Here is a 288,358-nt window from a genome sequence, read left to right as displayed (position 1 = left end):
GAGGCTGGTCTCCCGCCTTGGACTTCTCGGTGTTCGTCATCTCTGCTCGTCACCACTCGTCGGTCGTCTAGTCGAAGTTGGCTGCGTTGTTGAAGTCCTCTGGACGTCTCGCTCTCTCGCTGGTCTCGCAGAAGCTCAGCAACGCAGTCCCTGTTCGGGCGCCAAGAATGTGACGTACTTTTCCACACTGAAACATATAACACTAGTTTACATGCCAGGTTTAAGTACCACGTGCTATACAGCACATTTAGTTTCCGGATAGGCCTCAGTACGGAGATTTGGGTTGGCCTTCCAGGGTTCGCGTCAAGGTGTTACTTTCACACTCAGCCGTGCCGTCGCCTTGGCTGAGGTTTACCGCGTCGGAGATCTCGAGCATCTGGTTCATCACACAGATGTCGCCGTAGTCCGGATTAATCCTCACGGGCCGGTCACTGCCCCTTCCACCGCAGTGAGACGTGGTGGCCTTCCATGGAAGCTAGTCGCCACCCCCGAAATCGTTATCGTATTCAGCACACGACATCCAGCCAGGCACTTGGGTTCTGCACACCAAGTATGGGTTGACTCCGTCTGCCGTTGTAGCCTGAGGTCCACGGTCGCCCTCCTGTCGTCACAGCCGCAGGCTGAGGCTCATTCCGCCCCCCCACTCGTCGTAGTAGGCTGGGGCTCATCCGGCCTCACCTGGCCGTCGTTGTAGGCTGGGTCTGTTGTGACCACCGTCGATGCTACCGCAGACTCGGGTCATACTTCCCATCCGTCGCCGCTGTCGTCTGGGCATCTGGTTTCTCACACAGATCCCTGTCGGTGCTGTCGTCTGGGAATCCGGCTCATCGCACGGACCCCTGTCACTGTTGTCGTATCGGTATCCTGCTCGTTGCAGGAATACCTTTCGTTGCCGTCGTTCGTTCGGGCGCCATAAATGTGACGTACTACGTGGGGGCATTGGTCCCCTGCCCGTTGCTCGTGCTTGTAGTCGTATGGGAATCCGGCTCATCGCACGGACCCCTGTCGTTGTCGTCGTCGTATGAGTGTCCTGCTCGTTGCAGGGACACTTCGTCCATGTTGTCGTATCGTGGGGATCCGGCTCATCGCACGGACCCCTGTCGTTGTCGTCGTCGTATGGGAATCCGGCTCACCGCACGGACCCCTGTCGTTCTCGTCGTCGTATGGGAATCCGGCTCACCGCACGGACCCCTGTCGTTGTCGTCGTCGTATGGGAATCCGGCTCACCGCACGGACCCCTGTCACTGCCCCTTCCACCGCAGTGAGACGTGATGACCTTCCATTGTCGTTAGTCGTCATCCCCGAATCGTCCCAGGAGAATCTGGTTCCACACACAGATCCCAGCGTTGTAGCGGTACCTGGGGAGCTCCACCTGCCGCTGTAGTCGGGGTTCGGATCACCCACCTAACGTCGCAGCTACTACGCCTTCACTGCAGGCTGGGCGTCCATCGTGGCCCCAATCGAGACTACAGCCGGTAGTCCTCGTCCCCGTCGGTCTCCGCCGCCGTCCTGGGTGTCTGTCTGGTTCTGCACACAGACTCGTGATGTCGCGGTACCTTTAGCTTAGCCGACTCAACCCGCCACTGTAGCATAGGGTTCGAGCTCACCCGTCGACCACGGCTACAGGCTGAGGTGAGTTCCACCCCCCCCCCCACTCGTCGTCGTAGGTTGGGGCTCTGCCATCCTCACCTGGTCTCCACCGCGGCCTGGGTTTTCCAGCCCGCGCGCCCTATATCGGTACTACAGCCGGGGACCCTACTCGTACGTTTTCGTCGCTGACGTCCTGAGTGTCCGGTTTCTCACACGGACATGTGTCACTGCCCCGTCCGCCGCAGTGAGCTGCGTGGTGGCCGTCCGTTCGTAGTTGTCGTTTGCCACCCCCTATGCGAGCTACTTGCGCCCTTCGCATGTAGTCTTCGGGGATCCGGTTTATCACACGGTCCCGTGTCACTGCCCCGTCCGCCGCAGTGAGTCCCGTGATGGCCGTCCGTTCGTAGTTATCGTTTGCCACCCCCGATGCGGATAGTCCTTGGGTTTACACCACGCCAAGATCCACCACAACGGTTCAACACTCGTTGGGTACACGTTGACCAAGCCCCGGTTGTCTCGCTGACCGTTGTTCTCCGTTGCAATGGTTGGTTTATCACGCAACCACTGCCGCTGGATAATCAATCGAAGACCACCGAAGCTGGCCAACAGCGTGATGTGAGTTCCTCTGGTTGGTTTATCACACAACCCCAGCCGTTCGAGAATCGTAGTAGGCTAGCTGACTGTTCTACGTCAATCTTTCGTCTGCTAACGAGTCGATGGTCCCAGCGTCATGAGTTGGTCGTCACTCCAGGTAGGTTTAACACGCCACCGCAGCTGCTGAAGCGTCGATGAACTCCATGGTCGTCACCAAAGGTAGGTTCAACACACTACCACAGCTGCCGAAGACACGCTGAGTCCACGCCGACTCGCCAGTCCCAGACGTCAAATGGCTTCACACCATAGGCCAACGCTTATCCAATTCGCACCAAAACAATCTCATCACCTGTCGTAAACTCATGACACAAAATATTAGAACACATACAAATCATTAAACATGAAATAATACTTACAGGGTTAGTCACGGATTATCTCACATGACACTAACCAAACATCGTTAAATAGAGATTAAATTACCAGACAGAATGGATATAAAAATGCCTTGTTACTTAAAACGAAAATAGCTAAAGTTGGAGGCCATTCCAACGAAGCAAATAAACTCCACTATTAATAAGGTAACTAAGGCCGAAACGAACTATCCACTTTTGGTTTCCATTAATCTCTAAAATTCTTTATGGCAAACACGTTGTTGAAACCATAAAACATCGTAAACACACAGGCCTAAGGCCACTACTACCAACACGCCATGCGTGCCGGCCGGGACGTGCTCAACTAGCACAACTAATCTTAGTAGTCACTGACTACTACTAATAAATTCGTATGATGAGATTAAATTGTTTTGGGCTTACTAAAAATGGACTAAAAATACACTAGCCTTGTAATATTTATTCGCTACGTTATGGGTTTAACACACCATCATGATCAATTCAACTTTGCCTAAGTCCATTGGTTTAACAGGAGTGAAAATATAAAATCTATTAAAACTGATTTTAAAAACTAGTATTTTACACCCTGGCAATAATTAACTCGGTTTACCTTATATCTATTGAAATATAAGACTTACAATTTTACTTGAAGTATCACACGAGCTAACTATTACTTCACCAATGAACTAGACTATATCGGCACTTGAAGACCTCTCGAACTAGTCGTCGTAGTTGCTGGTGAGGAACTAACTTTCCTGCTTGCCGTCTGAGGGTTCCTCGGTTCATCCCTCTCGCTCCCCTCTCTAGCAAAGTAGGGGGCTCAGCTGATCCGGAACGTTTGCTTGCTGTTTGCTAACCCGAAAAAAAGCTAGCCGGCCGCCGTCGTCTGCAGCCGCTAAATCGTCAGTCGCTCGAGCTTGTTGTTGTTGACTGTAGGTTATGTTGTGTTTGTTTCACACGACAATGAGTTTTAACTTCAAGTTGTCGGTTTATATTACTCACACCGCATTTCCTCACGTCTTTGAGACGGATTATTGGCCTAAGGCCATGATCTGCGGGTTTACTAAGTGTAGAAAGTTTCTTCAAAGTACCAAGCCAGGTTGAGCCCTAGCTTGCGAAACACATCGCTGTCAAGTCAATAAGCTATAAAACACTGTATAAGGTTTATGCCACGCTCATACAGTATTAATAACTCTCGTTCTACACTTATTTATTACCAAACACAACAGTGTATCATGCCTATAGTTTACTGATGATGTTATAACTAAGGTTAGCCTTCTAACCTATAACCTTGGTTGGGCTGGTAGGCTATGCCTAGGGATAGGCTAGACCTAGGAGTAGGCTAGTTTGACCCCCCCTCAAAATAGGCACGTTACAATGTTATATATTTTTAGTTGCCTTCGGTCAATTTTCTATAACATTAGGACCGAAGTGATTTATTTAGACAATTAGTTGCCTTTTGTATAACGACCAAGACATTTTAGGTTCCACCGAAATACAAGGAGAAGAACGAAAGACTAAACGCTCAGTTTTATCAAACTGTCGAAAGAACATTGCCTCCAATAGCTATTTTATCCGGTACTTTAGTATCGTGTCTCGTAGATTTCAACTGAAAAGTACGACGATTAACACGACTTCTATAGTTAATCAAACTAGTAAAATTAGCAATCTTCTTGTATTGACAAAAATTAACCTAAAAGGTTGATACTTTTCTTAATTTGTTTGAAATAATTTTGTAAACCACTGTTAGATTTTGGGGTTTTAGTCAGTTTATTATACGCTATATATTATTAAAGTTGTCGAACAAGTTTGTTTGATGTAACAATTTAAACTACAAAAATACAGTACTTAATTGGTATTAGATTAAGCACTTTCTGTTGTTAATTTATTTAAATTACAACTATTGTCGATGATTAATGTGAATACTCAACACATGTAGCTTGAATATTTTTTGTAATAATGTATGTAAAAGGAAAATTTCAAAGGCTTTAATTACGTTGATGTCATTCTATGGTTTCTCGAATCGAATCAAGTTAATTTAGAAATACGAGTAGATTACCTTAGAACTTATAGTAAATTTATATTTTAATTTCTAGAATCAAATCCTATTCCATATAATGTTAATCAGTTAATATTACCATTGGACCAGCTAAATCATTCGTGGAGACTATCCAGGCTAGTTAGTCCTGGTGAGTTATAATTGTAGGTCCTCATGAAGTTTTGGTCTCAAGTAGTTAACAGAGCTCATTACGAACCTCATCTAGCTGATGTGAGGCCATTAAACTAGCATGGTGCTAACACGCATTTCATACACTTGCAGCCACAATGAATTTGAATATATACGTAAAAATATACAAAGCTGTCTTTTGTTTTGGGATCAAATGCTTGATACATAATTATTATGCTATGCACAAGAGAATAGGTTACACTCATTACTGCAAATAGTTTACCAATAATATTTACGACAAAGATTTGTTAGCTCGTTTGATACTTATCAAAGCTTGTTGGGTGCCTATCAGATAAATAAACTCTGATGACTTGTACATATGGATTCATCAGGGTTCATGTTAAATTTGTGTCTGTGATGTTACTCGTTCTTGGTTGATTTGACACCTTCAACATTTATGATGACAATACGTTTGTTATCGATTATTGGATTTTTTTTTAGCAAAATACTACAGCTATGGCTCGCAATCATAGTTTATATGGTTAACCAAATATCTTGTTATTTATATTTATTTGAAGGAATAATTACGTTTAACTTGTTACAATAAAATAAAATAAAATAGGTTTCGACCACATGTTCGACCACCTAGTAGGCCTGAAAGGGTAACTCATAGAAACATTGCCCTATAATATTTATGTTGCAGTAATTCACATGTAAAAACTAACTTGGTATTGACAAATTCTTGACTTTACACATTCGTTCTTCAAATTATAAAATGCATTTGGATTTTAAAAATGCACCATAATTTGAAAGACTGGTTGGAGTAACTGCAACATATTTACGTTGCAAATTTTTTTAATGCTCCGAAAGTGTAACTATTTATCATATGGGGGTAAGAAAATAATATGACCAACAAACCAAGTGAAAACTGAATCTTAAGTTTGTTATGAAAACATCACGAGGTTTCATCACTAAGAACATTAAAATAGGCTTGATGTATTACTAACACAAACATAAACAACCTATGTCATGATATAATGTTATGGAGTTTGTTGTCCGACCACGGTAATATGTCAAGAGATCATTCGGTTGAGCTATACAATTATAGTTATTTATTTTCACAGAGTAAGCTATGATCCAGAAATAAACATATATTTAACCCCTTTCATCCTAAATTCAAACAATACAATATGTTTTATACTATAAAAAGAATGATTGATGGTGGTTGGTAAATGTATTAGGCCGATAGAAAGGGGGAATAGTACCTTACTACAAGTTAAAAAAAACTTAAGAAAATATTTAAAACAGTCAATTGTTACTTTCTGTTATAAGGTGTAATACAATCATTAAAACCAATTAGTAGAAAATAAACTATCGATTTGTGAAATTTAGTGTTACCTCACTTGATTTAGAAGCTTCAGATGCATTATGGACTTGACAAAACCCTACAAATGTTGCATTGTTACCTGTTATTATAAGTTTAATTTCATAAAGATTTAGAAATTAGAATTATAAGATATACTGTTAAAAGTATATCTGTAACTAATACCGGTGCTTGAGTAAGTTTATATATTTGAAATTGGAGATATTTGCCAAGGCTTGAAAGTTTCAAATATAATTTACAAATTAAAAATTAACAAGAAATATTTTGTCACTTTAATTTTTTATTCTGTTATTTATCGTGAAGTCAGTTCAAGTTAAATATAATGAAAGAAGAGAAAAACAATGATGAATTTTCAGGCAGTTATTGTAAAGGTGTGTCGTACATATTTTATAATATTGATTGTTGTTTCTTAAAACCATAAAATATTTTCTAATTGTGAACTGGGAAATAAACAACTACTATAGCTGTTTGGGGATGCATAAAGCTGCATTTGAACACAAACACCCAGCAACTCGTATTTATTTTATATTTCGCATTGTCTCCACTGCCTTATTTATTGCACTTAAAAACAAATATGATAAATAAAATGAGATAAATAGAAATAAATAAAGTCTCCTTTCCTTATTCGTAAATCATGAAATAAATGCAAATCACAGATAAATGCAGACATGTAGTTTTAACAAATTATCATACAATGACAAAATTTAATTTATAGCAAAGAGTATTTGGGTAGAACATATTTAAAAGAAGTAAAATCAGTTTTGAAAATCTGGTCGAAATCCAACTGCAATGATAATGAAACTTACGTTAACTGTTTCCCCTTTTTTTTAACGAGACATTTTCTCCACTGTAATATACCAAGCTCTGAGAAAAAGTATCGATATAAACATAGAAATCATATGGCATACACCTTTTAAAGGTCAACTAACAAGCAATTAAAAACTTTTTTTGGTTAAAATGCACACATATTTTTGTTTTGTATGGACCTATCTATGGTACAGTGTAGTATATTGACTTAGAGGAATAAAATTACACTAAATATTATAGGAAAGTCTTTACGAATCATGTGGTTGCATCATTCCGATATTGATTCCGTTGCAGTATTGCAGTTGGTCCTATTGCAGTTGTACGGAAAAGCTAACGTGGCATTGCATTGTTTGTGTACATTGTTATGTGTTGAAAAATACGTTTGTATGTTTGTATTTAAAATAGCTTATACTATTTTATTAAATCGTTCAAAATTATACATACCATAATATAGCTTAAGCGAATAGAAATGATTTGCATCTATTCATTATTATTATTTTTACTAATTACTAAACAAATTAATATGCACTTGTTTTTAATAAATAAAGTCTATCTTTGGATCATTACTTTGAGCAAGCCTTGAGCAATTAGTCCATATGTCAGTTTCGATAGGTCATATTACTCCAATGATGACAATTGTGTAGTAATAATATGTCTTAAATTGTTTGGTTTAGTGATAAGTTATTTGATAGGTCCACTATGATAATCCTAATTGACCCCCAAAATTTATTATCATCTTTTTACAGTTTAAAATGCATACAGGGATAATCTCCTAAGGTATCCACTATTGATAATAGACGAACCCTTGGTCTCACAATAATGAAATAAAACAAAATACCACCACACAAACCCCAAGGAATAACATACTTAAACATATTTTAAATATTTTTAAATGTATAATGTACCAAAACAACACTACTTAACAATTCTCAAATCTTACTATTGCCAAGTACAAAAACATAACCTATCTCTTCAAGAACGTCCAAATACGAATTATTTTGTTTGTTCATCAAATAAAAAGCAATTCTCGAAAGGGTATTGTTTGAAAATACGATTCAAAAGCTGTAATAACATAAACAAGTAATTACATTCGGTAAATTTGCATTTTTTTTATTTTCAGAGTACTGTGTCAAGAACCGCTCGGTCGGTTCACTTCTACTATGCTTCAATTGTACATTGGTTGGTTTGAACTTGTATCATAGATTTTCACATCACTTATCTCTTGCTGTATCACTTCTATCATTTTCTTCGTTCCTGACCGACTTAGACTTATATATTTTAAGAGAATGCAATTTAAATTTTTACGCATTTTAAAGTTGTATTTATTTTATTGGTTTGTCTTGAAGGAGTTATAACTGTAAAACAATAGTTATAAGTTGTAATCGTTTATTTGACAACTAATGAAAGTTCAACATGAAGTAATAGATATCAAATGTGTTAAATCATTAGTTCTTTGATATTTATGTTACGAAATGTTATATGTACTTTTATAACCCAAAAATATAGAATCTACTTCAGTAAGTGTGACAATTCTTTATTATTTTACGAACAGACTTGTTGAAATAAGAGCCACATAAGTTTATACAAAAACAATTTTTCATACCATTTTATTAAAATACTACCCACATTCAACATCAAACCACAATAAACAATTGTGTCTCGCTTGAAAAACACCACTATATCACATTAAAACCAAGCCAAAAAGAAAAAATATTCTCTTTCATCAAATGAGGGAGATAAATGTGCATTTTACCACTTAAATGGTCCACCCAAAGAAGCGCTCAGGGTGAGTTTTAATTGTGGGTTCTCATCAAGTTTACAACTCAAGTAATTAACAGAGCTCATTACCAACCTCATCTTGGTGACGGAAGCTTGTTGAGCTACCACTGTGATGTCATTTAAACAACTTTTTATAAAGGGTTAGTTTTAAAAATAATGTCTTGGTTTAGTATCTATTTTTGAGGATAAAAACTGTACAATCTTTTGTGCGGCTCAGTAGTTGCACCTTGGTATTTACTAAAGTTTTTCAGTGGGGTTTGAAGTTACTAGTTATGACTTAAAACTACAGTACGTATCTGCATATCAGCAGTTAAGAAGAAACTTGTTAATTTGACGAAAATACAAACAAATATAAGCTAGTTCATAATGATGTATTTATTGTTGTTTTAGTCGTATATTAATTTATAAAGGTAGACGATAGGGCATCATAGGTCCTCCAATAATTCTAAATAACCTTATAAAGGTAGACGATATGACATCATAGGTTCTCTACTACTTCCAAATAACTTTATTATAAAGGTAGACCATAGGACATAATAGGTCCTTCACTATTACTAAATAACTTTATAAAGGTAGACGATAGGGCATCTTAGTTCCTCCACTATTACGAAATACCTTTATAAATACTTGTCATAAATACAAGTATACTGTAGTTAAGAGTTAAGGAGTTTGGTTTATATACACTAATACACACTACCCTAATAATAATAATAATAATAATGTACACCAGTACACTAATTATAATAATGTGTCCATTAGCGCGATAACTCGAGCAAAAATTACCCTATTATGATGAAATTTGGTAGTTGGTTTCAAACCAATGGACCAAATTTAAAAACTTGCAAGAGCTCATTCTTCTGTCAGTTTGATGAAAGTAAACAATTCGTCTTCCGACTTTCTTCTTGACTTTTCCTTTGTTTTACACAAAGGTACTATATTTTACTTTACTTGTTATTAATATAGCTTTGTATTATAATTTAATGGTTATTTAAATTATATTTACTTTAACAATTGTATTTAAACATTTAAAACAACCGACAATTTACCAACTACATGTTTTAACTTGGGTATAGCATGTTTATAAATGTCACGTGTAATAAATAATGGAAATAAAAATGTAAGAATTTACTTACTAATGTCCCTTGATACTTCAACTAGACTGTATACCAAATTACGTGATCAAATTTTTAAATTGCATATTACAAAATCTGATCGATGTATTATGTCCATACTATTTCATACAATGTTTAAATAATTAAATTAGTTATTAATAATTAAATTAAACTGCAAAATATTGTTAAAGTTGAGATAAAAACTACAATTTACATTGATTTAAACTTTAATGAATATTCATATTTCTCAGCAATAGAAAATAAGGGACTTCATATATCGTAAAGTACAGTAAGACAGATAAAAACATGACTTTCTCATTTATTAAATGCTAGTCTGGCATTTCTTTTATGATCTAGTTTTTAGAAAAACCTTTGATGTTAATAATATTGTAGGTATTGTAGCATTATTATAACTATAGTTATGTAAAAAAGTAGTTTTTGAACTAATGTAGTTCATGTTTTTAAACAAATTACATTTGAAGGTTTTATGGGAAAGATAGTTCAATAACAGACAATAAAAGCATTACCATGCTTACGTAATCGTACGTAAATGTTATTTGTACTAATTGATTTGACCTCGACGTAACATGTAATTACTCCAGCTCAGCTCTGTTATTGGTGAAGGTCCAAAGTAATTACACCACCCAGGACGGAAACGAGAAGCTAGATGTTACAGCTGGTTTTATCTTGTCAGTAAAATGAGACAAATTTCCGAGTTCCTCTTAATGATAAGTCACGATTTTGCTATGTTAAAACTGACTAAGCAAAAATGGGCGACATTTTTTTAGATTGTTACTCGAAGCTTACTATATGTGATACCTGATCTTGATGTAAAAGTAGAACTCGTCTCATCCAATGTAAAGGAAGGGTTTTACTGAGTAACGGGGTTTTTTAAGGTATGCACCTAAACATTTTAACACAAGTATGTACCAAAACTCCTCTGTTATCCTAGTTTTCAGCTAAAACTAAGGTTATTAGATATATACAAAGTTATTCCTACAAAAAAGAGAATTTCTAACAACGATATTTTAGTTATATTTTAATGCTAAAAACACATGTCCCCTCTATTTAAGTTCCACACAAACTGTTTGGTTTATCAGTAAAAAAAACATTTCCCAAAACCGTGAATATGCGATTCTAAAGACTACTTAAGCAATTTATAGAAAACCTTTGGATGTTGGTAACTAGGAAAAATAACACAAATTCTCAAATAGCTGCGAAAAGTGTTAGTTGTATTTGTTGTTTCAACGCTTAGTCAGATATAAGTTTCGATTAATTGAGTATCAAATTTAGAAGAAAATAATTGTAAACCTTAAAAAATGGTATAATAATGAAAATCCTTAAAAATGTTCAAAGATTTTTCAAAATTTCACTATTCCTTTAGCATCTGAGTCGATAAACCAAAATACAGTACCGTATTACTCGAACGTTATTAATGGTATGTTATTATTTTTACTACTAAAACGTACACTTAGTGCTATTAACCTGTAATATATACACTTAATTCCACATATTGTCAATTTACTTAATTCATACGCGTGTAAAGTTGGATGATTTGTTATAATTCTTTAGAGTTTCTTCTCTTAATAAATTAACAATTTATTACATCTATAAACCGACTACAAATTAACTCTCATCAGATCTACCAAGGTACTACTGCCAAGTTACAGTCTTGTACCACGTCTTATCTGGCTATAAACCAACCCCTTCAATCTACAGACCTCGACTCATCAACTGGAGTTACATTTTACTGTCGAGATAAGAACATCTGTTGTAATCTAGACCTGCATTGTTGGATGAGTGTAGCTTAATTGAAATAGACAATATTTTCGAAATTTGAAACCGGTATTTTAAATGTATTAGTTTTGGTTACAAAGAAGTTCACTTCGTTTTAACTTTTACATTATCTAGGCTGATACAAATAAAACTATAGTTGGAATTAAGTAAGGCTTTTAATGAAATACTTTAAATAAAATAAACCTTCAACATTAGTAAAGTAAAAATACGTTTTACCGAACAAATGGTAGTACAAAATTTGGTACGGATGTTGGGTGTATATTCCTATTGAACATACATTGGTCCTCTAAAATTGAAGCTGTGCTACGGCTGTCATATTGGGAAATGGTGGGATATCTCTATATTTTCAGTATAGTTGCTTTTTATTAGACACAGAAAAAAAATTTGTGTAAAAATGAAGTCGATTTAAAATTACACATTTTTATTTTAATCAATCTTTCTCGACATCCAACGGTTTTGAGTTATTTATAACTAAATTAATTATTTTTTTATTTATAAAAAATGTGTGAAACCAAACATTATTGAGAGTTGGATGAAGTATCGCAAACCTTGATAGTAACTGTCGATTTCGTCGGGTTTTACAATTTTTTTAAATAAATAAAAATTTAAATTACTTAATCGCAAATAACTCAAAAACCTTTAGGTATATTAAAAAAAATATAGTAGTTTTATGAGATTCTGCCAAGAAATTCACTCCCCAATAATAAAAAAAACATCTGTAACACTGTAAACGTTTACCGCCCCAAACAAGGAAGGGTGTTACTTATTTGAACGCTCAGAATAACTTTAATAAACCTTAGTGGGTGTAATGATTGAATATTGGAAAACGGATAATATGATTAAAGCTGGTTCATTTCTAACAGGAAATGCCTCTCTATTAAGGAAATTGTTTGTGATAAAATTATCATATTTTGAATGAACATTACAATTTAACAAAAAACACACATTAAAACAACGATTCTTTCTTCTATCTGCATAACAGCTGATTTTATATTAGGCATTTTAATTAGTAATTATCATAACATAGTCCTTTCTCTACAGTAAATAGTGTACGTAGCTTGCCAACAGATGCAAAGTAGTTTGTTTTGCCTCCAAATTTAAACAATACGGATTACTTTTTTTATTGAATACATGACAGTGTAAATGTTATACGAAATTACGCGGAAAATTACGCGTACGCAAACAAAACTTAAGCCTAAGTATAAACTGAATACAGTCGATAGCGTTATGGTCTTCAAAAATTAGACATGTAAATAATTAGCGTAGTCGTGGAATACAAAATTTTAGTATATTGCAAATTCGTTGTTTGTTAACTCGTCCATTAATTAGAGTAATGTAAGGTAAGGGATGTCATGTAAGGTAAATGTTACAAGATTTAAATGGACCATCCTGTTTATGAAGACAAGAAATGAGAGAATTTTAATCCCTAAATACTTAGTTTCAGAGAATTTTAGTTTACATCACCCATAAACTGATAGTCAATGTATCAATTGTCTATGTAAAGATAAGATAACTGGATTTCAAAATGAACTAAGAAAACCACCGTTGTATCTTAATGGAAGAAACAGACAGTGATTAACTAAGAACCCAAGAAAATACAGTAAGTAGATTCAAGAATCATCTATTCTGATGTATGTTATACGTCAAGCTCAACTTTTATCATCCCATTTGTGTTGACAGAAAGTCTGACGAATGCCTGGTCCTCATTTTATTTTTAATCCTCAGACGAACTTCTCCAGGACGAGTGCCGGTCCTTTGAAAGGGACTGCTTGTTATGAAATTGAATTCAACCAAGTTGGTGTGTATGCTTAACCTTTTGCATTAACAAATAATGCTTATTTATGCTAAATATGCTTCCAGAAGTTGACTGAACTAAGAAATTGTAGGTTCTTTTGTAGAATATAAATGATAACTCGGCAAGCAAAGAATATTGTTATATTCCATAAATTTAAACAACCTATCAGTTGAAGAATCTTTGTAACATGTCATTTATATTTATATGTAATCTGTCTGATAAAACCCATTCCATCCTTACACTAATACAAATGATTATATTTTGAAGGCGATATATCTTTCAATATGAAGATTTTTATAATTTATCCGAAAGTTATGGAACTTGAATTAGTTGATTCAAATTCTATAACTAATTGATTGAAATTAATTAGTTTTCATTTGTTAACTAATTAATATAAAATATATTATATTGAACGTTTTGGTGAACTAATTACAACTACAGTGTTTGAAGTAGAAACAAAATAACAAATCGATTAATATAATTATATTCTTTTTCCGCATTGATTGGAAGTTCCGATGGTAAAATATAAAAAAAAAAAAACTCGTTGTTATTAGAGGTATTTTATATCGTAAACATTATTAGTCATAACAAGAAAAAATTATTTGATTTTGAAACAGAATAGTAAAGTTCAATTTAGCACACAATAGCACGGTCGCATATATGCTCGTATCACTTTATGGGATTTGTATCTTTTAATTGGAATCGTCGGTTTTTATCAGTTCAGTGAGCTTCATAATTACTATTGGACGCATCTCTTGAACACGGCTGCATTTAGTGTTCCTATCATAGCTTTGACCATAAAGTAAGCACCAACTGCATGCATTTAGTTTTAATTAACTATCCGCTGTACCCTTGATTCACAACTGAAAGAAAAGTTGAAAAGGACGTTCCCTAAAGGTAAGTTTTACAATATAGGTTGTAATTCCTATAAAAAATTAAATTAAATATTGGGGAACGAAGTAAACATGTAAGTAATCATTTGAAAATAGTAATTATTCAGCTGCATGGAACGAAGCTTAGCTAAAGTCAACGAGTTAAGGTAAAACTTAAATTTATTGAAACAATAATACCAACCAATCGGGATTTTGTTTTATAGAATTCATTATTCTGCAAGATTATTTTGTATCTCTTGACTTTGTATGGATAGGTTTTACGAGTAAATACACGTTTAAGTATTTGTATATTTAAATAATATGGTTATAGTATTCTTATAACCGCATTAGTGCCCCTATGTATCGCTCAAATGTAGCCTTATGATGTTGAACCACATTTTTGAAAAAAAAAAAAAATTATCAAAGTAAGCGATACAATTTAATTCAGTTTCTAAAACGAATGGTGTTATATACAGCAGATTTAAGTACTATTTCTTTTATTCCGCGCCCTATCTCCGTTATAAAGGTGAAGCTTGTAAAATACAGCAATAAAGAGCTTGTCATTTTGAAATATCTTTTTTTCATTGGAGGTTTAAGTTAATATTAATAAATGAAGAATACCGGTAACGAATTTTTCAATCTAAATGTCATCATAATAATATTTTAACCATGCAATCGTTCCTTTAGTCAGACAGAAATCCCAAGAATGACTTCTCATTATATTTTAATTCTTGGACAAACTTCTTCGGCAGAAGTACCTGTCCTTTCAATAAGGACTGCTTGTTATAAACTTCAAATTCACTTACGTTCTTATGTTTTCTTAACGAGATTGTACCTACCATAAAAAATATGTTCAATATATTTAATACAAGAGTATAAAATTTGCTATTACATAGAATCGAGAAATTAATTAAATCCCTCTTAAAATTTTCGGAGCTTGTGACATATTTTCCCTAAAACAGATTTTGGCAAACGCTTTCAGCAATAAAATACAACACATTATTATATATTTTCCATCGCAGTTCGTATTGATATTTAGAACCCACGGTTAAAACATTTGATATATTTGTTAATTTTTTTGGGATGGGGGGGTAAGATTTCTGCCTTGTAGACAAGAGAGCGGTTTAAGAGATGTAATATTACGATTTTTAGCTGTAAAATGGGGTAGAATAATGCAGAAGGTAGTCAGGTTTGCCCCTTTGTACAACAAATCGTAATATTTCAGCTATTTCTTATTCTATTTTTTTAAACTTGGTATCGTTTGATAGGAAATTAAGTATGCTAAATAAAAGTGTTATTGGCATTATTTCATAAAATCTGAAACTTTTTAGTAATTTAAGTATTCTCAAATTAAAATGGCCGCAATTTCTCTATTTTAAGTTAAATTAAGATGGATTTCTTTTCTAACATAGGTCTTTTCTACCTTAACATACTTAATAAGTTTCATAAAGATAGATTGAAAACATTCAAAGATAAAATTTTTTTGTAAACAATGCAAAATTGTGGATATTTGGTTAACGAAGCGATTTTAGAAAAATGTAATTCTACATTTTCTCTTTATTTTGACCCAAAGTACCACTACGTAAATAATGTCCCCACCTTTTTTGGATGTTATTAAGCTCCTTAGTCGATATAAGTGGCAGCAACAAACATATTAACCTATTATTGCTCTATGTATCATTTTGCGATAAGGTATTGCTTGAGGCCAAGAACCTTTTATGATATAACATTTGTACTTCCCGCCAATATATCAGTCTTTCCCGCCATTTCCACATACACACGTTTGGGTTGGTGCCAGCGACGTTTCTAACGATTGATGGCAAAACATTATCGTGTGACCACAAACTAAAACTGTTATTGTTTCCTGGTTTCTCGGAATAATATTTTGTATATTTTACCAACAACTGTCATGAAACCAAGGGTCAATGGTGTCATACTGCACATATTGTTACTATTCGTTTATTTTTATAAATAGTCGGAGAAGTCTTCTAATACCTTATAAAATATATTCAAAAATGACCAAATAAAATTTTCCGAATAATTTTCCGTTTTGAATTTTGATGTGGACTTTTTTATTCAATTCAAATCTGTTTTGAAACTAATATAAAAGCTAAAGCACATTCTATTACTAACCTAATAATTAAAAATGTTTACTAATAGTGTTTTTGTCGACACAAAATACTAAATTAACGATCTAACTATTAAATAATAAATTAGGCCATACCATAAACATTCAACTTAGAAAATAATGTAAACATTTCAATGGAGTATAAATAATGGAATTTGTGGATATTGGCAAGAGTTTGACATTTGGCGATTCGCCCAAAACACAAACGTACGATAAGTTCATACAAGGACACTGCACACTAAAGTGGCTCGTTGTCAGTTTATGACTACGAAATATACACACAACTTTAGGTTTTAGGTTGTTTTTATTCTAGACTCCTTGACATTTCAATCGTCCATTGTATTTTAGGTGAATTTCAAATAAAACAAAATAAGTGTTGTCAAACAATTGTTATATAAACCTGTCGGATTAAAAATCGAAAAGTAAATACTTTAAATTAGTCTCACTTAACATCTGTTTTTTACCTTATCCGTATTTTTCGGAATTAAAACATAAAAACATAACCTAAACACAAACCTAAACAAACTAAAAACATAAACTTTAAGTTAAAACTTAAAGGTTTTGTAATTGTCTCTTAGACTTTACAAACGAAACTGGAACTTTAGAGCCTTATTACGTTGGAATCGCAAATGTAGACGTAAAAAAGCTAAATATGACCAAAGGACTTAAGACTATCTTATCAAGCGTTTGCAGTTTGGGCTTTAAAACCCTTTTGCAAACTAATCCGGTTAGCCCTTTGCAGTATGTGTTAACACAATGTTAAGATACTAGTTTCTCTGTTTACAAGTTACTTTACGCTTTTGATTCCATGTAGCCTAAAGGACAACACAAAAGAGTTACAAAACCGCTGTTTACATTTTTGTATTTTATATCGTGCATAAAAAAATTTTTATGTACGGAAATTAATTCATACACACGAGTTAATAATATACAGTAGTTTTATTCGACAAACTATCACAAATAGTAAATGGCTGTTTGTATTACTTATATAGTTATTCGTAGTAAATATACTCTACTTGAATCACTAAGATTTGGACGCGTATAAGATACTAATTAATCACGACGAGTGAAAAGATTTTGGTATAAACCTATCTGAGGAGTAGCAAAGGTTTTTTACATCATTCCGATTGTAGGATTACACTTGCAGAAGTGTCAATAAACGTATTTTAAACGGAGTGGAAAGATTTCTATTCGATTGCCAGAGTATAATCAAGCTGTTGAGTCTATCCTCCCTGCAAATCTTTGATAAGAAAGTTTTGGGAAAGTAAAAAATATATATAATATTATTAGTCCATGCCACCACTTTTAGAGCTCTTAAAAATTGAAGTCATAATACAATATCTGTTCATACTCGAATACAAAATGCCTTAAGTAAACACGTATAAGATTTAAGCTATCAAACCCCAAGAACTAGTTACCTCAGATGTAGATACATGCTTTGTTTTCTATTCGATTGTTTGAAGTACAAACACATTTTAAAACAAAAAGACCCACTTTAACATATGAATAACAATGTTATATAAATAATCGTATATATAGTTCCATTCTCACAATTGTACGTAAAACTATAAAAACCTAACAAATACAAAAACTAAATTTCAGCAAAAAACTAAACGCAAAGAATATGTTCTCCAATAAACTAAGCAACCCGTTATTTAAAGGTATTGTAAAAGCTTTTCGATGTTCAAGAAAGTAAAATCTAGTCTATTAACAACCTTTGCTTCTTTAGCTACTTTAAATTGAAACTGTTACCGTTACTTTGAATATCATTAAGTGTCTGACTGAATTTACTAAAAATGTTCGACAGTAGGTCAAAAATATTTATTAGACCAACCAGATTTGCATGAGAACATGATAAGTATTTTTTATCGTATACCAGTAGTAAAATCAGTCGATTGATTGATATACAAAATACAGTTCAGATATTCAGGTTACAATTTAAATTTAGTATTACGGTCTCCCAAAACAAGATCAACAGATTGATTTTAATTGTTATAGCATAGATAAAGTAATATAAAAGGATACTCTTTATTGATTTTGACAATAAAGGGTAGCCAGGAAGATCATGTGACATTGATTTCACAGCTTTACTATTTTCATTGATGTTGCTTGTTATACTTTTGCATACGATTTTCATGTTAAGGTATCACTACATCACCAAATTATAAGTAAAGTGGCAAGTACCAATTTTTCCGTGACTTAAAATTAGTTTAATTTTTTTTACTTTTTGATAATGGAGGATTTTTGAAAGCAATTCACACATATTTTAATATCATATTTTTGTGCGCTAAATTTTTAGTATATTGGTTTTACGTTTATTGCTAAAGAATGCTCAAATAGTTTACACAGAAGGACAATGGCTACATGACAAGATAGAAACAGAACCTTACGTGAGATAAGCAGTTAGTAAGTCACGAGATCTATAGAACAAGCCAGTCACGTTATCTTGGCTCACCAACGAAATTATCTCAGCGTTCGTCCAGCATCTTGATAAGCAAAGAGAATCATCTGTCCAAAGAAAAATGTACTAAAAATGTTGAAAAAGTAATAAATTGTCATTTTTGACGTCATTTGGAAAATTTATTCGCAGATGGTTTTTTATAATTTTATTTTAAAAAAAATATTTCTCGTATTATAGTTAGAGTCTAGCTATTTAATAGAATGTATTTACCGTTTTATTAATATAGTGAATATTTAATTACTCATTATTAAATTTTGAACCCTATTTATAGGCAGTTAAAAAAAATATTTTCAGATTATTTTTTATTGTAGGGAGTTTGTACTCTTGCTTTAAGTTACATAAGTTTTCAATTTTCCCATTTATTGGAAAAATGGGTTTCACCTAAATAAATATATACTTATAACAATTCGATTACAGTATTTAAAATATATATATATAGCCTAAAGCCAGTCGGTGTATAAAAAATATATATTTTACGAACTATTAGTACAATTAAATTCTACAAAAAATTACCAATTAAATTATGAAACTCGTATTGTCCTAAGGAAAACCCAATTAATTATAGTAAGCTATGACACAATACGATAAAAAACGTTTAATTCTTAAATCAGTATTAGTTAGCTGTAGTATAAACATGCCGTTTACAATCTTCTCATGCATATTGTATACACGAGTACCTTAGTGAAATCCAAGGTCATAACGAGCGGTCCTTTGAAAGGACAAGCTCTTGTCCTGCGGAAGTTTGTCTAAGGATTAAAATATAATGAGGTGAAGTCACTCGTGGTTCTTTTATTGAAATAAATGAGAACCCTTAAATAAATAAGAAATAAGAAATAAGAAACTATGTGCAGTAATGAGACAAATAAAATAAATATGTATTTGCTTACCTTAAGCATGATTCATTTGTAAATTTCTATGGTAATTTTCAGGATATCGTTACATGCTTAGGGAAGTCGTAGTGAAGTTATCGGTTATTTTATACCGATTTTAAATCAAAGATGCTAAGTAGTTTGTTTCACGCAATGCCCAATGGGCTTGCATTAAGCGTTTAGAACAATTATTTAGTTTCAGTCACGCAAGTATAAATTTCAAAAAAGTGAAGTACCACATCTGCTTGGGATTATACAGCTGTACATACACAAACAAAAAACATGCGTTTTTATGTTCTACTAACACATAATTAGTTAGATAGATTTTAATTAGACATTTCAAAGATGCATTTTTTGGCTTCTAAACATGGACATAAAATTAACTTAAATAACAGTTGTTTATAAAATACATTTATATTGAATGAAAAAAAATACAGGACAACTGTCAAGATGTAAACATTCGTTTGGAAAAAAATTGCATTGCTATAAATAGTGGTTTCGATATAATAGGTGTTTAAAATTACATACTCCATATAGACGTAACCATTTATTCATTAATTCCCTTAGCAATTATTGTCATTACCATAATGCTATATACTGTTGTAATATTACTAAGTTACCTACCTGTGCTTAAATCCTTCAAACTGATGACAACGAACTATTGACTGATTAGACAACGAACTTAAATATTTTTCGCCAGACTACACTGTTTTAATAGAATTTCAAGTTATTTTAAATTAGTGTGGCGAAACATATGGTACGTCACTCGTCCAAAAGGTGTCGTTTCGCACGGGAACAACCCCACTCGTCCGGTAAACACCTTTTTCCGGACTTGTAACGTAAATTCCATAAAAGCTGTAAATTTGCGGCTTCATACTTTTTTGCCAACGAAAACCAGTTTAAACTTCGCTGTTCATGTCGTTTGTAAGATGTGGTGATGTTTTGATAGCCGTTTTATTCGAGTGCTTTTTGCTTGAAAAAGTGTAAAAAAAAAGGTTTTTTTACTAATTCCTACACTTAATTAAGTATGATAGTAAGTAAGAATTAAGTATGATTGAGTAATGTTTAGCCTCTTTTATTTGCTGTAATAATTGTTTTAAATTGATAAAAAAAATATTAATTACTATCGAATTGTGTTACCTTGCGGTGTTTAAGTGTTTTTAAGGTAAGAAAAACTCCTATTGTTTAGAATGCTACGACTAAACATAGACTAATATCATATACCCTGTAACATCTGGTTATTGTACGTTTATAACTAGGACCTTACCACTGTGTTCTTCTTCGACGTGAGTTCATTGTACAACGAAGGCATTAATTTCATTCTAAACTTTCTACTTTTAAATTTTCTTTTAGATCTGCTTAGGCGAAACCTTGAACTCATTTAATTGCCCTCAATACATGCACTTAAATATCAAACTATACAAGCAAATTGATGTTTGAACTTTGTTCATAGGCTGGCCTTACTGGAACATCAAAAGTGCCTCTTTTTTTCTGCCGAACTTGTTATTCACATAGTACAATCTAATATTTGAACCATAAAGTGGATTAAATATGAACGAAATTGTAGTAAATGAAATTTAGAGTTATACACACATTATAAGACACATAGTTTTACATACAAAAAAATATAGATACATACCCTACTGATTCTAAAAAAAACATGATCATTGTAAAAATACATTGCATTAGCATTGGACAGCTGTAAGAACAGTGTAAGAAGATCCATTGGATTCAGCAGAAGAATCGTTGTCATTTCTCTTGGGATCCTCTGATAGTTTATCTTCCATGTCTGGGTTTTGTGTCAGTCGTGATTTTAATGGATCACAGTTGATTAACAACTTGGTTATATAGAATTAACAAAATAAATATAATAATTTCATAGATACTTAATTAGTTTTTTACAATCCCAACGTAATAGTTCAAGGGTCCCCAGCATAAATGAATAAGATATAGGAGTTTTAGCTTAAACAATAATATCACAGAACTAAACAGATTAAATTATCAGTAAAATCTATAAACTTGCCGTACTAATATTAGAGTTAACGTATACTTAATTCTTTAACAAGTTCAGAATTCAATAAAATTTTGGTCTAACTAGTTTTATACGCAATTTTAAACTCCATACAAAATTCAATTTTAAATGTTGACATATCCAAATTCTTTTTAAGGATGTATCAAAGTATAGTCCATTTCAATTACGCTGTCCCATTGGGATAGTACTTTATGCACCGAGTAGTTTCTTAGGCTGGATGTTCTTATCTAGACAGTAAAATGCAACTCAAGATGATGAGTCGAGGTCTGTAAACTGAAGGGGTTGGATTATGGCCAAATAAAGAATTGTACAAGTGTTCATTTTTCCAGTGGTTGACGTGCGATTTGTTTGATGAACGTTTCTTTATAAGTTGATGTATGGTTAATATATCCCCTCTTTGAAGAGGAATACTAAGCTTTACAAAAGTTTAAAGGAATTAAAATTTAATACATATTCATGCAATTCTTTATAGAATTATAATTATCCAATATTTATTTGACACAGGCTATTTTAAGACCTCTACTTTGAGGAAATTCAACTTCGGCATTCCTTTCATCGGAGGAACATGAGTACTATTGACCATAACAAGAAATAAAAAATGTACCAGTCGTACTGGTATATTTGATTATGCTAAGCTTAGCATGGATGTGTTTAGTAGTTTTCGTTAACCTTTTTTCTTTTTATCCTTCTTTTAAAATGTATTTATTAAAATACGGAAGCTACAAGTAATTGGGTGCACTTAATAAAATGCACGTTCCTTCTTCATACCTTGATATACAAAACGTATACGTCCTAAACGTATTTTATCCGATAATGACAGATAATATAAATACCACACCTCTTCATGTTATAAATACTTCAAATAGTTGTAAACTGTTACCATTTTAATATATTATGGATACAACCATTGCAAAAATACATGGAATCATGATACATTTGGAATATGCCTGCGTTTTAATGGAGTTCATTCATGTCAATATTAACTTATTAAGAAACATTCATGTACTTAAAAACGTAATTTATCTGATCTTCCCACCCAAGGCGTAATTACTTCAGCCTGGCTCTGTTATTAGTGAAGGTCCAAAGTAATTAGAACATCCAGGACGGAGACGAGAAGCTAGATGGTACAGCTGATCTTATCTTGTCAGTAAAATGAGACGAATTTCTTGGTTTCCCTGGCACAACTGACTGAAATTATGATATGTTGTAGCATAAGGCTGATGCATGTTCGCCTAACAGCTGATCTAAAAATAACATTAAGAAAGGGCATGCTCACACACACAAGAACGGAATGTTTGCTTGAATAATATTATAAGTTTTATTATAATAAGTTATTATTATAGTATTACAGTAGTAGTATTATAATTTTTTTTTGGAGTAGGGTGATTGAGATGGATAAATCACTCATTATGGAATATAACTTCACTCTCTAACTATGAATATATAACTAAGTATTTTTTTCATTTTCATGGCCACTTGTAACAAGAGTGGTGTATAAAATATGTAGATATATTTTATAACGATAAAAAATATAATGCATTTGACGAAGTTATAGTTTACATACAAAATTATTTATGTCATTTATTACAAATTACATAAATAATTTGTAATAAGATACTAACATTAATTATGATCTTAATCAAACATTTTATATTTTAAGTCAAGGTTTTTCTTGAATGTTACTTCTATCTAGCTATACGATGTACAGTAGTATTAAGTGTCCAGTGCATTATTATTTATAATTTAGAATTTTGAACATTATCATTATGCTTAGCCTGCTCAAGTATATATGATCGATATAAAAGGAATATGCAATAAATAATTGGACAATGGTAAGAAGATTACTAAATATTAGTAACCATAACTACTGATTATCTTACTAGTTATTTTCAGTTTATTAATTAAGTAAAATAAATTAGATATTCCCCCAATAATACATTTCTTATAAATATTTTTTATATATATTTCTTTTTGCTCAACAATAATTTGAACTAAATTACCCAGTGAGTAATTGGAAAACAAACATAGTGTTTCAAAAAATATTAATAAATATAGCATCACTAAACTGGTTTACGAAAAAACAAAAAAAAAACTTTTCAAAAACAGGATGAGTGTAAACTGTTTAAAGTTTTAAGAATCAGCAAATGAATCAGCTGGCAGACTTAACTCAGTATGGAAATTCGTGTAATTCTTTAAGTTGTCGTTTAAGTAGATTTTGTAAATAACTAAATCATATTGAAAAAAAAGAATCTTCAAATATCAAAAGGACAATCTTTTATTTGAAAGGAAATTGACATAATAATCAGCTATTGAAGTCTTATTTTAAATCTTGCAACCCTTGAGTCTTTTGGTGATTCAATTCATCATAGCGATTATCATTCTAACCGTACTCATATAACAATATAAATTTGAGCTAAGACCTAGCTATAAAACCACGCACTATTGTATAATACATACACGATTTGTAAGGTAGGTAATATTATTAATAATATAATTTTGACCAAGTTGGCTACGATTGAAGAAAACAATAGGGGATGATAGAACAAGAGGCCAGTGAAGTGTGAATCGTTGATATTAGTTGAAACCTACTTTGGAATTTCACTGAGTGCTTCATCTTTCATAAAGCTTTGTTCATTAAATATGAAATAACTTACAAGCTATGTCACAAGTTCTATTATTATTATACCAAATATATATGGCAACTAATGAAAACTCAATTTCTTTACCAAAACAACAATATAACGTAAATAAAGTTCAAATAAAACTATTGAATTAATTTTAACAGATGCAATTCTGCAATACAGATAGGGTTGAGAGATTTTATTTCTACCATAAAAAAGGACCTTTGCCCTAAAAATAGCTATAACATATTAGACAACGGCATCTTTTCAATTTGTGAAATTCAAGCCCAGATGTTTAGGAGAAATATATATTGCTCTGAACCTTATAAATGTAATAGAATTTACAAAGAAAATTTATCACAATAATAAGAAACCCTAAATGCTCACTCCAAAAAGAAAATATACGTAAAATTGTTTCAATCGTAAATTAAGTTTTGATCAAGAATTCCAATGAAGAAAACCCGTTGGCTGTTTCTGATTCCAAGGGTTTTATTATAAGTACATAAAATAGGATTACATAAAAAAACTACTATTATAATGACATTACATTATAAGTTCTTATAGGTTACTATTTAATTAACACCTTTATATCTTTTGTAAGATTGGTATTTTTGTTGGATTCAGATGGTGAAGGTCATATAATCCAACTAACAAAAAAATTATATAAACTAGATGACCGTATTATGGAATTTTAAACATTTAATACTACGTATAATGTATGTCATCCCTAACTGATATTTTGTTTCTTCATTTAGTACTAACTCGTTAGCTAACAGCCGTGAATTACCATTGTATGTCTTGTCCCTGGCATCCAGGAAGTAAAAGTGACTGATAGAAAATGCATGAAATAAAATATTCTTCCTACCGTCACTTTCTCTTATCAACATATTATATTCACAACAATATTTCAATCTGTACACAAACTATTTTTCGTTAAGATATTCGTCGTATACATTAGTAAGTTAGGAGACGAATACAGTGCATAGTATGCACGTTTACTGGAATGTATGAATATTTAAAGCGGTTAAATGGACGATAAAACGATACACAGCAGAACATTTTTATTCAAATGCAACTTTATGCTTCCCCAAACACTCGTTGTATATAATTATATTCTCAAAATAGTTTTAGCAAAATAAAGGAGAGAAATATAGATATTTATGTATGTTTATAAGGTAGTAAGTGTATATAAAGGATTGTAAACAAATGTTATTAACTTCATTAAAGTCATAACAACAATGCTAAACAATGTTTTACTTAAAACCTAAACCCCTTGTTTGAACAATTGCCTTTAACTTACAAGTTTCAAAGCCAAAATACCAAATAAGGAAGCAATTTGAGACTTCGTTCTTCTGTCAGTTTGATAAAGCTGAGCATTTAGTCTTCCTCTATCCTTTCGTGGCTGAAAAAGCTTAAATATCTCTGACTTGTCTTACTGTGTTGATAAAAACTATGTGGTACTTCAAATTTTATGTGGTATTTTAATAATAATATTAAAAATAAATAAGATATTACATTGCACACAGTAATTGGTTTTTGACACGAAAATATACAAATTTCTTATTTAAAGTTTTCAACAGATTGTACCTATGACAAAATAGCTTGGTAAAAATGTGATCACTTGACTAATGTGAGTGTTTAGGCTACAAACTTCATGGCGATGGTAACACCTGTAATTTCATTTAGCTGTTCAAGGTATAATGTAGACTTGCGGATTACCTAATAGGGGTTTTTTGACACATTGATCAATGCTAGTTTGATACAACATAACCTTGATATCCTCCACAAGATGATAATGAGGTTCATCTTATATGGTCAGATATCTTTTTACGATTTACAGAGAGCTTTCATTATTTTACATGCTGTGACAATGTTGTTGTTTTTAACTCACAGTTCTAAGAGACTTATAACAACGTATGCAAATGCAATAATGATACTAAATAACGATATTACAATAGGGAATTGTCAAATAGTATGATGTTTAAGAATGGAGTCACTTTAGCCTCAATTAGAAAATAAAAGAGGGATAACCTTTTTAATTAAAATATAATGGAAGGCAATTTTTCTATTTAATAGTCAGATTATAGTTTGAATACATTGTTATAAAGCTAAAAGTATTTAAGCATGTCATATTTTAACTCTACTGCTACATTGAAAAACAAGATGCCTTTTTTTGTACATAATATATAATCAATAAAACGGTAATGGTGATACACTGACTTGCTCGTAAATTCTTTTATTTATTTTTTTCGACTTGACTATGATCAACAAATTAAATTGATAAAAAATAAAGAAGGTAAGTGGATTGAGAAATCAACGTAAATCTTCTATTTACACAATATTTGATTCCTGTCAAGCTGTTGAGCTTATTTGTTAGTAAGTATAATATTATATTTAACTTTTCTTTTAAGACTGAATTTAAATAAAAAGGAAACTATTTTATGTAGATCAATACATGAATAATCCGATTAAATAAATAATCTGAACAGATTGGTTATTATCTAATCATATTTGCATTGTAAATTGTAATTAAACTTGATCGAATTGTTGTTGTTGACGATTATGAAACTAAATTATGTAAAGCCATTCATGTGAAGCTGAATTGCGAAGGTTATACATAATAGTTTTGAATTATATTTTGATGAAGAACCTAAGCGTTACATTATTTACTCATACACACCTCTCAGTTCTTATTCATTGTATCCATTAATTTAACCGGCACATTTATTGATATACTTAGATAAGTTTAATGTTTTGTGACATTATTATTTATTATATAAAAGTATGAAGTAAACATCACATAAAACCTATTTAAAGTCATCATAGTAGGCTTTTGGTTTTGGATTTTTAAAATTGAATGTCATCTGAATGCTAAAAAAACAAGTTCCAAAGTAATAATACTTTAACGTACAACACAATGTTGATGTTATATGTTTAAACAGGTTTACAGTAGTTTATGCAACGATCGTTTTAAGGCTATTTACTTGAGTTGTGTACAATAATTTACCTACGACAGTTTTTTAATTACTAACAATCACTACTCATAGCTTCTAAGAGTGGTTATGTTTTCGTTTATACTTATAATCACATAAACTAACACACAACATGAATTTATTTTTAAGATCGTATCTTGGTTTAGCAATACCCTTTTCGTAAAATCCAAGTTTATAACAAGCAGTCACTTTAAAAGGACAGGTACTCGTCCCATAAAAGTTGGTCTAAGGATTAAAAGTTTAATGAGGATCTAATTCTAGTGTTTTTCCGGAAAAACTAATGAAAAAATTTAATCTTTAATGACATGGAAAAAAGGCAATAACCATTAATTAGTTTAATTATTTAACTTCCTGTTTATTTGTTGAGTCTGAGCATGAACAAATTTTACAAAAAATATTATTTTTTTTTAGTTTAACGTTTTTAAAACACATAAGACCCAAAATGAATCGGTTGGAAAACATTATACCAACGTTTTAAATTGTTTTATTTGATTTTTACTGTACATTTACACAACCTAAAACAAGTACAAAAATATTTTGGATCCAGAAACGAAAGAACGCATACAAATCTCTTCATGCATAAGTGGTGTTACAAATATACCTCATTTCAAGAAATCGAAAATATTTCACATTCATTTCACCGGTATAAATTATTCAAAGCTCAATACATTTGAAAAACAGAAATTTAATTTACATATCGGATGCTTTCTCGCAGATTTCGTTGCAGATGAAGATATTCTCAAACAATGTTTATTGGAAAGCCAGAGTTTTTTTTATTTGCTTGATGCTAAGAGCTTTTAGAAACTTTTTGATGGTGCTATATGTCTTAATCATACAAATTGCAAAAAAAAATTATCTAGGGGATTTATTTATAAAACATATATGAACTATTTATTTGATAAATTACAGTACACTTGTTAGAGTATCAAACATGTACTTGAAACATATGGAAAATACATTGCTACCTTTAAAAGTAGATTTTAAATAACGACAACCGAGATAAACACTATAAATAGCCATAAAGAACAATACAGTCTATAAATAACCATAAACAACTATAAACCTATAAATTGCCATACTTTACTATAAACATTATAATTATCCATGAATAACTATAAATCACTAAAACAACTATTTATTCTACAGTTATCGACACATCTAAAATAAATCCACACTGATTGAATAAAACTTTTTAGTTAGTAAAATTTACTTGAAGTCTGCAGACACAAACCATTATTGTTACATAAAGAATCTATCTAGACTTGTACAATCACAGATATCAAAACATGATCATATGTTATGGTTGTGTAAACGTTGTCTGTTACACTTTGGATCAAAAGAAGGTTTGGATAGACATAGAGAGGATTGCAGCAGACATGAAAGTATAAAAATAAATCTTCCAGAAGAAGGGACGGTCATCAAATTTAATGATTTCAACAAGTCAATGCGAGTCCCGTTCGTGGTGTATGCAGACTTTGAATGTCTTCTTGAGTCCAACAGAACCATCAAAACTGAACAAACACAAAGCTACCAAAAACACTTGGCTATGAGTTTTGCATATTACATCGTTTCCAAAGATGGAGACTACAAACCTCCTGTCACATACTTTGGTGCAGATGCTGGAAGGGTCTTTGTGGAACAACTTGAGATGGAGTCTGAAAAAATAAGACATTTGTATTCTAGTGAGGCTATCAAACCTATGGATTTAACGGTAGATGACCAGCGTATTATATCAAACTCAACAACATGCCATATTTGTGAAAAACCTCTAGAAGATGATAGGGTCCTTGATCATGACCATTTGACAGGACAATTCAGAGGAGTTGCACACAACAAATGCAACATTCTGTACAGGAAACCCAAGTTTATTCCTGTCTTCATTCACAACCTCTCAGGCTACGACACACATTTGTTTATTAAAATGCTGGGTATGAATGATGAGGAAATAGAAGTGATACCAAACAATGAAGAACGGTACATATCATATACGGTTAAAAAGCAGAACATGATCGAACTGAGGTTCTTGGATTCGTTCAAGTTTATGTCCAGTAGCCTTGATGCACTCACCAAAAACCTTCAGAAAGATCAGTTTACACATACTGCTAAATACTTCAATGAATCCGAGTTGAACCTGGTTTTGAGAAAAGGTATTTACCCATATGATTACATGGACAGTGAGGACAAATATAAGCTAACTCATCTACCTAAACAGGAAGAATTCTACAACATACTCACTAAAACAGATGTTGATCATAAAGATTATGAACATGCTAAAAGAGTGTGGGATTCATTTAAAATGAAGGATATGAAAGAGTACACATTGATGTACAACAAATCAGATGTCCTCCTACTAGCTGACGTTATGGAGAACTTCCGAAATGTGTGTATGTCAACATACAAACTAGATCCTGCATGGTTTTTCACAACACCTGGTCTTGCTTGGAGTGCTATGCTAAAAACGACGAACGTTGAACTGGAACTTATTTCAGATTATGATATGCTACTTATGATTGAGAAGGGAATTAGAGGTGGCGTGTCGCAAAGTTCTAACCGTCATGCTAAAGCCAATAACCCCTACATGAAGGATTACGATTCGAGCAAACCAACTGAGTACCTTGTGTACTTAGATGCAAATAACCTATATGGATGGGCAATGGTTCAACACATGCCGTATGGAGATTTCAAATGGTGTGATACAAACATCGATGTCACTGAAATCCCCGACGATGCCGATACGGGCTATATACTTAAAGTGGATTTGGAATATCCTAAAGACACTCACGACTTGCATTCCGATCTTCCTCTTGCCCCGGAGCAGAGAGTACCACCAGGAGGAAAAGAGGTTAAACTGTTGACAACACTTTATGACAAAGAGAAGTATGTGGTTCATTACAGGAATCTCAAGCTGTACCTCAAGCTTGGATTGAAACTGAAGAAGATCCATAGAGTCATTTCCTTTAAGCAATCAAACTGGATAGCTACTTATATTGACCTGAATACAAAACTGAGAACTCAGGCAAAGAACGATTTCGAAAAGGAGTTTTACAAACTGATGAATAATGGTGTATTTGGGAAGACGATGGAGAACATACCTAACAGAGTGGATGTGCGATTGGCGACAAAGGAAAACAAATTGTAAAATGGATCGCTCAACCTACATTCAAGGATCGTACAATATTTGCTGAAAACCTCTCTGCTGTGCACATGAAAAGGACAAAACTCCTGTTCAATAAACCTATATACAGGGTGAATTTTAAATGAGTTCCCTCCCTACTTTTTTCTACATTTCTTAAGATATCAACTCCGGACCACGTCAGATCATTGTAGAGTAGTAAGTACTTCATTTTGACTTGATAAACATTTTTGGCCGCCATCTTGGATCCACCATATTAGATACAATTTTTTTTCAAATGTAAAGGTAGGGTTGTGACCCATTGTTTCAAACTAGAATTTTACGCTGACTACACTGCCGCAATAAGTTAAAAAAAATCTTGATCTGTTCTAAAGTTATGAGGACCTTTTATAACTTTATTTTTATCCCATTTTAACATTGTGCATTTACAAACTAAGACCATAATCTCAAAATAGTGCTAGATAAAGATAAGTATACACGACCATTCATTGTCGACCTATTATCACTTGGTTATGACGGATTAATTTTTTTCGGCCGCCATCTTGGATCTGCCATTTTGAGATGTGATAAATTAATTTAAATATGAAGGTGGTGTTGTGACCCATCATATTGAACTACTTTTTTATGCTGAACTCAATGCCGCAATCCGTTTTTGTTTCTCAGGCTTTCTTGATGAAATATTAAAATTATCTTACTTTAATTTCTAATATTTCAAAAAACAAATATGAAAATGCAAAACGGATTGCGGCATTAAATTCAGCATAAAAAATTAGTCTGAAATAATGGGTCGCAACACCACCTTCATATTTAAATTAATTTATCACATCTCAAAATGGCAGATCCAAGATGGCGGCCAAAAAAATACATCCGTCATAACCAAGTGATAATAGGTCGACAATGAATGGTGGTGTATACTTATCTTTATCTAGCACTATTTTGAGATTATGGTCTTAGTTTGTAAATGCACAATGTTAAAATGGGCTAAAAATAAAGTTATAAAAAGTCCTCATAACTTTAGAACGGATCAAGATTTTTTTTAAAACTCATTGCGGCATTGTAATCAGCGTAAAATTCTAGTTTGAAACAATGGGTCACAACCCTACCTTTACATTTGAAAAAAAAAATTTGTATCCAATATGGCGGATCCAAGATGGCGGCCAAAAATGTTTATCCAGTCAAAATGAAGTACTTACTACACTACAATGATCTGACGTTGTCCGAAGTTGATATCTTAAGAAATGTAGAAAAAGGTAAGGGGGGAACTCATTTAAAATTCACCCTGTATGTTGGTATGAGTGTATTGGATGTTTCAAAGACTCTAATTTACGATTTTCACTATAATGTGATTAAATCGAAGTACGGTGATAAAGCACAATTGCAGTATACAGACACAGACTCCTTGAAATATGCCATTGCCACCTCTGACTTTTACCAGGATATGAAAACCATGATAGATTACTTTGATACAAGTGACTACCCTGAGAACAATCCGTATGGGATGCCTAGAGTCAACAAGAAGGTTCTTTGGTAAAATGAAAGATGAACTGAGTGGGAGGATTATGCGAGAACAGATTGCTCTAAGATCTAAGATGTATGCTCATGAAGTCGAGGATGGTAGTGTATGCAAAAAGTCAAAAGGAGTCAAAAAGTCAGTCACCGAGAAGGAAATGACATTTGACGACTACAAAAAATGCTTGTTTGAAGGTTTGGAAACCACTAAAACCATAAATATGATTAGAAGTTTCAGTCACGACCTCTATACCATAGCACTCAATAAAGTAGTGTTGTCCAACCAAGATGATAAACGATACATTTTAGATGATGGAATCCATTCCCTCCCCTGGGGTCACTATTCAATAAACCATTAGAAATTACTCTTTTGTAACTCCTTTTCGTAAAATGAACCCAGGATCTCTTCTCCTTCACCATCGATGATTCTGTATGTTACCGGTGCTGTAGACTGAATGTGAGAAATTGTGAAAATCTCTGTTCGCCAGTTTCGAGCGTACTTGTTGGCAAACGTATCTTTCTTTGCTACTATTCTCACTCGATCGCCAACTCTCAGTTTAGGTCGTGGACGCTTCACTGATCGAAATTGATCGAGGTACAAGCTACGAATTCCTGGTTCGACTTTCACAGTCACATCGACCGGCCTCATGCGAATGGTGGAGTGTACACTTGTGTTGTACTTACTCAACAGACCCTGCAGTATGTCTATCCAACGGAATGACCCCCTAGATTCAAAATGCACTTTCATTCGTTCATTGAGTGTGCGATTGAACCTTTCAATTATGGAGCTCTTTTCTTCATTCTCAGTATGATACATCTTTATACCATGTTTGGCGAGAAGACATTTAAAATCCTTGTTGACGAACTCTCTACCCTTATCAGTGTGTAATAGGTTAGGTGCTTTGTGACCATTGTCCTTAGCTCTTCGTATGATGGCTTCAAACGCGTTTGTCACTTAGATACCGCTCTTCCTGAGTAATGGTTCAGACCATGCGTACTTGGAAAATGTATCAATCACATTTAGCATATATTTATATCCATCGTTTTCCCGGAAGAACTTGTCCATTATAACCAAGTCAGCTGCCCACAGGTCGTCTATGTAGAGAGTGACAATTTTACGTTTTGGAAACCTTTTTGTTACTGGTCGATGAAGCTCTTGTGCCTCTTCAAATTTTTCATCAGCGATTCCTGATACAGACGCTTTTGTGAATGTACTCTTCTCGTGTAAGCATTCGACACACCGGCCTCTTAACCGCCACTTGTCGTTAACCGTCTTAATACGTTCCACATCGGTCGAAGTGGTTTTCCTTTTACACTTGGCACAATAAAATACGTATACCATTTCAAGCTTATAATAAGAGTACTTATAGTGATATAAGCACAACATGAGTGAATTGCACAGGCACACCATTCGTCTGTCTGAAGGGCAGAAACGTAAGCTTCGTATCGCCTATAAGAAACGGAAGAGTGCTATAATTGGACTGACGAGTGACGACATAGGTCGTAGTGGAACGGATCATATCCTGTTAGACAGTGTCCAGCATAAAGCTATTGAGAAAGCTAGACGAAACCAAACAGGTATTCGGCTGAACCTCAGCTACGACCAGCTATTGAAAAATAAACAGGGAGGCCTGCTGAAAGAAGTGTTGGAATTTGTGGAGGGTGCCGTTCCTGGTGGAAAACGTTTCATCTCACCTGTTGTCAGAAGACACCTAGCACCGATGCTGAAGGAAAGGTTCATTCCATGGTTGAAGCATTTGATTGACAATGAGTTGGACACAATAATAGACAAGGATCCTAAGGGCGCTGGTTTGAAAAGATGTATCAACAGGAAATTGGATGCTTTACTATTACAAAAAAACGGATAAGCCCCTTAACGCTTGGTGACCTCGAACGATGGGCCAAAGTGTTGGGATTGAAAGGATTTCGAGGTGTTTTCATGCGTGAAGTTTTGCCAGAATCCCCATGGGAAATGGAATGTGGTATTTTGAATCTCGGTGACTTGGAATCGAATGGTACACACTGGACCTGTTATATCAAAATGCATAATGGTAAAAAAGCTGTATTTCGATTCATTTGGCAACGCTCCACCACCAATTGAACTTGTGAAGTATTTAGGCGAACGTGATTTGCTTTATAATGATATGCGAGTACAGGATTTTGAAGACCCTCCTATTTGCGGTCATCTCTGCCTTGAAGTTTTGAAGCAATGTTCAAACGATGATACAAATTGGAACACGATCATAAACACTTTAAGAGATGACAAATACTCATGGCAATCTTGGTGGGGCAAATTATAAGTGTACCATGCCACTATTAAAACTTAGAGGTACAAGCTCTCGCGTCACTCTCCACTTGGAACACCCAATCCATCTGGAAGAGAACGTGAAGCATCGTATGGCACTTGTTGCGTTCTTTACAGACAACAATATTTACAACGTCCGTGATGAAGCAAATATTTTCTTCTGGGATAGTGACGTTCATGCAATACCGAATCCTCTCACTTTCACAAGAGGTTACTGGACAATCGAGTCTATGGAAGCTACTGCGAACGACTACATAAAATCCTTGATCTTAAACGTTGATCCTACTAAATTTAGACTGAGTAAAAATGGTGATTTTCTTTCTGTGTACTCACCATTGAAGTTCTATATGGATCAAGCGTGCTGCAAGTTGTTTGGTTTTGATCCTCCAACAAAAGAAAAACAGAATAGAGCCGACAGTAGCTCATACCATATTGAGAATCAAACAGTGACAGGAACAAGACCTCCAAAGTTGAGGGCAGTAGATACCATCGAGATACACTGCAATATAGTGCATAACAGTCTCGTCAACCACCACACACATGATCACAAACATGCGGAAACTGAACTGCTATACACGTTCTTCCCTCAAGTTCCACATGGGTATAAGATATCTGAACAACCAAAGGAAAGGTTATATGTTGATTTGAAACCTGGGTTGAGGACAGTTCACTGCATAACAGTCAACATACTTGATCAAGATAACAACCCGATACTCAATAGTAATGTTGAAAACCTGGTGTACTTGGACTTGGTATCGTTATAAGAGCATCATGATGTCTATATTTAAATTCAATCGGTTCGGAGAAGAACTGGCTGACAGCAGTACTAACCAAAATAGCATTTCAACAGATAAGTTAAATGAAAAACTTTCATTGTTGGAATTCACTTGCAACCACGATACAGATTCAAAGATCAGTAACATGAAAAGAGAATTTATTTCTCAGATAGATAACATATTTAATAAGGCAAAAAAGGATCTGGCCTCCATTGTAAACAAACAAGTCGGGTTCGAGAAACATTATATTAGTGCCAAGAACAAAAGGATAGTAAAAGTTGCAAAAGCTATAGATAAGGCTGATGTGGTTGTTAAAGAACAGCTTGAAGAAGTAAATGATAAAGTTGATGGTATTTTAAAAGGTCTTGAAGTCACAAAAGACTGTATTCAGATCAAAGGAGGTAGAAAGATCTGTGGCATCAGTCGCAGCAACAGTGCATATGACGCCATTAACGGAGTTGAATTCTCAGAGCTATCTAAACGTCTACACAGAGTCGAGACTATGATCAGTACGACTGGCGCAAACACACTTGCTGTTTAAATCAACAGGTCGAGACATTAGGCTGTCAAGGAGTTTCCTATGAAGACAAAGTGGTGTTATAAGTAAAGACAATGGAAATAAACGTCTACTGTAGAGATGGTGAAAGGGTGGAAGATGGCGTTTTCCCAAAACCACTTCGTTGCTTGATCGTTGGTCCATCAGGATGTGGAAAAACCAATTTACTGCTTAACCTCATATACAACAAAGATGGTATAACTTTTAAACATCTCTACGTGTTCAGTCGATCAATAGAACAACCAGCCTATCTTGATTTAAAAAAGCACTATGAAAGAGTTCAGAAAAACCTCGGTTGCAAAATAGCGTTCTTCTTCTCTGATTGTTCCGACTTGGTTCCATTGGATGAATGCAAACCAAATTCACTGGTTGTGTTTGATGACTGTTTACTTGATGAGCAATCAAAAATCAAAGACTATTACATCAGAGGTCGTCACAAAAATATATCATGTATATACCTGAGTCAGAGCTATGGTCGTGTCGATATGCAAGTAATCCGTAACAACCTAAATCTGCTGTGTGTGTTTCAACAGAACAAGCATTACTTGACACGTATTCATGAGGATTTTGTCAGTTCCGATATGTTGTTATCTGAGTTTGAAAAGCTCTGTCGTCGGTGTTGGCAGGAACAACATGGATTTGTAACCATCAATACCACTAAAAAAGCACACTCTGGAAAATATAAATGCATGCTGAAGAAAACTATATTTACAACCTCAAAGTGAAATGTCACATCTTAAGCTAGAAACGATATATCACGTTTTTTGATTGAAATGTCGTTTTTATACTAGAAACGTTATATCACGTTTTTTGATGGATATGTCGTTTTTATAATAGAAACGTTATATCATGTTTTTTGATTGAAATGTCGTTTTTCGATCGATATGTCGTTTTTAGACTAGAAACGTTATATCACGTTTTTTGATTAAAATGTCGTTTTTCGACGATATGTCAATTTTATACAAGAAACGATATATGTCGTTTTTTTCTGACGTTGTATAATATAAGTGAACACAGGTTATGATGGATGCAAAAGCTGCTAAGCGACTTGAAGCTATCGAGAGTAACCTGATGAAAAAGTTTCATGATGCTGAATTGGAAGAGCAAAAACAACGTGAACAAAAACATAAAGAGATATCAGTTGTATCATCTCCAACAAAAAGTCCATCCACCACAATCATTACAAGAGATGTCCAAAAACAACCGTTGACTGTCACCAAGGCAAAGCAACTAGAAAATGTAAAAAATAGACTTCAACAACAATTTGCTAACGTACACATTTTAGAAAGAGAGGAACAACGAGAAAGGGAAAAGAAATATCAAACCATTACCGATGCAATAAAAGAGAAAAAAGAAAAAGATGATCTATTAGAACAAAAGACAAAGGAGTGGTTGAAAAAGCAAAAATACAATCAAATGGTTGCTCGCTTTAGACCAAGAGTATACAGTACACCAGATCGTAAACAAATTCCCTTCGATAACGAAGATGAAGTGGAAACTGAAAACATTCAGAACAAATCAATCAGACAGTTGGTGGACTCAAATGTAATCAATTTGGGCAGTGTTGGTGCAAGATACTTACCTCGTGCAAGCGATTCACAGTTTGGTATTTATTATGATGTGACGAGTGAACGCTTGAAAATTGGATCAGAACCAATCACCTTTAATTACGATGATATAGTGATGTCAGGTAAAAGTTGTGTCGGCAGTGAAGGTCTTTGGAAACTCTTGACGAATAAAGGTTTTGTTAAGTCTGATGAGTACACATCTGACGATTGGAATTCATACAAAGAAATTCTGTTGACATCCAACTCGTTGTATCAAAAGAACGATCCCTCGACTAGACGACCGAAATCAAGTCAGGGTCAAAAGTGGAAACAGATGATCAAACCCATTTGGGATGAGATGAATAAATCCGCAACCCCAACTACATCAACACCCACAGAGACAGTTGGGTCTGGGTTGAAACGGTACGATGACAAAACACCAATCGAATATCGGTACATAAAGGATTTAAACGAATTGATCAGTCGACTCAATTTCATACACGCTGAGGAGGCTGCTGGAAACAATAACTTTCACAACGAGAAACTGTCAGTCGTGAAATTCATATACGACCGCATGCAGGAGCTAATCGAACGACCAAACGGATTGAAGTATCTCATACGCTGTCTGTCAGCATTACCTGAACACGCTATTCAAGGTTCGGGGTTTTTGAACAACTTAATCAACAGTTTACCGTTTGAGCTGCATGCTCCCCGTAGTTGGAATCTCGATACGTACAATTATTGTGGACCTGGTACGAAGCTATCTGATCGCCTGGCTCGTGGTGACAAAGGAGTTAACCCCTTAGACGAGGCGTGCAAGAAACATGACATATGGTATCGGGATCATAGACATGCTGAAGACCGATGGGTGGCAGATAAGAAATTGCAAGACGCTGCTTGGAATAGGGTCACATCTTCTGACGCCGATCTAAACGAACGCGCTGTTGCACTCGGTACCACCGGTGCAATGTGGATGAAACGCAAACTCGGTCTCGGCCTAGGAACGTCTGTATGTATATAAGTGAGAGAAAGAGTACAACATGGAAAACGCATGGACAATTCTTTCTCGGGAAGCGAAAGCACCTAAGGGCGTTCTCACAGACGAGTTCATTATGAAGTACGCTAAGGAGCTTGACTGGGGTCTCCTATCCAAAAACTACGATTTCAGCATCGACATGTTACGCATGTATTTCCATCGAGTAAACTGGTATGCCGTACTGAAAAGGACAAAGTTCGATGAGAGCTTCCTCCGGGAAATGGCTATCAACTTTAACGAGTGTTGGTATGTGGTCAGCAAATATCAAACACTGTCTGAATCATTCATACACGATTTTGCAGGCAACGTAGATTGGTACTACATCATAAAGTATCAAAACGTGTCCAAGGAATTTCTCGAAGAACACGAACGTAATCACGGATTTAATACACGGCTCTTGAGTTCGCTACTGAGCATGAGGTCTAAAGAGTAAAATCGTAATGTTAACATAGTATATTTTTTTCACCCTTTATTAAGTAACCAACACAAATGGATGCTACATACAATCAGTTTTCAAGCGGTGTGGTGAAGAGCGAATACCGCTCTGTCATGCCAGTGTCTGAACTCAATTTCAACACTCCAAACAATTACACGGTTTTTAAACTCGATCATGGTGACACGTTTTACGATTCAGGAATACAATTTCACATTTGTGGTAAGGTTGTCAAGAAATCTGACGGGGCTGCTTATGCCGATAAAACAAACATTAAACTCATCGACAATTTCGTACCGTTTCTGTTTACTCGAATTGAACTCAAAAAACACAACACCACAATCGACACTGTCGACTATCCTGGTGTCACAAGCACGGTCAAGGGAATCCTCAACTATTCCAGTTCAAACAAGAACTCTCTAGGAAATTGTGGTTTCGTATCCACGTTCACTGGTGGAGGCAACTTCGAAGTAATCGGTACCCTTGCCCACCTCGGTCTCGGCTTCTTAGATCATCTACGGTATCCTATGTACAAAGGCGGATTCGAAGTCGTATTCACCCGTGCTGAAGATAACGATGCACTATTCGTTTGGAAAGGGTCAGCCGCAACAGACACGATACCAGAGGATGGAAAAGTCGAAATCAAATCTTTCGTTCTTCGAGTTCCGTTAGTCGAGTATACGGCCACCAGCAAGATTCAATTGATCGATGGGTTGACCCGTTTGAGTGATCATAGCAAATTGGTATACAACTATTACCAGTGGCAGTGTATTGAAAAGAAAGGTGTTTTCGGGGCCTCGTTCAACTTCGATATCACTAACGTTTATAGAAATGTATACAACCCGAAATTTGTCATTGTGGGGTTGCAAACTAGCCGTTGGAATGACCAGAAGAAAATTCCCTCCCGTTTTGATAGTTGCAACATAAAAAATGTCGCAGTGAAAATAAACGGAGAATGTTATCCTCAAGAAATGCAGAACATACACATCACTTAAGGCAAATGGAGACTGTTATACGAACAGTTGGTCAGATATCGTCTGGTGAACTTTGGAGACACCAATGTGTTTGTATCTCCTTCAGAGTTCAAGAATGACTATCCGCTGTTGGTGATAGACACTCATCTCCACCCAATGAGCACAGATCGCTCGAGAAGTGACATCCAGATTGAGTTAGATTTCGTAAATGCTATCGCGACCGCGCAAGCCGATGCCGGAACAACAGCATACGTAGTTGTGGTCTCTGAAACTGGATTCAGTTATGACATTTCGAGAAACATCATTAGACAACTGTAAACAATTTCTAGGAGATCACTGTAAGGAAAAAAAACTAAAAAAAAATATTATTTTTGCCCCAGAGGAATGAGGCAAGGGTTGAATTTGTCTCCATAAGGTCTATATTAAACCCCAGCACAGAACAAACATACATACTCCATGTGTAGGGTTGGAGAACATCTCCGGATTTTGTGGGGAGGTATTCCCATAAGAGCCCATATAAACTCCGGGAGTAGGACGCACATATATATACTACTACCAACCGAGCTTGAAAATGGGCAAATCTCTGGTCTACTGGGGGCTGGTCCAGAAACAGCTTTTCGATGAGTGGAAGAGTAAACAGATGAGAATCCCTGGTCTGTCGGGGTTGATCCAGAACCGGCTTTTCCCTACTACTCTTAAATATCTCTGACTTGTCTTACTGTGTTGATATTACTATGTGGTACTTCAAAATATTATGTGGTATTTTAATCATACTTTAATAGTCTTTAATGTGGAAACGGTTTAATATCTTTTTAGCTAAATCCATTAGCAAATTCAAACCTTTCACATCAACTTACATGTATAAAAACTACTTTTCCCAAGAATTATCATTTTTTTACCTCTACCAGGGGACGACCCATGAGGAGTAGGTACATAATCCTTAATGTAAGCATAGCATATGCACATCATTTTAAAGGTCTGGTCAAGTGGAGTTCATTGCCGGAAACCGCATCAAAAAAGGTTCATCCGTTACAAAATGTCGGCTGTCCAAAGTTCTTGCGGAATATACCTGCACAGGCCTTACTATTGGTAAATACTCGTATTAAACATAAGCTTGAGAGCTGAAACTGTATTTTAAAGTCAACTAGCTCATAGACTAATATTATTCAATCTTCAAAACAAATTTAAACGGGTTTCAGATTTCCCGGCTAGTGTTGAATATGAGTATTTACCAATACTAAGGTCAATGCAGGTATATTCCGCAAGAACTTTGGACAGCCGACATTTTGTAACGGATGAACCTTTTTTGATGCGGTTTCCGGCAATGAACTCCACTTGACCAGACCTTTAAAATTATGTGCATATCAACCTATGCTTACATTAAAGATTATGTACCTACTCCTCATGGGTCGTCCCCTGGTAGAGGTAAAAAATGATAATTCTTGGAAAAAGTAGTTTTTATACATATAAGTTTATGTGAAAAATTAGGATTTTCTAACAAATTTTGTTAAAAAGATATCAAGCCGTTTCCAGACTTTTTTGTCACCCTGTATATTCACACGACCTAAAACAAGTATAAAAATAATTTGGATCCAGAAACAAAACAATGCATACAAATCTCTTTATGCATAAGTGATGTTACGAATATACCTCATTTCAAGAAATCAAAAAGATTTCACATTCATTTCACTGGTATAAATTATTCAAAGCTCAATACATTTGAAAAACAGAAATTTAATTTACATATCGGATGCTTTCTCGCAGATTTTGTTGCAGATGAAGATATTCTCAAACAATGTTTATTGGAAAGCAAGAGTTTTTTCTTAATTTGCTTGATTCTAAGAGCTTTTAGAAACTTTTTGTTGGTGCTATATGTCTTAATCATACAAATTTCTAAATTTGGATTAAAAAAATAGTTTTTTTTTATCTAGGGGATTTATTTATAAAACATATGAACTATATATTTGATAAATTACAGTACACTTGTTAGAGTATCAAACATGTACTTACATATGGAAAATACATTGCTACCTATAAAAGTAGATTTTAAATAACGACATACCGAGATTAACACTATAAATAGCCATATATAACTATAAACACTATAAAAAGCCATAAACAACCATACAGTCTATAAATAACCATAAACAACTATAAACCTATAAATATCCATACATCACTATAGACATTATAATTATCCATAAATAACTATAAATCACTAAAACAACTATTTATTCTACAGTTATCGAAACATCTAAGATAAATCCACAATGATTGACTAAAATCTTTTAGTTAGTAACATTTACAATGTTTAAGTTCATACAACCTAAGGATTGTTTTTCAAGCCCAATAATGAGACCAAGTCTCTCCCTGTTTACGTAGAAGGTATTTCAAAATATCTTTTTTGCTTGAATTTAAATTAAAATCAAGATATTCCCTTAACTGACATAATTTAGCCCGGGATGTAAATGATTATCTTATAAAATATTTAATTAACCCTGAAAAATAATAAAAGAAGCAATATTTATTGTATTTTATTTCCACATAATTGCTATTGCCCAATTACCAAAAATAGCCTTACACATAATACCATCTCTTAATACTTAGTATGTAATTCCTCCAGCCCGCATTGATGTTAGATGAGGGTTCTAAATAATTAATTACCACAGTACATCCCTGGATGATAAAGACGACAAGCCAAATTTAACATCTGATTATTATAACGATACTTATAAACGTAATCAGAATATAACTTTAGGTTAAAAATTACGGGTTACAACTACAGGCAGAAACGCGAGTCTATGCGTACCTGTGTCTCGTACTCGACTGAAGCTCCGATCGTTTCTCTAGGCCTTTCCAGAAGCGTAGGGGCAAAGTACAAGGGTCGTCTTCATTGTCTCTACCGAGCGCTTCCTCTTGCTATTGTATTATGTAGGCTACATGTTTAAAACCAAATGTCCACTTCTTGACTTTATAATATTAACTAAATATCTTGAGGTGTAATATAAAATAAATAATAATCTTCCGATTTATAACAATTCCTCCCAACCAAAAAGAGAATGTGCTTCCATCAAATAAAATAAACAAAACAAAACTTGGGAGGATTTTCTTTCTCTATTTACATGTCCAGTTTCTTAGGTACCCTCCGGGGCCTTTGCGAGCGTCGAAGGATAGCCTGTTCTTGATGTTGGTCGTGGCGTTGGTCTGCATCATATGTGACGACTGGTTCTGGTGACCTTTGCGGTGAAGGAGGGGTAGCGGGAGTGATAGCCTTCTTCAAAGGCGAGTTCTGAGGGCTCCTTCCAGTTGTTTCAGTTTGTTTAGGACTTGATCGAAAGGCTTCTCTTGGAAAACGAATAAAATCATCTTCTTCTTCCTCCTCACCGGCCCTTGCTCTGAGATGATCTGCGTGGACAAACCTAACCCTACCATCAACTCTGACCAAATATGTCACAGGACTGACAACCTTTGTTATAACTCCTGGCTGCCACTTGATCTTTTCCTGCCGAACTGTTCGGACGTAAACGTTGTCATCAATTACAAAACTCCGAGGCTTACCACGGTGATTGTTGGCCGTACTTGTAATGCCTTCTTGTTTAATCTCCATCTGACTGGTCAAGTGAGGTTTCAAAAGACTCAGATGTGTTTTGGGCTTGAATTTAAACATTAATTCAGATGGGGTCAATCCTGTCATTGAATGGGGTGTGTTCCTGTACGTGAACAGAAAAGCGTCAATGTGGTGTTGCGTTGAGCGTTTGCTATTACATTTGGCATCATGAAGCATCTGTTTGAGAAATGATTCCTTCACTGTTTGTACTGCTCTTTCGGCTAAGCCGTTGGAAGCAGGATGAAATGGAGGTGTCAGGATATGATGTATACCATTTTTTTCCATAAATTCCTTGAATTCAGATGACTTGAACTGCGGTCCTCCATCCGTTACTACTGTTGAAGGTAGCCCAAATGCCGCAAAGCAATGACGGAGCTTTTCAATGGTGTGCTGAGATGTAGTTGTGGACATATAAAATACCTCAATCCACTTAGAGCAGCTATCCACTAGTATAAGGAAATCTTTCCCTTCAAAATAGGCAAAATTCAAGTGTAGCCTTTGCCAACAGTGTTTCGGCCAAGTCCAAGTTTGGAGTGGAGCTAATGGGGCAGACTTGCGTGTTTTCTGACAGATTGAGCACGTACTCACCATATCTTCAATTTGTCTGTCCAATCCAGGCCACCAGACGAAACTACGGGCCAAAGCTTTCATTCTGCTCTCACCCGGATGTTCTGAGTGGAGCAACAAAATAATTTCTTTCTGATGTGTGGGAGGTATTACGACCCTATAACCCCACAAAATGCAACCCTGTTCCAGTGAAAGTTGAGTGCTTTTATTGAAGTAAGGTTTCATATCTTCTCGTTCAACATGTCCTGGCCATCCGTTCGTAACACAGTCAATTACCTTTGCCAAAACTGGATCGAACCTTGTAGCTGTAGATATCTCCCTTGAAGTAATCGGTAGCTGGTGAACGTAAGAGAAGAAAGAAATCTCACCTTCGAGTTCTCCCTTGTCACAGGGCAGTCGTGATAACGCATCGGCGTTAGAAATATCCGTACCCTTCTGGTACCGAATGTCGTACTGGTATGCGGCCAAGGTCAGTGCCCACCTTTGGATGCGGGCTGCTGCAAGTGTCGGGATACCTTTAGTAGGCCCTAACAAAAATATCAAAGGACGGTGGTCAGTGACCAACGTAAATTTCCTTCCGTATAGGAATTTGTGGAACTTTTTCACAGCGTAAACTAACGCAAGAGCCTCCTTTTCTATTTGGCTATACTTTATTTCACATTTCGTTAGCGTACGCGAAGCGAATGCAATCGGCCGCTCTGTCTTGTCAGGTAAGGCATGTGCGATGACGCAACCGATACCATAGCTTGAACTGTCACACGTGACTACTACATCTAGATTTGGGTCATAGGGCATTAAGACATTGTCCCTAACTAGCAGTCTTTTGCTTTCTTCATAAGCAAACTCACATTTACTACACCAGAACCATTTTGTATCATTATTCAAAAGCCTGTAGAGCGGGTGTAGCAAGGTTGCCAAAATTAGGAATAAATTTTCCATAAAAATTTATGAGCCCTAAAAATGACCGCAACTGAGAAACATTTTCTGGCTTGGGTGCATTTAATATGTCCCTGGTTAATTCCTCACTCTGATGAATTCCCAATTCATCTAGGCGGTAGCCTAAGAACACAAGGCTAGACTTGAAAAACTCACTTTTACTAATATTGATTCTTACTCCATATTCCATTAGCCTACTAAGAACTAATTCGACTAAAACTTCCATTTCAGATAGGCTCTTTGAAAACACTAAAATATCGTCAATATAACACACTGTGTTACTTATTCCACTCAAAATCTGATCCATAGTCGCTTGAAACAAAGACCCTGCACTAGTGATACCATAGGCTAACTTTTTGTAACGAAACAATCCCTTATGTGTGTTGATTGTGAGCAACTCTTGTGAGGACTCATTAACCCTTAATTGGCTATAAGCCGCAGAGAGATCTAACTTTGAATAAAATTTTGCCCCTGATATCCGAGTAAGGATATCTTCAGGATTCGGTAACGGATAGTGATCCGTCCGCAAGCAAGGATTAATAGTGACCTTGAAGTCCCCGCATATTCGAACTTCATTATTATTCTTGGGCACAACAACAATGGGAGTCGGCCATGAGGACTTGGTTACAGGGTAAATGGTCCCATTTTTCTGCAATGTCTCCAGCTCGTCTTCAACCGCCCCTCTAAGGGCAAATGGTACACTTCTGGCCTTACAAAAGACCGGTTTGGAATTTTCTTTCAAAATAATATTTACAGAACTGCCTTTGATTTCACCGGGTCCTTCCTCAAAAACAGGAGCAAATTTCCCTTTTAACTTAGCGACTAGGTCATCTGGAACGAACTTACCGTTCACGAGATGCACATCCTTACTGGCACATTCCTTGGTAGCACATTCCAATCGACCCGGGGTGACCGCCCTCCAATCCAACTGGAGCTGTTCCAGCCAGTTCCGTCCCATCAAGGTAGGTTGATTGTCTCGGGAGCTCTTGACGACGACGACAGGTAACTTGTAGTATTCCCCCTTCGATGTGGTTACATGTGCCTGAAACTTTCCGAGAACAGGAATATTTTCTCCAGTATATGTTGTAGTCGTCGTCACTGATACGTGATTCACAATTAACAGTGATATCACGGACGATATTAAATAAGGAAATGACAAAATGCTAGATTAATTTTAGCAGAATAAAACTGAGCTTGTGTTCAATGCAAAACAAAACAACAAACTAAACTTTATTTACATTTTCAAAACAATTCATCATATGACTATAAATTAAAATTAAAAACCAGTCCTTTAGCAAAGGTTAATTTAAATATATATTGAGGGTTTTCAAACCAATAGTCAGTTAGACATAACACGACAATTATCCCCCCTAAAACCCTCAATATCGATTTGAAAAATCTTTAACCTAGATCGTTTTTTACACTTTGTTTTCTTCATTTCTCTCAGACTGGTTGATCTGCTGCACTATCTTCCAACTTCCGAGCTGTCTGAAAATGTATTCCATTTCTTCAGCCTTCTCTTTATATTTTACCTTGTGTCGGTTGTCACCAGGAATCATCTTGTCCCAGTGCCTGATCTTCTCCTCCTGTTCCTTCCCACCTTGCCTGTCCTTAACTTTCTTGAAGCAATCCCAGGACGCAACATTGATTGCAGGAAGAAGTTCTTCGCACGTGGTGGTTGTCTTATTCTCGGAAGTCTCCAACCGACGTGGCGCCTCGTCCACATCATTCGTCATCTTCTCGTCAGCATCCCTCTCTTCCACATCCCGCGTCGTCTTCTCTTCAGCACCCCTCTTGTCCACATCACACGTCGTCTTCTCTTCATCATCCCTCTTGTTTACATCCCGCGTCGTCTTCTCTTCAGCACCCCTCTTGTCCACATCACACGTCGTCTTCTCTTCAGCATCCCTCTTGTCCACATCACACGTCGTCTTCTCTTCAGCACCCCTCTTGTCCACATCACACGTCGTCTTCTCTTCATCATCCCTCTTGTTTACATCCCGCGTCGTCTTCTCTTCAGCACCCCTCTTGTCCACATCACACGTCGTCTTCTCTTCAGCATCCCTCTTGTCCACATCACACGTCGTCTTCTCTTCAACATCCCTCTTGTCCACATCACACGTCGTCTTCTCTTCAGCATCCCTCTTGTCCACATCACACGTCGTCTTCTCTTCAGCATCCCTCTCATCCACATCACACGTCGTCTTCTCTTCAGCATCCCTCTCATCCAAACCACTTGTTGTCTTCTCGTCACTCGTCTTCTCGTCACCATCCCTCTCGTCCACATCACACTTCGTCTTCTTGTTGAGGGGCATAGAGCCAGAAATTAGCCCAATGTCCAACACAGTTTGCTCCGTGGAATCCATTCGGTGATCCACCAAGTGGTCCAAGACCATACTGTCCTTCTCCACGTCATCTTGCCTGCTGCTCAGCATCGTTCCAATGACATCGATTCTGATCTCCAAACCACTTGATTCATCAGTCACTCCATCTTCCAGCTTAGGATCTTTGATAGTTTCAATGACAGCATCTGACTCTAATGGCCCAACTCTTGTATTTAATTTTGAATCTTTTTGAGTAAATTTTCTTATTGAGGACGTAATTTTATTGTCAATATCTGCCAAATAAGTATCCATTTTTTCTGACTGAGTCTGTACTTGTGTTAAAATCTTCTCTAGAAAAAAACTCACCGGGTCCGCTGCTCGTGGTTGCTGTACCAACTGCGTAGTTCCTCCTACCAGTTGTGGCAACTCGCAGGTGTCACGGTCTTCACCTTCTTCTTTAAGGTCCAGACGAAGGCGCCTCTCCAAGTCACCTCCGCCTCCCGAAGCCGTTAGCCTACGTCCTTCCAGAGCTTTCCCCTGCCTTGCCGTTGAATCTACTAGTTGATCTTCTAGTTTTGTCATTTCTTATGTCAGTCCTGCCACGGTCGCCAATTGTAGTCGTCACTGATACGTGATTCACAATTAACAGTGATATCACGGACGATATTAAATAAGGAAATGACAAAATGCTAGATTAATTTTAGCAGAATAAAACTGAGCTTGTGTTCAATGCAAAACAAAACAACAAACTAAACTTTATTTACATTTTCAAAACAATTCATCATATGACTATAAATTAAAATTAAAAACCAGTCCTTTAGCAAAGGTTAATTTAAATATATATTGAGGGTTTTCAAACCAATAGTCAGTTAGACATAACACGACAATGTTTTAAGCTTAATGTTGCAATCTTCCAACTCCGAGCCAGCCCTTTTAAAATTTTTACAATAAATACTGTCTGGCATGCAGGTGACAACAGCACCGGTATCTATAACCATTTCAATTGGAACCTGGTTAACAACCAAATTGACTACAAAACTATTTGGTTTGTTATCATTAGCATATGCTATGGTATAGAGTTCGTATGACGATTCCCCAATATCTTGACTGGGACCGTCATCATTATCCTCATGAGAATCACAGAAATTGATATTTCCATTAGGCCTAGGCCTATTGCCGCTAGGCTTAAACTTATTAAAACTATTTCTAGCCCGACACACACTGGCTAAGTGACCTTTCCTTTTACATTGGAAACAGGTAAAATCTACGAATGGACAAGTTTTAACATCATGCTGTTTCCCACAACGGTAACATTTTTGTTGGTTACCCCTTCGTACCTCAAAACCTTTAGGCCTAACTGCAGATGGTGCAGTAGGTACCTTATGACTAGGCCTACTATTCTTAACATAATTAACTTCATAAGTCATTTGTTTTTCTGGATGCAAGGATCGAACATTGCTATCAGCATTTTCTAAGACCAAGGCGATTTCAAGAGCCTTTGAAAAAGTAAGAGAATCCCCTTCTGCTAGGAGCTTACTTTGAATCTGTGAGGATTTCAAACCACATAAAAACTTATCCCTTAAGGCCTCATCAAGGAATGAGCTAAAATTGCAAGTGGCAGCAAGTTTCTTTAGCTGAATAGAATAATCACTAATACTCTCCCCTTCCCTGTGAATACGTCTGTTGAAGATAAACCTTTCATAGGTTATGTTACATTTAGGAGTGAAATATTTCCTTAAAACTTTGATAATTTCTTCATATTTCTCATCTTTTACTAATTTAGGATGTAGTAAATCCTTTAAGGTTGAATACAAGGATGGCCCCATAACAGACACAAAAAATGAAACCTTGGTTTTATCCTCAATGGTATTGATAGCAAAGAAATGTTCAAGTCTCTCCACATAGTTTTCAAAACTTTCTAAATCCTCATTAAACTCACTAACCTTGCCGATGAGTTGTTTTGCCATGGTTACAGACTGTAGAAAACTTACATAAAATCATCCATAAAACATGTGCTCACGATGTTGCAACATAAAATCATCATGAAGAAACATGAAATGAACCACTTTGTCTCAACACGAAAACCCGATCCAGGCCTAGCCCACGAAATAATTTGATTAATCAAATTAATCACTCAATTAAGTTTAACAGTACTATACTTTTCACCGTAACTCGCGTGAATACGCACTTACTTCCTCGTCGCCAGTTGTTATAACGATACTTATAAACGTAATCAGAATATAACTTTAGGTTAAAAATTACGGGTTACAACTACAGGCAGAAACGCGAGTCTATGCGTACCTGTGTCTCGTACTCGACTGAAGCTCCGATCGTTTCTCTAGGCCTTTCCAGAAGCGTAGGGGCAAAGTACAAGGGTCGTCTTCATTGTCTCTACCGAGCGCTTCCTCTTGCTATTGTATTATGTAGGCTACATGTTTAAAACCAAATGTCCACTTCTTGACTTTATAATATTAACTAAATATCTTGAGGTTTAATATAAAATAAATAATAATCTTCCGATTTATAACACTGATCTTTTATCGACTAAAAGTCTTGCTTATCCTAGAGTATCACTTCGTTCAAAAAAATACAAATTATCTTTTTATTTAAGGAAAAGACTTCAACGTACAGCTTAGAACGTTTAAAGGCACTATATTGAGAGTAGTTTATTTAATTGCAGTATATTTAGTTATATTGTTGTACTACCTAAGGGAAATAAAAGCTAACCAGTTTCTTGACCAAAACTTAGTTTGATCGCTTAGATTAACGGAACGCAGTTCCCGGAATCTACAAGGTACGATTGTGGCGAAATGCTGACCTGGGACCGATAATGGTCAGTTATATCTACAAGATATTGCTTTAGCTAACCAAGTCCATAACCCAGAGTACAAAGTTGGATACGAAATGCGTCTTGGGTGTTTAAATGAGTTGGTAGAGTGTGGATGGAATTTTATTGGAATTGGGATGTTCTGAGTTAGTACTTATGAAACAATATTTAAACAGTTTTGTAAATTATTTATTTGTAAAATTTGTAATGAGATAACATCTATGACCGTTAAAAACTTTCAAAAACTGCTTAATATACTTATAACAGGATACTAGTTGCTCTAAAGGTGGATTTAAAATGTATTGTAAATTATCAAGCGTTTATGAATTGATCCACTTTAAGAATTTATTTGAACATTTGATTTTTCTTTGTAGGCTTTTGGTTCACAGTCATAAAGATACATTGAATTATTTGAAAGCAGTAAAATTAACAATTTTATCTCTTGGATTAGTAGTCTCACTTATCATACACATTTCGGTTGTAGTCTGAAAGACTACTCTACCTAATTAAATTATAAAATCGTTACCATGAGAGCGGTTAGGCCTATGATTATTAATTTTTGTTGAGTAAGCTGATCAAATGTAGTTAAATAATGAGCACAAAATTAACACAAGAACCTCGATATTCATAAAATAATTAATTATGGTATGTGTATAAAAATAATAGTAGGCCTATACAAAACGAAAGTTTTCTTTAATTTAATTTTACTTATTACAGTGACAACTTAAACAAAATATAAACGAATCATCTAACAGAATATAGTGATTTTATTTTGCATCCCGTCAGGAAGTTATGCTTTGAAACCCTTATCATAAATAGTAAAAGTGATATTTAATGAGGAATGAAGAAATGCATGTTCTTCTGTATTTTCTAAGATTTCAATCTAAGCTTCCATTTACTTAATTCGCTCCATATTTTTTATAAAACTTTATATTAGGCATGAATTGTATGAATTAGATTATGATGATGTCTTTAAAACTATTATGAAATGAAATAATTGGTAACTTTTGTAGGAAAATAAAATAAATGATACATAACAAGCAACACTAGATTTTACTAAATCCATTCAGCTTGGTTATAATTAACAACCGCATGTTTATTTGCATTATTTCTTTACTTTTACTATTACGATTACTTTTAATGTATAACTTAACGAGTTTTATTCACACCGATTTTAAACGGGCAACTAATACGTGCATAGACCATTGTACAATTCAAAATCTTTTAGCAATCAGACCTAAGATCATAAGATAAGTATTACTCAAACAAAAATAAAGAAACAAGCATATTAAGTAAGTAAACCATAGCCTTATCTCCATTGGCTGTTTGCTGATCATTAGCCAGTCATCTGACGCCATCTACAGTACGATGACGTCATAGGCTAATTACACAAGTCTTGATTATTTGCCTGATCCAGTGATAAGCTGTACTAATTAACACTGGGTGTGAATTGGATTTGTGATCAGTCGTTGATGATTTTCCTAATTGAAATGTTTGGAATGTTAAAACGATTTGACTTTATAATTTTTACACCATAAACATACAATATTTCTTAAATACTAGAACCAATAAAAATATCCTTTCTTCTATATTTATAAATTAAAGAAAATCTGTTATACATGAAAAAAATAGTTATGCATCATTCTCATTTGCACTTCATTTTGTCTAATTTGTTTTACATCTTAAGAAATATATTATTTTCATTCTGGATTTTTACATTATTTTAACAATACTCAGTTCTATGTGTGGTTCTTATATTGTGATTTCAAAGCTTTGGCTGGGTCTGTGTGCTCTTATTGTTTTCAACCTCAATTACTAATTCACGAAGATTATGAACATTAAGTTTGATTTCTTATTGTTCTAAAATGCCTGAAACGAACCTTTCAGGAAAAAAAACAACAAAAATAGACGTCGAAAGACTACTTTTTATTTATATTTAATTTAATGTAGGCTCACACTAAAAAAACAAAAATCACATTCATCAACAACATACACAAAGACTAAGCTACATAATTTCCCATACATCTGCAATGTGTTCTGCTGCAATTCTGCATCAAAATCAATACCTGAATGTTGCAGGAAGACGTTCTGTCAAAATAAATGGACTGTACTATTTACGTATAATTCAGGAACTTGTTTAAAAGTTCCATATATAAAACAAAAATGCTGTCAATTTCTTTATTTTTAGTTTCGTAAGTGCAATTCAAGCGTTCAAATTGAAATTGAACAAAGGTTCCTGTTCCTAGTTATTCAGAGAGTGAACAAGAACTTACATTAACTTATACACGTAAATTATTGACAGTGAAATTTAAATTCTGGCTTTGAGGGTGACGTATGAAGGAGAATAATAAATATTTAACAAACAAACAAGATTTTTTTCACGAGTTAACAATGAATGTTATACTTTTAACAATTTTTTTAAATCAATTTAGATGAATCTTGTTAACACTTAGTCAGCAATCAAAATACTTTTGTAAACATGATTAGTAAAGTTTACCAGGTCAATTTACCTTTTTAGGACATAAGGGCTTTGAACCTCAAACCGATACATGAAAATCTAATTTCTTTGAAAATAAATTAAACATGAGCTATGTACAACTCGATTTGAAAATGTATTCAGCAAAATATAATAATGGTCTACTTCATTATTTCTTCATACAAGTTTCCTTACAAGGCATTATTTATTTATTTACGTTAACAAATAAATAAACTTGAAAATGGAAATTAATCTTTTTCAAAAAAAAAAAGTGATTGTGGATTAACGTTCGGAAGTTTATTTAACATATTATTGCACTTAATTATACGAATCGCATATTATATTTGATACATTTTTATGCTAGCGTAAATAATATTATCTTACAAGTTTTATAGAATGTCCTAGTTTTTATGTGTTTTGGTTCATATGTACCTTATTTTAATGACAATATCATATTTCGTTAATTTTTCGTGCTATTGAATGTATTGGATACTATGTAAATAAGTAATCAGATTATAAAACTATGGTAAAAACACATAATATAGGACATAAATACAAGTTTAAACCTTCCCTTGGTTTTTGTCGTTAACTTTTGTCAGATAACGTTTGTGCATTAAAAAAATGTGAAACTTTTACTTCAATAAGTGCATTTATTGATACGGTTAAGTTATAATACCCTAACAGATGTTATAGAAATAATTCCGTGTATACAAATATGTTATTACTTATTTTCAAATAAAATGCCAATACATTAAATAAAATGAACATAGAATTAACAACTTCATAGAAAAAAACATCCACAGGTCAATGCTATCAAATTAACGTTAATTTTAATAATTTAATGCTAAGCATTGTTGAATAGGTGTTTGCAAGAAACATCGAAGTAGATTATTAGATGTTTTGATACAGTTGAGAAAAATATTTACTGGAATAATCAGTAAAGTAATTCACTTTGTGGGACAAACCAACTGATCCTCTGTTACAACTGTGAATTAATTGTGTAGAACTGGAGTGCAAGGAAAATGTAAAAACATTTCTGAGAATGTCATTTGTCCAGTTTGTAATCCTAACTAACTGTATTGTTGAGTTATTAATGAGACATATAGAAAACCACATTGTCTCTTAAAGTCATACGCAATAATTTTCAACCGACTTTCCCACTACCAACAAAAGGAGGAGGTTCTCAATTTGTTTGTGGTGATATTTTTTTTCTATGTATGTTCACCAATTTCTCTGTGATTCTTTTACCAAAAATTAACTTAGCGTGTAACTATAACTAGTTATAACCAAATTAGGGTATATATTTAGAATTCGCAAAGTAAAATCTTAATTTATTTGTTGTGGCCATAAATTGAACAAAGAAAATACATTGTCTTTGTATTATCTTAGGGCATGTTTGTATTTTTGGGCGTATTGCCAAATGTCAAATTGTAGCCAATAACCACAATTTCCAATATTTATACCTAGGTCTTGCTAAAGTTTTTAAACCTTTCGGATATTGATTTAAGTTTATCCATTTCAGTAAATATCTTGCCCCAATTTCGATACACGATATCCTAGTAGAGAGCAATATCCATTTGGTGGCAAATACTGATTTAGCGGGTGCAATAGTGTTTATTTTCTTTATTGCCCTTAGAACTTGATCCATTAGTATGTGATATCTTTTATAGGCTAAGATGAATTCAACCTTGAAGTGGTTTTGTGTTTCTGTATTTGGACAATGTTTAAGTCATTTGAATACTGCAAATAAACTTAAATATTAACTTAAAACCTGCAAAACAGTTGGAAGCAACTAATAACTGGAAACAACAAACATCCATACAAATGTTTTTGATTATAAAATATGAGAGATCGTGAAAGAGTTGTTTAATAATCGATAAATGTCCACTATACAGACGTATAATGGCTACTCTTTCCGTAGGTAGTAAAACTTAGTTTTACAAAGTAAGTATGTTGATTATTTAACACCACCAAGGTGGCACCTATGTTAATCACAAGCATTAAAGGAAAAGTTAATTAATTATCTTAGATAGGTAGTTTGATGGAATTTACTTGTAGAAATTTACCTCTGACTTAAGTGTCCTTGGGGCCTAGACGTTCTAACTCATAAAACAACTAAAGAATATTTCTAATAAAGAAAATTTATAATACATCAGTATACTAGATATTTAAATGACAATCACTCTGGGGTTTTTTATAAAATATTTTTGGGTGGTAAATAAATCTTCAGTGGCTGTTTGAAAAAAAAAAACTAACACAACTCTAAAGGCAGGCAACTCCAAGATGGCCGTTAGCTTCCATGGACTCCCTTGGAAACAATTCATAACTACAAAGAACATTTCTAATCTTACAGTATACTATTTAAATTATAATCACTTTTGTATTCGAAAAAATATATTTGGACAATAAATAACTCTTTAGCAGCTGTTTGAAATTATCCAAGTTTGCCACTAGCCTCCAAGGACTCTTAAATGTGACGATAAAAGTAGTCGTCTTGGCGTTTTAACTGTAGGCTAAGTATTTATTTTAGTTACATTGTATAAATTATACAGTTATTTATACATTTATTTATAAATAATACAACAAACACCTTCATGATGTTTTGCTTCTCTAAGAATTTTACATTCTTTACTTGTGAAAACAAAAAAATATCGTTTTCATCACATGTGATACTTAATACCACCAAATACTGATCTGTGTATACATTTACCACAATCTTTACTGTTCCAAGCTGAAGGGAAAGTTCAGATTCTTTTCAAATGTATGAATTATTCAACACTTGATACATTTGGATACAGAAATTTAATTTACATATTCGATGCTTTTCTTCGAGTAACCTTCCAGATTCGTACATTTTCACATGGTGCCGACTGATAGAAAATGCACATTTGAGATCCTGAGAGCAGATAGAATTTGTCAATTATTGAGTTTGAATTGATCATTAAACACATTAATTGAGTTATTGTAGGAAAAATTAACAGGAAGGCCTACTTTGTGTACCACAACTCCTCCTACATTGATTATTATAGCAATGATTATAGTTAATGATTGCAGTATATTTGAAATATCATCAAATATCCTTTTGTAGATGATTAGTAAATAAACACACACAATTTGTATTATGGCATTTTATTGGCTTAGAATCAACTTATAAATTATGTTTATGAAATTTAATAAAGTAATGACTGTGGTGTACTAATGACCTCAAAAACATTATAGTAAGTAGAATTTAAATGATAAACAATAACTCTAATAGTAAATCATAGTTTGTAAAACCAAAAGCTATTAAATATATATCAAAAGTGTATTCAAATACCTTTCGTTAAGTTTCCAGAATTATTGTTGTTTTGTTATTTATTACCTATAATTATTGTTGTTTTGTTATTTATTACCTATAATTATTGTTTTTTATTATTTACAATTAGTGTTATTTAATTGTGCTTGAATAATTTACAACACTCACATTGTTATTTATTTACATTTTAATATATGTATTTAGCAGATACCCAAATGGCGGCATGAGAGTATTTTTAATGCATGATGCTAGACTCAAAATATATTATAATTTATTGTATTTATTTGTTCTAACTGACCGCACTACTTGAAAAGCGGCCAGTCAATTTCCAATACTGTAAATGCATGTAATAAGTTTGTTCTCAATGGAAATAAATTCATTTATTCATTTATTCATTTATTCATTTAAATATGTTTAAGGCCACAAGGGTTTACCATTGGGAACAAAGTATCTTTAATCATAACATCCGTTTTCCGATATTTAATCATGACGTCAATAAGGGTTTGTTCAAGTTTTTTTGAGCGTAACAAGCTTGAATAGTTTTATTAATGTTAAGACAAATAAAACTGAATTCTATGTACAACTGGTAAGGAATGAACAAATTTACGGTTTCCCAATATTTATAATTACACTTTTGTCTGCAGTTTTTCTTATTGATTTTCAAGAGGAACCCTTCTATCAAATCCTGGAAGTCGTGAAAACTCCCTTTTTCTGCAAATCATGCTCAAAAATATCCGTAATAATCACTCAAACATCAGGAACTCTTACTTACAATAATAGCTCTTATTCATTGAGCAATTGATAAGAAACATAATGCTTAGTGAGTCTCTTATACGTAGGCTAATATATACAAACCCGCTCACGTAAGACAAAGATTTCAATTCAAAGTATGTACATGCAGCTGTACTTAAAAAATAAAGGTGATCTAGATCCATAAAGGAAGGATTTAATGTAACACTACATTTAAGTACAAAAAGTACAAAGAAACATACATTATCAAGCCTAGTGAAAAGATAATTAGACCAACTGAAATCAGTAGCGTATAAACTATAAAATTATTGAAATTTTAAGTTCAGTTTCAGAACTTTATTTTATCTTATGTTCTTTTTAGCACTTAATTATTGTGTTTCTGATAATAAAAACAATTTTTTTTTACTATAACATAAATTTTAATACTTGCCGACTATTTAAATGGTCTATTAATCTACAAGTTTTCCTGTCCTTTATCATAAAAAGCGTTATTGTATTTTGTATGTAATTATTATTTTAGCTTCATGCCTGTGCAACGAAGAAATTATGTTGTTTTATGCATGCATTGTCATCATAAGTAATAACTAACGATGGAAAAATAACGAAGAACTTCCTTCAGGTAATAAACCGCAGAAGTCATTAGATACAGTTACAAACTGATTTATACTCTTGTAGCAAGAAGAAAATAAGTTTCACTGCTCTGTTTGAGTCATCTGCAAGAGGTGATGATGTTATACGGGCTGTAAAGTTTATTTTAGTTCTTTTTGTCAAGTAAGGTGTTTAATTGCATCAACTATCTATGTAATGTTTATTTAATTAATCCCAGTGTGAACATAGGTTTGCAGGTAAAAAACATTTACAATACCATAGACAGCGTAAGCCATTATTATTACAAAAAAACATGACGAACCCTTTTGGTATTGAATAGTACACTATACACAGCAATGGTTTCGCCATATGTAAAATGTAACTACTGTAGTGTTATGATTGAAGTTACTGAAGTGATCTATTATAATTGGTTTGATGAATTAGACAACATTCAAGTCTCAGTTACCTCACAGGATGTCTTATATAATAACTGTCGAACATGAATTCTATAATGGCATCCTTAAAAATATATACGATCTTTATATTATTATTACTCTATTAGCAGAATAAAAAGAAAATTGGCTTAGGTTTTCCAAAAGACATTATTAAAAGAAATAATAAAGAAGATGTCAGAAGTATGTCTTACTATGTAAAAGAAACTATCTTTTTATCATAGCTTTAGAAAACATAATATATTTCCATTCAAAAGCACGATGACAAAAAATAAAAATATAATAGAAAAAACTTAAGTTGAAATGTTCAATAGGAATTAGCTTACAAACACTCAAATTATAATTTCAACTTTAATTACATTAACCTCCCACCTTCAAAACACATTCCTTTAACTTACAAAATTTTCCGGAACGTGAATTTCGTCTCGTAGCGACTTTAGAAGCTGAAGGAACTAGGCCATGCAAATGTGAAATGCATGCAAACATTTCAGCAACTGTGTGTGACAAATATTTCACTCGAGCGGTTTTGTGTTAACGTTTTCAACGAACACAGTCACTATAAATATAGAAACATACACTGGATTATATATTAATTTGGAAGAAGGGTTAAGCAATACTATCATATTTATTATAAATAAAGATGAAATTGGTGTCATACATTTAAAACTTGGTTCAACAGTATGTGGCATACATTAGGATGCAATATAAAATGCATTCGCCTAGAATGTTTCAAGTCATTACAATTTTTATTTAAAACAAAGTCACGTGGAAACCTGAGGTCAATAGTCAAGGAAACATCATAAATGAATATTGAAACAAATTCTTGATTTCTTGGCTCTTTAACATGGCTCTTATTTGCTCTTAACACTTTAACGTTTCGTATGACAAAAGGGGAGGTCCCACTGAAAATTCTGAATTCTGAACTGTGTATTATTTTGAGATATTTTAATTTGTATTATGAACAGTTACTCTACTGGAAACAAAATAACTAATTTTTGACCACTTGTAAACCACCCCCTCCCCCCAACCCCAATTTTAACCGAATTTGCAGGCTTTCACAAGAACCGCTAAGGCTTTTTAACTAAAACTAGTAAATACATGATTGAAGTGTCATTTGATAGAGTATATTACTGCAAACAAAGCTATGTATTAGTTTGAAATTATCTCATCAGATATTATTTCTACAAGTTTTCAAATTTAGAAAATAACAAAACAATTTGCGCAATATTACAAACAAATTAAAATAATAAATGTTTTTTTTAGATAATTGAAAGCCCATACATAACTTTGTCCCTGTATATCTAAAGAGCAAGCATGCAAAGTTTCACTGCTGTATCTCTAACACCTCTTGAGCCTTTGCATTTTTAGTAAACCAACTCACGGGTTTTCTCTTATTTCGGGAATCGCGCGTTTTCTAAAAGTAATAGTTTTTGTTAAATTTTTTCCAAAATAAGAGGTCCTAGTTCACTTTTTTAAGTTTTTATTGTTTACAAGTACTGCTAGTGTTACTTTTAAAACATTTTTGGTCAATATACTTACATAAAAATCTTTTTCAGGCATATACAAACCGTGAAAATAACAATCCGTAAAAAAATTCGAGTGCATATTCAACTTAAAATTTTTTTTTCTCCATGAAATATGTAAATTTACATCAAATTGTTGTGTTTTTCTAATAGAGGAAGATTTGAATAAAAATAAGGTACAAAAAGAAAAATCCGAAATTTTTGTCAACGTTAAAATACTGTTGGCCTTTAGTGAGCAATTTATAAATTCCCTTAGCTAGCATAGTCCAATAATAATGAGAAAATGTCATGTATAATTTAACGTGGAACTCGGTTTTTAATACCTGGCTTCTCATGAAGGTCACCTAAGGTCACCCGATATAATATAATTTCTAAACATCACATTTTATTGACGTTTTTAGGTTATAAACTAGAAAAATGTGTATGCAGCTTGGAAACCTTGGTTTTGTCAAACCATTGTGAGGATCTTTATAATATTACATATTAATACAACTGATTAATATTAACAAATGAATTAAACTTCCAATTGAATAGTAAGTGAGACAAATGTTGTTACTTTACTTCATGAACTAGGCTACTTTAACAGGTGAAATTTAAAACAATAATTAACACAATAATTAATCACGCGTTTTTGTCTACCATTTTAAGTAAAGAAGAATAAAAAAAAAAAAAAAAAAAAAAAAAAAAAACAATGGAACTCAGTGAGAAAACTAAAGAAACATCCATTGGATAGAACTTTTCAGAAACCATGACAAATAATGCCGCTATATATTGAATTGACATATCTAGATGACAAGGTTTAACTTTATCTATGCATTTTAACAGATATTTCCTTATGTAATGAGTTAAAGTGAATCTGTTTTTGACAAAACGTAAGATCTTCGTTTACCTCTGCTGTAAATAATTTTCTCAGAACAATCTGTTATAGTGATTCGATTTTTAATCAGGGAAAATATTTACATTTAACTAACATAACCTTTTTATGTTTTGCAATAATATTTAAAAGTTAAAAGGGGTAACGAGGAAAGTGGTTGAATGAATTGGATTTCAATTATAAGTTCTTAGAGAAACTGGTTAATTTGACTCCATAAAAAAGATTTTATTCGTGAAGAAGAGCGTATATTAATTTAACAACGTATATACTGTATACATTAAAAGGTCTTATGTCAAAAAATGTATGAAAATTATAACGCAATTAAGTGTATTTTGAACTGTACTGTTTATAACAAATAACATTAATGTTATCTGCATTCCATATTACACATGTAAAATTGTTATCGTGGCAATTGGTGGAAAACTGACAAAAATAAAGTAAGAATGTTATTTCTTTTTAGAATGTTGTATAACAAAACGTTATAATAAAACGTAAAATATTCGCTTTTCAGTCATATACAAAGTCTATCCATCACATCACAGGAGAGTACAAACATCTATCTATCACATCCAGCATCTAACATTTTATGTTTATGCTAACATTTTATCAGACAATTATGAACCACATTTCGCTTTCTTGTAGTTTCATGTAAACTACTTGATACAATCTTCTAGTTTTCCATGTGCTTCAACTTGTAGACAACTTCCCCTGTGTGTTTGTAGACAACTTTCCAACAACAAATTACTGTACCAACATCTGTATGGTACTTGGTGTTTTAGTTTTATTAACTCACTCAGCAAGGCTATTTTGTTTATTTTCTGTAAGAGTAGTAACCCAAATGTTGTATTAGTAATTAAATGCCTTTTATAATGAGCTGGTGCCTGTTAAGACATAAATGTATAGTTTTAATGTAGGCCCATCTCCCTCCTTAAATATAGAAAATCTTAATTAAAGAAATTTCCATGGAGTTTGATTTAAGGAAGCTCAATGCAAAATTGTTATGATAAATATAGTTCAAACTATTACACTTTTAAATACAGTTATCAGATAAACTAATACTACATCTGAATCGTCGGGTTTAGTGCATAACAAAGGATATTTTATCATGAAAATGTAATTATATATATATTTATATATTTAATGAATATTTAAATATTTTTATGGTTAAGTGAAAATAAGCGTTAAACATAAGATGAATAAGAAAAAAACTAAACACTATGCAGTCATTTTTCATCAAAGTAAAATTGAGTGACAATTGTTATAAACGAATCAAAGTAAAACGTTCAAAGACAGATTTTCCGCTCCAGCCATTTTATTGGTTTTTAATTTACTTTCTTGGTAAATTTCCTCACTAAAAATGTGTTAAACGTAACATTTTAATGTGGGATGCTACTTTTAAGATTGAAATCGGCGAAATAAAATTAGGTTTCAAATAAATTGAAGTTGTTTCATATTTTTGTTTTAACACACTAATGAATTTTTGAGAGTGCTAAATTGTAAACTTTTTCAAGCTATACTATTGCATGTTTTTACAATATCCTGGTAGATTTATATGAAACCTTTAATAAACATAACAATGACCGTTTAACAGAAGTACCAACTTTTGTGCAATATGGAATCTTCTCATGAAAATATCAAATACATTAATACATTCTGTTATAGACAATTAGTAAATCTGGCAAACACCTCATTAAGACAGAAGCTTCATAAAACTAGCATAAAACAGTTTTATAAAAAAAAGACTAGGCTAAATTTACACTCTATATTGAAGGAGAATAGGTATATAAAAAACTTCTATTCTTTTCTAAACCTCTATATTTTTTCTTCCTTAAATAAATAATTGAAATTATTAATATAAAAACTACCAATCATTGAATGGATATTAAATACATTATTAGGCATTGCAAGTGTTTATAATATAAGTATTTAATTGTTTGAATTTTTTATCAACCAAACAGTGAGATATAAAACATAGAAGTAAATTATACGTCAATAGAATGTCAAGGATTCGACCCAGAAAACTCTATGACAACACCCTTTATAGCGGTCTAGTTCAGCTTAAGTGCTGGCTGGGTATGTTGAAATATGGCACAGAACATGTTTTATATTATTTATGGCAAAGAAGTCTGAAAGTTAGATATTTGACTCACATAATAATTTACTTTGTCCAGGTCATTAGTATAGTTATTTTTGCTTATACAGTGAGTTAAAATATAGCTTGATGTTTGTTACCATTAGCAGCTATGTATGTAAAATATATTTGGTTTTCATGATCATCATGCATTGGTTTCTTGGGGTTATTATATAGTATTAATTACATACACTGATATTTTTTTTAAATACCGAATGACAAAAGCATATTTATTTATAAAACTTCTAACTATACTCAGCCCATAGATATAAATTATTTATGAATAAAGTGGCAGTAACTCCTTACGTTAATTGACGAAAGAGATATTCAATAATTGGTTTTGAAATACTTTAATGAAAAATGTAACGTGGAATCCTACGAGAATCTAAAGTTTACGCCCAATTCTGATCATAAAACCCTAAACCCTAGAAAATCAACAATTTGTCCCTATATGCAGCAATAAATGCATAACATGTACCCAGAGATAAATCGTATTAATGACATTAAAGCACTTATATTACCAAGATTTCGGCTTCGATTTCTAACGCCACCGCTTCAATTATTCTCTATTTCTATCTTTGCTAAGTTATAATTTTTATTTTAATCAAACGATATTTTTGCAGTTATAAATTCATTAACGTAAACAATAACCTTGATTAACACCTAATATTCTTAAAATAAGATTTTTGGCACCGATGGAAATAAATTAAAAGGTTTTAAGGCTATAAAATACAAGATGCGGAAAGGTGTATGAAAGCTAAGATGTAAATATGTATTTTGCTCAGAGTACTTTACATTATTTTAAAACTCAAGCTTAATCTTAAAAACTAACTGAATATAAATTTTTTATAGTCAAATAATTCCAAAATCTCTCGATATAGTTTCATGGAATCTTTTTTCTTTAAAATCAATATTGTTTAGATTTTAATCCTCTACACATTATCGCACTCAAATTATTTTATGATTATAAATCGAAGAAACCCCTTTAAGTATAGAGGAATCTACACCCAGGAAAGTTTTTATTTCAGAAACTTATTTATTAAGTAAAAACCCACAGAAATATTTGTTTATAAAGCAAAGCTATTTTTCACAAAACATAAAAAAGGAAAAAATTAACAAATATAAAATAATTTGTATCATGGCCTACAATAAATTAATAAAATTTCAATCATAACGAACCAAAATGTTAACATTATTGATATATACTAAAAAAACATTTGTTTATTGATTTAAAAATAAGATTAACCATGCAAACAAGTCCTATAGTTTTATCGTTAGTAATTAAAATTATAAGCAGCTAAACGCGATGTGATTAAGCCAATCACAATGTTTATTTACCTTGATTTATCCAACAAAATACTGTTGGCGGGAAAGGTAGTTTCAACAACCTGATTATTCTCTGGCAATCGAATGGAAATCTTTCCACTCCGTTTACAAGACGTTTATTGACACTTCTGCAAGTGTAAAACTCCAATCACCAGGGTGTTTACTATCTTCTTCATCCCTTAGTACAAGTTTACATTCTACTTCTTATAGACACATATAAATTTATGAGGATAAAGATTAAATTTAAACTTTATTAGTAATTTTATAAGACCGTAAATAGTTTGTTTTGGATGCGAAGTGTTAAGTAAATGTGTGTTTAAAATAACACAACACTTTTACAACATGGTTAACGTAGTTAAAAGTTAAACAAAGGTAGCAAATTAACACAGACCCAATAGCAATACAAAATACAACTATCTGCAAATGCAACAAAAGTAATTTTAAGGTTCAATGAACTAGGCTTGGATAAAAACCAACAGTTCCAATTAAAATATACAAATCCCGTAAAGCAATACGCTTATCATTTGATTGGGTATTAAATTGGACTTTACAGTTCTATGAAGAAAATAATCAGTATGTATTAAATTTACCGATTATGCCCGTAGCATTTAAAACCTGTGCAACACAACGCAATTACAATTTTCAGTGATTTATTTATTTATTTGCCAACGGATTTACTCCAATTTTACAGTTTGATTGAGTTGTAAATTTCTCATTATGACTAGATAATCCATAATAATAACAAAATTATTAATGTAACAACATTATTAATTATTTGTAACATTATTAATGTTATTAATGTGTGATTATTAATGTCACATACAAATAATTCCACTCATGTCTAATTCACCCCCCCCCCCCTTATTGGTTGGTAACTACTTTGAAATCACAGCAATACCTTATTACAAGGTATAACAATTAAGTTAGTACTTTAGTGAAAAGTGAAAAAAATCTGTAAACTGGGTTTTACCAGAACAAAACCTAAGCTGCAGGTGTACATATGTATAATATTATAGTTTGCAGATAGAGCAAAAACACTCTAAGAGGTTTTTTTCAATATCAGCCATATTATGATACAAAATAAAAATACCCAAATGTGTTCGTAGTAAATTAAAGTACAAAAAAAAGCTAATGATCACTAGGGAAATTTTAATGATAGAAAAGCAGCTGGTATCACAAACTAAATTGTTTAAATACTTATGACAAACAAAACAATGAATACGACAGTATATTAGGAATAGTTATATGTATTTTTGAACGTATTCTCGCTTTCCCACCCGCTATGCAGTAAATGAAAGACCAACTTATCAAAAGTACACAGGTGGTGTTTAAACTCAAATAGCCTTGCAGTTGTGTTGAGAGGCTTTAAATAATCTCATAGTTAATGCAACAGTAATTCTTTTACTTGTAAAGCTTTTTTACTTAAGATATTTTGCGTAAAAATGAAATTCCAGAACTTCGGTCTTGCTGTTTAGATGAATTCAAAGGCATTACTAGTTGTAAAAAAACTAACCACTGATACTGAAAAGAGTGTAATAATTATTCTGAAATAAAAGGTAAATATTGTATGCCGGTTGTGGTTATGTCGTAGACTGAACTGGGTTCAATTCATATCCATTACTTAATGCATTTTAATACTTTTAATTGAAATGGGGACCATACAAAGGTAGGCATTTTGAGCAAAGTATGAGAGAATATGAGTGTATTCTTAGACACACTTGTTAATTAATAGCCCATACAGCCAATGAAAACTAAGAGACCTACAGTTTACAGTGGATTTCGAATCACATTTTTGTCTTGTAATTTTTTAATTGGTCTAATTATCAATATTGTACTGCAGAAAGTCGTATAAAAATTACCTTGGAAAGTATTTAATAAATAAAAGTAAACAATAAAAGAGAAGGTATATAATGTAGATCAATAGGTTTAAAGAGACGATTATAAGAACATATTTACCATTGTTTAGCAGAAAAACGATTTCTCAAATAGAATATAAAAAAATATTAATTTAACGAACATAAGTGTAACTATATCGTGTGTCATAAATATATAATACTCTAATCGTATTCTGAACAACTCAAATTTTAAAATACGAATATTGAATTTTAAACATAAACGGATATAACCATATCCATATTTTACTATAAAAAAATAATGATCACAAGGGAAACTCTAATGATGATAGACAAGCAGCTTAGTATCACAAACTAAATGGTTTAAATACTTATGACAAACCAAACAATGAATACGACAGAATATTAGGAATAGGAATATGTATTTTTGAACAAATTCTCGCTTTTCCACCCGCTTTGCAGTAAATGAAAGACCAACTTATCAACCGTACACAGGTGGTGTTTCAGAACCTTTGGCGAATAAACTCAAATAGCCTTGCAGTTGTGTTGAGAGGCTTTAAATAATCTCATAGTTAAGGCACCAGTAATTATGTTACTTGTAAAGCTTTTTTACTTAAGATATTTTGCGTAAAAATGAAATTCCAGAACTTCGGTCTTGCTGTTTAGTTAATGTAAAAGGCAATATTTAGTTGTAAAAAAACTAAAGTAGTTTAATAATGATTATTGAATAAAAGTAAAATATTTACGTGGTTTGTGGTTATATCGTAGACTAAACTGGGTTCAATTCATATCCATTACTTAATGCGTTTTAATACTTTTAATTGAAATTGTGACCATACGAAGGTAGGTATTTTTGAGCAAAGTCTGAAAGGAGATGAGTGTAGGATGAGTAGGTATGTTCCTTGGACACAGCTGTTAATTAATAGCCCATTCAGCCAATGAAAACTAAGAGACCTACAGTTTATAGTGGAATCTGAATCACATTTTTGCATTTAAATTTACGAATTGGTGCAATGATCAATTTTGTACTGCGGATAGTCGTATAAAAATTGCCCTGGGAAGTACTTAATACATGAAAGTAAACAATAAAAGAGAAGGTATGTGGTTTAGATCAATAGGTGTAATGAAAAGTGACGACTATAAGAACATATTTACTATTGTTCAGCAGAAAAAACGATTTCTCGAATAAAATAAAAAAATAGCAATTTAACGAGCACAAGTGTAACTATATCGTGTGTCATAAATATTAAATACTCTAATCGTATTCTGAATATCTCAAATTTTAAAATACGAATATTGAATTTTAAACATAAACAGATATAACCATATCCATATAATAATTTACTATTGAAAGAATATAGACATGTATATCTGGGATATGGAGTCCTTTGTTTTTGCCATGAGTCTGAAATATGGCTATGTTTTATCGTGCACGACTTGATATAATGTTCAGCGTAAATATTTATGGCATTCGATAACCTACATGAGTTTTACGTTCTTCGTCATAATACTATTTTTCATGGATGGATAACAAAGGTTACTAAAATAATCATGTATTTTAAAACGTTTGTTTGGTTTTATAATACGTGTATTTTTTTAGATAATATTTTTCATAGAACAGAGTAAAATATGACTTTTCGAAAATATTTCTCTGGTTATAACTGTTGGCTCCACATACTTAACTTAACTCGTATACATAAAAAGCAATCTTACTAGAAAATGTTATAGCATCAATTGGTAATGCTAAAGTTTTTTTTTTATTATAATGGCCAGCTAAGACACTGAGATTAGTTCCCAAAAATACGTTGTATTTCATGTTTAAGTTTTTTGGACGAAAAAAAACATTGACTCGCTATAAAAATTCATTTACTATTTTTCTGTCAGTAAAATGCCAAGAGTAAATAGTTGATTTATGTCTATTAGGATAACGAAGTAAACAGTGATTGTAAGGTAGTGCAAAAGCTTTTCGCTGTTCAAAGAAGATATTACATTAGCACTTTAAGTTCTTCAGCGACTTTTACTTGAAACTGTCAGCTACACTTTAACAATCTCATTTATGTCAGCACGAACTTCTTAGTACTGTAAAGCAAGTTGAGGTATTTACATTTTAATGGCTAGAACATGAATGCAGTTCTTATTTTTGTTTGTGTAGTGTAATTTTACAAATTTATAGAGAAGGTTGATCCATTTCCAACATGAACATGTTTGAAATATGAAGTTCATACTTGAAAAGTAGTGTTTAATTTTTAACATATTGAATTGTAAAAGTTTTATTGCTCAATAAGAAAAACAAAAGAACAAACTAATTAATTGAGGCATATTTTTTTGCTTGGTTGGGTATAGTGAGGACCGTTGATTGCTATAAATCCTCCAGGAAATAGGGATAGTTTTGGTTTCCAGACACATGATTATATTCCAATGATTGCTTAATAATCCTTGTACGGAATCAAAATGGAGTCTGTAGAAATGGCGGGAAACCCGGATACTAAATTTCAATAAAATTATGTTTTAAATCATTAAGGGCGTAAAAAAACTTAAATCTTGGTGGTACCATCGTTTAAAACTTAATGGGTAAATCAACATAAAAAAATCAAATATAAAAATATCGACAATGACGACCTTAGATATTTATATTATAACTTGTTATTTTCCAGAATAAACGATTAAATTTTTTATACGGGCATTCTAAAGTGATAAATTTTTAATTACTTTATTAATGTGTTGATTGGTAACAAATTAATAACATTTGTTTGAATTTTAGGATTCATTATTTTCTCTGAAGAATATATTATAAATTATCTTATAGGTTTTAACCCTCTAAGCTGTTTTCTTATGGTGTATTTTCGTTTACATTGATTTGGTGTATTTTTGTTGGATAAATAGTTGAGTTAAAACGATATACTTTTATAAAGTTTTACTATAATTTACAAATTTTCAAGGCAATAATTGGAGATTTATATTAAGTGGTTCATATAACAAGCACTTCAACAGTTTGTTGATTACAAGTTAAGCCAAGTCTTACCGAGATAACGTCCAAAGTATTAAACAGCCATAAAATAACTTCATCAAACTTGAGGCCTTCTTAGCCATAAAGGGGGGCTAAGCTTTATGGCCTGGTCTAAAGGCGAACGAATTAATATATTATCCATCGTATGTTGGAGTTTATTTTCCAGATTAACTTAACCTTTTATTGTAAATGACAATCTGCTCTAAATACACACTTACAAAGGAATATTTGTGAGGGCCGACTGGCTTTGTGATAATTAGAAGCATTGGTATGAAGGTGGACGGTACATTAACACACAAGCTGTTATGTAAAAAAAATATTAAGGGTGACTTTGGAAATTTACCTTTAGACTAAATTTTACTACATTTGCATTGTCCCTTAAGTAATATTAAAAAATTTCTATTTGGGGTATGGAAATAAAATGTAAGAGAATATTATAACGCATATTGTACATCTATTTCCCTAGATATTACAGGAATCTATACATCAGCCTTACAAAATAAGTTAATTACACTGCAACCCTATAAACTACAGCAACACTAGTAATTTGTTGTTAGAAAGTTGTCTCAAGGCAAATACACTAGGGAAACTTGGCTATTAGTAGAAACACTTGGCGAACTAGAAGATTGACTAAAGTGGTAAAGTAGAATATTTGTAAAGGGAAACTTTGAACAATTAACAAGATGTACGCTATACTTCCAGTTTTATTGCAATTTACTTCTAATAGTCAATGGATTGTATAAACTTCATCATACATTTAGCATACAATAAAAAATACTTGTTCTTAAAGCAGATTATTAGTATTTTACAATATTATTGTTAGGTTGGATAATATTACATATTGATATTTAATACCTCATAATGGTCTTATTTACTTTAAATATTGTAAAAGTTTTATATTATTTATGAAATAAATAAGTACACAACTATAACCATAATGAAATTCATTTGATGCTCTTTGGGGTATAAGATTAGTAAATTGGTAAATATAAGTGTTATTTCATTAACAAATTACTGTTTAATATGTATTCAATGGATTTCGCAAGGTTAATGATTCTTTAGGTAAAAGTAAGAGCAATATTGTTGAAAAGACAAAATTGATTAAAGTTAACCCTCCATTTGAACCTGATTGAAGGGAATTTAATTGAACCAAGCATTCCACCTTCTGCGGAGAAAACTTTATTTTGCTTCAAATGTTTAGCTTGGAAATAAGTAATTTTAATTATTTGTGATATTCATTACTTATTCACTTTCGTTCAGTAATTAGCTTATATCTATATCTCAATTATTTGTTATTATTTATCCTCAATAAAGTACAGTACACTAAAAATATTCGGCCACATTACTTTTAGTAATAAGTATTCTTGATTAAAATTGAATTATAATAATTTATTATTAAGTATTTAACCTATTATCCCATTAGGGTGTAGCATTTAATATCTTTAATATCTCGACAAATGTTTAGGTAAAAAATCACAAAACACAATTAGTTTTTCATAGCTGTGTTATTCAATGAAAACATTAATTAAAAATTACCTAATAACCAATCATATAAGTAGTCACATAGAAAGTGATACTGCATTTGAGTGACATGATTGATTATTGCTTTCTGTTGTAAACCCATTAAATACCCTTTGTATATTTAAATACTGGTGCATAACACTAAAGTGGAATACAGGAACAATACTTTACAACGAGTTTTATTACACTATTGTGTTGATAAATAATACTTATTTAGTTAGATTGACCTCTCATAGCAGGTATGATTTGGCAGTGAGTTATTGATAAGTTTTGTAATTAACAAATTAGGGACTGTTTAAAGGAAAAGCTAAACAGTTTTGAGATACAGTATTCACCTCAATTTACAAATAAATACCATTATATTGCAGTCTAAAGTCAGATTTCATTATATAGTATAGTAAATTCGTAAGATGTAAGGAAATTGTTATGAACAAGTTTAGCCATAAAGAAATGTAATTGTTACGCTTAAAGATAAATAGGGATATTCCAAGCACTAACAAGATCTATCTTGCAGAAGCTGGAAAATTAAATCGTTTAATCAGGTGCTTAGAATTAGAAGAAGTAATTTTGTGCTTAGGTCATTAATTCAACAAGCCACTTGTGCTTCATGAAAGAGGCTTTCGTAAACGTGGAAGTATAAAATGGTTCAATAATTGGAAGTAAACTGGTGTAAGAATGTTTGTATGAAACTTATTTCCTGAAATAAACATTTAATTACATTAAGTGATTACCGTATTTGCGTAGGAGTTTATCTAGTCTGAATCTATTTTAAGTGAAGATCTGTACATCACACTACCTATTTTCAACTACTAAATTATCCTCCTATTTCTTCCCCCAACTGCAGTTAGTCTGTAGATTGTATTAGACCCGAGACAAAGTTAGGTAATCAATATATCTATTAGCTTAAATATAGATTCAGTTTGGTATTCTTAATATAAGTATACATGTATTGAAAATAACTAGCAAAACCTCTTTTTTGTCAAATTTTTTTTGATAACTGTTGGTGATACTAATAATTGCCAATCTTAATGCAAAATATCATTACACTTTATATAGATTTTATTACACTGTAGGTGTAATAAGAAACTTGCAGTTTTTTTAGTTCGATATAAAATAGCCGCATAACTGTAAAAACATTATAAATCTCTAGTAACTCCCTCTCTGACAAATAACTGCAAACTGGAACGCTAGAATACTTAATTACGCAGAACTATAACTTTCCAACAGTTTAATTAACTTTCATAACAGAGCGTGTTACTGCTTTTATGTAGTCGCCACTGTAACGAAATACATTCTAAACACATGTAGGGGTGTGTTTATAATTTATAAAAATGGATTGCTCAAGTTACTATGTGTATAAGTATGCTTAATCTGAATTCTTTACGTATAAATTACCTTTATCCGTAAAATGCTTAACTTTTAAAACATATTTTGTTTTATATACACATAGTTATGTTTAGAAATATGAAATATAAATAATAGGTTGAAATATTTCTATTCTCTAAGGGTGGTTGACGATCGTTTCGGCAACTACGTCCCTTTCTTCGAATCCTTGTCAAGAATCCTAATCTTCAATATTGAACTCGTCAAAACATTGAACCCAACCCACGAACATTTATAGAAAATATGAAAAAAATCTACTAAAACAGCTGTAGCACTTGTGAAATGTTTCTTTATTTGTGAATGAATGTTGTATATTTTTAGTTGCCTTCGGTAAATTTTCAGTAACTTTGGTACCGTTTAAATGTGCTATGATGGCTTATGTGATTTATTTAATAACATATTGCACTTTGTGTAACGACCAAGACATTTTAGATTTCACCGAAATACAAGGAGACGAACGAAAGACTAAACGCTCAGTTTGATCAAACTGTCGAAAGAACATTGCCTCCAATAGCTATTTTATCCGGTACTTTAGTATCGTGTCTCGTAGATTTCAACTGAAAAGTACGATGATTAACACGACTTCTATAGTCAATCTATTAGTCAAATTAGCAATCTTCTTGCTAATAAACATACACATTAACCAAATTAAAACCTAAAGGTTGATACTTTTCTTAATTTGTTTGAAATAATTTTGTAAACCACTGTTAGATTTTGGGGGTTTTAGTCAGTTTAGTATACGCTATATATGATTAAAGTTTTCGAACAAGTTTGTTTGATGTAACAATTCAAACTACACAAATACAGTAATTAATTGGTATTAGATTAAGTACTATCTGTTGTTAAGATATTTAAATTATAAAATTGTCGATGACTGATGTGAATACTCAACACATGTAGCTTGAATATCTTTTGGTAATAATGTATGTAAAAGGAAATTTTCAAAGGTTTCAATTACGTTGATGTCAGAGTGGGATCCCGGGTTCAAATCCCGCCAAATAACCAATGGATTTTATCTAAGTGATAATGCCGTAACCCCTAGGTCTGGCCTGAAGTAATGTAAAAAACAATTTCGGGCTCGAGCCTAGCGTCCTAGGACTAAAAAAATAAAAAAAATATATGGTTTTCCGAATCTAATAAAGTGAATTTAGAAATACGAGTAGATTACCTTAGAACTTGTAGTACATTTATATTTTAATTTGTGGAATCAAATCCTCTTACATATAATGTTAAGCAGTTAATATTACCATTGGACCAGCTAAACAATCATTCGTGGAGACTATCCTGGTTAGTTAGTCCTGGTGAGTTGTGGGTCCTCATGAAGTTTTGGTCTCAAGTAGTTAACAGAGCTCATTACGAACCTCATCTAGCTGATGTGAGGTCATTAAACTACCATGGTGCTAACACGCATTTCATACACTTGCAGCCACAATGAATTTGAATTTTTTTTTTATAATATAAAGTTGTCTTTTGTTTTGGGATCAAAACCAAATGCTTGATACATAATAATTATTATGCTATGCCTACTCTAAATAGTTTACCAATAATATTTCCAACAAAGATTTGACAGCTCGTTTGATACTTATCAAAGCTTGTTGGTTGCCTATCAGATAAATAAACTCTGATGACTTGTACATATGGAATCATCAGGGTTCATGTTGCATTGGTGTATCTGATGTTACTCGATCTGGGACGATTTGACACCTGCAATGTTTATGACGACACAATTTTTTTTAGCAACTAGTATGGACTTTTATTGGGTTAAAGCTATGTCTTACTATCGTTAATATGTTTTGCAAATATCTTGTGATTTATATTTGAAGCTATAATAGCATTTAACTTACAATAAAATTAACGAAAATAGATTTCTAACTCTTTTGAGCCCACATGTAAAAACAAAGTTTTGAAAACTTCTTAAAACTTTGAAATTATTAAGTGCAATGAAATTAAATAATGCACCACAATTTCAAAGACTGGTTGGACCGGTTGGACCGGTTGTAACACATTTATGTTGCAAAGTGTTTTGAATTCTTTGAAAGTGTATTTATTAATCACATGGAGGTTAGAAAATAATATGACCAACCAACCAAGGGAAAACTGAGTCCTTAGTTTGATTTGAAAACACCAAAACACCACGAGGTCAATTTATATGGTTCAATGCACAGTAACCTAGACTGTATATACCAACACAAACATAAACAACCTATGTCATGATATAATGTTATGGAGTTTTTCGTCCGATCACGGTAATAAGCCAAGAGATCATTCGGTTGAGCTATACAATTATACTATTTTCACAGAGTAAGCGATGATCCGGAAATAAACATATAGTTTACCCCTTTCATCCTAAATTTAAACAATATAATATGTTTTTCACCGTAAAATTAATGATTGATGGTGGTTGGTAAATGTATTAGACCGATAAAAGGGGCAATAGTACCTTACTACAACAAGTTAAACAACAAACGTTATACAATATTTAAAACAGTCAACTGTTACTTTCTGTTGAGATGTAATACAATCATTAAAACCAATAGATAGAAAATTAAAAATTGATATAAGTGAAACTTAGTGTTACTTCACTTGATTTGAAGGCTTAAGATACACTATGTACTTGACAATGTCCCTACAAATGTTGCATGATCTTTTTATTATAAGTTTACTTTTATCCAGTTTTAGAAATTATAAAGAGGAGATATACTATTGAAAAGTTTATCAATATGCAATACCGGTACTTGAGTAAGTTTATATATTTAAAATTGTAGATATTGGCCAAGGCTCAACAGTTGCCGATAAAATGTATTTCTGAAAAATTCACAAGAAATATTTTCTCACTAGGATTTTTAAATATGTGTTTTTAATTGTGGAGTCAGGTCATCTTAAACTTAATTGCAGAAAGTAAATGCAATATAATATTTACAGTAAATTTTCGTAAAGCCACATCATACATATTACATAATATTGATTGTTATTTCTTGAGCCATAAAATATTTTATATTTGTGAACTGGGAAATACGAAACTACTATGGCTGTTTGGGGATGCATAAAGCTGCATTTGAACACAAACACCCTGCAGCTCATATTTATTTTATATTTCACATTGTCTCCACTGACTTATTTATTGCTCTAAAAAAAAGGTATGATAAATAAAGTGAGATAAATAAAGATAAATAAAGTCTCCTATCCTTATTTGTAAATCACGAAACAATGCAGATATTTATTACACTGAATGAAATTATAAACTTTTGGTTTTCTTTGATATTCTGGTTTCAGATCCATAACCAATAACTAATTTGTGATACGCATATTGCCATATGGCCCATGATTGCCATATTTTTGACGACAAGTACTTTTAACAAATTATTATATAACGACATAATTTAATGTATAGCAAAGAGTATTTGGGTAAGAAAATATTTAAAAGAAGTAAAATCAGTTTTGAAAATCCAGTCGAAATCTAACTGCGATGATAATGAAACTTACGTTAACTGTTTCCCCTTTTTTTAAACAAGACATTTTCTCTACTGTAATATACCAAGCTATGAGAAAAAGTATCGATATAAACAACGAGTCATATGGCATACACCTTTTAAAGGTCATCTAACAAATAATTAAAAACTTCTTCAGGTTAAAATGCACATATACTTTTGTTTTGTATGAACCTATATATCCCCTATAGTACAGAGTAGCATATTGTACGTAGAGGAATAAAATTACACTAAATATTATAGGAAAGTCTTTACGAATCATGTGGTTGCATCATTCCGATATTGATTCCGTTGCAGTATTGCAGCCTGTCCTATTGCAGTTGTTTGGAAAAGCTTACGTGGCATTGCATTGTTTGTGTAGACTGTTATGCGTTGAAAAATAAGTTTGTATGTTTGTATTTAAAATGGCTTATACTGTTTTATTCAATCGTTCAAAATTATACATAGCATAATACAGCTTAAGCGAATAGAAATGATTTGCATCTATTCATTATTATTTTTTTAATAATTACTAAGCAAATTAAAATGCACTTGTTTTAATTAATAAACTGTATCTTTGGATAATTAAGTTAAGCAAGCCTTGATCAATTAGTCCATGTCAGTTTCGATAGGTCATATTCCTCTAATGATAACAATTGTGTAGTAATAACATGGCTTAAATTGTAAGATTTAGTTATCTTACAATTTAAGCCATATGCTAGAAGCAGTTATTGATAGGCCCACTATTATTATCTTAATTGACCCCCAAAATATATTCAATCAATTTACAGTCTGAAATACATACAGAGTTTATCACCTAAGGTATCCACTATTGATATAAGACGAACCATTGGTCTCACAATTGTGAAATGTAACAAAATACCACAACACAAGCCCCAAGGAATAACTTTCTTAAACACACTTTAAATGTTTTTTTATACATATATAATGTACCAAAACAACACTACTTAAACAGTTCTCAAATCTTACTATTGCCAAGTACAAAAACATAACCTCTCTCTTCAAGAACGTGCAAATAGTAATTATTTTTTTTTGTTCATAAAATAAACAGCAATTCTTGAAAGTGTTTGAAGATACGATTCAAGAGCTATGATAACATAAACAAGTAAAATTACATTCGGTAAATTTGAAATTTTTTATTTTTATTTTCAGAGTACTGTGTCAAGAACCGCTCGGTCGGTTCACCTCTACTATGCTTTAATTTTACCTTTGTTGTTTTGAACTTATATCATAGATTTTCACATTACTGATCTCTTTCTGTATCACTTCTATCGTTTTCTTTATTCCTGAACGACTTAGACTTATATATTTTAAGAGATTAAAATTTAAATGTTTACTCATTTTAAAGTTGTATTTATTTTAGTGGTTTGTCTTTAAGGAAATATAACTGTAAAATAATAGTCATAAGTTGTAATCGTTAATTTGACAACTAATGAAAGTTGAACACGAAGTAATAAATATAAAAGGTGTTAAATCATAAGTTCTTTGATACTTATGTTATGACATGTTTTATGTAATTTTATAACCCAAAAATATAGGACAATTCTTTATTATATTACGAACAGACTCGTTTAAAGAAGAGCAACTTAAGATGAATAGGAAAATATATTTTTCATACCATTTTATAAAAATACACACATTCACAAAGCTGAAATTGAAAAAAAAACTGAAATTGATTGAAAATTTTACATTCAATATAAAACCACATTAAACATAACAATTGCGTCTTGCTTGATAAACACTACTACATTAAATTCCGAGCCAAAAAGAGATAATATTCTTTTTCATCAAATGAGGGAGACGAATGTGAATTTTACCACTTAAATGGTCCTACCAAAGAAGCGCTCAGGGTGAGTTTTAATTGTGGGTTCTCATCAAGTTTACAACTCAAGTAATTAACTGAGCTCATTACAACTTCATCTTGGTGACGGAAGATTGTTGAGCTACCACTGTGACGTCATCTAAACAAATTTTTACAAAGGGTTAGTTTTTAAAATAATTTCTTGGTTTAGTATCTATTTGTGAGGATAAAAACTTTATAATTTTCTTTGTGGCTCAGAAGTTGCACATAGGTGAATTTATTTACTACAGTTTTTCATTGGAGTTTGAAGTTACTAGTTATGAATTAATACTACAGCACCTATAAGCTACATATCAACAATTAAGAAGAAACTTGTTAATTTGATGACAATACAAACAAATATAAGCTAGTTCATAATTATATGTTTATTAGTGTTTTTAGACGTATATTCATTGATTTATAAAGTTAGACGATAGGGCATCATAGGTCCTCAACTATTACTAAATACCTTTATAAATACTTTTCATAAATACTAGTATACTGTAGTTAAGAGTGAAACTCAAGTTTGGTTTGATGAAATTTGGTAGTTGGTTTCAAACCAATGGACCAAATTTAAAAACTTGCAAGAGCTCATTCTTCTGTCAGTTTGATGAAAGTAAACACTTCGTCTTCCGACTTCCTTCTTGGATTTTCCTTTGTTTTACACAATGGTACTATATTTGACTTAACTTGTTATTAATTTAACTTTGTATTATAATTTAATGGTTATTTAAATTATATTTACTTTAACAATTTTATTTAAAAATTTTAAAACAACCGACAATTTACCAACTACATGTTGTAACTTGGGTATAGCATATTTATAAATGTCACATGTAATAAAGAATGGATATTAAAATGTAAGAATTTACTTAGTAATGTCCCTTGTTACTTAAACTAGACTGTATCCCAAATTACGTGATCCAATTTTTAAATAGCATATTACAAAATCTGATCGATGTATTATGTCCATACTATTTCATAAAATGTTTAAATAATTAAATTCGTTACGAAACTGCAAAATATTTTTAAAGTTGAGATAAAAACTACAATTTATATTGATTTAAATTTTAATGGATATTCATATTTCTCAGCAATACAAAATAAGGGACTTCATATATTGTAAAGTACAGTAAGCCAGATAAAAATATGAATTTCTCATATATTGAATGATAGTCAAGCATTCCTTTTTTGATATAGTTTTTAGAAAAAACCTTTGATGTAAATATAATAGTAGGTATTGTAGCATTACTATAACTATAGTTACGCAAAAAAGTAGTTTTGAAACTAACGTAGTTCATATTTTCAAACAAATTACGTTTGAGGGTTTTACAGGAAAGATAATTTAATAATACCTGACAAAAGTATAGCAATGCTTACGTAATCGTACGTAAATGTTATTTGTACTAATTGATTTGACCTCGACGTAACATGTAATTACTCCAGCTCAGCTCTGTTATTAGTGAAGGTCCAAAGTAATTACACCACCCAGGACGGAGACGAGAAGCTAGATGTTACAGCTGGTTTTATCTTGTCAGTAAAATGAGACAAATTTCCGAGTTCCCCTTAATGATAAGTCACAATTTTGCTATGTTATAACTGACTAAGCAAAAATGGGCGACATTTTTTTAGATTGTTACTCGAAGCTTACTATATGTGATACCTGATCTTGATGTAAAAGTAGAACTCGTCTCATTCAATGTAAAGGAAGGGTTTTACTGAGTAACGGGGTTTTTTAAGGTATGCACCTAACCATTTTAACACAAGTATGTACCAAAACTCCTCTGTTATCCTAGTTTTCAGCTAAAACTAAGGTTATTAGATATATAAAAAGTTATTCCTACAAAAAAGAGAATTTCTAACAACGATATTTTAGTTATATTTTAATGCTAAAAACACATGTCCCCTCTATTTAAGTTTCACACAAACTGTTTCGTTTATCAGTAAAAAAAAAAAAACATATCCCAACACTGTGAATTTGCGATTTTAAAGACTACTTAAGCAATTTATAGAAAACCTTTGGAAGTTGGTAACTAGGAAAATTAACACAAATTCTCAAATGGTCGTAGATACAGTGAAACCAAACAGTTCCATGATTAAGGCAAATACCAACTGAAGCAAGTTAAGAGTAAACTGTAGATTTTTTTTAAACATCAACAACATAATTAGCCGATATACTTCACGTGTTTACGAATTTCATATCATTCAATCAGCTGCGAAAAGTGTTAGTTGTATTAGTTGTTTCAACGCTTAGTCAGATATAAGTTTCGATTAATTGAGTATCAAATTCAGAAGAAAATAATTGTAAACCTTAAAAAATGGTATAATAATGAAAATCCTTAAAAATATTCAAAGATTTTTCAAAATTTCACTATTCTTTTAGCATCTGAGTCGATAAACCAAAATACAGTACCGTATTACTCGAACGTTATTAATGGTATGTTATTATTTTTACTACTAAAACGTACACTTAGTGCTATTAACCTGTAATATATATACTTAATTCCACATATTGTCAATTTACTTAATTCATACGCGTGTAAAGTTGGATGATTTGTTATAATTCTTTAGAGTTTCTACTCTTAATAAATTAACAATTTATTGCATCTATAAACCGACTACAAATTAACTCTCATCAGATCTACCAAAGGTACTAATGCCAAGTTACAGTCTTGTACCACGTCTTATCTGGCTATAAACCAACCCCCTCAATCTACAGACCTCGACTCATCAACTGGAGTTACATTTTACTGTTGAGATAAGAACATCTGTTGTAATCTAGACCTGCATTGTTGGATGAGTGTAGCTTAATTGAAATAGACAATATTTTCGAAATTTGAAACCGGTATTTTAAATGTATTAGTTTTGATTACAAAGAAGTTCGCTTCGTTTAAACTTTTACATTAGCTGGGCTGAGACCAATAAACTATAGTTGAAATTAAGTAAGGCTTTTGATGAAAAACTTTGAATAAAATAAAACTTCAACATTAGTACAATAAAGACTCCGAAACAATCGTAATACAAGCAGGAAATTTGGTACGGATGTTGTGTGTATATTCCTATTGAACATACTAAAGGTCCTCTAAAATAGAAGCTGTTCTACGGCCGTCATATTGGGAAATGGTGGCATATCTCGTTTATTTCAGTATGGTTGCTTTTTATTGGACACAGAAAAAAACTTTGTGTAAAAATGTGGTCAATTTAATATTACACATTTTTATTATAATCAATCTTTCTCTACACCCGACGGTTTTGAGTTATTTATAGCTAAATAAATATTTTTTTTTTTTTTAGAAATGTGTGATACTTAAAATTATCGACAGTTAGATGAATTTTCGCAAACCTTGACTGTCGATTTCGTCGGGTTTAAAATTTTTTTTTTACTTAAATTACTTAATCGCAAATAACTCAAAAACTATTGGGTATATAAAAAAAATAGTAGTTTTATGAGATGCTGCCAAGAAATTCACTCCCCAATAATAAAAAAAAAAAACATCTGTAACACTGTAAACTTTTACCACCCCAACAAACCAGTGCGTTACTTATTGGAACGCTCAAAATATCTTTAATAACCCTTAGTGGATGTAATGATTGAATATTGGAAAACGGATAATATGATTAAAGCTGATTTATTTCAAACAGGAAACGCCTCTCTATAAAGGAAATTGTTGTGATAAAATTATCATGTTTCGAATGAACATTACAATTCAACAAAAAAACGCACCTTAAAAATACGATTCTTTATTCTGTCTGCATAACAGCTGATTTTATATTAGACATTTAAATTAGTAATTATTATAACGTAGTCCTTTCTCTACAGTAAATATTGTACGTAGCTAACCAACAGATGCAAAGTAGTTTGTTTTGTCTCAAAATTTAAACAATACGGATTACTTTTTTATTGAATACATGACAGTGTAAACGTTAAACGAAATTACGCGGGAAATTACGCGTACGTAAACAAAACTGAAGCCCAAGTACATACATTAGTTAGCGTTATGGTCTTAAAACGTGAGACATGTAAATAATTAGCGTAGCCGTGGAATACTCTTCCATTAATTAAAGTAATGTGTAAGGCAAATGTTACAGGATTTAAATGGACCACCCTGTTTATGAAGACAAGAAATGAGAGAATTTTAATCCCTAAATACTTAGTTTCAGAGAAATTTAGTTTACGTCACCCATAAACCAATTTATCAATTGTCTATGGAAAGATAAGATAACTGGATTTCAAAATGAACTAAGAAAACCACCGTTGTATCTCAATGGGAAAATAAAACGTGATTAACTAAGAACCCAAGAAAATAAGTAGATTCAAGAATCATCTATTCTGATGTATGTTGTACGTCAAGCTCCACTTTTAATCATCCCATTTGTGTTGACAGAAAGTCTGACGAATGCCTGGTCCTCATTATATTTTTAATCCTCAGACGAACTTCTCCAGGACGAGCGCCGGTCCTTTGAAAGGCACTGCTTGTTATGAAATTGAATTCAACTAAGTTGGTCGTGTATGCTTAACCTTTTGCATTCACAAATAATGCTTATTTATGCTAAATATGCTTCCAGAAGATGACTGAACTAAAAAATTGTAGTTTATTTTGTAGAATATTAATGATAACTAGGCAAGCAAAAAATATTGTTATATTCCATAATTTTAAACAACGTACAGTTGAAGAATAACACTTTGTAACGTTTAATTTATATTGATATGTAATCTGTCTGATAAAATCCATTCCATCCTTATACTAATACAAATAATTATATTGCGAAGGCGATATATCTTTCAATATGAAGATTTTTTTATAATTTATCCGAAAGTTATGGAACTTGAATTAGTTTATTCAAGTTCTATAACTAATTGATTGAAATTAATTAATATAAAATATATTATAGTGAACGTTTTGGTGAACTAAAAACAACTACAGAGTTTGAAGTAGAACCAAAACAACAAATCGATTAATATAATTATATTCTTTTTCCGCATTGATGTATTGGAAGTTCCGATGGTAAAATATAAAAAAAACTCATTGTTTTTAGAGGTATTTTATATCGTAAACATTATTAGTTATAACAAGAACAAATTATTTGATTTTTGAAACTGAATGATACAGTTCAATTTAGCACACAATAGCACGGTCGCATATATGCTCTTATCACTTTATGGGATTTGTATCTTTTAATTGGAATCGTCGGTTTTTATCAGTTCAGTGAGCTTCATAATTACTATTGGACGCATCTCTTTAACAGGGCTGCATTTAGTGTTCCTATCATAACTTTGACCGTGTAGCGAGCACCAACTGCATGCATTTAGTTTTAATTAACTAGCTGCTGTACCCGCTGTGCCCGTGATTCGCAACTGAAACAACAGTTGAAAATGATATAATCCCTAAATGTTATAAATTACGTCAATTGTACAATATACGTCGTAATTCCTATGAAAAATTAAATTAAATATTTAGGAACGAAGTAAAGATGTAAGTAATCGTTGGAAAATAATAATTTATTGAGCTGCATGTAATGAAGCTTAGCTTATTTGAAAGAGTTAAGGTAAAACTTATCAATTTATTGAAACATTAATACCAACCAATCGGGATTTTGCTTTTATAGAATTCATTATTCTGCAAGATTATTTTGTATCTATTGACTTTGTATGGATAGGTTTAACGAGTAAACACATGTTTAAGTTGTTCTATCTTTAAATCATATGGTTAAAGTATTCATGTAACCGCATTAGTGCCACTATGTATCACTCAAATGTAGCCTTATAATTTTGTACCACAATTTTGAAATAAATAATTTTCCATCAAAGTAAGCGATACAATTTAATTCAGTTTCTAAAACGAATGCTGGATATGCTAGTGTTATATACAGCAGATTTAAGTACTATTTCGTTTCTTCCGCGCCCTATCTCCGTTGTTAAGGCGAAGCCTGTAAAATACAGCGGTAAAGAGCTTGTCATTTTGAAATATCTTTTTCTTTCATTGGAGGTTAAAGTTAATATTAATAAATGGTGAATAACGAATTTTTGAATCTAATTGTCACCATAATAATATTTTAAGCCTGCAATCGTTCCATTAGTCAGACAGAAATCCCAAGAATAACTTCTCATTATATTTTAATTCTTGGCCAAACTTCTTCAACAGGAGTACCTGTCCTTTCAATAACTGCTTGTTATAAACTTCAAATTCTTATGTTCTCTTGTTGACGTTCTTATGTTTTCTTAACGAGATTTTACTTATCCTAATACATAGTTATGTTAAATTATTTATTGCAAAAGTATACAATTGGCTGTTTAATAGTATCGAGAAATTAATAAAAACACTCTTAACATTTTCGGAGATTGTAACATATTTTCCTTAAAAAGATTACTTTTTGGCAAAAGCTTTCAGCAATAAAATACAACACATTATTATATATTTTCCATTGCACTTCATATTGATATTTAGAACCCAAGGTCAACAAATTTTATATATTTTTTTTTTTTTTTTTAGGGGTGGTAAGATTTTTTTCTTGTAGACAAGAAAGCGGATTAAGAGCTGTAATATTACGATTTTAGCTGTAAAATGGGGTCGAATAAGAGAGAACCTAGTCAGGTTTGCCCCTTTCTACAACTTAAATCGTAATATTTTAGCTATTTCTTATTCTATTTTTTTTAAAACTTGGTATTATTTGATAGGAAATTAAATATGCTAAATAAAAGTGTTCTTAGGCATTATTTCATAAAATCTGAAACTTTTTAGTAATTTAAGTTTCTCAAATTAAAATGGCCGCAATTTCTCTATTTTAAGTTGAATTAAGATGGATTTCTTTTCTAACATTGGTCTCTTCTACCTAAACATGCTTAATAAGTTTCACAAAGATCGGTTAAAAGCATAAAAAGATAAAAAATTCGTAAAAAACACAAAATGGTAGATATATGGTTAATGAAACGATTTTAGAAAAAATGTAATCTTAGATTTTCTCTTTATTTTGACCCAAAGAATCATTACGTAAATAATGTCCCCAACTTTTTTGAACACCCTCCGGATGTATTAAGCAGTTTTAGTCGATATAAGTGGCAGCATCATAAATATTAACCTATAATATTGCTCTATGTACCATTTTGCGATAGGTATTGCTTGAGGCCAAGAACCTTGTATGATATAACATTTATACGTCCCGCCAATACATCAGTCTTTCCCACCATTTCCACATACACACGTTTGGGTTGGTGCCAGCGACGTTTCTAACGATTGATGGCGAAACATTATCGTGTGACCACAAACTAAAACTGTTATTGTTTCCTGGTTTCTCGGAATAATATTCTGTATATTTTACCAACAACTGTCATGAAACTAAGGGTCAATGGTATCATACCGCAAATATTGATAATAAACGGTTATTTTTATAACTAGTCAGAGAAGTCTTCTAATACCTTATTAACAATATACAATAAAGTCCAATTTAAAGAGATTTCCCGTTTGTAATTTTGCTGTGACTTTTTTATTCAATTTAAATCTGTTATAAAACTAATACAAATCTAAAAACGCATTCTATTACTAAACTAATAATTAACAATGTTTACTAATCGTGCTTTTGTTGACAAAAATACAAAATTAAAGACCTAACTACCATACCATAAACATGCAACTTAGAAAATAATGTAAACATTTCAGTGGAGTATAAATAATGGAATTTGTGGATATTGGCAAGAGTTTGACATTTGGCGATTCGCCCAAAGCACAAACGTACGATAAGTTCATACAAGGACACTGCACACTAAAGTGGTTTGTTGTCAGTTTATGACTACGAAATATACACACAACTTTAGGTTTTAGGTTGTTTTTATTCTAGACTCCTTGACATTTCAATCGCCTATTGTACTTTAGGTGAATTTCAAGTAAAATTTATTAGGTGTTGTCAAACAATTGTTTTATAAATCTTTTAGATTTAAAATCGAAGAGTAAATACTTTAAATAAGTCTCACTTTACATCTGTTTTTTATCTTATCCGTATTTTTCAGAGTTTCAAAATACTTAATGTGATTTGTAATTGACTCTTAGATTTACTAACGAAACTGGAACTTTAGAGCCTTAATTGGAATTGCAAATGTAGACGTAAAAAAGCTAAATATTACCAAAGGACTTAAGACTATCTTATCAAGCGTTTGCAGGTTGGGCTTTAAAACCCTTTTGCAAACTAATCCGGTTAGCCCTTTGCAGTATGTGTTAACACAATGTTAAGATACCAGTTACTCTGTTTACCAGTTACTTTACGCTTTTGATTCCATGTAGCCTAAAGGACAACACAAAATAGTTACAGAACTGCTGTTTAAACCATCGTATTTTATTTCGTGCATAAAAACATTTTATGTACGGAAATAAATTCGTACACACGAGTTAATAATTTACAGTAGTTTTACTCGATAGACTATTACAAATACTAAATGGCTGTTTGTATTACTTATATAGTTAATTGTAGTAAATATACTCTACTTGAATCACTAAGATTTGGACGCGGACAGGATACCAATTAATCACGACGAGTGAAAAGAGTTTGGTATAAACCTATCTGAATGTAGCAAAGGTTTTGTAAATCATTCCGATTGTAGGATTACACTTGCAGAAATGTCAATAAACGTCCTGTAAACGGAGTGGAAAGATTCCTATTCGATTGCAAGAGAATAATCACGTTGTTGAAACTACCTTCCTTCGCCTATTTCCGGTAAGACAGTTTTGGGAAGGTAAAAAAAGTATTAACAAACAAAAAATGTAAAAGGTTCACGAAATTGCACTTTAATTTTAGTTACGAAAATAATATTAGGTACAAAATTAAAATCTGATTCACCAAAACGTCTTGGGACTACTATAAAAGTTGACAACTTTTCAATGCTGTATAAAAAAATAAAAATTGAATCCATTAACTTGACATTCTCACTTATTTATAGTATTTATAGATTATACAGGGGTTTGAGTATACACTGTTCAATCTAGAATTATGCATTTGTCTCTAAAGCTTTTAAACGCAGTGTGACAATTAATTAAAGTTTAAATTAGTCTAAAAATGAATAAATTGATTGACCAAAAAATATTATGATTCCACGCCCCCGATTTTAGAGCTCTTATAGCTTGAAGCCAAAATACGATATCTGTTCATAATCGAATAAAAATACCTTATGTAAACACATTGAAAGATTTAAGCTACTAAATCTCCAAGAAATAATTAATTCCCTTATATAATTGATACACGCTACGTTTTCTTATATTCCAAAAACTTGTTAAAAGACAAAACACCATCTTTAACATACTAATAACAATGTTATTTATTTGTATCTAGTATTGCTTTCAAAATTTTACCTAAAACAAAAAAAAACAAAAAAAAACTATCAAAAACAAAAAATATGTTTCAGTGCAAAAAAGGCTAAGGATATGTTCTCTAAGCTATGACTAAGCAAACCGTTATTGAAAGGTATTGTAAAAGCTTTTCGCTGTTCAAGAAAGATATTACATTAACAACCTTTGCTTCTTTAGCTACTTTAAATCGAAACTGTTAACGGGACTTTGAATATCTCATTAAGTGTTGGACTGAATTTAATAAAATTATTCTAAAGTAGGTCAACAATATTTATTAGACCTGCATAAGATCTTATTTATTAGATTTGCATGAGACCATGATTTTTTATCGTATACCAGTAGTAAAATCAATCGATTGATTGATATAAAAAATACAGATAAGTTATTCAGGTTTAGCATAGTCTTAACGTTTATGTTCGGGCTCGTGTTCGTGTTCGTGTTCGTGTTCGTGTTCGTGTTCGTGTTCGTGATTGTGTTCGTGTTCGTGTAAAGATTAGCCAGGATGTTACCTTTCACAGCTTTACTATTTCCATTGATGTTATTTGTGTTACTTTTTCATACGATTTTCAAAAACAAGCCCAAATGAATTCGACAGCTTGAGAACGAGATTAAGTGAGTTTTCCATCCTTTTACAACAAATCAACAAGGAGCGTGATGGGAAATTTTATTTAAATTTCATAAGTCAGTAGATTTGCTCGGGATTGTAATTTGGCAAATTTGAATTCGTCGGCTTTATTTTAGACCTTAAAAATGCGTATACATCAAAATATGCCAAGGTTAGAAAACTATAATACGTAAGTTATTTACTTTTAAAACATACACACTGTATATTATGTTTAAAAAACTTGACGTTAATTGATTATTAGGTTAAGGTATCATTACATCATCAAATGATAAATAAAGTGACAAGTACCACTTTTTACTAAGACTTAATTTTAGTTTAAAATTTAATTTATATTTCTGACACTGGAGGATTTTTGAAAGCAATTCACACATATTTTAATATAATATTTTTATGTGAAAATTTTTTAATATTTGCGTTTAACGTTTATTGCCAAAGAATGCTCAACTAGTTTACACAGAAGGACAATAGATACATGACAAGATAGAAACAGAACCTTACGTGATATAAGCAGTTAGTAAGTCACGAGACCTATAGAACAAGCCAGTCACGTTATCTTGGCCCACCAACGAAATTATCTCAGCGTTCGTCCGGCATCTTGATAAGCAAAGAGAATCATCCGCCCATTGCAAAATGTACAAAAAATGAAGAAAAAGTAATAAATTGTCATTTTTGACATCATTTGAAAAAATTATTCGCAAATGGTTTTTTATAATTTTATTTTACAAAAAATATTTCTCGTATTTAGGTTGTTTATATTTCTATTATTCTATTCCATTCTAATTTTTCGTTTGTTAGTCTAGCTATTAAATAACATGTATTTCCCATTTTATTAATATAATGCATATTTAATTACTCATGATTTTGAGCCCCATTTTAATAGGCAGGTTATGACAAATATTTTCAGATTATTTTTTATCGTAGGGAGTTTGTACTCTTGATTAATGTTACTTAAGTTTCAGGTTTCTTATTCATTAGGTATACGGGGTTTCACCTAAATAAATATACGTAAAACAATTTAACTACCATACTTAAAATATATAAAAAATAATTAGCTGAAAGTCAGTCGGTGTATAACTCTATAGAATATTTAAAGTGAAACTAAAAAAAAAATATATATATATATACATTATGGACCATTAGTACAATTTAATCCTAAAAAAATACCAATTTAATTATGAAACTCGTGTTGTCCTAAGGAAAACGCAAAATTATAGTAGGCTATGACACAACAATACAATAACAAAACTTTTAATTCTTAAATTAGTAAGCTGTTAGTTATCTTTAGTATAAACATGCTGAATACAATCCTGTCATGTATACCTGATTACCTGATTACCTTCCTCTTCACCAAGACCAGCTTTGCCGGATAGGTTGTGTCATGATAAAATAAAAGTAAAGTACTATTTAATAAAATCTATTTACAATATATACATTCGATCACTTATGGCGGTGGATCAACCCTATTTATTCACTGTTTCAAAGTATTCGTCAAGGCTATAAAAAGGTTTGGTTACTAGCCAGGACCTAAGGGCAGTGCTAAATTTCTTTACTTCCAGGTTTTTTATATCTTGGGGCAAGTTGTTGTAGATCCTAATTGCTATGGTCGGGAAGGCATTCTTCGTCTTAGCAAGTCTACAGAAGGGGATGTCAATTTCATGGTTTCGTCTTGTCTGGTGTTTGTGAACGGTATCTCTGGTTGGAAACTTATGGATATTGCTTTTAACATATATTGCACTTAGTAGAATAAAGTGGCTAAAGACCGTTAATATGTTTGTTTCTACAAAAAGAGGCTGGCAGTGGTCCAGTCTTTTGCTGGAAGTTATAGCCCTGACAGCCTTCTTCTGCTGCAAGAGTACATCCTTACAATTTGGCGCATGCCCCCAGAGCAGTAGGCCGTAACTCAGCACGCTATGGAAAAGAGCGTGGTAGACCACCTTTAAATATTGTGGAGTTACTAGCTTGGTAAGCTTGCGTAACAGGCACACGACTCTTGACAGCCTTCTACAAACAACTTCGATATGATCTGCCCACGTCAGTTTGGGGTCGATGGTGAAACCTAGTAGATGGACTTTGGTTTCGATTTGAGGATATCGAGTTAGGGTGCATACGATTTTTTGGGTCTTTTCCTCGTTCAGCTTAAATCTGTTGGCTGAGAACCATGCCTTAGCTTCATCAAAAAGTGTTTCAGCCGTGTCAAGCGCACGCGCAGGGGTAGAGCCCGTTGCAAAGATGGTGGTATCATCTGCAAACCTGAGAGAACCATTTAGCTCAAGGTCGTTGATTGATACCAGAAATAGTACTGGTCCCAAGACCGATCCCTGAGGAACGCCGTGTTGGATTGTCAGAGGTCTAGACTGGGCACCGCTAAGTGAGATTACCTGCTGCCTATTTTCCAGATAGGACTTTATTAACGTGAGAGCCACGCCCCCAACCCCATAGCATTCAAGTTTGTCTGTAAGTATGCTGTGTGATATACAATCAAACGCTTTACTTAAGTCACAAAGTGTTAAGGCAAGCGAGTCGGATGCCTCAAAGGCAGTTTGCACTCTGTTAACCAATTCAGAGACGGCCGAAGTTGTTGAATGGTTCTTTCTGAACCCATGCTGTAGGTTTGAGAGCAGATTGTTTGATTCAAAATAATTCACCAACTGATCTTTAATGACGGACTCGAAGACCTTACTAAAGACTGGTATCAATGAAATGGGGCGGTAGCTGTTTAAGTTGGACGGATCACCCTTTTTGTATATGGGTACCGTGCGAGCCACTTTTAGGATGTTGGGAAAGGCCCCTACTTTTAGGCAGCTGTTTATAACCATAGCTAATGGATGCGCAATTTCACTCACTATTGCCTTAAGAACTAATCATCCCATAAATATCCTGACTGCTAGATGGTTTTAGCCTAGAAACTAATTTCCTTATGTACATTGAATCTACAGGATTCCATTTGGTTAGGTTATCTGAGGCCGGCTGACTTAGGCCATTCATACCATTCAGGGGGTTCAAGTCTGTATTTGGAATGCTATTTACAATATCATGCACATTATCCACTAGGAACCTGTTAAACTCGTCTGGGCTAGCATTGCTTAACATAGTCTTAGAACTAGATTTTCCCCTGGACTCGTTTACTAGGGACCAAGCTGCCTTGCAGGGGTTTAATGCAGTTTCTATTTTTTTGACATTGTACAGTTTTTTTGCCTCGTCTACTTTACATTTGTAGGAATTTTTAGCTCTGCTATACACATTTTGAAGATGTTCCTTCACGTGTTCACAAGAGGCCGATAGGTACCTGTCTCTTAAGGCTAAAACTAGGTTCTTATATCTAGCCAGGTCTGGCGTATACCATGAATTTACCTCCAACCTACCATGTTTAGCCTTACTTAACTTAGGCCTATTAGGAGAAATTCTCACCGTTCTAGAAGGAAAGTAATCATTAAAGATATCATTCACTATATTAAAGAAATTAGCAAAAGACTCTTCAGGATCATTGACCTGTAGAACACGACCCCAGTCAATCTGTGACAAGCTATACCTGAATTGCGGGAGACGATCCTCTCTAATTATTCTAAAACTCCTAGTATACTCTAGATGCCAAGCAGGAAAAATTGGAGTGCTACTCACCAAGCTGTTGTGTGTACTCAGAATAACTGCACCATGATCCGCAACCAGAGGCTCAGTTACTTCTACCTCATAATCCCAGGAGTCCAGGTTCGTGGCGATGGTATCCAAGCATCGGTCTCCCCTCGTCGGTGCGACACTGGTAATGAATAAGCCGTGTGCACGGAGTAGGTTTGTAAAAGTTCTTGTGTGTAATTCGTCACAGTTTAGGGCAATATTAAAGTCACCTCCTAGTATGATTGTTTTCTTCAAGTTGGATAAGTTTGAGAGACAGATATCTAGTCCTTCAAAAAAATTGTCAATGTTGCCGTTGGGAGAGCGATAAACACTCAGAAATATCATTTGTGTTCCCAACAACTCAATTCCAGACACTTCAAAATCTAGCTCAGCACAGTATCTTTCCAAGTCTAATTGTTTTATTTCAAGGGTATCGTTTACAAAGATGGCCACTCCTCCACCAAGCCTATGCCTTCTGCAGAAACATGACGCCAGTTGAAAGTTTTCAAATTTTGAATAAAAATCACGTTCTTCTTCAACCAACCAATGCTCACTGATACATAGGATATTTAGCTTGTTCTCACAGCAGAATATTGGCATTAGATTAAATTTAGTCCTGAGACATTGAACATTTAGAAAAGCTACTTTGAATACATTAGATTTATTTACAATATCTACACTTGCAAGGTCTAAAGACTTTGGTTCTAGTAGGGATGCACTTAGTCTTGGTTTAGGCCTAGGCCTAGTCTCCCTTGATTCTCTGACAATGTTTTCCCCGAGGCTATTCGGAATAAAAAACGCTTAACCGTAACATTTTTTGGCCACACTGATCTGTTTAGGAATTCTTCTTTGGCGGCAAAGTCAATACCTATCTTGAAGCTATCACTGATGCCCTTCGTTTCAAGCTTCTCAACTTCACAGTTCACGTTTGGGAAGTTTTCATTCACGAAGTGCTTGACCGCATCGACCGATGTCCCACTTTTCACTTTTCCGAGATGAAACCAGGCTTTCTTCGTACCTGTCAATAAATCACTATGTTTCCCCGAGCCGATAATAACTTTCCGGGGGTTTTTAGGTTGCTTAAACTTCGATTCAAGATGGCGAGTCACATTTACATCATCTTGGCGTTCACGACGTTCCCGTTGTCCGTTTTGTCCCTTCTTCTGCTTCTCACTCATTAGCGCTTGCTCTAGCTGTGGTTCCTTGATCGTCTTTTTTCCAGTTGCTGTTTTTGTACAAACTACAGATGCGTAGCTTTTGTGGTTGTTGTTTCGACTTCTTCTTACTTCAACTTCATTCCATTTCTCTCCACTTCCAGTTTCAGCATCTGATGTGTTTTCAAGGGATATTATTTTAGTTTCATTTTCATACCCATTTTCCCCCGAGTGTTTTACTACCGGGGACAAAATTTTGTGGCTAATGAGATTCTCATTTTTACCATTAAGCCCAACACCCAATACGTCATTTTGTGATGAGGGATTGCCCTCCTGAGTGTAGTTGTCAACTTGATTTTGGTGATTTTGGTGATACACGAGCACCTTAGCGAAATCCAAAACCATAACGAGCGGACATTTGAAAGGACAGGCTCTTGTCCTGGGGGTTTGTCTAAGGATTAAAATATAATGAGGTGAAGTCACTCGTGGGTCTTCTATTGAAATAAATTTGAAAACGTTAAACTATGTACACGTAATGAGACAAATAAAATAAATATATATTCGATTACCTTAAGCATGATTCATTTGTAAATTTCTATGGTAATTTTCAGGATATCATTACATGCGTAGGGAAGTCGTAGCGAAATTGTCGACGAATCAGTTATTTCAGACCCAATTTAAATCAACTCTGCAAATTAGTTTGTTTCACCAAATGGGCTTGCATTGAGCATTGCGTTAAGAACAATTATTTAGTTTCAGTCACCCAAGTAGTTCTAAAAAGTCGATTATAACATCTATCTGGGATTATACGCGTTTTTATGTTATAGGTAAATACACTACTGATCATATGAAAAATAACCACGATCATTGTAAGAAATACATTGCCATAGCATTGGACAGCTGTAAGAACAGTGTAAGAAGATCCATTGGATTCTGCAGAAGAATCGTTGTAATTTCTCTTGGGATCCTCTGATAGTTTATCTTCCCTCGTCTGGGTTTTGTGTCAGTCGTGTTTTTAATGGATCACAGTTGATTAACAACTTGGTTATATAGAATTAACAAAATTTATTTAATAATTTCATAGATACTTAATTAGTTTTTTACAATCCCAACGTAATAATTCAAGGGTCCCCAGCACTAATGAATAAGATATAGGAGTCTCAGCTTAAACGAATATCACAAAAACTAAACAGATTCAATTATCAGTAAAATCTATAAACATACCGTACAAATATTAGAGTTCACGTATACTTAATTCTTTAACAAGTTCAGAATTCAATAACATTTTGGTCTAACTGGTTTTGTCCACAATTTTAACTCCTTACAAAATTTAATTCAAAATGTTAACATATCCAAATTCTTTTGAAGGATTTATGAAAGTATAGTCCATTTCAAGTGCGATGTCCTATTAGGATAGCATTTTATGAGCGAGTAGTTTCTTAGGCTGGATGTTTTTATCTAGACTGTAAAATGCAACTCTAGATGATGAGTCGAGGTCTGTAAACTGAAGGGGTTGGTTTATGGCCAAATAAAACATTGTACAAGTGTTCATCTTTCCAGTGGTTGATATAAGATTTGTTTGATGAACGTTTGCTTATAAGTTGATGTATAGTTAAATTTTATTTAAAATATATCCTCACATTAAGGAGGAATACTGAGCTTTACAACAGTTGAAAAGAATTGAAATTTAATACTAATTTATTCAATGCTTTATAGAATTATGATTATCCAATATTTATTTGAAACATGATATTTTAAGACCTCTCCTTTGAGGAAATTCAATTTCGGCACTCCTTTCAACAGAGTATAACATTGTAAAATAAAGGAAAGGAAACAATATTAATTGTACAATTCTTTAGTTTTATCGGCAAAAAATACCAACTTGAGTACTGTTGACCATATAAAGAAATAACAATGTACAAGTCGTTTAATAGGTATATTTGATTATGCTAAGCTCAGCATGAAAATTTTTAGTAGTTTTCGTTAACCTTTCTTCTTGTTATCCTTATTTTAAAATGTATTTATTAAAATACGGAAGCTGAAAGTAATTGGGTGCACTTAATAAAATGCTTGTTCCTCCTTCATACATTGATATACAAAACGTATACATCCTAAACGTATTTTGTCAAATAATGACAGATAATATAAATACCACACCTCTTCATGTTATAAATACTTCAAATAGTTGTAAACTGTTACCACTTTAATATATTATGGATACAACCATTGCAAAAATACATGGAATCATGATACATTTTGAATATGCCTGCGTTTTAATGGAGTTCATTCATGTCAACATTAACTTTTTAGGAAACATTCACGTACTTAAATACGTAATTTATCTGATCTCCTCACCTAAGGAGTAATTACTCCAGCTCAGCTCTGTTATTAGTGAAGGTCAAAAGTAATTACAACATCCAGGACGGAGACGAGAAGCTAGATGTTACAGCTGGTCTTATCTTGTCAGTAAAATGAGACGAATTTCTTGGATTCCCAGGCACAACTGACTGAAATTATGATATGTTGTAGCATAAGGCTGATACATGTTGGCCTAACAACGAATATAATAATAACATTAAGAAAGGGCATGTCTCACACACACACAAAAACAGAATGTTTGCTTGAATAATATTATAAGTTTTATTATAAGTTATTTTAATAAGTTATTATTATAGTATTAGTATTATTATAAGTTTTATTGAAGTAGGGTGATTGAGATGGATAAATCACTCATCATGTAATATAACTTCACTCTCTAAGTATGAATAAATAACTAAGTATTTTTTTTTTTCATTTTCATGGCTACTTGTAACAAGAGTGGTATATAAAATATGTAGTTATATTTTATAACGATATAAAATATAATGCATTCGACGAAGTTATAGTTTACATACACAATTATTTATGTCATTCATTACAAATTACATAAATAATTTGTAGTAAGATTATTTATTATCTTAACATTATTCATTATCTTAATCAAACATTTTATATTTTAAGTCAAGGTATTTCTTGAATGTTACTTCTATCCAGCTACGATGTACAGTAGTATTAAGTGTCCAGTGCATTATTATTTATGCTTTAGAATTTTGAACATTATCATTATGCTTATCCTGCTCATGGATATGTTCGATATAAAAGGAATGTGCAATAAACAATTGGACAATGATAAGATTACTAAATATTAGTAATCATAACTAATGACTATTTTACTAGATTTTTCAGTTTTATTAATTAAGTAAAATAAACTAGACATTCCCCCAAAAATACACATCCGACTGATTTGCATTTTTCTTTACATATATATTTTATTGTATATATTGAGTGAGTGAGTAATTGAAAAATAAAAACGGATTTCAAAAAAGTGTTTCCAAAAATATCATTACTAGCGTGGCTCACGAAAAAAAGGATTCTAAAACAGGATGAGTATAAATCGTTTAAAGTTTTGAGAAACAACAAAATAATCAGCTGGCAGACTTAACTCAGTATGGAAATTCGTGTAATTTTTTAAGTTGTTGTTTAGGTAGATTTTGTTAAATAACTGATTCATATGAAAAATTAAAAAATCTTCAAATGTCAAAAGGAGAATCTTTTATTTAAAAGAAAATTGACATAATGATCAGCTATTGAAGTCTTATTTTAAATCTTGAAACCCTAGAGTCTTTCAATAATTCAATTAATCATAGTCATTATGATTCTAACTGCACTCACATAACGATATAAATTTAAGCTAAGATCTATCTATAAAACCACGCACTATTGTAAAATACATAAAAAAATTAAGGTAATATTATTCATAATACAAATTAGACCAAGTTGGCTACGATTGAAGAAAACAATAGGGGGTTGATAGAACAAGAGCCCAGTGAAGTGTTAATCGTTGATATTAGTTGAAACCTACTTTGGAATTTCACTGAGTGCTTCATCCTTCATAAAGCTTTGTTCATTATCAATAATATAAAAAATAACTTACAAGTTATTTCACAGATTATATTAGTTATTAAATAACTTCTAGATCAGCATTGTACGTGTTATTAAATTTACGGAAAGTAAATTAAAAAACCGTCTTATAAGACAAACAAATAATAATTTTAAGTGTTATAAGACGTTTCTTTTATTTAATTTCCATTTATATACCGAATATCAGGCAACTAATGTAAACTCAATGCTACCAAACAAACAATATTACGTTAGTAGGGTTCAAATCAAATATTACATGACTTAAAAAAGCCAATTCTGCAATACAGGTAGAGTTAAGAGACTTTATTTCTATCATAATAATTTACCTTTGCCCTAAAATTAGCTATAAATTATCAGCCAACGGCATTTTTCAACTGGTGAAATTCGAGCTCAGATCTTTATTAAAAATATATATTGCTCTGACCCTTATAAATGTAATAAAATTGATAAAGATAATTCATCACAATAATAAGAAACCCGAAATACGGGAGATTATCAGCTATATAAAAGTATTGTAACAAAATGGAATAAAAAAAAAAAACATATAAAATACCAACATATAAACTACTTACATGTCTAATTAGTTTCAAGAGGACCCAATGTTCACTTTAAAGAAATACACACGTGTGTTTAAATGTACTATTTATACACTACCAAGCTTTTAAATATGGTATAGTATATTATACAAGTAAAGTTAATAGTTATTTAAAAAAAAAACTTTTTAAATTTTTATATTACACAATCCCTGATTACTTTGATGATTTAGTTATAAGCTTGACACTGTGTGTAACTGTGTAAAGAAAATTAAAATAGAAAAGAAATAGATAGGAAATTAAAACTTAACTATGTTGCATTTTTCACCTTTTATTTTTTTAAATTATTAATATTTCGAACATGACATTAATACTCCGTAAAGAAAGATACCCTGTGCATCTTAATTATGATCAGCTGTAATGCTGCATCGGAATCAATACCTGAATGTTTCAGAAAGACTCTTTGAAAAAAAGGTCTTACACATTCTGTAGTATTCTATGGATTTTTATCTATCAAATATAGGTTTATTGAAAGCTATGTAACGTTCTTCTAAAATACCCAGGTTATATTGTGTGTAATTTACGCTAAAACAATGTCATTGTTAGTTAAATTGAAAAAAGTCAAAGATTTATATGGGGTTTCTCGTTATTTTTATATTTTAATAATCCAACCTCAGTAAATTTAAATATAAATAGAAAAATCAACGTCATCCAGTTATTTAACGTTGTGTATTAATTTACAGTTGATTTAAGTAGGCTTGTTTAATATTTTGGATATATTCGTTTACTCCGGGTTCTTAAAAATATATATGTAACTACAAAATAGTCTTAGCAAACAAATAGGGGCGTAAAAGTAAAAAAAAAATAAAACTCTGAAGAAAGAGAACGTTTCTTAAACGACATGGACAAAAATTTGGGTTTTCTTAAAATACTGGAATAGGAATAGACATTCACAAAAAAATATATATATACGTAAAAACTATTTCAATCGTAAACTACGTTTTTATTAAGAATACCAATGAGGAAAAACCGTTGGCTGTTTCTGATTCCAAGGGGTTTATCATAAGTAAATAAAATAGTATTACATAAAAAACTATTACAATGCTATTACATTATAAGGTATTTATAGGTCACTATTTAATTAATACCATTATATTTTTTTTAGATTAGTATTTTGGTTGGATTCAGATGGCGAAGGTCATATACTCATACTAACAAATCAATTGAGTATAAACTAGATGACTGTAGTCTAGGATTTTAAACATTTAACACTACGTTTAATGCATGTCATCCCTAACCGATATTTTTTAAATCTTGTATTACTAACATGTAACCTAACAGCCGTGAATTACCATTGTATGTCTAGTCCCTGGCATCCAGAAAGTAAATGTTTTAGACTGATCCACAATTTAATATACATGAAATAAAATATTCTTCTTACCGTCACTTTCTCTTATGAACATATTATATTGAAAACAATATTTCAAACTGTATATAAACTATTTTTCTCTAAGACGTTCGTCGTATACACTGCTAAGTTAGGAGACGAACACAGTACATAATATAATGTAGTAAACATGTACGTTTACTGAAATATATGGAAATCTAAAGCGGTTAAATGGAAGATAAAACGATACATAGCAGAATATTTTTATTCAAATGCCTCTCTATGCTTCCTCAAACACTCGTAGTATTTGCTTATATTCTCAAAATAGTTTTATTAGCAAAATAAAGGAGCGAAATTTTGATATGTATGTATATTTATAAGGTGGTAAGTGTACATAGAGGATCGTAAACAAATGTTATCAACTTCATTAAAGTCATAACAACAATGTTAAACAATGTTTTACTTAAAACCTAAACCCCTTGCTTGAACAATTGCCTTAAACTTACAAGTTTCAAAGCCAAAATACCAAATAAGGAAGCAATTTGAGACTTCGTTCTTCTGTCAGTTTGATAAAACTGAGCGATTAGTCTTCCTCTGCTCTTCCCAGGGTGAAAAGCTTAAATATCTCTGGCTTGCCTTATTGTGTTGATATAACTATGTGATACTTCAAATTTTATGTGGTATTTTAATGATACTATTAAAAATAAATAAGATATTACATTGCACACAGTAATTGGTTTTTGACACGAAAATATACGTAGATCTTATTTGAAGTTTTCAACAGACCAAGACAAAATAACTTGGTAAAAGTGTGATCGCTTGACTAATGTGAGTGTTTAGGCTGCAAACTTCATGGCAATGGAAACACCTGTCATTTAATTTAGCTATTCAAGGTATAATCTATCCTTGCGGATTACCTAATAGGGGGTTTTGGCACAATGATCAATGCTAGTTTGATACAACACAATCTTGATATCCTCCACAAGAAGATAATGAGGTTCATCTTATATGGTCAGATTTCTTTTTACGTTTTACAGAGAGATTTCATTGTTTTACATGCTTTGACAATGTTTTTCTTTTTAACTCACAGCTCTAAGAGACTTATAACAACGTATGCAAATGCAATAATGATACTAAAAAGCGATATTACAATAGGGAATTGTCAAATAGTATGATGTTTAATAATAGAGTCACTTTAGCCTCAATTAGAAAATGAAAAATAGATAACCTATCCTATAACCTATTATATTTTAATTAAAATATAATGTAAGGATTTTTGTATACTGTAATAGCCAGATTATAGTTGTAATACATTGTTATAAAGCTAAAAGTATTTAAGCAAGTCACATTCTTAGTCTAATGCCACATTGAAAAAACAAGATGTGCTTCTGTTGTTTCTTTTTCTTTGATCATAATATATAATAATTAAACTGGTAATGGTGATACACTGACCTTACTCGTACATTTTTTTAATTTATGTATTTTTGACATAGCAATAATCAACAAATTAATTTATTTATCATTCAGAAAACTAATAAAAAATAAAGAAGTTAAGTGGATTGAGAAATCAACGTAAATCTTCTATTTACGCAATATTTGATTCCTGTCAAGCTGTAGAGCTTATTTGTTAGTAAGTATAATATTATATTTAACTTTGTTTTAAGACTAAATTTAAATGAAAATAGCATAAAAAGGAAACCATTTGATATAGATCAATACATGAATAATCCGATTGAATAAATAATCTGAGCATGGTGGTTATTAACTAATCATATTTGCATTGTAAATTGTAATTAAACTTGACCGAATTGTTGTTGTTGACGATTATGAAACTAAATTATGTAAAGCCATTCAAGTGAAGCTGAATTGTGAAGGTCATTTATTACAGTTTTGAATTATATTTTGATGAAGAACCTAAACGTGCTATTATTTACTAATACACTCCTCTCAGTTGTTATTCATTGTATCCATTCATTTACTGGCACATTTATTGATTGACTTAGATTAGTTTCATATTGAGTGTCATCTAAATGCTAAAAAACGAGTTCCAAAGAAATAATACTTTAACGTACAACAAAATGCGGATGTTATATCTTTAAACAGGTTTACAGTAGTTTACGCAACGATCGTTTTAAGGCTATTTACGCGAGTTGTGTACAATAATTTACCTACGACAGCTTTTTAATTACAACAATCACTAATAATATCTGAGAGCGGTTATGTTTTCGTTTATGTTTATAACCTCTCATTGCCACTGACATTGAACTAATCATTCTACAAAACACTAATGACACTACTCATTAACAATTAAAGTGGTCTCCACAACTGATTAGCTAAAGTTCGAAGCATTCAAATTTTACCTCTTTTCTCTCAATCCTTGAACCTCATTGGTCCGTTACCCGTGTTGTGAAGTAAAACAATGCCATTAAGTAAGAGAACAATGCTGTAAAGTGTATCTTTTCAATTGTAAAAACTAAACTGAAACGGATAATTTAAAAACCGGTCGTAGGTAAATTCAATTAACAGGTATACATATATGTTGTTCAACTGTACCCGTTAGTAATATAAATATTATATGCGGAAGGCCTTTGTACATGAACCAACTTATATAAAATAATATAAATTTAAAAAAAGAAATTAGTTTTCTTATGATAAATTGATTAACATGTCCATTTTGTTATGAAAGTTACAGTCGAAAGAAGATCATGAAAACATAACAAATGTTATTTGGTATTTATAAAATTTCACTGATGTAGCCTAAGCCCGAAGTTGTTTAAATATTGAAAGAGAAATTAATAATACACAAGTTATATCCATGGAGTTGTTTTGTTGTGAATAAATTACACCACGTGGTGTCACAATTTATCATTGTACAATTGATTATAATTATTAATGTTTAAGAACTTTAATGGCTATCACAGAAACATACAATTATTTTTAAGATCGTATCTTGGTTAAGCACTAACCTTTTCGTAAAATCCAAGTTTATAACAAGCAGTCACTTTAAAAGGCAGGTACTCGTCCAAGAAAAGTTTGTCTAAGGATTAAAAGTTTAATGAGGATCTGATTCTAGTGTTTTCCCTGCGAAACTAATCGAATAATTAAATCTTGTAATGACATGGAAAAAAGGCAATAATCATTAATGAGTTCAATAATTTTACTTCCTGTTCGTTTTTTGAATCTGAGCATGAAATTAATATTACTATTATTTTTAGAAAAGTGTAGATTAACGTTTTTAAAAGACTTTGAACCCAAAATGAATAGTTTGAAAAACATTATACGAAAGTTTTGAATTGTGTTTTTTGTATTATATATTCACACGACCTAAAACAAGTATAACAGAACGATATTTTGGATTCAGAAATGAAAATATGAATACAAATCTCTATATGCATAAGTGGTGTTACAAATTTACCTCATTTCAAGAAATCTACAAATTTCAGATTCATTTCAACGGTATAAATTATTCAAAGCTCAATACATTTGAAAAACAGAAATTTAATTTACATATCGGATGCTTTCTCGCAGATTTCGTTGCAGATGAAAATATTCTCAAACAATGTTTATTGGAAAGCAAGAGTTTTTTTTATTTGCTTGATGCTAAGAGATTTTAGAAACTTTTTGTTTGTGCTATATGTCTTAATCATACAAATTGCTAAATTTGAAAAAAATGGTTTTTTTATCTAGGGGATTTATTTATATAACATATGAACTATATATTTGTTAAATTACTAAAAGTCTTGCATATCCTGGAGTATCACTTTGTTCAAAATATACAAATTATCTTTTTGTAAAGGAAAATATTTCAATTTACATCCTAGAACGATTAAAGGTACTATATTGAGAGTAGTTTATTTAATTGCAGTATATTTAGGTATATTGTTGAACTACCTAAGGGAAATAAGAGCTAACGTTAGTTTCTTGACCAAAACTTAGTTTGATCGCTTAGATTAACGGAACCCAGTTCCCGGAAACTACAAGGTACGATTGTGGTGAAATGCTGACCTGGGACCGATAATGGTCAGTTATATCTACAAGATATTGCTTTAGCTAACCAAGTCCATAAACCGGAGTACAAATTTGGATACGAAATGCGTCTTGGGTGTTTGAATTTATTGATAGAGTGTGAATGGAATTTTATTGAAATTGGGATGTTCTGAGTTAGTAATGACTTATTAAACAATATTTAAACAGTTTAGTAAATTATTAATTTGTAAATTTTGTAATGAGATAGCATCTATGATTGTTAAACAATGCCAGAAACGGTGCGAGCCCTGTGGGCTTAGGTCACATGTTGGCCTGACTTGAAGTAATGTGACAAACAATTCCAGGTCTGTGTCCAACAGAGTAGAGGGGGTTTTTTAGTGAGTAGTCTGTGATAAACTCAGGAGTCTCACACTACAGGCTGGCTACCTGTGTGCGTAAAAGCATTTTCCCTCCTCACCCTAAAAAAAAAAAAAAAAAAATGATTGTTAAACAGTTTCAAAAACTATTTAAGAGACTTATAATAGGATACTAGTTGTTCTTAAGGTGGATTTGAAATGTATTGTCATGTTTAACGCTTTCTGAAATGATCCGCTTCAACTATTGATTTGGAAATTTTATTTTTCTTTGTAGGCTTTTGATTCACAGTCATAAAGATACATTGAATTATTTGAAAGCAGTAAAATTAACAATGCTATCTCTTGGATTAGTCTGTCTTACTTATCATAAACATTTGGGTTGTAGTCTGAAAGACTACTCTACCATAATGAATTAAATTATCAAACCTTTACCAAGATAACGGTTAGGCCTATGATTATTATTTCCGTTTGAGTATGCTGATCAAACGTAGTTAAATAATGAGGACAAAATTAACACAAGAACCTCAATATTCATAAAATAATTAATTATGGTAGGAATATAAAAATAATAGTAGGCCTATACAAAACAAATGTTTTCTTTTTTAATTTTAATTTAATTTTACTTATAACAGTGACAACTTAAATTTAATATAAACAAATCCTATAGAAATATAGTGAATATAGTGATTTTATTTTGCGTCCCGTCAGGAAGTTATGCTTTAAAACCCTTATAAATAGTAAAAGTGATATTTATTGAGGAATGAATAAACGCATGGTCTTCTGTATTTTGTAAGATTTCAATCTAAGCTTCCATTTACTTAATTCTTTCCATATTTTTGTCATGTAATATTAGGCTTAAATCATATGAATTAGGTTTATGTCTTTAAAACTACTATGAAATTAAATAATTGGTAACTTTTGTAGAAAAATAAAATAAACTATACATAACAAGCAACACTAGATTTTACTAAAGCTTGGCTATAAGTAATAACCGTTTGTTTATTTGTATTATTTAATAAATTTTACTATTACGTTTACTTTTAATTTATAACTTAAGTGAGTTTTATTCATACCAATTTTAAACGGGCAAACTAATACGTGCATAGACTATTGTACAATTCAAAATCGTTTAGCAATCAGACCTAAGAACTTAAGATAAGTATTACGCAAACAAAAATAAATAAAAGAGCATATTTAGTAAGTAAACCGAAGACTTATCTCCACTGGCTGTTTGCTGATCATTAGCCAGTCATCTGACGCCATCTACAGTACGATGACGTCATAGGCTAATTACACAAGTCTTGATTATTTGCCTGATCCAGTGATAAGCTGTACTAATTAACACTGGGTGTAAATTGGATTTGTGATCAGTCGTTGATGGTTTTCCTAATTGAAATGTTTCGAATGCTAAAACGATTTGACTTTATAATTGTTACACCATAAAAAATACAATATTTCTTGAATACTAGAACCAACAAAAATATCCTTTCTTATATATTTATAAATTAAAGAAAATCTGTTAAAGGCTACATGAAAAAAATAGTTATGCATCATTCTAATATGCACTACCAACTTGTCTAATTTGTGTTACATCCTAAAAAATATATTATTTTCATTCTGGATTTTTACATTCTTTTTACAAGACGCAGTTCTATTTGTGGTTCTTATATTGTGATTTCAAAGCTTTGGCTGGGTCTGTGTGCTAAACTTAATTAATAATTCAGGAAGATTATAAAAATTAAGCTTTATTTATTTTTGTTATAGAATGCCTGAAATGATCCTTTCAGGACAAAAACTCACCAAACATAAAAGTCGAAAGACCACTTTTTATTTATATTTAATTTAATGTAGGCCTACACTAAGAGGAATTTAAAAACGTAAAAAATCACATTCATTGACAACATACACAAAGACACAGCTACATAGTTTCCCATACATCTGCAATGTGTTCTGCTGCAATTCTGCATCGAAATCAATACCTGAATGTTGCAGGAAGACGTTCTGTCAAATTAAATGGACGTCACAATTTACTTACAATTCAGGAACTGGTTTTAAATTTCTAACTCTAGACCAGGTGCTGTGAATTTCTATATTTTTAGTTTTGTGAGTGCAATTGAAACGTTTTCGAAACTGATAAAACATTACTACTACAGAATTAAGGCACTGTTGTACAGAAAATTATATTAACTTGTACACGCAAATTATTGACAGTGAAATTTTATCTTCAATCTTCAAGAAGAACTGGTAATATTGGAATTAATAAATATTAAAAATTCAGACATATTGGTGAACTTGTTATTTCAAATTAATAAGTGAAGTTTTAGTTCTGGCTTAGAGGGTGACGTATGAAAGAGAATAATAAATATTTTACAAATAAACAAGATTTTTTCATGAGTTTACAATAAATGTTATAAGTTTAACAAATCTTTAAAATCAATTTAGATGAATCTTGTTAACTTAGTCAGCAATAAAATATACTTTTGTAAACATGATTGGCATAAAGTCTGGCAGGTCATTTTACCCTTTTGAAACATACGAGCTTTGAACCTCAAACCGATACATGAAAGTCTAATTTCTTTGAAAATTAATTAAACATGAGTTACGTACTACTCGATTTGTAAATTTATTCAGCAAAATATAATAATGGTCTACTTTATTATTTCATCATACAAGTTTTCTTACAAGGCCTTATTTATTTAATAACGTTAACAAATAAATAAACTTGAAAATGGAAATTAATCTTTTTTAAAACAAAAGAAGTGATTGTGGATTAACGTTCGGAAGTTTATTTAACATATCATTGCACTTAATTCTACGAATCGCGTATTATATTAGATACATTTTTATGCTAGCGTAAATAGTGTTATCATACCATTTTTATAGGGTTTCCTAAGTTTTATGTCTTTTGGTTCATATATGTACCTTATTTGTCAATATCATATTTCGTTTATTTTTCGTGCTTTTGAGTGTATTGGATACTAAACAAATAAGTAATCAGCTTGTAAAACTATAGTAAAAACACTAAGTATATTACACAAATACAAGTTTCAACCTTCGATTGGTTTTTTGTCGTAAAATTTTCTCAGAGAACGTTTGTGCATTAAAATATGTGGAATTTTTACTACAATAAGTGCATTTATTGTTATAATATCCTAACAGATGTTAGACAAATAGTTCCGCCTATTCAAATATTTGACTTTTAATTTTCAAATAAAACGCCAATACGTTAAATAAAATCAACGTAATATTCACAACTTTATAGAAAAAACATCCACAAGGTCAATGCTAACAAATTAATGTTAATTTTAATAATTTAATGCTAAGCATTGTTGAATAGGTGTTTGCAAAAAACATCGATGTAGATTATTAGATGTTTTGATACAGATGAGAAAACTATTTACTGGAATAATCAGTAAAGTAATTAAGTTTATGGGACAAACCAACTGATCCCCTGTTACAACTGTGAATTAATTGTGTAGAACTGGAGCACAGGGAAAATGTAAAAAAACATTTCTGAGAATGTCATTTGTCCAGTTTGTTATCCTAACTAACTGTATTGTAGAGTTATTAATGAGACATATAGAAAACAACTTTGTCTCTTAAAGTCATACGCAATAATTTTTAACCGACTTCCCCACTACCAACAAAAGAAGGAGGTTCTCAATTTGTTTGTGGTGATGCTTTTTTTCTATGAATGTTCACCAATTTCTCTGTGATTTTTTACCAAAAATTAACTTAGCGTGTAACTATACCTAGTATGAACCAAATTAGGGTAAGTATTTAAAATTCAAGAAATAAAATCTTAATTTTCTTTGTTGGGACAATAAAATAAACAAAGAAAATACATTGTCTTTGTATTATCTTAGGGCATGTTTGTATTATTGGGCAGATCGCCAAATGTCAAACTGTAGCCAATAGCCACAATTTCCAATATTTATACCTAGGTCTTCCTAGCGTTTTTAAACCTTTCGGATATTGATCGTAGTTTATCCATTTCAGTAAATATCTTGCCCCAATTTTGATACACGATATCCTAGTAGAGACCAATATCAATTCGGTGGCCAATACTGATTTAGCGGATGCAATAGTGTTTCTTTTCTTTATTGCCCTTGTAACTTCATTCGTTAGATGATCTGTGATATATTTTATGGCCTAAAATGAATTAAAACTTGAAGTGGCTGTGTGTTTCTGTATTTGGACATGCCGTATAACAATGGTTAGTGATTTCAATACTTTAAATAAACTTACATATTAAGTTAAAACTTGCAAAACAGTTGGAAACAACTAATGGTTGAAAACGGCAAACATCCGTAAAAATTATTTAGATTCTAAAATATAAGAGATCGTGAAAGAGCTTTTCATACACAAATTATCAATAATGTCCACTGTACATTCGTATAATGGGTACTCTTTCAGTAGGTAGAGAACTATTAAAACTTAGTTTTACAACGTAAGATTGTTGATTAATAAACACCACCAAGGTGGCATCTATGTTAATATCAAGCAGTAAATGAAAGGTAATTGTCTTAGATAGGTAGTTTGATGGACTAAAAATATAATGAATTTACTTGTAGGCTTTATCTCTGACTTGCGTTTCCTCCGAACCTAGAACTCATAAAAAGATCAAAGAGATGCAAAGAAAATTTCTAATCCCACAGTATACTAGTTATTTAAATTAAATTCACTTTGATTTTTGAAAAAATATTTTAAGACGTTATATGACTCTTCAGCGGATGTTTGAAATTAACAAAATTAACATTGTTCTAATGGTGGGCAATCTAAGATGGCTGTTAGCTTCCATGATCTCCCTTGGAGAACAATTCAAACTACAAAGAACATTTCTAAACTCACAGTATAATAGATATTTAGATTATAATTACTTTGGTGTTAAAAAAAATATTTGGACAATAAATAGCTCTTCAGCAGCTGTTTGAAATTATCCAAGTTTGATGATAGCCTCTAAGGACTCTGGAATGTGACGATAAAATTAATCGTTCTGATTTTTGAACTGTAGGCTAAAAACTAATTATTTTTGTTACATTGTATAAAGTATACAGTTATTTATACATTTATTTTTAAATAATACAAGAAACACCTTCATGATGTTTTGCTTCTCTAAGAATTTTATGTTCTTTACTTGTGACAACTAAAATATCTCGTTTTCATCACATGTGATACGTAATACCAAATACTGATCTGTGTATACATTTACTACAATCTCTACTGTTCCAAGCGGAAAGGAAAGTTCAGATTCATTTCAAATGTATGAATTATTCAACACTCGATACATTTGGATACAGAAATTTAATTTACATATTCGATGTTTTTCTTCTAGTAACCATCCAGATTCGTACATTCTCACATGGTGCTGACTGATAGAAAATGCACATGTAAGATCCCGAGAGCAGATAGAATATGTCAAATATTGAGTTTTAATTGATCATTAAACACATTAATTGAGTAATTGTAAGAATAATTAACAGGAAGGCCTACTTTGTGTACCACAACTCCCCCTACATTGATTATTATAGCAATGATAATTGTTAATGATTGCAGTATATTTGACATATCATTAAACATCCTTTTGTAGATGATTCGTAAATAAACGCATACAATTTGTAATATGAAATTTTATTGACGGAGAATAACTTATAAATCATGATTATGAACTTTAATACAGTAATGACTGTGGTGTACTAATGACCTCAAAAACATTATAGTAAGTATAATTTAAACGATAAACAATATCTCTAATAGTAAATCATAGTTTTTAAAACCAAAAGTTATTAAATATATATCGAAAGTTTATTCAAATATGTTTAAGGTCACAAGGGTTTACCATTGGGAACAAAGTATCTTTAATCATATCATACGTTTTCCGATATTTTATCATAACGACAATAAGGGTTTGTTCAAGTTATTTTGAGCGTAAAAAGCTTGAATAATTTTCTTAATGTTAAGACAAATAAAACTGAATTCAATGTACAACTGTTAAGAAATGAACAAATGTACGATTTCACAATATTTATAATTACACTTTTGTCCGCATTTTTTCTTATTGGTTTTCAAGAGGAACTCTTCTATTTATACGTCGTGAAAACTCCCTTTTTCTGCAAATCATGCTCATAAATGTCCGTAATAATCACTCAAACATCAGGAACTCTTACTTACAATCAAAGCACTAATTTATTGAGCAATTGATAAAAAACATAATGCTTTGTGTGTCTCTTATACGTAGGCTAATATATACAAGCCCACACACTCAAAAATTTCAATTCAAAGTATGTACATGACGCTTTACTTTTTATAATACAGGAATAATCTAGATCCATAAAGGGTAGTTATATTTAAAAATTTAATGTAACACTACATTTAAGTACGTAGTGTACAAATAAACCTACATTTTTAAGTCCAGTGAAGAGATAATTCGACCAACTGAAATAAGTAGTGTATCAACTATAAAATAATTGAAAGTTTAAGTTCAGTTTTAGAACTTTATTTTATCTTCTCTTCTATTTAGCACGTAAATATTGTGTGTCTGATATTAAAACAATATACACTTTTTTCTATATAAAATAAATTTTAATCCCTCTGAACTATTTAAATGGTCTATTAATCTACAAGTTTTCCTGTCCTTTATTATATATCATAAAAAGCGTTATTGTATTTTCTCTGTAATTATTATTTTAGCTTCATGCCTGTACAACGAAGAAATTATGTTGTTTTATGCATGCCTTGTCATCATAAGTTATAGCTAGCGATGGAAAAATAACGAAGAACTTCCATCGGGTAATAAACCGCAGAAGTCATTAGATACAGTTACAAACTGATTTATACTCTTGTAGCAAGAAGAGTTAAGTTTCACTGCTCTGTTTGAGTCATCTGCAAGAGGTGACGTTGTTATATGGGCTGTAAAGTTTATTTTAGTGCTTTTTGTCAAGTAAGGTGTTTAATTGCATCAACAACCTAAGTAAGGTTTATTTGATTGGCCCCAGTGTGTAACAAAGGTTGGTACTTTCCTGTTAAAGGGAACATTCATTATTATCGATGATTTCTGTTCGATGTATCGATATTTTTGTTTTCCATCCGATATATTGATGGTTACAAATTGAAACATATCAGCTGATAAGTACGATATAGGATACAGTAAATAAATATTGTTCAGTATTAACAAACAATAAAAAAAAAATATTATATTGAAATGAAACTGTTCTAAACTAACCTAACCAACCAAACTTGCTGTAACATTTCAAAATTCCGTTTGATAGCCTATTCCCCATATGCCTTTTCTGTTATCAAGTGGAATTTTGAAACGGTAACTTAGCCTATACAGCAAGTTTGGTTAGTTATGTTAGGTTAGTTTAGAATAGTTTCATATCCTATTCCAATATATAGGCTATTATTTTTGCCCAAACAAGGTTAGTTCTTAATTTGTAATTTCAATGCGTTTGAAGATATTAAAACAGAAGGAATACCAAACGTGAAGTAAAACAAAAATATCGATACATCGAACAGAAATCGTCGATAATAATGAATGTTCCCTTTAACAGGAAAGTACCCAAAGGTTTTTTTTTATAAAAAGCAGTTAGAATACCATAAACAGCGTAAACTATTTTAATAAAACCAACATTTTTGGTATTAAATAGTACACCATACACAGCAATGGTTTCGCCATATGTAAAATTTAATTACTGTAGTGTTATGAAAAGTGATAATTTGGTAACAAAAAGTTACTGCGAAAAGTTACTGAAGTGATCTAAAAAATTGATTTGATGAATTGAACAACATTCAAGTTTTAGTTACAGGATTAAAAATATATAGGATCTTTATATTGTTATTACTCTACTAGAGGAATAAAAAGAAAATTCACTAAGGTAGTCAAAAAGGCATTATCAAAAGAAATATATCAGAAACATTTCTAAATATGTATGAGCACAACTGTGCTTTTTATCATAGCTCAGAAAACATAATATATTTTCATTCAAAAGCACGATGAAACAAAAATATAAAAATGATAAAAAAATAAAGTTTGAATTTTCAACAGGAATTAGCTTACTAAAACAAATAATTTAATTATAATTTAAACTTTAATCACATTAACCTCCCACCTTCAAAACCCTCTCCTTTACCTTACAAAATTTTCCGGAACGTGAATTTCGTCTCGTAGTGACTTTAGAAGCTGAAGGAACTAGGCCATGCAAATGTGAAATGCATGCAAACATTTCAGCAACTGTTTGTGACAAATATTTCACTCGAGCGGTTTTGTGTTAACGGTTTCAACGGACACAGTCACTACAAATATAGAAACATACATTGGATTACATATTTATTTGAAAGAAGGGTTAAGCAATACGATCATATATCATAAATAAACATTAAATTGGTGTCATACATTTAAAACTTGGTTCAACAGTATGTGGCATACATAAGAATTTTAAATGCATTCGCCCATCCTAGAATGTTTCAAGTCATTACAATTTTTATTTAAAACGAAGTCACGTGGGAACCTGAGGTCAATGTACAAGGAGATATCATAAATGAATATTTAAAAAAAAACCTTGATTTCTTGGCTCTTTAACATATTAACGTTTTGTATGACAATTTAAAATACTTTATAATATTACATAATTAATACAAGTGATTAATATTAACAAATGAATTAAACTTCCAATTGAATAGTAAGTGTGACAAATGTTGTTGTTACTTTACTTCATGAACTAACAGGTGAAATTTAAAAGAATATTTACTTAACACAATAATTAATTAATCACGTGTTTTTGTCTAACGTTTTGCGTAAAGAAACAACAACAAAAACACTAGAATTCAGTGAGAAAACTAAAGAAACATCCATTGAATAGAATTTTTCAGAAACCATGACAAATAATGCCGCTTTATATTGGATTTACATATCTAGATGACAAGGTTTAACTTTATCTATGCATTCCAACAGATATTTCCTTGAGTAATGAGTAAAGTGAATCTGATTTTTACAATACATAAGATCTTTGTTTACCTCTGCTGTGAATAATTTTCTCAGAATAATATGTTATAGTAATTTGATTTTCAATCAGGGAAAATATTTAGAGTCTACATTTAACTAACATAACTTTTTTATGGTTTGTAATAATATTTAAAAGTTAAAAGGGGTAATGAGGAAAGTGATAGTACATAATGTGATATGTAAAATAAATTAAATATCTACATCTTAATGCTTGTTTGTATCTTAAAGGAGTAACATAAAGTAAAATATACCCCCGCCGCAGCAAACCTGCCGACTAAGCGAATTTCCATTTGTCTGAATTGATTTTCAGTTAAATATATTTTAATAACATTAGGTTTAACGAGTACCTAGGTTCGCTGCTACAAGGAAACTAATAAAGTGTGTTTTTGAGTAAAATATTGATAGCTTAGTACAAAATAAATAAATTTGCCAAGTTTGATCAAAATATATTCATAAACAAGCAAACTACAACATTTGACAATATTCTCCATAAGAATAACATGGGAATTTTAAACTTACAATTTTTTTAATTTTATCCGTTACTAATAATCGAACAAAAATACTTTTATATACTAAATTATTTGTTTTTTTAAGCTCTTTAAAAAGGTCTAAAGAGAAATTGGGAAATTTTGTGTTTTGAGGGTCAAGAGTGAGAAAAACCAATTTTTACCCCATAAAACCCCCCGTAAAGCCCCGTTCCCATGGTCCGATCGTGCTGGTTCGCGAAATCATTCAAGTTTATCCCGCTTTACACCTTTAAACCAAATTTCATCAAAATCGGACAAAAATTACTCAAGTTATCGCGTTCACGGACGTATATATATATATATAAGTCTATATATATATATATATATACATATATAAAAATTTGAACGAATAGTGTTTTTGACCTCTGGGGACATCAAAATGAAAAAGTAAATCGGTCCCGGGTCTAGGTCTTACCGTGCCACCTACGGTAATAGCTACTTCCCCTATAGGGAAATTCGCTAAAAAGTAGGTTATGAAAACAATTCTGTTATTTATTCATGCATTTAAATGTTATGCAATAATAACTCTACAAACGAAGATTCTTGGCAAAAAAGTTGTAAATCTATCATTGCCTTACATAGGACTCAATTTCTCTAATAAATATGAGGAAAACTCATTGTTTTACTCGGAAACAACCCTTCATTTATTATCTCTATTAAATCATATAAGTTGAAATTTATTGTATACATAGAGCAAAATCTATTTCCTGTTTTACATGTCCTGTCTACACCTACACAGTACATTCGGTATACTATTGAGACATTATCGTAGATTTCATCACTGGTTATAAAGCTAGAAGCTGCAGCATATACCAATGATGATAAGTTCAGCATAACACAAATTCCTACGATGGAGTCTTGCCGATGGGAACGAAGTAGACCTAATCATATTATCCGTTTTCCAATATTCAATCATAACGTCCGCATGGGTTTATTAAAGTTATTTCGAGCGTTCAAAGTTTACTACATAATGCTGTTGTTCTCTTGCTGATAAAGGTATAACTCAAAATATCAGTTGAGACTTATTTGTAAGAAATTTTTAGTCAATTACATTTATTTTTAATTATAATTATCATTTATTAAACTATAATATTTCATTATAAGTCGAGTACAAGTTTTTATTTTATTCTTCTGAGTTTTTTTTGTGAGTCATATTTGTTTTATTAATATATGCAATGTGTATGAAGGAAACATATTTTCAAACATCAAGCAAGCAAGTGATTCAGTATTTTTAACTAAACTTTCAAGCAGATATTAAAATCTAAAAAAAAAAATCATATTCCCATCATATATTTTTTTACACTTATAATACGTCGTCCTGTATTTGTAATACACTTATAATTTTTTATAGCTTATATAAACTTTGGAGTAAGTTGCACTTCGTTATTACTTGTAGCCTATATCTATAATTTCGAATCAGCTATCGCTGGTATCAATATAATATGTATCGTCAAGTAAATATATGAAAATTCACCAGTCTATTATTAGCATATCCTCTTTAAATCTTAGTTTTTCATGTTTTGTTGTCAATAGTCTACTGAAGAATGACAACTAAAAAAATTGTTTGTGCAGTTAAAACACCACAAAAGTTGGTATTCAATGTTTAAGACTGATTTATACGCTTAATTTTGAAAATAATTTGTTGCTTCCACGTTTTGCTTCTTTGGTAAGAACATTTGACGTTAATAATACCATTAGTTTAGTTTTTATTGTGTGTTTCAAAGGTTTGCTTGAACACAATAATTACCTCACTAAAAAAAATATTATGTCAAATACCAAATCCAAAGGATGTCAGGTTAGACATTCACCTTTAAAACCTGCATAATATTATATGTTCTTTAATCAAAATTTACAATTAATCAAACTGAACTATTTTTTTTATTTTCTGCTCTGACAATGACCATTGTTTCAATATTGGTTTAATTCATTCTGCTCCAATGTCATTTGACATTGTCACTGGAAATTTGACAACTTATAAAACTTAACTAATAATTGCATAGAAAACAGTAATAGTATATTTCCCTATTTCGACTCTCATGTAAAACAAAACCACGCCCCAAAATGGGACTTTCGTGACGAGTATTAAACGGTACTTTTTATCACGATGAAAAAACTACTTCATCAAACCACAGAAAACATACTACTATAACCGTTATAGTAGTATAGGTTATAGTAGTACGTTTTCTGTGATCAAACTTAAAAAAACTATTTGATATTTCGTATTCCAATCATGTTTTTAATCTAAACACAATATGGCTGTACAATTAATTTTAGTTTAAAATTCAGCTGATTGAACATCATCAAACTGGCAAAACTAACGAATATTCCATTATGTATTTATAACTAAAACACAATGTTGCTCGCTCATTTTGAGCTAACCAGGAACTTCAGTTGTAACTTTGTTGATGTCAGGCAAAGTATTGTTTGTGTAGCGAAAGTAGTGTTTATGTCAGGAAAAGTCACCTGATTACTATTTGTTTTTGGTGTATGGAATTTGTCGATTTTCGAAGATCTCACCTGTACGGAAATGGGCTACTTTCGAATACAGAGTGATGAAAATAATTAAATTTGTTAATAGGTAATGAAACCAGCTATAACCACAACCATAACCATAGCCATAACCATTTCCACTGTACACAACAGTTTAACTTTTTCGACATAAATGTAACAAACTTAAAACTATTCCCTTAGTTTACGGTACTACTGCAATGCAAATACTAGTTTAATGTGACACCTCTAAAACCTAGAGAGATTCATTGTCTATCTTCAATGTAGGTAGATATTTAGGATCTGTACGTGCTAAATATTTTACTTGAGAATTCGTCATCATGGTTCTAAAAACAAAGCGTGTATGAATATAGAAAGTCACTTGGCATTTTTAGTTTGTTGACTAGATGTTCATAAATAGAATAACCAAGCGAAAGCAATGAGTCTTTTAATTTGGCTATAAACTAACTCAAGACCTCAACTCATCAACTCGACATATATTTTTACTGTCGAGATAAAAAAAATTGTTGTAATCAAGTAGGCCTACATGGTAGGTTAAAGCAGACGATAACGATTAATTCATGATTAAGGTTCATTTATATTATGATTGGAAAATTACTTTAAAGGAAAACTGTTACTAAAGCTGATTTGTAATTAAATACTAGTGCAGTTCAAATGATCGCTTGACAAATGATTGTTTTTGGATGACAACCTCCATAAATATAGTCGACATGGGTTGTTTGTTAAGTAGGAGATTAAATAATATAGAGTCTACTGTACATTTTGCTGCATAAAAAGACGAGGGGTTAAGATACGCTAAGCATTTAAAGATTATTTCGGATCCATCTATGCGAAATAGCTTTATGACTATTTTCCCCAAAATATGAAAACCATTTCGTAAGCAGTTTGTTGTGTAACTTAAGTGTGATAAGTAAATTTTAACAGTTTTTCGATTTAAGTTTTCAACTGTGTTGTAGTTTGCGACAGAATTGTAGCAAATGTTGAATATAAGAGGTGTAATAAGTATATTTGTTTGCAGTATCGTAAGTCATTATTGAGGTAAATTTTAAGCGATTTGTGTTGTCTAATAGTACATATTAGCATGCTTTAATACTTCCACTTGAGTGCTAACAATGCCAGTATTTTACTAACACTAACTGCAGAATGCGTATACAAATGGTATCACTAGCGAATATGGCTTAAGAAACCTATACACAAGTCAACTATACACTTTGTATCTTAGATCGATAGCTTGTGATTGTTATTAAAATATGTTTTGTGTCAATATTTTTATGTATACCTAGAACACAGGATATTTTAATTTTAGGATTAAATCACGATTAACTTTAAAAGAACAAACTCAATACTCTTGTCTATTGTAATACTTGGAGTTCTAAAGATCTGTTGTACGTTACTCTGTGAGTGAAGCGTGTGCATTACAGTATTTTATTGGTTGTTTTACAGCTCCTCATAAGATACAATTTAAATAAACAAACACAAAAATAGAAACTGTGATGCAACGGTGGCGTCACCGTGGTAGGTTAACAAGCTTCCATCACCTAAATGAGGTTGGTAATGAGCGCTGTTTAAACTCGAAACCTAAACTTGATGAGAACCCACAATTATAACTCACCCTGAGCGCTACTTTAGATGGGCTCTCCAGGAATAGGCTTTTACATTAATTCGGTATGTTTGACTAAGACTTAAAATGTGTGTTTAACGTGTTAAAACATTCTATCATTTACAAGTGTAGTGACTTCAGTTAAATTAGGGCCTACTAGAGTTATAATAATAGTATCTTTATTGCGTTGAAACAAATCGAACAACTTCATGGCATCCGTCAACAGTCAATACAGTTAATACAAGCGTAACAAATAACAGCAAAACAAATAAAAGCATAAACAATCAAAAATATTTATGACCAAAAAATGACGCAAAATTAATAATTTAATTGATTTAGAAATTCCCAGCAGACGAACACGCACCTACTCATTAGTGTAAAACAGTAATATTTTGTATCAACCAGAAATCATTTTAGAATTGGTTAAAATAGTTTTTCGTTCATCTGTTCGTTTTTTTCTTCAGGAAGCCTATTCAGGAATCTCACCCCCGTCTGAGAGGGCTGCTTGAGCTGTTTTGGACCAAACCGTCTCTTTCTGTGTATCTCTATCTGTTCTCTCTCCCATGGAGGATATGTGTTTGTGTATATGTGGCCTTATGTTAGGCTGCATATTTAGAAAAAGGTGACAGCTTCCAAGATATACTGGGAGGCAAGAGTTAGCAGGCCCAACTCTCTGAAGACGGCCTAAAAGACTCCCTCACCTGTAGGTTAAGCCACTAACCTAAGTGCTCTCTTTTGAAGACACAGGAAAAGTGTTTTAAGTAACTTAAATTGCAATTTTTTTAAAAACATTAAGCGATTGCACTAGACATTTTGAATGGAATAACAGTTTAAAATACTAACTTTTGAATCATTGGGTTTTAATAGATTTAGTTTATGCAGAACGAACTAACAAATTTCTTTACATCCTTAATCTCAAGATTTAATATTATTGCCAGTTAACTATCTGTATATAAAAATCAATTTCCCTCTAAAACCACGGTCTGAAATATTTATTCAACCTTAATTATTCAAATAGTTACAATTATTTCAGTTTTTACTCACAATAACAGATAAGTGTTGGTACAACTTGTATACTTATTCTGAAATGTACCCAAGGGAAGTAAACAGCTTCAAAGTTTCTCCTACAATAATCCGAAACTTACTTAGATCGTTTCGATTACCATAGCGCAGTTTCATGAAGGAACAAGGTGTGATTGCGGCGAAATACTGGTCTGGGACAATGGTCTTTGTTACCCATACAATATTGCTTTAGGTAAATGAATTTGCAAAATTATGTACACAATAAGACATGTTGTCCCTTAGGGGCTTAACGCTTTTATTTAGGGGTGTAAGTCACACAACCACAATCTTGGACGCCAAACCTTAGAATGGAACTGATTCACACACTTGCTACCCCCCTCGCCCCGCGCACCTCGCTGAGTTAGGCCTCGTATGTCACGACATTATAACATAAATAAATTCCATTGAAGATTGGCGGGATTTGAACTATGGACCTTGGAGACCGAAGTGCGGTGCTCTTCTACAATACTAGCTCGATCCTTTTAAGGGCATTTGTGATTCTCCTTTTACAGGGTTTAAATTTTTTGTAGTTCAAAATTGATTCTGTATTGTAACTAGTGTCATTTGATAATGCTGCAAAATATTTTAAACTATTGGAAATGATTTTTCAAACTATATTGTATGTTAAATATAAAATAAAACTTAAAATTTGCTTCATAACTTTTGAAAAATCAATATTTTGTAAAATATTTTAACCTCTCCAAGTGTTCTGCAAAATGGCAGTCAATTATTATAAGTGTGTAGATATTTAATATTCGAGCAGGTGCCTTAGATGCAAATTTAATAAAACGGTAAAAACTTCCAGCTTAATGTTTTTAAGACACAATATTTATTAAAACACTAACTATGCACAGTTAACCTATACACCATTGTTTAGATTACTAAACATGGTAATGCCAAAAGCTAATTACACAAGACCAGATTATTTGGATAATCCAGTAATAAGCTTAACTAATTAACACTGGGTGTAAATTGGATTTGAAATCAGTCTGATGATTTTCCTAATTTGATTTTTTGAATTACAAACAATGCATTTCTTTAGGGTTTGTAGTGTATTTTAAGTTTAACCATTTTCGAGAAACTGATCATAGCTTATATTCACATATGATTTGTTTACTTTTAAAGAATATTGTATGAATGGCTTGTATATGAAGTATAAAAGATGCCATATAGTTAATTTACGCGATTCCATGTACTTATACCATGGATGAAGTAGTATAAATTCATCTATGCATACACTTAATGAGAGTTTTGCATTAGTCTTGTGTTGAATGAGACTTAAAATTGCTTTACACGAAAATATAAAAAGAAAAAAAAATGTATATAAACTTATTTCACAAGTGGAAATAGCATTTGCCTTCTCCATTAAGAGTCCTTGGAGCCTAGACGTTATAAGTCATAAAACAACTTAGGCCCCAGAAACGTGCAGTAAGGATTATTACTGGGAGTGAGTATTGTGCTCATTGCAAACCCCTCTTTGCATGACTTGGTTTGGTTACTGTAGTTGGTCACTAGATACGTCTCTGTCTGGTACACTTTAGGGCCAACTTAGCCAACTGCATCACTCTTGATAACGTCTATAAGCATAACACCAGGCAACCCCGTCAGCTTAATGTACCCAGGTGTGCCTATCTATCAGGCTCAAGCCAGTTACAGTGTGTCCGCCATAATTTTTTTTTTTTTTTTTAATGCTATTACGTCTTATCAAGTTGTTAGATTTAAACACTTTTGAGGCAGTATTAACCTCTTTCATAAATAGTCGGGCCTATTATGACATCTTAGAATATTTAAGGGGTGACTTAAGTAGCCTGACGCCTGCCGGAAGTTATTGGAAATATTTGGAAACATCTGTTTTTGTTCAGTTAACCATGTGAAGTGATGCTGTCAATCCCACTTTGTGAGTAAAAGACGAAGGAGGTATTCGGGTATTGAGGTACAATTACAGAAGTAGGAAGACAATTTCTAATGCACAGTGCACAAGACGTTTAAATTACAATTGCTTGAAAATAAATATTTTGAGGAGATATATTACTCTTTAGCGGCTGTTTAAAATTAACATTGCTCTTATTGTGGGCAAATCCAAGAGGCCGTTAGCCTCTATGGATGGACCCTTGGAAAACAATTACAAAACTGCAAAGAAAGTTTCTGACCCCATAGTGCACTATTTAAATTTAAATTACAATCACATTGGTTTATGGACAAAATATTTTTGGATCATAAATAACCGTTCAACATCTGTTTGAAATAATCCAAGATGGCCGCTAGCCTCCAAGAAATCAAGGACTCTGTTCAACAGATGTACCTTGCGGCCGTTTTGGCATTAAAAAGTATCTTCAGTCCTAGATTTGGCTCAAGTAGTGTCGTTAAAGTTAAAACACATTACACCCATGAATTTTTGCAAATCGCAGTCTACAATAATTTCAAAAATTTACTGGGCCGTAGTAAACGTGGTGCCGGTTGACATTTTCTTACCCAAGTACTTATTTTAAGGCATATTTTCTCAGTAGGAACACAGTTTTATCTAATATTGTGAGGTAATCAGACAATCCATTAGATTGGAAAAACATTTGCACATTAAGTTGATTGACATTTGTGTAACGTGAAAAACCATTAACGCTGATTGAAAAAACTGTCAAAGCATTGCCAATGTTGACATTTAACGATAAAGAAGGAACACAAATAAAGATGTAAGCTATATTGTGTTAAGTCACCCTTTTAATTGTTCTTTTCCGTCTTCTGAAATATATTAAAATTTACCAGTCATAATATAAATAAAAATTACCAAATAAACTCAAGGTTTTGAATAGTAAATTTAGCAGGTATCCAAATAATATCCCTCTTTTATAAGTTGTATTGATTTAGTACTTTATACATCGATTATTGACAAAATTATATATTGGTGTAAGTAGTTAAGGTATTATTAAAACTTTAATTTCAAATTTATAATTTTATATTTTCAAAACCCCTTGTGTTTGCCAAGTAGATGTATATAAGTTTAAGTATATAAGACTTTACAATAATAAATACTCTTCTATATTTTTATGTAAACTATACACTAAACTGTGTATGTTTAGAAATAATTTATTGGATAGGGTACGAACAAATAAAATGACAAATATGGGTCATTTGTATTCAAATGTAGGTTTATGTTTCCCCAAACGCTCACAATGTTTGCATCTTTCTGCAGTTAACAAATAAAATAGATTTTTGGGCAAAGTATTACCACACAATATACATGTTCATTTTTTATCGACAACAATTAATATTAGTAAGACTAATTTGGTTGAATTTTAACTAATTTTTTCACTGTTACCGCCTATATAATTTTACTTTAACAATATATTTTTCATACTCAATTGCTTACATTTATAAAGTGCTTATTAAAAAATGTCTTTAATGTTTTTCTTCTCAATGCCTGTTTCTCGTTTTCAGAGATTACATCACATTTTAATATAATACATTTTTAATTACTATGGAAGATTTTCCAATAATCCAAAATTATTAGTTTTCTTTTATAAATTGATCATAAAACTCATAACATTAAAAACAAAAAACGTTGACTCTCTACTTTCAAGAATCAATGTAAGAACTATGAGATTTAAAAACAGCTCAAATAACTCAGCTTGCTAACCTGTGATCCCGTGACGGATGTGAGTGTTTAAGCTACATACTCAGGCTTAAGGGTAACACCTGCTATTTGCTAGGTGTAGTGGGTTACCAGGACATAGCGATGGATCTACTAAACGATATGTAACAGGCTAGTCGATTTAAGTAGGCCTATTAGATAAATTACCATTATTGTATATGACATTTTCTCAACCTATAAATTTTGTTCGTCCTAACTTCAATTTAAAGATGGTCATTTTTGATTTTAATACACAACAAGGTTCTCAAATAAAACATGAGTTAAGCATTGTGATTGGTAATTTAAAACTATAACCTGTATATCAAAATGTACCCCAAAATATCGTAATCAAATGCATATACTTTTGTAAATTGTTTACCTTCAAATGTAACGGATAATTTTGAAAAAGGCTTATCTTTTTCATAAACTTGGTTTCGATTAGCTAAAAAAAAGCTGACATGGAATTCAATGAATCCACAGGAGTTGTATTTAACAGGTCTTCGACGATAATCAAATATTAATTTCAAGGAATTGATATTTTTCAAATTATGCTCAGTAATTAGAAATAACGTTATGATTAACAGAATCTAAAAAAAACACACAAACACAAAAGTAAAGCCCAGTTTAGGGGACTGGAATTTATCTAGGTTCTTATTTTTAGTCACGTCACCTTTAAGACCAGACAACTTTTGTTCTGTTGAAATTGTTTGTTATGGAATATCTTTTATCACGATTTAGTGGTTTTATGAATCTATTACTGTACTATATAGTGTACCGAGACATATTCCCCTTCTATGTAAACTTGTATTTTACAAGGGGACCCTGAATAAAGTTATTAAGGCGTTAATCCATCTAATTCCATCCAATTCCCAACCCTAATAAAGATAGTTTTTATAGTTTTCAAAAGCTTACTTAAATAAAATCAACGCCCCCATCAAGAATGACTCGTGTTCTGTAATTAGGTTTCTATAGAGAAGGGGTCGAACCGTGTTGATGTCATGTCATAAGCGTAGTCAATAAAAATGTAGATTACAATTTGATTTTAATATCCAATGTAAGTTGGCTTTAAAATATACATATGTATAAAACTGGAGCTTATAAACAAAAATATTACTAATTATTAAAATATTAATAGTGGTTTATTTACCTTGTATTTTCGTCACAGCTCAAAAATGTTGTTTAGAAGCTACAACCATGGTTTCGACGCCGTTTGCGTCATGGTCACGTAGGACATGTCGAGAATCAAAGCATAGTTGTTGTTGTCATAGTCGGTCGCTTGGACGTCGTCAAAAACACATTAACACAAACACGAACACATACGGACATATTAACACTTAAAAATGTTCTCGGGGACGGAATACAGGCCTGTGTTTATTTAACTGTACCGTCGCGGGAGCCGGCTGGAGAGTGTTCTCCAGCCGGCTCCCGCGACGGTACAGTTAAATAAACACAGGCCTGTATTCCGTCCCCGAGAACATTTTTAAGTGTTAATATGTCCGTATGTGTTCGTATTTGTGTTAATGTGTTTTTGACGACGTCCAAGCGACCGACTATGACAACAACAACTATGCTTTGATTCTCGACATGTCCTACGTGACCATGACGCAAACGGCGTCGAAACCATGGTTGTAGCTTCTATACAACATTTTTGAGCTGTGACGAAAATACAAGGTAAATAAACCACTATTAATATTTGTCTTACCAGCTCAGGGGCAAACCACAACAATGAGTAATTATTAAAACTTTGTAAAAAGTCACCTGAGTTTTGCTTTAACAAAATGTTTGGTGATAAAAATTGGAAACATTATACTTTATGTGATGTTTTCCCTGAAAAATTCTGTCAAATATAATTGAATTTATTGTATTGAAGGTTTACACTCTTAAGCTTATCAATAATATTAAAGATAATAATGACACAATAAACTTCAGGAGTAAGTTATTATATCACAGAACATTCTGTTCTCAGGGTCAGGTTTCAAATTTCACTAATCACCAATAATTTTCAGGTACATTGGTGTGAAACCAAACTTAAGTTGTTACCTAAGCTATGTAGAAATTAATGGAAGGACTTTCGTTTTCAAAAGTCTCAAGACATTTTAGGTTTACAGGATGAATTATTAGTGGTTATCGATGATTTGTGTTTTATTACTTACTACTACTTACTAGAAATTTCACTATACTTGATTTTGTTAAAGGATTTAGTTATTTAATTGTTGTGAAATTTCATATTTCTATAAGAATAATTACTTCTTTTACAAAGAGAGAAAGGAGAAATAAGAAGACGTTGAGACATTAAGCCGCTTTGGCCTTTGCGTTACGACTGAGGGAAGGATTATTATCTTGTCTCCTTGACAAATCTTTGAGGTTTGTCATCATCTTCATCCTTAATTAAACAGCTTATTACTCTCACACAAAGCCTATTTTTTGTTTCGCAACAACAAAAAATCATTTTATGACTTAGTAAACAATGGCATAGATATGATGTCAGTCAGCAGTTCAATAAATGAATAGATGGACGTTTAACTGGTATTTATTTGGTTTGATTTTTGAGAGCTGTAGATCAGACTGCTTTGTTTGTTTAAGTTATATTTCTTAATTACATTTGAAAGCATAAACTCACTTAAAAAATTCTTATTTAGATGTCATAAGAATCATCTAATTACTCTTGAAAACTTTTGTGAATGTAGATTTTCACATTATATCACTCTGGTGAAATAAACAAATACATAATTATTTAGTGGAAATCAATAATTCGAAACAAACTTAAAACTATATAAATACACAGTTGGGGTATTGATGTTTACAACCATAATGGTACACTATATTACTGCACACCATGCATTCTGGCCTACTTAGAAGTTAATTAACTATGTAATAGGTTGTTGAATGAATCCCAATGATATATTTTAAATAAAACATTAATAGTTTAACTCAAAATATAACAGTATTCCCAAATCACAGAAAGTACATGAATTATAGTTTTTTATATAATAAATTAAATAGAATGTTTCAGCTTTATAGGTAAATAAAATGTTTGTGTGGAAGGAAGAAGTAACTACACGAAAGGGACCACCAAAATCTAAAAAAAAACCAATATTATATGATAAAATTTTTATATTGTACATTTTTGAAGTAAACTGTGTAATCACAAATTTATGTTTTCAGAGTGAAAGGTATTAATCGAAATTGATTTTATCCCAAGGACCAAATAACTTCTCGTCGTATCCCTTAGGATAGTCATAGTCGGACTCTGAGGTACAGTCAGATGCATTCCGATATGTTGAAGTATTATAAGAGTGGTAGGTAGATGACTCACATGTTGATTCATAGTAACTTTCCGCCATCTCCCAATGAGGCATGTCTCGGATCTAGACATATTAACAGTGGTTGAGTAGTAAAGAAAGCATAACTGAACACCCTGAAATAATTTTGGTACTTACGTATTATACGGAGGCCACTTATTTTACAGCGCGCTGCGGCGGTTAGGTTAGGTTGGGTTATCATAAGTTTTTATGACTCATCTCGTATAGTTCGATTCATAACGAAACTAGGAAAGTTCTACAAACATATTTATGATAACCCAACTTAACCCAACCACCGCAGCGCGCTGTAAAATAAGTGGCCTCCGTATAATACGTAAGTACCATAATTTTATTACCAGTGTTATATAGTTTATATTATCCTGAAAACCATTAACACTAAAGTTTGTTTATGAAACATTGAAAGAAGGTTTTATTGTACAATATAAATAGTAAACATTAACATCATACTGCTGTATATTGAATCGGTAATATTTAATGCAAAACTTTTGAACTAAATCAGCACCCCTCACGACACTATTCGTGCTGCAATGTCTTGCTGTCTAAAGTGTTATTACGTTTTAGTTATTTTTTATAACTATTGCTGGTGGTGGTGCTATTGGTGGCACGGGCACTTAGTCTATGTGGACGGGCAAATGCAAGGCTAAAAGAGGCCGTCAAACTTTTTTTTTTTAAAGAAAATAAAGAAAGAAAAGGTCAAAAAGGAAATTAAAAAAATTATTCGGGATTATAGAGGGAGGAAATGAAGATAAAGTAGTCCTTTATGGCGATAATAGTGCTTAGGACTGTTAGACTGATGCAACTTAAGAGAATCTTGATCTAATATTTAGCGGCGTGTGTTTTAGGTTTTATGTACATAATTATATAAATTATATTTTTATGTTTTTGTAAGTAATTGTTAATAACCGAAAACGGATTAACGTCAGTCAATTGCGATAAAATCTATAAGGCTACATTCAAGGAGTGCATCAGTTCGGCAAAATAGTTTGTTTTAAACGTAATTCAAAATAAATTACCCTTCTTGAACACAGCTATCACTGAATTCCACGTAGGCTATACGTATATAGGTCATGTATATAGATAATGTTTTAATTCTATCTTTTGTCTTAAATGATATAATCAAATTCGTTGTACCTTATTACTGAATGACTCACTTTAGTTTAAAACCCACATTTATGGCAGTTATGAAAGAAAAATTAAAGTAACTTGATATTATGCAGTGACTATACACTCTACCTCTTTCAGAACAGGATGCAACTTAACTTTAATATCCTACGGAATAAAGCTTTTGGTTATAGTATAGTTCGTTTATTTTATTGGGTCTATAAGCTATTATAGCTTGTTTAGCTTTGAAATGCCATTGTCACAGCGAGAACACTTGCAATAATGTAATTGCAGACACACAAAACAAAATTAATTTTTATTTATTTGTTAAATTTTTGCATTAAATCTTTTAAATCAAGGGCGCATAATCGTTTGTGTGTTGTTAAGACTCTTACCGAATATTAAAGATAAATTATTCTTCATTGGCTATCTGGCAAAATACAAATTGTAAAAACAGAATTCTATAGATTTGAACAAAAACCTAAAGCTAATAATCAGTTGCGTAATTAATTTATCGAACAGTCCATACTGTCTTTTATTTTGATTTATTGAGGTTAATAATAAAGGTTATTAAGTTTAATTATAATTGGCTAAGATTCAGAACATTACCTCTTCCAAGAACGCATCCCCAGGACATTCAGTCCAATAGTTGCTCTCGTCCAGTTGGCAATGTGCTAACACGGTATATGTGTCAGTTAGGTATTGATTGTCATTACTTATACCCAAGTTGACGAATCTTTCAATACCCTCTAGCATTTCTTCATTTGGAGCTTCATCTAGTAAAATATAGAGAATGCATTAATACACATGAAATGTAAGGGGCCATCTGTGCTTGGACAATTGAGTTTTTGATAATGATCCAATGAAACAGTTGATCTTAGTAGTCTCATTAATTCTACACGCATCCTTCACCCAACTTAATCCTAGTGTACTGGTGTCGAATAAATGTGTTGTACAGTGTTTAAAAGTGAAAAAAATGCAACAAGAGATTAATTGAATTGAATAATCATTATAAATAGTTGTAAAAATGAGGTGAATAAGTACCTAATATAATACATATTTGGGTCCAAGACTAAAATGTAAATGATGACAAGTATATTACAAAACTCTTTTTACTTTTTACTTTTTCAAAATCTTACTACTAGGTCAAATGGAGTAGTGAAGTAATTTTTGTAACTAAGTAAAAATTCTAAGAATTTAATTTACTAAGAGTATTATTTGTTACTTACTAGTAGTTTTGTATAATAAACGTGTCTCAATATGTATTTGCTTATTGCGTTTGCTCATTGAAACTTGCATAAGGTATTGAGTTTCAAAAATAAGTTAACACACGTCCCACTTATGCCTTTTGACGGAAATATTTCTGCGTTTTCAAGATTGGCTTTTAAAACGTTCTAAATCCTTTATTTATATAACATCAGGTTAAATCAATGATTCATTTTAAATGTGAAATTATATAGGCTACATTTTTAATTGCGTATAAGTGAATCTCAAAACAAAATCTACTAACTGTAGTAACACTCAATATTAAGCATGATTGTATTATATAATATTCTGAACCATAAAAACAAAATGCCAACCTCTGAAGTCCCCAATGGCTGCTATTCCAATGCTTTTATGATTCCAATCGTCCGTATGTTCCCCAGGTCTGCGCCATCCCCTGCCTTCGTATATCCTTCCATCTCCACCTACAAGGAAGCTAAAAAAACTCAAGGTCAACGATGTTTCAAAACATTCTGTGAAACGTATAGCTGTTGTACTTAGTTAACAAGTAAACAATCCCCGTTGTGTTGTACCCGCTCACCCAAGGGTTTTCAAAATACGTTCCTTGCACAATCCTCTGTGGCCCATATGGACATTTAGGTAAAAGAGGCCACGGACCTCTTTAAATGATAAGTTAAAGGATACATATATTTTCCTTACTTGTACACAATATCTGAGAACTTCCACTTGTCCATATTCATGTCCTGAATCTGACGCACTCTCTCGCAGCATTCTTCCTTTGTAAAACATTGGTCCCCTTTTGTGTCATGGAAGATTATGAAGCTGTTGGGGACTGGGAGTTCCTCATCGTCTGTAGACAAGGGAGTTCTTGCTTCCCATTCCTCCCTAGTGACAATCTCTGGTGGAGGGAGGTCTCTCACGTCTTCATAGCATTCGGCTTCGTACTCTGGAACACACTGCCTCTGCCATCAACAACTTGGTAGATGAAAAGAAATTTAAATACTTGAATGATCTAGATACGTCACCACATGTTCTGATCAATTGGTTTTGAGAAAGAACAAAGTGAAGTGATAGAAGACTTGAATCATAGAACTGGCTGAAGATAATCCATTAGATAAACAACGAATAGGCTGCAGGTACAGTACTGTTTATACGTTAAGGAGAATTTGAAGAATAAGTGAACATATTAAAATAAACATAGAAGAGATGCAGAGTGGGCAAATAACATTTAGTTCAAGGTTAAAAGGACCATAAATGCAAAATTATATTCAATATCGTTTGGGCCGTTCTGGTAAATATCACATTTTCCCATCATTCTACAGAATTTCCTGGTAAAATTACCATAAAAAGCAAAGAACTCCTGTTGGTATAATTAATTGGTACCTAGACAATATTTATCATCACAATTTTACCTAATATGTAGTCTTTAGCTCTGTACACACACACCAAGACACACACATAAACATCTCTCCGAAAAAAAAAAAACTGTTTAGTTCGGGAGGGCCCAAAAGGAATATTTGGCCCAAAACTCAGACTCGAAAGTTTTGGCTGTAATAATACTTTCTCTGCATTGGGGGGGGGGGGGGCAAAGTAAAAATGGAACTACAGTTTACCTATGAATGATTTTTTTATAAAAAAATAATTTAGTATAAGTGTGATTTTATGTTCGGGCGCATCAAGACATCCCCCCCAAAAATAGTAATATCAATCAATCATATTAATTAAATATCAATTGAAAACTTACCATCAGAGGCGTCAGTATATTTTGACCATAAACATAGAAGTTTGTAATACACATGATCTATCCAATAAAAGAACCCGATTTCATTAAGTTTATTGTAATACCCTTCAATATACATTTTGATTTTATATAACTACTAAAAAAGAACAAGATTAGTTCATTAACCCAACCCTTTAAAAATCTTAAACTGGAGACAATAACGTAATTTGCTTTAAATTCCACAAACTAAATACTTTTGTTAAGACAAGAGTTCACAGACATTATGGTATTCATCCAACGTAAAATGCTAAACAATCATAAATGGATGATATTATAACATTATCTAGATAGCTTTGGTTATCTAAATGGAGTAGCTGACACCAGTTCTTGTTCATAACATATATTTGTAGTAATTTTCCATTGCCTACAAGTCTGTCATTAATAATCAAAATATTTAAAATGTTACTCCCTCGCTATTTGAATCTTAAAATCATGAAGCCATTAAAATTTTTGAATCTTACTGATAATTCTAAGTGACGGATTTTGTGACAGGTATGTTAAATTATTGTTACAGTAGATAGTTTTTTCATCTTTGTTGAAATGAAGAAACCGTAAATAGCCATTTGAAATTCAAGAAATAAATGTAGCGCTAATGTTCAACATTTCCTGTTAAAAAGTTGAATATATCCTAAACCTAACAGTTTGGCTGTAACGAAAATGTACCCAAATTATATTCAGTAGATGTGAGGTAGCTTATGATATTTTTATAATAGTTGTAGATATGAATCTTAGACTTAATATTTCATGTCTTAAGTCTATGATAGGAAATGTTAAACTCATTTAAACAGGTTTGGAAATTAATTACATATCTCATTTGTATTTTTAGTAACTTTTTCGTAAAACAACCACAATAATTCCTTTCCAGTTTACTGTGATTTCCAACACACAAATGCAGATTCAACAATACTTTTTGCTTCAAGATCAAAGCTATTCTTTTACAACCGTTTTAATACACAAGCTCTAGGGGAGAGCCACAAAACAAACTAACCAGAAAGTCATAAAATGCAGTCGGCAAAGCTACCAAACAAAGAACCCCCTTAGAAGACTTCTCCAAGACAATTCTCCATTGTGCACCAGTCCGAGAAACTGTTTCATTTCTTTTCCTATGACGTGTAATTTTCCTCTTTTTTCAAGCTTTACTTTTGTCCCACAAAGGTTGACATATAATTTTCTACCGAACAAAAAGTCTTTGTACACAGCTGATATTGTGTGAAACGTCTTATCTGGTCTCAAGATGGAGTCATGATTCATTTTTATAAAAGCGTTGTTGTAGAAAGACTTTTAGTAATAGTAAAACTCAACTGAACAAGGGGTGTTTTTTGTGAGAAACATAAAAGTGCTACTTTTTTGAAAAAATTATAATTGTTTATTACTATTATTTTTCTAAAATTATTAATACTGTCACAATTTTTATCATTCCATTTAAAATTTAACGAAACTATACATAGTCTGACAATAAATGTACAACCCCAATCAAGTTTTACTAAAAATTGTAAAAATGGAAGGAAGTCCTAAATATTTTAACTTTTTGAGAGATTTTTGTAGGCAGATTTTTTTTTAAATATAGTTTTAATAATATAATAAAGGAAGTTTATTATTTGTCATAAATAAATATTATGGTATAAACAAATTGTAATAACATTCTAAATAATATATACTGTTAAATTATTATCAACAAGCTTTATAACTTATTTTGTTGTTAGATTTTGACTGTAAAATATTTGTTGGATAGTATATAAAAAAATAAGACTGACGAAACGTCAAATCCCAATTTTACATGACTCGTTGTAAAATGTGTCAATTTTAGCTTTTACTCTTTCTGAATACTTTTTGTGTGAGAACAGTTTTAAATTATTATTTAAGTAGTTTTGCTATGCATATTAGTGCTAATGATGAGGATTTAATAAATAGTAAAAACTTAAACTCGACCAATATAAATAACCAATGGATTCCTCAAGTCCGTTTGATAGAGGTTAAGTCCTTGATATTCGAGATTTTAATAAATGATCACGGCTAATAAAGCAGCTGATATTATTCAGTAACAAAGCATAAGGCCCTATTATTTACTATTTATTAATAGTAAATAAGTAGATAAACATTGTGCCTAAACCAGTATAGTTTAATTAATATCCTAGATAAAAAGAAGAAAGGAGCGTACAATGGGTTCAGCAGTTAGACGGATTGCAGCCAAAATACCTCTACTCAGGGAAGATGATGAGGAACCTGGTAAGCATTTGGCTTTAGACTGAAATGTCTAGTCTTATAAGCTTTCAAGTGCCATTATATTACTACAAGTTTCGCTGTTGCAGACAACTTTCTCATGAAAGTTAGTTGAGAAAACTTTTTATTGAGGTTTTATTTCGTTTTAGTAAGTGGTAGTTGTCACAAAATATATTTTCTTAGGATTTTCGCAATGGAATAAAGAGTTCGGTTGGTTCACAGAAAAAAATAAATACCTTTCTTTATACTACATATGACTGGCAACTGTTAAAAATAATAATGACTTGACACAGGCTAAAGTTGAATCATATCCTTAGAATAAGATAGTGTTTGAAATAGTTTGTAAGCCAAATGAGTAGAGGGTAAATTCTAGACTTTTCAAACAATATTTAGAAGCAATAATTTTTGTAGAGTCATAAACACCATTTTGTTGTTAATTAACGCATTAATGTTTAGTAAAAAATATAACTAATATAATGACAAAACGTTATCCCCGTTACGAGCTTAAAATAAAAATCATATATTTTTTATAAAACCATTTCATCTATTAGATAGATATCTCATAGCTACACGACTTTCTTGAAATCGAATAAATTAAAATTCCACATTGTCATTATGACTATGTTTAATTTCCAAATGTAAATTCATATTGAGCAATCCTTCTCCATAGTGGTGTTTGCATTCATGTCAATTTTAGAGGTATGTTTGACTTATAAAGTTTTGTAGATCTCAAGATTATCTCTCGAGCAGAATGGAAAGCCAGGGTGCCAAAATGGCGGGAAGATCTGGACTATCCTGCACTGTCAGCTACCACGACTTACACAGACACTGAACCGTGCACTACTACCGAAGAATGTACCAGAGCAGTTCAGGAAATACAGATGAAACAGATGGACGAGGAAGGTCTTCCTGACATAGCTTATAGGTGAGTCATGTAAGAAAACAATCTTTTTTCACCTACCATTGCACATACTAACACTGCACCGTGCAACAATATGAAGAATTTACGATGGCAGGAAATACGCATGGAAGAGAATGGCCTTCGTGACATAGCTGATGGGTAAATTATGTCAGAAAATAAGCTTAGCTATCAGTGGAGTTCTGAAGTTCTACAGTGCATCTAGGCAAAACAAAATTTCAAGCTGACTGAGTATAGCAAATCTTTACATGTTACTCTAATTTCCAGGCCCTAACAGCTGACATCAAGGCTGTCTATACACTATTAAGTGTTTATCCTATCTTAGGGCAATTTTTACTCTTTATTCGAAGCCCTTTTGAAGATTAACAAAACAAATAACTGATTTCAAATTAACATTTGTAAAACATATCTTATAATTTTTATAATTCGTGGAATACGCAACAAACAACGAAGAACTATGCCTACCAGAAGCACATATTAGACGATCAATCAATTAAATCTTGACAGTTGAGCTGTCTCGATTATGTATTTTAAGCTGTTATATTGCAGATTACGTGTAGCCTATATTGAGTTGATATAGCTTGTTCAGCATACAAAGCAAACTAAGTTTTGACATTTCTTTTCATTAACAGCTGAACTATCAATAACAGTTAGACCTAGTTTCAAGCCATAAAACTACTGATCATGCCTGCCATTTTCTTATTACCAGGCTAGCACTGTAACCGCTTAAGTCACTGGATAATAATCTATAAGGTAGCATATTTAGTAGTATACGGGTGGTTTATTACATTTAAAATTACTCATACCACATTTTTACCCAAGCACAGTTTCCTGATAGGTGGAGACGGCAGAGTCTATGAGGGGAGGGGGTGGCACACTATCAGTAATAAGAGTACACTAATCAAATGCGTGGACCCCGAGTTTCCTGCTCCAAAGCCAATGATTAGTAAGGAACTTCTCATGCAGTCTCCTGACAGAAGGCTTGTCATAGCATATATTGGGGACAAAGAGAGTAAGTTATATTAACCCATAGAAAGCTACATTATTAGTACTAGGCCTTAGTAAACATTTAGATCGTTTTAATGGGTATATTTATGATATTTTGAATGTGTTTAATAATTGTGACAGTATTATATACGAGATGGTAAATTCATTTTCAGTAAATCAGCCGAAATCTTTTAGATTTTCGTTGATATGTTAGAAATTTAATATATCTACCAAGGTTTCAGATGCTAACCACTGAGAGTAACACGCCTAATATGTTTAAGCTTATATTGGTAGTGAATTCATGCCTAAATAGTTTTAAAATTTTATACCAGATTTCTAATAGTTCTTTATGAACTGTACTACAATTCATTTTAATAAAAAACAAATATGAATTCATTATTTTAATAACTTAACTCACTTTCAACTGTCTAAATTTATAAATTTGTAAAATCAAATTTGACATTTTCTATTAAGTTTAAACCTAAACTACTATCTTTTTGTAAGAAATGTATCTTCCAAAAATGTGTTTTAAATTTAAAATAGTATACACTTTTGCGTTTGATACCTACTTTTATTTCCCATATGCTACTCATTCTTGCAACGTGTATGTTGTTGCTTCAGAAAACAAAGCTACCAGATTAATGGAGGACACGGTGAGAGCATTGGTAGACTACGCACTTGATACCTTCCGACTTTATTCCGGGGAAAAGAATGAGTTTAAAACAGCGGAGGACTTCATACAAGGACTTGGGAAGAAGAAGAAAACTGAAGATACTAAAAAGGCTGAAGAAAGCTCTGATGAAGAATTCACACATTATTAGAGTCACGGGGATTGGCATTTTATAACTACATTTACAAAAAAAAAAAAAAAAAAAAAAAAAAAAACAATTTGACATTCGTGCATGCCAAAGATATAACATACAACAGCATAGAACACAGAACAGAAAAATCCTTATTATTGTTTCGTTAATATAAAAAATATGGAGTCATTAGACTCCATTTCCAGCCCTCTGTGTGTATAAAGTGAAAAAGATAAAATATTGGGAATAAATAATCGAACAATTTTTACTTTTTTTCATAAGCGTTTAATTGCGCTGATACAATTGACAAGAACATATTAATTGGTATTTCACAGAATGCACAATTTTTATTAAAGTCCCTTAATCCCGTTTAAAAAAAACATTTCTCACTAATAATTTAATATATTACCTCAAAGTAATAGATAATTACCAAAAGCACAAATAGGTTTTTACAAATATGGATTTTATAACATTATAAAAAAAATAATTAAATATTTTATTAACCCTAGCACCTTAGCCATTGTGTTATTTTATAAACCTGTTATTAATATTCGCTCGAAATTAAACTAAAATTATTTACACATAATAATTTAAAGTAGAACGAGTATTGTATATAATTAAGTGATTCACGTTTGGTTACATTTAAGCAAAAATGTTTACTGCTAATGTTCAATTGCTAAATCTAAGATATTCTACAACACTAAAACAAGCTTTGTACTTAAAAGTGCAAAACCGAAGCACATATCAGTTTAATGCATAAAGGTTCTGTAAAGCCAGAAAAAAATTAATGTCTGGCTTCCACGGTATATGATTCATATGCTTTCGTGCTTTTATCGTCCTCTAGGACTTCGTCCAAATTAACATCATAAACATGGGACTTCTCTCCATCTATCCTGACGATCTTCACTTCCCTGCCGATGTAATCATTGTCAACCCCAACACTGCTTAGACCCGACATTGCTGTGAACATCTCTGAAGACGGCGTCATGTCTAGACAGATACAAATAAATATCAATAAAATAGATTAAACATGGACCAGTAGGTTAGTGGCAGTGTCTTTGGACGATAAATAGCCATAATATCTTCTCGCTTTACCGTGTAACCCCTCCTCCCCATGGGATTTTACTGTTTTTTTCTCATTAATCATGCTATTGTGGGTACAGGTACACTCATGGTCATACCTATGGTCACTTTGGTCTATGGGGACAGGTACTATGGTCACCATACTTCTACGGTTTATGGTGACAGCAGTAAAAAGTCCCAAGAAAAAAATATTTAATTACGAAATAGAGTAAAAGCCACCTTAACACCTCATAACCTTACACATAATCTGTTCTTATGTAAAAATGATGTAGGATGAAAAATAAATACAAAAAACATAGTTGATTAAATGAGAAATCAATAATGTCTGCATGACGATATAGGTGGTAGAATGTAACGTAATTTATCTACATTGTAAGGTCAAGATTTTACTTACGCTAGATGCCTCATAGCATCTTATTCGAATAGGAGCTTTTAGATTAATAAAAAAGTATTTACATTATAGGCAGAAATATTTGTCAAAACGATGGAAGCAGTAAAATTTCCATAAATAAACGTTTTAAAAAGCACTAAAACATAATAATACTTATTAATGGTATTTTACTTGATTTGTTCATATCAAACATCATTACAATACACTCCACTGGTGTATGGACGAATTAAACAATTAATAATTAATTGTTTAAACAATTAAACAAAGTTTAGGTTTTTATAATTTAAGCGAATTTCCTTTTATATATAGAATTCTTAGATAAAGTAATAACATACCTAACGGGCCTATAAACGCGATGTAAAGACACTTTCCGTCCAAATAACTGAATTGGTCGCCATCTTTTCTTGATACCTTAGTGCTCACCTTCCACCCCCTTCCTTCATAGACGTTACCATCTTCAGCCACTAGAAAACTACAAGTGGATAATTAAAGAACATGAATAAAGTGAAATCAATCTATAAATTAATACCTTGAACAGCATTGTATGTGTTATTAAAATTACTGAAAGATAGTATAATAATCCTTTACTATAATCATTTTTACTATATTAACACATGATGAATCTTTTACTATATTTTTTAATATGTATTTTCCGTTTCATGTTGGGATGGCATGCATTAAGCCTAGGTAAGGCAAAGAGTGTTTTTGTATGTGACTGTATGATAGATAAAAAGAGAAAATGTATGTTATGTTACTGTATTTTAGTTTTTTCTTATGTATGTGTGTGTGTGTGTGTGTGTGTTATGATATGTGTGTTGTAATTATGTTTGCTTGTTTATGAAAATATTTCGATCAAACTTGGCAAATTTATTTACTTTATAATGAGCTACTAATATGTTACTAAAAACACACTTTATTAGCCTCCCTGTGGCAGGAAACTTAGGTAATCGTTAAACCTAATGTTACTAGAGAACCCGTGCGGCTCAATGAGCCGCATAGTATGAAACATAATCCCGAGGAAAACGTTAACGTTATGCTTAAATTAGAATAATTCTAGTTAAATCTTAGAGTTGTTTAAACACTTGTTAGAAACTAATTTTAAATATCTATATTTGCGTCGTCAAGGTTCACCTACATTATTACTGCTCTCAGTTTTAACTGATAAATAACTTAATAATAATGAATACTAAACGATCTCCTTCAATTCAAGTTAACATGATGCGAAAGTTTTTCCAGCATTGTGAATTGAAGAAAACTGTTGCCTTACTGATAACCTGTGTTAAGCAATTCAAGCTGGGTAATTTTATTTCTTTGATTTGAGACAGCCCTCTAATAAAACAAATTTTCTCCTTAGAGAATCCTAAAAAGTTGGGTGATACAGAATCAACCATTTCATGTGCTCCATTTTTTACTTACAAACTCTGGGTTGCCAACTGGACAGCACTAATCTGCTTTGAATAGTCTAAGGCAGCAACACCATTGAAAGTTGGTTAACTAGTTTAACCAAGTGAATGTATATCTGGATAGGTATCTGTTAGACCAGGCCGCCTCTCTATTTCCACTCTCTTCATATGCATAAGATATCTTATTATTAATTTTCTCATTCTCCCGTTTTAAATATTTCTTCTTTGAACTTGAGGTATTTTCTGTTCTTCCAACAAAACTGATTAACTGTTTACTTGGTCTTAACCTCCTGAATATTACAAACATTAATATTTACTCCCAAAAAGCTAATGAGTTTCTTTTTATAAACAGCTGTTTTTTGTTTTAAAATTTGTTCCATGTATTTCTTATGGGGAAAACCCGACCTTTGGGAAGGTCTCACACCCTTAAGAGTGGGAATTTCAAAATTCTAAAACCTTATTGCAAAACTACATATTGAGACGAATCTTTTGACACCTTAAACGTTGAAATTGGTCCACAAATAAGGGAGGAGTTGCGTTAACAAAAAACGGCTTCACGTATTATATATATAGATTTTAAAAGATTTTAATTTAAAATCAATTCAGGAAAATGGAAATTCGCCGCTTAGTCTACTGGTTTGCTGCGACGGGGGTATTTTTCTATGTATGACCTACTTGTATCTTATATCAGGGTGTCCTTCACTCATATCCTTCTCCTGTATTTCTTTTACTCGTAGGCTGCATTCTTCTCTAGTCTTGCATATGTCTGTGCCTGTTGTCGTCATCACAATATTTTCAATTTTTTCGACTTTCATGTTTTCTACATTCTTAGGAGTGTCAGCTTTCCAATCCGTTCTTTCAATAATTACTACTGTCCCAGTTTCAGCAACTGGAACATTGCTAAAACATATCGTATTTTTTTATCAATAATTTTGGGACGCTTCTTAAGAAAAATTGAAAACATACAATACTTTCAAATGAATAATTGGTAGTTGTACCTTAAACTTAGTCTGGTTTCAGTATTAGTGCAATTAAATTGCAATATTTACACAACAAAGTGTTAAAACCTGTATTTAACCCAATTTAAATATATATACATTTTTTTTAGAATTGACATACATGAATTGTTTTTACATTTTAAAGATGCGTAGCTTAAAATGATCCAAAAATAATAAATGAAACTCCTTAATTCGAATGACAAGTTAACCTTATCATTTTAACAATTATCTACAAAAATCTACTTTAAGCCTACGTCTATATGTTTTCGTGGTTAGATTTGTAATCCAAGATTAATACTAAATAAACATTTGTTAGTTCTAACAAATCTATTAGTATTCTGAACATACAAAAAATATTTTGTTTTATTTTTATTCATACGAAATATTTATTTTCATAACAAACTTCCCTTGCGTTTTAAGACTTAAAAATATACATGTACAGATGGTATCGAATATTTTTTAGCTAGAGTGATATTTCAACATTGAATGTACAATCATATTAGTGTTCAAATGACCATCATCGCTTACCTGGATTTAGTTTCCATAGACATCCTAGAATTATACCACAGAAACTATCCTTACAAAACCTATATTAATAATGTACTACTAAATAGATGCTCAAATAATAAGGCCTGCCATGAAGATAACATAAGAGCATTATGATAAGAAGTAGCCTAGTGATTGTAGCCTATATTTTGCTGAGCTATATGGCTGGGGGATAAGTTTAATTTATGACCACCATACCGTACTGCAGTAGACTGTACGTAGGCCTTCACATAGACATTGATGCAACGATTCACAGCAAGCACTCGATTTATCCTATATTTAAAGTTCTTTAGCTGTTTTGTTTAAATGAAACGCTTCTACTAAATATTGAAATAATATAACTACGCTAGCTTTTTTCAGTGATTTTGTTTCTATGCATTCTTAAGGATAACCACGGCGTTTTAACTCTTCCTGAATCCATTTTATAGCCAAGTTCTAATTCTTTGGGAGCTTAGGCACATAATTAGTTAGTTATGATTTGAATTCCTGAAACCATTTTGGACTTTGGTGTCAATAATGGAATGATTGTAATAATAGTTGTATTAGGCTAGGTCAGGTTAGCAATTTAGGAACTTAATTTAATTGGAATAATTACTTGGTCAATTATTGTTGTGGTTGTATTTATAGCATTGGGAAATACATTCTCGAGTATGCTGTGGTAAATGATGTGAGCTTTAGCAGCACAATATTTCATAATCTTTACGCAATTTCATCAAGAAATTGATCCACCTTTAAGAGTGGTAATTATTTGTGTTAATGGACTGAGACTGACTCCAGGCGTCTCTGAATAGACGTGGTGAAAAAAGGTTAATGAGATATAACGACATACTTTTACAGTTTGTTGTTTTATTTAAAAACAATAAACCTAGTTAGGCATAATAATTTGCAGAAAACTAATTAATACTATGTATTCTAATTGATGATAACCATTTTACTCAACAGAGGTATAGAGTAGTGTTTTGGAATTACTTAGACATACAATTGACATTTTTGTGCGTTAATTAAAAGAATTATTGAAGAGGTTTAGGAAATAATGAACAACAATGTTTTGTAGTTTTAGCCAAAAGAAATTGTAACACACGATTATCTTGTTGTATATTATTAGTTTTCAATAGATAATTTGTTAGTTAAAAAATAACAAAAATCATAACAACAAGCCTAAACATTTATTTCTATATTAAAAGTTACAGATAACCTTATACAATCCATCTAGTATATATGAATATATATATATATATATATTTGTTTTTTATCTGAAGACTCCTATTGTTATTTTTCTCCATTTCATGCTAACAGATTGTGTTAAATCTTACAATAAGCATAAATGAGTCCATCAGCACTAAAAAAATAACAACGGTCTTCCGAACATAATTCTATACATATAAGTAAGTCCTCATGACAGTAGGTAATGGATAAAAATAAAATCGTAAAAATACAGAACAAAATATATTTAATATTATTTACAGGTTTTTTAAATGTTCAAACAGGTCTAAGTAGCTGAAATGTGTCTCATTTAAATAGTCAATCGGATTTTAAATCAACCAAATTACTAATCTATATGTTTAAAATGAAATTTATATTTTACTGAAGGTAACAGTTGGCATAAAAGCTTAAAAATACGTAAATGACATGAACGAACATACGTGATTATGATGACTTCAACTAATAATTCGTAGCTGTTTAACTAGTCACTTAATATCTTGTCAACACAGGATTAAGAATTATGTACGTTAACGCAGTTTCCAAGAAACCCATTTTACCACAGTTAAAGGTTTTCGTCGGCATCAAACGCTCTGGCTGATGGGCTGAACATGCCCCTTGCATAGTCCATGTGATACGCTTCCATCATGTCATCAAGGTCGGTTTTCTTCCTGTCCTCATCATCTTCAGGTGGAAGGCCTTTGACCGGATGGTGATACCAGAGATATTGGACGTCCTCGTCAATGTATTTACCGTCCATCAAAAGTGCTAATAAGCTTGCACTGCCTTCTACCAACAGGTCTGGAGGTTCAATACCTAAACAATAGTAAACGCTGAAATGGATCAGTAGGTCAGTCTAAATATCACTATCGGTAAATGTAGTGTATGATCGATCTAACAGATTTGCCTACAGCTGTACAGGGTGTCCACAAAAGATTAGTACAAATTCATACTTTAGCCATACTGTTAAATTTCATCACACGGTGTTCTGCTTTTGTTTGTTTATGGTCTACATGCTTAAATTTAGTATTACTGATGTTTTTGCCGATTTTGTTCATCCCAATCGGAATCGTGACCTAAAATAGAAAATGTTGACTAGTAGATTTTTTATGGACGGGTTTGGCTATTGGCTTCCTAGTTTTGTCTACATCACTTTGTGTGTTTCTCCTTATCGGGTGAATAATGACACCCGTCACATTGAAAATCTCAGATAATAAGCTAATAGATGAAATTATGAACGCCTTTCTCCAGGATTCCAAATAACACCATTTCCATTTAAATTCATTAAAAAAAATCTATTGTTTGCATTTTATTTCAATTTTAGAGTAATGTTGTCAGAGTTTTCTTCCTTAATTTATCAACTGAGATGTTTTTTTTGGTAGACCATGTCCCTTTTTTACCATATAATAAGGCTAAACCCTATCATAAGGGGTGATGTCAGTAAAAGAAGGAAGTTAGTTTGTTTGCAACCTTGTATATTTTATTTGCTAGTAAACAATTTAAATTTAAGGTCACAATATCTATCTAGATGAGCTAACTGGCCAACAATTCGGTGTAAAGCTAAATTTTGTTGTGTGACCAAAACAACTAACTCAGGTAGAGCATCGTACGTTGAAAAATAACAATATGGCTAATGTATGATATTGTACTAATCTTTTGTGGACACCCAGTATTTATACTAGTTTATAATCTACATCACTATGTTTAAGATGTACACCTCTGTTCTCCTAATGTACAGTCGAGCTCAAATCAATCAAGGTAAATCAATAAATTATAATAGCAAAACAAGTTATTTCAAATTCAAGTCAAAAACTACACAAAACTTTTCTGGTGTAATTGTTGTATAGGTGCAAAGACTTGCAAAGACTCTTACCACCATTCCCTATGTAGCCAATAACAATGCATTTCCTATTAGCTTTCTTTAACTTGTCATCATCCTCTGGAAAGGTTATCCCATGGATTGCTGGTCCTCTCCCTATGAAGATGAATCCCTCTTGGTCTATCAGGAAACTAAATAAACAAAACTACAATTGCGTAAGTACGCTATACACTTCTATACAACATTCTAGCTAGAAATGTTAAATGGTAAACTAAAAATAATGTATCTAAGCTGTTATAACAGTTTTGACATATTTAGTTAGTTGAAAAGAAAACATGATAAAAGCACAATTTTAAATAGTTAAATATTTCGTTAAATTTACAATAGACAAATAATAGTCTTAAGTTTCTATTTAAATGTTAATAGTAAAAATACTGATTTGAAGGACTGTAAAGCAAGTAAAAGAAACTAATATGATTAAAAAAAGTTCTGAAAACAGGTAATTTTCTCTCCCCTCTACTTTCCCTCACTAATTACCTTAATCTACTTAATAAGTTTAAGAAACTATGTATGTACAGATAAATACTTAATGCATGTTTTGTTGCCAAAATGCATATTTTTATAGGCTTATCATTGATTCTACAACAAACTAGGTCGGTCACTAAAAACATCTAAGCCTACCACACAACTTTAAGCCCATGTAGAATTAATTTCTGATATGTTTTTGTACAAATTATATCCCTTTAGACTCTGTCATCAATATTGTCACCCTCTTACTTTAAAATGTATTGATATTTTGTGCATTTGTAAGCTTTAAACTCACTATAAGTTAATGTTTATTTAGGCAACCAATTCTATTTTTCACTACATCTTACTTTCATTTAAACTCTGTTAAAATCCTACCTATCAAAAACAATTGCAATCACTAAACAAATCACAAATAAGTTTAGAATAAAATCTTAAACATTCATAGTATTAATATGTCAGCCTAGGTAAGGCACGTGGATACTTTTACCCTAAAATGCAACTATGACATGATATTTAACTTACTTATAAAGTATGTCTGGCTCCCCGGCCGCCAAGTGCTTCTGTTGGATTTCCTTGACGGCTCGTTTACAGTCGTCTTTGTCCGTGCAAGGTCGGGTTCTCGTGTGCATCGCCACTATGTAGGGGATGGGGAAGTCATCGATGTCTTCAAGGCGTTCCTCGTCCTCCGACTCCACATCGTCGGCGTCCCAGTCGTCCCTGGTGACAATCCTGGGAGTGTGCTCATGAATTTCCCGGATCCCGTCATCGTAATAGGGGTCGGGCTCTAAAAACGGTGATGATAAATTGAATTACACAAGGAGAAAACATCAATTATTAATTATTTAAGATGCGGACGCCACTTTGTGCGTATTTTAATCCAAATATGAGTGAAGGATGAGTGTAGGATGAGTGGCGTCATCTTGTAGTCTTATTAGTGACTTAGACACAGCTGTGGCCCATACAGCCAATGGCAACTAAGGGATCTACAGTTTAAAGTTGGAATCCAAACCACAGTTTTTCCGTGGGATTAACGAATTGGTCTAATTATCAGGATAATACTGCGGATAGTCGTAGTACTCACTAGTGTGGACGTTAATCTACACCAGGTAGTATCGCATCCACAGTGCATGCGTATAAATATCAACAATTCGTGACCTCCTATTATAGCTGGATTACAGGACGATGCCACCGTTCCAGTCTTGTATTTAATATTTCAAATAATCCTATATTTAATACAGCAAAAAATTAATTCCCTACACTTAATCCCATTCTTAACATGCAAATACATATAGCCTAAACCTTGAATAAACATGAATGGTCCACATTTCTATTTTAAATCTAATCGGTATTGTAGGTTTTAAGCACCAGGGTTTGTGAGAAACATAATATTATTTGTTTTTGTTTCTCAATTAAGTTAACGTTGGCTAAATTTAAGTAAGTAATTCCAGAGGAATATAACATTTTTAAGAAGAGAAAAAACAAAGCATTTTGACAGTTCAATTATTCAATTAAGTGACATCCTGATGAAACTGCATATCTTTAATATCTTCATTTATTCACTTTGTAATAATTATCATAAGGTATTAACTTTGAAGTTGGTTAATTGTTGATAACTAAGGCTTGTAGGTTTTCTCACTAGTTTGTTATTTTGACATTTTGTCAGACTATGAGGTTTGGTAGTAAACCAGAAATAGGTTTAAACTCATAAAAGAAAACACAAACAAAGATGAAATCCATAAGAGGTAATTTATATTTCATTAAACCAGAGTTTCATTAAATAAAGTTCATTTATTAAGTTCATTAAACCAAAGAAAGCGTTCACAATAATAAGATTGTCTTTGATGTTAGAAGTAGCATGTATAAATAATATTTATGTCTGTAAATAGCTCTGAATATGTCATCCTAAAAGGTTAGTCATTAAAATAATCGTGACAAGTTAGAAGAAAGTAAAATGCTATTAGAATACCTTCTAAGAGTGGTACGTCTAGATTCCACCATGAAGAAGACATTCTTGTGTTATTACTCCAACGTTATAAAAGTGACTTTGATATTCAACTTGCACTAAATTTAACAGATAACCTTGAAAATTCTACCAATTACACTTGTTTTCGTGCATGTACATTGATATTTTATGTTTTCTGTTTGGTAGCCTATCGATGGTAACACTACCAATGAACATAATTTCAATTAATTACATCGAGTGTTATCGTTTTAATCTCTGATTAGTGAGATATAAATACATGCTTTAGTCATACCTTTACTAATATCGCTCTACGTCCCTGACAAAAGCTCGTGTGTATTTAAACAAAAGTATGAGTAATGGATGTGAAAAGTGTTAAAGACAGCCAACCTCATTGTTCACTCCCTAGAAAGTATTGAAGGCTGTATAAAATGTTTTTTTTTATATAAAGGCAATGTTTAAAACAACCAAGCAGGAAAAACATAACTACTAAGTGCTAGGCTAAGTATATTTTTGACTATCAAAATTAATCTTATAAATGAACAGACTTAAGTAGTGAGTATTTTACAAATAAAATCTTTGCCATGGTCAAAACTTACATTCCTTGGTGATATGTATAGAAACATTTTTAGCGAACTGTGATAAATATTTTCAGTGCTATATCATAGATTATTAAAATTTATGATCACGGTTATGACACTATAAGACATGGTTTAACCATGAATGAGTACCCGTTTTGTAAGTTTATTATTTATCAAATATCAACCAGGTTTCTAAACTAAGGCCAATTCCAAAGTCTTTATAAATATTAAATGTATCCATATATTAAAAAGGGCCAGGATTTAAAAGAAGCCCACCTTTAATAACTGCAAGACCTTAAAGCTCTGATCAAACTGTACACACCTGTACCATTTGGCTGCGTGATAAGGTATAATATTGGGAGTTCAAATCATCATGGGTTTTGTTAACCATACGTTCAATGTATAAACCAAAAAGTAACAAGAGGTATGTTTATTTGGTTATAAAAATGTCTTGTGATCTAAATTATTAGCTATTCGTCTAAGGAGGTTGTTAACTATTTATATATTAAAAAAACAATCACAACAGATTTTCAACTAACGTTTACTTTTTGACTTTTTAGCTCGTTTTTTCTCTTTTGATTTCTTAGAATCCAAATTCGTTTCATTAAACCCGCTGGATCCACCCATCATTCGCATTGCAGAAAACACTTCTTCCGAGTCGTTCTGGGTATCCTTCTCTCTCGGATGTCCTTTTGGAAAATGTATTTTCAAATGAACATCATAATTGATTACTCCTTCTCTGCGTAGTTTTTCTGTTACTTTAAGAAATGACTTTAATACTGGAATCGAAACCTCTTTTTCTGAAAACAAAAATACAAAACAATTTATTAAAAGTGTATAAACAAGTAATAACTTGATTATAAGTGGATATAAATCAATTGAGACGGATGTGCAATATTACGAATAGTCTGCATTTAGGTCAAAACTCAAGCTTTTCTGGAGGAAGCACTTTTAACATTAAGATCGAAATTTTGTCTTTACGTCCTTTTAACAAAGTAGTATGTTATTGAACTTATTTATGGATAAAAGATTGGTTTTAGCCCACTAAAACCAGACATCTCTGATATGCAATTATGATAAAAGGGGAATCAAACAAACTATATTTTAACAGAATTACTTTTCATTTATTCCAACAAAACTCAACTTACTTGTAAACCCTTAGTTTAAGTTGATTATTAGTTACAAAACTCCCCATGACTTTAGTTTACTTTATATATAATTTTCCTATTTTTATACTGTACATATTAAACTAAAAGAAACTAAACCTACCTCCATTGTCTAGGCATCCCACGGTAATACTTTTCTTATTTACAACCTTAAAGCTCTCATTTTCAGGAAATTTCATTCCAACACTTTTAGTACTCCTGCCTTCATATATGTTCCCATCCATTGTAACAATGAAGCTGAAATCAACAAAATATGTAATAATGTATTTGAGTTAATAATTTTTTTACCAAATTGGTACAAAACAGTTTTTTTAAACAAGTTTGTAACGGTAGTTGTTGATTTAATTGTTTAATGGTAAAAAGTTACCGAAATATAAATCGTTACAATAATAATCATTGATACGACTTTCTTATAAGGGGTATCGATGATGAGTATTAAATAATGCTAAATATATAGTATTTCGATTTAAATTGCATGCATGTAATTGAATTCACTGTAATTTTTAAAATATATGCATTCCCACTGTGGCAGGTTTTTCCTAGGGCACTAAGCTATAGTTCAAGAATATTACTTCAGGCTATAGCTAGTTTAAAGCATAGACCCTTTGGTCTGAACAATCCGAACACCTTAATACCACCATACCTGTAAATTATATAATATGTCAAACATAGTAACTTTTTGTAAAAAAATTTAACTGAAAAGATACTTACTGGTATAAAATGTCAGATTCTCCTTTATCCATGTGATCCTTTTGTATTTGTTCTATTACTTTCATGCATTCGTTTTCGGTCCTACAACGGTTCTTATGATCATGGTACACTACAAGGTACGGTACTGGAACCTCCTCTATTTCCTCCTCTTTCTTTGCTTGTTTTGCATTCCATTGTGCTCTAGGTATGACTACAATAGTGTCCAAGAAGTTCATTTGATACTGAAAGAAAATGTAATTAGTTGTGTTAAATTATGGAAAATCATACGTTTGAAGTAATGTATTGATTAAAATGGGAAGTAGATTTTCTTCATATTTGGTTTTTAAAAACAATTAGGTTTAAAAATTTTGCAAGAATAATAATGCAAGAACAGATAATTATAATATTTGAACTAAAGCCCATTCAATTTTATAATTTAAGTCCATTGGCACATCAAAAGAAGGTTAAACCTTACAACTAATTTATCTCATTGCCAAATAACTGTATGCAACAAATATCTGTCTGCAATTTAAATTATTAAGTAATCATTTTATAGTATAATCATGTATACAAACTATCGGTTGAACACATGATTATGCTAAATGATGTATCAATTTTAATTGTGGAAACCCCATAATTATGTTTGTTTAAGCTTATATTATCATAATGTATTATTTAAAAACACACAATTAACAAACCAAAAAAACCAAATATGGAATCCTACATCAATAAACTTGTACCGCAAGGGCCTTAATATTAATTGCAATACCATGAAAACATGTTTTTTCGATATTAAATTGCTAGAAATGGATATTATGTCAACATTAACAACCTAAAAAATGATTTTTTCGCGACGATTTTATAATTAATAGCCTATATAAAGACATATTTTTGAAGTATTCTAACAGACGAATTGGTTAGGTTTATCCAAACATAGCATAACACCTATCCTAAAGCATTTTAACCAGTATTTAAAGTTTTAAAATAGTTGTAAGTCCAAAAAACTTATTTTTTAAATTTCTATTTAAGAACTGCTTTAGGGCTTATAGACTGTGTCGTTCTAGGCCTAGTGGGTCAGTCAATAATTGTCAATGGCTGTTTTATAATATTTCCCAACTGGACTGTCTTTAATTGCTGATTTAATTCTTTAAAGTGTAATGTAATGTTGTTTGGTTTTGTTTTAAGGGAAAAACTGTTTACAAAGATTTTACCTATTTTGCCATTGGCAATATTTAAACATTTACACCACCAGTAAACCAAAGTTTTTCGGAAAATCACTGAAATTATATGACAAAAGAGTTAAATCCATAGCAACATATTGAATTACAGAAAAAAAAACAATAAAAACACATAGCTAGGTTGTTAGATAGTGGTTGATTGTTATACAATTAGGATTACATTTGAATTTTACAAATTATATTAAAAGATCGCTTACCTAAATATATTTCAGGTTTATTTATGTAAATATACGTAAATTGGAACTTTTGAAAATAAAGAATAATGAGGATAAAATCGTGCAAAAGTGCTATAGCACTTAACTTTCGTATATCATTCTATATTGATGGTTATTAACAAACAATATGGTTTTTAGAAGATATGTGATGTCAAATATAATGTTTAAGTTACAACAGTATCTTTATGGATATCTTGTAAATGTTTGCTCTCTTTAAACGGTACAATTGCCACAATAATTACAATACGATAATATTCTAATTTGTTTCAGTCTTTAGTAAAATTAATACTGAAGTTTTAGAAATAATTTGAAAATGTTTTGTTCAGTTCTCCTGAGTTCAATTACGAGTTGAATGGATTCTGCAAATATTTTAATTGATCAAGAACTATTTATTATTTATCATTTTCACACGATTGTACAAAACACGAATTAGAAGAGCAAATTTATGTTTCCATAATACATGTTTCAAACCAAATTTATATTTAGTAACACATTCTTAAAAACTAAAGAAAATTTAAATATTGAGTTTTAGCAGTTTATCAGATAACTAATTGCTTATTAAAAGGGAAATTTTATATGAGAATATACAAGAACTTTTTTTTAATTTTGGCTTTGTTATATGTACATGGAATTTAGTATGCCAAGGGATAGTTACCAAGACACCAGTTATTTAATAATATAACATCTACAATTGCACAGTAAAAAATCGCAATAACAACCAACTTTACATTTATTATTTGCTAAATCATATTCTGGTAATTGAATTTATATATTTTTTTTATCATAAATAAAAAAATCTTGGTGGGAGAAAATAGTTGGTAATCTAATAGTGTATGTGAATAAATTTATTTAAGAAAACCCACAACATTTTAATTAATACACATTGCTTATGCCTACAAAACTAATTTATTTTGATGCCTAAAAAAAGTCTGGATCCATGTCCCGGACCTTGTGATATATTGTTTCATATTCGTCTTCTGGCTTGTAATCTTCTTCAACACCGTCAAACTCGAACGGTTCAAAATACCTTGGAGCAATCAGATCCTTTTCCGTTTCATCATCACTGCTTTCCGGGTCAGATTCAATGTTAGCTTCTTGTCCCTTATGTAAAATATCCATAAATGAATTATATCCAACTCACTCAAAGTAAACAAAATTAAACAACAAAAAGCACGAGAATAATCTAAAAGAACAGAAACAATTAATTATATTGTTTAAACATTCAGAAGGCTAATCAATTTAGGCTGTAAACCTTGGCATATCTTACATATTTTTATATCATAATTTGGGTTTACTTCGTCTTATCCACTAATTGGACTAATGTTTTTCCATTGTTAACATGTTCTCCTATAATTGAATATTATGTTTCAAACAGAAAGCATTAACTAAATAACTATATATTTTTCTATAAGCAACATTGTCAAAGCTGTTCTTACCATTAATCCAAGCAAGGTGTTGTGAAAGTCTGTTATTTGGAACAGATATCGACAGTCATCGTCTCTTATAATTTTGAAAGTATTGGATACGTACTTATCTTGAATACCCTGTATAATAAGCCCCATTGCTCTCTTAATTTGTATAAAAGATGGCTTTAGGTCTGAAAAGGTTATTTTATATCAATTAAACAATTTTTTATTAAATTTCCACAAGTTTACCTAATGCTTGGTTTGAACTGTTGGTCTTAAATTAATTTTTATTATTTATCAATTTAATTAAACAGTATTAATTAAATTATTATAGTTTATGCTTTTTATTAAGGTAAATAAAGTTCTTGATTTGTTTCCCCCTCTTGTGTATGTATGTCCAAAGACTTACTTAGGATCTATATTGCTGCATGTATTACACATTTTTCAGTACCATTTAATAATACGGGTTAATATTTAGAGAACCAAAACACTAAACTGTTGTTGTAGCATTAGTGCAGTAGAAATAGGGTTTGAGGTGGAACTAATTGCAACAGAAATTATTCCAGTTAGAAATGGTAGGTAATACACTTTTAAAAAACATACTAAAAATATACATTTGTACTGTTACGCAAAATACGGTTTTTTGGTCGCCATTTAAAAAAAGTGTAAAATTTTAAATTATTGTTAAAAAATCTGGTTTGGTATCAAATTATAGAACATTTCATGCTGGAAAAGAATATAATGGTTGAATTTAAAATATACTGTTAACGGTGATTCACTATAGGCGAAAAAAGGTGCGTTTAAAAACGTGGCATTTGAAAAGTTTTTTATTTATAAGTTATTTTATACTTTTAAAATTTGTTTTTTTTCATTTTTGACCCTTGAAACGTAAAATTTCCCAATTTCTCTCTAGACCTTTTTAAAGAGCTTAAAAACAAATATTTAAGTATATCAAAGGTGTTTTGTACAATTATTGGTAACGAGGAAAATTAAAAAAAATTGGAAATTTAAAATCCCCATGTTATTCTTATGGAGAATATGGTAAAAAGTTGTAGTTTCCTTGTTTATGGATATACAGGGTGTCCCGGAACTCTCTACCAATATTTTAGGGCTTTGCTCCTGGGTAAGAAACATACCTAAATATCATATTTAAATTGTCCGGAAGTCCTTAGTTACTCACACAGCCGCCATTTTGTTTTTTTTTAGTTATTAATTTTTTTTTTAAGAATGGTTAAACATACGAAATGGAAACTTTGCACAAACATTAATGACAACTAGACAAAGCTACAATAAAATAATGACGATTTTTCAAATTCATAAAACAAAATGGTGGCCATTTAAAATTTTTATAAAATCAACGGTTTTTGAGCTATTTAAGAAACAACATTTTAAATGGTCGCCATTTTGTTTTATGAATTTGAAAAATCTTCATAATTTTTTTGTAGCTTTTTCTAGTTGTCATTAATGTTTGTGCAAAGTTTCCATTTCGTATGTTTAACCATTCTTTAGAAAAAAATTAATAACTGGAAAAAACAAAATGGCGGCTGTGTGAGTAACTAAGGACTTCCGGACAATTTAAATATGATATTTAGGTATGTTTCTTACCCAGGAGCAATGCCCTAAAATATTGGTAGAGAGTTCCGGGACACCCTGTATTTTGAGAAAAAATTGAAGATTTATTTATTTTATACTAAACGATTAATATTTTACTAAAAACACACTTAATTGGTTTCCTTGTAGCAGCAAACCTTGGTACTCGTTTCGTTAAACCAAATGTTATTTATTTAATAGACTAGCAACAGAGCCCATTGTGGTTAAATTAATGCAACGGTCTCTAGTAAAATAATGGTTATGAAATCCATACACCACTTTACTCACTAATATTTGGTACATATTAAGCTCATAACATTAGAATCACACACTTAACATAAGAAACACACTTTAAACACAAATGCAAATTGATAACAACAATATTTAATCAAAGAAAATTTAATTAAATAACAATATAACAATAAGCTGTTAAATTATCAACTCATTTTTCGTATGGTTAGATTATGCATACTGGTGAATCAATTATTGCCATCTATAAAAATAATTGGTTTTTCTTTTCCAAGTCGGGTTAGCTCTTCTACAAGACCGATTTTCATAATTTTGGCCTTAAGCCGGGTTTACACTATGTAGCTAAACCTGCTACATTGCAGATTTGTGTAACATCTAGCAATGTTGTATAACATTTGCTAGAAGTAGAAAAAGTAACTTTACAAAAGTGCTATATAACACTGCTATATGTAGCAGATCCTGCTATATATAGCTAAAATTGTGCTATCCATCGGGAGTCGGTAAATATAAAAAGAAATGCGTGCTACATCTAACATTGCCATATGTAGTAATGATATACATATATTTTTCGTCTAGCATCTGCTATATGTAGCGCTGAACGGTTTTGCTCAGGGATCTTTGTTTACAATGGATGGACTGGAAACGGAAAGTGGCAGTGCCTAAGATCGGGATGATATTATCGGGGCTATTGATATTATAAACTTAATTGAACTGTTCCGTGGACAACCGGCGTTGTGATCATACGTAAAACGTTTTTGAAGTTACCGTCGCCTTATTTAGCGTTTTAATTATGGATTGTCAGGGTATTCATAATCATTAAGGTCCCGTAATAAATCTGCTACACTGTACTTATTTCTCGAAGCAAGAAGCGGTCAAACCTAAAACTTGCTAAAATCTTCGCTCCTGTCTGTCTCTCTCTCTGACTTCCAATATCACCACGATAGCTGCCACGAACAATGTCTCTTCAGCGCACATTTCGATACGGAATGCGAATGAGGTTGTGCTACATATATGTGCACAACCGTGTACATATCGTGCTATTATAGCACGAGCACCAGAATCACTAATATTGTTTGTAAATTTTTCATACAGCAAAAGTTATAAAGCAATGTTATATAGCAAAAGTTATATAGCAGGTTTTGCTACATAGTGTAAATTCGGCTTCAAACTAAAGCTATATACACACCATAGATTTGCTATTAAGCATCAGCACTCATTTTGACGTATATTTTGAGCTATGCACAAACTGCCTCCCTGTACATTACTTACGGGAGTTAAATTTGTTTTTTTCGAGTTTGTTTGGCTCTTCTACCAGACTGATTTTCATAATTTTGGTCTCAAAGCTATGCAAGCACATATTTGTCATAATTAATCTATCAAATGTATAACCCTACAAAAACAATTAAATTGGATTTTTTTCAATTTTTACTTCAATTAAAAATGTATTCCAGCAGTTACATTATCCTATATCTTTTTATCTAAAAATCTTCAGTGAAATACCAGATTCCATTGGAATTATTGATTATTGAGATTGGACGTACCTAAAGCACACTGCTAAATTATAAACGACCCAAATAGTTTAAAAATGGATTTATAGTTAAAAGATCTTACTTGCAAACTCAACAGTACCTAAGCTAATTGTCGACGTAGACGGGTTTCACCTAGCAAATCTTAAAAAATCCAACTTTAATAATTATTTGAAAATCTACACGAATTCCTTTCCAATGACCCATTAGGTTATAAAATCGGTCCAGTAGAACTCTAGATTTAGTTGTACAAAGATTTTTAAAACTGAATTACTAGATTTAATTGAAAATCAATTAAGACAAATGAAAATTCGTTTAGTCTGCAGGTTTGCTGCGGCGGGGGTGTTTTGTACTACGATCGTATTTCTAAATAGTGCTAATAACCACTATTATAACATTTTTCAGCATTAAATTTCCTATAATTTGATACCCAAAAAGTTTTTTTTACGAATATTAAAATGTTGACACTTTTTTCAAGATGGCGGCCAAAAAACGTATTTTGCGCCACAGTACGGATGTATATTTTTAGTATGTTGATTAGAAGCATACTACCTACCATTCACAGCAAGAATCATTTGTGTTGCAATTAGTTCCACCTTAAGCTATATTTTCGATTATTTCTACTGCACTACATAGCAACTGGAGAATATGTATAATACAAGCAACATATATAGCATTGTACATACAACAACAACATTGTATAATACAAATTTTAAAATTAATTCATTTTATAAAAATTTCTACTCGTATTTCGTAGCTCATAGAGGAGTTTTGTTAATGCTATTTATCGCAAGTTTGTTAAATGTTGCAATACAAAATAATTTATTTCGTAACATATTTTTAGGCCTACCTTTGTCATTTATAAAAGCAATGTTGATTTGCCCGTTGTTAGAAGTGCTCTTCTTCTTTTCCTTTTTTGAAAAATAAGTCTTGGCATTTTCTGGTTGATTTCTCCAACCCATTCCTTCGTATATATGTCCATCTTTACCTATCAGAAAACTACTTACTTTAAGTTATTAATAATTATTAAATGAATATTTATATGGCTTATGTTATTAAGTTTTAGAATACTACATCTGCATGAGAACTTTGGTCTACTCGCCGTTCACGTAGAGAACCAGAAGTTTTTAATCTACTAGTTCCAGTTTTCAAACTACTAGGATGAACTATATACAATAATATAACCATCTGCTTTTGATTTTCTACCTTAAAAATTTAGGTTTATTTCATTGTGTAAACTAACTGAACATGATAATTAAATGGTCACGTTTTGGTAAAACCCTTAAAATATTTTTTGTAAATACATTTTAAAACTGATCAAATTACAGAGACAAATTTATATTTATAGAAGAGGCTATTTTTACAATTGACACTATCAAAATCTCAAAATTACAATCGTACGTCCTCAGACTTAATAAAAAAAAGTTATAAACTAAAAGAGTTTTAGTTGTATGGCATTAAAAAATATATTTATCTATTACTAACTTATAACGGATGTCTTCGGAGCCCTTTTCTATTTGAGTTTCGTGGAACTTCTTTAGGTCATGTAAACAGTGATCTTTGGTATAGCAAGGTCTAGTGTTGGTGTTGGAAAAAATCACCTTTCCAACAGGTAACCTGTTTCTTCGTTTCTTCTTTATCTTCTTCACTTGCCAATCTTCTATTTTAACTACTTCTTTTGGAAGAATCTTTTTTAGAGTCTGCTCATCATCTTAAATAAATAAATAATTGTATGTGCATTGTTTTTATTCTCTAATTAATTGAGCCGTATTTACTAAACGAAATTATCTTTTGCGATAGTATTTTACTACCCTTTATAATTTCACGTATTTTGAACATGTACCAAAAGTTATTTTCTTCTCTACTATTATGTTTTTACAATGGCTTTGAGTCATGTTCCTGCTAAAAACCAAGAAACGAATGAATCTCCTGAAATAATGATACGTGGAATTGAGTTCTGCATTTTCTTTAAGTTTCGTGAACTTGAAATGAATGGAATTATTTCAATTTAAAATGTTATTTCAATAAAAATTTGTTTAGACTGCTTCAAGGTTAGTTACTAAACTTTCTTAGTGCTGCTGTGCAACAGTGTTAAAAAATAAATATAAAAAAATAATTTATCTTTTTCAGTTTTAAGAAATTAAAGAATTACTTCAAATTACTAACAAACCTCAAACTAGCAACTCATTATCTTTCTAAAACATCATTACAAAATTAATATAAACTTATAGGTATAGTATTAAGACACCTTATTTATTTATATAATAAGCATATTATTGTGTGGCGATGATTTACATAGCTTGTTAACTGTATAGACTGCATTAGCTTAATGAATATCTAAGAATATAAATCGACAAATTCCATAACTATACCAGCCTCATAAATTTCAAATTTCAGAACAGTTACAAGATTTACTTTATCAACTTATTTTCCATGATGGAATTTTAACATAAGAATTGTTGATAAACTTTAGAATACAAGCCGCATGGCTTAAAATAATAAAACTTTGTTATGATTATTTAAATTATAATTTTTAATAGTTATATTTCATGATAATTTATCGCAAATATGTATATTTTCAAGCCATTTTCTGGAGGATTTCAGTCAAACCTCCCGTTATTAACATTTCTGTCTCCAAATCTTCAACACGTTATAAGGAGTCGTGTTTTCATTTATGTCGTAGAAAAAGAAAAATAAAAGCTTTCAGTTTTCAGTTAAGGTAATTTTTCAAATAGTAATTGCCAATATAGTTAATGAGGCTCTCTAAATTTTTAGATTGAAATATTTAGTATACAGAAATAATAGCTTTTAATTATAATTCTAACTAGTAAATGACCAATATCGTCTTATTCATGAAAGTAAACAAATTATAAGTAAAACAATATAAAACTCAATTTACCCCGTATATACAATTATTATTGTTTAAATAATATCAATAATACCATTTACTTTTTTAAAACTAATTTAAAAGACAAAAAGCTAACAATAATCAAAGCTAATAAAACGTGATAACATATCATTTTGAATAATTAAATGAAGTTAATTGTAAAAAAAATACATTCAAAGTATAAGTTTAATTTTAACTTTACATTTAAGTAATATTAATAATAATTCAGTAAAACATACATAGGATTGGTGACAAATTTAATATTGCCTTTGAATTTATTCGTTACAGCTCTATTTTTATGTAATAATTACATTATAAAGTGAAATATACAAACAACTAAATAAAACAGTAAATGGCTTGAAAAATACTCACCCCATTTTGAATCCATATTGAAGCTAAGATATATTTTTGTGTTTTAATTAGAAATGACTATCCAATAAAATGTACATGGATATTTCAATAGTATTAGATTTAGTAAACAAAATCCACAAAAAACAATATATTTAAATTGGATAACAAATAACTTACTAAACCATATTTAAGTTTCTGTTTAGTTAAATAATATGTTTACGAGTCAACAGTATAAAATCCATGCTACGTATTAATATATGTATAATTTTATGATAATTTCTTTCATTTGTTTTATCATTATCTAGTGATAGGCTCTCAAAGATTATTTTTATGACTTAGATTAAATTTAATCTTTAGAAAACTATTAGAATATTCATATTTTTAATGTGAGTAAAAGAATTAGCGTATGATTTATCGATTTATAATAAATTATACAACATTTCTACATTATAACAAAATATATCAGCCATGTTTGTACTTTTTATTGGGGTCGAAAGCCCATGGGTAATTTTTCTCAATATATTTTTGGTTTTCCAATTTAAGTTGCTCGTCGAATTCCTTGAACAATCGTTCACTATCCTTCATTTCCTCTCTCATTTCTTCAACAGTTATTTGAGGCTTGTTTTCTTTCCTGTGCGCTTTGTTCACAAGTCTTAAAACTTCTGCTTCGGTTATAGTTTCTTCATTAAACCCTGTAAAGTTTCCGTTGTTCCCGTTCTGTAAAAAACAAAAATGTTTACAATACGCTTAACATATGAATTATTCCAGGTAAATGTTTAAAACTCTTCCGAAATAACAAAAGTACTAACGGTCATAGTACTTATATATATAATTTAAAATTTAAATTTAAAGTTATAAATAGTGTTCAACTATGTAAAAAATGTTATATGTTATGTGTGTAACTTTTTGTATAGCGTAATGGTTGGACGCTAGAATGTTTTGGATAAATGAAAAGGTTACTATCGTTTGGTTTTTTGATGGACATCAAAAAAGTATAGACAATACTATTTTCGTGAAAATATGTATAAGCATTTTACATGTTTACGCTATTAGAACATACACAGGGATAGTAATAAAAATACATAGCATTTTGTTTACAAAAGAATATGATTATACTTTCGTAATTTTACACACGCCCTTTCCCAGTTTGTAAATTATAACTATACATGTTGAGGTCAAACATATGTTTAGTATCTGATTTTCAAAGTAAATGATTCCGTTAAAAGTGTTCACGGCTATAAGTTTTCAATACATTTTTAGTGATATCAATATTATTTTTACAATAAATTCTCCAATTGACTGTTAGTTATTAATGTTTCCAAGACATTACAATCTACTTTATTTTTTTGACATTTAGATTAAACAGGGTTCTTAAGCTGCAATATACTGTATTACAAAATATTATTTCAGTTATTATTTTTTTTTAGCTTAGCAGGGTGAGTGTTTATATATTTTATCTAACGGTAAGCTCCAATCTTCCGTTAATTTATATTTTCAAAGTTCAAAACTGTTAAGTCTTATTTTTCGCAGTTCCTTTTGGCACAAATAAGTCTGTTCATGGAGTAACTTATCATTTTCAATGAGCTAGTATACTCTCATACATTTTATTAGTAAATACAAGGTACTGACTTAAATAGAACTCCATTGGCTTATTCCAGATTCCACTACTTATTTAATGCCCATTTCCAATATTTCCCTATTTGAATGACATATCCCTAACGTTGACAAAAGATAAAACAAATTTAACTTCCTTACCGATAATTGGGCTATGATTTCCTCTGAAGGAATGACGGGCCCACGAATACTGTCACTTTCTACGATGTCTAAATTTTCCATCAAATAATCGTTCTGTATACCGACCATGAGCAGTCCTAAGGCAGCCTTGATTTGTAGTATGCTTGGTTTTTGCTCTGAAAGTAAAAGTAAAAGGTTAATGAAAACATTTAATACCATTGAAACAAGATGGACATAAACGATGTCACTGAGTTTAAGATTTTTATGGTTTGTTAAAAATATTATCTAGAGTGGCTATTTGCTTAAGCGTTTTATAAAACTAACATGATGACCACGGCATTGAGAAAATGACCGTTGGCGTTTTTGGACCTGATGATGTACTTAAACTCAGAGTTCGTTATACTACATATTGAATATTCCTGGATATTGAAGATTTAAATGATTGAACAATTAATATTCTTCCCTAAGACATGTAGTTTGTACTTTCAGGTGTACTATGATTTTTGTGATTCGTAAAATAAAACAATCTCATCTGTCGTCCGTGGTTGGTATACTATGTGTAAGTTATAAAAATCACGTTTCGCAGAGTTGAAATCACGTAATACGTTCGGCTCATATTCCTCCAATGTGGTGAAGAAGCAAAAGTTAAATTGTTCCATTTATGTGAGGAATAAAGTTACCTATATGCATAATATTTGTAAATAAAACAGTCATTATCCATTCACACAAAAACACAACAATTTTTTTTACATGCATAGCCTTTCTCTACACAATTTGTTTTTTGTTTGTTGATTGTTTTCCAAAGAACTACCCACTTAGAAAAGAATAGACTAGGATTCTGTTGATTTATAATTTTTGTGGAAACAATAAACATTTAGAAAATAAAACTAAGCAAATAATTATGTGTTCTACAATAGGATGACAATTCCTCCCGGAGTAGGCTATCGTACTAACACACTAATTTACCTACCTTTGTCCCCAATTAGTGCAACTTCAATTGATGACTCGTAAAGTGCCTTTAAATCTCTTTCAGATGGGAACCAATAAGAAAAAGTACAGTTGGCCTCATAATTCCAGCCCATAATTTCGTAGATCTTTCCATACCTATCTATTATAAAACTACAAACACATACAAACTATTAGTGGTATATACAATAAAAATGTATAAAATAGTTTCAATTTAAATACTTTGTTTTTTACTTCAACCTAGTCAAAAACTGTTGCAAGATTTCACTCACTGACCTTCCGAGGTTCGTAGCCGTTAATGCGTAATTGGGGTTACAATCTTATTTCATTTAATAACTAAGTTTTCTTACTACTTACTTCTCCTTATTTTTGTACGTTTGGTGCTGTATTGCAGAGATGGGGAGATGGGTTATTAGATTGTATAATTTCTCCTCATGACTCTCAATGGAGGCATATCCCACGATTATGGTTACATATTGGCCACAGCAAAACGCAGTATTGAACAATCAAATTTAGAAATCATTAAAAATACTTTTTGGAAACACTTGATATTAAGTACCATCTTTGTATAAAAAAATAAGAATGACAAGCGGTTTCTTATCTTATACATTGTATGTGGTTTTCGAATGCAATGTTTACATTTTTTGTAGACTGCACCAGTAAAGTCCGTTTATTTGCAATGGTAACAACGTTATTATAAAAATATAAATTCTACATAATATTCCCTCAATAGTTCACCACTAACCTGTGAGGAATATCTGGTCTACTTTCTTCGAACGCCTCTCGTTGTTGCTTTCTAATATTGTGCATACAATGGAACTTGGAATAACAGCTGGTTGTTGTAGCTCTTGTAAATATCAATCTTTTCACTGGTGTCCTTAGTTTCCGTTTCCTTTTTGATTCCACCGCACCCCACTCTTGGCGGGATATTATCTTGGGAAGCAACTCCTGAAGAAGTTCTTCGTCCTCTAGAAAGTGTATGTAATACAATATATTTTGGGTAAAAACATAAGCATACTCTACTCTATTATTTTATGAAATATTCCTTAAACAAGTTAAAGGGGAAATAACCAGAATATAATTTAGCATCAGGACATTCGAGTAGGACCAAATGATATGTGTTTAGGAATTGATTTTATTTTTAAATATTTTCTTTTTCCAAATCTTGAGTTTTTGAAGTTTATAGTGATTAAGAACGGTTAGGTATAACTAAGAAAAATATTTTTTTGAATACTTGAAAAAAACACTTACAATAATTAGGAGGAAATTAATGTAATACAACAGTTTTATATTTCCAACATGAAGACACGGCACAAACAAAACCAACAATATCCAAAAAGCACATCTTAACATTCTAAAACCCCAAAACATGTGTTTGCGACAGTACAATGGCACAAATATTTATATGTCAAATCATATTATGTCCTGGAGACAAACAAAAAGCAAAATATATTTGAAATGAATAAATTTCATATTTTTAAATTTTAATAAATGCTAAACATTTCTTTAATTTATTGTAAACTCAGACCCTCTTGTTTTTAATAGTTTATTATTATGTGTGTATACACAAATGGAATAACCATATGAATCAATTCATTTTAATATGCTATACTAATTACAACGATATACTATATTTTAATAAAGTACCAACAAATAATTAGTATATTTCTCTTTACTTTTTAAGGCTAGTAGTTTAGTCAAAGTTTATAAAGCATCAATTTTGTAATAGTTGAAATCCCAAAGTAAAAAAAGGGAATTTGGAAAATACCGTAAACTCATAAACAACTGTTTCTGTCTGGAGTGTGGTGTGGGCTTAGTCGCTCAGTAATTAGCCATATAGTCTCTGTGTTAGGCCAATCCCCATCATACCCAATAATAGTTTAGGGTACAGACGTCTTCACCAATGAGTTTGATATATTCGGGAAATAATATCAATGAAGGAGGTGTAGAGAATTTGGTGCAATTAAACTAACCAGACAATTATTTACCCAATTGAAAACTTTACTAAATCAGCTCGTTTAAAATGAATACCTAGTTGAAACCTAACTCAACTTTCAACTGTAACTTTTAACAGTGGTAAAATCTCAATAGTGTACCTACTGCCTAGAAAGCCTATTTCCTATAGTATGTGTATAAGAACACATGGAAAAACAATTATGATGATAGATTGGTATAGGTACTGTATACAAATGTGTACACTATTTTTATGTTATTCATTTACTCACCTAACGTTAATTCTTCCATTATTGCAGTTAATTAAAATACGCAAGGTCAAAATAGATGCACAGCCTGAATGTAAACTTCAGACTTCACTAACTGGCTCATACCAAGATTAGATAGTGAAATATTAGTAAAATATTTTTGTCTGTCTATTTATAAAATGCTTTGTTTGTTGTTGTATACCCTGACATAAGTGTGCATATATTTTGCTGTATTATACAATTGCCTACCATCTTGAAAGAAAGAGTTTATGCATTAACATTTAAGATACAACGTAAAAATACCATCTCAAGTATGTATTCATATACATCCTGAAAAGATATTTTTGAACAATATAAGTTGGCTGATATATAAAAATATTCAAGCAGAGATGAAATGGTGGTTAAAATATTAAAAAACTCAGCAATTATGTTTTACGTTCTTGTAAAAAACTTGCATATTATAATTATTATAATGACAAACAGCTTTTAGCAAAAATTTGAAGACATACACACAGTTATATTGACAGTATAATAATATTATGCATAATAGTTTATTTTTAATATTTGACAATTTAGATATTATTAGAACAATATTATATATTTAAAATCCTAAAACACTAACCAAAAACTTTCTTTATTATGCAATGTTTAAACAGTTTCCAAAAAAGCTTACGTATTTTTTCTGAATCATTGTATAAATAGCGTACATTATTTTTATACCACTATAGGCCTATACAAAATCGGATATAAAACAATATATATATATATATATATCCATCAAATATAGCATCAACATTGTAGTACCCAGCATAGAAAATATTCATTATTGCTTCCAACCAAATATGGTTGTTCACCATATTAATTTGATAGGTCAGTAATGTTTACAAAGAGATTGTAAACTCCAAAAGTTAAATTGAAATTTATCTTAATTTGTATGCAGCTTTATATTTTTAACATATTGGTAATTTATGTTTTTTTTTAGATACATTTATGTTTATGTTATTAAGAAAAATATTTAGCTTTGGAAAATACATAGATCATAAGTAAGTCATACTTCTAAAGTTTGAGGTAAAAGACAACCCTTCAGAAATACCTATGCACGGCTATGTCCCCTACCAGGCCTCTTGATGTCCGAAATTAATGTAGTTCTTGGCTGTTTATTACTTATTGAATCTTCAATTCTAGAACTCATTATTAGAAATAAAAAACAAGGTGTATTTAAGGAGAAAACTATTCAAACTCAACATAACGGATACAACTTTATAACGCTATACATTGTAATAATGAAATAAATCAAGATAAAATAACGTTTATATTATTTATAATAACAATACCTATAACAGCACACAGGTTATATTACTAAGAGTGTTGTTTAAAACGTAAACGACATAACTTCATTATATGCTATTCTGGAATATTTTACATTTTTAACCAAATACTTTTCTTCTTCGCCGATAGCAAAAATTGTTGCTATCCCCTTCAGCATACTGTAGGTTGGTTTATTGCCTGAAAACAGAAAAAAGTTATTAGTTTTGGTGTTAAGGACAGGGGGGAAATATAGATTATTACACAACAATTTAACAAATATATTATTTAGTTTCTTTGGGGACTCTTGGAAATAAATTATTGCAAAGTGAATTAACGTTTTCTATAACGTATTAAAAAAATCTTTTATGGTGTGCTTAAAAATATTGATAAACACTGGGTATTGGAACTTAATAAATAGAAATGTAAATTTAAATATTTATATATAAAACCCTAATTCCGATATTAACTAATAATTGTGTAATGCATCTGGTCTTTTCTGTCACCTGTCAAAAGAGTTCAACCTTGTTAACCATGATCCTGACCCAAAAGCTGCAGAATTATGTAAAACCGGGCAGGACTATTGAGCTGTTAGTTCAATTTCTATCTAATAGAAAACACTGTATACAGTTTAGGACTCAAATCTGATTCGTCACTGTGGATGTTCCTTAAGGGTCTATTTTAGAGCCTTTACTCTTTTAATTTGATGACTTGCCTATCACCTTAAATTAAATTCACAATTAGTTATATTTATTGTCAACACTTCTGCCAACTTTACCCGTCAGGACAATAAATAAATATTTTCATAGCAAAAAAAAATTCTATTATATAGTAAGTTGGTTTCTAGCTTATGAATTTGTATTGAATCAATCCAAGTCTCTTTCAATAAACCTCCAAAAATATAATATCAATGATATTTTTACTAAATAAAAATTTATGCTTCAGCACATGTTTAAAAATTGAAATACATTATAATGTCCCAATTATAATTCAAAAACATTATCGCTTAAACATATACTTACTTGGCCTATTAATGAAGGCGACTTGAATACTGTTATTTTTAAAAACTTCTTTCCATTGGTCTGGGTTTGTTTCTCTAGGATAGTGAGTTGCATACTTCCATCCTCGGCCTTCATAAATATTTCCGTCGCCACCGACTAGAAAACTAAGACATTACAAAGGTAAGAAAGAAAATTAAAACTGCATATAGTAGGAAATGTATTTATATTAAAAGAACAAATACCCACATAGAGATTGTCGGTAAAATGCCCAACGTAAAAACAAACATGTATATTAATAGTGATGGCATGATTTTCGGTAGTAAATTAGAAATCCTATGTAATATAATAGTGGTAGCCAAGCTCAAAGCCAAATTAGTTTATTAATATAAAAGAAAATGCTAAGTTAGTGTATAATACAATAGTAATATAATTAAATTAAGTTTCCTATTGCGCTTTAATATACTATATTATAGAATGTCTAACGCTATATGTATGTATTATATTCTGAGCTATTCGGTCTGAAAGAACACTCGCTATTATCCATTTTACATAGAATTCACACCAAATTTAAAATATTTGATTGATAAAATATTAAATATTTTTAATAGCCTACACTTTTATTATTGATTTGGCAGGGTGAAAAACTGTATGATAACATAGAGGAGTGGTGTTATGTAGCAGAACATTATGTCGTTGGCTTAATTTAATATTTTAATTGGTGTAGAATACAAATGGCTTTAAATAAAATGGGGTTTTACAATGGCATATCTGTAATTAATCTATAGTTTAGCTTTAGTTAGTTATATGATTTATATGAAAGCTAATTTCCTGTAAATATTAAGACTGTCAATTAAATAAGCTTTAAGTTTACAGCTCTAATTCATGTTTTCCGACTGTCTAGGTAAAATGTTTACCATGCATGCAATAACAAATGGAACTAGAAAGGCAAAGAGACATATTTATTACATGAGCTATCCCCTTATTTTATTAATAATTTAATACTATCCTTTGTTCGTTTCCATGATTAGATATGTTTATGCGCTGACGTGTCACATATATTTAGGACAGAACGTTAGTTCTAGTTAATTCCTAAGATTATCTTCTAAAATTAGTAATAACTTCTCGCTTGGCATCGTCTTGACACAAAGAACTACACCCCTATGCATTCTATTTATAATGCTTCTTAAACTGTGTGATAAAATATTTAATATTAGAGACCTACTTGTACTGTATGTCGTTCGCGCCCCTTTCTAAGTGATCTTTTTGTATTTCCTGGACAGCTTTGATACATTCTTCCTTCGTCTCGCAGGGGTCAGTATACGTCCATGTTATCACCATGTGTTGCACCGGAGTCTTGTGTGCCTTGCGTTTCCGTGGAGGCATCGCTCCCCATTCTTCACGTTTGATTATCTTGCTTAGTATTGGGAACATTTCACTTCTTGCTAAAAATAAATATTAATGATTTAAGGTGTGTGTATTTATACCCTTGATGTTTGGGTATAGTCGATGGATGAGGCTTACAACTAAACTATAATAAGTTAAAAGAACTTTACTATTAAGAAAACAACAATATCCCACTCAGCATTAAGCCTAGAATCATCTAATGGAGGAAAAGTTAAGTAATTTTAGTACTACAACTACTTTTAGAAACCTGACATAATATTTACATGGTACTATGATTATAAAGTAACAATGAAATATCTTGCACAAACGTACATAGCTTTAATATCCTTATTCAATATGGAATCTTAAGGCGGGACAAAGTTTCTTTCTTTTGATATTTGTATAGTTAAAAGGTTTTCTGAGTGGGGTATGGTACCTATAAAATACATTACCATCATATATTATCAACTAAAAATGTTTACAGGACTAACGAAAGTGGTTGTTTCTCAATTTGTTTAAAAGCTAGTGTGAATACAATTCTGTATTTAATGCTACAGTTATATGCATTTTCGGCTAATAAGTGAAGGCACACACGCAGAGGTAAAATTCCGATCATCAGAACTGTTAAACTTATACTCGAAACTGTTAAAATTCCTTAGATGTCCTGAAGACAGAGTTTAGATAAACAAGTTTTTTCTTCGTTATTGTTATGTGTTACGTTGCCTACTATAGTATAAATCAGAAGAGTGATCTAGCGTAGTGGTTAGATCGAGGGACTTCAGTCTGTGAGGTTCCGGGTTCGATCCCCGCCAAGTCACCAATGGATTTTATCTAAGTGATAGTGCCGCAACCCCTAGGTCTAGCCTGAAGTAATGTGAAAACAATCCCAGGCTCGTCATAGGACAAAAAAAAAACTATGGTATAAATCACTATGTTTGATTATTTTTTAGTAATTAATTAATGGTATATACGCTTGATCGTTGCTTCTTAAGTCATTGACTTACGTGTGGTATACAAATTTGCAATGTAATTGTCCATGTCTATCATCCTTCTGTCAAACAGAAGTCTCCTGATATCTGGTTGGGTTTGCATTATAAAGGTTGCAGTGGTGTATCCTCTAAAATGAAAATAGCACGATTCTCAGTCTTGCTGTGGATTTCAATTTTCTTACCTTTAAATTATTTTACAACGGGAAAAGGTCATCACAAAACACCACGATGCTTCTTCATAGCAAATTAAGTTTTTAACAATTCATAGCACATGATCAATGATACTTTAATAACTATTGTAAAAGATACTGGTCATACTAATATTCATAATGATATCAAGCTTTCAGATAAATATTTATCATCATTTGGATAAGCCATTTTGTAACTTTACAGTGGACAGGGGGTTTACGTGTGGGAAAATGTGTTGAAAATAAATATTTCAGAAGCAGGACTTCCTCCTGCAGAAGATTTGGCTGATAATTATAGTGATTTTAAGGTTCCGTGATTTTAGGTTGGAAGTAGAGGAGAAAACGAATTTCATAAGGTATGTTTCCATTGGGTGTAGTAAGTGTGAAACATTATTGAAATATACTTCCGAACTATGTTTAAGTTAGTAGGCCCATATGTAAATATTAAACACAAAATAGAAAAAAAAAATATGTTCTTGTAGGCTTAGGTTAGGTACCGTTATTTTTGTAAACGAATTACTACAACAAATTTAAGCTAACGAAAAAAAATATTTACACATGTGTTATCTTTCTTAGAGATAAATTACTTACCAGACGTAAAATAGTATGGTTACGAATAAAAAAATAAAACCTTAAAACATATAACGACAAAATTGTACATTTCCTAAAAAAATTTAAAATTGCAAAATAGCTGCTAAAAAAATTTTAAATAGTAATAGCAAGTATATCTAAGTGAAATTATCTTTCTTGGAGATAAATTACTTAACAAACGTCAAATAGTATGGTTACGAATTAAAAAAATAAAACCTTAAAACATATAACAACAAAATTGTAGATTATCTAAAAAAATATGAAATTGCAAAATTGCTTCTCAAATTACATTTAAAAATAGTGATAGCAAAAATTTCTAAGTGAAATTGAATTATTAACACATTCCTTAAGTTATTACAAGATACATGCAATGCCAATTTTGTCTGACTTGTGTATTAAAAGAATACATTTCCCCTTTTACAGGTAAAGCAATGTTTTTGGCAAAGCTGCTTCTCAAACCCACAATCATTACCAGAGGCCAATGGGGTGCGGAGAAACCTCTGAAGGAAGGGGAACCAATCGAGGGAGAAGTTTCTACTCTGGTGCTTAAGTTCACGCAAACCCAAACATGCAGCACAAAGAAAGATTGCATAGAGAGGGTTAAGGAGGTACAGAAGAGGCACATGGAAGAAGAGGGACTTCCTGATATTCAACATAAGTAAACGCAATTTAACATATACTACTTAAAAAAGAGTATATTTGGATCAATGACATACACTTAACTTACTTTCATTTCCGGCTATGGGATGGATGTCCATAAATTTTAAAAAACCAATGTTTTAAAAAGCTTAAAAAAGTATGTGTATATTCATATTTTTCTCTTTAATATAGCCTAGTACATTTTCAATTGAATCTTCTTAACACATCTGTTCAAATACAAGAGGTGTCCTGAGTTTGACCTAAGATATTTATATTATACCCATTTAACATGTATAAAAAAGTAAAAGCCAAAAAATAGTAAACAAATAAAAAAAGTATTTTAAATTAACATGTATTATATGTAGTATTTAGTGATTACAGGGAGCACAGTGATTATGTTCTTTAACTACCTCAAAGTTAAACGTACTATGAAGAAACGCTAATTTGTTCCTAAATAACTTGTCGTGATATCCTAATATCCCCGTAACTAAACTTACTAAGGTTATGGTAAAATAATACAGTATTTAGTGAAATATTATTATATCCTTTTAATAAAAAAAGGCTATGTTAGCGTTAGGCTAGTCTATAACCTTCCCTGTAAGGTGAACTATTAAAAGCATGAGTAATTTTACCAAACTTAGTCTGGTAAACATATTCATGTATAGTACGACATAGCGCTTTTTCTTCTACATTTGCCTGTACATATCTGCTTTTTAGGCATTTAAAATATATTATTTTGCAATAATCTTTTAATGTATGTTTTTAGATTTTTTACTCATTATGGATATAAATAACAATTATTAGTTGTAATAGTCGCACAGGACACGTGTTAGCGATAGTTTAATCATTTTTGTCTGTTCCTTCTGTTATTATTTAATTACTAAAACATAGAATATAGTCAAATCAAATCAAATCAAATCAAAATTTCTTTATTTCGTATTTAGTATTGATTTAGACTATACAATATGTTTTTTATCTGTTTTAGCTTCTTAATTGGTGGCGACGGAAATGTATACGAAGGCAGAGGTTTCAATACGTATCCCGTTTATTCTGAGGAAGAAGAAAATTTCAAGCCATTAGTTAATAGTGCTTTTGAAATAGCATTCATAGGAAAAATCAGTAAGTATTTTTAGAATTTAGACAGCAATTGAATTTAATATTTAATTGCTATACGGGGTTTCTGTATATTTTATGGACAGTAAATAAAAAAACATATAATAACACCTAAGACATATATTTTAACATGTTTTTTTTTTGACAAGACGGGTAATATAAAAATATTGTAGTAGTGATATATTTAGATTGGTCACTACAATAATCATCAGACGATTTCCCCCTTTTCAACCCTTTCAAAAAATGTTTATCCTTAAACAAAGTATGAAATATTTTTAAATATTTTCAGGTGACAAACCATCAATGAAAATGCTCAAATCACTTGCTGGTGTCGTAATGAAAGGTATGGAAGAGAAAAAAATAACAAAAGACGTAAAGAAAATTAAACCCTACATTATCCACGGAAAGGATGTTATGATGTTGAAGGACAAAAAAGGGAGTCATAAAGATACAAAGCAGCTGATTAAAGAGTACAAAGAATTATTAGAGAAGGAGGAGCAAACAGTTTAGATAATATTTCATATTTTATATCTAAATTGTATAATGTTCTAATGATGTAAGAGATTAAAAGTGTTTTAATAGTTTTAATCTACTTTTACAGCTTCGTTGTACTTTCTTTGTACTTTGTAACAGAATATGAATAAGTATTGTTTTGCTGACATCAGGAATCCTGAAGCATCTTATTTGATCAGTATTTTGTTAGTAAATAAATCATTAGTAAGAAAATTGCAGACATTTTGCTCATAGAATTTTAAATTAAAAAATGATGTATCAAATGCAAATGAACTATTAATTGAATAAACCCCATAACCAAGATTTTTTCACAGTTGTGTGATTTCTGCAATAAACTATGTATTTCAATTTGTACATCAATAATATACTAAAAAGTCAAAATCAAAAACAAATTTGATTACTGGGTATCTGCAATGAACTATTTAAATGTTTTAAAGTCCAATAAAAAATATACATAATGTGTTTCATAATTTATTATATAAAATCCTAATTTTTACCGTTTGGTAGATTCAGTCCTGAAACAATAAAAAAACAATTTAAAATTCTAGTCAGATATATTGAAACTAAATTGTATTCGTTGCTTTTAAAAGTGTAAGTGTTTTTCAAGGAAAAACTTTGTAATACCATAAAAATGAATATCAAGGATTTAAATAGATGCAGTAGCAACTAACAATAGTATTGAAACATATATTTACAATTTTTACTAATACCTTCGCACAACGTTGAGTATAAATCATGGTTAAATTAATCTTGTAAATGATCTATATTGCTATTAGGCTAGCTAGTGGTAGAAGAGCGTTGGTTTAAAAATCTTGGACGAGAATTTCAACACTATCCTCTTTTAGCATTTTTTCTTTTACTGGGGGTTTGAGGGCCTGAAGATTCCTCTAAGTCCTCCTCAACTCCCGGAGCGTTCGTTTGGTATGATGATAGATAACGGATTTGCCCTGGTGACCTGAGGTAAAACTGAACCTTCTCTTGAAGGAACTTAGCTACCAGCCCATAAGCGACGCAGTCTGAAGTGGCCTTCACATGAACGTCATTTGGCTTCACAGCTGTCACAGAATAAAATTTGTTTTTTAATTTGCAATAGTTAACCTAAAAGTGTTGTTTTAAATATTTTAAAAGTGAAAAGGCTAGAGGATAACATTCCATTTACTTTTGCTAGGCTCTCTTTGTATTGCCAACTAAGGTAGTTTACTATGTGCATCTCATAATATCGTAATTAGTTAATCATTACAATTCATTAATTTAAATACAACAGTAAACGGGTAGTAGTCTCGTCTAGAGGAAAAGCAACAAGGCTTTGTTATTTGAGGAACTTGGTTTAAATTCCCACAGCCATCAATTAATTCTACCACATATCTTGCCTATGCCTAGCTTAAGGTAATTTGTACGGTTCTGGCCTATAGTTGCATCCTAGAATACAAGGACTGATCATAAGAAAGAGTACCAACAGTGATTAATATCACTACTAATGCCAAAATAAAACAAACCCTGAGGTAAATTTACTAACCTATTTTGTCCAGGAAGGCAAACTCTACACTTTTTCCATTCAGGTCATTAGCATAGGCGAGATCAGATGGGTAGACAGGACCGACGTTGTACCATCCTCTTCCTTCATAGATGTTACCATCCCCTCCGATGAGAAAACTAAAAATTATCCAAGAAAGCTTTTAAAGGCAACTTTTTGAAATGATTTAAATACAGGTCACGTTGAGATCTTTGATGTTCAGGGTGCCTAGTGTTGAAATAACTTTAGCTACCTCGTACAAAAAAGAACTAAGAAATCATTTCAATTAGTTTAAGGGAAAATTGTTATAGGCATACAAAAGACCACAATATGCCAGCTTACAAATCAAGTTTTTTGTATTTCCAATTTTGAGTAAAATGTGAAACTATTCACAAATCAAATATAAATTAACTTTATTTCCAAACAAAAGGTGAACAATAGAAAACATTATCATATGCTTTAGTAAACAAAAAAATAGAAAAAAACTTACTACTACACACAAGATTCAGACAATTGTTAATCTTTGAATTACAACTATCATCAACATACATAAAGGTTCATGAGACACAATTTCATAATGCAGCATTTTTCCATTACTGATTGATTGTTGTTCCCACTTACACGAGAACAATTTTTAATATAGAGAAAAGTAACATAAAGGTAAATTGAATTATTATTTCGCTTAATTACACCATAGAAAATAAAAGAAAGTACTAAATTCCAAAACTAACCGTACGGTGGAATGAGATCTTTTTGTGAATAGTGTAACCTTAAACTACTATTACCTAAACTTGATGCCCTTTTTAGTAACATATTGTATCGTGCTATGTATTTTGAGGTTTTTACATTTTAATTTCACAACAGATTACACCAGTACTACAAAGAAATGGCCTACTAATATCTACTAATGATTAGAATAAACCCTACTAATACTTTGCAAAATTAAACCTAACCTGAACTACCTTAATTTTGAAAAAGATTAAACACACTGTCACGATATTTATTATTTTGCTTACTTGTATTCAATATCGTCCAACTTATCCTCTTCCATCTGTTTCTTCTGTATTTCCCTTACTCTTTGTTTACACTCGTCCACTGTCAAACAAGGTTCTACGTGTGCCCATGAGGTTACCACTTTGGTAACAGGTGTTGTGAGGGGGGGTAAGGTTTTGCGGGGGGGTATTGCCCCCCAGTCATACCTAGAGAATACAGTGGCCACCGTAGCGTCCGGAGGGGGTGGGGGGACAGAACCCTGAATAAAGGGTGGTGTCGCAGACATTACGAAACTTAATTTACAATTTGCTAAACAAAGTCCCGAAAAATTCAATATCACTAAGATTTTATAAAAAATATAATATTCTACCACTTGTTCATAATTTGTTCGTATATAATACACACGTTAAAGAATTACTTAACTAAACTCCCTTAGAACATGTTTAGTTCACAACTAACGAAAAAATATACTTTTAGATTTAGGGATAAAACATTATGTCCAAATTATGTATAGGTTTTCCATCGCTGAACTTATCACCATGTTCGATACAAATGTGTTGTAAATATGTTGTTATATAATAAGCTGATAAGGAATATATTACTGAATAGAAGTTTATAACATTATTTAAGCAGATATAAGAGTTGAGACCAAATGTTTTTATTATTAGGTTTTTAAACTTTACTTACATGTATTCCCAATCAATTAAGACCTAGGTAAAAATGATATACCTTTATATATGTTGCCTTCAATTTTACAGCCTTACTGTGTATAAAGCAGTTAAATAAAGTTATGTTTTAGCTAAAAATATTTTCGGGGCTTGATAATTAAAGATTCTGTATGCCTTTATTTAAGCAAATAATGTATCAAATAATTAACCATATAAAAGAGTTAATCAAATTAAAAGATTCATCAATATAGGCATATAAAAACTTGCGTAAAAATCCTGGACACCGCATTATTAATTTATAGTGTCGTTGTTTAAATTATAGAGGTTTAATAATCACTTAATAATAAAACGAAAACTATATTAAAATATGCTGCAAATGTTTTCGAACAATATTTTTAAAAACAACAATATATATTTAATAAAACCATTTACAAAACACATTAACATATAAATATCAAATGCTACAATAACAAAAGCAGTTTTATAAAACTGTACTAATAAATTAAATTATTTTATTCTTAAAAACCAGTAGTCTTTCAATAAAGATGTTCGGATTATTTCTTATTAAATAACGCTCCAACCTTCATAAGGGTCGCCATTTTGGCTCGTAACATGGTGACTAACCTTTACGTTTTCAAGTATTCTTACTGCTCTAGGAATAGTGTGTTCCTTGAATAAAGTTGTTACTTTGATATCATTTTTCAATATCTTTTTTCTTATACCTTCCTTTATCACTAGAGCAGCTGCTTCAGCTTGAACAGTGGTTGGTTTTGTATCTGGAAATAGTTTTGTATATAAATATGTACAATAAAGACGAACAACAGATGCTAGTAAGTTATACACAACCCTAGGCAGTTTATTAACGTTTCTGTTAGTTTTTTACATAAATAATTATATTCTGAACTGGGACTAATTTTGTTTCAACTTATAAAAAGCAACAGGGAGAAATATATCCCTTAATCCTTTCTCTTAATTTAAGGCTGGCAAACTAATTAATATTTTTAATGCATTAATCGTATTTACAAAATGTTATGTTTTAACTTGCAGCAGATAGAAAAAAAATTGTGTGCCTCTTGGCAGGATAGATACAGTAGCAGTTAACTAAATACCCAATACAATAAATTATAATCACTTTTACTTGATCTTGTTCCTGTTTTTTCTGCATGAACTAAATCACGCACACAAAAGGATGAAATATTAATTATACTATTTAAAATTGATTATAGACAGTATAAAGAATTATGCATAATTTAGCCAGCTACAATACAACATAACTTACGCCTTAGAGATGTTTAATACTTACTATTTCGACAAAGAAAAGATATTTCAATACACTTCCTGTTTAATGGTGCTAGTTTTTCAAAAACCCCTTCGTATTTTTCTGGAGCATATTTCCAGCCTCTTCCTTCATATATCCTTCCATCACCCCCTATATAAAAGCTGGAAAACGAAAAACTACCTGCCTTAAAATTTATGATTTGTTAACTACTGCATTTTTAAAGTGATTTGTCAAAATTAAACAGAAAACAATGAGGACTCGCTTAGTTTTAAATCCTCCAATTTAAGAAAAGATTATATTGATTATCAAATAAACGCTTTTGCTTGTTGAGTACAAATAAAGCTTAAATTAACAAAATAAAGGTGGTAAACATAAAACCATTTACTAGAAAAACTATCACCTAATTCATTGATTTGTTTCACATGTCAATAACGAGAAATACACTTGTATCTATTTGGTTTTTCTAAAAAGATCAAATTACCTTGTAAAAAGATTATATAATTTACATAGTGGAAAATCATTCTTTGTAATATTGAACATAACAATAAGGTATTCAAATTAGTTTGAAGATGAAAAATAAATTATTTTCCATCTACCTTTACTAGTCCACTCATCATTTTATATTTCGTGAAATTTAAACTTTAAAAAGTAAATTTAAAATGATATTATTAATTATTAACTTATTATTATAGGTATTATTAATTTACATAAGAAGAGATTAAATCTTGTTTAACCTAATATACGGCATAACATCCTTAACTTAACATCGTAGTTGATACACCCACGTCGATTATGTTCTAGTCTTAGAATGCATCTTCTGAATAATAATTCCAAATAATACCCATATGCAGAGATTAAATGTGCCTAGCAGCTTAAAATTATAAAAAAATACTCTCTCGTTTTAAAATTGCAAGTACACTTTTCGTCTGTTTATTTTGTTAACCAATAATAATACATTAAAGTATACTTTCTCCTTGTAAAATGTCAAGTTAAATATGAACCAACATTTTCCAAATAAGCCCATTTAAAAGTAGTTTTATAAATAAAAAAAAACAAATTAAACTGAACAATCGTTGCAAACGTGAATTCATATAAATTCATAAAAATAACAAAATACTTGAAGTAAAACATTTATTGAAATGTTGGATTTTGTGAAACCTTTTAAACTATCATTAATGTTTCGCAAATAAGACCTATTTAACCTATAAAAAAAACTTTAACTATATTTTAGATTTTCTAAAATTGTACTCACTTTGCTTTTACATCACTCAATTCGCAAGAAGACAAAGCGCATGCTTGCATCAAGTTCACTACTTGGACGCATCGTTGTTTTGTAGCACAAAGTACACTGTTAGCGTAGGAAAAAACAACATTTGAAATTGGGGTTCTGAGAGTTGTTTTCTGTTTTGGTTCCCTAGCTTCCCACTCTTCACGTGAAACGAAATTCCTCTTATTCAAATATTCGACTGTTTCCTGAATTCCTTCGGAAGTGTCATTCATGTTGACATATATTTTTAGTTGAACTCCAAAGAATGTAAGCGTAACAATTCATGCAAATTTAAATAAAATTGATTCCTAGTGAGTATTGAGTTTAATATTTACACAATCCATTGTGTAAGATTACAATGTTTGTGCGATAAGTAAATGTTTGTATATATTACATGAGTGGCGATTGACCTGTGTTATTGTATAAGTGTAACAAAATTACTCAACTTGTTTTAGTGCTTGACGAATATGGCTGACAGCAAGAAAAGTGGTAAGGTTATGTATGTATAAACAATTGTATGAAATCAAATATTTACATGAGAAAACAACTAAGTTTTAACACTTGGGACAAATAAACTAACAATGAAATTATAGTTTTCAATATTCAACAAATTGATCATATTTGAGAATAGTAAATTAAGTGTAGCATTCGATTTTCTCATCCTAACCTAAATTGTTGGAAATATCTTAGTTTTAGGGTAAAGTGGTTCGTTTTAGGCTCTGTTTGGGGAATAATTGGTTTTCCGTTTAAGAATTTTAATTTAATTTATTTTTTTTAACCCTGGTCTCAGGGATTGCTATATTTGTAACGGATAAGCTTTAAAAATTAAATTTTATTTTACAAGAATATTACAATAAACGTTGAAAAGGAAGGGAAGTGTAATTATTAATACTGATCATTTTATACTACATGTAATGTTAACTAAAAACACTTTGCAAAACTTTTTAATTTTACAGATACCTCTCAAATGAAATATAATCCAAAAGTACTAAAGGTTGGGTTTTTACAGGTACGTTATATAAAGAAAAAAATGATCTTAATTGCTTCATTATATTTTACTTTCAGAAAACAAATCAAGAAAGTCAGAAGATGTGGGGAAAATATCAATCATCTCAAGAGATACATGGGGAGCGCTACCTGCTAAGTCGAAAGTTCAGATGGACCCTCCTATAAGGGAGGTTGTATACACAGAAACGGACACCATAACATGTTCTACGAAACAAGAATGCACAAAACTTGTTAGAAGTCTCCAAAAACACCACATGGAACTTAAAGGACAGCCTGATATCGAGTATAAGTAAGTTTAAACAATAATTAGTTTAAAAATGCAAAATTACAGATCCTCATTTTAAACTTTTAAGAAATTGTAGCTCTTTTTTCAATGGTATAATTTGTTTTGTACTAACTGCATATCATCAGTTCCAAATAGTTGTTACAACATCTGTAGTAGCAAACTATTGTACAAGTTGTTTGGCCGCCATCTTCCCAAAACCAGACTACTAAAAAAGTCGTTTTCCTGTTCTATTGCTAATTTCTAAAAGTAGTAACAACTAATAATTTTCGTATTATTATTTTTTGTTTTTATATTAAACCATTTATATATTTATATAGTAAAAAAACCTATTGTTTTCAAAACATTTTACAAGTTAAAACATCAAAGGAAATCTGTAATTATAAACAATTACAATTAATAGCATTCATTCTATTAGGTATTAATATTACTTGGTGCCTACACTTAAGTATTATTCTATGTTTATTTAAAAAAATAAATGTTAGACAAAACGTCTGTGAGAAAATTTTACAAGGTTTACATCTTCCTAAATAGTGGGGATGTAATTATGTTTTCTTTTTTAGTTTTATGATTGGTGGAGATGGGAACGTATATGAGGGGCGTGGATGGTATCTGGCAAGTTCTATGACTGACAAAGAAAAGCCTGAATCAACCGAAAAGGTTCTGGAGGTTGCTTTTATTGGATCTTATAAAGGTATGATTCTGACAGTTAAACTACCATTTTATAATTTAAAATTTGTAAGTATTTAACTAAATAGTTTTCATATTACTAATTTAACATGGTTTATTTATTTGTAATACACTTATACTATGACTACAAAAAAAAATACAAAGTATAAGTTTATCTTATATTGACAAAAGTACTCTAACATAAAAACTCGGTTATTACAGTTGTCTATGTTATATGGTTAGATCAACTCCCAACAATATATTACTATGTAGTAGTAAACCCCTTTCGTTGCCGATTAAATTAAATCATTAATACAGCCTTTAAAATGTTATTGAATTCAAATTAGATTACAAGATAAATTTTAGAAATTTAATAGAAATAGGAATAAAAATGTGTACATTTTATGAAATAAAAACGTTTGACCCTTTTTTTTTGAAAAATTTTATTTATTTCACACAAACTTTTAATAATACTACAATGTAACTATAATGAAATAATAAAAGCAGGAATAACAAAGTACGCAATATGATCGTGCTAAATTATAAGATATGCTATAATGTATGAATCAGTAAGTACGTGTTTATTTTTGGTAATGTACAAACTATTTTTTTTAATGATAATGGTGAAATAACAGACGTGGGAACAAATTTTGACATATATTTTCTTATATTTATTTTATCACACTCTTTCAGAAGATGAACTTCCAAAAGAAATGACGTCTCTAGCTGAAAAACTAATTAACTATGGCATAGAAAATCAATTACTTTATTTTAACCAAGAAGAAACTAATGATTCTGCTGATGAAAATGATGACAAGAAAAATGAAGGAAAATAATAAAACTATAGGCTGTAGCATTGTATGAAAACCTTTTGTATATTTTAAACATACATTTTGTTAAAACTGAACATAGTTGTTAAATGCAGAAATATAAAGAATAAATTGAAATATTAAATTCCATCAAAAGATATTGTATTAACAGAAGAAATGTGTTTAGAAGAATTCATAACCCCACAAAGAAACCTTTTTCAGACATGGAATTTCCAAGCAAACTACTGAGGGGCTTGAGACTTCTACTGACACATGGAATTGACAATAGAATACTTACTGAAAAAAAGGTATACTACGACCGTCAGTTGGAACTAAACTACAAAGAAGTGGAAAAACATTATTTTGAGGACATATTTGAAAACCGAACAGCGAGAAAAAGTAAAGTTGACGAGTCCTTCATTGATATCACAAAAATGGATTTTGCCAAAGCTACAGATGAAGAAGTAGAAGAGGCGGAAAAACGGGCAAATGATGAAGGAATATTTACCATTGAGTGTCGATGACATGCTAAATTGGCAAATGTGTACTCTAAATTAAATGGTTTAATTCAGTTTTGCTGGGTTAGCTGCTAACAGAGTAAATAATTCAGAATGCGTTTGTAGCTTCTTAGAAGTATGTGTTTGTCTAATGTGTACCTGCAATCAATAAATCATGTTTTTAATTGTCTGTTTTTTTTAATAATGCCTGTTGTAAACCAAAGGGTATAGGAAATCGAACATTTATTTCGAAAGGCAAAAACCTTTTGCAACTTAAAGGTGGTGATAATTTATCGTCCGAAAAAATAATTTTTGAAAATTCACGTTTTGTTATATACACAAATTTTGTATTATTTAATATTACTGTATACTTAATTGAATACAATTACAATTTGCAATTCCATTTATAAATACTTGTATACTTTAATTTTTTATCAAACAAAAGAAACAGGAAGAATTGTTTATTCTTTGAATTTAACTATTTTTTTTCATTACATCTATTACATAGGTGGACCATGTAGTCAAAAAGTATCAAATATTCAAACATAATTATAATTAGCCACAGATCATATATGGATTTTGGATAAGACTATACAGAGGGGTACAAAAGTAAGTATACAGTACGAACAGGCAAACAGTTTGAACACACGGGGAAGTAAGTGTTTTTGCCAAGTACAACATTTTAAATGCTCTTAAAATAAATTGTAAAAGTTTGGGTTTTGTATAAATGAATATTTTTTTCCTATAAACAGTTGCTTACTGTATACCTACTTTTGCACCCCTCTGTATATAATTTGGGTGTTGAGCATTTGCCAAAAGATATTGTGTAATATAGAGAATCTTTTCCACTAAAGAGTTAATATTTATCCTCTAAAAAATAATTCAAAACAATATAACATCAAGGGTGAAAAATAGATCGTGCAGGTCTTGAAATATGTTTTAGACACGAGCCATTAAAAACGACGATACTTTACTAACTAAAACAAGTTAGGGCAAAATAACCTTGCCAATAAATCAAAATAAAAAATAGTATTGTTTAGTAATTTTATACATGCTTTAACTCAATTCATAAGCAGTATTTGCTATTAAAAAGTAAAAATCTGTTAAGGGTTTCAACAAAACATAACAAAACAAAAAGAAAAAATAAACGTTCCTTCACAAACAACGTTGAAAACAGCTTTAAACGTCATTGGGTTGTTAACAAAAACAACAACTCATTTTGTAGTGCTGCAATGATACATTTTGTGGTCAATTCTACCGTAAGATATCAAGTAAATGATATGATTTATATCGTTACAAAGATAAAACTATCACGTAACTATCTCGTAGTACGCACAACTTTAATAGTTATGAGTAATGGGATCAGGATAAGTTGTAGACAGTTGATTGTTTCAAGTGAATAGATTTAATTTTTATTCATTGACCTGAAGTATTTTGTTTCTTTTGCGACACAAGGGACGCTGTGTAAGTAAGTTACAAAGATGAACTTAAATATCTTAATCGCACTTCTGTTTGATGAAAGCTTTACGCACTTAAGTTGTATTTTTCATTCTAATTACATTAAAAAGGTTTTCATAAAAAACTTAACACTATTTGTAGTCTTACATCCTATAACCAATTAAGTTTAGAGTTTAACTATTGGTTTAATACTAAACATTGATTTGTTTGAACTAATATAATTATTCTTTTAATTAAGGAAGAATTATGTTATAAGTCAATACATAATAACCACTTATAATATAAAATGTGATTAACTGATTTCTTTAACAAATAATATGTATTACAGTGCTTGAATAAGCATTAAAAGCATTCAAGCATTCAAAGCATTCAATAAGCATTAATGAACGATTATTTTACAACTAAGCACATTATTTATGATTTAAAATAAATGGTGAATTTATTTGTTTTTTTTTCTTTGCAAAACATTGTCACCATTGAAATAATGCATTACAAACTAATACTACGCAAAAAAACTATTAAATATTGTTTCATTTGTTTTAATAACTACATCAGTGCCCCAATACGAAGTTGGCTTTATTTAGATTTACGATTTAAAATAAAATTATAACTAAGTGAAACCTTTTTTGCAGTCAATTCTTTGACACCCCGATATGGCGGTACCAGTGGCAGCAGATGAAGACTACCCGAAGGTTATTGGGAGGAACGCTTGGAAGTCGCAACCCCCAAAGTTCCGCAAACCCATGGACACCCCTGTGGGGGATGTGGTGTACACAGAGACAGATACCAAACCTTGCTTTACTAAACAGGAGTGTATAAAGCGGGTGCAACAAATACAACGATATCATATGGAAGCAAAGGGGATGCCTGACATACAACATAAGTAAGTGATTGGACCTTTGTTTAGAATATTTATGGTAATATTTGCCAGATATGGAAGAGTGTAACCCTAGTAGCACAAATATATATTAAATACATATGAATAAATATATTTAAAATCTATTTTATATATCTCAAGTGTGTATTAATGTCAATTTTATATAATATTTAAAATATACTAAATAGATAAAAAATATAATTTTGAATCTATTAAATATTTAACAAATATGTTCCAATAATATATTTTAGTGAATAATATTTAAATAAAAAATATATTTAATATCACTTTCAAACATAACACAAAAATAATATAGATTTTGTATGAAAAACACAATTATCAGTTGAGTAAATTGATTAAATAGTTCATAAAAACAAATTTGGAAAAAAAACTAGATAACATTTTTTTGGCCCGGATGGGTCTCGAACCTGGGTTCTTCGACTTGTGAGCCTCTTACCTTACCTCTGAGCTATTTGTGACTGATGTTAGTCTTGGTTTTCAAATGGTCAAAGAGTAGCCGACAGTTGCAATGGTTGCAATACTTAAAATATTTTTAATACTACAGTATAATATGATTCTGTTAATCTGTTTTGGTATCAAGTAGTTGAGTTGAATAGTGATGTAGTGAACAGTGAGTAGTCCCCACGAATACAAATACAGTAAACTACAAAAATTAATTTAAATTCTATGACAAATATTATGTAATCTATGACATAAGTAAATCAAATAATTATTTTTAGAACATCATATGCAACTGTAATTAGTTTCTTAAAAGGTCGCCAGTCACTAGCACCCTTTTCTAGCCAATCATTCGACATTTTTATGATCACATTCATTGTCACATACTGCAATTAAAAAATAAAACCCATCAACACTTTTTTCGTTTGACCCACATGTGGCTGTCAAACATGTATACTGCCTCTTAACTATATGCGTAATTTTTTCTTTACGTGCATGATAGAGTGACACCATTCAGAGTATTTATTACTATTTACTTAATTTTAACGCTTTCACAATAGCAATTATCATAAAAAAAATTCATGCATATTGATAGACACTGTAAAAAACAAAAAGATGCAAATTATTTATTTGCCAATTATAATAGATTTGAATATATTCTACACAAATATTATTACCTTATTTTTAAAAATATCTGACGTGTTTCAAAATATATTTATAAATACTTTAAATATATAATATAGTTTCAAAAATATTTTATATATATATTTAAGATATTCTCAATACATAATTTTTTTTAATATTTAATAGGAAAAATATACATATAAAATATGTATATTATAGATTCTATACTTATTTTATCAATATATATTATGAATCTATTTTATATATTCAAAACTTATATTTAATTGATATTTTGCATTGCTTTTTGGTAATATTTTAAATATATATTTGAATATATCAAAGTATTATTAAAGATATATTATTTATATATTTTATTCGAGGTTCTATCAAATACAACTTTGAATATATAAAATATTAATAAAATACATATTTGTGCTACTAGGGAAATAGTAAGCTAAATATTAGAGTTGTTATGGTTTTTGTATTTCAATAAGAACCTAGCGTAACATAACCTAACCTAACCTAACCTAACCTTACCTAACCTAACCAAACCAAACCTAACCTAATTTAACCTAACCTAATTTAACCTAACCTTCAGCTCTTGGAAAAAACAGTAATATTTTAACGGTTTAAAACTGGGTCCAGCTGTTTTTGAGTGTTGGAATTAAATCAAATAGGATAAATAAAGAAACTGGTTCCCTTTGTCAGTGACAAAACTACCTAAGAAATATTACCTTAATGTAAACTTAAATTTTGTTAAAAGGCACTCTTTTAAGTGCCTATCATTGGTGAAATAAGTTATAATTGTGATTAAGGCTTTATATCCTACTAAGTGAATCAATTTTCACAGGACATTGATAGCTGAACACAACTCTAATAAATGACCAATAGGTTAATTGACAGCGTTGCGTTTTAGTAAATTGGAATCTCTTTGGAATCTCAAGAAAAGAAAATACAGTTTTTGGCCAACTCACATTAGTACAATACATCCTATTACCCTCATTTATTAATTATGGTCAAATATAGGGTGATTTGTTATTTTATAACAGAAGAATAATACTTTACTTTGCCAATTTCATATTATGTATCAATAAATAAAGGAGGACGTTTGGACACCATGGTGTTTTAGAATAAGGGTTTTTTTAAAGAAACAAACGATTACTACTGACTTGAAAAAAATCTTCTATGATGCTTATTGTGATTAAACAAGAACATTGCATTTAAAAAAAATGTCTCTTAAAAGCGGTTGCTCATTTTGTTATTTGTAAACAATAATGTATCTCTAGAAAAATAAAATACACATCTTATATAATAAATACCAGATTGACAATTGGTGTAGAGACCAAACCCATTATTTTGAAAGAGGAAACTGTAAAATAGTTTGATATATACCACTGTATTTTGTATTCTAGTTTCCTAATCGGAGGTGATGGAAATATCTATGTTGGCCGAGGGTGGTGGACCGAAGGACCAGAATATCCTAAAAACCATAAAATACCGAAAGAAATGACTGGAAAAAGTGTTGAAGTGGCTTTTATCGGGGAGTACAAAGGTAAGAATTTATAAACTGAAATTTATTCCACAACTAACTTGTAGAATATTGTATTTTAATACATAGATAAATTGAATTAATATTCTGGTCAATTCAGCTATGGGTTATCATAATAATATCATAACTGTATGACATTATTTTTTATATTAAAAATATTTGTTTCTCAAGATAAAAAATACATTCTAAAATTGCAATACAAGAAATATATGTTTACCTACGACAGTTTTTTTTTAAGTAGCCATTTCAGTCCAGTTCTTAGAATTGAAAAGTTTCACTTTACAGCTGTTTACTTTCATATCAGCATAGTTTCATTTCATATCAGCATAGTTTTTCTCATATCCACACAGGTAACGGACCAATGAGGTTCAAGTATTGAGAGAAAAGAATTAAAATTGTAATGCTTCGAACGTCAACTAATCAGCTGATCAGCTGACCAGTTGACCAATTTAATTGTTGATCCGACTTGTTCATGGTGATACTCGCGTATTCTTAATTAAGTTAGTGGAAGTCCAAAAATGAATGAAATATTTGCCGAATTTTACCTGATACAATATTATTTATGGTAAGAATGCTGCTAGCAATGTAATATTTAACGAAGTTTAACAAACACGTAATTACAGGAAATCAGCTGATTATACAACAAGTCGTTGCATCACTTTCAGTGGCAATGACAATACACGAAAACATAACCTCTCTAAAAAGTTATCAGTGGTGATTGTTAGTAATTAAATACAGATTGATAGTAATTAATTAAAAAACGGTCGTAGGTAAAGTAGTGTACGCAACTCGCGTTAATAGTCTTTACGACACTCGTAGAAGTTTTTAAGGCACTCGCCAAGGCTCGTGCCTTAAATTTTCTACTCGTGTCGTAAAGACTTACTTAACGCAATCGTTGCGTATACTACTATTATTGTATTATGACAGTATGGTTTTTATATTTCCCAAGATGTTACGCAACGAGCCCGGGATTGTATTTCACATTCCTTCAGGCTAGGCCTAGGGGTTGCGGCATTAACAATCAGATAAAATCCATTGGTGATTTGACTGGATTTGAACCTGGGACCTGAAGGACTGAAGTCCCGCGCTCTAACCAGGCTCCCTGCCCAATAAGAGTATGGTTAGCACAACCATAAAACTATTTGTTCCTATTGTATCCATACATAATCTGTTATTTACCACCCCAACCCTATGTTATCATCTATTCAGAATTATTAAAATATTAATTTATATTTAACCATAAAAAAAATTGTATTTTCAGACAACGACCCAACGCCAGAAATGATAGAAGCGACGAAGAGGCTGATACGATTTGGATTAGAAAATAGAGTTCTAGATGTCACAAAGTCTCAAAAGAAATCTACTTCGTAGCTATAGTAAAACATTTCTCTAATTAAATTTTGTAAAAGGGTTTGATTTAACCATATACTCCTTAATCCAACCATGACTTTTTGGGCACACATAAGATAGAACGATAGTGATATTTTAATATTATTTTTACCCTATATCCAGTTACTATATCCTATATACTGTTATTAGAGCTACAGAGATTACCAAACTCATCGATTATTACATTTAATCAATTCATGATAAGGCATATTCTTTAAGTGATAGAACTTGAGGTTTAGCCTTCGATGGGTGAATTTAATTAATTGTAGATTCTCAGGGGCCAAGAATTAAAATTTTAGATTAAGTTGGAGTTTAAAAAGTAATACCAACTTTATGATTTCAATGTTGAACCTGAAATTCTACCGAGAAAACATGAGTACGATATTAACATCTAAAGGTTTTAGCCAGTACAATTAAAGACAAAGCAGCAACAGTTTTAAGCTATATGAGAAAAACATGAATTCATATTTGCCTTTTCCAGTGGTAGGAAAAGAACTAAGTCTATGGATTAAACACTCAACTTATCTTTTTGAATACAAATTCTAAGTGCAAATTATATACTTAACTGGAAATAAGTTTATTCTACAGTAAATAGTAAAAATATTTTTGTTTCAGAGAATTTGAAATTTAAAAATACTAAACGTTTTGTCATAATTAATTTTCATGTAACCAGTTGAACTGTTTCCCAACATGTGTTACTGTATAATGTTACCTTCCGGTATGCAAACTGAACTACACAAACTCTAGATCATATACTACAATCGTATATACCGTATTTTTTTTAGTTAATCATGCTCATAAAATGGCTTGGCAGAGTAAAATCACCTAAAGACAGTTCTAATATTCAGTTATAATTACACACAGTTATAATTGATGGTCCGAAGTTAATATTTGTGAGGAGGCCTATTATTACAATTGAATCGATTACACGACAAAACATCTGATCATAACTGATAATATATGCGCTGATATCAAAAGCTAATAATACCATGAACCACATATACACAATTTACATACGCTTGTATACTACTAAAAAACAAAGTTGTATGTGAAATTAGGTGTCAGTCTAGGAATAATTGATTAGAACACTAGGAGTACATAGATTATTATTGTGTAAGATTTGTGTTACATAATCCATATGCTACTAGCTACTTTATATGATAATACTTGATACCACTTTGAACTACAGTAAATCAAAATGAAGTGGTGGTTTGGGCCGTTAAATATTGTTTCTGCTATGATTTGTGTATCGCTCGCCTTTGTATATTTATTAGTACCGTAAGTAAACAAGGTCATACAGCTATTATGTAGTTACCATATATCTTTAAAAGGACATTGCAACGATACTTGTATTAGTTTTTATTTATAACAAGTTATCTGTCAACAAAAACGTTACTTCCAAGTTTTGGTAAAGATTGTTAAACGTTAGCCAGCACACTTATTTTTTCAATGTGCTGGCTAACATGACACCCTAGCTACGCCCTATAAAATATTAGGTAAACAAATGTAATAGATTAATCCATAGATGTTGCAAGATAACAGAACCTAGTAGGTAACAGAACCTTTTTCTACCCCAATAGTGACGTAGAAAAGAAATCACTAGAAAAATAATGTTTATTACTTTCCTGGTGTATTTAATTGCATTATGGAAATTCAAAGATGCATTGTTTTTTGTAAATTCTGACCAAAAGGAATGACAATAATAGAGAGCAAATGGCACTTGTGTTGCATAAGGTAACTATACTTCTATTGTTGACAACAATCACAAATAATTATTGTCATTTATAATATGAATAAATAATAAATACACTATTGCCAAGTAACCGAAGGGCAATGGGTTAAAATTAATCACATTTCTGGCAACAGATAACGTTATGTTTAAAAAATAGGCTATATCTTAATGAAAGAAGGGTGTTGTATCTTCATTAAACCAAGTGCAATAATTCTCATTATGACTAAATATTTATCTAAATATTTCCTGATAGTCAAAAACCACGGTCAGATGTTTATAATCTGGACATATGGTTTTAATCCCTAATAGTTCTTTCCAGACGTAACCTAGGCTTTTAATAATGTCCGACGACTCATCATCATCAGAGGATGAAGAGCCTGAAGTTGTAACACGGGTCGAGTGGCACGCAAGACCTCCGTTAAGAGTGAGGGAGTTTGATGAACCTCCAGCGGACATAGTCTACTCAGAAACAGAGACGAAGACATGTTCAACAAAACGAGAATGTATCAAGATTATACAGGAAATACAGAACTACCAGATGGATGTCAGGGGCTTGCCGGATATACAGTACAAGTAAATCACACTGTTATGCATATTATTGGTACTTTGGTACTATACCGACCACACCGATAAATCGACTTTCAAATACGATTGTAGTTAGTTTAAATAACAAAATCTTCCTAACATTTTTTTTCTCTTAAAAAAAAAAAAAAAAAACAGGTTGGCGGCCTCTTTTAACCTTGCATTTGCCATCTACATACAATAACCGCCCGTGCATGGATCGTTGCAGCAAAGCAAGGTGTGAGCCGGTAAAGTACAAAGGTGAACTGTACTGATAAAATGTTTTCGGCAGTGACCAGGATCCGAACCCACGACATCGCTGTTTGGCCCCGAAGTCCGCGACTCTACCAACTGAGCCACTGACTCACTAAACCCAACCTAACCTAACCTAAAACATAGTCCACCCTTAGGTTTGGTTAGGTTATGATTATTAGGTGTAGTCTGTATAAAACCAAAGTACCAGATTATTTAAGAATAGTAAAATTTTTAACAGTTTAAAATAAGATCTTCTAAGGCTTGCTAGCCAACAAATTTGGATAAGCAAGAATTAAAGCTATGTTGCAGCTAAAAGTAGATCATATGAATATACTTTTTCAGGTTTTGTGAAGTTTTGTGAAGCTGTAAATTGTACTTTAGGACCGCGGATAGAAGAACAATCAACAAGAAATATTAGTTTTAAAAACGTTCTGAAACATGCATACAAACAGGTTTATAAGCTGTATAAGGCTGAATTTAAATTTGTCAGACAAAATTTTGTTTTTTTATGACTGTATCGAAACCTAGGCCATGTTAAAGGAAAAAATATGATCATAGAATTAACATACACTTGACTTTCCCCTATTTTTTAATTACGGGAAAAGACATTATATGCATATACCTTCAATGAGTTTACTGAAGTGAGGAAAAAAAAACTTTCCATAACACAAAGGTGAAAAAAAGTAATTTTAATCTGTTAGTAAGAGGACAAATGACCAAATTAATACGTAGAATGAGTAAAGCTTGATATCCAAGTGAAAGTTTAGAATTATATTGTTTCAGCTTTCTAGTTGGAGGAGATGGAAATGTTTATGAAGGAAGGGGGTGGAATTATATTGGACAAGTTAGCCCTCAACAGCACAGCCTTCCGCCCGAAGTAAAGGATAAGGTTATTGAAGTTGGGTTCATTGGTGATTTCTCAGGTTAGCTTTTAGCTGAGCATAAAATTACTGTTTAGGTAATTATAGTCCAGGCGCTAAACGGGTTGAGTATGCACTGAAAGTCTGACAAAATTTGACTTTTGATTATTGTTGGGGACATCTAGTAGATTAAAAAAATCGATGATGTCGCATTCCTAGGGTGGTCACAACTCGGGGGGGAGGGGGGGAAGTTGCGCGGGTCATCGGTTTACGTTTCCGCGTCTAACTCACAAATGGTTAATGATAGAAAGGTGAATTAAGCGTCTATCTACGCCTAAATATGTTGTCTTTTAAAAAGGTTATTACAACCTTTCTTCTATCTCTTATACTTTAGGCGCTAATCAACATTTATTGCAAAAAATAAAATTTAAAAATACTTAAAAATGAAATATCGGAAATATTGCGCTTGTTTAGGGCATGTTACAAACTATTTATGGTTAGAAAAACTAACAAGTAGTACAACAACACCAAGTTTAATGAAATCCGTGCAAAAACAACAGAGCTACGTTGATTTCAGTAAGAGTAAACGTGGAAAATTCGTAGTAGTACCGAGGCGCGCATGAACGGTACGTAGCCCACAGTCGATATAGGTTTGATGTTGTAAGTAACTATGGGAAAGCTGAATTTTTCTATGCTATTAGACCATGTTGAGATGAGCATTTTCCCAAAAGTCCCCACTCCTACCCCTTTGTGCTTTCCTCTACCCCCCCCCCTTTTAGATAAATTTACAGTCTCTTAGAAATTAAGCTATAACTTTAAAACGGGTAAGGATAATAACGCAATCTTTTATTAATCATTTTGCGTTACGATATTCTACAACAAGTGTTTACCATGGTATCCTAAATATTCATAGTTAAAAAATATCATAAACATAAATAAATATTTTGTACGGATTAATTTATGAAACTTTTCTTTGTAGATTTTTTACACGAGGTCCCACAACAAAATGTTTGATACAAAATTTGGGGTGCATAGTTTACATTTGAAAATGATACATAGTTATTAACAGTTTGTTTGCATATAGTAGCTATAGATAGTACAGTATATTGATTTTACAGGATTCAGGCTTTTTTGTGCACCGCAACAATGAAAAAATTACGTATATTATGGTTTTTGTATTTGAATTTGCCGCTTTATATAGATTATCTTAACGTTATGTAGCTCATTCAGTACATATACAGACTGTAGTGGATACATATGAATGAATATCGTGCATTTGCTGCTGTACGCCAGAGCCTCATTTTATTATACAGGGTGTCTCACCTAAAGTGAACCAATAGATAACTTTTTTATTATGAGATATAGAGTTAACTTCTTATGGGACACTACCCTTTATTTTAAGATGTTTTTTTTAGTGGTTTCGAATTTTAAAAATATGTTCGCCAATTTCCAATATGGCTGACAACTTTGTTAGTCTTATGGAATACTCTGTATTTTATGATTGTTTTAGAATGTAAACGCACAACTTTTAAACCTTTTTATTCTTGACATTTTTCTCTAAAGCTACTTGTTTAGGAGTTACATCGAAAAAGAAATGGTTTGTGAGTACATCCTGCATCCTCACAGCTCATAAACGTAAGTTTAAGAGCGGAAATACAAAGAATAAACAAGTTTTCAAATCACATCTACATAAAAAAAACCATAAAATAAATTGTTCCAATATCAAAGTAAGCTAGCATTTTTGAAAATGGTGGTCATTTTTAAAACAACAAAATCAGTATTTTTTAACGTATTTTATATATATTTTTTGAACGAGGACTTATATGTGACTTATTTATTCTTTGCACTTTCTCTCTCAACTTACTCGTTTATGAGCTACAGGATGCCGAATGTACACCACAAGCCTTTCTTTTAGATATAACACGCTGTAACTCCTAAATGGGGTAGGTTTAGAGAAAAAATGTCACGAATAAGAAAATAGCTTTTAAATTGTAAAAGAATACTAAAATACAGCGTATTCCATAAGAAATAACAAAGTTGTTGGCCATATTGGAAAATTGTGGATATATATTTTTTATTCGTAACCATCCCTAAAAACATTTTTTACAATTAAAAGGGGTCGTCTAATAAAAAGTTAACTCTATATGGAAAATAAAATTTGTGTATGTTCACTATGTAACCGGGATGAAACGTGTACCCTTTTATAGCAGAATCTCCAATTTAAAAAAGATACGTCAATTTTGGTCTAACAAGTTATATTTAAATGAATATGAGTTTTTTTGAATATTTAAATGGCAAAGATTGGCGGGCACTTGGAAATTTTCTTAAAGAGGCGTGGAGTAAAGGGTGGGAATTGATAATGGAGTAATTATTAAATTTAAGAATTGAGATATCGATACAAAAATTGGAAAAATCTATGTAATTTAAAAAATTTATAAAATATTGTTTGTTAAGTATCTATCAAAGTAAATTATAGAAGTAACAGGTTTGTTTTATGAATTATTAACTGTTTGTAGAAAAAATTCAGATTCTCAGTAGGCTACATTTAAATTTTATTATTCATTCAATTGTTATCTGATCTTTATTAGTATGTAGTGCTATTTGTGTATGTTCTGTAGTGGAAATCAGTTTATTTTGTGAATAATTGTATGTGATTCATGGTATTTTTTTAAACGGTTTTAAAATATTTTAAAATCAGTGTGTCTAACACAAAACAGACGGTCTTTGACCATTGTTCTTTGCATTTAAATAAAAAACACTGTATTGATATTTTATTACAATGAACACATTTTCTTCTTCTTCATCATCTATCTTCTTCATCATTTATTCATCTAATAATTCTTTTTGTAGATTATCGTAACGCAAAATGATTAATAAAATATTGCATTATTATCCTTACCCGTTTTAAAGCTATAGCTTAATTGTTAAGAGGCTGTAAATTTATCTAAAAAGGGGGGTTAGAGGAAAGCACAAGGGGGGAGGAGTGTTGACTTTCGGGAAAATGATAATCGCAACATGGTCTAACAGCATAGAAAAATTCAGCTTTCCCATAGTTACTTACAACATCAAACCTATATCGACTGTGGGCTACGTACCGTCCATGCGCGCCTCGGTACTACTACGAATTTTCTACGTTTACTCTTACTGAAATCAACGTAGCTCTGTTGTTTTTGCACGGATTTCTTTAAACTTGGTGTTGTTGTACTACTTGTTAGTTTTTATAACCATAAATAGTTTGTAACATGCCCTAAACAAGCGCAATATTTCCGATATTTCATTTTTAAGTATTTTTAAATTTTATTTTTTGCAATAAATGTTGATTAGCGCCTAAAGTATAAGAGATAGAAGCAAGGTTGTAATAACCTTTTTAAAAGACAATATATTTAGGCGTAGATAGACGCTTAATTCACCTTTCTATCATTAACCGTTTGTGAGTTAGACGCGGAAACGTAAACCGATGACCCGCGCAACTTCCCCCCCTCCCCCCCGAGTTGTGACCACCCTAGAAATGCGACATCATCGATTTTTTTCATCTACTAGATGTCCCCAACAATAATCAAAAGTCAAATTTTGTCAGACTTTCAGTGCATACTCAACCAGTTTAGCGCCTGGACTATTAACACATAATTCGTTCCTCGATGAGTATTATTAGGTTTGCATTTCACTACACTAAGTAAAGTAATGCTTAATGCTAGATGATGTAATAGGCCTAAACAAGTAAAATATAAGTCGGCCACTGGTAGACAGTGGTGGCTTATAGAGCTACTTTTCTTTTGAATTGGAAAGCATTGCTATTATCTCTTAGATTGGGATGTCTACTTAGATATTAACAGGTAAATGTTGGCACTCTTCTACTACCTTCCCTTATTACTGTTTGTAAGAACGCTCCACCAAAAATAGTACACAGAAAGACATATTTTAAATATTGACAAAAAACTAATACAACCAAATGAATATGACCAGAAAATCAAAGTATTTTCTTACCTTCAACCCCTATACAAAATTTAATTGTACAAGTGGAAAATGACACCATAAATATCTTTTGGCATATTAGGTTTTCTTTGCACTGTGGGTAGCTTCATATATTATTTATAGTTTAATTTTGTATATGGGCTCAATTTAAACTCTTTGTATACTTTAAACAATTCGTGTAAAAATACACGAACCACATAAAAGTACCACAGGGTGAGTACTGCTACACTCACTCAGTAATAAAAAAATATATGAATTGAACAGGCTTAGAGACTTATTAGGTAAAATTAATAGCCATATTATACTAATAAGTTGGTTGAACCGAAAAGTTGTTGGCAAAAATCTTTTTTACATAGCGTATACAACTTTCTTAAATCGTTGATTAATCATTAACCTCAATTCCAGAAAAAGCACCACCGAAACACATGGTTAAAGTTGCTTCAGGCTTGTTAATGGCTGGCGTAAACAGCAACAAACTGATCCTTCGGGAACATAAAGATCACATGTTAACGGAAGAGGAAGTAGAAGCTTTGAAGAAAAAGAATACGGTAGTGGTAAGGGGATATGGAAACGAGCATGACATGCTTACTACTCTTCTTAATCAGAAAACGGAAAAAAATGAAAAAGAAACTAGTGAAAAGAATGAATCAAAGACAAAAAAACAATAGCTTAACAGAAGTAAACTTAAAAGAAATAATAAACTAGCATTAGTTAGTTGTAACAATGTTTAGGTATTTTTGCTCCTAAATGAAATTAAATTTTTAAAATTAATTCAAAGCAGTTACTTGATCTTATGATTTGATTAGTTTATGTATTTTTGTGGCCTACTTCCATTGCAAATAAATAAGATTTGTCCCGGATTTATTTACAGATACTAGTACATTTGTTTGGTTTGTTTGGTTCTTAAAATCAATATTCTACAATTATTAATATACTACAATGCACTACAATTTAAGATATACTCAAAACGTAAAACGTTTACAATTTTCTTGTTTTAGTAATTTATGTAAATATATGTGATACAACTCTTAATTTTGCTTTTATTAAAAATATACATATTATTCATAATCTTTGATAGGTAAAAATTATTGTAATCATGTGTTTTTGTCTAAATGAAGTTTATTTGATTTGGACATTTGCTTTACTTACAGTTATATGGACTTGAGGACATAGGTGTTTAGAATAAAAAAACACAATAAAACATATGTGAGATCCAATAAATTTTATTATATCTACTCTTTATTAATAAAGTAATGGCCTGGGTCAATAGTAATTACTTTTGGAAACGATGTGGCAAAGAATAAGAATAAGAATGATAATTAATTTATTTTCTTGAAAGCAATATTACAAAATATTACAATAGCTTATATTATAAACATAGATATTGTTTTCATTTGTAAAAGTAATAAAATTGATTAGCTTTCAACAAAGTAATTTCAAAAATTCAATTCTAGCTATTTTCAAAAAACTATCTTTTTTCTGCAGCTCACTGTCCAGCAACAGGTAGTCTGAGAGTGGTGGGGTTATTTCTGTGTGTAGTCATCGTGCAGTGGTCGCCTTAGTTACGTGAATTTCTTATCAAGTCGCATTTAAAAAGCAATTATCCAGTAATTACAACTCAGCGGCAGTTGAGTGCATTCTTTTAATTAGGGTGAGATGAAGAAGCTCCGTTACGAAGCAAAATCAGGTGGTGGGATACTAACTTTAGAAGAACGGCTTCTGCGTTCAAAAATAATCTAACTGGTCGTCCAAAGTCAGATCGGACGCAAGACAACTAACATTTGATAGGATTCGTTCTGCAGAAAACAGTCCTCTAAAGCCCAATTGAAAACAAGCGTCTGATTTGAACATGTCTGACCGTTCAATTCTGGTGGTTCCGACTGCGGTTATTCGAATTTTTTGTTTGATTTTAATTGTCAAACCTACAGAACCAACGATGTAAAAACTACTGGATTGCGCTCTCAGTAGCACTGCGGGCGCTGTTTTCGGTCTAGCGCCCCCCACCTTCTACTGGCAGTAGCCGACGCTGCCCATACACTCACCATTGTAAAACGCACCTTTGTAAGTTGCTGCTCTGTTTAAATATATAGATATAAAATATTGCTAATGCATGCCAAACATTTTTACTATTCTAAACTTTATGTCTTCTACTTTTCTTGCAGAAAATATCACATTTTAACTCTTAAAAACCCTACTACATTTGTCCAGTTTTTACCGCAAATCTATGCTCGACATTAACGTGATAGGCATATTTTTTATGACCTATTTTGTAAGATACATTGTCATTAAACATTGAAAGAAAAAAATTTCGCGTTTACGTCAAACATAACGTTACCACTGCGGCAAAAACTTAGCAACATTATTCTAAATGTTTATGTACTATTTTTCGATTAATAAAATAGAATTTCAATTACAAATATTGTACTTTCTATTTCTCCTTTGTAATCACTTATTATTTTACCATGTACAATTTGGAACTAGCAATATCAGTTGTCTAAAAACATCTACAAAACAGGTTTAGTGAATTTGTAGTTTTAAAGAATTCAGATAGGCTATTTTCTGCTAGAAACAAAACAGACATAAAAGATTTAACTAGTAAAAAGAGTTTGACAAGCGTTAGCAATATTTTGTCCTTATAAATTTCAACAGAGCAGCAAATAAAAAGTGTGTTTTATAATGGTGAATGTATGGGCTGCGTCGGCTTCTGCCAGTCGATGGTGGGGGAAGCTCGACCGCGCGGCCAACACTGAGCCAGCGATCCATGAGTTGTTTATATCGTTGTACAGAACTAATAATTAATTAATTAGTTTAATTTTGTTGATTATCCCTACAGATTATTGGGACGAAACCTTTCATGTCGACCTAACTAAAAGAATGCATGGAACTGCCGCAGAGTTACAATGGCTGCATCATTACTATTTAAACGACCCGTAACAAACGCATGTTGTTTAGATGATCATTAACAAATCTATGACTACAATATTGGCAGCGTGTAGGCTTTCCAACGAGCCTACCCCCACCACCCTAGGACAACCTGTTGCTGAACAGTGAGCTGCAGAGAATAGATCGTTGTTGTCCCACCCTGTATTTCAACAGTTTATGGTATATTTATATTTTAGTCACAATGAGTTAAGTCACAATTTTACCAAACATTAGTTTCAAGATTTGTTTTGGAAAAATAAATTTATTATCTGATTTTGAGTACTAAACACACCTTATTTATAAGAACAATGTGACTACACATAAAGATTTATATACATTTTTTCCATAAGATAAACAATAATTTGTTTGTACCAAGGTTGGATACTTTATGATACATAAAAATTTAATCAATAAAAAAAAAGTATGCTTATCCTCTCAGATGTGGGAAATGCGTATCAAATTTAATAAATATAAACAAGTACAACACTTTGAGATACAATATGTCCTATATAAATTACAGGGTATTAAAATAAACTTTTCACTCATGGCCCAATATATCACTGACTTTAAGCCTAGAGTCAATAAACTTTCTATATAGTCCAAACTTGATTAGTTCAATAACAGCGTCAACCATTTTTCGATTAGGTTCTTTTTCTGAAACAAAATATTAAAACAATATTATTTTCATCACATTACGTACTTGTAACACACCCACTCAAAAACCATTACCTATAGGAATCTAATTTTTTGAAAAAAGTAATACATATATATTAAATAAAAGTAACCCCACCACCATCCTTAGGCTTAAAAGTAAGCAGTTTACATTTCTCCGTGAGAAATAATAGAAAAACACAATTCAAATCTATAGGCGGGGACACACTTGTCATACACTGTTCCGATCCTACTACGATCCGATTTGCGGGATTCCAGAAGGATCGGTGCGGGATCGGAGGGGGTGAACACACATGTCATATACGATTCCGACCCATGCCGGATTTCCTCCACCGGGTCCAGCGACACTCGCCAGTCTTATTTGTAAACTACGTGCAGAAGGTGGTAAACATGTTCGAAAACTTTGGACTTCGGGATTCAGCCATGATGGCGGTTTGTCTAGATGAAGAGGAAGAAAGTCAGACATCTCTGGAGGGCAGTGGAAAACGGAGAATTTGGGTCCATTCTGCATGGAATGAAAGTTAGGTTGTTTACTTAAGTGTCCATCTTATATATTAAATACATTGGGTTTTCTCTCTCGAGTTCGTTTGGCTCTTCTACCCGTCCGATTTTCATGATCGAGGTCTCAAATTAAAGATATGCACGCACAGATTTCTCATGAAGCACCGGCATATATTTAATATATACCGGCAACCATTATTCTTAAACCTTAAGAATAAAGTTGATTTTTAAACAACCCGTCCTGCATCCGTCAAACGAATAGACTGCAGTGTCGGTGCGTGATCGGAGTCAAAATCGGAGTTTGACGTGACGCGTATCGGAGAGGTGTAAACAACCGCGTTCAAAGTTAAGTACCATTCCCCTCTCCGACAGTCGTACCACACAGTATGATCGGAGTCGGATCGGAAGGGTGTATGACAAGTGTGTCCCCGCCTTATCACTAGTTCCTCATATAGTTATTTTTTCTCCTTATTTTTTATATTACGAATGAATTCAAGTAGGAATTTTCTCATAAATTTACTAGCATTAACTTGTTTATTTGTGAAGAAAGTTTGTTTCCTTAACCAAGTTGGACTTGACGTAGGAAGCATTAACAACTGTAACTAATTAACAGAAGTTTAAAATGGTTAATGGATGTACAACTGAGGAAGATGTAGAATAAACAAATAGAATAATTAGCACATTTAGTGGCAAATTGTGTAGTAATTACAATTGTATAAAAACACTTAATTGGTAAAATACAAAACATTAGTTCACTTACCCTCGTAATATCCTATGTAGGCGATATCTATAGATCTGTTGTTTAGGGCGGCCAACTCTTCCTGTGTGTATTGCCGCCCAGCTGATCTCCATCCCCGCCCTTCATAGACCCGCCCATCCCCGCCCACTAGGAAACTGTCAACATCATCATCAAATGGGTAATGTGGCTTAAGGATAGACAAAATAAACTATCATTGCAAAATATATCATTAAGTAAAATCGGTTTTGGCCACTTGACTGATACTTTACGTGAAACTCATCCGTTGAACTATTCAAAGAACATTTTCCCTATTTGGGAAATTTGCTAAAAATAAATATAATTTCAAATGCAGGTATAGTCATAAATTACCTAAACGAATAGAAACACAGGTGGTAAAACAGATTTAGATTCCCATATGCCCATGCAACAGGTATGTACACGGTAAATTACGGTTATTTATAACAGTTACCTAACATGTAACGGTTATCTGACGGTAACAGGTACACTTACTGGTGTTCTATATCTGGAGCACCTGCTTCCTGCATGTCCAGTGTCTGAATGGTTTGCACCCTTTTTACACATTCGTCCCTAGTCGTGCAAGGCTCTGTATCCGTGTAGGAAACAGTTACTGTCTGAGCGGGTAGTACCTGCACGCGCCGCTCTCTGGGCGTCTTGGCCGCCCACTCTTCTCGAGACACTGCATTGGAAGGTAGGTACGACGACCCTGCATTACGAAAATATAACACTGTATGTCAACTTTTATTTACTGTTTAATTATGTCATAATTATTTTTATATCATTTTACTATTCTTATGGCAGACTAGAATCGGGAAAGAAGAAGTATATACAAATTGTTAATTATCGTTCTTTATAACAAACCTTACCTAACCTAACTTACGACGTAAACGTTAGGTAACTATACAATAAGTATAAAAATTTTTAATAATCGTTCTCTATTATAGTGACAAACCTAACCTAACTTACAACGTAAGCGTTTGGTAAGCTAAGTCAACGCCTACTCAACCTTTGCACAAAAACGTAATATTACCTGTACATTTTAAATTCATTGTTTTGATTTGAAGCGATATCGCTTATACAACTAGATTCAATTTAAAATTTGGCTATCAACTAAACATGATCTAAGTTATATCACTAGATAAATCACCACGAAAACACCAGGAGTTAACCTAATGTAAAGGATTACGAGAAAAAATAAGCTTTATAATGCCAAAGAGATAGGTACACAAATGTAAAACTACCAATTAAAATCGATACGTGAATCGGCGAATTTCAACCAAATATGAGTGAAAAATCAAAAGAGGCATGTCCAATCAACAGAGATGCATTGATTATTAGTATTCCCAATGAATAATGACAGCTGAGCGCAGTTTTTAAGAATAAATAATCTTTTGACTTTTCAAAGGATTAAACCGTAATTTATTTTTATAGTTTGGCAAGCACAACAGTCAGCTAAGTCTCAAACATACAGATTCTCAAGATTTTTGTTCAAAATGTTTTGTCTCGACTGAGCATGATCAGCATTACAAATACTTGCAAAAACACTGCTATCTATATAAATAAAATGAATCCCTTTTTTCGATGGTATTCCATAACTTGAGAAGGAGTGCACCGATTTCTTTTTTTTGTATTCCTTAGTGCCAGGGGGAGATTTTTATGTAAGGACATTTATAATACATCCAACCAATATTTGGTAATTTTATTTAAAAAAAAAATTTCCTTTACCTTAGCATTGGAGGAAAATGTTTTCATTAAACTGTAAGATACAATAACATGTGTAAAAAATGTGTTAATTTTCAACCAAAAGGTGAGTGAGCATAGCGAAAGAGCTTCAACTAAAACGTGATTGAGTGATGCTAACGAGTTTATTTTGAAAATGAAAGAGCATTTTATATAAAACCACATTTGGACAGAACGACGTCTGTCGGGCCAGCTAGTTTTAAATAAAATACCTACTGATGCTGATATTTTATTTGTTAGCTAAAATTTTATTTATTATGAATAGGTTTTAGTCTATATTTACACACTACTTACTGTAACCTTCCTTTGAAGACCAAAGACCCATTGAAATTTCTTAAAATGTCCAAGTCCGCTAAGAAATGTCTTCCATATTTACCTATGACATAAAAGAAACACAAATTTACTAACCATTTCTTTTGTATTTGTCAACCAGATTTCCCCTGACAATTTCAAACAATCTAAAACGGTTTTAACTATTCAAAATTGATAAAGTTAATTAATCAGCTTTTGCTTAAGTGTACTACAAACTAATTTGTAAGTGAAACATAATGATTAAGTTTGCAAAATGATTACTTACATGTGTAAAATCACTTAAGAAAACGTCTACAATCTTACATATTATTTCAATACTACAAAATAAGACTATCGAATCACAGTCTATCACTAAGTAGTGATAGTATCATACAATATTATAATAGATAACAGTATCCTACGTTTTTACTGATATCTTTACCACTGACAATTTTCAAGTGTAATGCAGTCTAGTTTCATTTTCTTGATTTTTAGATGTAAAAGATACACCTAAATGACAAAAAAAAATTATAAATATTAGGTTTTTTTCATGATTACGACTTAGTGTATAACTAAAGTACTAGCTGCATCTTTTACTTATTTAGTATAAAGGTAATTGCCATATTCTCAAAATGGCAAGAATACAATCACCCGATGATATTTTTTCAAATCCAGATTCGTAAGTTTAAATTTTTTTCATCGTAATGTTAAGATTTATATATTACATATTACTTACTAAAGAAATTCAATTGTTAAAACTGTTTGACTGTAAAATGAAAAGAAAAGAACAATATACGCTGTTAAAATTGTTGACCAATTGCCATAAAAATCCTTAACAGCTATTTAAATTAAATTTAGCCAATAGTATGAACTTGAAAACATTAATATTTTATTTTTAGTTTACTATTTTGTTCCATAAAACCAAGGAACATTATTTGAAATACCTCCATTGAAAATGAATATAATATAAGTTAATCTTTTTTTAAACGTATTTTGCAACAGAATAACGATACTAGATCAACTTCATCGTTTCTAGATCTCATTTTTGGAAGCAGATGAAAAACAAATCCACAGCACCATTTCCCATAAAGCAAGTTCTACATAATCACCAAATCCAACCAGAATCCAACCAAACGTTGGGTGAGTAATTTGTATATCCCCCTAGAAACATACATTAAATTAGCTTTGAACTATACAACTATGTAAAAAATCTATTAAATTGCTCCTTTTTTATTTTGGACGAGTAACTGTTATTAGAAAGTTATTTTCTAGCTTTCCAGACTCATTGATTTATCTTTTTCCTAAATTGAAATATTTATGACATATTTTAAACAGATTTCTACGATTTCTTTCCTCTAGGAGGTATTACGGTTCGTTCTATAATTGGAAGTATATTCTTTCTGCAAGATTTAATTTAAGACAAAAATATAAAATGACTTTTTCAATTTTTAAGAATTAAAAATAAACCTTCTCCTTTTAACTTGTATTCGAGATTAAATAAGTAAAAACGTACAAGGATTATCCTAAGCAATCCTCTTAAAGTTTTAAAATAAGTAAACTCTTAAAACCTCTTTAATATTAAACCAGAAATGAAAGTGATACAATTTGACAATGATGGAAATAAGAGTGATTTGTATAAATCATACGATTTGGTTTAGAATATCCAGAATGACTCAATATGGTTTTTCACATTCTAGATGACATCATCGACAGTATCCCAGAAGAAGAGCCGGCTGAAATTGTTACTAGAAAAGACTGGGGTGCAAGAGAGCCGAGCAAAGCAGGGAAAAAAGTAAAAACCCCTGTGAAAATCTTGGTTCTCAAATACGGCACCAGAACTCCGCCATGTGAGTCAAAGGAAGAATGCATAAAAACTGTACAAGACATACAAAGACGCCATATGGACGAAATGGGGATGGAGGACATTGGATACAAGTTAAGGATAAGTAAAATACCTATCATGATTTGTAAGTTATTAAACCTAAGTACGAGTGCATTATAGGTTTAGAAAGTTTTCAACTTGTCAAATATTAGGTAAAGCTAATATAAAGAAACACCGATTCTATTATTAGATAGGTTATTTTCAAGCAACTTCTGATTCATTTGGGCAATGCAGTACACATATTAACTTATAGTGTATAAAAATATTTAAAAACAAATTTTTGTTTATTAGTATTCATCATAAATGACTCGTTCTCTGAAATTCTGCTCCATACCACAGAAACATACTACTATAACCCAAAATGCCAACCGCATGGTAAAAAGCGTTAAGTACTTTGAGAGAGCTTTGCCTGTCAGTTCGTAGGCAGCGCCACCAACGTTGCTATGCTGAGTGCATTGCAACGCTGGTGGCGCTGCCTACTAGCTGACAGGCAAAGCTCTCTCAAAGTACTTAACGCTTTTTACCACGCGGTTGGCATTCTGGATTATAGTAGTATGTTGTATGTTTTCTGTGATACCACAGAAACATACTAGTAGTATGTTGTATGTTTTCTGTGTCTATACTGACTGATCCGAAACCTTTAAAAAAAAAACCCTGTGATTAGAATTAGAAGAATTAGAATGAATTAGAAGAACAGGGCCTTAATTATATAATGATTTATCTTTGATTTTAGCAGTGATAACAAGTAGAGGTACTTGTGACTCGTAATTGGGTGTAAATAAAGTTTCGTCCAACTTGATGCTGAATATTAAAATGATTGAGTGTAATAGTGTGGTTTAGAACGACGATTAATATATATTTATCGTTATAACTTACTAGTAGCTAGGAACTATAAGTAGAAATATTATAGCTTTAAAAGGATTTGTATTACTTGTATAAACATATTTATCGTCTTGCAGTTTCCTGGTGAGTTCTGACGGAACTATTTATGAAGGAAGAGGGTGGACCACACGCACTAGGCGTTACCCTGTAAAGGACAACCGTTACAAGAAACTTAATAAACGCAGCATTGATGTGGTGTTCATCGGCAACTGGACAGGTTTTGGACTTATTTCTACTTTACAGTTCAGTACTTGCATGATTTTTCCCGCTTTTGACTTTTTCTGTCAAATTGGGTTTTAAATGAGTGTGAAACGAACACGTCAAGGAAAGTAAGCAGTTAAGTATTACGGTACAAGAATGGGTAGCAATAAACTATACTGTAGTACAAGGATGCGTAACTCAAAACTACACTTTTATAAAATAATAAGTAAAGATTGAGGCACCGACTAACCAATTAGAACATCTAATTAGCTGAATGATGTATTACATCTGTATATGGTTTTATAAGGCCAAAGACGAGTGTAATAAAAAGGTTAGGCAGACTGAATTTCGTTAACTCTAGGACATGTTTGATTCATAAGGCGTTTTCTATTTAAAGCTCTAGGATGAATTCAATGTTTATTAGTCTTAGTCAAGGGTGCGCTTTACCTCAGCTCGGAAATCTCAGCTCGGGCTTCAGTAGCTATGTTTCACCATTGGACAGCGCTGCGAGAAGCGCTTGCAGACGTTTCCAAGATTACTGTTTTAGAATTAACAAATAATGATAGCTACGCATTCTAAACGGCTAATGGTAGTACAAAGACCAATCTATAGTTCTGCGTTTTTCAAATTTTCAAAAAAACTTTTTTTATACGTTAAGGCTAGTTAAAAAGACCCTTTTTTCTTGTACTACAACTCAAGTTTATAAGGTGTGTATTTAAAATAATTGAAACATTGAAACAACGAACTATAGAAAATTTCATCCTCTTTAATATGAGACCTTAACTTTGATTTTACCTTCAATGTAGCAGGTGAAAACAGAAATCCTGCAAACCCTTGCATTCGGTTCTGCGTCAGGGGTAAAGCGCGCCCTTAACTTACAGGAACAACTAAACTAAATTGAAAAAAAAAACTTTTTCTTTTTTTTCAATTTAAGTTACATCAATCCTTGTAACCCTTGTTCATATGACTTATTTTAGCACTAAATAGCACTAAATATGTGTCTTATTCTATTCGAGAATGTACCTCAAAGAGACAAATGCACATGCTTAAATACTAAATGTTTTTATATTTATATTTTTTTCAGAAACCCCTCCTTTGGCAGATATGATAAGTGCTGTGGCAGATTTATGTGTAGAAGGAGAGAAGAAAGGATACCTTCACCCTGATTGGAAGGTCTTTGGACCATCACAGCTTAAGAAACCAATCTTTCATGGCACTGGTCCTATAAAAGTGAAGTCAAAACGTGACGAAAAATACAATATTCAAGGATTTGACAAGTATTTTCAGCCACATTAGATTATAGAAGACTTCAAACTAATCTATTAGTTTTCATGGTTTTTTTGTTGCACGTGTCAATGAACTTTATTTTAATCGTGTTAACGCCATATTCAAAGGGGCTTTTTTGACTGACCTTAATGTCAAATTCATGAACAAGCTAAATAAAACTGTTCACTGTTGCTACAACCCGTGAAACACATAATTAATTTAACCTATGTAAACAACTCGACATATCTAGTAAATGTATAATTTACTGGTAATACACTTAGAATAAACTTCGTGCAGATGAGTAATAATAGTACAAGAAGTTTAAGCACTAATTAATAGTATAGTGTTGTTAAGCATAGACTACTAGTTAAAACTGTTTTAATTGCAGTCATTTTTATGGAACGTTAATAACGTTAAGTATCCATATACCACTTACATATGCAACATATCCAAAGAGTTTTCTTTTTATATCCCAATTTGGATAAAAATAAAAATCGGGATTGTTCATAATGATGACATTAGTTCTTCACTCTGAGTGTAATGAGATTTTTAAAGTATTAAAATCCTTTATTTTCTTCTAATCTTCAAAAAACAATACAGGGTTAGTAGTTCATTACGATGGATATTTTGAAACTTACACAGCTGATTTTGCTGCTTGATTTGGCCTTCATCAAATAGGCTGACCCTATCACTAAAATCCTAAAACTAATTCTACCATAGAAAAATATATTGTATACATAAATGTTAATTAATAATTTTGCCAACAAAGTTATTTCCCAATACTATAATCTAACTTTTAGTACATGAACTATATTTTCTCAAAACATTAGGTTTCACTCCTTTACCGTAGAGTATATTTTATAATTTCAGGTGGGTCTGTAGTCTATATTAAAAATAAATTAGTATAAATAAATGAGAGGAAATTAAAGAAAAGTTACTATTCTGTCTGAAACATTGAATGATTTTAAATGAGGTTACAACAAGATGGTGTTCTTAGTGGGATAGATTAAGAGAACTATTTTTTTTAGATCCGACCCATTTGGATCATTGTATACATCACAATTAAGTTTCTCATCGTCATTATTTTTAGCTTTGGATTTAACTCTGTAATGGAGTAACTTTATTATACGCACTAATTGATTTATTTTTTTAACTGCTTAACACTGATAAATTTAACATATTATAGAGTTTTGGTTGTAGAAGATACATTATTGACTTCATAAACTAATTTTCCTGTTTTAGCACTCCAAAATAGTTGTTATAAACTAAAAAACTGGGATATTTCGATAAACAAGGGGGTGACACCTTTTATCATACATAATTATATAAACAGATAATTATTAGTTATCTCTTAGTTATGAAACAGTTAGTTTCATTTCAAAATATGACTAATCTAAAACTGATGTCTAATTTAAAATAAAAAATTAATTACCTAATCATCTGAACAAACAACACACTGTAGTTGTAGTACAATTATGTGGGTATTTAGCATAACAAATGGACGAATAATATAATGTTGCATATTCAAGCTTTAAATTTAAAAGTCTATTGCCAATAGATTTGAACACTGTTGAAGAAATCTTTTAGATAACAAATATTCTTTGTATATTTGTAACGAATGAGTGTAATGTGCGTAGCTGATTCAAGTATTTGATTGTTTGGATGCAGAAAGAAATATAATATAAATACATCTAAAATGATGTCCGGACACCCTTCTACTATTAGTAAGTAAAAAAGTAAAATTTAAATATTATTTAAAAATCCCTTAAAAGTTTGAAAGAAAGCCAGCAATTTTGATAAGTCAATAATTTCCAAAAAATAGTGTCAAAACTAGGACTCATACCATCAACAAAATATAAAAGCTGACATCTATGTTCATTTCGGAACATTTTACATGAATGCTAATCATATACCCACATTACTTTGAATCGGAACACATACATTTCTTCAACATAATAATAGTATGCTTTTATTTTATTTTTAACCTTCCCATAAAACACTTTGTGAACATAAAAATGTATCTTCAGCTTTACATTCTGTTATTCCTAACATTTGGCAATATAATTACTTCTTTTTTAGTAAACTTATTTAAATAATTATTAAAATAATTCTCCACAGGTCACATATTGTTAAAATGATTCATTTGATGTTAACGATATAATGAAATAAGCTGTATTGAGAATTATACATATATTTTCTAAAAGTTTCTAAAGTTTTAATACATTATAACCACCCTAGTCTACTCAATTGAAAACTAAACCATTGGCGATAGGTTTCGGAAAGAAGTTTACTAATTTAGATTTTACGAAGGCCTAGTCTTTTCGAGTCCCTACAACTCAGACATTTACTAAAATTTCAAGGGAATATAAACAAAAACCAATATTCATTCAGGGTTTTCTAAAGAAAAATAATGTTATTTAATCTAATAATAAGTACGTTTAAATTTCACTTGTTAAAACACTGAACACCCGAAAGTTTAATTTTGACAATATAATCCTTAGTAGGTGGGATTTATTAATTTCATTTAAAAATACAATACCCTATAGATATAATTGACCTTACTGGAAGTCTTTGGAGCTAAAATCATTTCTGTTCATTTTTAGGTGCCGATCGTTATTTTAAACAGCCAAAAACATACACCAGGGAGGATTGGGGAGCCAGACCAGCAAAAAGAAAGGTTTTGATGAGGACTCCCGTCATATACCTTGTGTTTAAGAAAATAGATACAGAAAACTGCTTTACAAAAGAGCACTGTGCACAAATTATAAAAGATTTACAAGATGATGACATGGACCGCAAAGGATTACCAGACATACAATACAAGTAATGTAAACGCATACTAAACAAACTGTGATTTTAAATACTGTAGTATTTAATTTGTTCCCACAAAAGATGGGCAAAGATCAAATATAAGCTATAGTGTTAATTTTTAATGCATCCTAATGATCTAGGTGAGCTAAAAGAATTGTATATTCTTTCTCTCAAAAACACAAGGTGTGTTTTGTTTTTGACAGCTATACATAGTACATTGATACCAGGCAAAACAACTAAGTAAATTAACTAAAGGAAAACATTATAAAGGCCTTTGTTAAGTTTCCCTATGAAAGGTGTAAAACACGATCAAGTATACATTTTCTTGATGTCATCCGTACTACAAAATAGAAGCTATGGAAAGGGTAATAGAATACCTATTCAGGAAAAACGATACCAAAAATAACTTTCATTTTAACGTGCAATTCGTTATACGTAAATTGTTAATGTCTTACTACAAAATTGCAATCTTATGATTTGTGGATACCAATCAAATAGCTTCGGATGTTAAAAGAATTGACTGTATGCTTAATGAACAAAATTATTCATTGTACCTAAATATTAAGATTTAATAACCTTTTCCTACAGTCACCCGACAAAGTTGGCTTCCTTGTACTGTTTATAGTACAGAAAGCTGCTAATTGCTGCATATTTATACTTTGCCGTACGGTTTATACTTTGCCGCACATCAGGATTCCAACGAAACAACACAAAACAGCGTGGTTCTATTATGCACGTAATCTGTGTACGCTTGGAAATAGGTTGGCAACACTTAAAGATAATAATACTATGAGCAGCTGATTGACTATCATAACTACGATTTAACCTGTCATTTCGTGTTTATAGTTTCGGTATTTCTGAACTTTCTGGACTTTTCTTTTAAACGTTTTTAAAACATTCCTACGATCTTAATAAACAAGAAAATACCTTCAAAGCATTTTTTTCAGGTGCGGAAACCACTTCAAATTACAAAAACAATACGTAACTATATTCTTAAAACGCGGAGCACATTTCTTGCCGAGGAAAAATAGCGGAGTGATACGGACCGCGGGTACTACTTTCTCTAGGGCAGGGCACCATTTGTGTTGCCAGCTGAACCTAAAAACGTGTTGTATAGTGTTTGAAAGACTAATTATTTATATGCTTTATAATGACTGTAGGAAAAATATAATGTGTAACACGAGTGAAAAAGGCCTTTGCTGTACCCGATATCATTCCGCACTCGCCTGCGGCTCGTGCGTAAACATTGCTCTCGTGTGCAGCAAAGTGCCACTTTCACCACTAGTTACACAAATAACTATTGTATATTTTGGGTGTTACAGCTTTTTGATTGGGTCAGATGGGTCCATTTTTGAAGGAAGAGGTTGGTACACGGCACCTGAGCCTTTTCCAAGGAACAAATATCAAATTTTACATCAGCTAAATATTAGAGCTTGCTTTATAGGCATGCTTGGAGAAAATGAAGGTAAAATAACATGAATAGTTTTTACCATTATTACTGTAGAAATATACTTAATTTGATTTGCTTGGCTAAATGACTTAACATAAAATAACATGTTTTTGACGATAACATCGAAGATTGGAATGACAAGTCTGAGAAGGGTGTCAAACTAAAATATCTTCTTTTAAGGTGACATCGTTGTAATTAGATCTAAAAATTAAATTTAATATTATTTATTTTTATTCCCACTAAGTCACGAACAACTAAATTAAGATTGAAGATGATACCGGGTAAAAAGAGTTTAATTAAATTCAAAATTAAGATACCTAATTATGGTAGCAATGTAGAAAATGTTTTTTTATATAATTTTTTGAATTACAGTAAAAAAACTATTTTGGGTTTTAAAATACCCTTATTTGATTTTGTCATTGCTGTAGAAAACGTATACAAGTCAACAGGTTATTTCAAAATATACAAATCTATGATAAAAGTTTGTTACCTATGATTGCTCAGGTTATAACGAGAAGAGGGTTACGGTCTAAATATTTACGGACTAAATATTTTATAGTTACGAAAGAAGCCCAATAAAAAAATAATCAGTGTTGTATACAATAAAGGCAAGTTACAGCTTGGATTTTTGTGGTTAGTCTTTATTAGAATGGATTTAAAACATAATATGTTATCTGTAATTAACATAGCATATAACATTTAATGATATACAAGATGCTAAATAATAAATTTACTATAACGTAACTAGAGTAACATAATATAGGCCAGCGTGTATTTAAATCTTGATAGACTGAATCTCACTAAAAATATTTTCGGGTATTTATAACAGGCCAAGGAGGTTTAACTTTATTGGTTTATACAGCTTGACTTACTAACCCGTTATTAATAAACTATGAATGCTACTTTTCAGAGGTAAGAGACACCGTAGAACAAGAGTTTGCAGTCATTCATCTCATAGGAGATGGTGTAGAAAAGAAAACGATTCATGAGAACTCCCAGTACATGATGTGGGAAGAAATAGGATATCAAAGATCCAGTCCTTACGATGATGATCCAGCATGAACATTTGCTTTTAATTACAGACTGTATATAAGTAATTAGGAAGTAAAACTTTAGACTAGTGTAATAAGTATTTTTTATTATGTGCATTGAAATTGATTCTTTAAAAACAATACATCTTTAAATAGCCATGTTCTAAGAAAGCTTAAATTTAGTTAATAATGTAAATAAGAATCCACAAAATATCTATATATTAATATTTTTTTTATTCAGTGACTGGCTCTTAAGAAATCCTTTTTACAGTATTGAAGAGTTTCTGAAACAACCTGTGATAAGTCGGTAACTTTACATCTAAATCTGTTAAATATTTAAGTCTATTTTTGTTTGCTTCAATTTTATTAATTATTCATTTGTTAATTGTGTATAGTCTATTGTGATTGTTAATTCTGTAGTTGAAAGGAATTTGTACAACAGACTCATACTCAAGCTACTTCTGATTATTTGAACATTGACATTTTATGTTCTACTCTACTGACAATGTCAATGCATGTAAATGTCCATGATAATAAATTAATTTATTGATTTGATTTGAATAAGATAAACTAATGTCTTTCAGTTTAACTTTTACTTTGTAGTAGCCTACTCTGTAGAAGATCTGTGCAATAATTTGGTTTCCTATTTAGCATAAAAGTTCTATTAAAACACATTATTTTCTGTCATGTATTATTTTTTTATGTTGCTAGGGGAAAGCAGTCAGTAAAATAATTTTTCTCGCAATAAACAAGATCATACTTTTTTATTTTCCAAAAGTGAATATTTACACTTATATTTAAAACACCAGTATAAAACATTTTAATGAAATGTTTGCAACTAATGTTCGATATGGTATTGATTATTGATCAAAATAATGACAGAACTGTCGCTACTTGATTTTATGTTTACGTTTCTATCATCCAAATAATATCATTTTTACAAGCAGCCAAATAAAGGTAAAATAAATATATGAAACAAAATAATTGTTTTGTACGAGTGACATATTCGTTTCAAGCACTATACTCAAAGTATTTTACATTTGAGTTAAAACCTTATCATCTAGACTCTATTGATAAGCTATCGATAATGATGTTTAGGTTTAGTCCAAGAAGCTATCCCATAGTATAGAGAAAAGTTTTGTTTTGTATTAGGTCTATTTGTTGTGATTTTTTTAGGGAGATTTTTATCCATAACATTGTTTGATGTGTTAAGAAACCATGGCGACTACGGAGGAATTTCTTTATGACGTTCTAGGCATTATGATTATTTTCATGGTTTGGATTTTGAGAAGGCTTTGTGATCCATTGGGGGTAGATATTTTTCTAGTTAAATAAGTTTACATATAAATTGCAATTTATTAAATAGGCTATTATAAAAATTTTATTTATTACGTTATATTTATTAGCACATCACTCTACGATGTAGTTCTTTTTATTAAAGAATATTTGTAGTTAGGCCTATAAGCATAAGGAATGAACATGTGTGGGCACATTCTTTATGCATTTAAACTATTGGGCCTACCCAATGACTGTTTGTAACGCGATCAAAATATAAAATCCTATATTACATGAAAATATGAGGATGTAATGAAAAATTGAAAATATACAATCTGTAATATGTTATAAGTGCTAACACTGTAAGATGGTATGTTTGGCTTAGTAATGGCAGAATGTATTTATAGTTTCTGACTTTAATAATACCAGTTATTCTGCCACGTGTTTCGCAACGGGATGATAATTCAGGGAATAAAAACGTAGTTTTTTTTAAATATACACTAAAAATCGTTACCACCTAGTATTTTTTATAAAGGTAAATCTCAACTATGCCGTACTATTTTACAAAATATTTCTTGGATTCATGAATTCTCAATCAAATTTGTAACCAAATTATAAGGTTGTTGAGAAAAAATACAGCTAAAAATTATAGTATATTTCATCACTAGGGTCTTAAGTGACTTTTTTGACCCGAGGTCAGGTTTCACGATCAAGGCGATGCCGAGTTCGGAAAAAGAGTCCGGTTTTTTGCCCGTGTGGTGAACTATGTTTTTCGTCATATTGAATTAAATCTAAGCTAGAAAACTAAATAATGTTTATGTGAAGATTACCTCTCAAAACGAATTCTAGTCTATTTTTCAATTCTGCTAATGCAAATAAGCAGCTGTTTTAAGTTAAGTGATTCAATCATTTCGTCTATTATGATTGTGTTACAGTACTATACATACCATCAATATGTCGAGCGATCGACAACAATAGGCTAAGACCTAAACCAATAAATAAATCAATAAATAATTTATATCGATTCAGTAGCCACAATCTAAATTTAAAACTGTTTACAACAGTTGATTTTTAATCCCTAGAGAGTAATAATGCTACTTTAGACCCACAACGCATGCATTAAAAAGGCTCTTTTTGCTGCAGTATGACCGAAATAAATGAAAAAATATGGTATTTTGGATTTCATAATGTTACATAAAACGCTTTAATTTATAAGGTTTTCTGCCGTTAGAAGAAGGTTTATTGAAATACTCATATTTATATAATTTTTCCATTATCTGTAAGTCCTTTCAATCAAGTCCTTTCCCCTAATAAAATCCATGTTAATTTTTTCAGTGTCTTTGTCCTCTATTTGGACATTTTAATACATTATTTTTAACTATTAACATGAGTTTTATAATGGAAAACATGTTTTTACAAATAGCTTTAAAATTATGTGCTGTTTGACAATTGTTACAATTTACAATTTTGGAGTTTTGACTATGTAAATCTTTTAGAAAAATATATATTTTTACTAGCTGACCCGGCGAACTTCGTATCGTCTAAGTTATAGGTTTCCCCTAAGACAGACCGATGGAAAGAAAGTACCGTTACGTTTAATTTTCAAGATGATCTCGTTCGCATCGCTCAATCACGTCCTGGTTGAAGTTCGTTCGCTACGCTCACTCACCTTTGGGTTGGAGCTCGTTCGCTACGCTCACTCACCTTTAGGTTGGAGCTCGTTCGCTGCGCTCACTTGCCTTCAGGTTAGCTCGTTCGCTACGCTAACTCGCCTCCAGGTTGAAGTTCGTTCGCTACGCTCACTCACCTTTGGGTTGGAGCTCGTTCGCTGCGCTCACTTGCCTTCAGGTTAGCTCGTTCGCTACGCTAACTCGCCTCCAGGTTGAAGTTCGTTCGCTACGCTCACTCACCTTTTGGTTGCAAATTAGCTGTTGTCATAAATGTAAAAGAAATAATAGTGCTGCACCCTGTTGGTAATCCTTGTAACTTTAATGCTATTGAACATCATAGAACAGAACCAACTTGTTTAATTGAAACAGCTGTTAAGATTCAATAATTCCATTTCTCATAAGGTTAACATGGGCAACTCCAGAGCCACTGGGGCGGAGCCCTTTTAAGAATTTCGAAACGGGAAATAGTTTACGTTCGATTCGCATACCTACAGAATTTACACACCAAATTTCATAACGATCGGTGAAGTCGTTCCGGAGGAGTTTGCAGACAAACACTGTGACACGAGAATTTTATATATTAGATTAGATTTGAGTTATGTTATAATTTTAAAATTTTACATATCAAATCTGACTCTAGGACTTAGGAGCTTAGTTTAGAAGAAACGCTAGAATGCTAGTACTACGTAGTATTTAAAGTAGTACCGAATGTTTCACATAAAGAGCAGCCATTTTCATGCCAATAAAATTATTATCTAATTACAAGCACTGAAAATTAGAATATTACTCGTATTTAATATATTTTTGGTATTTGAAAAAAATAAAGATACTTGAACATAAAAAAACTACACCATAGGGTTGATTTTTTAGGGGAAATCTTTGGAAATCTTTTCATTTCATCGCTTTATGACCGACGTTCTTCTGAAATAGTAGACTCGTTAAGAGATTCATCTTTTATATAAAGGTTTCGAGCTTATTATAACTGTTATCACCTTTTTATAGACTTCAGATGATAACAGCCCAGTTTAAAATAAAAAATAGCAGTACGTTTTGTTTTGTGTATTTTAAACAATGTGCGACTCAGAGATCTGGTTTTATATGGTGTTTGTTTTAACCGGCTTGTTGTACTATTGGCAAAATAACTTCTAGTTTTCCCCGAAAATAGATGGTAAATATCTTTGTCTTTCATGTATTTTCATTAGTAGCTTGTTACATTTGAAATGAATTCGTTTATTTCAAGTATAAGATTTTGCGACAGTTTTTGTTTAAGTAATTTTAAATAATCATTATGATGATTTTAAAACAAAAAATATTGGGAAAAGAAATTTATTTTTAGGAAATAATTAGGTGAAAAATATTTTTTTCCATATAACGAACGTCAACATTATAATTAATGTAGAAATAGTCTTAAAGAACAACGAAACCTAACTTTAATAATATTAATAATGCAACTATAAACTTTGATCATTATCGTTTAAGTCATTTTTATCTAGTACAGTATTTGTAATGTCCAGTAACATGATAACGTTACAAATTTGCTACCAGTTATGTATAAGAATATTTCGTAGTTCATTTAAGCTATGCTGTATAAAATAGGCTCTGTACTTTTATTCTTGATATTTTATATCGTAACAAAGGTTTTTAAAACAGTGCATAAGTTTTTGCCAATTGAACTTCTTTTATTGTGAAAGTAAGTTTCCATTTAGAAACCCTGCTATCAAGTTTGGATGCAATATTTGATTAGTTATATAAACATTTAAGCTTGTAATATTTTAAGATGAATCACATACTATGTGTGGGTATGTGTAGTAACTGATGCTGATATGACATTTACTACAGCTATGCATGGTCTTAAGCCAAACTCTAAGTCTTGATCTAATGATTGCAATTTTAATTTAATTGGATGCATGGAAAAATATTCTTACTCACAGAGGCACTTGACAGAACGACTACTGTTTGGCCTTTCTTCTTTGTGTCACTTAGTTAGAAATTAAACACAATTACTTTTATTTCTTTAGGAAATGACGTTTGAAGAAATGTTTAGCACAGAAGATCCTGATGCTAAAGTTATTCGTTAGGGATGGGGGCTAAAGGAGTTAGTAAGTATAATCTTGACTTTAATTGTAACTTTATAATACAAATAAAATACAATATGTACAATACAATATATCTATGAAAATACATCGATATGTGATTTTAATTTATCTGCAGTAAAATGACCTACCACACTTAACGTTGTTTTTTCATTGGTAAACTCATTATAATTTTCTATAATTTATGTTTTACCTAGTCAAAACTATAATATTGTGTATCTATAAACGTCACACGACAAATCAAACCAAACTTTTCCCAATGTAGCCATACAGATTAATTACCTTGTTTTTTTTTATACAATTTGTTGATTAATCATTGTTGTTTTGCTATACTTAAAATTGAGGCAAGCTGTTTCAAACCCAAGAGGGTTCAATTCTGTAGCTTAATGTATTTTTGTTTGCTGTTTTTAATTAATTTGCCATGCAAAATAGTCATCAACGGGATTTAGGTTTTTCAATTTAAAATACCAAAGGTAAGAATAAACAACAAATTCAACGAATACTGCATTAAAACATAAGTACAACTGCCACTTCTGAAAATATTGAGTATTACTTTTATTATGATTATTATGATTACTATTATGATTATTATTTTTAACAAATTTTGGTTGGTGAAGTCATGCAAATTACTAATAACTCCAAGTTACTTTATTAGTTTGCTACATGGTTGACACCATTAAATACAAAACAATATAAATAACCATGTATTAATACTTATTACGTGATGAATAAGTGTTATGGTGATAAAAAAAATAGTTATGATTATAAACATATAGTTGTTTAATATAATGCTATCCCTATAAAAGAAAGACTTTTGGTAACATTTGTTCAAAATTTTTTAAATTTTCAATAAATTAATTAAATAAATATCACATACTGATCAATATAAAGGGAGGTGTTTTGCAAGGGTTCTAAGCGAATATTAATTCCAAAACCCTGTTTTACAAAAAATAAAAATAAATATATCATTTAAAAGTTCAATATAGTTTAACAAATTTAAAACCTGAAAGGTCAAAGTAAACACGGCTGAATTATCTAAATAAGTGAATTTGTCCCAGAGCTAGATGTAGGTCCAGTTGAGGAGGTGTCAAGAGAAGAATGGGGAGCAAGACTTCCCTTAGTAACAAAACCCATACAGTTCCCTGTAGCTGTGATCACCGTGCACTTCACTAACACCCAGACCTGCTCTACTAGGGAAGAATGCATCAAGATAGTCAAGGAACTTCAAAGGAGGGATATGGATGATAAGAACCTTATTGATATAAGATACAAGTAGGTAATGTTGTTTAGTTATTAGGTCCTTTCAGATTCAGGATGTATATAGCCTAAGCTAAACCAACACACTTTTCACAATTATAATATTTATCCAATCCAAAATGACCGTTCACATAATACCTGATGTTTAAAAGTCGGATTAGACTTAGTAAACCTAGCCCAAGTTTACTGAATAAAGAATTGTAAAAACCTAACCAAAATTCATTTAAGAAAACCTTTTCAACCAACTGTTTTTACTGTGCAGCTGTGCATAAAATAAGCTTAATCCTTTATAAAAACACCAGAATAAATCAACAATTTTCTTAGAAAAACTATTTATTAATATGAACCAAAAATTTTTTAAACAGACTTTAAAAATAAATAGATAAAAAATATATATCCATAATACCTGTAAAACTGTTTCTGGTTATATAAAAAAATAGTCTCTAGTTATAAATAATGTACAATAATTTACAATAAATAAAAAAAAAACTTTTTGACCAGCTAAACTTATTAGTTTCTTCCATTAAGAAGTTTTATATTTTTCTAGATCAATTAACCAATATTTTTTTTTAATGTAACTAACTCACTAAGTTAGGTAAAATGTACCAGCCCTTAAACCATACCTCAGCTACGATTGGCTATAATTGAAAATAATATTTTGTTTTTATATTGACTTGCAATTATTTTAATAGTGTGACATCCTTATTGGTGGCGTATAATTCTGCAATAATATGCTTAAACGATTGTTGTTAAACGTTTATAGCTTGATAGTTATTTATTTAGAAGATATTGATCATATTTAAAAAAAATACCTACATCTCAACACGTACCTATCCTCTATACCTTGAAGCTAACGATAATATGAGTGTAACGAGTGAATGTTTTATATTGACGTTTCAACCTAATAAAGCAAACATTGATTTTGGATCTTGACCTTTGAATGATTTCAGTTTTCTCATTGGCGGTGACGGGGCGATATATGAAGGCCGTGGCTGGAAGGCAGCTGGAATCAGGGTCCCCGTCATACACGAAATGGTTGACCTTTTCCTAGAGAGTATTGATGTAGCATACATCGGCACTGTGCAAGGTGAGGGGTAACTTACATTTGACAAAATATAGCATTTATTTGAAAAAATATAATATTTTTTTCAACTAAGTGAGCTGGGTGGTCGTTTCGCAATTGACGTAACGATGACATAATGGTGACGTCAGTTGAGAGAATAGCAGTGAAATGCTGTATATGTCTGTAGTGTATTCCAACTTAGGTTGGGCTTTTGTGTATTGTTAGTTGTACTGTGTTCAGTTTTTTACAACTAAGGATGGGATCAGATTCCAGTTTCCGAAACGTTGTGTATTGTTTTTTACCATTGATATGGGATATGTCTGCAATAAACCTTTGAACAACATTACCTTGTTGTTTGTATCTGCATGCAAAATAAACTGTTTTCTTTCTTTCTTCAATTACGTTACTATTACGTCGTCGTGAGTCACCATTACTTTACCACCATGCCACCCTGACCACCTACACATTTACCCAGCTGTGTCAAAGTACTTATTTTTCTGCCTCTTTGAACTACTATGAAATGTAATTAGTTCCAACGTAATGCAATTGATATACATACATTTTTACTAAATGCTTTAACAATTTGATGTATATATTAAATCTAATATAACTAATTTTACATTCAATACATTAACGTCCTTGGTTTGAAAAAGGTTTAAAATATTGATCGAATTATTATTAGTTTTTTATTTCTATTGTAGATGCCGATGATTCCGAAATCTTGAGATCAACCTTTGAAAAACTAGTTAAACTCGGAAAACTCCGCAGATACATTCGAATGAGAGAGTTTTACTTGTGGAAAGAAGGGGGGTTCTTAAAGAAGAAAAACCTACCAAACTGTGATGGCTTTGACGAACTCCCGTACGATTAAAAAATATGATTGTACATTGTTGGTGTTAGGATAAATAATTTAACATGTCTACATATTACCCATATTTGGTGATTGAATTAACTGAAAAGGTGTGTTTAAATTTTATGCATTAGTGAAACTTCTTGTAACTAAATGGTCGTACTATAACAGGAGCACTCTACTTATATGGAAAAGTGTGGAATTTTGCTCACAAAGTTTCCTGGTTTGAATCCCGACAATCAAAAATAAATTTTTTTCTAAGTGATTATGGTGCAGCCTGTAGTACTGGCCAGGACGCAAATCAAATGCCTAGTTAAATAAAATAGGCACAAATAGACATTGAAACTACAGAAATTGTAGTAAAAGAAATAGTATCCATTCAGTGGGACTCAAATGTAAACTATTTCACAAAGTGAACTTTTCTGCCATTTTATATTTATAAATGGAATTGTAGAATGATTATTAGCCTGATCGTTACTTTCCTCTTAAAGGGAACACTTATTATTATCGATGATTTTTTTCCGATGTATCGTTATTTTTGTTTACCGATCCATTACATATTGACAACTGATCTTGTTTAGGCTAAATAGTCTAATATATGGATTAAAGAAATGAAACTGTTCTAAGCTAACCTAACATAACCAACCAAACTTGCTGTACTATTTAAAAATTGCTTTTGATAGCAGAAAAGGCAAGTTAAACATGGAATGTTACACAGCAAGTTTGGTTAGTTATGTTAGGTTATTTTTGTTTAGAACAGCTTCATTTCGTTATTGTTTGTTGATACTAAACAATATTCATCGTAGTTGTCAGCTGATATGTTTCAATTTGTTAATATCGATAAATCGAGAAAAAAATCATCGATAATAATGAATGTTCCCTTTAACAGGAAAGTACTGCCTGATCTCTTTAATACAATTTTTTTTTTTAAAGTCATCCAAAATTTCATAAATGTGTAAACAAATAGTAAAAAATAATGATGCAGCATAGGTTTAAGGAAAATTGTATTTGTGTAAATAAAGTAAAAAAGTACAACTAGATGTTAACTACAAGGGTCATATATCTTGAACGAAATCATAATTTTTGTCATCTAGGATCTCTAAACTGTCATACACGTGAGTGTTGTACTCTTCTGCGATATACGTTGGCATACTTAAGTGTATGAAGGCAAGCGCATGATGAAGTGTATTCAGGGGGATGGTCTCAGCTAAAAACAAAACAAATAAAAACATTATAAGCAAGTTTTAATAAAACTCTTGGTGCATTCTATTTGCGTTTCTGTGGGTGATCTAGTTTGTCATCTAGACCTAGAAATAATAAGTTAAATCAAATATAAACAATACAGCATTAGTCTCATTGTACAATTTTTCTACAGCTTTGGCCCTTTAATATTTAAAATGTTTGTAATAATGTAAAATGCTCATAAGCCAAATTTGTTACTGTTTAAGAAGTAGGAAATATATTTTTGTACAGTTAATAGTTCACACTGACTCAAGATCAAGATAAAGATGGAAAAGACAATTAGTATTAAAAGAATCGCCACAGACAAGCCTTTTTTAAGGCTTATGCAGTTTTGTATTGTAAATTTATTGTATATGTGCTGTACCAAGTAATAAATAAATAAAATAAAGGCGTTTTAGTAAATTAAGGTTTTGCGTTTAACGTTCAAAGTTTATAGCATAATAAAATATTTGAAATTTGAACTAAATGAACTGACCAGTATTTTTCAAACCAACTTCGATGTTCTATTTTTTGTACCAGCCAAGATTTTCAAATTGAAATTGAAGCTTATATTAAATTTAGCATGTACCAAAAGTTGATATTCAAACCCAAACGAATTCTTATGTAATCTTAGAATAACATATTACGATGACTAGAGAAAAAATCACTTTCTTAGAATTTTTTCTAACTAGTAATGTGCCTCTCACCTGTGTATTGACCTAAGAAGCCAATGTATACATCGTGTCCCAAAAACTTGTTGACTTCTGTATTGCTTGCAGCCGGACCACGTCTATCCCAGCCTAGACCTTCAAATACAGTCATGTCACCTCCTATTAACCAGCTGAGAAATATCAAAGACAAATGAATACATCTGTTCAGTTGTGACAGTTGTATTTTAAGTAAAATCTGTAAAATATACACATTATTTTGGTACTTGAGTTTAAATTTATATCATTATCAATTAATTTTAAAGTATTGTACTTTAGGCACAGTGGTCATTACAATTTATAGGAATTTGAGATGACATAATGTGCAAATAATGGAAAGAAACATTTTAATGGGGTGGTCTCCAAAATTAATACTTATGGATATTTTTAAACGAACTAAAAGTCGAAAAGTTTCTTGAGCCCCTAATGCGTCCTCATGCATGAAAATCGTGTTCTACAATCCTTTTGGAACTTTATTAGAATTTATAAGTTCATTATCTCATGAAATATCAATGGTTTGATACCAAGCGAGGTCAAATTTGCACCCAAATGATATTTTTTTCAAGCCAACCAATTAAAAAAATTGTCGATATACGAACTAAAAGCCGGAAACACTCAATGAGTCCCTTATGCTCTTATATACGTCCTTAAGAAAATGCTGTCTCTCATTATTATTAAAATTGATTAGTCCACCCTCTAATCACGGAACAGACTTGGAAAGCTTCCTTGCAAACTATTTACAAATTTACAAATACATAAAACATAATCATTTACTTGTAAGCTATGTCCTTAAGGCCCAACACGTCCATGTGGTAGTTTTGGATTTTTCTCACTTCATGAGCACAATGCGCCCATGATTTGCACTCGTCCACTTCAGTGTTAGTAATGAACACAACCCCCACAGCTGGTAGTTTAAGGGCAGTTTCTTCGACTTCCAAATCCTTTGGATACTTGGTTGCACGAGCTCTCCAGTCTTCTCTTACACAGATGTTGATAGGAGTCTTTACTGGAATTCATAAGTCATGCTATTTTTCCTGCCAGTATTTTCCTATGTTATATATTTTCTAATAATGCATCGACACCCCTTACAAATTTAATCAGATTTATAATCAAACTTTAGATCGTTAAACTTAATTTAGATGTTTGTTTAAGGATCTTTTTAGAGCAACTTCCATATTTTATCATGTCCGATTAAAAAAATGTTCCACTAGAAATTATTTTCATAACACAACACACAGTTTAAGATTTGTTGTTATGTATTGTTATGTATTGTTGTTATGTATTAGCTTTGACTATTAATACAACAAATAACTTCATTTAATTACTTTAAACATAGGACAATAATTCACAACCGCTCCTTTTACAAGTGTTTTGTAATGTATAAAATTAATTCTGAGAATACTTATCAACTCTAAATACCTTGTGTAATATTAAATACTAAACCTATAAAAACAACAACTGTGGCATTCTAATATGATAAAATATCTATTACCTACTGGTAGAGGTGCAACGACTTCCTTCGTTTCTTCCGTGTTTTCAGTCGTAGGCTTTTCTGGCTCGACGGGAGCTGGAGGAGGGGCAGGTGGTGGAGGAGGAGGTTCAACTGGCTTTGGCATCATCAAAGGGTTTCTTCTTCCATTCCGAGTTTTAGACTTAAGTCTTTTTGGTCCTCCACCCCTACTGGGTCTTCTTAGGGTAGGTTTCGTATCTGGTTCTTGAACAACTTCGATTGAAAGAGTAGGTTTTACGGCTGGTGATTGTGCTGTGGCTGTAGCTTTCGAAGAGTCTTCTTGTGCTTCTGTAAAGTCTTTTTCATCTTTTGAAGGTTCAGTTGTAGTATCCTTGTTTTCAGATGTACCTTTCCCCACCTCATTAGATTGATCGGAGCTAGATGCAGGGTTGGGATTTGATTCAATTTGTTGTTTGGATTTACTAGATTTCTTCTTCCTTTTATGAACCTTTCTTTGCCTACCTTTTGCCAGTTTATCCTTATGAACATCTTCGTCACCATTATTTTCATTTTCAGAATGTTTATTTCTAGTAAATGTTTGTTTTTCGTCTGTTTCATCTGAAGATGAAGACGTTGTTGTTTCATGCTCTGATGTAAGTTTTGATTCATTAGAACTCAATGAGTCTGTTTCATTAGGTTTACGTGTCTGTATACTTTGTTCATTTGGAGAGTTTGGATGCGCTGAATTATCCATAACCAACGAACTCAGTTATGTTAAATGTTTGTTTCTAGTTTCCTAAAACACATAAAACACCACTGGAGGTTTACACAAATACAACCAAGTATTTTTATAACATATGGTGATCCCTCAAATCAAATATTAAAAATGATATTTAGTCACAACCAACTTGCTTGGAACCATTAAAACATACAGTTAAATAATTGTAAACTGAATTTAAAGACAAATTACGTAATTTCTAGATTGTTATCAGTATCACACACATCTACACTTTGTGTTTGTAATTTTTAACTCATAAAGTACTATGAACCATATACAGCACATGACATTTTACAGGATATCTGACTATTTAAACATTTATTCTTATCTGTAAATCATATTATAACCACTCAGTATCTTATAATAGGTTTATTAATAACATTATTATTTGCACAAACCGTTCTCTTCATTAACGTCACTGTTCATCAATAAAACATACATAAAATCATATAAAAACATTACTAATAAAACACCTATTCCTGTTTTGAATACATAAAAAAAGCACTAGTACAATATTTGGCATTTATACAAACCTATTTTGCTTACCTTTTTGGGTTAGTTGTGTCCTATCTTTTAATACCGTTATTCACTCACAGGCTTACAGGGTCGAAGAAGTTGACTATTTACTTCATGAATCGATAATGCCTAAATTAAACTGGAAATAGATTAAATTCCAAAATCCAAAGCCATGTTGCTGCACTATTATGTTTATTTCGATTTTGCTTTTAATAGTTAGCTATATAAGAAAGAGTTAGACATACGTCATTTTAATAACAAATCTATTACCACCCAAACTCACCCAGAATTGGGGAGCTACCTAGTCTGGTGATAGAGCATGGTATTTGGTCTTAAGGCCCCGGGTTCAAATCCCGTCAAATATGTATTTTATCTAACTAATGATGCCGCACCACCTAGGTCTAGCCTGATGTAATGTGAAAGCAATTCCGGACTGGTACCTTGGTAGATCATCACTCTTTAAATGAACTCAAAATTATTAAATTACATTGTATAACACTCTACTTTGAAATAAGTTCTCTCATTAAACTGAATAAAATATTTTTCATAGTTAAAAAATTTACAATATTTTGAATATACAGTCGCAGTTCACGTATTTAGTAATTGGAAGTATGCAATGACAGATAAGTAATCACGTCTAATATCAAGCAAAAATAGTATCAATGTCTTAAAAGTAAATTACAATTCGTATTGAAGAAATATATTTTATGAAAATATATTTTAATAATTAAATCACTAGTTTGTTGTCTCGTAATAGTATGTACAGTGTAAAATGGCTTATAATCTGAAATTAAAAATATTCCTAAACTGTATTTATGTTTTCCAGCTGTAACTAGTTTGACAGTAGTTTTTTTTACAAGGACATTACAATGAATTAAAACATTGTAAAAAAAAAATTTAAAGCTTTTCATTTGTTATAAATTTATGGAATGATGTATAGTGAAATTTTTACCATAAGCAAAGAGTGGTGATAATTTATTCATAAACAGAGCAATAATCTATTGATTTGAAATGTAATAAAAAGAAACTATATATTGTAATAATAACTTACATACATCATACGTGTTATTAATATCTGGAAAGTAATTAAAAATACGTCCTATGATTTAAAACATGTATTTCACTTCATTTGACCCACATGACAGTTAATACAAATAAAATATGGAATAAGTACCACTTACCATATTCTATTTCTATTTAACATTTTTCTGGGTTCATAGTATACGTGTAGATGTCTGATTCAAATGTTATTAGAAGTGTCCTTTTCTAATTTTCGTAAATTATAATACAATTAGCCAAATAATAATTATATAACTTAAATTGTTTGATATTTAACTACATTTCTTATATTCTATCACCTTTAGATTTCAAATAACGCTTGTTTCAATAAAACCTTCAATGTATGGGCAAGTAATAACATTTAATAGGCTTACTAATTAAGATGATTACTATAGAGGTCTAACATAAGAAACTATATTAATATTTAGGTGCCGGACAATGTATTGAAAGTATAGACAAATAAATATTATATACAGCTGATTATACTTGCTAAAATCCAAAAGAAGATTTGAGTTTTGCCATTTATATAATACACAGTGGAACAGAACCGAGCAATCATGCCTTTTAATTTAACTGGGTGCACAATAATCACTTGTATCATCCTCCGGGTTCGGCGTTACTTCCAACTCCGGCATCATCTTGCATAGTTCCTTTGCAGCTTCTGTTTCCGCCTCTTTTTTTGTATATGCCTCACCAATCGCCTCACCGATACCTTCTATGGAAACTTTCACTTTGTAAACAAGGTTATGTTGGGGGCCGGAAGTATCTATTACATCATATTTCGGCCCAGGTATCTTATGTTTATCAGTCCAATTCCCTAATATGCTTTTAGGATGATTATTACTATAGTACAGTTGTGAAGTATCAACATTTATAAATCCAAACCAAAACTTATGGACAAACTTAGTTACACTTTCAATGTTGCTATCTAGATAAATAGCACCGATAATAGCCTCAACTGTGTCACTAAAACATCTTTCAGAATTATCCAGAAAACCATAAGGATCTCGAAACATGAATTCATTCACGTTTATAAGTTTCGATATTTCAGTGATAGTATTGGCTGACACTAAAATATTTTTCTTTGCTGTCAAATAACCTTCATCTTCTTCAGGAAAGTGTTTGTAAAGCATGTCGGTAGTCACCATGTGTAAAATACTGTCTCCAAGCCATTTTAGCCTTTTAAACTCTATCATCTTATCCCCACTGGGCTTTTTCTGCGGAAACGGTGGGGTGAGGGCCTCCTTGATGATTTTTTCATTATTGAATGTATAGCTGATGACGTCATAGATGCGTTTTCTACTTTCATTCATAGTCAAATGAAATCGTTTCCCATGATCATCACAAACACGTAAAGCATTATAAGTTTAAAGAATCTATGTAGATTAAGGAAACTGTTAGTTAAATCATATATATTCATTGTCTTTCTTACAACAACACTATAGATAGAAATACGCCCCACTTAAATTTACACTTAAGTTACAGTATATAAGAAAATAAAATGGGTTTAAAGTGTTATGAAATTTTATAAACTAAATATGTTAACTTGTCTTATCTTACTTAGCACTATCTAGAGTGAATATTCATTTATTTGATGGAATGTTTGTTTATAACCAAGACTTTTTACAAAAATATACAAGGAGTGTGATATCACATTAGCGATAAGGAAGTTTAACATAATTTGTCAATAAGTGTTTATTTTAAAAAAATTCCATAGCTTTGTGCACTTTATGTTTGTGATGTCTTAGTAACGTTGCTTACTTGTGTTTGCTCACCAACAATTATAAAAGAACTAACCATGGATAGGACGGTAAACAAGTTTTGCAACATCATCCACTATAAGTTTAAGGATCCCACATTGCTTGGTTATGTTATAAAACATATTCAAGATGTCACTGATCCAAATGACATTAAGAATTTTGAAAGATTAGAACTCTTAGGCGATTCTGTTCTTAACATGGTTGTATCTGAAATGCTATTCCTACAGTTTCCAAACAAATCAAGAGGCGTCCTATCAAAAATGAAAGCAAAACTAGTTTGTTCAAAGACATTGGCAAACCTAGGGAAAATGATCCGTCTACCATCGTTTGTAGGGTTGGAAGATTTATCAAACCAAAAACGCTTAGAGGACTCTGTTGAGGCGTTGATAGGAGCTATCTATGTTGATGGCGGGTTTTATACTGCAAAGACTTTTGTAGAGTCTAGATGGAACAAAAAGGTGAGATACAGTACGGATAAGGAAGTTTCTTTTAAAACAACTTTAAATAACTGGACTCAAAAGAATGAAAAACCAATGGCAGAATACTCCTTGATTGAGAGGATCGGACCACACCATGAGGTTAAGCTAAGGGTAAGTGTGGCCGTTGAAGGTGTGGGTAGTGCAGAAGCTATTGCAAGCTCAAGAAAGACAGCTGAAGAAATTGCTGCTAGGGAGCTGTTGAAAAAGGTTTGGGAGGCAAAAAAGTTTAATTGTGACTCTTAAAACAGTTGTAAACTCTCATAAGATATTACATAAACGTGGTAAAAAGTGAAACAAGGGTTTGTACTTGATAAAACATTATGTGATTGATATAATTATCACAGAACACTAAGCTGGCTTTGATACTCGTTTAGTAGGTTAACAAAAAAGAACATTTATAATTTGGTAAGTACTACAGCTTTTAAAAAAATGGGACCATGTTACTTTTTAATGTTTGTATATATTTTATATATTCAAAAGTGTGTTTTAGCGTGTATTATATGTATCAATAATCTTTTTAATATATATCTCACATGTTTTAGTTTAACTTATACCGTACAGTAAAAAAAATTTTGTGACATAATGTAAAACATGTTTTATCAAGATTTCCATATACGTTTAACATCACGAATGAAGTCCTAAAGTCATCAAACTCATCTAAATACTTATGGTCTAATTGAGAGGCTTTCACAGAGTTGCTATTTAGTCCTTAAAGTTCACATTAACTAAACTAATTAATTAGTATTACGATTCATTAAACATATTTTTTGTAATTACGTATCACATTTTTTTATAAGCCTAACAATAATTGAACATAAATATGTTTGAAAATTAGTTGAGTACCATGTAAAGTAATACATTTTTTATTCAGGACTAGTGTGCATTTTCAAAACTATTAATTAATAAATAACTTCTTGATCAGCATTGTACGTGTTATTAAATGTACGGAAAGTAAATAAAAGCAACGTCTTATAACCCTTAAAACATATATTTACGCTTATACTGTTACTCACAAGACGGTAAATATACAAAAAAGATGGTAAATGGTGATCGATTTTGATTGGACACTCCAATCATCATTAGACCCAATAGGCGAATCTAGATACCATCACTTACCGTCTTTTTTGTATATTTACCGTCTTGTGAGTAACAGTATAAGCGTAAATATATGTTTTAAGTCTAATAAGACGTTTCTTTTATTTACTTTCCGTATCAATTAATAACTTCACAAATTTTACCTTTGGGTGACTGTTCTGTATTAAAATATCGTTTTGCTGGTCGGTAGTCCCAGGAGTAAAAGGTAACTCACACGCATCTTAATGTAAAGACGCTTAACCTCATTTTACTTTTCAAAATTCTCTCCCAAAACCCATTAAATTCAATCGGAGTTTTTTGAGTCACATAGCATAGATGTGTGTCACGTTTTGTGTTTTGTAAGCATATATTTTTTTTATTGTTTGTGTAAATTTATTTTTATTTTAAAAAGTAGTTAATTAGAATTTATCTCATTAATTTGAACTTATAACTAGATGTCAACACTGGCTATCTATGATAATTAAAAAAGTCATCTACTGAGTAGTAGTATAGTACTGATAGTGGCCAGTTGAAAGCTAAGACAACTTTTATGGAACTTTATTCTTCTTTGAGAGAAAGCCTAAATAAATACGTAAAACAGATATGCTATTCATTTTAGAAGGTTGTTAATTTGTTCATTGACTGTCAACAGGTTTTTTTGTTTAAACCACGTTTAAACTAGCATAACTGTTTTTGGTCACTTTTAGTAAATTAATTTGCATGGCTAAAAAACAAGCTGCGTTTGCATATATGACTTAAATTCATTGTAAGTTCGCCCTGACTTTATGTTCACTTCAAAGAACGTACGTATGCACCTGTCTGAGTGGAGTGATTAGGGGATTGCTACACAAGTGATTGCTATAGTTCGTCTTAATCTTCGATATCTCACTTGATAGAAGTGGTGCTTCGGCGTAATCTTGATTGAAGGGGCCTTGACGACCATCTAGCCTCTAGCCTAACCACATCAGATGATGGTTTATGTTACGGCATCTATATATTAATAGCCAAGCATGTTTTTTTAAAACCTTTTTTCTCAGCTCGTGTGCATCGCAGGGAAAATCTACGCATACTGTTGGAAAGAGATTTTCCTGTAGATGTGCAGAGTGAAGCACCTTTATAATTAAAATAGGCTCAAAAATAAGCACAAAAAATGAGTTTAAAAATTTGAGAAAATTAACATGGATCTTATGTGTTACCATGCTGGTGACGAAATAACAACGAAATATAAACATAAAATCAAAACAAATGGATGTTTGACTTTACAGTGTGGGGTGAAAATAGAGAATTCTGTACATTACATAGTTTTGGTCGAGATTTGACCACTGGACGACCTCTAGTACAGTATTAATAGGTGAAGAAGTACACAGTAATACAAAATACACAACATGTGTTTGAAGTCAAATATATTGTATACAGTATTTTTCACATCAAACAATGAGCAATTCCAGTATCAAATACATTAGATTATCTATGACTTTTCCAATACAGAACACCTTAACCATGCTTATGGGGCTATCGGTTCTGTTGGACTAAATGATTGATACTACAGCTTACGGTGGATTCCGAACCACTGGGCCCTGGTCACAGTGTTTGATATTTCATTTTGTACCGTACTAGTCATACCCAACCCTTAATAATTAAATCTAACAACTCTTGCAAAATATTTAATATTTATACATATTATAAAATGACTTAGGATAATAATACTTGTAATTTTTTTATTTTTACTTTGCTCTAGTTTAGGACTGTTAACACATTATTTCATGCTAGGCTTAGTGGTTCCGGCATTAACTCTAAGATGAAACATGTTGGTGATTAGCAGGGTTTGATCGCAGGGCCTAGGAAACTGAAGTCTCCACTTATAACTCTACTCTAGCTCTCTCTTAGTGTTCAACCAACTGGAAAAAGTAATACAATGCAAAAACACAAACTTAAAGATAAATTGCATGACCGATGCTCCAGTCACTTCCGCGAAATGTTTAGTCTTCAATTAAACTTTCCTCAACTTTTAATTGATGTAAAGTTTGGAAAGTAAACCATCCCTCAGAGGTACGTCTTCTAGGGAAGTTTCAGCATTAAAACTCTTTAAATATCAATTACCTAAGATATGCTGCCACCTTATTGGAGACACTTAACATTTTTCACTAAATATCAACAATGAAAAAAAAAATTATTATTTTTTTCATATTTGTATTAAATAATATTGGTGTTTTTATTCACCCTTAGAGGCCTTATTATTTAAAAATGTTATACCTTCACATCCTGCATGTATAACATTCCTTCTGAAGCACTAAAATGTGTTGTATCCTTCAATATCAATTACCCGAAAGAATTTCAGTTTGTAGAACGGCTATTAATCTCGTACAAAGCAATATGTTGGGACTTTGCCACTAACTAGAAATGAAAATGCCTTTATTTAAGTTGATGCATTACTTAAAAATACCGTTTCCTGATTACAGTTTTTTTTTGTATTTTTTACTGATAGGGTTGAAATTATTTTAGGAAAACATAGTTATCATATTTACCTGAATAAAGATTCAATTTATCTTTGGGATGTAACAGCAGCCACAGGGATATATTGTGTCACATGTTCGCATTCGGTCACTCACGACGACGCGCAGAAGGTTTTCTTCCACTCCGCGATGAAAGCCTCAGCCTGAAGGCTCGACCAGGTAAGGTAGGACTGTTGACGGTGGACCCAGTTATCCTAATGATGACGTAGTCATATTTTATCCAGGATATTCCCTTTGCTAAGAAGCTTGTTCTTGACCGAGATGTTGTCTCGGTCATAAAAAAAAACTGATTGCTGAAAACAGAGCCTTGAGGCCTTGAGTCGCATGTTGGTCTGACTCATGTGACAAGCCCAATTTCGTTCCACAGAGTAGTAATAAACCCCACTGGGTTTATTAGCGAGTATCCTGGCTTATTCAGGAAACCCACACTACAGACTAGGAATTTATTTATTTAAGTGCTGCTGCTTAAGTGTTTAAAAACTGCTTTATTCTTTTCTGCCTCGTGTCTACGTCCGTGGCATTTCTATAAGTTGGAGTTTGTTTTAACGCTTTTAATTGAAAGCGTTCCAAACATATAACGGTTTTGTGGACATGCCAGGAATTGAACCTTCCCTCCCACACCAAAGCCCGATAAACAAACATAAATTTTTATTTAAGAATAATTAATTTTTATTCTGTAACAAAACCCTTTATTCAAAAGTTTAAACTTTTAAAAGCTATTTCATTGTAGGCCTACGTATTCTTAGTTGTATTCCAACTAAAACTGTTTAGTTGCAAAAGAGGAGCTCACTGAAATATCACAATGATATATCCGTCTGTACAAAATCGCTTATGGACACAAAATGGTCTCAAAGAAACGACACTGTTATATTCACAATATTCGTCACCTACTCAATTTAAAAAGCCGAGTTCCTACGATACTCATGTAATGGTTGTTCAATCTGCTAATGTGAGGATAAACAAAAGGTAATGTGTAGTTTTCGTTAAAGAATATTTGAACTTTAAGTTCTAAATAAGGTGGTACAATACTATTGACCAATAATACAAATTACAAGAAGTTCATTTGTTATTCATTTCAGCCAACGTGATTTAAACTGGTATCAAACATTTTTTCCAAAACCTTTACCAGTCACGTAATTTACATTAAACTAGAAAAAACCCTTAACTCCTTGTATACAAACAGTTTCAGAATGAAGGTAGTGGGTTCGGCCGTGTGGTTGTAAACAAAGGACTAAATAAGCATTTAATAACAATGTTAGTTAATGCCTTCAGTAGTGGTTAGGTGAGAGTGTTAGCGGGTAACCACATTCCGTGAAAGGTGTGGTTACGACAATGGTAGGCTACCTGGTGTTTTGAGTTTAGTCTTGTTTATTTTAAATGTGGTTTTATGTGTATCAAAACCCAACCCGATGTCAAAAGATATTAAAATGCACTATCGAAAATAGCCATATTAAATTTATCAATTTAGTTTACTGTAACTAATTATATTACCACCAAATCTTTTACTGAATATTTTATAAGTAATTTATACGTAAAATGTAAGTTGGAAAATAGTTTTACAAAAAATATTTTGTATCGAAAACATATTTGCCTGTCTCTCTAATCAATCACCTGTACAAGCTTCGGTACTAAAGATGTAGTAAATGTGTTTCTTGGATTATTTGCTAAAGATTTGTAGCAGCCAGGTTTATTTATACGAGGGGTTAAAATGGACCAGGAACTACCGCTGATGAATTGTAAAAATGAGGATTTACAACCGAAACTGCAGGCAATAAATAATAAATATAATATTTGGTAGAGAGCTACCTGGCGTACACTATACCGGTTCCCTGTAACTGTGCAAATACTATAATAACTAACACATATAAACTTCTTTCGTTAAAGGGACAATAAATGGAGTGTTCAAGTAGGTAAGCAGTGGAACGACACAAAAGCTGGCTAAACTAGATATCAATTCACAATGAACTTTTACCCAAAGAAAGAACAAAATAAAGATTTTGATTATCATGAATATAAATATATCTATTATTCGATATTTCAAAATCCAATTTCACGCAACAGCACTGTGTTTTAGTGATAACAAGGAATTGGAGAAATTGAAATTGCTTTCAAGACGCAGCAATTTGTTTACGCGATTGATCGTCATTTATATTCAACAAGCCGTTGTTTAAACTATTTACGTCCTTTGCTTTATTGGTTTCAGAATTGTTTTGCACAAGTAAAATGTAAATCCAAACAATAAAAAAGTACATGACATTGTTTAGTAGACAAATTAAAAATATTAAAGGGCTACGAGGTGTTGATTAGGAAAAACTTATTTTCTTTAATAGTTCAAGAAAAACCCACAAATCAATCATCTTTTAAATCACATCCAATAAAAATGTAGATTAAGATATTTAAAAAATATTAAAATATTTCTAGATTAAAATCAGTCGACACATAATATTTATCGTTACGTTGGATGTATACGAAAATAAAAATACAGCACCAATAAAAACCCATAACAGTAAATCCAAACTGAATAAACATCGTTTAGGGAGAAAGAACGGCCTTAAAGGATCCGTGCTGGTATATATTTACAATATTGACCCCCCATGAGATAGAAATGTGACAGCCTCTTTTTATGCAACACTACGCTCTTATTCCTCTACAATATTAAACATTTTCTACTTCTAAACCATATTTTAAGTAACAATTGCCCTACTCTGTTTCTCAAAATACATAAAATGTTATCATATTACCTATTATCATATTAACTCTAAATTACTAAAAATGTTCAAGCTTATAACAAATTTATTTGAGTTGTAATAGTAAGGCTCTTGTGAATAGACAAAGTTAGGCGATGATCAAATGGATGCTGGAAATCCTTTAGAATACTCATGGATTGAACCCGAGAACGTTTATAAAAATATTACTGTATTTACATTAGAGTAGTGTTCGCAAATAAAGTTATACAAGTTGTTGTACAAAAAACAACCGAACTTATTGAAAATATGAGACCCATCTAATTTACCCCAATTCTATCCGGTTTGTACCCATATGTGACAATTTCTCGAAAGGGTTACTCAAAATGATGTTTACACAAAGTATACTATTCCACCAAATTTAGTTTAAGTTTTGAAATTTTAGTTTAGAGGAAAATTGCTTTCCTTAGCCACTTAATGAAATTAGTTAAGAAAGGACTTAAAACTTCCCGAAAGGCCTCACCCTTTGCACATTAAAGTTTGCTGCGAGTATGAGTTAGTTTCTCTCGAGAATGTAGATAGAACTTACGAATAATTTATTTTGTATCAGCGTTTGTAACATAAGTTGTTTTTGGTTGACTTTTGTAGTATTTAATCCACCCCCAATCAGTTTGACAACATTTCGTTCATTGAAAACGTGATTTTCATGATCATCCGTAGATTTAGTGACTGATATAAGGCTAAGTATATATTAAGGCTAATATTATCATGTGGTTAATTTATTATGAATAATAAAACATGGTTTTAACTCCCAATAATTATGAAAAACAATAGGGAGTAAAAGGCCTACTTTAAATTAAAATGTACGTTTACTCCTTTTCTTAAGTGAAATAAGAATAACTTATTTTTAATTTGATTATAAACAACAACAAAAAAATAAAAAAATAAAATGTGTTTATATCTATTTTAAATGAAACTACTACCAAATAAGTAGTTGGTTGACTATTGATTTGAAAAAGCAAATAGCTTGTAAACATCTCTGACTTTTCTATAATCCAATCCTCAATGTATGGCCCATGATGTAGATCGACTCAATAAAGATTTCCTTGGAGGGAAATCAGGTCTCAAAGGAATACAAACACATTTCATGGGCTTATTTTGTCGCCGTCTAGGTGCAAAACGAGTCCATACTTTGTGTTTCTTCACTTGAAAATTGTGCTTACCTTGTTATTAAACTTTTTTAAATTCCTTTTAAAATATTTTTGGAAATACACGAAACAATGTAATGCCTATATTGACTTTGAATAGTTTGATTATGTTTTTTGTTATTGTGTGTCTTATCTATTTTTTTATATGTTGTTTTATTTACATCTTTTATGTCTCTGAACTATGTAGGTATTTTTAAAAGTGTTTAAATAATGATTTATCACGCTTTAATTGTTTCTATAACTTTACCCCGTTAATAATGGTAAAAGCTCACGTGATAAAGTATGAAAATTAATGGATTTATTTTCCATACACACTTCGGAATGGAGAAAGTGAGCTCTAGCAATCTTTGGATAAAATACGTGACTATTCCAGAAATGTAGATTTTGTTCCAGACAATAGGATTTGTTTACAGGATGGATTGCCTTGACATTCAGTAGCTTGCCCTTTTGAAATCTTTGGATTCCTCTATGCTATTGGCCAGAAGCATGAAAATCAATTAAATTTTTCTTATTTTTTAAAATTATAACTTTTTGATTAGCATTGTACGTGTTGTTAAATTTATAGAAAATAAATCAAAGATCCATCTAATAAAACGTAAAACATATATTTACGCTTACACTGTTAACCCACTAGACTGTAAATAGACATACATGTTGGTAAGGTATGTGGGTAATCAATAATCAGTGTAATAAAAAACACTCTGACAAATGTAAGAAGGAACACCCTAAAGTAGTAAAGTATATCTTACAAGTGAAAATTGAATTGGAGGAAAGAAGTCTCAAAGGGGATGACACGTTTATATTCACAATATTGTCACCCACTCAATATAAACTGCAGCTTCCTCAATTTATCAGACATTTCCACCGTTGTTTTTGGAATGAAAAAACTTTATATGTTGACATTCTAGTTTGTCAAACAAATATGGTTGAGTATATCCTCATGTTAAAATAGTTAGAACCATTATTTGAAAACTTTCCAACATTCTTATTGCAGAGAATAAGAAAATATGTTAACCTTCTAGGTAGTTTAGGGAAATAAAAAATTGTGTTTTCTATTGCATTTCACCTTTTTATTCGTGTAATTTTATTTTATTGCAATTCATAATTTACAAGCCATTTATTTAAGCTATGAGGACTTAAAAAAAGAGAATACAAGGACCTAAATGTGGTTAAAAACAAACGACTAAATAACCTTTGGATAATGTTGTAAGTTGTTGCTTACAGTAGTGGTTACGGCAAGTGGTCAGCCACAGCCCGTGGGTAAGTGCGATGGTGGATAAAAGAAGGGGGGGAAATACTTAATAGAGAAGAGGTTAAAAGATTGCTTGGGGTGTAATAAACTGAAATTATACAGTTTCTCTGCGTAAAAAAATAAACTATATGCAAACTGGTAACAAAACATGTTTATGATTCATACAAAAATACAAATATTAAGTTTTGGGTTTTGGGTTTTTAACGTTAAGTTTATATTCATGCATGCTGAACATGATCAAAATACGATATTGAAATAATTAATTTAACTAGCGTTCTAACCAATACTTTTATTTGTGTGATCATTTATAATTTAAAAAATTCGGTAAAACCGAAGTTGACATGTTTATTTGACAACATGTGACCTACAATGTAGCATATAGATTACTAGAATACAGAATGTGATTATATTTTTACTAGGTTGTAGCAGATGGTTTTTGACGCCATTCTGCATTTATATTTGTAAAATGTAAGTCTTGAATAAAGTGTTTCTGAATCTGAATCTGAATCTGAATGGCGTAAGTTTAAAAGTATTTACAATAGTTTATATGGCGTGTACCTATATTTGAGTCTGTCATATTATTATATTCATTTATCAGATAAAGGCGAAATCAACATATGGCGTTATTTTAAATTAGAACTAGGTCTTTATAATTTTTTTTTTTTATTAGGAGGCTTAACTTAAGAATTTAAACCTAGAAAACCATAATACCTCACAATACACACTCTACCAAGTAATTTTCTTGGATTATAAAAAATCCAAAAAAATACTATTAAAAATATTCTATATAATTGTTTTGTCCCGAAAATTTTATATTTGGTCCCTTATAGTCATTCCAATAGACCCAAAATTAGGTTATTTAAGCAACATAAAAATAAATCGTACAACATATCCACTCTTCTTGTTTTCATATAAAGGCAGCTATCCCCCTAAAATAAGTAATTTTTGTGACAAAGACTCAATAAATAGTAATTTAGTCATTGGATTAAAAAATAAAATATCCTTAAAATAACAACACTTAATTAATGCTCAGACTTATCAAATATCTTGTTTATTAAAGAATTCGATTAAACATAGAAGCTCGAACCTCCAACAAGAATAAGTACTTGGGAGAAATTTGAATTGCCTTCAAGACGAGGCAGTTTGTTTACACAATTGATTGTCATTTATATTCAACGCCCCGTTATTTAAACGAATTGGATCCTTAAATATATTAGCTTCAACAAAACTGGTACTTGATGCTGTAATACAGAAGTTTTGAACTTTGAATGGTCTTAAATGATAATTTAAGACATGTTATATTGGTGGTGATTAATTGGGGTAATTGGAGTTATTTACATGCATAAGATTGATTTATGTAACATATGTAAATGTGACCAGTTTGGTGTGAACTTTTCTATAGAAAAGTTGATTAAATGGTACTTAGTAAGGACGTTTAATGAAATATAAAACTAACCTGTGAAATATAAAAACTATCCATAGCAGACGCCCATTTAAGATTAAGAACAATATCAAGTCAAATTCTTTATTTATAGTATGTAACAATTTTAAATTAAAACAAAACTCACAATTACAATGATTTCTCAGACCAGTACAGTAGTTTTAAACGCTATAAACATCCATCATGGGAAATAACGGGTGTAAAGCGTTGATGGCAATGTTATATTTAAAATTTGTTTAAACAGTGAGAAAATAAAACTACATTTTGTGCAACACAGTATAGTATTCCATTCTTCTCAGCATAAGTCTTAGACGGAATAAAAAAAAAATACAAAACTAAAATGTCTTGGTTTACTTTATATTTTTAGTCACTAATATTAAATTATTATAATCTAGAGTTTCATTAGTGGAAAGCAAATGTTTTCGATTGCTTTGAAATGCATTACATTTAACTGGTTTAGGAAAAATAGTTTAACTTGTAATAAAATATTTCGTACTTAGGGCCAAAAATGAGGTTTTGCAGGCTCAATATCATTTTATAAGTTACAGACGAAGTTCAGAAGTTTCCAGAAAACGACCGAGAGCTGCAAAATCCTTTTGGTCCATGGTACGAACGCTATTTTTCATTACACCACACAAAATAAAATATATATAAAGGTTTTTTTGTACTTAGAAAAAAAGTAATGAAACAATAATTTTGTAAAGTTTGTTTGCAATTTTCTTGAGTTTTTTGGTTCAGCCGAGGATTTTTGGAAACTTGTCAAGAATATGCATGCAATATCTTGAAAATATATATATATGAATTTGAACATGGATACTGATTGTGTATTTAATTTACATTAATGTTTTAGTAAATAAGTGAACATCTGATTTTTGGCCCTAGGGATGTAAAAACCTGCTTCGTCTCAAAAAGATGATGAAAGCTGGCATGTACAGCAATACGTAGCTTTCAGCCTCCAATTAACGTTTGTAAAAAGACTAAAAACATTATAGTGGTTAAACATTATTTATTGTAAAATATAGAAGTTGAAATAAATTTGCTTTCCACATAGATTCAGAAACGTGTAAGTCATTTTTTTTATATTATATGATGAATAAAATAGTATTTATATTTTCATTTATAGTCACTCATCAACGTTTTATATCGTTACGAACTGTTAATATTATAATATTATAATATTATACACCAAGTATTAATACATTAGTTTCTTTAGTTTAATCGTAATTTGACATTCTTTACGATATAAGGTAGAAAAGTAAGTATGGTTTTTTTATGAACGTATTAATTATGTTTAACAATAAAGCATGCTAAAAGGAATTTGGCGAAAGGGATGGCAGTTAATATTTTTTAAGCAAATATCAAGTAAAAAAAAGATAAAATAAAGTTATATACATTCTTTACTTTAAAATGAATATTTTGTAGCATATGGTTCAACTTATTCAAATAAATATTCCTCCGGAAGGAAATTCACCCACAAAGGAATACCCAAACATTTCTCTAGCTCTATTTTGTCACCACCTGGCTGCAAAACGACCCTTTTTTCCGAATTTGTGTACAAAACAATCTGTTAGTATTGTGTTTCTTTACGCGTAAACATGTATTTAACACGTTAACATGTTGAATAAATGTGCATGTTAAAATGGGTCAAGAAAACGGAATTAAAGGGATTTTAGCAGTACAAATCTCAATTTAAAACAATTTATTAGAAATAAATCAACTTTATTTATGTATAGTATGGCAAAAAATCAAATTCTCTTTTCCAGAAAAACGTGACTATTCCAGAAATGTAGATTGTGTTCCAGACGGGATTTGTTTACAGGATGGATTGTCGTTGGCATTCAACAGTTTGCCCTTTTAAACGCTTTGGATTCCTCTTTGTTATTGGTCCGAATCACGATGGGAATCTTTACTCACCGTTCTCTTAGTGTTTTTATCTTTTAGAATGTTTGTGGCTTGCTAACTACAAACCCTATCCTATTTCTGAAAGACATAGGTGGGGTTTATAATACTGTATTGATCAGCTTGTGGGCTTCACTCACCTTAATTTGTTAATCCAGGACTCGTCAATGTAACACAACGAAGACACACAACACACACATACACGCACATAAAAATCGTCCTTGGATTTACTCCAACGTTTCGCGGGACCAAAGATAACGTCCTGCTTCCTCAGGGAATTAAAACTTTATTTTTCTCGCGTACACGAGCTGAACACCTAACCACGACTCAACGAAACGTGAAACGTCGGAGTAAATCCAAGGACGATTTTTTTTATGTGCGTGTATGTGTGTGTTGTATGTCTTCGTTGTGTTACATTGACTAGTCCTGGATTAACAAATTAAGGTGAGTGAAGCCCACAAACTGATCAATACAGTACAAACCCTATGTAAAATCAGCTTGGTTTAGGTCATGAAATGATGACGGTTGTAACTTTATATTTATTGGTCGTGTATTTTACAGTGTTTCCTAGTTTATATTTACTTTGAATTTTACCTTACTGTAATTAAAGTTTGTGTTGTTTTTTTTTATTGTAATAGTAAAAAAAAAATGTCTTATAGCTAAAAAAAGAATATTTAAAATGTATTTGCTTAAAATAGTATATAATAATAGTATGTAAAAAGAATTATTAATAGGAACTAAGTATTGTATCATTGAGATATAGGCCAAAATGCAAACTCTGTCTGCAAATTATGACCAATTAAAGATATCTTATTAAAAAGGTTTCGGTAACCTTAATGCAATACATATATGATTAGTTATGTTATGTATAATCTGTACTTTTATTTGTTGGTTGACTTTCTTTTGTAAATATTGAATCTGCTGAAAAAATCAACTTTGCTCGTATAGTTTATGGAGGTACTCTGCAAGAAGAAGAATGAAAATTATTTATATATGCTGTAATATATTTTTAAACATAATTATTCTGTAATTAATTACTTAACGTGAAAAGTAAAGTGCAATCTATAGCAACAAACTACAGTGTCAAAAAGAGATGAATCCAAATATTCTTTTATGAAAGTGCATCTATAAAAATATTGATTTATGTGTGTACTAAATAAAGTGTATTAAAAAATATATAACAACCCTGTTGAATGTATTTTATTCTGGGACAGTTATTACAACGTTAAAACAAAATATTTCCGTATCCTTATCTGCCTTTTTAAGAAGGCAATAACAGAAAGAACGTGGGCCCAATGTCGTGTTGTAAATCCTTTAGTGGCGATACTTTACCAAACACAACCATGGGAAAAGAATATTGGATGCGTGTTTTATCCTTCGCTGAATCCAGAAATTTGAATGATGCTAAACTGTTTATAATTTAATTGAAATATTGAAATTACATTATATGTTTAAGTTACACAATTAGTTTCGGATTGTAATTTGTCTATGCATTGAAAACAACGAAATGTAGGAAATAATTTAAGCATCTTCAGGAAATTCACATTAGATTGAAAAACTTACGAAAACATGAGGTTTTTTTTTAATTCTGAAAGGTTTTATCAAACCATTTGCATGTTAAAAATTATATTTACAGTTTGAGAATATTTTCACCTAACTGAACAAAGGACAGTACTTACAGTGCTTTAAACGTAAACTCAATACTTACAATGTGAGTCGAGTCAAATAAATGTGAAATCCTTTATCTTTATCTTAGGATATATTTATTCCTTAGGTTGGAAAAAGGGATTTAAGAATAATTTTATAACTGTTTATAAAAATCTGTAAAAACAACTATTTTCTTTGCTACTGTTGCAATTAAATAGAAACCACAATTAAATCAAAGGATTACGATTTTACTATACATCTGAATATTGTTCTCGTAGTTTTCTCTTGAACATATACTAAGCAAACAGGTAAATGTTTAATCATCACAATTTATAACAACAATAAAGACCAACCTCACCTGAGTTTTCATTTACTAAACGAAGCCTATTAAAAAAACAAAGGATAAAACATTAACAATGAAGTCTAACAAAATAAAGACTAACACTTGACTATCTTAATCACCATTTTGGACAGGTTTAGATGAAGGAGGTAAATTACTTCATAGATTAGGTTCAACTAGCGAGGTAGTTGAAACGCAACCAAACTGTTTACAGGTTCCCTAATTAAGTCAGACCTCATTTACGGGTGCTTTGGCTTTACGTTACTTCGCCAACGTAAACACACCTTGTAAAAGGAAGTATTCTTATTCTTGTAGTTAATGCCTTTTAATCACAACTCCAGAAGGAAATTTATGTGAATTAAAAGCGTTTAAACGATACAGATAATGCACACTTACACTGAATGTGTATAATTAATAATTTTAATACTTTTATCTGAAATGTTAACCAAACGAATATTTAACAGGGTATTTTTAATGTAGATGAGTAACACCATCTTGTTACTTCTCCATCTTGTTGCTTCGCCATATTGTAGTCTTGTTACTGACTAAGACCGACATGATCCTTAGACAGGACCGTTAATTGATAGCCCATACAGCCAATGACAACTATGGGACCTGCAGTTTATAGTGGAATCCGAACCACATTTTGCCTTTCATTTACGAATTAGTATAATTATCAGGATGGTACTGCGGATAGTCGTAGTACTCACTATTGCAGACACAACACAAGGGAGTTTCGCATACACAAACTAATAATATCCACAATTCGTGACCCCCAAGTAGCTGGATTACAGGAGGACGCCACCATCCCAGTTTTATAAGTTAAGTTTAAATCCTTAAATAAATCAAAGTAACAAGTTAAAAATTCTATGTTGGTATGATTATATGACATTAAGCATGTGATAAAAAGTTATCTGTATTGTAAAATATAAACAAAACAAAATCTGCACTCCTATATTATCTGCAAATGTATTAATCATCATATATTTATTTAGGGGTACCGGTACCTATCAAAAGATTTTACGTTTTCAGTAAATACTAATAGATTTCGTTTTATATAATTTTAACCATAAATACAATTATTTTTAAAAGGTTTCAAGTTGAAACAATAATTCTATATCACTAGTGTATTTTATGTCACTTTTTTACACTTATACAAATTATAATTGTAATTTGTGTACAGGTATAATATGAAAAACCAGAACAGGTGGTTTATGATTCAAAGGGGGCTTTAAAATATATTTTGTTTTGATTTAAATAACCACAAATATATCTAAAATTATCAAGTAAGAGAACAACGTTGGTTGACTAAACTTATTGAACACGGCCATGTGTCACAATATAACACGGTCCCATGCAAATGAAGGGAACCAGGTTGAATAATTACATACAGATAAGCTTTTAGTCTTGTTTAGAACCTAATTTGAGTTTGAAACTACCATTAAAAGTTTATATAAATTGCTTACGTCATGAAAGCTGTTAGTTAACATTGTGTAACATTACAAAAGATACACACTTTGCCTTTCCGTATAAACTACCTTAAAGTTCCTGTTAGTCTAAACGGATTCAAAAATCTGTTTCAGCCATTAAAACATATTTTAAAGATTTTTGATAAACAACATTTTTTATTTGCTGAAATAATTTGTTCACTTGACTAAAACCCTGTAATAATGGGTTAAAATTCATCTTCAGCTTGAAACATGTATTTATCCCACATTTCTGGCTCTGGTAACCCACTTTTCATTGTTTTAATTCCTTTCTTAAAAGGGCTTTTTATGAATCCTTTTTGAATTCCACAGAGTACTAGTCTAAATGCAGCTCTTTTCATGGCCTTCGTAGGCTGTTTGTCAGCATCCCCTAGAAATAAAACAAAACAGTTTCATAAAAGTAGTAGTCAATTTGTGTTAGTTACTTTTTAATAATATTTGGCATACAGTAATTTACCTGTTAAACCCTGTGTTAAGATCTACATATGCCTTTGTTTAAGATTTAGTAGATGCTAGGTAAAATATCTTTCTGACAATTGTTGACATAAACTTGGAAAATCTGTAGATTTTCATAGAATTAAGCAACTAAGTAAACCACAATCTAAACAAAAATATAGAAAACCTTTTTAATTCATAATAAGAATTACGAAATATTCTTTTAATAACACACATCTACATTTTGATTTTAATTATTTAAGTTATTTAGGGTTAACTAAATATTTTTTTAATATGTTTCTAAATATATATTAAAAAAGTAACGAACACTAAATGTTTTGTACATTCCGAACAGATGTTTTGTACATTGTAATTGCAGTGAATAAATCTCAAATACTGATAGTAATAATGTGTATTATAGGACTATGCGCTTTTAATCATAATATCAAAATATAATAACACACATTCCATGTACTCACAGCAGTAGTAGCCTATGTAAGCTATTCCCACGTATCCTCCCATTCTATGATTTTCTACCCCCCAACCTCTGCCTTCATATACGTTCCCATCTTCTCCAATAAGAAAACTAAACATATACAAATAGATTCACCCAGATGCCATGCATTTTGAAAAGGATGTTTAGCACAATTAGTTTTTTTAACTAACATATAACAGTTAACTTCAGTGCCTTTAATAACCAACAGATGAGTAAGAATAGAAGGAAGTCATGTTTTTAAGGTGGAATAACTTTTTAAAACTCAATTTGGAGATTGGATTTCATGAATTCTTAATAATACATAAACTATTTGCTGTAGCACTAAAAATGTTTAGTATACTATCATTTTAATTAGATCACTAATTACATATTTCGTGAATTTTGTATGAATGTTTTGCGTACATAAAAAAAAATATATATATTATAAAAAAATTTTAAAATTTTAAAACTATTTTACAATAATTGTATAAAAGCTTATTGACAGTATTCCTTATTCATATTATTCATATATATATTTTATTACAATACATTCAACCTATTTTAAATTACAATTAAATAACTACTTAACTCAAATAATATACTTAAATTACACAAGAATATAGATAGAAAAAACACAGAATGTTATAATATCAAAGACTACGCTATTTTCTACGGTCTAAAACATGGTATTCTTCTAAGCTACTTTATATACTTTAATTTTGTCTACGACTTGTACGTTGTATTGAAAACAAACATGAATTACCTGAAACCAATATCATCAAGCTTATGAATCTCCATATGATAGGTTTGCATCCATTTTACGTTCTTGAGACATTCATCTTTAGTCTTACACTCATATGAGTTACTACTTCTGAACAAAACAGGATACCAAGCTCTGTCTTGCTGTGTGTGGGCTTTCTTTGGCTTTCTCGGCCTCCACTCTCTTCTTGGAATTATTTCCGGACATATTTCTTAAAAAATACAAATCAATTAAGCCTACCTATTAAAAACCAATACGATAAAATAATAAAAAAATAAGAGTGATTCAGATAAAAGAAAAATAATAATACCACCAACAAATAGACGTAATAGATACCGTTTTACTTATTATCTACGAACGTTGTCAACAAAACTCACTGGAAGGGCGATAACAAGAAAATTAAACAACACAAATTTGATAAAGAAACATTCTTAAACTTAAAACTTCAACCGATCCATGTAGATAGAATGTATAATTCAGATTACAAAGTGAATGCTATGGCCTAAGCAGTTTTTAAAGAACAAATTTAAACTATCTGATAAAACTACGTGAAATTATTTGCTCGTCATTCCGTAGCTTAATGGGTATTTTTTACTTTCATGACACTAAAAGTATCTTATAAAATTACTGTAAATTCAATTGCATATTATACTGTACCCAAGTGTGTATATTTTACCAGGTATCTGATAACGAAATCCATTACAAAGAAATCCTTAGAGAAATTTTTTACGTGAAAGGTAGGTTACAGGTAGTAAAAAAAGTAAGTAACGTAGTATGAAAGTAGTAGTTAAAAGTAGTATGAACAAGCAGTAACGTTTTCATTTTATTTTTATAATTAATTTAACAAATAACGGGCTGTGATAAAATAATGTAAAGCTAGTCTCTAAATAATGTACCTAAATAGTTTGTGTAATATTTTGTTTTTTATTTGTACTGTACTTACTTACTCAGGCATTCTGGCTCCTCTTGTAAAGGTTTGTCTTGAGTGGTTGACATTGTCAAATAGTTATACCTCAAAACTAGGTATAATAATACTCTATAAATACGTTTTGGTTTTGTAGATCATTTTTATGAAACATGACCTAACATGTCGCGGTAAATAACACGTTTGATAACACACTGCAGGGATTTCTTTGACCATTATAAACAGGAATACTTCAGAAGATTCTTGTCAGTTTTTTTTTCATTTCTACGTTGGTAAATCAACTAAGAGTTGTATGATGTTATTGAGAGATAACCTATGGCATTGTACTTAATCTTATAAACACAGATTACAAAATATTAGGCTATTTTATATTAATTTAAATTTTTATTCAAACTTCTTATCATAAAAACAATATTCAGAGGGTGTTTACCACAAAACATAAACACCCAAATAGGTATATTCTTTGAAATCACTTCACGTATAAATAAAGTTGTTAGGTATATTGTTAAAATCACGTATCAGTAGTGTACAGATAATAGATGTACCACTCATATTCCCAATAAATTGTAATACGTTTTTTCCGTAAGCAGGGTTGATTCGTCGATATAATTGGTACCATGGGGAGATTATTTATTAGAAAAGAAGTAAATAAATATAAGTTGTCTTACAAACTAAATTATGGTATTTAGGTCAATTTATGACTTATGTTGGATGTTTAAGCCAAGCAAACTACCTATTCACCATAAATGGCTTAACCAAGTAATGACAATGAAGCGATATTATTTACTCAAAATCATCATCATGGATGTTCTTCGGATTCTCCTGAATTAAAAATGTAATATCCGTTTAAAAACCTCACCTCACATTTAGATAAAGTGTTTTGTGATACACGTTTATTTTATCTTCATATTTGTATCCACACGTGATATATGTATCCTTAGAGATATGTCACACACATGTACAGAAAAACAAAAAGTTCTGTACGTAATTATTGCCAAGTCCTAAGAAACGCAGTCAGCAATACAAAGCTATTAGTAAAGTAGGTAGTATGAGACAATAATTCAACTCCAACTCCGAAGTAATAACAAAATTCTTTTCGGTGACGAACATTTACAACTCATGACATAGATCTTCACATCTAAATTTTATGGTGTTTATGACTAATGAAACACAAAAATATAAAAATACGTTGCAAAAACTACATTGTAAAATCCAATTTCCTCAAATACCATATTTGTAATACACAGCATGGTTAAGTAATTAGGTAATACTATTTGTAAATCAATATATTCCTGGATCTTCCACTTTAGTTTTATAATCGACATCTTCCTCATTTTCAATGTATTCCCTCATCATTTGCAGTGGTGTCATACCGCCGCCCCAGTGTCTGAAGGGGTTGGCAATGAACCCTTTTCGTACCCCACACATTATAAGGTCATATGCCAGCTGAAGCATATCGTCCGAGGGCCTCGTAACCCCTTCATCTGAAAAAGAAGGAAATATAAACCTTCTATCGTAGACATGTTTGAAGTATTTTCTTGTGAACGCTTTGGTTACCCTTCATACCAATGGGGGAAAAAGGTATAATTATAATTGATTAACATTTTATCCATTAAATTTAAAACAAGATGTAATGATTTAGAATGCCAAGGGCAATAAACATTGGTAACATAAATAATAAAACCACTGTATTAATATTCAAATAAACCTTCATGAATAATAAGTACTAACGATCCAACAGCAAACGTAGCAACGTCGTTTACCATGTTACAGGGAAACATTGAATTGCACTGTTTATCCACCTCAGAGACAAACCATTGTTGAGGTTAGCAACAAAGTACACAAACGTGCAGTTGTGCAAGCGAAATACAACTAGCGATAGCGTCTGGTTTGCAAACTTCTAATTAACTTCAACAATGTGCGAAACACCTAATTAGCTTGCTGAGTCAGTATAATTGAGTGGTTTAAGTTCGAACAAATTCTGTTTTAATTAATTTTCCTATAGAGAACAATCTATCACCATTAAGACATAGACCTGGGACCGATTTACTCTTTTATTTTTATGTTCTAAGAGGTAAATAAAAAAAAACTTATCAGTTCATATGGCAATATATATGTATATATACATATACAGAGTGTCCCAAGTAAGGTGTCTCAAATTGATTACGGAAAAACGGCTTAACGTACAAGCATGAAATAAAACTATTTCCCGTTAAATTGGCCCCAAGGAATAACGTAAACATATTTTTAAATTTTCTCCGATACAGGGTGAGCAAAAAACTCAGAGTCACTAGTTCGAATCTCGGAATTATCAAATGTAAACATATGTCATGTTATCCATCATTTTGAAGGTATTTGTTAGACAAACATTTCGGCACAGTTTTAAGCACAACCTGTATTGGAAAAAAGTTAAAAATATTTTTACGTTATTCCTTGGGGTCGATTTAGTAGAAAATAATTTCATTTCATCCCCATACGTTAAGCCGTTTTTCTGCAATCAATTTGAGGCACCTTACGTGGGACTCTCTGTATATTTTGTGTGGGGTCCGTAAACACAACAACTTAAGTAATTAAGGTACAATATTGATGAAATGTTGAATGAATCTGTAGAGTGGAATAAACTTGATTGAGTTTTTGATCCAGCAGGATCTGATAATGGAAACAAAGTGTTACAATACAATGAATACAATGAATTTATTTGGCCAATCAACAACAACATTGTTACAGGCTATGTCAATGTACAAGCATAATGAACAAGCATAAAATAAAATAAATATCATGAGTTAAAAATCAAACCAACCAAAAATCGATCAAAACCAACCATGTGAAAAAAAAATATATGTTCAAGACCATGCACAAAAAGATACAAAGCAAAACAAATGCAGTTCATCAAAATGCATGCACTATGCAAAAACAGGTTGTTTAGAGGAAAACTTAGGCTACTCAACTAAATACAGTTTCAAAAAACTCTTTAAATTTGAAAAAAGGATTTTCAATTAGCCAGTCTAATATTACGGTTTGGAAGTTCGTTCTTTCCAGATTTCTCACATGACCAGGAAGGTGATTGAACAGTTTTATTCCTGAAACAGGGTATGACCTAGCTCTTTTATCAGTCCTGGACCGAGGAATGACAAGCTTAGAACTAAACCTAGTGTCATGATTGTGCACTGAACTGGTTACATGTAAGTCATTCATGCTGTTCTTAATACTAACAAGGCATTGGAATATATACATATTTACAACTGTCAGAATTCTTTGTCTCTTTAACAAGGGCTTACTGTGTTCTTTATAGTGAGCATGACAGAGAATCCTTACTGCCCTCTTTTGCAGTCGCAGGATCTTTTCGACATTGGGTGAGTGGCCCCACAAAATTAACCCATAGGATATGTGAGGTTGGAAAAATGCAAAGAAGGACATTCTAAGGGTACTCTGTGGCAATTGGTCACTTAGACGTCTTAAAAGATGTACTACTCTACTTAGTTTAGTACAGACTTGGCTTATGTGGTCTTTCCAATTGAGACAGGGGTCAAGGGTTATACCAAGGAGTTTGACAGGCTCTTGGAAAGGAACAATCTGGGAATCACATAGGCTAAATGTTATGTACTGTGTTTTCTCATTATTGAGCACTAATTTATTGTCAACAAACCAATTTGAGGCTGACTCAAAAATCTTCTTAACAGACAGCTCTGCTTGTTCACGGGTCGCTTTACATGATATAAGGGAAGTATCATCTGCATACAACATGCAATTACCTTCAAGTCTGGTATAGAGGTCATTGATTGTTACTAAAAATAACAGAGGTCCCATAATGGAACCTTGCGGAACCCCGTGTCTTACAGCTAATGGTTTAGATGTAATACTATTCTAACTTACAACCTGTTGGCGATCACTGAGGTAGGATTTGACCAATCTCAGAGCACTGCCTTCTAGGCCATATTTTCCCAATTTCAGGAGCAAAATTTCATGTGACACGCAATCAAAAGCGCGAGAGAGGTCACAAAGTATTACGGAGGTAGATTTCTTAGACTCAAAAGCATCAACAATTAATTGTACAATAGAATCAACAGCCAATATAGTGGATTTGGCTTTCCTGAAGCCAAATTGACCAGGCACCAGAAGGCTGTGTGCTTCAAGGTGGTCGTACAATTGAGCAAACATAATAGCTTCAAACAGTTTAGAAAATACAGGAATCAACGATATTGGTCGATAACTTGCAACATTGTCACGGGACCCTTTTTTATAGACAGGCACAGTTCTAGAGACTTTTAATGGAGCAGGAAAAATACCAACTAAAAAGCATACATTAACCAAATGGGCTAGTATAGGTGCCAGTGCCCACACAATGTGTTTCAAAAGATTAGGTGTCATGCCATACACATCTTTACTGTTAGAGAGTTTAAAGCCCATAACAGCATTAATAATGTCTTGGACCGATACATGTTTCCATTCAAAAGTAGGTGCACCATCAGGTATGCTTGACAGGATCACAGGAGAGGATTGTGTTACATTTGGAATGGTTGACAAGATGGACTCAACAGACTCAACAAAGTACGAATTGAATTCATCAGCAGATGCAAAAGACGGATCAAGAATATCAGACTTTGTTTGAGGTCTATTTTGATTTATTAAATTCCAGGCCGCCTTACAGGGATTGGAAGCCCCTGTTATGTATGCGGCATTTGAGTTGATCTTTGCATCCCTCACATTCTTACGGTATTGTGTTCTAAGCAGCTTAAGCAAGTTAGACAGATCAGGTCTTACACTAACTAAATCATTAACTAAAGTTATCATGTTCTTTAGCCTAGAGAGTTCAGGGGTATACCAGTCCTTAACAACAGGCAAACCATTATTTTTAGAAACCCCTGACTTGCCAACATGCACCTTTTTACATTTTATTGGGAAAAAATGATCAAAGGCCATGTTGAAGTTGACATGAAAAAACATGAAAGCATCATTTGCCGTCAATGCTTTGATTTCATCAAACCAGAAATGTACATTCAGTTCTAGGTATTCTATAAGTTTAAATTCTGCCTCATCACTGTAGACTCTGAAGGATACCACTTTTGAGGACACCTGGTGATGTTGATCCACATTCGGAGTAGTGACCGACAGCAGAACATGCTTGTGATCTGCAATACTGTCCACACTTACCGCAGCCACATAGTCCCATCTGTCCAAGTTGGTTAGAAAAGTGTCCAAAGATGCAGGACCCCTAGTTGGTTCGATGATTGAAGGGAATATATTAAAAGTTCGCATCAAATTTTCAAAATCAGACGCGTAGTTGTCAGAGCTAAGCAAATTGATATTATGATCGGTTCCAATCACCACAAAGAGGCCTAAGGTTGTAAGGTAACTTAGACAAAGTTCAAGCAATTCAAAAAATCTATATACATTACCACTAGGAGAGCGATACATGCTTATTACCGCCATTGAAAGATTTGGCAGCACTACACCTGCAAATTCAACCTGGAGATCCTCAGAGAAACCACTTAAGTCCAAAGGTTTATAATTACCTGCAAGTTTGTTACTGAGATACACAGCCACCCCACCAGTAGCTGACTGCCTGCAACGGTATGCTGCTAGTTTTAAATTACTAACTGTATTGTAAAACTGAATTTCATCACTTAAGAGCCAATGCTCGCAAATACACAAAATATCAATGTTCTTCTCAATGCTTAAAATTTCGATTTCATTAGTTTTATTTCGCATGCACTGAATGTTTATTGTGCAAAGATTTATCATAGGCCTAGCAGCAGGCACGGTCTCTAGGCAGAGGTCTGATGTGTTTGAGACTTCCCTAAAAAAGTTCTAGACTGGGTGTAGGACCTAGGTTTGAAGTTAGGCTTCTCTATAAACTTGCATATTAGAGTTCCAGAGGGCCAGAATTCAGCATTCAGAAGATCAGGGGTATGAGCCGGACTGACACCCACCTTGAAGGAGCTATAAGCTATGTTATGGGGTTTCATGACAAAAAAGGTTTTTAATTTTGTTTCTTACCTAAAACATGGAAGTGTTCAATTTGTATTAAATATGTCCTATAGTCAAAAAGTATTTTTTTATCAAAAAATTGCTGGACGATGAAAGTTTATGGTAAAAAAATTACATTGAAAAATCCCAAAAACAGATTTTACTCGTTTGTGAATATTGTTTGATCAAATATCGTAAATGTCTTTATTTTTTCCGCAAATATTAATTTTTTTTCAAAACACCTTCTTTCTCCCTTCCCTGTTGCAAACCTAAGTGCTCATTAAATTAAATGTTATTCAAATAAGAAATACATTTTGTTTGTTTATGAAATATTTTAAGTACACGTCCAATCAGATGACATGGAATTCACTTAGTCTACGGGAATAGTGATTAGCTACAGGGTTGTTAAAATACATATATTGCCGATTTGTTTTGGCAGTAATAATTATGCAGAAGTAGATACTGTAATCCTGTCATATGTATGATCCAGTTTTAGTCTAAGTCACATTCATAAAGGACATAGTTGAATGAGCTTTTTACTGATCAAGCTAAAATCTAAAATCATTCCTTGCTTTTGTAACTGAGGTTTTGTATAATAAATTTAAGTAACAAAGAGTATTTCTATTGGTTTGGATGTACCTACAAAGTTAGTCCATTCTATATAACTGAATAATTTACTATATTTATTAATTTACTAGTGTCCCTGTTGCTCGAATTCGAGCAATATTGCTAAGTATTTCATGCGTTAATTTAAAACGAATAACAGTCATAATTTCTGATGACTTTAAAAGATTCGACTCAAAGATTTTCAGTGTTTTATACAAATAGCCTTACTCATAGCCGGATTAGGTTGTCCATAATAACGATTATAAATAAAAAAAAAAAAAAACATTATTTCTATTTCTTCTCCTTGGTGGTGTTCTAGGACTTTCCTATGTTTCCATAGTTTTGCAAATCGGCTCTTTCAATGATTACTAAGAAATGCAGCACAGTGTTAATTCAGTTTTCTTTTTAGTATATCAATTAATTTATCCCGACTCTCTCGTTTTTTCTATTGTAATATCTACGCCAACCCAAATTCAAATAGTAAACATTTCATTTTAACCAAGTTGATAAATTGTTGTAGCAAACTGTTAAATTAGCAAACTTATTGACTGTTTACAACATATGTTCTTCTTCTCACTTTTAATTTCTGACAACAGCTGGAGTTTCATAACAATTTTTGGTTCCCATGTTAATCTTATGGAGAAATACGAAACTTAAAAGGGCCCCAGGGCCTCATTCCCTAATTATTTCCAAAAAAAGAAAGTTTCCTGCACAACTTCACGTTACACTCTTTCCAATGATACCAAAAACATGTCAATCGGTTCAGTAGTTTCGGAGGAGTAATTGTCACAAAAATCCTGCTTGCGTATTAAATAAGTATAGATTAGCGTACTACGACAGTGGAAATTGCTGGACCAATTTGGTATACTCTCCTACCAAACAGAGTATTACCAGATTGATCATAAGAAAGGACAATTGTAGAAGAAATTGTAATTAAATTGTACAATTGTAATGCCAATGATTAAATACACAAAAACGAATTATATAGGAGCTACTGATGAACGAATTGAGTTATTTTAGTCTTTGGCTTCTCTCCAGGTGGTTCGGTAAATAACTGGGAACTAACTTTTATGACGAGTTTGAGTCAAGGTACGGTAAAGATGGAAATTATATGACTTTACGGCACATTATGGGTTAAACGTTTTCCATTTCGAGGTATTCACGTCTATTTCTGACTGATTGATTTGATCCAGCTTAAAGAGAATCGGACACAAATACATTACTCAATGCTTGTTAGTATTCAATACTCAGGCTATCCAGAAAGTAAAGAACGTTTCGTTATGATGCCGCTAGGCGTGCGCCGATCTCGTACATTTTGGTGTGTGCGTACTCGGCAACTCAGTCGGCATCCAGCATCCAGCCGTGACAATTGGAGCATTCTCGCACTACCCGTTTTTTCACAATTTCAACTTAAGATAAGCGCTGCGATTAAAAATACCGCCAGTGTAGAGGTGCTGTCAGTGATACGGGTTGTGTTGGCAGTAAACTTAAAATCAAAATCGATAAACATTTATCGCCAAGTGTATGAAGTTTAAGGAAAAGAACTTAATGATTGAAAGTTCTGAGAAAATGGTGCATTCAGATTAAAAATGGCCTATCTGACGCTCATGAGTCATGTCGAAGCGAAGGGCGGACGCCCGAGCATTGTGACTGATGGAACTGGTCGATAAAGTTGATGAAAAGGTTCGCAAAAACTGCCGATTCCCGATAACGGGTCTTTTGCTTTGTTGTGTGACAATTTCAAACCACAAAGTCCGTGAAACTTGAGGAGAAGTTTCCGTTTTGTTTTTCCCAACAAAAACCGTATCACTGACCGCACCCCTTAACTGGCGGGATTTTTTTATCGCAGCGCTCATCTTAAGTTGAAATTGTGAAAAAAAAACGGGCAGCGCGAGAATGCTCCAATTGTCACGGCTGGATGCCGACTGAGTTGCCGAGTACGCACGCATCAAAATGTACGAGATCGGCGCGCGCCTAGCGGCGTCATAGCGAAACGTTCTTTACTTTCTGGATAGCCCTCGTAATATCTACAAATATTTTCATTATATTATCTTATTTTCGTGACGTTCCAATCCAGTGAGCTGAAACCCTCCTGGACTGAAGCTGTTTTAGGAATTCGTCCTCTTCAGCCAAGAATCATCACATCTTTCCGTGTGCTCAATCCTGTATTTTTTTGAAAATTTTGTGCACAGGTCTTAATATGTTCTTGGTAATTTTGAAATAGGGAAGGAATGGGGAGTCTTTTGCTTAAAATACTAAGCAAACCACTTTACAAAGAAAAAATTTAAGAAAACTACGATACATTTATAAGTAGAATAAACTAGTCCCAATTAAGGGGTTGCTGCGTCTCTTAATATATTTTTTCTATTGTATAAAGAATCCTAAACATTAACTTGATAAACCACTTAATTTTTTGATTTACGTGAAAGTACCACGTTAGGCCATACGTTAGGTTACCATGGAGTTTACGAGAACAAAAGTTTTGCAAGTTTCTAATTATCATGGTATATGGAAAATTTTCTGTTTTATTTATCAGCAAGTACATAACATAAACCCAAAGTGGTTAAGTAGCTGCAATTTAGAAACTGCTTGTTGTTGCCGGCCAAGGGGAAACCTCCTGTATAATTAAACTCAGGTTAGTTTGGATTTTATTTTTCATTCAATAGTCTTCTATACAGTATACATAGGTTTCTAATGGAAGACAACATGTTTGTTGACTATTTCAGGCGATCTCCAACGAATACCCAAACCAGTAACCACACAAATCTTTCCTCATTAGTTTTAACATAAAAAATTACAACCTTTTATAAAATATGGTGAAAACAACTCAACATCGATATTAGCGTACATGGTCAATAATACAAGCTATCGTTGCCTTTCCACGACCATCCTTCACTTGTAATTGGTCTACAGTAAACAGGCTTTATTCTGTATAGTATACATATTTTAATAATACTTAAAATTTACTAAAAGTAATTCTTACTAAAGAAAATTATTGTACTTTAAATTGTTATATGTAGTTTAATAAGCTTATATATTTACCGTTATTCAAAGGGGGTATAGTGGGGAGCGAGCTGGTCTAATGTTTTATTCGGTCCCTGAGGTCCCGGGTTTGAATTCTGCCAAATTACCAATGGACTTTATCAAAGTGATAATGCCGCAACCCCTAGATCTAGCCTGAAGTAATGGGGAAAACAATCGCGGACTCGTGCCTATCGCCCAAGGACAAAAATGGGGTATAGCTTTAAACCGTTTCTTGACTAACTATATGTTCTACTTACAGGTTCAAGAAAAACAAACATGAACAGCCAACATTGTAATGTCTCGTTGAACTCACGCCAGTCAGGCGGCCAGTATGTTTCTGAGGTCAAAGTGTCGGGCAGAGGGGTTGAAGACACCTTTCAATTGGCTGGTAATGAAGGTTTTTTGATCATTAAAACTGGAGAGGCATTTTTAATCGTAGACCCGACAAGACACCCAACCCTGCTCTTCTCTGACGAACCCTGTACAGTGTATGTGTTCAATCCTGATTCAAGCTATAAGAGATCGTACAATAGACGTCTCTTGCGCAAAATTCTTGGTAATGTAAGAAGAGTGGACATACAATTGTCTGACCTACAAAGAGACGAAGTCAAAAGGAGAATTAGGGCATTTACAGAGAGGTTTTGTATTTTTTTAAATTTATATATTCTTTTGTTGGAGTTGATGTTATTATAATAGTTAAGGTTTTTTTTCAATTAACTTGTAAGGTGAAATAATGTTTAAGTTAAAATATACACTATGACAAGCAATTGAGTAGCAATTAGGCGCTTGGTTCAGCGAATGTAAATTTAACTCTCAAAGCTCTAACACTGTTTTAATTGGGCGATTTCTCTCCATTCATGCGGCATTTTGTAGTTTCATTTATAAAGCTTGCAGGGTAAATGTGTTCATTTAGTTTTAAAATTGTGTATTCGGAGAACATTAACCAAATCTTTGTTTCATATTTTTAATAGTTTTCGATAATTTTATTTATGAATAGATTTGTAATTATACTCACATGATGAACACAATACTCAATACTGTTTTATGTTATATTCATAAAACATATTGATGGCTAGAAAATAGATTTAGTATAAAAAAAATAGGTTGATCAAAAATCCTATTTATTTAACTACCTATTTCAAAAGTGATTTAAGATTTAATTACTAACATGAATTAATTTTATTAACCAAAACAAAAGCCTTTCACGTAATTTAAATTCCTACAGAAATGTTCCTGGCAACCCACTTTAAATTAAGAAAAAAATAATTATTTTTAGAAACAATATTTTGTAAGTCTTTGCTCCAACACTTATCAACGCCTTTCTTACAACAGTTGTTTAAAGCTTAGTACCTTTTCTAACCTAGGATATAAAAATTCAAATTGACACAACCATAAAAGAAAAAAAATATTCCAGCTTTAAAAAAAAATCTTTCAAACAAATAAACGTCAAACATAAGTTTCTGTTATTATGAGGTCGACGTATTTTAATCAGGCACAGACTATTTAACAAGTATTGTTTGTATTAAAAGATAACAGTAGTGAGATCCAAAAAAATATGTTATTACAAAATCATCCATACCAGTAAACATATATTTTCTTAAGTTACTTTGTAAACAAATGTTACTTTATAACATTAGTTACTTTATAACGGCAGACTGGCAATTGTAAATCATGACGTACTAATAAGTATTTAAATTTAAATTCAATCATAAATATTACACATATTACAGACACAAAATACAGTTTTTAAAAAGACCTTAAATCTTGACAAATTTTAAATAGTCATTGAATTTTAAAAAGCAATAAAACAGAAACCGTGAATGATGTAAAACTAAAAAAAAACTACTTTGAAGAGGACCACAACAGGTTTAAGGGATGCTACTTTTCAAGTTGAAAGGGTCACAATCCATAACGTTACTATCGGACCCTCCTCAACAATGAGTAATGTCTCTAAACCTCTTTCTTCACTTATACTGGTATTGCTTTTGTGATTTTGTGGTAAAAGAAATATACGACTTTCCTTTAGTTAATTGTACAAAAAATATAGTAGGCCTATTATTGTTTCAAAACATCTCTGCCACGATAAAAGATAGAAACTAACTCATCACGAATTCTTCTGAAAAATAATGCGTTGTATTAAGAATTTTTATAGCTAAACATTTAATGTTTTATATAATTTTTATTCGTGTGTGACAGAATGTTACTCGTATTTTTAAAACTTATAAGACTTTATAGACTTTTAAGACTTACAACGAGTGGATTTTACGTCCAGCTTGAAAATAATGCCATAGACGTCGAAACCTATCGCAATATAAACGACTTGAGGATTACTTGGGGAGAAAAGGGTATTTTAACCTCTCGTATAAAATTTTTGAGTAATCCGGAATGCAACACACAAAATGAACTACTACATACGAACTATGTTACAAAACACACGCCTATTTTCATTTACCCAGGTAATATGCTAAATTTTGCCTATTTTAACACAGTTCTTTTATATTTCTCTGGCATAAAATATATAAAAGATGTTTAAGGCTTTAAACGTTTATTCAACAATAAGGTTTCGCCAGTTGATCGTTGAAAAGATTTACAGTAGTACAGTATTGTCATATAGTTTCCACTTTTTATTTTACTATAATGAAGTCATTCAATCAGTTAATATAAAACAAGGTAAATTTGAAATATGTCTTCTTTAACTTGAGACAAATTTAACCATCTCATAGTTGGGTAACTTAACATCTTGTGTATATGTGTTTGTATTTTTATCCTAGCCAATCTTTTATTCTCTGTGAAAATAAGATAATGTAGTTGATAAATGAGAATCAAATTCTTTTTAGTACCTATAACAATCTATATATTAATTTGAAACTGTTTTTCTTTGTGACAGCTATTTTGAGAGAACGGCTGGGAGTAGAAACTCGGTAGAGGTGTCTAAAGAAAGGTCCTGGTCTGTAGATGAGCCATCAAAAGAGAAACATGGAGAATTCCCTCGGGGCTCTGCCCCAGTGGCCTTTAAATTCCCATCCCATGTTATTCTTATGGAGGAAAACGAGGTTTTTGTCACAGCTAATTTGAGAGAACGGCTGGGCGTAGAAACTTGGTAGGGGTGTCTAAAGAAAGGTATTGGTCAGTAGGTGAGCCCTCAAAAGATAAACGAGGTAAATTTCCTTGGGGCTCTGCCCCAGAGGCCTTTAAAGTTCACTCTGCAATGTTGTTTACATTTCGACCATATGGATAATTTTACACTACTTGTAATGAACCAGCTGTTAATATTAAAATTGTATTCAAAGGTCTACTGAAACTGCCAAAATTAAATTTTTACATTATTATTTATGATTTTAAATGGATTCTCCACTGCATGGCAAGTTTTTTATAGTTTCAACAAAATGATGAATTTATGATACGTTTTAAATGTTTTGTTCAAAAATATATGGTTTATTACTCTTAGAAAATTTTAAATTATGAAATAAGTGTGACATATCAATTTCAAAGTAACACATAACTATTCCTTATCGGATTAGCTTATATATATTGTAAGGTTGGCACTTGCCTTTTTCCTACTTTCAATCACCATTTATTTTTAAATTCAAGAAAGAACACCTGAGATTCATTTATTGGTATAAAAGGTTTTGATAATCGGGTTGAAAATTGTGTCATAGATGAGTACGTTGAGGATGAGAGCTGTGTTCAAGTTTTGGAATAGACTAACTACGGAGTATGTTTCATCTATGGTTTTGGTGAAGTAGTTGAACTAATGTCAATTCAGGTATTAAAAAAATGTGTACACAGTTTTTACTTTGATGTACACATGTAGCTAGGTCGAACAACGCATCTAAACCTCACTTTATACAAAACATTCGGAAACACAAGAGTTTAATCACATCTCACCGCATTTGCATAATTTGTTACCAAGGCTGGACTAGGTTATGGATTTGGTTCCGCAAATGTTCAAGATTTGTGATAAAATTTCCTACAATTATGGTTAATTCCAATCCACGAAATACATGCACAGCTTTATGTGATCTATATGGCCAAGGCAAAATTACCCCACAAGTTAATGAATTATCAAGTAAGAACAGGATGATTAAATACATGGGTCGATGTGGCAAGAGAAGGAATTAAAATTGCTGAGATCGAAGTAAGAATGTTACTGCTTTCTGGAGAATCAGATATTTTTATCAAACAAAAAAACTGATTTAATATGCTGATAGAATTCTGTATTTGTATGACCAAAGATGAAGATTACTTATAAATCAGGATACAATCTGAATGATTTTCCTAAAGCAGATGGAATTAGTGGTTAGTAATAAAATTGACTCTTTCCGTAACATGATAGACTAATTATATGAACTCATTCTCCTATATGGTGAAAGTGGCTTTGATATGATTGTAATTTAAGCTTATAACTTTATTTACTAGGTTAGGAATCTGACACTATTCAATGTACAATGTAAAATTGTTGAATAAAGATATTGAAATGAAATGAAATGAAATAACGTCAAATGAAAAAAAAAAATACTAACAATTTTTATACTAACGTAAATAATACTGGTCGGATCCTGCTAACTGTTTTTATAACTGGTTTTAAGATGTTGTTGTTAATGTTCTGTTTATGTAATATTATTGATAACAGGATAAAATTTAACATATTTTATCATAATTTATCAAATTAACATAACATTTAATTTAAATTTAACCTATTGCAGTGGCGCACATTTAAATTCAAGTAATTCACGTTATACTTACCACAACATCTAGTTGGTTTGTATTTTGGGTTTAGCCAGTGGCTAGACATGGATTATCCCACTGTGGTTGCAGACTTAACAAAGGCCTAAGCTTCTTTACTGCCCTATGTTCATTAAACGTAGTACGACGGCGATTTGTCTGTATAGGTAACAACTTCAGCACACTGTGTGGTGTTCGAGCCCTTATCTCTTACTTCACTACACTATGTCACTATGTCTTTGTAAATCTAAGAGTCAAAACGTTAAATACAAAAGAATATAGAAGTAATTAATTGTAAGTGAAATGTTGTTTATCCAACAATAAAAACTCAAAACTTCTCGTAACCAAAATAATACATGAGTGGTTTATTATCTTATGCCCCTAATTAGTAGTTTACGCAACGATTGGGTAAAATACTGTTAACGACCGGTTTGACATACACGTCACCTTTATTACAAACAACGAAGTGGATTAATATTGTAGTACAGGCCTAAATGGAAATCTATCCCAGCAGTTCCATACTTTTATACTATAATAATTGTCTTCGAAGTACGTAATAATACATTAATAATTTAAAAGAGAGTAAATAAAAACTTTAATAATCTTGAGAACATATAATAAAGTTACTTATCACACGAAGAGGTGTTATTGTCTCGTTCTTAAGGAGAACACAATTATTATAGTTACCGTGGTAATAAGGTGTTACATGTTAAAGTGATATATACCAGTGTCACTTGCGGTTGTCACTTAAACCAAGTGATGGATCTGCGCTGAGTAAGACTGATGTGACGGGGAAATGTGTCTTTCCTCATCGTCAAGGATTTCAGAGGCTTTTAATCTTAAAATGTATCTGTTTACAATTTAATATTTTAAAATTTTATATATGATCTTTTGTTTCAAAACTAAGTTATATATTCTTACAGTACTAGCTATCTAAAAATAGTTTAATCGAATCCCCGTCTTGTCTCGGGAAAATTTTGCAAACAACATTCAAATGCAATTTTGCAAGTTGTACAATTAGATTAGTTACTCTACATCAGTAAATTAATTGTACATTTTTACGCTATCAAAACCAAACCTTACCTCCTCTAAACCACCATGCATCGATCACATTTGTTTCTGAGAAGACACGATCTAACAAGAAATAAACTATAAGATTATTAATTGTTGTAACTTCATGCGTAGTTCAATTTCCATAAAGAAACCTCTGGCAACTCTTTTCACACAATCGTATTTATAATTCATCAGGCATGAATGGGAAACTCTTAATTTAGAATACTACTTATTATGTTAATGGATTTATTCTTAATCATATATTGCGTGGGTATGACCAAATAAATTTATAAATTACCTTTGTGGCAATAATTACTAAAATAGGTCAAGGTAAAAAAATGTATACCCTGTGTACGATTTGTTTTCATAAAATTAACATAAAAAATAATAATGTGTGGAAGGTTAATTTTTTTGCAAAGGAAAGAAAGATTATGAATAATCAAGAGCAAAACAACGTTAGGAAAAAGGCACAGGAAATTGTTTTTAATTAATAAATGCTTGTTCAATTTAGCTTAGTTACCTAAAATAATGTTATAACTAAGTCATGCACGTTTATTTATGAATTAAGAACGTATTTATTAATTAGGCTAAAAACTATTCTTAGTATTTGGCTTGACACTTACTCAGCTTTTGGTGTTAAATAAAGTGATAAACGAGACAATTCTGAAAGAAGGCAAAAGATTCATGAATTTCGTTCAAAGGTTTATTGCAGACATTTTCTATCACGATGGTAAAAAACAATATACAACGTTTCAGGATCTGGAATCTGATCCCGTCCTAAGGTGAAAAACTTAACTAACACATTACAACTAACAATACACAAACACCCAACCTTAGTTGGAATACAGTACAGAGAATAGCAGTAAAAAAAGATTGCACTGTATAGCAGTAAAGTCATGATACAACATGAAATCATGCTAAAATGGTCGGTTGTGTACTGTATTTTTACCATCGTGATGGGAAATGTCTACAATAAACCTTTGAACAACATTAACTCACCATCACCAACAATGAACTTCAAACAAAGAATTCATGAATTGCATGAACAGAACATTCATTGGCCAGGTCAGTAATATTGATGTTGTATTTTACAACAACCTTGTATCAACTTTATATTAGCCTTATTGTGAAAAGAAATTGTCAAAGCTATGTAGGAAGATCAATTTTATACAACGATATTTAAAACATAAGAAAATATTGCTAGAATAAAAACCTATACAGTGTACCATTGACAAATTATACGTTCAATTGTAAACGAAAAACGAAACAGTAACCATAAAATACTGTTGAGAGTCAGCATTACCTGTTTAGCCATTGGCTTGACAGGGATTATACCACTGTGGTCGCAGGCTAACCATAACCAAAGTTTCTTTACTGCACTATGATCACTAGACAAAGTACGACGGTAATGTGATAAATAATATTAGGCTAAACTTGAAAATGTTTTGAAAGTTTGAATGGATTTGTTTATTGTTTTTCGCCGACAAGGTAAAACAAATACTATGAATAATAAAACAAGTACATTGAAAAAATTAAAAGTAAAATATCATCTAGTTAAAACAGTATCAAAACTTTCAAGTATATTTTACAGTTCCAAACCCAATTAAGTAAACTGTAGCTCTAGATGTTTTACCTACGACCGTTTTTTTTAAGTAGCCGTTTCAGTTCAGTTCTTAGAATTGAACAATTTCACATAACATCATTGTTTACTTTCGTGGATAAACCTGAATTAAGACTTGTAGTGGAATCATAACTTGTCAACGGATTATATGAACTGAAAGGCTCGTTAAGGTTGTATTGTTTAGTATTTCGAAAGGTTCATAAACGTAATAATTTAAAAAATACCCGTAAATTATCTCAAAAAGTATAGTTGTAGTATCGTTTGCAATCAGTGAGTATTACATTGTTCCTTTGTCAACATTTGGATTACCGTTAGTTGATACAATTTTAGTTTACACTCATATACTTTTTATTACTAGCTGCTGTACTCGTGATTTGCAACGGGAAGATGTTCTATACTGCCTAATCCAAACACTTGTTAAGTAGTGCGAATTTATAAAACAAAAAGCCACCAAATTTATACAAAAAAGTATAACCTACTGTTGTGAGACAGTTTATTTCATAACACCTGTTAATTTCTATTAATTATTATCATATGTTTATTTGTTATTCTATGTTTGTATAAAGGTAAATAAAGTGAGTTGAGTTTGAGTTATGACATAAAACAGTGCATTCACTTAATTCTTAGTCAAATAGTACATGGTGGCAGCGGTTTAGAGCTATGCCTCAGAAGAGAAATCCAAGAAGGAAACAATCTGACTATGAAGATAATGAAAATGAAAGAAGCAGAGAAAATGAATACAACTATTCAACTAAGAAGTCAATCATTGTATCAAACACTCATTCAGTAATTCAACCTCCAGCTAGTTTCTCCTTTGTACCAGCAGATTGGCCAAGATGGAAAACACGATTTCAAAGATATCGGTCAGCATCTGGGCTATCTGAAGAGTCTGAGAACAAACAAATCAACACTCTTATATACACATTAGGTGAGAAAGCTGATGAGATTTTTGCATCTTTTAATTTTGCAACCGAATCAACGCTAACATTTGAAGAAGTCTTAGATTTATTTGACAAACATTTTATTCCACGGAGGAACTTAATTTTTGAAAGAGCAAAGTTTTTGAAGAGACAACAAAAAATTAATGAAACAGTTGAAGAGTTTATAGTTAGTCTCCATTCCTTGGCTAGAACCTGTGACTGGGGTTCACTTAATGACGAAATGGTGTTGATGGTACTAATACTGGGTTTAAATGATGAGAAACTTAGTGATCGCTTGTTGCTAGATCCCGAGATGAATTTAGACAAGGCCATTACAGTAATAAGACATGCAGATAACGTAAAGAAAGAGAAGGCAGATTTATGTGCTGAGAAAAGAGTTCAAATTGAAGCAACTACGTCATCGAGTTCAAACCAAAATCAAGGATATAGGTTTCGTCAAAAGAAACAAGAATACCCAGCGCAATGTATCTGGTGTGGTTATAAACCGTCTCATCCAAGAAGCACGTGTCCAGCAAAAAGCGCAACATGTAACTTATGCAAAAAGATTGGTCACTTTTCGAAGGTCTGCAGATCTAAAGAAGCACAGGAAGTAACTGATGAAAATGAAGTAAGTGAACTTGGACCTTCAAATAATAAAGTATTCATAGGTACACTTGGGGATGGGTCAAAATGTAAGCCCTGGAAACTAGAATTACTATTTGAGGGAAAGCCACAAACATTTAAAATTGATTCAGGGGCAGATGTAACAGTAATTCCCCCTGGCATAGTTGATCCAAGTAGGATCCAGCCGACTCTAGTTGAGTTGTTTGGGGTTGGTAGAACAAAATTAGAAACTGTAGGTTGTGTTAGAGCTAATATCCAATACAGAGATGTTAAAATAAATCACATGGTATACGTAGTGAAGGGACTCATAACACCCTTGCTTGGTCGTCCAGCAATACAGGACTTGAAAATTTTAACTTTTGTTAATTCAGTTGCAGAGGTAGACAGTGACTTTTTTACCGAATACCATGAAATGTTTAGTGGTCTGGGCGTCATTCCTGATCCCTACACAATAGCACTTAAGGATGGCGCAAAGCCATACGTAATAACCACTCCTAGGAGAGTACCTTTACCCCTAATGTGTCAAGTGAAAAAAGAACTAGAAAGTATGGTCCAAAATAATGTAATCACACCAGTTGAGCATGCTACTGAATGGTGCTCAGCAATGGTAGTAGTGCCTAAATCTAATGGAGATGTCCGCATATGTGTTGACTTAACAAAGTTGAATGAATCCATCCAGCGGTCTTATCATCCGATTCCCAAAATTGAAACGTCTCTCAGCTCAATTTCAGGAGCAAAATGGTTTTCAAAACTTGATGCAAACAGTGGTTTTTGGCAAGTCCCCTTAAATGTAAATTCCCAGGATCTAACTACTTTCCTTACCCCTTTTGGACGTTTTAAATTTCTCAAACTTCCATTTGGAATCACATCAGCACCTGAACATTTTCAGAAATGCATGAACAAAATCTTAGACAACCAGTCAAATGTCGCAGTCCATATGGACGATATTCTGATTTGGGGCAAAACGAAAGAAGAACATGATACAGTTGTTCGGCAAGTACTTGAAAAGCTTAAAAATGTAGGAATGACACTTAACAAAGACAAAACTGAGTTTGGGAAGTCAAGTATTAAATTCCTCGGGCATTTCCTCTCATCCGATGGAATTTCTGTTGATAAGGAAAAGGTTTCCGCCATTCTCAAAATGGACTGCCCAAAAAACGTAAAAGAACTTCAAAGGTTCAATGGGATGGTAAACTTTCTTGGTAAGTTTATTCCTGACAAAGCTAAGATTTTGGCCCCAATGAATTCACTACTTCAAGCTAACGTTCCATGGATATGGGGTCCAGAGCAGGCGAAGGCATTTGATGAAATAAAACTCATTTTGACCAACTCTCCTTGCCTAGCTACTTACGATGTAAATCGGGAAACAATTATCTCATGTGATGCCTCGCTTCAAGGACTAGGATCAACTCTTTCTCAAGTTCAAGATGATGGTTCTATACGACCAGTATCATTTGCATCCCGAAGCCTTCTTCCTTCTGAAAAAAACTATGCAAACATCGAGAGGGAGGCTACAGCTGTTGCTTGGGCATGTGAAAAGTTTCAAGAATTTATTATTGGCAAGAGAATAACAATACAAACAGATCACAAACCACTGCTTCAAATTTTGAAGTCCAAACATCTTGATGAATTGTCTCCAAGAATTCAAAGAATTCGATTGCGTCTCATGAGATATGATTTTTCAATTACTTATATTCCTGGAAAGCAGCTTCTAGTTCCTGATGCTCTTTCAAGAGCACCTCTCCCATTTTCAGGTACTGATAACTGTGAGTTAGAAGAAGAAACTCAAGCGTTTGTTCAAATGGTTTTGTCATCCATCGATATAAACGACTGCATAGTTGCTAAAGTATTGGAGGAACAAAATAAAGATCCGACTTTACGTGAACTGAAAAAAATAATCATCCAAGGTTGGCCTTCTAAGACATCATTGCGAGATGACCTAAAACCGTACAATTCAGTTAAGGATGAGCTAAGTGTTGATAATGAGATGATACTACGAGGTTCAAGACTTGTAATTCCGCCAGCTCTGCAGTCTTGGGCACTTCAAAGAGTACATGAAGGTCACTTTGGAATCACCAAGTGTCGTTTACGTGCAAAAGAGTCAGTCTGGTGGCCAGGAATTTCTTCAGCCATTGAAAGTATGGTGAAATCATGCCCTACTTGTATTAAACATTCAAGGAACAGTCATGAACCATTGCTTCCCACACAATTCCCTGACAGGCCATGGAAAACACTTGCGATGGATTTGTTCAAACTTGAAGGCGTTTGGTTTTTGACTGTGACAGATTATTACTCCAGATATTTTGAGATAGCTGAATTAGAGTCATTAACATCACGAGAAGTAATAATGAGATGCAAAGCCTTTTTCTGTCGACACGGCATTCCAGAAGAAATTAGGTCTGACTGTGGGTCTCAATTTCAAGTCCTTGAAAATTCAGATTTCAAGACATTTTCCAAAGTTTATGGCTTCAAGCATGTAACAAGTAGCCCAAAATTTTCCCAAAGCAATGGAGAGGCTGAAGCGGCAGTGAAAATCGCCAAATTGATTCTAAAGAAAAATGTGGAAGACCCTTATTTAGAGCTTCTAGCCTATCGAACGACACCCCTCTGGAATGGGTTCAGTCCCTCTCAGCTTCTTATGAACAGGCGATTACGGAGCACATTGCCTCAGACAGGACATTTGCTTTGTGGAAAACCAGATCTAAAGGATCTTAAAGGGAGAGAAGAAAGATATCGTGAGAAGTACAAACACAACTATGATAGAAGGCACAAAGTGCAAACTCTCAATCCTCTTCATATAGGAGACCCAGTTTGGATTGTGGACCTTAGAAGACATGGCAAGATTGTGAAAATCCTGGACAGCCCTCGTTCATATATTGTTGAAACTGATAAGAGGAATGTGAGAAGAAATCGATTCCACCTCAAACTTGCCCCTTATTTAAGAGAGGAAAACAGTGAACAAAATTTGTCAGCGAATACACATCAAACAGAACCATACAACCGTCCAAAGAGAAACATACAAAAACCAAGCTGGTTGAAGAACTTTCAAACTTAAAAGGGAGGATGTTGTGAGACAGTTTATTTCATAACACCTGTTAATTTCTATTAATTATTATCATATGTTTATTTGTTATTCTATGTTTGTATAAAGGTAAATAAAGTGAGTTGAGTTTGAGTTATGACATAAAACAGTGCATTCACTTAATTCTTAGTCAAATAGTACACCTACATTGTAACTGGCCTACTGTTTACATACATCAATAACATTACTTTCATAACTTAGACAATTTAATCAATCGAAAAAATAGCCTGGGTTGTTACAGCAACGGTTGTAGAATCTTCTTTATTTCCATAACCAATTACATAGCTTTAGAATAAATAAACCTACCAATCAGCCAGTGTAAGTGTATTAAGTAGGAAGGTAATTGATAGCATAATATTACTCCTGATCAGATGTTTTAAACGCAATAATATTGAACAATTATCAATTAATAGTTAGTCATATGTTGTAGTATTTTTTACAGTTTGCTCTGTTTCTATTAGCATTTTTGGTTATGAATCAGGTTGTAAATAAAAGGATATTAAAAGAAACCCGTCTGAAGAACTTGCAAATATTTGTCTTTGAATTCAGGTTCTTTGTAGGCAAGCTAAGATAACTTGTATGATTTTATGGTCGGACTGACATTTATATAATTTTTTTTACTGGCACATTTCGAACAGTCGTAAATTTACAGCTCTCACAAAGTGGATATTGAGAAAGAACCACAATTTTTGCTTCTATATAATCGATGGAAATAATATAATTTATCGTTATGTAACGTAAATAGATCAAATAAAACCGAAAACACAAACATTCAATTTTATTAGTGTTGACATTTAAAAACGGATACACATTTTTTATAATTCTTCATAGCTTCACAACATTATAATACGTCGTAATTGCTCCTTTTTTATGGATTCATCGTGAAATTATCAAATCTTTTTACTATAGTTCGGTCGCATAGATTTGATAGATTCGGATAGATTCGGTCACCTGCGCGCTAATGCTAACCAATGCTAGAGGAGGTCGCTATCTAAGCGGCCGAACTATAGTTATAGCTTTTGATGGCTTACAACTAGACCCAAATGACCTTCACTCTTGGGAATTGGGCTTAACATAACCTGGCTATATACAATACAATAATAAGATAATCTTATTCAGCTCCAAACCTGTCATGTAATCTATTTAAAATCCATTTTTTCATCCATCTTTGCAGTAAAATGCTAACATTATTATATTAGCGCCTTACAAGTTTACTTAAAAACAAATCTATTCGTTTTTAAAGGTCACGTATTCTACAATCAATATTAAATACAACATTCATTCTAGGAGTTAACCTTGCTGCAAATATCAATGATATTTTCTAGCTAGGCAAAGCAATGGTTTGTTTGTCGTAAATTTCTATTTACCTGTGTAGTATCCTAGAAAGCCAATTCCCATAAAGCCATTTGCTTTTTCACATGATACACCCCATCCTCTTCCTTCATAGACGTTTCCATCCTCTCCGATCAAAAAGCTAGAAAGGGTATTGTTGCAGTAAGGTAAAACTATATCAGTCAGTGGGTATTAACAATACGACAAAACATTGTAGTTTTAAATTGTATAGAGTCTTTCCAAAACATGTTGTCAGCTATTTGGACTTTTAAGATCTGAAAATCTTCATAATATATTTCTTAAAACTTCTTTTATACTAAATTGTCTAAAATACTTCAAAACTCGTATTTTCCAAAACTGATCCAAAATGGTAAAGGAAATTTTTTTAACTATTAACTACGTTCAATGGTAGTCAGCCTTGGTCAAAATAGCATTGCAATATCGGCTTATATTTGCATATAGGAAATAATGGCGTCAAGAATTAAAACCTACTACAACTAATTGCAACATACTAAACAAATTCAAAAGGAAACGAGCAACTTTTGGATCCCATCGGGATAGTTAGGTCCACGAGTCTTTCAAATAAGTGTCTATTGAATTATGGTTATTTTAAGTAGTCTTACTTTTTATGGTAAAGTCATTTTTAAAAAATTAGGAGTAATTTTTAACTTTTTGAGTTTGGATGGCTTAAGACCTTAGTGTTCTCACTAAACTGACCAATGGGACTATCTGGCCAGTTGGATAAAATACTCGAAATCTTTTCGAATACAATTTATAAACCTGTATTCCTAAATAGAGAACTACGAAGACTCTATAGTAGGTATATTTATTTACCAATTTATTAAAATAAGTTTACCTGTAAGCAATATCACTATAATGGAGATAGTCCATTTGATACATCTGCAACAACTTTACATTATGTACACATGTGAACAAGTCGCTGCAGTTGTGAGTATCAGATTGTTTGAACACCGCGGGTCTTACTCGGTACATTGTCTGTTTTGGAGGAGATGTCGGCAGTCTGGCCCCCCATTGTTCTCTGGTGATGATCTTTGGACAAGGTCCTAGAACAAGGATAGTATACATAGATATTAAAGAATAGGGGTGATAATATACCTTTAGCTATATTAGAATTCCCCTTGAACATATGTATTTTATTTAAAGGTTCAGAGGCACCACCATATTGCTAAGGGTAGCATTATAAGTGTTTAAATATGGGTTTAAATATGTGTAATTATCTAAGCCATAACAATTTTTTGTAAAATGTAAAATGTGTAAGTAATGTTTTGTGAGAAATACGCATTAATGACACAAACTTTTAGATTATAATGAACTTATCATATTTGCAAGGGGGAAATTGATGTTTGGTCTGTTAAAATTCAAAATTTAAAATATATGTATTTATAAATATTTGATTTCGTTTGTACATTTATTTTCATTGTTATTTTTTTAATTTTAAAACTAACTCTAATGATCATACAATTTTTATACAGGGTGTCCCGAAACTCTCTACCAATATTTTTGGGCATTGTTCTTGAGTAAGAATCTGTCTAATTATCATATTTAAATTGTCCGGAAGTCCTTAGTTACTCACACAACCACCATTTTGTTTGTTAACTTATCATGTTTTTTTTAAGTGGTTAAAGATACGAAATTAAAACTTTACAAAAACATTTATGACAACTAGACAAAGCTACAAAAAAATATGAAAATATTTGAAATGCATAAAACAAAGTGACGCTTATTAGTATTTTTTTTTATCAAACGGTTTTATAAAATTTTAATAGAGAAACAACATTTTAATAGCTGTCATTTTGTTTTATTCATTAGAAAAATTGTCATATTTTGTTTCTAGCTTGCTTAGTTCTCATAAACGTGTGTGTACAGTTTAAATCTCGTAGCTCTAACTACTTTTTAGAAACAAACTAATAAGTGTAAAACAAAATATCGGCTGTGTGAGTAACTAAGGACTTCCATGCAATTTAAATATGCTATTTAGATAAGTTTCTTACTCAGGAAAAATGCCATAAAATATTGGTAGGTAACTCCGGGATCTCCTGTATAGCATAAAACATATAAATTCATTAATATCAATAACTTGATGGTTAATAGAAGTTGTCAATGTTATAGTTCAAAAATTCACAGTGTTTTTAACGCTATTCCTATTACTCATACTAATATTTAATAATATGTTAGTAGTATGTAATAATAGTAATGATATTGAACATCCTATGTCCAATATGTTTTTAAATCATTTTTCACTTACTAATATAAAAGGAAAATGAACCCAAAATATAAAACATTAACATACTGAAACACTCATCGGGAGGGATGATTCTGGTTGGTTCAGATTCTCTGTAGTTGGGTTTGACGTTGTCCGGGTTCATCTTTAAACTTCCCCCGCAATCAGGTGGGAGAAATTGGTACAAAAGTTCCCGATCTTTTTGCTCTTTTGTCTTTTCAATGGTCGTCCCATCTTCATCTTCATCCGACATTTTTCTTTAAGATATTTAACTTTATATTTCAAAGCACTGAACTTGGCTGGCACGTTTCATACACAATTAAAATTTAAAAATATTATAGTTCAATATATGAGTTTCAAAATAATTCCCTGTATAAAATACGTACTGAATACACTTCAAACGTACACTAATATAGTTTTTCATACGTGTCGATTATCGAATGAATCACCACCCCGATTGAAACGATAACCCCGATAAGACAAGAGAAGTTTAAAGCTCGATATATGCGCATGTTTGGGAATCGATTATGCAAAACCTGTGGCACTTCTTCGTTTTTGATCGTATAAGTGATTTTCTCCTCCTTTTTGATCAAATCTCTAATCACTTCTTCTGGAGTATTTCCGTGGCATTTTCCGTCTTCGAAAGGGTTAATTAAAAACCCCTTTTTGACTCCGCACATAATTAAACTGTAAGTTGACCTCAGCATTGCTTCAGTGGGTTCCTCAAACGGATCGTCAGCTGGAATAAGGAAAATAAGAAAAACTTTTTAATTATAATTACAAATAACATAGAGAAATTCGCCTATATTAAATTTGAGTTAGCTTAGCGCGTTTCTTACCTAAAATACAACAGATATTTCATTTAAACTAATTATTGTACATAGGTTTTATAGGCTAGTGACGTGCATGCTTTTCTATAAGAAAATGACAGTTAAAAAATCATAATTTTTTTAATTCATTTTTGTATATCACAAAACTAAAAAGGTAACATATGAAATTATTTTATTGGAAATTTATTCCATCCTTTATTACTAATTATAGTATGATATTGATTTTTATCAGTGCGTTTGCATTCTAAAAACATTCTTATATATTTTTAACAATATCGCAAAACATAAATATTATTTGTGCTGATTAATAAAATCATTATAGGCTAATTATCAAAGATTCATTTGGCCCTTTCATACTAATTTTAGCTCAGTAATTTCAAGTTATTATTATATTTTAATTATAAATGCAATCTAAGGTGTTTTTATTACTCTTTGTATAGCTTTAAAAAATCAGTGCCAAAATTATGGTTAGATTTACATACCACGAAAATCCCCGATATAGCCAATGCTACAAAACGTTTCTCCTTTCGCGCTTTCGTATCCCCAGCCTCTTCCCTCTAAAATGTGACCTTCGTCTCCGATCAGAAAGCTAAACATATATTTAATTTGTAATTTTATTGATTTGTATACAATTTTAAATTACATTAAATTTTTATTAAGTTTTTAATGTTTAAAATTTAAAATAATTTTAAACGGACATTGTTTCTTAAATGTGTTGTTTTAAAAACTACACAAGGTTTATGGAGGTGGATCAACTCCTACTGATATGAAGTGAAAAATACTTTTCTAGGTCTATATCTCAGCTGGTCCAGCCCTCTACCTACGTCTAAAAGGTGGCCAGTAACAAAAACGGTTTACTGACAAACAGTAATCAGTTTTTTTTTTGTGTAAAGTAGTAGTTTTTAAGTAAGCAGCATATGTTGTAAATATTTATTTAAATAATGCAATAAATATTGTGCATATTTGCTTGTAAAAAAATATGTTTTTCATACGTAGGCTATAACCATGAAAAAATGTGCGTATGTGTGTGTGGGTGTGTATGTACCTGTAATGTAAATAATTCTGTAAAAAGGTCATATTTACCTGTACGCAATGTCATCCCATTCTCTATACGCTGTGTGAAACGTTTGAAGAAACTTGACACATTTTTTGCATGTATCCTCGTCTAAACAATGGGGAGGTTCTGTTTTCATAAACATCGCAGTTCTTACTCGATGAGTCACTTGTGGGGGCTGCCTTAAGGGGGCAGCTGCTCCCCATTCTTCTCGGGATATTATTTTTGGACAAGTATCTGTAAAGCAGACTATGTAAGAATTCTTGAGGGCATAAGTATTATTTGAATACTAATATAGACTTATGGCTCCTAAAAAAATGAAACTCAGAGTGTATTACCTTTTTTACCCCATGGTTCCGAACCATAGACTGATTTTCAAAGGGCTGTGCCTACATGGCTTTAGAGTTTACGTTATTCAATTAATTAATTTAAATTTATTTCATTAATGTTATTTTATTAACAGCTAGTCGATTCAATTTAGACTTGTTTGTTTATATAATTACAAGGGGTATTAATGGTCCTTTATTTACATTGTGAAAACGTGTACATTGTGATAACCCTCTTACATTTAGTAAGAGGGTTATGTTTAGTTGAAGAAATCTAGCAAACGTTTTGTAGAGTTTTGCAAGTTTTATTTTTAATCCATACAATAACCCACAGGTAAAAAAAGCTTGACTGAAACTGAAGAATTTGGGAACAATGATTCAGTAACAATAACAATAACTCACAATAACCTACCAACCTGATGTAATTGATTTTACTGCTGCGGTATGTTTATAGATTCTTATATATCTCTGGATTTGTAATATAGGTAAGTAATATTTTAAAAGTAAGTAAATCTACACCTTTTATGTTTTGAAAAAGTTAATTTTTTCAAGTAAAGTCATATAGTTGAAGTATTTTTTTAAACACGCAATTGTGCTACATATTAACTGTGTCTAGCTACCAAGAGAATTTGAACCCCTTCTCTGAATTTAATCACAAGAATTTCACTACACTAAGTGGTAAGGTAAGTGTTTCGTTTCTAGATTAAATAATATACAGGGTGACAAAAAAGTCTGGAAACGGCTTGATATCTTTTTAACTAAATTCGTTAGAAAATTCAGACCTTTCACATCAACTTATATGAATAAAAACTACTTTTTTCAAGCATTACCATTTTTTTACCTTCACCAGGGGACGGCCCATGAGGAGTAGATGCATAATCTTTAATGTAAGCATAGACACGTCATTTTAAAGGTCTGGTTAAGTGGAGTTCATTGCCGGAAACCGCGTCAAAAAAGGTTCATCCGTTACAAAATGACGGCAGTCCAAAGTTCTTGCGGAATATACATGCAGAGGCCTTAGTATTAGTAAATACTCATATTCAACATTAGCCGGGAAATCTGAAACCCGTTTAAATTTGTTTTGAAGATTGAATAATATTAGTCTATGAGCTAGTTGACTTTAAAATACTGTTTCAGCTCTCAAGCTAATGTTTAATACGAGTATTTACCAATAATAAGGCCTGTGCAGGTATATTCATCAAGATCTTTGGACAGCCGCCATTTTGTAACGGATGAACCTTTTTTGACACGGTTTCCGGCAATGAACTCCACATGACCAGACTTTTAAAATGAAGTGCATATCAACCTATGCTTACATTAAAGATGTTGTACCTACTTCTCGTGGGTCGTCCCCTGGTAGAGATAAACAAATGAAAATTCTTGGAAATAGAAATTTCCAAAAAATTTAGAATTTTCATACATGTAAGTTGATGTGAAAGGTTTGAATTTTCTAACGGATTTAGTTAAAAAGATATAAAACCGTTTCCAGACTTTTTTGTCACCCTGTATGTGTAACAATTATTTGATGCAGCAGGTCTAACAAAGCATTATTCTCTTTCGACTACTCCTGTCTTTGCGAGGCACGGGTATATCAACTGGTTTACACTTAAATTGGTAACTATCATCATGCTAAATCAGTTGTATAAAATACTTAACTTATACAACTTACCAAAACATTCGTCCGGATCCAAGTCTCTAGTAGGTATTGGGTCTCTTTTGGGGGTCGCGGGATCAATTCTGGGAGGCAAAAACGCACTGCAATGAGGAGGAATCATTGTGTAAACTGGGTTTGAAGATTTTATGGCTTTCCACCTTGTTAAGATTTCTTCTTCTTCTGTTTCTGAAGACTCTGCTTCTGAAACCGGTTCAACGGGATCATCAGACACGACTTCTTCCGGCTCATGGTTGCCTCTGCTCATAATTCTGATGACTTCCTCAGAAACAGGAGCTTTTCTCGTCAGCGACATTATGTTGTGTAGAGAAACAGAAGGGAAATGATCTCTAAATTAATTATACGTATAAAGCAGGTAGTATTGGGATACTAAAACCACAACAAATAATGATTTTAGGTCGTGTCGGTATGGACTAACTAAAACATTATCAGTTTTATTGGTTACGTTATCTGTTCCGGGTTCGTTATCTCTTTAGGCGTGGCCAATCATTTCTTTAGTTTTAGTTGGTTTGTAGCATAAAGAGTATGCCATGTATTTGAAATGGTATATATAAGTTTTGTTTGGATAGTTTTTTACCTAATATTAACCAAGTAGTGTAAATAAAACGCTTGTTTATTGCTTTTAAAATTTGATTTGAGTTATAATATATTTTATTTATGGTTAGAAAAGGTATCAAAGATTTGAAAAGATTATTAAATATAATAAAGTATTATGATTGGAGAACAAACTAAAGTGATTTAGCTGCCATCTTAGTTAAATAGTAACTTTACTAAAAGTATACTCCTAAAGTCAAACATAAAAAACAATATTATTATGGTTCTAGTCACTGCCGATTTCAGGATATTTAGTTACATCACAAAATAAATTTAAACCTACTAGAGGTTTCCTGAAACTATTATTTAGACAAAATTGCTACATTCCATTTTTGACACACCATTCTTATTATTATTTTAAGAAACTTATTGTAACCTTAATTTAATGATTATCTAACTCTTTGATCATAACAACTGTTTTCAAATTATTTATGTATAATAAACAAAAAAATGTTTTTGCATATACAGAAATTCAAAAACTGTGTATGGATGAATTCGAGTGGTGAAGAAATCATGTTGAATTGTATGGTATTATATAGAGCTGATATGCGTCACATGTTCGGCAAATATCCATCCATAATGTATTGAAAGGTCTAGTGACAAGCAATTTGGTACCAGTGGCAGCCACTGCACCAGGAATATCCTGCCTACACCAACGTTGAATAGATTGCGATAAAATAGATTCAGTGGTGCAGCTAAAATGTATTTACTTCAATTTTGTAATATCTTCTTTAAGACTTTTGTTGTTATCCTCCTAATAGTAATCAAATTTTCTCCGTAACAGAAATAAAATGATTAATTTTAGGAGTTATTACAAAATTGTTTTAAGAGTATAATTTAAATTTTATGGGAGTTTATGTTATTTTATGTTGAAATGAGGACATTTAAAATTTTTCTCTAATCCTAAATGTCTTGAATCAACTTAGAAATTTTTGACGTATCCTTAGGGAGATACCATCAGTTATGATTTTGTTTTCAGATCTGCACATCAAAAACAATTGAAACTGTTATTGTCATAATTTAGTAATATAATGAGTACATAGCGTGTACGGTTATGAATCTCCGAAAACAAAAGTGAAACAGGAAGTTTACCTTTGTAAAATTATGTTATTGAAGCACATCAAACAAGAAAACTTTAAATAAATCAAAACTGCCTAAAGTTATTAGTTTTTCTCCGAGGCTTTCTAAAATAAATTTGTACTGAAATTACCATTTAAAATTAAAGGGGGGAACAATTATTTATTCTAATAAATCAATTAACGATGTTAAGTTTAAATAACAGAGAATCCTTGTAGTATGGAAAGTAAAGCACATCGGTGGATGTCAAAATAATTACGGATTTAACAAAGGACCAGTCATTCATGTTTGATTGTATTCTTTACAATATGGTAAGTCCTTCTTTTTGCCAGTAATACAATGTTTACATTTCTTTTTTATCGTAATTTGTGGATTTAATGAGTTGAATATCCAAATACGACAAAGATCTCTCTTTCCAAAATACCATTATGATGCTTTGTGGTGGACAATGTTTTACAAGCTTCCTAAAGCTCCCTTGACATTCAATCCTGCTGTCTCAAAGGCATAATTATTACCAAAAGAATTGTGCACAACTCATTAGTTACGTTTCATAAGTTTATTTGGGCAAAATAGTTTATCTGCTTTTCATCCTCGTTCAAATCACAGCCTAGAAACTTCATAATAATGATTCATTTAGTTTACTTTTAATAAGTACCAATAATTTGAATTGCTTTACGAAAAAGATGTATTTACAGTCAACTAATTTACCTTTTTAGGTCGCATTATAGTGGACTAGGAACCCACTACTCTAACCAGGCAGATGGACATCAAAAATAAACTTCTATAATGTCCCTGGCCTTCCAGCTAAATGTGCTGTTTATTTATTTAGTTTGCGTCTCCATTTTAAATCTGCCATATTTAAATTGTATTTTCAGATAATTTTAAGACTACTTAAATACAAGGAATATACAGAAATACGTAATAAGTTATGGTTTTTACAACCCGTTCATAAGATTTATGAATTGATTATTGAAATGTGAACATTTAAGAGGTAGTAAAAGTAACGTTGAACTATTTTAGCGATACTATGTGTTTAACAATTGTTTTTGTAAATAGTAGTTAAGATATGTAACTAACTTTTCATATAACTATCCAGTTCGCTTATTAAGTAACTGAGTGATTTCGTTTATAACGATAACAGAGGGTTATATGAATACTTACAAATCTTAACATATAATTTATGATTCTTATTTTTCAATATAGTAATTTTCGTCTCAATAAAATACCATAACAACCATTTTATTGTTAATTGTTATTATAATCATCTCAATTAGCCAAATACAGCAGTAATTCTCCACTGGCCATAGGTCACGGTAACATCTGTTTGTTATTGGATATTTCGTCGGATCACGTAAAGGCCTGGCGAGATATTGGGTCTGTTTATTTTATTGTAAAAGGACAACAGCCTTCAAAACTGTTATTTGATTCAAACTGGATTTATTTGGTGAAAACAAATACGGTTTTCTCATGAGTTTTATCGGTTTATGTTTCCACAAGCAAAACATTTTTAAAGACTTATTGAATACCTACAAAATAATACATCAATGTGCCAGAAACAATAGGGAAAAGATTACATACCAATCTTATAAGAACAAGTTTAAAAGTTGTCTATGGTTCTTAAATTTAATCATTTGTATTTCATTTTGTTCACTTTGTGATAATGAAGATTCTAAACTGTACATAAAATAAGAAATTAGAATCGTGCGTTGTTTATTTCCTAATGAATATAATTATATAGACTTTTCCCAAATAAATCGTTTGCCATTTGCAAACCTTAAAATCATTGCCTTATATTTGCTAAGGAGAACATTTAGATCTCAATAAACTTCACATAAGTTTTAATTATAATATTTATCTTGCATTGTAAACACTTGGAAACTTACAAGTTCGAGTTAATGTAACTAAATTCAGTTTCAAACCATTTAATCATTTTGATATGAATGCAGATTCCTAAGTATACACAAAAACTCTTTAAATGTATATCCCGCTATTGGGACTATAGGCAAACTATATTAATACGTGTAGGTAACCCCCAATGCATTACTGAAAAAACAGCTTTCATACAGTTATGGGAAATAGTAAGTCCTAATTAATTAAATATTAATTATTTATTTGATAATTATTACCAATATTATTCTAATAATTATGTTTTCAGCCCCAATAATTATATCCAGTTGACTAATCTAAATAGACACTAACATCTAAGTCACGAGGGACAAATTGTCGTACTGATACCCAGTAATTTAACGTTTGACATATTGCAATTATGTCTGCCACTTGAAATAATTGTGTTCCTGGAGTATTGTAACTAATTGTCACTATAACAATTGCATATTTCAACACTACTATTACTAGAGATGTAATTGGAATTAATTGAAATATTTTAAGGATCTTAAATTGGCGTAAAGCCTTTTTAAATGTTACGAAAATAACTTATTAAAGCAGAAAGAAGAACATTTAATACATAAATGTGTTTTTAATTTTATACCATAAATAAAATGTGGATCATAAAACATTTAATAACATTAACGTACATATTATTTTTGAAAGTATATTTTGCAAGTTAAAAATGCAATGGTGTAAATATTAAAATATTTGTGTATATCCAATTGCATTCAACTAGAATCCAGACTAGAATATACATTTAATATTCCTGTTAGAACACATAAACATATTGAATGGTTCCTTCACAGAAAGGTTTATAAACCTTATGATTGTGAATATTACCATTACATCTTATATTGCCTACATAAGGATAAAAAAGTATATGTTTATCCATACAAAGAAAACACATTATCTCCTAAACTAGCCCATATGATATAACTGAGGCTCACACACAACAAAGAATTCTTCTCTTTTGTGTTGTTTTGTTCCTTTGTGTGTTGCTCTGCTTTGATCTGGACGGACCCAAACTGCTGCTTTGATTATGTATCTGTTTGTTTATCAGTTCCTGTTACATCCTAAATGTCTACCTTTACTTATTGCTTATTTATTCTATAACTATTATCAGCTGGTTATAATGTTTACTTGTTCACTTTGTTTTTCATTTGTGTTGAATAAAATTGTCATGAATACTTGATTTTGCTCATTCCTTAATGAAAACTCACACAAGTCCCGCCCTGAGCGTCTAATTTGGTCTTGATGTCGTCTGATTGGGCCACTGCTTGTGGTTATTTCATAATTTCTTGGTCCTTCTTTTTTGTTGATCTTTCCGAACCCCCATTTGTTGCAGGTTCCATAGAGGCGGTAGGCGACAGGGTCTTGGGCTTTAAAGGACCTTTGCCTGTCACGGTCTTGAGCTTTAAAGGACTTTCGCCTGTCACAGTTTGGGTCAAACTTTCGGTTCATTTTTTGTGACAAATCAGGATACAATAGGTCTAGTCTTGATCGAATTTGACGTCCAATGAAGAGATGTGAAGGAGATTGTCCTGTAGTACTATGTGGAGCTCTTCGATAGGCCATTAAATATCTCTGTAATTGTATTTCGATAGAGCCTTCCTCAAAGTGCATTTCTCTGATGGTATCTTTCAAGTCTTGCACATAGCGTTCTACTTGACCATAGTAGCAGGATGGTGCTGATCTCTTGTGTCAAATTCCGTTTGATTTAAGAAATTTTTCAAACTCTAATGAAACAAATTGCCTCCCGTTGTCAGACACTAATATGTCAGGGATTCCAAAGGAGCCGAAGAATTTACGCAAAGCCTCAATGGTTTTATGTGAATTTATAGTTGTAAGTGTTACAATCTCTGGCCATTTACTGTAGGCATCCACAATTAGGAGAAAATAATGGCTATTAAATGGTCCAGCAAAATCTACATGAATTCTTTGCATAGGCCTTGAAGGATATTCCCAATGGTGAACTGGTGCTTTGGGTGATTCATGCTGTACTCGTTGACATCCCAAACAATTTAAGGCCATATTCTCAATGTCTGCATCAATTTTAGGCCACTAAACATACGAACGAGCTAGTCCCTTCATGCGAACTATACCCACATGAGCCTCATGAAGTTATTTCAAAACTCTTGCACGAAGTTGTTTGGGAATCACCACACGATTCCCTTCGTGTGGTGATTCCCAAAAAACTTCGTTAATAAGCATCCAAGCTGAATAAACCATTCTTGTTCGTTAGAATATTATTAATTTGTTCTAATTACATACAGAACAGTTCGGTTTCATAAAGTGACCTGATAATCAGTTGAGTGTGATTAAAAATGGTACATAACTGAAGCCAACTTTCCCTATAGGAATTAAGTTACATTTAGTTACGCTAGGTAGCTAAGAATTACGTGGACCTGAGATCGATTAACCTTTTTATTTTGGGGTAACAAAGAAAAAAAAAATGTTCGTAATTTACACTCGTTTTTTCTGTGCTTGTGTGTTTGTCCATGAACACTACCAAAGTAGTTTTGGTTCAGTTATATTACGGTTTGACAGTAACGTTGAAGCATAGATATACTTCAATCAGTTCGGGAACCAGCAAGATCTGATCATGGAAACTGGGTGTTATGAAGCTGTGAAATTTTTACCCTTAAATATATAAATACGCTATTTGAGTTACTGTAATTGTACAGAGGATGAGGAAACAAATGACGTCATTGTATAACTAATAATTACGAAAACGTAAAAAAACACATAAAATTAAAAATATTCCAACTATTCTTATTGGGAAAAAGTTAACTTTTTGACGTTCCCTTACAAAAAAAAGAAAAACTATTATTGAGCTTGTTATACTGTATGTAATGTAAGAAGAAACTATATTTTCTTTGTTATGTATTATGTGGGAACATTACTATTGCGAATATTTATCATTGACAATTTTCATTACGTATATTTTACTTCAACCGCATAAATAGTTCTAAATATAATATATCAACATGTATTATTTGATTTTTACCAATTAACAGCTTTTAGTTCCATATACCTTATTGCGACAAGATATATATTTTATATTTATGCATTTTTCTATCTTACGTTTTCCATTTTCTTTAGTTCTTCATATATCTATCACTTAATAAAAATTAACAATAAACTAATCCAAATATGGTTATCTACTATATACATTTCTTTTATTTAGTAAAACATTTACGCATATGTATGATTAATATTACTATTTAAATGTATACACAGAATAATTTGGTTCGCAAATGTAAACTTTCATTCTGGTACTGCAAAGAAAAATACGTAATTACCTATATTTTAACAAATATTATAATCGATAACCCTATTAGTAGATACATTTAAGAGCATATTTCGTCGTTAATAACCAATTTACCAATAAATTATTTAGAACATGATGTTAAGTTACACAATTTAAAAATAATTTAAGTTAACTACAATAAATATTAATGAATTACAATACTTCGAAACTATTTTGCACAATATTTTAAAACAAATTAAATTTGTTACGTGCAAATCATACATGAAAGTGTACGCGTGATAGATTAACAGACTTTTAAGAAAATATACGGGTTTTTTTCAACATATGCATAATGGAGTAAGAAGCAGCTATTGCTGTGGTAGACTCGTTGACCCCTGCTGCCATGTTTGAGGCCGCTATCTTAATTGACCCTTTGTTGTGGAAATTACTTTATCATCAAGTCGCCCTTGTTGGCAAACTAATACATGGGGGGATGGTGAACAGGGTTAATGGTTTACATTACAGAATGAATAATACATTTTTACAGATATTTATTTAAAACATATCAGAATTAGTGTTCTATTATGAAAAAAACTAAAGCTAATACAAAAAAAGTGTTTAAAGGATCAATTATTGTATCAATTACTTAAGATGGGGACGCCTCTAAGTGCCTATTTTAGCCCAAATATGAGTAAAGGATGAGTGTAGAATGAGGTCGCGATCTTGTAGTCTTGTTAGTGACTAAGGCCGACATGTTCCTTAGACACAGCTGGTATTTAATAGCCCATACATCCAAATTATTAAAATAAAAAGATACACATTACTTTAACTGTATTCAAAATACTTAGTGAGCAAAACCTTAAATAATCTTATATGAATTGCTACAGTTTTAGTATTCAAAAGCACACAAATTAGTTTGGTGTTTAATACACGCTGACAAATTACCTACGACAATTCACCATTGAATTATTTTTTGGTCACGGTAAAAATGAAACTTTTATTGTTCTATCATGGTTAAACAAAGAACACTATATAAGGAGTTTAAACTATTTATTAATTTGGTTTGATCTCAAGAAAATTTCAAGCCTTTTTGAAATTATAAAGCTAATTTAAATTTATAAAAAATAATTATAATTACTATATTAATACTAATATAGTAATACTAATAATTAATAATAAATTTATAATTGGTTATAATTATTTTATTTTAATTTTATATTTATTGTTAAGACATTTTTTACAGAGGTTTACTCGAAAAGATTTATGTAACACATGTTATAAATCTGTTTGATTAAAAGTACAAATAGTATAAATGTATAATTGATATCAGATCACAAAATAATGTACTGATGCATCCTTTGGCAGGACGTGTCAAAAGTTAAACATACGGGAGCGTATGAAGATCAAATTTGGGTTTCCTAAATATGTGCAACAATCTTTTTCATTTTAGATTTCTTTTCATCATAAAAACAAAATGAATTTAAGTTACTATAAATCTAACTGGTTCAGAAGAGAATACATAATTTAAAAAGGTTTCTACAATTCAAATTGGGTTCTACACATGTTCTACATCTCTTTAAAAAATTCATGTTTTACTCAAAATGTTTACCATTATACAGTGGCGTGAACCTAGAGCGACACAAACTACGTCAGATTTAATTAGAGAGTTTGTAAAGTGTTTGGTTACATTCCAAGCAGTACAACCTCCCTGGATCGTAGTTTATGTTGGATTGATTTATGTGCCTTTGCATTCAAGTTAGGTTAAATCAAAGCTATATTTACCATTAAAGAAGTATTTTACACCATTGATATTGTTGTACATGTGTCAATGAGTTTGAAAAAATTATCCACCTAAATAGTGGTCCCAACAGGAAGAAAGTATTCTTTTCATGTTAATTTTCAAGTTTGAGTTTAGGGTGGTAGTATTAGTTTTGGGTGAAAGTGAACCAAAACAGTGTTTTATTAGTGATATCTCTGTGTGTAAGAAGTTACGAACTACACCTGAGTCGCAGTTTTGATGAAATTTGGTATTTTTGCACCAATCTAAGGTACATCCAGAGAGTTTGATAGTTAAATGTGATTTCCCCATGAAAGAAAAAAAAATAACGAAATACCCCGCCGCAGCAAACCTGCAGACTAAGCGAATTTCCATTTGGCTGATTGGATTTACACTAAAAATGTCTAGTTAAAAATATAACATTTATTTCCTCTTTAAATAGAATTAGTTTAACAAGTACTTAGGTAAACATTTTCCAAATTTGATCAAATTATGTTCATAAAAAAGCAAACTACAACAGTTTACATGTTCTTCATAAGAATAACATGGGAATTTTAAATTTACATTTTTTTGGAATTTTCTCCGTAACCATTAGGCGCATAATAACACTTCAATATACTAAATTATTTGTTTTTTTAAGCTCTACAAAATGGTTTGGAAAGAAATTGCTAAATCTTTTGTTTTTTTTGGTCAAAAATGGGAAAACATATTTTTACCCCATAAACCCTCCGTAAACCCCCGTTCCCATAGTCCGATCGTGCTGGTTCGCGAACTCATTCAAGTTTATCCCACCTTACACCTTCAAACCAAATTTTATCAAAATCGGACAAAAATTACTCAAGTTATCGTGCGGATGGACACACATATATATATATATATATATATATATATATATATATATATATAGATATATAAAAATTTGAACGAATGGTGTTTTTGGCCTCTGGGGACATCAAAATGAAAAAGTAAATGGGTCCCGGGCCTAGGTGTTACTATGAGACCTACGGTAATAGCTACTTCCCTATAGGGAAATTTGCTAAAAATATTTTTTTAAGTTTAATAAATCACCTAACAAGTACCTTTAAACGATATCTATTTAACAAATCAAAAGCAATTGCAATCTTTTATAAATTCCCCAAAACAACCAGATAGATACTCCCAAAGCTTATCCATGAAAATTGTTTTCCTATATTTATGAAGTACTGTAGGATAATCAAATTGTAATGTCACGTTTATGAAAGGAGGTGTAAGTCAATTTGTTATTTGACAAAGGGTGACTAGAGCTTTGATAGGGGGGGTCTAAAAGATGGTCATCGCATTGTATTCGGGTTAGAACTCGAACCTCTACGCTATTTGACATAGTAAAATACAAAGCAAGATTATCTACTCTCTTTCTGAACTTACCTGGTTGCTTGAAAAATACAATTGCAGTTCAAAATATTACCAATATGTACTAGCAAATACAATAATTTATCCTACAAGCTGAAAAAACCAAGTACCTATATATGTCTTGATATATTTTTAAGTCTTTCTGTTGACATGTGAAATTTATTATTATTTTTAACGATACCGTTATTCCATTGCATGGTATATAGGGTGCAATATTTGTTATTTTGTCAATTCAAGATCACATTAACAATATAATCTACTAGTTTTTTGAAAATAAAACTTATTTACGCAAAATGTATACTTAAACAGAATTTGTAAGCCACGCTTTTTGTCATATAGTTATATACAGTCATGATAATAGTTTTACTACTACTCAGGTTTAAAAGGCCTTCCACAATAAACAATAACATTAATGTTACATAAATAACGGAAATAACCTGATAATCTAATAACCAACGTACATTACTTAGATTCTTCCTTAGGTTTTTACATTACTTAATGATTTAACCTCAAATAATGTTTGTAGGTTTGAATTGGAAATTAATACTCGTACTCACTGCACATATTATAGTTTGCTGCAGTAATGCGATAAATGGCTGCACTTAATCGCAGTGTTTCCAGTGATATACTGGGCGACACACTGCAATTATGTCCGTCGCTTGTGATATTTATGTCATCGCAACATCATGTTACGCTATGAGATCTAACATTTGAACTCTAAAATTTTTTAGTTACTTTACATGGTTTGTCAACACCACTTTATAGGAGTTTACGCAACGATCGTGTAAAGATAGTGTAAACGACACGAGTAGAAATTTAAGGTATGACCCTTGGCGAGTGCCTTAAAAACTTCTACGAGTGTAGTTAAGACTATTTACGCGAGTTGCGTACACTACTTTACCTACGACCAGTTTTTATTTACTAATTATCACTACAAAAAACTTCTAAAAGGTGTATTTTTTTCATTTATAACCTCTCATTGTTACTGGCATTGATGCAACGACTCGTTGTGCCAATCACCAATTAATTTCACCAATCGTTAACAATTAAATTGGTAAACAGCTGATTAGTTTAAATTCGAAGCATTACAATTTTACTTCTCCTTTCTCAATTCTTGATTGGTACACATCCGTGTTGTTAAGTTAAACTATGCTGTAATATAAGGAAACAATGCTGTTATGTGTAACTTTTCAATTCTAATACTTAAACTGAAACGGATTCTTCAAACAAAGGTCGTAGGTAAAATTATTTACCCACGACCGTTTTTCAAAGTATTATTCAATTAAATTTTTATAACTAAACAGATCAACTTTAACGCATCGGTTACTTACTTTACAGCACTCGTGTGGTAAAGATTGGAATGGGGTGCAATGATTGAGAGAAGATTAATAAAATTTAATTTAATTCAATTCGTGCTTCAAACGCTTACTTATCAGCCGATAGCGAATAATTAAAATTAATTTTTGGCCTACTGACAGTGCTAGAAACTCACAAATTCTTTCCTGACCTACAAATTGAGCTAAAGAATTTCCTAACCAACAGTTACAAGGAGGTTTAATAGACGATTTTTTAAATTTTGGATTGTTCTAATTAAATTTCAAGAAGCAGGGGTTCAAACGATTTGTCTAACCCCTAAATCAAATAAATGTTACGAGAGTATGTGTGCAAAACATATTTTTTTACCAGCCTCCACTGATATTAATAATATTATTATAGATACTTTAATTTGGTTTCTTTTGACTTGAATGTTGTAAATAAACTATTTCAGTACATTTAGCACTGCTTTAAAATATGTAATATTTGTCAACTTGGGCCTAAAGAAATAGTACTTATGGTAAAATGTCCGCTTCCAGTATTCCTTAAAAAGAAACAGGATGTTTGATAGTAACGATCACGTTATTAGCGTTTACACCACTCGTAGAAGTTGGTAAATTCGGCTTGTGTCGTAAATGATCAACGCAATTAATTGTTGTGTAACAAAAATTTTAAAATGATTGCTTAATGAAATTTTACAGTTGCACTCGAAATTAGTTTTATGTCCAAGGAAGCTATAACCTTTTAGGACATAACATAAGGGGTTAGAAACAAATCTAAAAACAATAGATGGACGAGAAAAAGAAATTAACGTTATTTATTCTTAGTATTAGTTATAATAATTTTAGAAAACCAAACAGTAATTATAGTGTAAGTAATGTTCTCAATTAGAACGTCGTTTCAGCACAGTAAGACATGTAGACATTCCTTGAAACAGCTGTCAACTTGATGACGTCATTAATGTCACGATATCTTCGTCTCTAATGTCACCTGTCATCACCGATGTTCGTCCTTAATGACAATGTCTATGATTTGACTGGAGTAGTATATTGTTTTGGTATCAAGTGTTCATCAATAATTTTAATTTTACTATTCAAAAATAGGTAATGAGTGGACATAGTGGCAGCATAATAATCATTATTCGCTCCTGAATTAGGTCAAAATATTTTTCCTAACCCGACATGTTAAACCTCCCTATCCCAAGCGTGATGTATAAATCTTCTTTACATTTCGAGTGATGTAAAGTTGAAAAAAACTCACTCGGTGAGGTAATGAAACCCATTTAAATAACATTGAGTGATTAACTTGAAAAATATACCTCTATGGAGCCAACGACGTTCAACTCTAGAAATCAGCTGTGAGCTTGAATTTTATTGTTATGTTTTGAACAATTTTCCTAACCGAGCTTTTCTTTGTAAATGAACGTTACTGTTAGAAGATGAGTGAAATGGATAATGAAAAATAATGTTAGTAACCTCCTGTATATTGTCGGGTCAGGTAAAATCTTGTACGTTACACGTTACGCAAGAGCGTGTTTACATCACTTAGGTAAATTATGCAAATCGCTTCCGCTCGTTGCACAACATTCGCCTGCGTGATGTAAAAACGCTCTTACTACACTTGCAAGGTAAATAGCTATTAACCGGTTCGAAACCACAGCTAACTGTCCTGTAGCATTGGACGTTCAATAAATGGTTCTGATTAACGAACCAGCTGGTGTTAATGAGTAACAAAGAGTCTATTTCATCCAACACTTATCGTTCATTTCTACTCATCTTAAAAACGCTCCAATTTACCTTATAATGTGTTAGTAACGCAAATATACCTAAATTCTATTAACGTATTGTATGGTAAATTGTTCATGTTTATCTTTTTATTTTTTTACGATAATATCGTAATGGAGTTATGAAAATATTATGTTTGATATTTATGCTTAACGCATTGTCCAAAGGGGATTTCTCTTTGGATATTTTAGATTAACATTGAACCTCTAGTGCTAGTTAACAAGCATTCCAAGCATTAGAGAGACACAATAAAAGAGACCAGTATGAGTGTTTAGTGAGTATAATAAACATTTAACTATTTTAATGTATAGAAAACTACAAAGTGCCGCTTTTGAACACTTTTGAGATAAATTACTATTTTTAAATACGATATTAGGTCAATTAGGTCAATGTATTATGGGTATATGCAAAGAACACCACTGTAATTTCCTATGATTATAAACCAAAGCCGCAGGGGTGTTGGGGGATTTAGTATAGCACGCGGGTCTGGGTAGATAAATAATGGATACCCAATACTCTTATACCTCGTGTTCTTAATGACTTCCTTTCTCGGAACTAGCGTTGGTTAAAAACCTATGCTTATTTAAAACAATATTGAAAATGAGTTCTACTTGTACGTGTTTAAAATATCTTACAAAACAATTAGCCTATTTAAATATGTTTTAAATATATTCGCATTTTAAAGTAGCCTAACGGTTACAAAGTATTTAATTTTATTTAAAGAACATGGTAGTATTAGTTTTATACAAATTATTATTTGTTGTTGCAATAGGAAAATTTTTTTCAAGAATATTAAGTGGCTTAGTTTATTAGTTGTCATTCAATATTTATGCCTTCAATAGCTATACATAAATAAATATTGAATAAAAAGGTACTTTACATACAAAAGGATAAAATATACAACGCCGGTATGTGACTTCTATTTAGTATAAATTCATTGACGAGTTGAAAGGCATGTGTTTATTTTTCCAACGTTACCATAAATAATGCAGAGCATTATAAAAACCAGGTCCTCTTACATAAAATAAATAAATAAATAAATAAAACAATTTACTAATAACGAGTTATGACATACAATTCCAAAATACAAAGTATATTAAATAAGAAAATGTAGTATTTAGGAGCTTACAGTCTATACAAGGGTGGTTTAGAAACCAAACATTTACAAATTAATTTCTTATTTTGAGTTTTAAAGTTCCGTTACACCATAAACTGAATTATTACCTACATATTAATCGTCCCAAAATGAATATTACTGATAATACATTTGCTACAGATCAGCATATATGTATTTATTACTGCCCAAACATATTATGTTCAAATATTACTGCATACTTTATAAAATGTATACATATTACTTTTTTTTAATACATTCTTTTAGAATATTGGAAACGATATCCAACCCTTCCTCATTGTCAAGAGTTTTCAGTCTTAATTAACTCATTGTGGTGGAAATTACGTCATCAGCGTATCATTAACGAGGGTACTTATTTTTAAGTATCTATAACTATTGAATATCTATGAAAAAAAAAATCTGATACAACCTTACACTGTCCAATAGACTCAGTGATAAATTATACATACGTTTACGTAAATAATAATTATTGTATGAATTGTTTGAAACTTTTACCTTTTTTTTATAGGTAATATCAGATATTATATTTTTCTTAAATATCAGTATTTATCAAGTAGTAAGCTAAGAAAAAACCTGTATATGGTTTAATTTCGACTTTTAAAACAATCCCTACCATTTAAACCCCTAATGGGCCCCACCCAGAGTGGTTTTGTTGAATATTCTAATGATAATGCTTAATCTGTAGACTTAAATATTCCAGAAGTAGATAGGAACGTGATGCCATGTGATATTTTAAATTTAATTCCATTGTTAAGGAAAACCTGGAAAACAATGATAATTCCAACGTCCAACAAAACTTTCAGTGTAATTGTATAGTATCTACTGTAATTACGTTATATTGACAATCAATAGACAGTTTGCCGATTTGTAATCTACTGCTAATGATCAATATAACCAATTCAAGGGGTTCACATGGTGGTAACTGTAGATAAAACAAATGACTTTAAACTTCATTGAAACCGTGAACTTTCTAAGTGCTTTCGCTGTTCTCCGTTGTTTACACTAGGTCTGTAAACTTTAGGAGCCATTTAATGGTTTTAGTGGGGAATTTGAGTAAAATATTACTTGAACAAAACCATTAGCTTTCTAGGGTGAACAGCAACATAGTTATTTTTTGGTACTTTCCTATTAAAGGGAACATTCAGTATTATCGATGATTTTTTTCTCGATATATCGATGTTTTTGTTTTCCGATCCTTTACAAATTGACAACAACTAACTGATCTTGGTTAGGCTAAAATAGTCTATTATATGGATTAAGAAATGAAACTGTTCTGTAGCTAGTTAGTATTGTAGTTTCTTAACTGCATGATAGACTCATAGTTATATTAATATCCTAATGTTCCTTTTTTAGTACGTAAATATGATTCTACAATACATAGATTAGCTTACTGTTATCAATTGTCTATAAAAAAGTGTTTGCATGGAGTTATCTTACGAAGACCTTAGTCACTAACAAGACTACAAGATCGCGCCACTCATCTCCATTAATACTTGACTTAAAATACCTGCTTTATATGGTCGCCATTTCATTCAAAAGTATTAAAGTAATTAAAGAAGTTATTCGACCAGTACACATTCAATAACAATCATTGACATAAGATATTAGCAACTATGATAATTTTTTTAATTTGTTATACACAAAAGAACATTCAATAATGTATTTGTATAAATATATTATCATTCACTATATCACCTTTTACAAACTATTCATATGGACAGTTTATGCTCGTACTTGTGTGGAAAATTGTCTCTTTTACACCAGTATTTGTAACGACGCCGATGTTCACGCGACAAAGACTTCTTGTCCGTTGTGTTGTTGTGGTCCTTTGTGTGTTGCTCTGCTTTGATCTGGTCCTAAACTACTGCTTTTACACTGCATGTGTGTGTTTACTAAACCTCAACAACGGTAAGTGCAGCTAACTTGTAGTTTTTTTATGGTTTCAATGTCATTTTAATTGTAAAATACAATAAACGAATAGTCATAAATTAATGTTTAAGTACTCTTCAAAAATTGTTTTTTTTTATTTAAAATGCTACAGCTCTTTACTAGGTTAAAAATGACGTACTTTGACACAAAAACCCTATAATTTTGTCAAAAAAATCATTTTGGAAATGTCGACAGAAGTAAGACATTTTCCATATAAATAGAATGAAGCTTACGATGTTTCATTACCGATTTAAGTATGTTTAATGGCAAATTGTAAGTGATTTAATTACCGAAAAAAACGTGAAGTGTATTTGTAAAGTATTCGAATTTTATTGAGTATTGTTTGTATTTCAGAACATAAAGGATATAGTTATCACAAATCTAGTTTATCTTTATATGAAATTAAAACAAATCGATAAACGGTGTACAACAGCAACCGTTTGGAAACACCCGTTAAACATTTTAAATAGTTAACGCGGTGCGTAGAAAGCGCAAGTGAACGAGTTGGAACGTAACCAAATGTTTACAGGTTCCTCCATAATTAAGTCAGACCTCACTTGGTAGGGCGTGGGTTTCAGATTAGCTTGTCTGTTTCTAGGCTTTGAATTTAACTCTTAATTAACTTTCATACACATTCTTGTTTTTACTTTTACCTTTTAGGTCCTGACTGGTTTTTGTAGAAATGAAAAAATAAATTAATGTACGATAGAATAAACAAATTACAGTTTAGAGAGTTAATATTGATGTCGATAATGTGACATATTTGTAGAGCACAGAATTTAGTTTTTATAAAACTCTTGAGATGAATTACTCTTAGATTTATAGATTCGCCCTAAAAAAATAAGTGAACTGTTAACGCCATACATAAAAAGTTCACAAAGCTTATAGATTGTTTAATAAAACCATATTTAAGTACTTCCCGTAACTATTAATCTACGCATTTATTGGGTCAAATTCGAAAATAAGCATTTGCATTAATTAGTTAAAAAGTTTCTTTCATTATGATTCTTTTTGTTGAAAGAAAAAAAAAACACCTTAAGCTTTCGTAAAATATGCATATCTAATGTAAAGCGGGTATATTTATATATACAAAGCCTAGATTGTCGAAGAAATACGTACGGTTATTATAACACCTGACTTTTTGGATCTCCACTAAGAGTTTTTTTTATATTTAATTTAAAAAAGTTGTTCGTTTTTAAACATAAATTAGTTTAATTGGTGGATGGTTAGAGTGAAAAAGAATTGGAACAATATCTATAATTAACGAACACTATTTATTATGATAGGACAAAAAATAACTTCTCAAAGGCAAGCCCTTAATTAATAAAATATGGAGAGTATTGTTAAATATAAACTAATTTTAGTCAAAACACTCGGAATAAATCTAACTTATAAGCAGGTAATCTGATTCAAAAATGTATTTTAACACATTTTATCCGTAAGCGATCTCAACACATCAGTTATATGCTTAATTAATTGAACCAATATGCACATAATTACCAGACCCAGATGCATTTTGTCGATTACTGTAAATTAAAGATGCTTTCTAACGAAAGGCCGGCGTTAGATAGTAGGAAGACTACGGTTGGACTATTCCCCGTACAAAAGATAAAACAATACCACTGACGGAAATGGACACGGTAATTAATTTATATTTTCTTAGCTACAAAACCGAATTTTTTACCTATATATATTTACCGCTCACTAACTGGTTGTATAAAGTCTCCACTTAGAATTCACCGTCCTTTGAATCAATACCACGACTTTGTTTGCCAAGAATCCTAAGAAAACCTATTTATAAAGTTCGGTTTTGGCACGGTAGTCCCAGTAACCAAAACAAATGTCTAGAAGACTCACTTAATTTAGAAACTTCTAAGTGTTTCCTGTTTCCTATAATGTTTGCTTTGAAACTTGGAGCTAAGTTTAGGCCTGAAATGTTTTAACTGTTTTTCTTCAAATGTAGACTATTTCTTGCAACTTTCAGAGGAAAAAAGCTCACATACGTGTATGTCACATTGAGGAATATTTTTTACCTATTTATGCAATGAAAGTTTATCTAGCCGTGAGAATACAAAAAAATTTATATTTCAGATATGCATTTGAACTTTTTGAATTATGACTGGCTTTTGGCTGAGATTGAAATTAGAAATTTCCATGTCTAAGGAAAATAACCACAAAATCCATAGATAAATCGATGTTGTAAATCTTTTAGATTTTTAAAAATAAGAGGGATATTATTGTAGATTCCACTTCACAACAAGCTGATATACCATTCTTTTATACATACTGCCGCTAACATTCGTGTAGTAACGATTTGTGTCCTCCTGATTTTTCTTCAAAGGATATACCTATCTACTTGTACACATTTGAAGAAAATGTATAGGTTTTTAAGGAAGAAGAAGGTCTATATTTACATTAGTTCTCACTTCACATAACATAGTCATGCTTATGTCTTATGATGTTATGATTTTGTTCTCACAAAAACTGTTAGTGTCCTTTGAAATACCACATATTATCTTACTGAACCTAAAGTAGCTTTATATACTAGTTCAAAACAAACCTCCCTTTCAAAAATAATTGATATTTTACTTAAAATAAATAATCTTTGTGGAAAAATCTATTTTTTTCACCTATTAAACATAATAATTTAGAATATACTATAAAACTCTTAGAAATTACATAAAATGCCTAGTCAAGGTAAATAACCTTTCATTGCCTTTACTTTATACTATAAAAAATACCTAAGGAAATGTGTAAATTCCAAAATCATTCTATGCAATGCCGGGATCTAGTACTTTGCTGCTAATACCATTCTACTTAACTTATTAAGAGAATACGTTTTGGTAAGGGAATCTGACAGTCCATGCATTGTAGGTCACCCTTCACAAACACTCTACTATTATTGTTGTACATCCCTATTTCACAATCTTTTCGTAACGAGTAGGGTGCTTCTGCTCTACTGTCCACAATATATATATATAACTATCAAAATTAGGACACATGAATAGCAACGATACTAAGTAACATAGTTAGGTATTACAAGCTAAACCATAATTATTGGTAAGTTTAAAAATTACCATAAATTTCATTTGAAAAGTTACGCCAACAAATTGTTTAATTTTATTTAAAAAAAAATTGTATTTCAATAATTTACTTGGAAACATGGTAGAGATTCGTGGAACAAAACAAACGACTACC

General features: G+C 31.6%; 22 protein-coding genes across 26 annotated transcripts; 9 read left to right on the top strand and 13 right to left on the bottom strand.

Moving 5' to 3' along the window:
- The first annotated feature begins 28,834 nt into the window (after nt 1-28,834).
- LOC128984956 (uncharacterized) lies at nt 28,835-30,529 on the top strand. The gene has a single exon (XM_054404326.1). The coding sequence runs from the start codon at nt 28,835-28,837 to the stop codon at nt 30,527-30,529; it is 1,695 nt and encodes a 564-aa protein (XP_054260301.1).
- A 92,313-nt stretch (nt 30,530-122,842) lies between these two features.
- On the bottom strand, nt 122,843-127,203 carry LOC128984955 (peptidoglycan-recognition protein SB2-like). Its single transcript, XM_054404325.1, has 5 exons — nt 127,089-127,203; nt 126,044-126,290; nt 125,701-125,819; nt 124,730-124,896; nt 122,843-123,064 (listed from the first exon to the last, which is right to left on the bottom strand). The coding sequence occupies exons 1-5, from the start codon at nt 127,201-127,203 to the stop codon at nt 122,873-122,875; spliced, it is 840 nt and encodes a 279-aa protein (XP_054260300.1). The 3' UTR covers nt 122,843-122,872.
- A 301-nt stretch (nt 127,204-127,504) lies between these two features.
- On the top strand, nt 127,505-132,138 carry LOC128985795 (peptidoglycan-recognition protein SD-like). Its single transcript, XM_054405675.1, has 5 exons — nt 127,505-127,616; nt 129,260-129,350; nt 130,071-130,269; nt 131,091-131,275; nt 131,872-132,138. The coding sequence occupies exons 2-5, from the start codon at nt 129,284-129,286 to the stop codon at nt 132,069-132,071; spliced, it is 651 nt and encodes a 216-aa protein (XP_054261650.1). The 5' UTR covers nt 127,505-127,616; nt 129,260-129,283; the 3' UTR covers nt 132,072-132,138.
- Nucleotides 132,139-132,324: 186 nt separating this feature from the next.
- LOC128985799 (peptidoglycan-recognition protein LF-like) lies at nt 132,325-136,542 on the bottom strand. Its single transcript, XM_054405679.1, has 4 exons — nt 136,454-136,542; nt 135,603-135,827; nt 133,860-133,996; nt 132,325-133,040 (listed from the first exon to the last, which is right to left on the bottom strand). The coding sequence occupies exons 1-4, from the start codon at nt 136,474-136,476 to the stop codon at nt 132,835-132,837; spliced, it is 591 nt and encodes a 196-aa protein (XP_054261654.1). The 5' UTR covers nt 136,477-136,542; the 3' UTR covers nt 132,325-132,834.
- Nucleotides 136,543-138,228: 1,686 nt separating this feature from the next.
- LOC128985794 (peptidoglycan-recognition protein 3-like) lies at nt 138,229-142,155 on the bottom strand. Its single transcript, XM_054405674.1, has 4 exons — nt 141,985-142,155; nt 140,541-140,802; nt 139,545-139,681; nt 138,229-138,487 (listed from the first exon to the last, which is right to left on the bottom strand). The coding sequence occupies exons 1-4, from the start codon at nt 142,025-142,027 to the stop codon at nt 138,237-138,239; spliced, it is 693 nt and encodes a 230-aa protein (XP_054261649.1). The 5' UTR covers nt 142,028-142,155; the 3' UTR covers nt 138,229-138,236.
- An 887-nt stretch (nt 142,156-143,042) lies between these two features.
- LOC128985797 (peptidoglycan-recognition protein SB1-like) lies at nt 143,043-145,918 on the bottom strand. Its single transcript, XM_054405677.1, has 4 exons — nt 145,851-145,918; nt 144,437-144,657; nt 143,829-143,962; nt 143,043-143,359 (listed from the first exon to the last, which is right to left on the bottom strand). Exons 2-4 carry the CDS (start codon nt 144,649-144,651, stop codon nt 143,094-143,096), a joined length of 615 nt encoding a protein of 204 aa, XP_054261652.1. The 5' UTR covers nt 144,652-144,657; nt 145,851-145,918; the 3' UTR covers nt 143,043-143,093.
- An 816-nt stretch (nt 145,919-146,734) lies between these two features.
- LOC128985793 (peptidoglycan-recognition protein LF-like) lies at nt 146,735-153,993 on the bottom strand. Of its 2 annotated transcripts, none has more exons than XM_054405671.1 (5): nt 153,899-153,993; nt 152,125-152,350; nt 151,490-151,638; nt 147,305-147,465; nt 146,735-146,969 (listed from the first exon to the last, which is right to left on the bottom strand). In XM_054405671.1, the coding sequence occupies exons 1-5, from the start codon at nt 153,912-153,914 to the stop codon at nt 146,787-146,789; spliced, it is 735 nt and encodes a 244-aa protein (XP_054261646.1). In that variant the 5' UTR covers nt 153,915-153,993; the 3' UTR covers nt 146,735-146,786. The 2 variants fall into 2 exon arrangements, with proteins under 2 accessions (XP_054261646.1, XP_054261647.1); XM_054405672.1 differs by having other exon boundaries at nt 151,490-151,627.
- Nucleotides 153,994-154,285: 292 nt separating this feature from the next.
- On the bottom strand, nt 154,286-158,872 carry LOC128985792 (peptidoglycan recognition protein 1-like). The gene is made up of 5 exons (XM_054405670.1): nt 158,803-158,872; nt 157,323-157,545; nt 156,582-156,730; nt 155,633-155,787; nt 154,286-154,594 (listed from the first exon to the last, which is right to left on the bottom strand). Exons 1-5 carry the CDS (start codon nt 158,819-158,821, stop codon nt 154,340-154,342), a joined length of 801 nt encoding a protein of 266 aa, XP_054261645.1. The 5' UTR covers nt 158,822-158,872; the 3' UTR covers nt 154,286-154,339.
- Nucleotides 158,873-160,071: 1,199 nt separating this feature from the next.
- LOC128985800 (peptidoglycan-recognition protein SB2-like) lies at nt 160,072-163,727 on the bottom strand. 2 transcript variants are annotated; one of them, XM_054405681.1, is made up of 4 exons: nt 163,639-163,727; nt 162,307-162,526; nt 161,106-161,248; nt 160,072-160,284 (listed from the first exon to the last, which is right to left on the bottom strand). In XM_054405681.1, exons 2-4 carry the CDS (start codon nt 162,513-162,515, stop codon nt 160,151-160,153), a joined length of 486 nt encoding a protein of 161 aa, XP_054261656.1. In that variant the 5' UTR covers nt 162,516-162,526; nt 163,639-163,727; the 3' UTR covers nt 160,072-160,150. The 2 variants fall into 2 exon arrangements, with proteins under 2 accessions (XP_054261656.1, XP_054261655.1); XM_054405680.1 differs by lacking the exon at nt 163,639-163,727 and adding an exon at nt 163,472-163,624.
- Nucleotides 163,728-163,829: 102 nt separating this feature from the next.
- On the top strand, nt 163,830-166,728 carry LOC128985802 (peptidoglycan-recognition protein SC2-like). Its single transcript, XM_054405682.1, has 4 exons — nt 163,830-164,000; nt 164,659-164,893; nt 165,860-165,993; nt 166,277-166,728. Exons 2-4 carry the CDS (start codon nt 164,667-164,669, stop codon nt 166,495-166,497), a joined length of 582 nt encoding a protein of 193 aa, XP_054261657.1. The 5' UTR covers nt 163,830-164,000; nt 164,659-164,666; the 3' UTR covers nt 166,498-166,728.
- Nucleotides 166,729-167,331: 603 nt separating this feature from the next.
- On the bottom strand, nt 167,332-169,332 carry LOC128984954 (peptidoglycan-recognition protein LF-like). Its single transcript, XM_054404324.1, has 3 exons — nt 169,030-169,332; nt 168,017-168,153; nt 167,332-167,555 (listed from the first exon to the last, which is right to left on the bottom strand). Exons 1-3 carry the CDS (start codon nt 169,290-169,292, stop codon nt 167,332-167,334), a joined length of 624 nt encoding a protein of 207 aa, XP_054260299.1. The 5' UTR covers nt 169,293-169,332.
- Nucleotides 169,333-170,144: 812 nt separating this feature from the next.
- On the bottom strand, nt 170,145-172,490 carry LOC128985798 (peptidoglycan-recognition protein SC2-like). Its single transcript, XM_054405678.1, has 3 exons — nt 172,206-172,490; nt 170,978-171,114; nt 170,145-170,450 (listed from the first exon to the last, which is right to left on the bottom strand). Exons 1-3 carry the CDS (start codon nt 172,451-172,453, stop codon nt 170,239-170,241), a joined length of 597 nt encoding a protein of 198 aa, XP_054261653.1. The 5' UTR covers nt 172,454-172,490; the 3' UTR covers nt 170,145-170,238.
- Nucleotides 172,491-172,687: 197 nt separating this feature from the next.
- Nucleotides 172,688-175,300, top strand: LOC128984953 (peptidoglycan-recognition protein SC1a/b-like). The gene is made up of 4 exons (XM_054404323.1): nt 172,688-172,709; nt 173,286-173,517; nt 174,075-174,205; nt 174,874-175,300. Exons 1-4 carry the CDS (start codon nt 172,688-172,690, stop codon nt 175,014-175,016), a joined length of 528 nt encoding a protein of 175 aa, XP_054260298.1. The 3' UTR covers nt 175,017-175,300.
- A 1,558-nt stretch (nt 175,301-176,858) lies between these two features.
- On the top strand, nt 176,859-181,851 carry LOC128985803 (peptidoglycan-recognition protein LF-like). Of its 2 annotated transcripts, none has more exons than XM_054405683.1 (4): nt 176,859-176,950; nt 177,577-177,827; nt 180,317-180,456; nt 181,715-181,851. In XM_054405683.1, exons 2-4 carry the CDS (start codon nt 177,598-177,600, stop codon nt 181,822-181,824), a joined length of 480 nt encoding a protein of 159 aa, XP_054261658.1. In that variant the 5' UTR covers nt 176,859-176,950; nt 177,577-177,597; the 3' UTR covers nt 181,825-181,851. The 2 variants fall into 2 exon arrangements, with proteins under 2 accessions (XP_054261658.1, XP_054261659.1); XM_054405684.1 differs by having other exon boundaries at nt 176,859-176,954.
- Nucleotides 181,852-182,979: 1,128 nt separating this feature from the next.
- LOC128985796 (peptidoglycan-recognition protein 1-like) lies at nt 182,980-190,174 on the top strand. Its single transcript, XM_054405676.1, has 4 exons — nt 182,980-183,120; nt 183,894-184,147; nt 185,174-185,313; nt 189,628-190,174. Exons 2-4 carry the CDS (start codon nt 183,915-183,917, stop codon nt 189,888-189,890), a joined length of 636 nt encoding a protein of 211 aa, XP_054261651.1. The 5' UTR covers nt 182,980-183,120; nt 183,894-183,914; the 3' UTR covers nt 189,891-190,174.
- Nucleotides 190,175-192,591: 2,417 nt separating this feature from the next.
- Nucleotides 192,592-196,512, bottom strand: LOC128987317 (peptidoglycan recognition protein-like). Its single transcript, XM_054408092.1, has 5 exons — nt 196,392-196,512; nt 196,109-196,190; nt 194,567-194,780; nt 194,078-194,211; nt 192,592-192,798 (listed from the first exon to the last, which is right to left on the bottom strand). The coding sequence occupies exons 2-5, from the start codon at nt 196,137-196,139 to the stop codon at nt 192,683-192,685; spliced, it is 495 nt and encodes a 164-aa protein (XP_054264067.1). The 5' UTR covers nt 196,140-196,190; nt 196,392-196,512; the 3' UTR covers nt 192,592-192,682.
- A 190-nt stretch (nt 196,513-196,702) lies between these two features.
- LOC128984952 (uncharacterized) lies at nt 196,703-198,755 on the top strand. The gene is made up of 4 exons (XM_054404322.1): nt 196,703-196,784; nt 197,142-197,245; nt 197,803-198,072; nt 198,721-198,755. Exons 1-4 carry the CDS (start codon nt 196,738-196,740, stop codon nt 198,753-198,755), a joined length of 456 nt encoding a protein of 151 aa, XP_054260297.1. The 5' UTR covers nt 196,703-196,737.
- A 3,227-nt stretch (nt 198,756-201,982) lies between these two features.
- On the top strand, nt 201,983-205,825 carry LOC128987314 (peptidoglycan-recognition protein 3-like). The gene is made up of 4 exons (XM_054408089.1): nt 201,983-202,060; nt 202,940-203,159; nt 204,470-204,612; nt 205,508-205,825. The coding sequence occupies exons 1-4, from the start codon at nt 202,033-202,035 to the stop codon at nt 205,657-205,659; spliced, it is 543 nt and encodes a 180-aa protein (XP_054264064.1). The 5' UTR covers nt 201,983-202,032; the 3' UTR covers nt 205,660-205,825.
- Nucleotides 205,826-206,748: 923 nt separating this feature from the next.
- Nucleotides 206,749-214,022, top strand: LOC128987316 (peptidoglycan-recognition protein LC-like). Of its 2 annotated transcripts, none has more exons than XM_054408090.1 (5): nt 206,749-206,939; nt 210,592-210,672; nt 211,725-211,938; nt 212,874-213,010; nt 213,688-214,022. In XM_054408090.1, the coding sequence occupies exons 2-5, from the start codon at nt 210,654-210,656 to the stop codon at nt 213,855-213,857; spliced, it is 540 nt and encodes a 179-aa protein (XP_054264065.1). In that variant the 5' UTR covers nt 206,749-206,939; nt 210,592-210,653; the 3' UTR covers nt 213,858-214,022. The 2 variants fall into 2 exon arrangements, with proteins under 2 accessions (XP_054264065.1, XP_054264066.1); XM_054408091.1 differs by lacking the exon at nt 206,749-206,939 and adding an exon at nt 210,153-210,263.
- Nucleotides 214,023-214,813: 791 nt separating this feature from the next.
- On the bottom strand, nt 214,814-217,968 carry LOC128984951 (eukaryotic translation initiation factor 5B-like). Its single transcript, XM_054404320.1, has 4 exons — nt 217,257-217,968; nt 216,539-216,770; nt 215,765-215,898; nt 214,814-215,043 (listed from the first exon to the last, which is right to left on the bottom strand). Exons 1-4 carry the CDS (start codon nt 217,966-217,968, stop codon nt 214,892-214,894), a joined length of 1,230 nt encoding a protein of 409 aa, XP_054260295.1. The 3' UTR covers nt 214,814-214,891.
- A 19,543-nt stretch (nt 217,969-237,511) lies between these two features.
- LOC128984950 (peptidoglycan recognition protein 1-like) lies at nt 237,512-240,017 on the bottom strand. The gene is made up of 4 exons (XM_054404319.1): nt 239,969-240,017; nt 239,025-239,232; nt 238,266-238,372; nt 237,512-237,721 (listed from the first exon to the last, which is right to left on the bottom strand). The coding sequence occupies exons 1-4, from the start codon at nt 240,015-240,017 to the stop codon at nt 237,540-237,542; spliced, it is 546 nt and encodes a 181-aa protein (XP_054260294.1). The 3' UTR covers nt 237,512-237,539.
- A 1,154-nt stretch (nt 240,018-241,171) lies between these two features.
- Nucleotides 241,172-265,402, bottom strand: LOC128988128 (peptidoglycan-recognition protein SA-like). Its single transcript, XM_054409347.1, has 4 exons — nt 265,212-265,402; nt 263,757-263,964; nt 262,936-263,042; nt 241,172-241,430 (listed from the first exon to the last, which is right to left on the bottom strand). Exons 1-4 carry the CDS (start codon nt 265,393-265,395, stop codon nt 241,228-241,230), a joined length of 702 nt encoding a protein of 233 aa, XP_054265322.1. The 5' UTR covers nt 265,396-265,402; the 3' UTR covers nt 241,172-241,227.
- Between the last annotated feature and the right edge of the window lie 22,956 nt (nt 265,403-288,358).

This window comes from Macrosteles quadrilineatus, unplaced genomic scaffold (genome assembly GCF_028750875.1).
Source record: "Macrosteles quadrilineatus isolate MER2022 unplaced genomic scaffold, UCM_ALF_1.0 Scaffold_2__2_contigs__length_208266976, whole genome shotgun sequence".
Lineage (NCBI taxonomy): Eukaryota > Metazoa > Arthropoda > Insecta > Hemiptera > Cicadellidae > Macrosteles > Macrosteles quadrilineatus.
This window is presented reverse-complemented; position numbering and strand designations above follow the sequence as displayed.

Excerpts from the sequence above, each read along its gene's own strand:
- LOC128984956 (XM_054404326.1), top strand. The coding sequence starts at position 28,835 with ATGCGAGTCCCGTTCGTGGTGTATGCAGACTTTGAATGTCTTCTTGAG.
- LOC128984955 (XM_054404325.1), bottom strand. The coding sequence starts at position 127,203 with ATGTATATTGAAGGGTATTACAATAAACTTAATGAAATCGGGTTCTTT. Across the intron at positions 125,820-126,043 it reads TTCTCAGATATTGTGTACAA|CTTCCTTGTAGGTGGAGATG; the intron begins GTAAGGAAAATA and ends GAGTTTTTTTAG. Across the intron at positions 124,897-125,700 it reads AGCCATTGGGGACTTCAGAG|ATGAAGCTCCAAATGAAGAA; the intron begins GTTGGCATTTTG and ends ATATTTTACTAG.
- LOC128985795 (XM_054405675.1), top strand. The coding sequence starts at position 129,284 with ATGGGTTCAGCAGTTAGACGGATTGCAGCCAAAATACCTCTACTCAGG. Across the intron at positions 129,351-130,070 it reads GGAAGATGATGAGGAACCTG|ATCTCAAGATTATCTCTCGA; the intron begins GTAAGCATTTGG and ends AAAGTTTTGTAG. Across the intron at positions 130,270-131,090 it reads CTTCCTGACATAGCTTATAG|TTTCCTGATAGGTGGAGACG; the intron begins GTGAGTCATGTA and ends ACCCAAGCACAG.
- LOC128985799 (XM_054405679.1), bottom strand. The coding sequence starts at position 136,476 with ATGTCTATGGAAACTAAATCCAG. Across the intron at positions 133,997-135,602 it reads CACCCTGATATAAGATACAA|TTTTCTAGTGGCTGAAGATG; the intron begins GTAGGTCATACA and ends ATCCACTTGTAG. Across the intron at positions 133,041-133,859 it reads CGCGTTTATAGGCCCGTTAG|ACATGACGCCGTCTTCAGAG; the intron begins GTATGTTATTAC and ends GTATCTGTCTAG.
- LOC128985794 (XM_054405674.1), bottom strand. The coding sequence starts at position 142,027 with ATGTCTTCTTCATGGTGGAATCTAGACGTACCACTCTTAGAAG. Across the intron at positions 140,803-141,984 it reads AGACGTACCACTCTTAGAAG|AGCCCGACCCCTATTACGAT; the intron begins GTATTCTAATAG and ends CACCGTTTTTAG. Across the intron at positions 139,682-140,540 it reads GAGCCAGACATACTTTATAA|TTTCCTGATAGACCAAGAGG; the intron begins GTAAGTTAAATA and ends TTGTTTATTTAG.
- LOC128985797 (XM_054405677.1), bottom strand. The coding sequence starts at position 144,651 with ATGAACTTCTTGGACACTATTGTAGTCATACCTAGAGCACAATGGAAT. Across the intron at positions 143,963-144,436 it reads GAATCTGACATTTTATACCA|CTTCATTGTTACAATGGATG; the intron begins GTAAGTATCTTT and ends TGTTGATTTCAG. Across the intron at positions 143,360-143,828 it reads GGGATGCCTAGACAATGGAG|AAAAAGAGGTTTCGATTCCA; the intron begins GTAGGTTTAGTT and ends TTTTGTTTTCAG.
- LOC128985793 (XM_054405671.1), bottom strand. Across the intron at positions 147,466-151,489 it reads TGCTTTTATAAATGACAAAG|ACCTAAAGCCATCTTTTATA; the intron begins GTAGGCCTAAAA and ends TAACCTTTTCAG. Across the intron at positions 146,970-147,304 it reads ACACCTTGCTTGGATTAATG|GGACAAGAAGCTAACATTGA; the intron begins GTAAGAACAGCT and ends ATTTTACATAAG.
- LOC128985792 (XM_054405670.1), bottom strand. Across the intron at positions 156,731-157,322 it reads AGACCAGATATTCCTCACAG|TTTTATAATAGATAGGTATG; the intron begins GTTAGTGGTGAA and ends ATGTGTTTGTAG. Across the intron at positions 155,788-156,581 it reads TGCACTAATTGGGGACAAAG|AGCAAAAACCAAGCATACTA; the intron begins GTAGGTAAATTA and ends TTTTACTTTCAG.
- LOC128985800 (XM_054405680.1), bottom strand. The coding sequence starts at position 163,559 with ATGCAAACCCAACCAGATATCAGGAGACTTCTGTTTGACAGAAGGATG. Across the intron at positions 161,249-162,306 it reads GCGAACGACATACAGTACAA|TTTTCTAGTCGGTGGCGACG; the intron begins GTAGGTCTCTAA and ends GTAATGTCTTAG. Across the intron at positions 160,285-161,105 it reads CGCCTTCATTAATAGGCCAA|GCAATAAACCAACCTACAGT; the intron begins GTAAGTATATGT and ends TTCTGTTTTCAG.
- LOC128985802 (XM_054405682.1), top strand. The coding sequence starts at position 164,667 with ATGTTTTTGGCAAAGCTGCTTCTCAAACCCACAATCATTACCAGAGGC. Across the intron at positions 164,894-165,859 it reads CTTCCTGATATTCAACATAA|CTTCTTAATTGGTGGCGACG; the intron begins GTAAACGCAATT and ends TATCTGTTTTAG. Across the intron at positions 165,994-166,276 it reads AGCATTCATAGGAAAAATCA|GTGACAAACCATCAATGAAA; the intron begins GTAAGTATTTTT and ends AAATATTTTCAG.
- LOC128984954 (XM_054404324.1), bottom strand. The coding sequence starts at position 169,292 with ATGTCTGCGACACCACCCTTTATTCAGGGTTCTGTCCCCCCACCCCCT. Across the intron at positions 168,154-169,029 it reads TTGGACGATATTGAATACAA|TTTTCTCATCGGAGGGGATG; the intron begins GTAAGCAAAATA and ends GATAATTTTTAG. Across the intron at positions 167,556-168,016 it reads TGCCTTCCTGGACAAAATAG|CTGTGAAGCCAAATGACGTT; the intron begins GTTAGTAAATTT and ends ATTCTGTGACAG.
- LOC128985798 (XM_054405678.1), bottom strand. The coding sequence starts at position 172,453 with ATGAATGACACTTCCGAAGGAATTCAGGAAACAGTCGAATATTTGAAT. Across the intron at positions 171,115-172,205 it reads TTGAGTGATGTAAAAGCAAA|CTTTTATATAGGGGGTGATG; the intron begins GTGAGTACAATT and ends TTCGTTTTCCAG. Across the intron at positions 170,451-170,977 it reads ATCTTTTCTTTGTCGAAATA|ATACAAAACCAACCACTGTT; the intron begins GTAAGTATTAAA and ends AACTATTTCCAG.
- LOC128984953 (XM_054404323.1), top strand. The coding sequence starts at position 172,688 with ATGGCTGACAGCAAGAAAAGTG. Across the intron at positions 172,710-173,285 it reads GGCTGACAGCAAGAAAAGTG|AAAACAAATCAAGAAAGTCA; the intron begins GTAAGGTTATGT and ends TTTTACTTTCAG. Across the intron at positions 173,518-174,074 it reads CAGCCTGATATCGAGTATAA|TTTTATGATTGGTGGAGATG; the intron begins GTAAGTTTAAAC and ends TTTCTTTTTTAG.
- LOC128985803 (XM_054405683.1), top strand. The coding sequence starts at position 177,598 with ATGGCGGTACCAGTGGCAGCAGATGAAGACTACCCGAAGGTTATTGGG. Across the intron at positions 177,828-180,316 it reads ATGCCTGACATACAACATAA|TTTCCTAATCGGAGGTGATG; the intron begins GTAAGTGATTGG and ends TTTGTATTCTAG. Across the intron at positions 180,457-181,714 it reads TTTTATCGGGGAGTACAAAG|ACAACGACCCAACGCCAGAA; the intron begins GTAAGAATTTAT and ends TTGTATTTTCAG.
- LOC128985796 (XM_054405676.1), top strand. The coding sequence starts at position 183,915 with ATGTCCGACGACTCATCATCATCAGAGGATGAAGAGCCTGAAGTTGTA. Across the intron at positions 184,148-185,173 it reads TTGCCGGATATACAGTACAA|CTTTCTAGTTGGAGGAGATG; the intron begins GTAAATCACACT and ends ATATTGTTTCAG. Across the intron at positions 185,314-189,627 it reads GTTCATTGGTGATTTCTCAG|AAAAAGCACCACCGAAACAC; the intron begins GTTAGCTTTTAG and ends CCTCAATTCCAG.
- LOC128987317 (XM_054408092.1), bottom strand. The coding sequence starts at position 196,139 with ATGGGTCTTTGGTCTTCAAAGGAAGGTTACA. Across the intron at positions 194,781-196,108 it reads GTCTTCAAAGGAAGGTTACA|GGTCGTCGTACCTACCTTCC; the intron begins GTAAGTAGTGTG and ends TTCGTAATGCAG. Across the intron at positions 192,799-194,077 it reads CTACATAGGATATTACGAGG|AAAAAGAACCTAATCGAAAA; the intron begins GTAAGTGAACTA and ends ATTTTGTTTCAG.
- LOC128984952 (XM_054404322.1), top strand. The coding sequence starts at position 196,738 with ATGGCAAGAATACAATCACCCGATGATATTTTTTCAAATCCAGATTC. Across the intron at positions 197,246-197,802 it reads AGAATCCAACCAAACGTTGG|ATGACATCATCGACAGTATC; the intron begins GTGAGTAATTTG and ends TTCACATTCTAG. Across the intron at positions 198,073-198,720 it reads TAAAATACCTATCATGATTT|CAGTGATAACAAGTAGAGGT; the intron begins GTAAGTTATTAA and ends CTTTGATTTTAG.
- LOC128987314 (XM_054408089.1), top strand. The coding sequence starts at position 202,033 with ATGATGTCCGGACACCCTTCTACTATTA. Across the intron at positions 203,160-204,469 it reads TTACCAGACATACAATACAA|CTTTTTGATTGGGTCAGATG; the intron begins GTAATGTAAACG and ends TGGGTGTTACAG. Across the intron at positions 204,613-205,507 it reads CATGCTTGGAGAAAATGAAG|AGGTAAGAGACACCGTAGAA; the intron begins GTAAAATAACAT and ends GCTACTTTTCAG.
- LOC128987316 (XM_054408090.1), top strand. Across the intron at positions 211,939-212,873 it reads CTTATTGATATAAGATACAA|TTTTCTCATTGGCGGTGACG; the intron begins GTAGGTAATGTT and ends GAATGATTTCAG. Across the intron at positions 213,011-213,687 it reads ATACATCGGCACTGTGCAAG|ATGCCGATGATTCCGAAATC; the intron begins GTGAGGGGTAAC and ends TTTCTATTGTAG.
- LOC128984951 (XM_054404320.1), bottom strand. The coding sequence starts at position 217,968 with ATGGATAATTCAGCGCATCCAAACTCTCCAAATGAACAAAGTATACAG. Across the intron at positions 216,771-217,256 it reads CGTTGCACCTCTACCAGTAG|TAAAGACTCCTATCAACATC; the intron begins GTAATAGATATT and ends TATGAATTCCAG. Across the intron at positions 215,044-215,764 it reads CTTCTTAGGTCAATACACAG|CTGAGACCATCCCCCTGAAT; the intron begins GTGAGAGGCACA and ends TTTTGTTTTTAG.
- LOC128984950 (XM_054404319.1), bottom strand. The coding sequence starts at position 240,017 with ATGTCAACCACTCAAGACAAACCTTTACAAGAGGAGCCAGAATGCCTG. Across the intron at positions 238,373-239,024 it reads CTTGATGATATTGGTTTCAG|TTTTCTTATTGGAGAAGATG; the intron begins GTAATTCATGTT and ends GTATATGTTTAG. Across the intron at positions 237,722-238,265 it reads TTACATAGGCTACTACTGCT|GGGATGCTGACAAACAGCCT; the intron begins GTGAGTACATGG and ends TTTTATTTCTAG.
- LOC128988128 (XM_054409347.1), bottom strand. The coding sequence starts at position 265,395 with ATGTCGGATGAAGATGAAGATGGGACGACCATTGAAAAGACAAAAGAG. Across the intron at positions 263,043-263,756 it reads TATAGTGATATTGCTTACAG|CTTTTTGATCGGAGAGGATG; the intron begins GTAAACTTATTT and ends TACCCTTTCTAG. Across the intron at positions 241,431-262,935 it reads CTTTCTAGGATACTACACAG|ATGAAGGGGTTACGAGGCCC; the intron begins GTAAATAGAAAT and ends CTTCTTTTTCAG.